Source organism: Gallinula chloropus, assembly GCF_964237585.1.
Source record: "Gallinula chloropus genome assembly, chromosome: 1".
Taxonomy (NCBI): Eukaryota; Metazoa; Chordata; class Aves; order Gruiformes; family Rallidae; genus Gallinula; species Gallinula chloropus.
Window position 1 is genome coordinate 54,647,076 of NC_140085.1, and position 288,358 is coordinate 54,935,433.

Sequence of the window (288,358 nt, forward strand, 5' to 3'; positions counted from 1 at the left end):
CACTACTAACACTCATCTCTATGTGCCCTGCGGGCATAAACCTGGGTAGAGCAATTAACTTTATTAGTTTTAGCCTCTACTTCTTTTTAATGTGTTTTCTACCTCTTTCATTCCTCTTCCTCTTTTGTCCTGGGGATTTTTTGGATTGCAGCCTGAACACATGCCAGGACGTATGGTTGGGAATGAGCTTCCATATTCAGAGGACAAGGAGGGATGCAGTAACCCTTCCTACGCTTGCAGTGCCGAAGAAAGAGAGCTGAGAGTTGGTTTGTCCCTGTTATGGTCAGCTGGAACAGACACGTTGAGGGAGCAAAGAGTTTTGAAAACGTTTGTGTGCAGCAATACACCACAGAAAGGCGGGAAAGCTGGCTTATCCTCCTGCCCTGCCGGGCTGAATGAAGCAAGCTTAGGGCTCAGTAACTGGGTTTGGAAACTCATCAGTCCTGTTTCTGGAGAGGACAGAAACTTGCTCATCCTACTTTAAGCAGCAGGAACCACCAACACTGGATTTTAAATGCAGAATTTCACTGAAATCTCTTCTAACATGGCTTCTCCAAAGTAGACTGCGTAAGGCACGTACAAGAAATAAAGCATGTGCAGAAAAATCAGCGGTCTTCCACAGCACTCTCTGCAAATGTTTCTGCAATTCTGTCTTTTTATCAGCAACCTCATTTACTTAGAGAAGTTCACCTTTGCTGACGACATCTGCCTCAGTATCCAGGCTCAGTTGCTTTCCGGTCTAAATGACATTATAAATGCCAAGCTGGCTGAGTGTCACAGCAGATGGTGTCTTCAACCAAGTGCAACTGGAGCACTGACAGGAGTATTCCCCTTGCACTGAATGTGGGTTTTGAAAGAGGCAGCTTTATGACACAGGAACCGTCTCATTAAGAAGACAAGTAGCTCCTTCCAGGAGCAGTGCAGTGCTGGAACTAACTTTTATTTTAAAACTGTGTTTTTTACCAGCTGCTTTTCACATCCCTGCAGTCCAGGGCAGCCCCTTGCTATAGCTGCCTCCGGGCTATTACTCTCTTGGCAGCATACTCAACTCAGCTCCATGCATTGGCGCAGAGCCCGGGGCTGCACTTCTCTGCCCAATACAGCCGAAACTGGCCATGAGACAGAGTGAATAATGAATGAGAAAAAAAGCTTCAGGAGACCATCTCCCCATGTGCAGATCCCAGTAACAATAGGTCAATACTGGGCTGTGCAATGTGGCTCTGCTGCACAGGCCCCATGGCAGCTGCACTGCTGGCTCCTATGTGCCAATCTTCAACCACCCTGCCCAGCCGGCTGGCACTGTGCCTGCCCGGTCCCCATCACCGGGGGTGACTCTTTGCCAGCAGAGGCTTTATCAAGACCCCAGTAGCCCCACAGCCCAGATCAACAAAGCACGGTGTTAAAAGAGCAAGAGTGGGCTCCATCCACAGGATCTGTTAGTAGCACACTGCCCACTGAGCCTCCAGATTTTGACCTTAAGACCCAAAAGTTGCCATGGCTGCATGGATCTGGAGCAGGTGGAGGTTGACTTGCAGACAGAGGACCTGTGCTGTAGGTGAGTATAAACAACCCTGCTCAGTGCTCTGGAGACTTGATAATTGGCTGTGATGTTGAAAGCAGTTAATGAATTTGCTGTAGCTCTGTTTGGCAAATGGTACTTCACCAGGTGAGATAGGTAGAGGGGAGCGGTAGCACCAGCAATGCACTGAAGAGCTTGCAGCAAAGAGTTAACATTTCATAACCATTTCTGGCTACAGCAAGAGGAGAAATCTTTGAGAGGTAAGGACATCCAAGACCATTTAAGAAAGCCCAACCTGTGTTGTACTGCTGACTACTATGCCCAACCAGCTCCCTGAGGGCACACCGAGAACATTCAGATACTCACCACCTTTCATTTCTATATCATGGAAGTTCAGGCTTAAATTTTGGGGCTATTTCCTGGTCAGGTTGGTGCTGGGAAGCAGGCTTGAGTGAGAATTATAGGTATGATTGTTTTGGATACAGTTGGAAGTCATCAGCCCAGAAAGCTGGGGCACGTATTTTCCACAGCTGTGATGCATTCAGAGTGAAACCTTTGAGTTACTAATTCTGTGGGGTTTATATTGCTGGCAGCTGAGGAGAGTGGGGACTGATTCTTGTTTTACTAAAAGGTTAAGCCAACTGCAAGTTGAAAGGTTTGCAAGCCTTCAAGTGATGTTTCTAAGGGTTGTGCAAAAGCAGGTACTTCAAAGGCAGGGGGAAAAGTGGCAGCCTTTAAACAGCTCCTCAGGTTCTTCATGCAAATCCCACAGCAAACACTGCATTACACCAGGGGGAAGCCTATCTTGGTGGAAGAGATCAGAGCAACATGTGTCAGTGGGGAAGTGCCCAGCAGAGATTTCCTCCTGGGGAACTGCTGAGCTTTGAACACCTCCCTCCAGTTCCCAAGTAGAATGGGCCTGTGCACTGGAGCTAATGGTGGCTTTCACTTACAGCTGAGGAGGAGAACTTTGCTGTTCATGCTGTTTCCAGCTGTCAGTGGGAGCATGACCGTGACCACGATCAGCCCACAGAAGATCTTGGAGACCCTAAAGACCTCCCTATGCTGAAGAGCCAAAACCAGGTCTGGCCATTTCCTTTATTTAACCTTTTAAAGTCATTTGAACCCGTGTAACATCAGTTCTCAGACCAGCGAGTTTTGCAGGCACTCCTAGTTTTGTTCACATGCAACAAACACAAGGAGCAGAATCAAAGCAGGATTTTGAGGGGGGGAAGAAAAAGGAAGCAGTGTTTTTGAAGTTCACATATGAAATAATCACCTATAAGATTGGGTTTTGCTTTTTTTTTTTACAAAATAAGATTTACACTTAGAATTTCCTCTCTGCATTTTACTTAGAGGTTTTGGTTCACTATTATTTTCCTATTAAATAGCAATGGAGTAAAAGAAAAACAACATGAATAGTGTGCTAAGCAACACGTGTATACACAAATGTGCACAGATACATGTTTAGTAGGACAAAATAAATTCACCATCAAGACTATATTTAGTTGGAAATTTCCATTACAGAATTTCCAACAGTGCTAAGCTATCGTCATTGAACTATGAAAATAGGTAAAATGAGTTAAAAACTGATATTCAAATCCAAGTTTCTTGCTTGTTAATTAAAATAAAAAAGAATCACTTCATTTAGATCAGTTTATCTTGCCTGACAAACCTGATAAGGCAGAAGAGATTGATTTTGGTGTTGTAACCAAACATTTTTGTTTGTGTGCATAAGAGTGAAAAGCTGAGATACTGGCTAATTTTTAAATTGATTGATTTTGGTGTTGTAACCAAACATTTTTGTTTGTGTGCATAAGAGTGAAAAGCTGAGATACTGGCTAATTTTTAAATTGGTGTTTAGAGCAGGAGCAATGATGGAAGGACAGCTTCACAGACTGCTTCTAAAATCTAGTGGTTTGGAGTTTGTTCCCACTAAGAAGGGTATGCAGCAAAGTAAAATTTTAGGAGCCTTTTTCTTTCTGTAAATGCCCCACTAAAAGGTGCATGAACAGCTTAGTGTAATTTCATCTCTGTAACGGCAACAGCGCTGCCAAAATCTGTTTAAATAATCTGTGCTACTGTTAGCATCGCTTGAACAAATTGCAGCTCAAGAGACTTCTGTTTTATATTGATTTATTTTGCTAGAATATTGTATCCATTTCTTTCTCTTTGCCTCTGGTGTAATTTCTTTCCCACTCCTCTAATGGACTGCTCAATTTTTTTTTTCCCTTGTGATATATACTTTAAATATTAGTTTTAGGGTAAGTGGTGGTAGGACTGTTTTCTATCCTTCGTAGCCCAAAGGATTTTCAGTTGATGGAATAGCAATCCATCAAAACACAGCCTGAATGTAGCAGATGAAGTCTCGTGTGGTCGAGCGCTCAGACAGGGGCCTATTAATAGCTTGTTTTTTCAGAGTAACCATCCGTAAACATTCAATGAGGCAGAACCAAATTCAGCAATATCTGGCTGCTTCCCTCGTGTCTCGCAGCGCAGCCGTGGCCAGGGGAAGCAAGAAAACTGTAGCACGTTCTCATTTGAGGCAGCTGTGTTAAAAAATAAATAATAATAATAAAAAAAAAAAAGAAGAGGATTTAGTTTCCCTGTCTGTTGAGTTGATGGAGCTGCTTTACTTTCCGGAGAAAGAATCACAGAAAGTGTGAGGTTGAAAGGGACCATTAGAGGTCGTCTAGTCCAACCCCCCTGCAGTAGGCAGGGACATGTTCACTAGATCAGGTCACTCAGAGCCCCAGCAAACCTGACCTTGAATATCTCCAGGGATGGGGACTCCACTACCTCTCTGGGCAAGCTGTGCCAGTGATCCACCACCCTCACACTGAAGAATTTTTTCCTAATATCCAACTTAAATCTCCCCTTTTCTAGTTTAAAAGCTACGTGCAGGATTTTTACAGCATGAGCCTCAGGTACACCTCACTTGTCTGCAACGCTGCAGCGAGACCATTGTTGGCACAAGTGAGATGTTTTTGTTATTTGGCACATCTCAACTTGACCTCAAACCTGTCTAGTCTGACCTTTACATCTTTCTGGAACCCAGCCTAAGGGTGGCTTGGGCGTTTTGTCACGAAGCTGCTCTGAGACAGAGACCTCTCTGCCTCTGGCAGGGGAGATCACCTCTGAATCTCAAACTGAGCTTCCTCGCTGTGGGCCTAAATCAGGTGCTGACTTCTGGCAGCACTCTTGGCCTTCTGGATATATCAAAGCTTAATTTATGGATGTCTGTGCCTACAGAGCCCATTCATAAGTTAAATCCATGCAGAAGAGCAAATCTAAAGATAGAAACACAAGCCAATGGGAGAGTTGTAGTCTCTCTCTTGTGTTTCATGGATGGGAGAAGATGCAGGTGACTCCAAGAGCTCTGCCTGGCACCTGGAAGCTGTGGTGGCTTCAGAGGTCTCTCCAGCTGGAGTCTGGCCAGGCAGTCAGAAAACATGTCTCTCCTTTCAAGATTTTGCAATTTTCTGTGAATAACTATTAAAATGGAGGGAAAAAACAAGACCTGCTGCTAAAATGAGCCTGTTACAAATCACAGAGAAGGAGCAAGAAAACAAATCACAGAGAGTAAAGAAGCAAGGTTTCACTTTCTTACGTAAAAGTGTAAAAATCCAAACTTTTTAGTGAATTGAAGAAGGAGGCATGTCCTGGATTCGGGATAGAGTTAATTTCCTTCCTAGTAGCTGGTGTAGTGCTGTGGTTTGGATCTAGGATGAGAATAATGGGGATGCACAAGAAGCTGGGAAGGGGACACAGCCAGGACACCTGACCCAAACTGGCCAAAGGGATATTATGTACAACATGATGTCATGCTTAGTATATAAACAAGGGGGAAAGCTGGCTGGGGGGGGGGGTGGAGAGGTGGAGGGGGCAGGGGTTGTTGCTGCTTAGGAACAGGCTGGGCACTGTTTGGTGGATGGTGAGCAATTGCTTTGTGCATCACTTCTTTTGTATATTGTTTTGTCATTATTATAATTTCCCCTTCTTTTTCTGCCTAATTAAATTTGTGGGTTGAGATAATGACAGTTTCACTTCTTTTTCCCAATTCTCTTTCCCCATCCCACTGAGGAGAGGTGGGGTGTAAGCAAATGGCTGTGCGGTGTGCTGCCTGACAGATTATACTGTGACGAAGAGTGAGAGGAATGTCTGGCTTAATTTCTTCTATGTCAGAGGCAGCTTTCTCTCTTTGCTAACTCACTGTGAGAGTTACAGCCCACGGGAGAATCATACAGATCTGACACCGACTCAGACACGGGGTTGAGACAAAAGCTGTGGACTGCAGATCAGGACACAGTCTTATGGTGTCTGAAAGAGCTCAGTCTAAGGATATTCATAGGGGTTTTCTTGACAGAGTTTTTAAAAATTATTTTTAGCTATCATTAAAATCTACCTGGCTTTCCTTTAACCCCTGCTATTTAATTTGCATCCTTCCCCCAGTGGGATTTGATTTCATTTTTACAAAGAAGCCTTTTCAGTTTGGGACTCTCTGCCCTGCGTTGCTGTGGCTGTAAATGCTATCAGGAAATGTTAATTTGTGTTTCAGCAGCTTCAAATGATTTATGATGGGCTTCAAATGATGGACTTCAAATAATTTCTGATGGACTTTTTCCCCCCCCCCGGCCTCAAAAGAAAATCCTTTACACATCTTTGGGCTTTTAAAGCTTGATTTGGACATTAAAGTTTAGGGTTTGGAAAGAAGCAGCAGAAGCCAGTGTGTCCTGGCAGAATCACTTCAAACTCTGCAGTAAATAGCAGTGTGTCTTGTGACACATTTGAAAGTACAGAGAGCAAAAATTAATTCAGCACCCAACTATTACTTGCTGTAGCCAGTTACAGAGCTGAATGAAGGATTAAATTAAGCATGGCTTTTTTCTTTCTTTGGGTTTTTTTTTTTCCCCACTCATCAAAGTGGGTTGCAAAACTTGCAGTAGGTAGGTTGGTACCTGACTCTGCAAGGCTGCAGACCCAGACCCAACTCCAGGCAGCTGTGTGTGTGCACCAGGAAGGGGCTGCTCAGGACACATCAGCACTGGCCTCTGCTCAGCAGCACTGGGTGCTCCGCTGTCCTGCAGTCATCTGTGGTTATTGACATCTAACAAACGAAACTGAGGTGCAGAGATTAATCCCAAGTGTAGCATCCAGCTTTGCCTGGTGCCTCGGGAGCTGTATTGCCCATTGAGCTTGGATCTGCGTGTGCTGTTGATGATGTGCTCACACTGATTCACAGCAACAACTCCCCTGCAGCACACACATCCCTGGGAGGTGGCTACCTGGCTCTGATTACCCTTCACCCCTAAAAACCCATCCTCCTGCCAAGCTGCCAGCCACTTTGATCCAAAGAATTGTTAGAGCATCTATTGGCTGCAGTAACAACAGCCTTCATCCCCAGAGCTGGAAGGCTTCTCTGAAACAGTCATCTCTGCTGCTTCCTACTTACCACTGCAGCTTACAAAAGAAAGGACAGTAAGTGAGTGCTGTGTAACCCACACCATGACAGCCACCTCAAGCCACAGCCTTACCACAGGGGATGGTGACCTACCCATGCTATGGCTGCAGTCCAGCTTCTGGCAGCTAAGAAAACCCACAAACTGGTTTCCAAACAGCAAACATCTCCACTGCAGCCAAGGGCAGACCAGGAACTCCAAACCCAGCCCGTGAGGGCAATCACATACCCGCAAAGGAAGAGCGGTAAGTGGCGGTTAATCTGTGCTGTAACACCCATCAGATTGCATTGAGTAAACTTTCTTCTAAAGCCTGGCTGGGTTCTTCCCTGTACTCGTGGCTCCTGTTAGTCAGGATTGTAATTGCTGTTGTTACTCAGCAGTAGGAAAATGCAAGCCATAACTGATCATCCAGGCCTGATTATGGCAGCAAATCTCTTGCATGTTTCTCTGACGCCACACTGGGCAAAATCAGTGCCCTTGTGTCACTGTGTGTCATTCTGCAGTGTAATTAACAAAATAGCATCTTGATACAGAAAGATGTCAAGGAAATAACTTTTGTCACCCACCAAATGCTGCCTAGGGTGAAGCATTTAAAGTTGCTGTAGGCTAGCAGTTGTAATTCATACAGGTCTTTCAGAGAAGAAGACCTTCTGCAGGCATCTAGACAATCTCTCTGTTGAGCAGCTTGTCAGTGCTAACAAGGAGCTGCGAGGGAATTTGTAGGACTGTCTTGTGCTTATTTCTGTTGTTCCCTTTGTGTCCTTTCCCTGTCCCTCCTCTCTGCCTCACTCAAAGAAGCATTAAAATAAGAATTATCAATTACAATAATAACCTCTCCCAAGAGAGACACCAGCCTCCTCAACAGGACATAAACATGCATACCTTTATACATACATGTTATACAGGAAATATTTGTGCATATCACTTGAGTCATTTGACCCTTTGTCATTTGGTAGCTCTTTAGCTTTGGTGTGCATTTAGGCTACAGAGGACCTGTTCTTACCTCCAGCATTGCCTGGATCTCCCACTTCACTTACTCCCCAGAAGCCATGCCACAGCAGGTCTAGAAAGCCTGAGCCCATGGGGTGCATAAATGTTTTGTCTCTACATTATAGTAAAGCCTGTAAGAGCCCTGAAAAGCTTTTCACTCACTGTGCTGGATTGTTTGCTTTTCTCTGGGAAGCCCCATGCTGTCAGGAGCACCGTGGCAATAGCCAGTGAGATCCAGGAGCAATCTCTTCCCTGCAGCTTGGCTTCTCCACAGCAGGACATATTTACAGAGATGGCTGTAGCAGGCAGTGAGAGGCTGGTAGCACAGACAGATTTTGTAGCTGGAATCACTTCTGAGAGGAAGGCAGGGGAAACTCTCTGCAGATGATAGCATTGCTTCTCTTGAGCCAGTCAAAGGGCTCATATGTCATTGCTCTGAGGTGCATCTTTCCAGCTTCCCTGCAGCTCCCTGCATGCTGTCAGCCCTCTTCCCCCCTGTTCAAGGCAACTACCCTGCTGTGCTGCCTAATTCCATGGGCTGGCCCTGCAGATCTTGGTGCTGCCTCCTGTCCATCTCCCCTCACCCACAGCCAAGGAGCTTTGTGCCACCCCTGACTTCCTGCATCAGACCCTGCCCTCCCTTCCCACGCCTCTCCCCTTCCCTGTCTAATCCTGCAAGGTTGCCCTTCTGTGCCTTAGTACTGTGCTCATCACCAGTGGAGCTGAGCGCTTAATGCAATTGCATCAATCCAATCTCCAATCAAATTAAAGCTCGTTTCTCATTCTTCTCCTTCTCCCAGACATCCTCACTAACAGGAAAGTTGTGTCATTGCTTCCCACTGTGAAGGAACTGAGCAACACGTGTGAGATTTCCATTTTGTCCCCATTCTTGGCCACTTTCCTTTCAAATATGAGTGGCTCTTTTGTTAGCCCACAGAGACTGGAAAGATCTCTCCTCTTGTTCTCCTAACCTGACAGGCATCCACGAATTGAGCAAAACAGACTAAAGAGCTTCTTTTTCTTTTTTTAAAGTAGGTGTTTGACCATTTAATCTTTCCTCTCAGAAATTACTAACCTGCATTTATATTCCTCAGAGCCTGAGGTTTGGCTAAAGCGTATCTCCTTGCAAAGCATCCTGTCTCCCTCTGTGGCACCACTCTCTTTGGTCACGTGCTGTAATCAGCAGTTGCCTCCACTGTTACAAAGCCAGGCCTAATTTCTAATTGAATTTGTCTGGCTCCAGCTTCCAACCGCTGGATCCTGTTGTTGTCTTTCTTTGCAAGCTGAGAGAAGTGGTGACTATCCAGTATTTTCTGCCTGGAAAAGCACTCGTACACTGTAATCAAGTCACCTCTCACTTTCCTTGTTGACAAGCTAAACAGATGGAAGCCTCCATCTCTCCCTGAAAAGCAATTTTCCCTTGTAATTTTTGTGGTTCTCTACCCTCCCATCAGCCTTTTCTGAATGACAATGACCTACTATACCAATCCCACATAAAAAGTGTAAAACCGTCTTTCTCTTCCTGCTTACTTTATTCCTCTCATGCCTGCAAGCAAGGAGTCAAGGACAGAATCACAGCATCATAGGGGTTGGAAGGGACCTCCAGAGATCATCGGGCCCAACCCCCCTGCCAAAGCAGGTTCCCTAGGACAGGTTGCACAGACAGGTGTCCAGACGGGCCTTGAATATCTCCAGAGATGGAGACCCCACAACCCCCCTGGGCAGCCTGTCCCAGGGCTCTGTCACCCTCACTGTGCAAAGGTTCTTCCTGTGCGGAACTTCCTGTGCTCCAACTTGCAGCCATTGCCCCTTGTCCTGTCCCCACAGACCATAGAAAAGAGGCTGGATATATCCCCTTGTGTTTCACACTTGAGATATTTATTAACACTAATAAGGTCCCCTCTCAGTCTTTTTTTCTCAAGGCTGAACAGCCCCAGCTCACTCAGCCTTTCCTCGTAGGGGAGATGCTCCAGGCCCTTAAACATCTTCGTAGTCCTTCTCTGGACTCTCTCCAGGAGGTCCCTGTCTGTTTTATACCAGGGAGCCCAGAACTGGACACAATACTCCAGGTGGGGCCTGACCAGGGCAGAGTAGAGGGTGAGGATCACCTCCTTCAACCTGCTGGCCACACTCCTCCTGATGCACCCAAGGATCCCATTGCCTCTCTTAGCCACCAGTGCACACTGCTGGCTCATGGCCAACCTGTCATCAACCAGGACCCCCAGGTCCTTCTGTGCAGAGCTCCTCTCCAACAGGTCACCCCCAGCCTGTACTCATACAGTTATTCCTCCCCAGGTGCAAGACCTCATTTCAGGTTTCCCTGAAGGCAGTGGGTGAGCAGGTCCCATCGGAGAAGCTTGGCCGTGGTTTGACACTTTGCAGCAACCCTGGGCTCCTCCAGCTCCAGCACTGAGTGCTACTCACCCTACACTCCAATCATGCCTTTTATCCTGCCATTCCCATCTCACCCATGTCCCGCCAGGTGCAGCTCCAGCTCCGCTCTCAGGCATGTCCCTCTAAGCTTAAGACCTGCTGAATTATATGTTAGCAAACGCTGTGAGGGAGGGCAGGATGGGACATATACTTGAGATACAGTGGGAAGAGCTAAATAAGAAAATACATCCGTGGGAACTGCTGCACTTGCCAGTTCGTAAACCTCTCTGCGAGTGCTTTTCTGACGTGGTGTCATGCTAACTTTTCATCAGGTTTTACACAGTACAAGATTAAAGTCCTTGCAGGCAACTAGGTGTGTTACATCTCCACGCTTACCTGTACAAACCTGTAACCTGAAATGATGAAACAAGGTTTCTTTGGCAAGTCTCAGAAAAATCCCAAGCAAGGCTCTGTGCCTAGCATTAATTCTTGGAGCGCTGTCACCCCCTGTTGTTTCTACCAGCATGCTTTTTCCACACTCCTGGTCACTGCAAGGGTGTATTTTTGTCTTAGGTCACTTCAGCATTATATATACTAGCACAGCATAAGTATTCTTCCAGTCTCCTGGAATTTCCCCAGTACCTTCAAAATCAAGGTCATTAAAAGAGAAGGATCCTCAGTCAACTCTTCTACCACTCGTGGGGTTCACTGGAATCTAAATGTCCCAGGTTAGTCATGTTCATCCTACATGTCCTCCTCAGTTCCTGACAATCAAAGAACAAATTCTCTCTAATTGATAGGAATGATAAGAATCCTTTTTTTTCTATTACTATTTTTTCCCAGATGCAAAATAAAAATCTCAAGCTGTTCTATATTATTAGCACATTCACCATCTAATTCTGAAGCTCCTGCTCTCCTGAGATGTGTGGTTCTTCATGTATTGACCTCAGTCTGCACAGCTAGCAGGCAGACCTCCTCAGTAGGATCTGCTTGACCTTTAGAGGCGATGATGAGAAGATAAGTGCTTGCATGCCTCATTTTTTCTGCTCAGGGGAACCTGAGGACTGGAGAACCTGCTCTCTAAGAGGTGCAACAAGGCTGATGACAGCTGTGAGCTCTGCCGTGCAAGGCTGTAGCAAAGCCAGAACGTAGGAAGCAGCTAATAGAAAAATTACACCTTGTTTAGATGTTTAGTGAAAAATTGCCCAGCAGAAGGGTTTGCTGCCTGATAGGGATGTGCATGCACTCATTTTGAAGACCGTCCCAGGGCTGAATACCCCAGTGAGGCTGCTCCAGGCAGCCGCTGAGCAAGCCGCAACACGGTGCCGGCATAGAACCGACAGGCTGGCTTCACACCAGCTGTAGCTGCGTTCTTAACTTAGCATTTGATGGCTCTAAAAATGCAGCAGGCTGTAGTTGCGTGTTGAAATCCCCAACTGCGTTACAGTATCACGCTCGGTAAATCTTCACCTGGTGTGCCAGGCCTTGCTTCTTTAGTGGCACAAGCTTCCTTGTGATTCTGTTGCTCTTGATTCACCCTGTCACTCAGAGACCTCTGAAGGAAACAAAATTGCACTGCCCTGTTTCTGGCTGTGATAACTGCTACACATTGGGATTTTTTTTGTTAACACTGGTGCTTCCTGAATCGTTGGCTCCCTAACGTGTCAGCCCCATCAAGAATGTGGTGCTGGTTTTTGCTTTGAAGACAGGATTTCTGGTGCCTGTTTCACAGAGAACAAGGGTATGGTGCCAAGGGGAAAGTGAGAGGTGCGGGTACCAGGGGTATCAAGTTTTGTAAACACTGATGCCTGGGTAAAGGAGACAGAGTGAATTAATACCTCACTGGGAGACGGGTGGCTTGCGTGCACTTCACAGTCGCTGGTGCTGCCTGGTCTGCCCCTGCGCAGTGGCCTGCATGTCCCAGCCAAACAGTAAGCATGGGGTGTGAACCAGCGTGATGGCAGGCAAGGAACACAGAAAGCAGGGGGGAATTTAGGATGTGCAGAGGAATCAGAGTGTGTGATGGGGTCATGTAGGGTGGAGAAAGCCAGAGCTATTTTGGCGGGAGCAGAATGGAATGGGGAGCTTCCCTAGTTCCAGCCTGGGTATAACAGTGCTTGTGTTTACCTACATGTAACAGCTGACTTACTGAAAATAATACACCAAACTGTGCTGCTAAAGGTTGCCTCATTGTTGCCAGTTCTCCACCCTGTCCAAGGTCCCACCTAATTTTTCTAACCAGTCACGGCCTTCCACAGCTTGACCGAATCCCCCTACACCAGGTACATGGGTTTTTCCCTTCCCTTCTGACAGCCTGCAAGAGCTGAATGGGTTTAATACCTGCTGCCACAGACAATTTATTTACATCAGTTCAAAACAAGATGTCATATAGTCTGTTGTGTGCAGTAACTGCTAAAAGCAAAAAATAATCCCCCCCTTATGTCTGGACTTATTATACATTGAACTCACAGAATCACAATGTTGGAAAAGACCTTTAAGACCATCAAGTCCAACTGTTCCTGTCCTAAGCTAAACCATATCCCCAAGTACCTCATCTACCCGCTTTAAAAACACATCCAGGGAAGGAGACCCAACCACATCCCTGGGCAGCCTGTTCAAAAAATGGGAGCAAGCTCCAGGTCCAACTCCCAGGACCAAAAATCCATTTAATATAAAGTCCTCTCATTGAGGACATATCAGATATTAAACTGATAAGAACAGATACCACACTTATATTAGCCAAAAGGCCAAGAAGTGATGGTTATGGTTCTGGCACTTGATTATCCAACAGCCAAAATAGGTAACAGCAACCTCTGTGAAGGGAACTGATTTTCATATGATGGGTTTTATGAGGTAGCAAACGTTACAGTACCTGGGTAATTCAATGCAGCCCTCCATGGCTTTCTGATTCGCTCTGGGCATGGCCCATGCACTGCTCACAGCATCCTCTGTTGAGCTAAAAGATAGGAAAAATGCCAAAATGTCATCTTTTCAAATGTCATCTTTTCAGCCTGTCACTTTTGCTAGTGCTTGCAGTCTTGGGTCTGGTCACAGTTTACATTGCTGAGCTTTAAATGGAGATTATCTCAACGAAAGCCTTTTTAAGGCTGAGAGATTCCAATTCTGTATGGAAATACCAGATGTCATCCTGAGATTTAATATATTCTTTCGCTCTAATTGACGGCAGACAAACTGTTTGATCTGACGCTGCATGCTGAAGTTAGAGATTTTTTTTTCCCATGCTGTGTGCTAAAGATCACTTTAAAAAAACTGTCAGTAGCTGCCTGGCAGCTTTATTTGTACTTGGTAATTAAGGGGCCTGATTTGATGTCCAAATGGCTCTGGAAAATGTTACGTTTTCTTTGCCAATTTTATTTTTGTTGTTGTTTTTTACTGTTATTACTTCTGTTTAAAATAGTCTTTTCTCCTTTCTGCATGAAGAGTACTGGCTCCAGTTATGGATTTGGTGGGGGGAGGAGGAAGGGAGTGTTCAGTGGAGGGGGTATGGATTGTAAAAGAAGGCGGCAAAGGAGCATTTCTAAACTGCATTTCTTCTGCAGAGGTGGTGGAAAACGATGCTAAGAAAGACAGCAAGTCATTTCAGGACAGTCTAGCACTGTATGGCGTAAGCACAGGAAATAATTTCAACACAAAGTAAACTCTAAGCCCTTTAAGCAAGTGCTTAAGGGACTCAAGGATATTATTAAATGCCTTCCTGAGTCAGGACTAATATCTGATCATTTAAATGAAGTTAAGAATTCTGTAAGCTTAGCTAGAATGCAAAACTGAAGTGAAAACCCAGTTTGATAAAGGATCTACAGCCCAGGCAGCCTTCCAGAGGGCAGGCACTCTCAAACATCAATGCAGTTGAGATGCAAAATATTTCCTGGATGCACCAGTGCACTGTCTGAGTTAGCCAAGCCTGGGAAAGCCTGGGCTCATCTTTACAGCATCTGGGGGGGGGTGGGGGTGGGGTGGTGGTGGTGGTGGTGGTGGGGGGGGAGGATTACTTTATGGTTAGAGCAGGTAAAGCCAAATCCAAATGTATTTGTGTATCTAAGAAAATCTCCAGGCTGGAACTGGAAGGGCAGTTACTGAAATTGCTACAAATGCAGTGTTCTCAGTGCAGCAGAGTTACATTTAGAGAAGCTCATAAGTAGCAGCATAGCTACCTGCCATCACACCATGAAAGCCTTGGAGAAGAGCATAAATTCTGGCTGAACTTGTTTCTTTAGCCAGAGGATAATGTATTGCCATTAATTCTGGTCTGTTCTACCTGACTAGAATATTTTCAGTTGGCTTTTAGTTCTTGAGTTCACTCATGTGCTTCAGAATACATGCTGATGCGGTGTGCTTGGTCTGTACTTGCTTTCATAACAACTGCTGGATACTGGTACTAATGCCATCACCAGAATACTTTTGATCTCGTGCCTGGATTAACTGTGTTGAAGTATTGGTACTGAAAGAATGTATGTTTGCTACTGTGCCCTTGTCTTTTCTCAGGGAAGTTATCTTTTTAATATGAACTCTTGCATTCCAGTTGAGTTCTTCTGCTAAGATCTCTCTGTCTGGATGTCTCTGGCTGTTATTCAAAACATATCAAAATAGCAACACCGTAACCAGTTATAATCTTTTCCTACTTGCTTCTCCTATGAGTAAGTTCTATTTTAAATGGGATGCTTATTTAACAGAGTTGATCTCTCTCATCTTGGATCAGCTCAAATGAAAATATTCCCGTGTAAAAATCTCTGACCCCCCTAAACTGCTTATGGAGGCAGAATAGGCAGTTTCAGAATCCTTGCTGCCCTGAAGCACTCCCTTCCTGACTACTAGACAGTTTGCTAACTCATCTAATTCAAATACGCAGAAGGGTGAGTAAGCAATAAAGCATTTCAAATCAATCCATCTGGCGGTAGGTAAAATAGCTATAATGAACAGCATGTTTACAGAGCACATTTCCTACTCAGACTAGTCATTTGCACGATTCAGGCCATGGATGTCACAGGTTGTCTGGGAGGCATTAGCTACAAGGAGATGACTGCATGTGAAAGGGGAGTTTGAGGATAATTTATGATGATGGATGTTTGCTGTTTATGTGCACTTCATTAGCTAAGTCAGTCTGGCTAGCGCTCCTGGGACTTCCTTGCTTTCCCTACTGCTCACTGATGGCCATTTGCTCTGAGTTCATAGGTGAGTGAACACAGACATATGTTTTTTGGGTAGATTATTTGCTTTATGATGACAAAGGGACGCACGCGACATCTGTTACAGAGCTGTTAGACGTTGCTATGTCCTTCGGTACAGAAGCTGGGAAGAATAAATTGTAGTATTTCCCTCTTCTGCAAGCAGAGGAAAGGTACAATCTATTAAGTTTCTCTTTAAAATATGGCAATTCTATTCTGCTTTGAGATCCTAAATTAATTTCCAGCACAAGCAGCTTTCTATCTGCCTCAACTGATGCTCCCAGCATAATGGCTTGGTATTAGGAGTCTTTGGATTGCCTTCAGTGAGAACACGTGTACATAAATAACCCCAGGATTTGGCTTTGTGTATGCAAAATTATTAGGCAAATCAGGATGAGCAGCAAACCCAACCAAGTAGCTGCCTGAGAAGCGAGAACATGAAGTGCTCTTTAATGATCTTGAACTCGACAGCTAAATTCAAGGCGAGTTAAAAGCTGTAACACAACTGGGGTAGTGTTCTGCTCAGCAAAGAGGAGCACATTCCTTTGCTTGGTGAATGAGGAATGACACCGACTTCTTACAGTGATAATCAAATTCCCTCTGTGTAAATACATATGGAAGCATTCACACAGGCAGAAACGGGAACAGCTACTTGATCGAGGTTGTGGATTTTCCAGGTTTCTAGGACCAAAGGACACTGTAAATAAACATGAATTTCGTAATTGTATCCCTTTTGGCTAAATGACAGCTTCCAGGAAGTAGTGACAAGGACAGTTGTGGACAGAGGTTGCTTAATGCGGCTCGAAAAGTGTGAATAGCAAGACAGCTGAAAATAATACAGCAAGATGTAATCTTGCAAACGATGAAACAACACTCCTTGATAAATCCAAACTAATGGTGCACTCTTTGCCTCTGTCATCAAGTCTTCTCTGCCAGTGAGACCAGACAGCCAGTATCCATCAGCAGGAACTGAGACTGTGTGCCCACCACATGAGCATCTCAGTAGTAAAACTGCTTTAAAGATGTGCCCTCACTTCCTTCCCAACTCTCCTGCTCCCCACATGCTTTTCCCTTCAGTTATGCTGCAGGTATTACAGCGGTTGAACAAGAACTGAACTGACAAAACACTCCAAGCACAGGCACAATGTGCTATGTTGGTAATGGCAGTACTTACACTGGGAACACTTGTCCTTGAAACCAATAGTCACTATGCTGGTATAACTGCCTTATACTAAACAGTTTTCCTTTTGCATCCGTATTTTTAAATTAGGACAGGTGCAATAGCAAGTGTTCATACTCCTAACTGAGTAACTGAGCTTATAAAAGGGTGATGTGTAGAAAAGGCCTCAAGACCTTCTTCCATGCTTATTCTGAAACATCTCCCTTCTGTTTTTTAAGGTGTTCTATTCACACACTGTGGTACTGGGCATCTCCTCAGTTCAACGTGGAAGGAGTGAGGCAGCAGCCCTGTTTGGTCCACTGCATGCCAAACACTCCAGGCCCTCTTCAAGTCAGGTCTCTTAATAGCCACTCACCCAAACTCAGTGATATCCCAGTGTTTAGGGCTGAAGCCTGCTTGGGAAACTCATCCACTTCTTGGGCTACTTCTGTTGTATGCATGAACAAAGCTGTACATCTCTCCTGTGTTGCCCATCTTAGGGCTTGCACTTCCTACAGTGACAGGGGACCTTAATATCTCTACAGAATAGACTGAGCCTAGAACCTGCCCTCAGATTTGGACTTAGAGCCAGATCTGACGACACACTGACTTGTATGAGAAACACTGAGATCTTTCCATAACATAGACCATTGACATTTTCCAGCTTTAAACCTTGCTATTGAATCAGGGTCAGCTGATTTCAAAAAGTTCAGTTAAATAATGCCCATATTAGGCCTGAATGCAGGCTGTTCTGAAATCCAATGATTTATGTCACTGTAATTTCCTGTATACCTGTAAGAACCACAAAGCACAGAACATTCCTCTCCATTCGGTATGAAAGAAAATAACCGGGATGATGCTCACATCTGATTTTGTATTTGTGCATATAGTACTATTTTATTCTTATTATGGGCCTTACAAGCTGACAGCTCCTTCCTTTCTTCTATGGACTGTCTCATAGCTTCAAACTGACAGTTCCTGGGAGAGAGAGACAGCATGTGACATGTGTACAGAATCCAAGATTGATAAGGATACGCTTTCATTCATTATAATGACTAAGAGGGAGTGAAGAGTGACAGTTCAATCACTCATTAACAAAGACTTACTCTATCCCCATTCACTAAAGTGTTAGTCAAATCTTAAAACATTTTAAAAGGATATTATTATTATCATCATTGAAATTTGATTTAGTACTTTCCCCCCATATGACAGTGTAGAAAAATGTCTATCAATAAACATAATTTTAATTAATCTGAAAACTACCCCAAAATTACCGATCTTTTTCCTCTAATTTTGGGAAATATCTTTTCTGCTTACAGACTGACAAGAGGCAGGACTTCAGTATTGGCTTACTGTAGTTTAACAGGTCACTAAGCATCAGTGGAGCCAAAGAACTAATACATCATTCCAGACAAGAGAGGATCAAGCTAGGTTGTGTTACTCTTAATTTGCTCACTGTGGTGGTTTGACCCTGACTGGAGGCCAGATGCCCACCAATGCCACTCTGTCACTCCCCTTTTCAGCTGGGCAGGGGAGAAAATATATATTGAGAGGCTTAGGAGATAAGGACTGGGAGAGATTTATCACACCACACTGTGCACCCAGTGACGCCAGAGTTGGGTAATGAGAAGCACAGCCAGATCTTAAAGCACCCCCCACACACACACCTCTCCCTTCTTAGCAGACTTCACTCTAGTAATGATTTCTCTCCCTTCTTTCCCCTCATTGTGGCACAGGGAGGGGCAGGGACTGGGGGAATGGGGGTTTCTTTCAGTTCCTCATGAGTTTTTTCCTTCTTGGCCAGGCAGGGCATTCATTCCACACACCCTCCCCCTGCTGCACCGTGGGGTCCCACCCAGGGGAGACAGTCCTCCATGAACTTCTCCAATATGAGTCCTTTCCCATGGGGCTTCAGCTCTTCACCAGCTGCCCCAGTGTGGGGCACTGCTGTGGGGTGCAGTCAGAGAATCACAGAATGTCTCTGAGGCCCAGACTGCTCCAGCCTCTCTCTCTCCATGGGCTGCAAGTGCTGGCAGGGGTGTGCTCCAAGGTGGGTCACAACATCTCCTGTATGTCTCCACCTGCTCCAGCTTGGGGCCTCTCCCTGGGCTGCAGGTGGGGTCTTGTCCTTTTCCATGGGCTGTGGGGGGACACCCGCTCCACCATGGGTTTCTCCACGGGCTGCAGGGGCATCATTCTCTCCAGCACCTGGGGCACCTCCTCCCCTCCCTGCTCCCCCTCCCCCACCTTGGTGTCTGCACAGCTTGTTACATCTTCACACTCTCTTCTCTGGTGGCAAAATGCAGCTGCCTGCATATGTGATTCCCAGAGGCGCTGTGACCATCGCTGATGGGCTCAGCCTTGGTCAGCAGCAACTCTGGCCTTGACCAGCTGATCTCTCTGGGGCCAGCTCATAGCTGCTTCTTGCAGAAGCCACCCCTGCAGCTCCCCCTTCTCCACCAGAACCCAGCCGTGCAAAACTACAACACTCATATTGACTGCATTAAAACATTAATGACACACACTAATGACAGAGCCCTCTGTGAAGGACTCAGCAGTACAAGCCTTGTCTCTGTTCACAGCCCCTTTTCCTGGAGGAGCTGGTGCTTGACGACAAGCTGGCCCATGCTCCTGCGGAGCCAGTGTTGACATTGGCTTCCACGGGCTCCCAAGCTGTGTCTTGTGTGAGAGCAGCCTGGACAACCCTGCGGTGGGATGAGCAGCAGAGCTGCTCTCATGGGGCCAGCTCATGGAAAAGGATGAAGTCCTCCTATAAACCCAGTCTCAACATGCACGCAGGGGAAAGGAGGCAATCGCACAGTCATGTTAAGTCTTGTTCTCTGTTACAGCTACTTCTTTGAAGATGTCTTGAAGCTTTCTCTCACAAAACAAGACTGATTTAGACTTTAGCAGTTTCACACCCATTCCTTTCCTTGATTCCATTGTGAGATGGGATCAGTTTGTCAGTTTGTCATATTATCTGTTCATGTTCTACGAAACAATGTCAACCTCCCATCCCTACAAAGCTTATAGGGTGGGGTTGGGGTTTCTTTTTTAGCAGTGAACGAGTCATATTTTCCCACTGTTTGGCATTGACAATGATTGTTCTGTGTCTCCTGTTGAATGATCAGGTGAAGAGCACATATAGACAATCTTGTTACTTTAAAAAAAACAACCACTTTTTGCTGCAGCTGATTGGGTGGAGAGGAGGTTTCGTTCCCATAGCAACGTTTTGCATTCCAGCCTGCAAACCTGAGGCTGGCTACAGGCATTTCAAACACGCTGCATTTGCAGAGCGGGTTGTGCTCTACAATGTGGTTTCATTCCTGCATCCCAGAGAATTATCTAGTAAACGCTGGCAAAAGGAACAGGAAAACTTTTGCATCCCGTGCACTAAACTGGAACTTGCTGACCCCAGGTCTGCTGCAGAGCGCTGCTGGAACTGCTCTTGTAAAATGCTCACGGTGAAACGACCCGACAGCGGTACCGTCAGCTGTCTGAGCAGATACCACAACTTTAAAGTAAAAATCAGTCCAAAACTCAGATGTCACTTTTATAAGAGTTCTTCTCCTGCCTCTGGAGGAGACAACAACACTGAGTGTGGTGCTTGGAGGGAACTGGCTAGTAAGCCAGGGAAGAGTAAAACCCAGGTAGGATGTTGTAGCTCAGAGACGTGGGGCAGCAGGAGGGGAGGGGCTGGTCAGTTCCTGCAGAAGTGGCAGATAGGATGAAGGGGAAAGAAAAAAAGTCTTTCCCAATACAAGGAGGTGTGGGAGGAAGATATCACTGGAGGTCAAATGGATGACAAAACCAGTTTAGGTTCTGGTTATTCTGTACTTTGCACTGTAAAGGTTGATCATGTGGTAGCATGGGTGATTTTTGTGGCTTAAGGAGAGGGAATTAGACTTTGGTGATGACAGAGGGGCAAGACAAGGAACATAGGACTTTTGGTTCATTTGTGAAATACTGGGAAAGGCCAGAGTAAAAGAAATTTGTAGTAGTCTTTAAGGAGAAGGGTATAAACTGGCCATCTATCTGTGTTTCACTGGACATGCCCTCTCACTCAGCACACATCTTGTTCAGGCAGAACTGGAAGATTCCACTTCATTATCCCAGATTTCATTTTGGAATGTACAGAGCTCAGTGGCACAGTTCACCCCTGTCAGAAGCACAGTGCTTCTGGACAGGTCCCAGGTAAAGGCACGATGACGAGGCAGCCCCCAGGAGCACGGATCTGCAAACAAAACGTGCAGACAGAGGCCACCTCACAGCACTTTAGGAATCATGTTGTTAATATCCAGTGACACTTGAATGGGGAATTCGAGTCACCTTTCTTCCATGTTTTCCTTTGGGTGCTGATAAGCAAAGTAATGGCAGAAAAGTTGGTATGGCTGGCATATGTCTCAGTGGGAACAGATCAAGAGAGCTTGTTGTAGTGTGGCATCATTTGGTTGGTAACGTAAAATTGTAAAATGGCCTCAACATAAGGAGGCAGTGGATCGTTACCTGGAGCTTTTCCAGGGGAAGGAAACACAGGCAGATTGATTTCAGCTTTGTGGAAGGAAGACACCTCACATCAAAACATATGAGCAAAAGTCAGAGGAAATAGGAAGCTGGCATAGTCATGCTGAGTGCTGGTTTCCGTCCAGTTACCTGGGCTTCATCTGAGCTGACCACCACAGGCTGGAGTTCCCGTCTGTCATATTCTGATTATGTGGCATTATTACATGTGAGGAAAGCTCTTTAAAGACAAAAGCAAACTAATATGGCTTTGTCAAAACAGGCTTGAAAATAATCATCAATACTTGTCAGGCATAATTTTTATTAGAGGTTTTTTTGGAAGAGGAAGTAAGTTTGTGTACAGGGAAACTGAATAAGGGTCTGTTCCTTGAGATCATGGATCAATCCCGTGAAATCATGCATTGCTTCATGCCCAGACTTCCTCTGAAGATGCCTGGTAATTCACAAGCAGAATAAGGGGGCTAAAACTGTAAGAGAAAAAGGGTACTCAGGGTGATGTAAGAGTGAGCATACCGAGGAGGAACATGGAGAGAGCTTACAGCACCAAATCAACGGGAGAAAGAGTGGGTGCCAAGAGCCATGCAGAGTCACAACAACTGATAAAGATCACCAAAAAAAAAAAAAAGAAAAAAGATAATGATGGGATGAAAGAGTGGAAACATAAGCAATCCTGATGCCCTGAAATGATACTATCTCAGACAAGACAAGGCAAGTCAGCAAAGTTAATTATTTGCTGCTGTTTAGCCAGATGGTCCTGGAGTTGTATCAAAAATCCCTGCCATCGCATTTCTCTGTAGGTCTGGATTCCAAACTTCTCATGTACCTTTAAAATGCCTATGTTTTAAAAATAAAAGGGTGGACTCAAACTTTTATAGCTCCAGAAAAAAAATGCAGAGGTCAACAGTGCAAGAAGGAGGCAGCAGTATTCCTGCTGTTACGAGAAAATGAATAAAAAGCACATGCTGAGTTATCTAATACAGCTTTTGATAGATATGGACATCGAGGTCTGTCTCCAGGGCAAATGTCTCAGCCCTGAATTCTGAGAAGGCAAAAAGCTTTGGCCTTAAGATAGGAAGTCAGGTTTTCAACACCCTGTCATTAGAGATCCTGTGGAGGCTGCTCTATGAAAAGCCATGTTTGGTTGCTGACTTCAGACAGTTTCTGGCTCATCTGGAAGGGAAGATTGCTGTGAAACCTGTGCCAAGGGTTTGAACTCTCCTAATGCGTAAAAAGCCATGGTACCAAGTATGAGGTTTGGGGTACTGTAAGAACCCCATACCTCTAAATTAAGCACTGCAATACTTGAATCTTAGGGTTCCAACTCTCTTTTAATCCTACTCAGAAAAGAAGTGATCCCAGAGCACATCTTTTTGTGAGTGTAACTACAGAGAAACAAACCCGACACCCAAACGCCCACGGCCCAGGATTACTGCTGATGATTTTATTCCTCTTGATTATCCCTCGTCCTTACAGGTAAACTAGTAGTTGTATCAAGCTTACACAGTCAACCCCCATGCAAGAAGGAGGGATGCACCTCAGTCAGAAATGTCCAGAAGAAAGGAAAGCAGTTTGAGAGCCTGTCATGACCAGGAGTGACAGGGGATGGGTTTAGAGGGGTTGTGTCCTGCAGCATTTTATGCTGGGCAGTGGACAGAACGAGTCAATGGCTGTAGCCAGGAGTATTCTTAGAAGTGCCACCTATTTCTGTGAATAGTCATCTGCAGTGACTATGAAAACATCAGATCATACCTATACTGCAGAAATCTTGACAAAATCAGGAGCTCTTCATTTTCTGGGGAAAGAAGAAAGAGAAAAGGCAACCAGAGCAAGTGAATAGAGGCACGACTGAAGCCTGTATAATCAGACCTGAGGGAGAAGTAACAACCAGCGTCATGAGACACGAATTAACATGCTAATAGGAGCCCAGGAAATCAGAGCCCAGTAGCTGTCACTGACAACCTAACAGCCACTGGTTAACCAACAGAAAAAACCCTACTAGTCACACAGGTTCCACTCGAGTGACTCCCTGCCATTCTAGCACCTTAATGCAGCGCTGCACTGAGTAATAGACCTTGCACCACGAGATCAAAACCAGCAGCATCTCTGGGCAGCATCGCAAACACGATGGCCGAGGGTCGATGGCCAGGTACTGTGGTGTCCCTGCCTGCTCTCCATGACATAAGGTTATGAACTCTGCGTTAAGCTGCCAGCTAGTACTCAGTCACTTCAGCTAAACTGCTCCTGTCAAACTCTTTCCAAATGTAGATGAAGGAACAGTTTGCTCTGACTTCTAATCTGTTTTTTACTCACTAACTGGCTTGCTGGAAATGAATTTACTGCGGGTCACTCTATGCTCACAGGACTGATGTTTTATGGAAAGTTACTCGAGAATGTATCAGGAGACAAGGAAAACTGGAGATAACAGGTTGCCCTGAGATAAGCCACATCTTTCAATACCTGAAACGTGGGGTCCTGTCCCCCAGGGACACGGCACAACTGCTGCTCCATCATCCAGGTGGGGCCGCTGGGCGCACAGGCTCAGCTGTGGGGCGCACGTGTGCAGATGTAACACGCCAGGCGATGATTCACCTCCACACACGGGACAGCAGGAGCCCCGGGTTCTTGCATTTAATGTTAATATAGAAAGTACGTTATAATTAGCGCTAAATACCTTCTGAGACCGGATTCTATTTTAACTTGAGAACAGCTTGTAGCTCTGACGGCGTACTACAGCTTGCAGAAAGAGTAAATTGCTCCTGGAATAGGTGTAATTTGCTTTGGGTGAGCCTGGCTTCCTTATGGGGAACCGGAGTGCTGAGACCACGTACAGAGTGTTTAAGCACCAGACCAGCGTGGTCCAAGGGGCTTCCCACGGCCCAGATCTGGCCGGAGGGATGAAGCCATCCAGCCTGGGGTCTCCCTCCTGAGCCTACCAAGCGGGGGAGGCACCCCCGCGCCCTGCTTCCTGTGGGGTGCTGCCGCGGCTCCCCAAAGCGCTGTGTAACCCCACGCAGCGTGCCAGCGGAACCCTCCAGAGCCAGGCGCCCGCCTTAGTCCGCCGACCCTCCCCCGGGCAGCGGTGCGGGCGGGGGCTGCGGTCGCTTCCCTGCCCGCGGCCGGGGGAAGGGGCCGGGCGGCGGGGGCGGGTGGGCCCGGCCCCCCTCGCGGCCGCGCTGCCTCGTGGCGGGCGGCAGCCGTCGCGCCGCCGCTCAGTGTGGGCAGGCGGGCGGGCGGCGCGCACGGAGGGCCGCTGCGCCCGCGGGCTCTGGGCACCGCGCCGCCGGAGCGGGCCGGGGTGTGAGCCCCGGGGCGGCCGCCTCAGCCGCTCTGCGCGCCTCCCTCACCCCCCACCCCGCATGGCCCCGCCGTGAGGGGCGGGAGAGCGCGGCGCGGTGGCGGGGAACCCCCGGCGCTGCCTGCACAGCATGCTGCGGAAGGTAAGGACTCCGCCGCTGCCCCGCCGGAGCGGGGGCCGGGAGCGCGGGGCCGCGACCGGGAGTCGAGGCGCGGGAGTGGGGTGTGTGAAGAGGGGTGGGGGAGGTCGCGGTTAGCTGCGTGTCCGCCGGGGCCCCGCCAGGGGGCGCCGCGGCGCCGGGAGCGGCCCCCGCGGGGGTCGCTTGCGCCGGTCAGGGCGGCGGCGGCGGGGGGGTCGCCGGGAGCCCGCCGGGCGCTGTCCATGGTGCGGCGGCGGCGGGGCAGCGGGCGGGCACGGGCGGGCAAACTACTTTGCGCTCCGCGGCGGGCGGCTCCCCGAGCGGGCGGTTTTCCGGCCGGAGTTGCCATGGATGCCTGCAGCTGGCAGCACGCGCCTTTTCGGGCAGCGCGGGGCGCGGAGGAGCCGGGGGTGCGGGGTCTCCCCCTACCCGCCCCCCTCCCCCCCAGCCCGCCGCTTTGCTGCGAACCCGGCCGGCGCGGGGTGAGCGCCGAGTGCCTGGAGCCTCCCGGGGCTGCCTGTGGGAGCCGCGGCCGCGGAGAGGGAACTGGCGGCCCCGTGGCTCGCCTGCCCGCCGCTCTATTGTTCCTTGCGCGGCAGCAGGACGGTGGTTTCTCCGTCACACCTGGGGCAGGGGGAGGCTCCGGCGGACGGAGCAGCTCTTCGTTGGCGCGCTGGGCAGCGGCGCTGTTTGTTTGGCGTGAAGGCGAATGCGAGACGCTCCTGGCCGGTTAAAGGTGCTGCTAAAAGCTTTGGGAAAACAACCCGGAGGTCTGAACCGGGGGGGTTGGGGAGGGGTGGGGGGGTGGCGATACAGCAGCACCAGACCCCACTTTGGGGCCCAAATCGGTCTTATAGTAGGAATCCCTATCACAAGAGGGTGTGTGTGTAGAGCTCCCAGCTCCTGTCACGATTACCAGCACTCTCTCTGCATGGCAAGCTTTGCTTTTAGGGGGACCCGGGCTGCTCCCCGTCATTGCTGGAAACGAACCGTAAGAGGGAAGGTGCTTGTGTAGAAGGAGCGTTATCAAAGAGTCAATCACGTAACTGCTCAGGCTTCCTGTCCCGCTGCTGTTCCCGTCTTGCCCTCATTTGGTGTTGTCTTCCCAAGTTTTGTTGTTATAGCTTTAGACCTAAGTGTGCAGTAGCTCTGACAGCTCCAGTACCTAAAGACATCCCTCGAAGTTTTGTGATAAAAGACCTGGGAAATCTCTACCCTCGCTGCGTGGTAAGTGAGGTGCTTGGAACTCTGGGTCCTCTTCGGCACTTCCGAGCTGTGGATCTGGGCTCTGATGGCTGCACCTCATCTGTCAGCGCCTGAGTGACGAAGAACAATCAAGATGATTTAGGATTTCCCTTTGTTCTGGAGAGAAAGCCTTCCCTTAGCCAGGCTCCTAAAGCCCAACATTACTAATCACTTTTTACAAATAGTGCAGGAACAGTATTTTATACTGTTGGTGTTAATTATTATGTAGTTGTTATGCAGTTTGGACAGGCTGGGTAGGGGAAAGCTGATTAATTCTGTCCTTGCATTGTGGATAAAGTGGAACAAATGCTTCATTTGAATTTTACCTTCTGCTACCCATCATACTCCTTTGCTTACAAGGAGGGGGAGTGCAGACATGGGCAAGATTTGAAATGAAAGGTTTATTAAAGGTCACATTGACCTTGGGGATTGTGGGTGTGAGGTATTTGAGACTTATTTCATTTTCATACCCAGTTGTGAGACTGCCCAAGGGTTGAATAGGAGCTTGAGGACTGGTCTACGCTGGCAGCCTGTTCTGTGCTGCACCTTCATAAACTGTCCATTGTAGACTTACCTCTGTGTGAATTATGGGCTACCCAAGCTAAATTCCTCTGCTGTACACCAGAGCTAGAGGGGTGCCAGGAGAAGTTAAATCAAGCTAAATTTAGTTTAAAAATGGTAAAAATTGTGCTCTCCTAATTCTTAGTTAACACATGAGGGCTAAGTAATGCTGCAGGAAGAACCACCTGAGACAGGGAATCTCCTTTTAGGCGAAAGGAGAAATAAAGAGAAGCACAGTTGCAACCCTCACTTTGGATCATGAGTGCTCAGATCCTGCTTCAGGCATCCCATTGGAGAACCTTTCTTACTGGGTTCATGGATCAAGTCCTTAACATGTCTTGCAAAAACAGTAGTCATATGGGCAACCAACAGTTAAAATCAATCTCATGCCCATGGCTCTCTAGGCTGGAGTATGAAACCTCAGTGTCAGTTGCTTTGTCTCCTCTTCATTCTCTGCTGTTCCAGAGGGTTTTCTGCCGTTTGCGACTTAGCATTCCCTTTTCACTTTGACATCTGTCAGGATGGGAAGATAAAACGGGGAGCAACCTCTGTTTTTCTGTTGTTCACTTGTCACATGATTTTATGGCCAAAAAGAGGAATCCTAACTCTAACTTCGCTGCCCCTAAATGCTGTGATGTTTCATTGATTGCTTCAAAGATAAATTAAGCTGTAGAGGACAGGGCCACTGAAATAGAAAGCTGAAATGCTTGCACAGGGCTTAGTATGGGTCAACAGCTCAGTGTTAAATCCACGCGTTGCACTGGGATCAAGTTTTCCAGTGCCATCTACCCTCATAAAGGAACAATAAGTAGAGGACTTGTTTCAGATGTCTCAGAATCATAGTAAAAACCTGGGGTTTGTTGCCAGAGGCAGGTGAAATAGTGTCCTTGCCCTTTCTTTTTTGGGCTGTACTGGATTTCAGCTCTGACATGGAGAAAACGTACCTGTGAGGCTGGGTGAAATCAGTGCCATGTTAGTATCCTGGTGGAGCTGTGGCTGGGTTGTGGGGAGGGGTGGCTTTCCCTGAGCTGAGCCCTTGGCTCCTCAGGCAAGCTGATCTCTCTGAGGAGCCTGACTGCTCCGTGTGTTTAAAGGGTGGATGAGGTGCTTAGGGATATGGTTTAGCGTAGGACAGGAACGGTTGGACTCGATGATCTTAAAGGCCTTTTCCAACCTTGTGATTCTGTGACTGTGTGTGTGTCAATCACTGAAACACGGTGCAGCCCTTCAGGCGGCGGTGACCTAAGGTCAGCAGTCGTAACGCCGGCGCTGGCAGCCCTGCGGCTTCATGAGTGACACAGCGATGCCCTGTGCAACCTCCTCTGCACTTCTGCTCACTGGTGCAGGGGCACATCTTTGTCAGATGCCCCTCCCTGTGTTCCTCAGGTCCCTGCTGTGGTCCATGGAGGAAAGGAGAGCAGCTCAGGCAAAGTGAGGTCTGGCGCTGTATGCATGAGAGCTGTATGGTAAAGGGAAGAGACCACCATGGGGAAGCATGGGCAGTAGTGAGACACTGCTAGCCTGGCTGCTTCCAGGGCTCCCCACTGATCCTGGAGCCTAACCCAGCTGCTCTTAGAGAGTGCTCTTGCTAGGGATCAGTTTAGACCTCCCTTCCTGCCACCCTTCCCCTCCTCCTGCCCTGTCCAGCTGTGTATGTCCAGCATGTTCTTCACAAAGGGAGTGCTTTCTAAAATCCTCCAAGTGCTAGTGAGGTTGAGGTTTCCTCGTTATCCTAATGCCCTATTTGAGATGCTTTACAGGAGTTTCATCCTTCCAGAGAGTGTGCTCCCCTCTGTTGTCTCTACATGCTCTCCTTTCAGACTTGAGAAACGTGACAGCTGTATATACAGAGTTTCCTGGCCCTCACTGCTTTTCCTCCCTCTTCAAGCTGTTCAAAATAATTAAATATGACACAGGCATTTCCAAGTACTTTATTGTCTGAATGAATACACATCGTTAAGAACACCATTGCATAGTATCTAGGTGCTGCAGCTGGATGTAAAGATAATGTCAGCTGAGGTTGGTCCAGTTGATTTCATTCCTGGTGAATGGAAATACCTGATTCTTTTTTTCTTTTCTTCTTCTTTTTTTTTTTTTCCTTTTCTTTCTTTTTCTGTATGCCCCACACTTTTCACTGTTCCTTATTAGTAAGAAAATACTAAAGCAAATGTAAGCAGGAAGAAAATCCCTGAGGGTTTTTTCCCTCCATTTTTACATACCTCCCCCTTCTCAGTTGTTCAAATGAAATAGATTGGCATTGCAGTTAATAGAGACAAGCTGTCTATTAGACATTGCAGGAAAGCAGTAACAGTTAAGGCAGGAGAGACTACATTTCCAGGCAACAGATGGAAAGCCAGTTCTCTCCAAGCCTCAGCATCCTTGTCTCTTCAGACTTGTTTCTCTCTCAGCTTCTCTTGCCAGGTGACCTACCTGTCTTAATTGACCACATTAGGAGCTAATTTGCTCATCCTAGACAGTCCTTCACCAGATCACTGAAGAACATATTAGATATAAATTCTCATTTGTGCCTGCTTTTATTATCTTTTTTTAATATTAGCTCTGTGTATCCATCTAATTTTCACTAGAGAAAACAAATTTGCATGTCAAATTCTGCTGGAGTTATTTCTTCAGGCAAGACGTACCCACACTTGGAAATTAATGGAAATCAAACACGTCAACAAGAAATTAGTATTTAGGTACAAGAAAAAGAAGAAATTACTATGGGTAGAATATACTGAAAATCCAGGCTGGGCTAAATAAAACGTGTAAGAAAGGTGAAATTGTGTAGTACTCCTGTTTTTATTATACCATTTAACCTTCTTAGGTGGTTTTTTGCTCTAACAGTAATCAGTAGCTACTCTTATAGGAGGGGAAGGGAACAGCCTTGCTTGGGAATATATATATTTAATTCACAAGGTAGTTAGGAGGGACATGTGTACCTTGGCAGGTACAGATCAGTGAGGCACCTTGCCATAGATTTTATTCACCAGACATCTGAGCAGAATGAAAGTGATTCTTAACCAAGGTCTTGTTGTCTGGTCTTCACAACCCGGTGGGCAAAACTACCCATACTTGGACAGTTTGGGCTAATGGGTGAGATTTCATTCTAACATGGCACCCCAGATCTGCTGGGGGGAAAAAGTGCCCTTCTGGTGGTTTTAGTTGCTCGGAGATTGTCTTCAGATAGAATATATCAGTGTCAGTCACAGACTACATTTCAGGGTTGAGGTAATGAAGAGATTTTCCTTATTCAGCTGGTTTAGAGGCTCTACTATTTTGGTTGAATATAGAACGTGTTACCAGTTAAATCCATGACAACAGACCACTTAAGCATTAGGTTTATCTGAGCTAACGTGCAAGCAATTGAACTGGTTAAGGCATGGGCCACGCTGGCACGAGGGAGCACTGAGTAAAGCCTTGCTCCAAACACAGCTCAGTCAGGGGCTTGAATAGGGGGTCTCTGGCCTTTGGGAGAAGCAGGACATACAGGTAGCTGATTTCTGCAAGAGCTTGGGCAGGTTGTGACTGGGAGGGGGGTGTTAAGTGCGTCTTAGTGGATCTTTAGTGAATGTAGGTCCCTGGAGGCATTTAGATACCTGAAAGATTACATGATGTGCGAATGAGGATTTTGGTGGGACATCAGCCTTGGTAATAAAAGGATTTCCTGCCTTTACCTCAAGCACTCCTGTTTGCTAAAGAGTTCACCTTTCCCATCACCAGTTCTGCTCTGGGAAAATGAGATTGAAATGTCTGATGTACTTTCAGCTGTCTTACTGGTCATATTCTTATCTGTCACCTCTGTTGGGAAGCAGAGAGGAGAGCAAGGTCTAAACTGCACAGGGAGGAAGAATTAGGGGGTGACTGCTGTCAGGAGAAGAACTTCAGATGAATCTGTCAGGCTCCAGGTTCAGAGCAGAAAGATGTGCTCCTTGTTTAGCTGTGCTGCTCCTTGCCTATGGGGATTGTGGGGGGCATGGGTTTCCATGGCTTCAAAAAATAGGCAGGTAAATTCAGGAGGAATATTTCAGAGGTTCCTGAGTACAAAATTAACACTCCTGGCCTTGGCCTGCAGACCCCCCAGCAGTTGGAACTTATTTTGGGGAGCAGCATTACATGATTATTCTGGTTGTTAGAGTCTTCCTGAGGCATCTGCTGTCGGCCACTGCTTCAGCCAAGAGACAGGCATGGATTTACTGTAAGCCAGTATGATCCTTACAGTCCAGCACCACTGAACCAAGCTTTGTTTTCTCCTGTGGTTCCTCATGAGATATTGAGCCTGTAAGAGTCACACTGTTGATTAAGCAGGTCAGCAGAGAAATGCTTTATGAGTCTGCATCGACTCAGAATGCATCCATAGCATAAGACTGAAGCAGTGGGAAAATACATGGAGGAAGATTAAGACCTCTTAGGGGTGTTGGCTTCATTGAACTAAAAAACAGAAGGATTTTTTTAAAGTAATTTCTTGTGTTTGCGATTCAGCATGCTGGTAGGTCAGAGTGGCTGGTTGCACATTTCTCAACAGGCTGTCCACTCCAGGTCCAACATTCCCCTGTCCTCATGTTCTGAGCTGGGGAAAAGGCAGATTTTAGCACAAAGACACAAAAAAGGGCAGTTAATATCTTTTCTATGTTCTCCACTGCTGGAATATTGTCCCTCTGAGAAGACAATAAAATCTTAACTTTAAAAAATATATGTGAAAAAGATCTGCAAACAGACATGGGGGAAAAAATGACAGTTGTGTCTATTAATTTTTTTTTGGTTGAGGGATAGGAGGGAAATTTTGCCTCATTTAAGAAAGTTTGTTTAGAAATCTGCCCAGGGATAAAACTGTGATTTCCAAAGGGCTTTTTGTTTTCATTATTTGGGGTATGGCTGTGCTGGACCAAGTGGCCAAATAAATGCACTTAATAGGGTCACCTTGGTGTAAATTTCTGGTAAGAAAGCCATGGGTGACTATTTTTTCCTGACAGCCTTTCCTAAGGTAGGTAGCAATTAATGCAAAAATGGATTTCTCCAGTCAGATACTGTACCAGGTAGCAGAGGTACATTTAGGAACTGGCATCGATGGTTTGTGTTCTGGTCTCTATGGTCCCGTTTCCTCTGAGAGAAGCAGCAAGTCCTGCTTGGGTGAGGATGTGGCTGGTCTGTCTGTCCAGCACAGACTGTCCATTACCAGACAGTGACACTTCTCTTCCAAATAATTCAGGTGAGATTGGGCAAATCTGGGTGTTTCCTGGACCAACCAGATGGCTTGATATTAGGTTCTGTGTAGTTTGATGATGACTGAGGTCTCCTTAAGTTATAATATCCAACTCACTGATGTATTAACATGACTGCTTTGTGGTGGGGCTTCCAGGCCAAACATCCCAAGAGTGTCAGACCAGCAGATTATTGTGAACTTTTAGCCTCTGCAAAATTATATTGATAGATTTTCAGCTGGAAACTCTTTTCTGGACTCATTTCTGGTGTGTGCACCGTTTTCTGAAGTCTCAGCGATGGTTTGCAAAAAGCTCCAAGCATTCAGTGTACCTCCTCCTTTGCTACCTGAGGAGTAATTTCCATCTTCAGAGGGTAAGAGACAGCAACCTGTAATCAGTCCTTGGTATGCTGATGCCTTTCCTGAAACAGGGCTTGAGGCCCGGCGGCTTGGGTGTTGGGCTTGGTTAAACAGGTAACTAAACTGTTTTCACTGGGCTGCTGGTCTGATGGGTGCTTTTTTAGGCAAAGTTGATGACTGACCTTTTTCTGCTACAGCCTGTCTGAAGAAACCTTTTCTTTTGCCAAAGAGTAAGAAGGACTTTCAGAAATATCTTTGATAGTCTCCAGTTGCAAGGTGAAAAATGTCTAGGGGGGTCACCTTTTCTGCCCTACTACAACACCTGCGTGTGCCCTGACAGATCTCATGTGGCTTTAGAACCCATAAAATGAGAACACTGACTCTTTGGTCACTGGTTTCCTGCTTCTGAACAATTGATCTTAAGTTCTTGTATTTAATGTAGTCAAGCCTGGCCTTGAATGCCAGAAGCCATTATAAAAGGAAATGCTTCACTGGCCCATATTATTTTTGTCAAAGCTGTTCTTAATAAAAAATAAGGGTTTGATTAAAAAAAAAACCCCAACCAACAAACATCACCCATAGAAAATAAATTTCTGCTGAAAAAATGGATTTTTTCCCTGAAAAACTAACCTCTAGTTGAAAAAATGGCTTAAAGCTCTTTATTCTCAATTAGAAGTCAAAAGCTTTTCCAGAAAGAATTTTTTTTCTACCAGCAATATTAATGCTTTCTAGTTTGATTCCTATATATATGTATAAAAACATATGTATAAATAAATATATATATTAAAAAATCGGCTTTGGTAAATAAGTTAGCATTTAGATCTGGTTTGGGGTTTTTGTTTGTTTGTTTGTTTGTTTTTTTAATTAGTAGTATTATTATTATTCATCTTGGACATTTGCTTGCCCAGAATTATTCACACCAGTTACTGAATTTGCAGATCTCCCAGTAGTTCTCCATCCTTTTCAGATGCTCTAAAAATTGTTCTGTTCCGTGTTTTCTTTGTCTTCTTGCCTTTTTCAGCTTATTCCAGGGCAGATGAATAAACAAGCCTCTTAATGCATTTCAATTATCTTGCTTTTTGTCAAGATGCATTTTTGGGTAACACAATTAATTAAAACTCCATTAACTGTTTAAAAAGGACACTCTCCCCAGCGGCAGTCCTTTGGTACTGGCCTACTTGAGCTAATGAATGCAAATGGGTGTATGATACGTATTGGCTGGCACAGAAGGAAAGGGACACTCTGGTCCTTTTCCTTGCTCTTGGATGTGTGAAGGAAGCCTGAAGAGATACTCCTTCCAGTGCTTTTCACCACAGATTCAGGCTGTTTGGGTCTGCCTGAGACTTGGATTGCAGGGCAGTTCTGCTCCGGTCTGGTTTATGTTGGTGAAAGCCGGGCTGGTTATACAGACTCGTGCCGCCATCTCAGCAAACAAATTCCCTCAGATCTTCAGTAGGAAGGAATTAAAACAACTTTTCTAAGCTGCTTCTATTTGCATCCACTCTCAGCAAAGGCCTAACGGCGCTCACTCAGCCCTTGCAGCCGAGAAGTTGCATCCGGCCTCAGAGGCCTTTCTCCTTCTGCTGTGTGCCAGACCGACCTGTTCCCATCTCCTGCCGTTCCCTGCCCGCCTGAGCAGCTGAGGATGCTTTTTCAGGCCGTGGGAAAGCACAGGTAGACAGAGTTGGTTCTTTTCCAAACCAGTTTGCAACACAAAGAAGAGCTTTTTTCAGAGAAGGCTGCTTTCACCTCCGCTTCACTGCTGCCAGGTCAGCTACTGGTCTGGACAAACTGGGCTTTTGTGGCTTGCAGAGCACCTGGCATATGGGAAAGCAGCTGAGCACAGAACGTACCTGAATGTCAGGACGGGAGGGAGCAGGACAAAGGCCCTTCTGCAGGGTGGTAGGTGTTATATTACATGAATAAAGTTTGAATTTTAATTTTTTTTTTTTAAATTGCTGGAGAGGAGTGTAACCAGAGAGCTTTCTAGGCTGGAAACCCGAGTGCTGTTTTTGCAAAAACTATGTGGAGTGAGTTGAAGGTGTGCAGAACAAAAAATTCCCTGGCTTTGGGGCTATAATAGACATCAGTTTCCTGACAGTTATCGTCCCTCCTTTTAATGTGTGATCCTAAGGAGGTTTTTTTAATCCAAGAAGGGTTTTTTTTAACTTAACCCTACAACAGGTGACATCTTTTCACTACTGTTTTCAGAGCCTAAAAAGGAGGAGCACAGCTTTAACAAGCAAGAATGTGTATCTAGAGGCATAATACTCTGGTAATTCACACATTTTGGAAGAAAAAGAGCAGCTTTGTATCCTAATAGCCTGGCATACCAGTTCTAGAGGTGGGAGTGAGCAGTCAAGACTTCTGTACTTGGCACCTCTGCTGCCAGACTCTACAGAAAATGGAATGATTCAAGAAAAAGATGAAGTTACTTTTATTCTGTACATCTCTTAGGGAAATATGGCAATGGTGGAGAATAAAGGGATTTTGAATCAGTGGCAATGGATAGTAATCTCATGTAAATCCACAGGCAGGTTAAGTTAATGTATTCTCGGCATGGTGCCCAGAGTAGGATGGGGGGGGCGGGGGGGAAGGGATGGGAAGGGATGAATCAGCTCTGATGTTTTGCAAGATCCTGCCTTCTAGTTCAATATTGTCTTGTTTTCTTTGCCTGAATTTATTCCTGACAGGTGGTGACAGAATGTTTTCATTAAAGAAAGGCAGATACCTTCCTAGAATCACAGAATTCATATAAAGTCTCCTAGGGCAAAGGAGTAGTCAGACTTACAAGTGGTCACATTCTCTCTGCCAGTTCTTTAAAGCTTTGAAATTCCTCACAGCTGCCTAAAAGTCTCTTTTTTTTATTATTTTTCCTGAGCCCCGTTCTTCAGCAGTGCAAGTGTGAGAGCACACAGGCTGTGCCACTTGCTGCCTGCCTCTGCCCAGAGGGGGGATGGCTTCCTGCAGGAGCCCTGGTTGGCCACCACAGGGCTGAACCTTCTCCATACACAATGGTGGTGACCTCCAGGTGGGCTGGGGGCAGTACCAGTACACCTCCTCACCTACTTTAGCACTGCTTGACGTTGAATTACAGATGAGCTATGGCGTTCCTTTCCTAGACCCTCTGAGCTGTGCCTCACCTCATATGACCTCGAGAGCTGGTTGCTTGAAATTGCTGGAGTCTGTGCCGCCTGCTCTGGTTTCTCAGTTGTGGTTCCCTGGTGAATTTAATTGAGAATGTGGGTCACTGTCAGACCACAGGGACAGAGGAGAAATGATCATCTTTACCTGAGCAGGGCAGACAGTCAACTGAACAGTTACTATTTCCAGCTTCAGGGACAGGGACTGTGTATGGACCAAGTGGAGATCAGTGATGAGTAGTGTTCCTCAGGGCTCAGTATTGTGACCGGTGCTGTTTAACATCTTTGCTGGCAACATGGACAGTGGGATTGAGTGCACTCTCAGCAAGTTTGCCAATGACACCAAGCTGTGTGGTGCAGTTGACGTGCTGGAGGGAAGGGATGCCACCCAGAGGGACCTTACCAGGCTAGGGAGGTGGGCACATGTGAACTGCATGAAGTTCAACAGGGCCAAGTACAAGGTCCTGCACATCGATCAGCATGTTCCCAAGCACAACTGTAAGCTGGGAGGGGAATAGATTGAAAGCAATGCCACGGAGAAGGACTTGGGGGTGTTGGATGATGTAAACCTCAACATGAGCTGGCAGTGTGCTCTTGTAGCCCAGAAAGCCAACTGTGTCCTGGGCTGCATCAGAAGAAATGTGACCAGCAGGTTGAGGGAGGTGATTCTGCCTCTCTGCTCTCCTCTGGTGAGACCCCACCTGGAGTGCTGCATCCAGCTCTGGGGTCCACAGTACAAGACAGACATAAACCTGTTTGAGTAAGTCCAGAGGAGGGCCATGAAGATGATCAGAGGGCTGGAGCACCTCTGGTATGGAGACAGATTGAGAGAGTTGGGGTTGTTCAGCCTGGGGAACCCATGAGGGTGGTGGGGCACCGGCCCAGGCTGCCCAGAGAAGCTGTGGTTGCCCCCTCCCTGGCAGTGTCCAAGGCCAGGCTGGATGGGGCTTTGGGCAACCTGGTCTAGCAGAGGGTGTCCCTGCCTGTGGCAGGGAGGTTGGAACTACATGGGTTTTGAGGTTCCTTCCAACCCAAAGCAGTCTGTGATTCTGTAGAGCAGGAAAGGAGAGAGGAAGAGGAGCTGCCTTATGAACAAAGCACTGTCATGAGTCTTAGCAAAGCCGAGCGTGCTGGAGGCGGTTTTTAATTGCTGGTTCTGGTGTGCTGAACTGCCACCTCCAGAATAGCCTGCCTGTAACAAGTGCCCAGGTGTTCAGGCTGCGTTTACTGTTCTCTATGGTAACTAAATTTGGACAGAATATAATTTAGAAATGAAAGACAGAAATCACTAAATCAGAGGGAAGCATGGCATTGAATCAAATGAGGAAAAAGTAATACTTTCTCCAAGCTAAATAACAATCAGTTCATTTGTTCCTTGCTTCTGGAGCCCATTTTGATTTCGTAAGCACCATTTATTCCTTGGCACTGTAGCTGTAGGGATTTTGAAAGTGTATTTGTTCTCAAAATTTCTGCTGTGCCTGAGATCAGCATTGTTAACTTTACTCATCTGGGTGCTTGGTTCAGTCCCCCAGGCCTATACAGGGTTTGGCTTTGGCTGTTCCACAGGACAGATTGTGGCAAACAGCTATTATGGGCTGGTGGAAGGGAAGAGGTACTCACCACAGGGTAAGTGTGCATTAAAAACCTATTGCCTAGATGGACCTTAATGCTCTTAGGACATGTCATCTTCACAGTGCATATAAGCATTAACGAATCCCCACGACACCCCTATGAAGTGACGCAGATATGTTCTATCCCTATGGTACATGACAGGGCAAGAGAGAAAATTTCCTTCTGTAATGCTCACCCAAGAAGCCAAGGGGAAAACAAGTCGTGTCTTAGGACTGTCTTAACCAAGACAACTAGAATTTTTCTTTCCAGGACACTGCCTTGTCATACACTTTGTGTAGGCACATGTATCAGTGCTCTCTTGAATAAAGATTTCTTTAAACTAAACCAGCGTTTGGGAAGCCAGCACAGCTTTGGAATAGCTGAGTGATTCTGCAGGGAAGAGCTGTCAGGTTTTTGTATTTGTTATTGGGGAATATGCAGAAGAACTTTTTTTCACAGTGAGGGTGACAGAGCCCTGGGACAGGCTGCCCAGGGAGGTGGTGGAGTCTCCTTCTCTGGAGATATTCAAGACCCGCCTGGACGCCTGTCTGAGTGATATTTCTTAGGGAGCTGCTTTGGCAGGGGGGTTGGACTCAATGGTCTCTGGAGGTCCCTTCCAACCCCTATGATTCTGTGATTCTGTGATACTGAGTTACAAAGTGTTCTCATCCTAATAGGGTTTAAGATTAAAGCTTCTTTTGCAATTTCAGACTTTACTCTTGTGATTGCTCCTTCCCCATACCTCAGTTGAAAAGAAGGATGGAGGAGAGGCTAAGGGAGAGCACCTCCAGAATATGTGAGGAGTGATGCTTGGGTCACTAGACAGCAGATGGGAGAAGAGAGAGCAGCTGAAGGAGGTGGATCAGGGCTGAGGATGCCCCACAGACCTGTGGTCGCGAAACTCAGCTAAGGCATTGGTGGGCATCAGAGTTTTGCTGGAACATCCTTGGCTGGGCTCTGTAGATCTTGGGCTTTGTCTGCTTGTACTGTTGTCATCCTGTTGTAGCCACAGCCTTTTCGGCATAGTTCCACCCTTGCTGCATCCACCTCCTCCCATCTGTATTTGTTCTCTGATCCTAGCAGCTCCTTGGCAACCTGCTGCATGAGATACGATCTGCAGTCTCACTTAGAGAATTACTCGACTCTGACCTCCTCTGTATGGCAGACTTACTACTTCGGGCTACGTGGGGCTTAATCCTGCAAAGAGCTGAACTCAAAGTAGACACCCTTAGCTGAGACTGCCTTCCCAGAGGTGGGTTCATGGTTCAAAAAGCAGCACGTGTGGAAGTACATTAATCACTACAGAGCCGTGTTGTAGTTTTGCGTGGTGGGGTTCTGGGGTGTGTGTGGGGGGGGTGGGGGGCTGCCGAAGTGGCTTCTGCAAGAAGCAGCTAGAAGCTCTCTGCAGGCCCAGCAGAGCAAACACCAGCTGGCTCAAGGCTGGACATGCCTTGAGTGACAGAGTGATTTTGGTGGGCATCTGGCCTCTAGTCAGGGTCAAACCACCACAAGTATAAATCAGTATGATGGACTAAATTTTTCAAGTGAAGCCTGTAAGCTGATTCTAGCTGTATGATTTTTTGGGGTTTTTTTTTGAGGATCTTTCATGAATAAAAACCTAAGGTAAAAATGAAAACCCATTTCAGTATTACAGATTCCAAAACCTTGTAATGTATTTGCATTATAGGTAGCACTAATATTTTCTGGTCAGTGGTCACTGAACATCATTCAAGACTCATATATATAATGAGAGAGAGCATAAATCTAGAGCTGCATTGGAAGTAATATCTTGTAAAACAAATGCTGAGGTATGGCAAAGAAGTAGGACACAGATAATTATGTTTCTGATCAAATTAAGTTTCTGCATACTGAAATATCCGTGAAGCAGCCCTTCTGAGACATTTTAAATGGCATAAAAATCACCAGCTGTATCCCTGCTGATTCCAATGCCCCTTGCAGCCCACGTACTCCGAGTTCTACAGCCTGACACAGTGACTTGTTCAGAGAAAGGCTGTTTCAGTTCATTTGCCCTCAGTAACATCATTTCAGAAACTGTAAGCACCTTTTTTTTTTCTGTACCTTGAGTTACCTCATGATGACCTCTTTATTTTCTGCCCTCCTTTCAAGGAGGTTCTCCCACAAATGCTGCCTCCCACACTGGGTCGCACCGCTGTCCTCTTTGGATCCATCCACCAGTGCTGCCTCCTCTCAGAGTGCCTGCTCCTGCCCTGGCAGCTCTGACTGGCCTCAGTCCTGCTCCCTGTCTTGTGCTGTGTCACTGCTGTGTGGCTTCTCCTTGTTCCCTCATGGCTGCTCTTGTCCTCTTTGGTTCTCAGCATTGCTCTGTCTTTTCTGCAGTCACTGGGCTGAGGTGGGTACCAGATGTTTTCCTGCCCCTCTCCTTTCACTGAATCTCACTCCTTGCCCAAAAGCCCCCTCGGAGCCAGCACCCTCGTATGGTGTTGCCCTGTGGTTAGGGCTTTGTGTACAGCTATCTTAGGCTGTTAGGATGCTTTTTCAGATAATCAGTGATGAAAGAGTGAACCAATCTAATCTAAGAGCTGGATTAGATTCATTCATCACCCATAAACTTGTCTTCCTGAAAACAGAGCAGAAGCTAATGTCCCAATTTTTGCTAATGCCATATTTTGATCATTTTTCTGTTAGTTGGTGGGACATCTTGCTACCTGGGAACCAGCCTCCTGTGATTCTTTGGCAGTTGGGAACCTCCCTAGGATATTCCCAAGAAGATGGACTAATTGATCAGTGTAGTGTTCGTTTCCCCCTAGACTTTGATTGTGTGTCTTGTGGGTTTTGCATCCCCTTTTAACAATGCCAGGCAGATACTGGTAGTGCTGATTAGTGAGTCTTTATGCCTTGTAGCATTGTTTGAGATAAACACACGGGCATTAACTCATTCTGAGGAGTTCTGTGTAGTTCGTAGCAGGTATATAAGAAAGGGGTGTGTGAACTCAGATGCTGAGCTCGCTCTCTTAAGTGTCGCCCTTTCCTACAACAGGCCAAGAATTGGCATCTGCATGTCACAGTTTTCTAGTACTAGTTTAAACCAAACAGAGCTGCGTATGATTTGCCTTCTGGACTCTCACTCTTCCTAAAATCAGCTGATGATCAGTGCCAGTGTACATTAGACATGAGTAAAACGCTGTTCAGCTGAACAGCTTGAATAAGGTAACAAATGGTGCCACTTTGCACGCCTGTTCGGAGCACAGAACATCAATCTGCTTCCAAAGCTGGAGCCCTGCCACTTGATTTGTGGGTTTCTAGCAGTTTCAGACCTAAAGCCCCATTTACCTTATGGTTAGCATAATCACACTGTCCTGTCACGAGCATATAAACTGCACAGATTATGTTTGGGAATGACATTGTGGAAATACAGATGGGTCTGTTTAACGAGGTACAAAACCTGTTTTGCATGGAATGTATAAACCTCCATTATCCATGCGCCACAAGGGACAAAGGATAATTTTGATAATCAGGCTTTCAGAAAATGACAGGAATATTGAATATGATAAGCATTAAGAATCATGACCTCATCTGGTATAACACAAAGCTTGGATAATTGAAGTGCTTCTGTATCAGATTCTAAGAGTCTAATAGTATTTAATGTTTGGGCTCCAGTTCAGTAACGGCAATTGAAAACTCCAACTTGAAAAGATCCATAAGAGCCAAGCAGGTCCAAGTGCTTCTCACTTCTGCTAGTAATCTTCACTTTCCTGTTATTAGGGGCAGAAAAGGAGAATTTGATAGCCTGCTTCTCAGAAAAAGCCAATGTGTCATTTTTACACGGTGTATTTGCTGACTCAAAAAAAAAATTAGTTGGCTTAATTTTCTCTGCAAGTTGTATTTTAAAGGGAAATCCTTTCCTTTTATATAAGCTTTGGAGCTCAGAATGTTTTGGAATATTTTTCTTGCTCATTTAGAGTAAATCCCACTTCACTTGAATTAATTATTGCTCCTATGGTGATATTTGAAATGATGGCAATCTTGTATGCTCAAACCAGGGGAAAAAAAAGACTAAAACTCATCATATGAGTCTTACTGATAGAATCTTATTAACTCTGCATGCTGATGTTCACAAGCTCCTTCATCCCCCTGCCTCCCACTATCACTGCCTTTTGGTTTTTAAATGCATGAAGGGCTTTTCAGAGACCTCCAGTGGAAGTAAGCTTCACGTTGCCTCACCAGAGTGGTAGGGATCAATTCAAATACACTGCAGAGATCTGTGTTTGCATTCCTGGTTTGAATTTGCATTTTCTCCTGCTTGAAATACCAGTAAGTTTAAAGCAAATGAGGACACCATCATCTTTATATGGGTGGACTGTTCTGGTCTCCCAGTGTTTTACTTGACTACTTTGCATTCGGCCAGACTGCTCCATGGGCAGACAAACAGATGAATCTGAACACATGGATGCATGGATGAATGGGTGGATGTTGTTTGTATGTTGAGATGCAGAGTGGGTCAGTTAATTTGCAATTGTACATCCTGAAGTTAAGTCTGTAGCTGACACTGCTTCATTATTCGACCACACAGTGTGCTTGGAAAGAGGTTTGTGGCCTGTCCATCATCTTGCTGGCTTTTTGAACACTTGAAGCCATTGGTTAAAAGGATGCCAGTGCAAGGTCACTGCTGGGATGTAATGCTAGGTCAAAAGTACCTGTAAGAAAGAAAAAGTCTAAGGCTAAGCTCAGGTAGTTGTGCTGTAATGTGTTCTCCAGCATAGCATGTGGTAGCAGGAGGTGGGCAAGCTGTGCATTGTGGTAGAGACTGCAAAAATAACAGTGGTTCAGGACCTTGTATTTTCATAGTAAAGGGCTGTCTGAAAACCAAGGAGTTCTTTGCAGTGCAGGAGACCAGCTGGATACAGAAGATGAAGGGGGACCTGAACTTGTGGCCTTGCTGTTTTCAGATCAGTTGGGCTTCTACACGACAGCCCTGCAGAAGGTTCTTCAGTTGGTGAGCATTTGTCTTCTGACCCATTTCTTTTCCTCCTGCTATGAATAACCAGCACTGTACACTGACACACAACCAGTATCTCATGTTCTGCCTGTGCACAGGCTACTTGGCAGATACTGCTCAGTCGGGTCCTAACCCTTGCATCTGAGGTTTGTCAAGAGGCAGTCTTGTGCTATTCTCTCTCAGATTGTCATCAGCTCCTTCCTTCTTTCACCTGGCTGTAGGTCCCTTTTGCTGGTTGTTTAAAATGGTGTCTGCCCTACACTGTTGTTTCACAACAGCAAATCAACAGTCACAGGGAATCTCTGCAGCTCACTTTACCGTAAGCGCCATTCACTCCCTGTGGCTCTGCTTGCAAAGCCTGCTTTTCCAAACTCTCTGCCACTCTTGTCCTGCACATTAGATGTGAAAGAAAATCACTTCTGAGTGGAGCCTTTGTTGGCTGTTAATGTGGCACAGAGAGCAGAATCTTTATGGTATGACATGCCAGAGAACAGTAGGTATAAAGCAAGGTGTGTGTGTGGGGGTGCACACACACACATAGATTTTGAAGTAGGAGGTGTGGGGCTCAAAGTACCTGAGATGTTTTGTTTTTCAGAACAAAACTTAGTAATTTAGAAGTGAATAATACATGTGAAGTATATATGCCAGGGATGTTAACCCTCACTGTATCGCTGAGATTGCTGTCGGATGATGTTACTCACATGATCTCAGTGGGAACTCTCTGCCTTCTTGTAGAGTACAGAAAGTGTGAGGGGAAGTATTTGGAGGTAATGTTTCAAAGCACTGCCACCTTATGGTTTGTATCAGAATGGGAACTGTGTGGCCCTCCCACCCATGCGAAACATCGGGTTCGTCTGGCCGGGCTCTCTAACTTCCTGAGGTAGTCACCTTCTGTACTTCTGAGGGCAGGGGTCACTGAGGGCAGGGGTCACTGAGGGCCTACACTTACCACTGCCAGAGAAACAAATGCAGTTATTAGCCTGCTCTGTGAAGAAGAGCTGTTCCCTCTGTACAGTTAACCATTTCATTGCTCACATGGGTAAAACAATCCTGCCCTGAGTCCTTCCCAGGCTGCCTGCGAAGGTGTGTGTGCAATTCCTGTCTAGGGCACCTGTTTCTGCTGAGGCGCTGTGCTCCAACACGGTGTCTATTCTCCTGATAACTGCAGCCTGTATCCATCATACTTACGCCTGCTGTCCCCTTGTTCAGGCCTCAATAAATAATCACTGGCTGGCCAAGAGCAGGAGGAAATGCTTTGAAGTTCTGCAGCACTGTTGCTCACCGAAATCCCTGATCTCTAAGCAGCATGCACAGGTTGTGTGGGCATGGATGTAACCCAGTACCCAGGGAAGATGATTGCAGAAAGATCCTTGCAGAAGAAACTGGTTTTCTTGGTCTCTCCCTGTTCCAGTTTCTGGCAGGACTGGCTGCTGCCTGGATGCCAAAAGCTTGTCAGAGCTGCTCGGTTGTGTGGCTGCACTGAATTCCCTGGGAAGTCAATTACATATTGACGTATGCTCATGTGTTAATTACAGCTACTGGTTCAGCTTGGAGACCTCTTTTGTCTGCAGTAGCCGTAACAGTGCAAATAATTCTGGTTAGCCTGTGAGAGAAGGGTTACTGAGTTACAGGAGAAAGGTCCTGGTGATACTTTCATTAAATCCCATGTTTAAAAGTAGCAGTTTCTTCCCTCAACCACCACTCAAAAGTTCCAGAAGCTGGATTAAGGAAGGTGGGATTCCTTGCTACCCTGCTGAATGCAGAGGAAATCCATTTCTCTGTTTGAAACTGCTGTTGGAACTGGAATGAGAAGTGGTGCAGGGATGGATGTGGTTGGAGCCGCCAGGGACTCATGTTAAGCCATCACTGCCCTGCTGCTCAGTGAAGTTTACACACCCATCACCAGCACTCTCCTCAGCATTGACCTGACACCAGTTGCAATGTGGGCAAAATAAAATAGGAGCCCTTAGCTGGCTCCAACTCTGTTGGGCTAGTTTATTTGTATACACCACTTTCTTCTTCCTTTTGGGCACACAGACACTACACAGCACCTTTACTGAGCATTGTGCAGAGATGGCCAGCCCAGCACGACTGCTGAAGCCTTTCAGATTCCAGCAACAGGCCCTCTTATTGTGGAAAACAGTAAAGCTTGATAATGAAAATCTCATTAGCTTAAATATAGCTGCTGATACAAATTTGGCTTGCTCACAAAGCTGTATATCTTAAGTCCTGTGGCTACAGAAAACGCTGTGGGAACTTGGTTTTCTATGGTCTTTGTAGGCTTTTAAAGATTAAATTATACCGTTATTTTCTGTTCTCACTGTGTATCCTATAAAATTCCCATCCTTTCTCATAAAGCCTTTGTTCTGCCAAATATTTTGATAGCTACATGCAGGCTGCTTCATTTGACTGATTTGGCCAATAGAAGAAAACCTTTGGCCTTCCCCTGGAGTTACCAAATACACAGAGAGTTCAAATACATGGAGAGCTCATCATACCCGAGATCTCCATGGTCAATATTAAAGGGCTACTACAGACACATACACCACCTGATCCTGGAAATCTGATTTCCATAGGGAACCAGGCTAACTAAACCAAGCCATAGGGTGGCATTTACAACCAATGGAAGAGAAAAAAAGAAATTATGAGACTATGAAGGTAGAAAGAAAACAGTCCAGAAATGAAGGTCAATGTGGTCAAACTGCCTTGTAAGAGCACCTGAAATGCTTCACTGCCTTCCATGATTTAAGAGATATTGCAAAATTTACTTCTGAATGGCTTGACTCACACAGGCTTGGGCCAGGTTCTTCTTGGGAACACAGCGTTAGAGCTTTGCTAAGGGCAGTTTCCACACCAGCACCACGCTGAACACCAGCCAAGGGTGAGCAGGTTTTGGAACACTTTTGCAATGTACCTTGAACCATGTATTTCCAGTGCCACTTTGAAATAGCTGCGCTGCTCTGCCTCAGGGCATCCATAGCAACTTTAGTACGTGGTACTGGTTTGGCAGGCATTTTGCTTGATGGTATTTCTGTACAGTTGATATTTCCCTTTCCTTGTAATAAAACTTTATTTTAAAAAAATCAAACAGTGTTGGTATCTGTAACAGAGAAGTTTTATCCTAAATGAGGGACCTCACTGACAGGGAACCTCCTGTGTTTCTCTGTGCCCTCAACGTAATCTTTCAGCAGCACCCTCTGTTCATGGAGGGTGTCACACTAACTCTTGGCTATCAGAATGATACATACCTGGGGAATTAAGGAGCTGCAGTGTTTGAGCAGTTTCTGGTAAGTCATTTCAGCCCAGATTCAGGTGAGATGTAGGCACGAACAGTAGGTCATACAGCAACTCTGAAGCATCTAAGCGTGCCAGTGACCATCCGTAGCTGGTGATGACAAACTAGACTGGTTGTGAGGGCGAGATGTCAGAGCTCCCCAGCTGCCAGGGCTGGATGTCGGAGCTTCCCAGCTGCCAGGGCTGGATGTCAGAGCTCCCCATCTGCAAGGGCTGGATGTCAGAGCTCCCTGCTCACCAGGCTTCCCTCGATGCAAACGGGAACCGTACTCAGCCATACAGGACCCTGTGACTCACAGGTGTGTGTGGTTCTGATTGTGTTCAGCAGCACTTACATGTTTGCATTTATAGACTCTCACTCTGCATTATTCAATTCAATTAGATTATTTATAAGGAAGGGGTCTAATAATTTTTAGGACTTTGAAAAAATGGGTACATTCTCATTAAAAGGGTGGTATTAAGGGAGTAATTTTTATAGCTTTGTTTTGAAGTCTCATTTCACTTAGCATTTTAAGTGTGTGAATTTATTTTGTTATATGTATTTATGAGACAGCAGTTACTGGTTTGGCTTTTCTTTTTTTTTTTATAAACTCATTTGATGAAGACAGCATTTTTTTAAAGCATTTCTAATCTTTACCTTTATGTTGTTGAATTTGAGAGGCAAAGGAACAAGCTTTTCAAAGAGGCTGCCAGGTTCTTTAGTGCCAGGTGTTCCTATATGAAAGACAACATTTAGAAAGTATTCAAGCTTATGTGAGTAGAGAAAGTGTTTTTTGGTGGTTTGGGGGGGGGGGGGGGGATTTTTTTGCTTCTGAAGACTCAGTTTCTGAGTGTACAATCTCCCAAGTTCAGGAGGGCTCATGGTTGCATTGCTGGTGAGTGCTCTCCCATAAAGTATCTTTTGGTGGTTTTCTCCTCTCTTTCCTCCCTCTCCTTACTTTTCTTACCTCAGATAGAGTAGCCTTTTGTCACTGTTGTTTGTTTTAATGTTCTCTGCTGTCTAACTATGGTTTCAGGTATGAAGTGGTGACACACTGTTTTTCTAACCTTCTTATTTGTATACGTGGCCAGATTTAAAGATGTGCAGACCTTTACTTGCTTCCAACAGTATCCTCAGGTTTATAACATCCCTCATGCAACCTTTACTTAAACACCCTGAGGGAGGTGGTGGAGTCACTGTCCCTTGGGGTGTTTAATGGAAGATTGGATGAGGTACTTAGGGACATGAATATGAGCCAGGAGTGTGCCCAGGTGGCCAAGAAGGCTAATGGCATCTTGGCTTATATATCAGAAACAGTGTGGCCAGCAGGTCCAGGGAAGTGACTGTGCCCCTGTACTCAGCACTGGTGAGGCCACACCTCGAGTGCTGTGTTCAGCTTTGGGCCCCTCACTACATTGAGGTCCTGGAGTGTGTCTGGAGAAGGGCAGCCAGGCTGGTGAAGGGGCTGGAGAGCAAACCTTACGAGGAGCAGCTGAGGGAACTGGGGTTGTTTAGCCTGGAGATGAGGAGGCTGAGGTGAGACCTTATCACCATCTACAATTACCTGAAAGGAGGTTGTAGAGAGGTGGATGTTGATCTCCTCACCCAAGCAACAGGAGATAGGACAAGGGGAAATGGCCTCAAGCTGCTCCAGGGCAGGTTCAGATTAGACACTAGGAAAAAGTTCTTCCCTGAAAGGGTTATTGGACATTGGAACAGGCTGCCCAGGGAGGTGGTTGAGTCACTGACCCTGGATGTGTTTAAAAGACGGGGAGATGAGGTGCTTAGGGACATGGTTTAGTAGAGGGCAGGTATACTTAGACTTGATGATCTTCAAGGTCTTTTCCAACCTAGTGATTCTGTGATTCTGTGACTGTCAGCCTTGGAGGTTTGCTTACACTTGCATGCAAGATCTCAGTGCTGTAAGTGTAGTTGAACGTTTTATTTCTGTACAGCTTTGTGCAGGATGAGGAGACTGAAAACTAAGCCTTGTCTAGCTACGTGTTTTGAGGTTTTTTACATCAGCCAAAGCATAGTAATTTGTGACACCTAAGCTGTGATCTGCTTCTAGTTATACCACCAGTAAATACTCGTGGCTTCTTTTTATGCTGTTTTTCAAGGATTTTATCTGTCTCATAAAAAGAATCAGGCTGCTTTTCTCACCCTGTTTACCTGAAAGATGCACAAATGTACAGGAATGTACAGGAATTTGTGCAAAGTGATTAAGTGTGCAAACCAGAGAGTGATAAGCTAACTATACATGTTTCTCATGTGAGGGCATTTTGTTTCAGAGATGCACCTCTTGGTGTATCCCCAGGAAAATTACTGTGGGTGCTACAAGCTGGATGGAAAAAGTAGTGCTGCTAAAGGGCACGGGGTAATTATTGTTATGTAGGGCTTCATGCTTGCGTGGATCCTGCTGCAGGATCAATGTGTGATGTCGGTGTGAATGTGGGTGATAAGCTCAGCCTGTGAAGTGGAAGTGGCAGGCTTAGGGTCTAAAATGCAATATAAAGCTTTGTCTTCCCATTTGTTTTTCTGAGCTCTGAAGTAAATGCTACTGCTTGAATGGTCCCCACTTGATTTCCTCCTGCTTAGAGGCCTTATTCTGCCCAGCAAGAGCACGTTAGGATGGAGAGCTTTGGGTAGTTGAGCTTTCAACCTCCTGCTCTGTTGCATCCTTCCAATGCAGTGCTGCAAGAGAAAAGGAAAACAATTACTTATGAGGGAGATCCTGCTAGGAATTGGGCTTCTTGCAGGAGACAGCTTAATCCCAAGCAAGGACCTGCACATGGGTGGGCACAATCCCAAGCTCAGCTACAGGCTGGGTGGAGAGTGGGTTGAAAGCAGCCCTGAGGAGAAGGTCTTGAGCATGTTGATTTATGAAAAGCTCAACATGAACTGGCAATGTGCTCTTGCAGCCCAGAAAGCCACCTGCATCCTGGGCTGCGTCAAAAGAAGTGTGGCCAGCAGGGGAAGGGAGGGGATTCTGCCCCTCTGCTCTGCTCTGCTCTGGTGAGACCCCACATGAAGTACTGCGTCCAGCTCTGGGGTCCCCAGTACAAGAAAGTGAGTCCCATGGAGGGCCACAGAGATGATCAGAGGGCTGGAACACCTCTGCTATGAAGACAAGAGTGGAAGAGTTGCAGTTCTTCAGCCTGGGGAAGAGAAGGCTCCAAGACTCATTGCAGCCTTCCAGTACCTAAAGGGGGCTACAGGAAAGCTGGAGAGGGGCTGTTTATCAGTGTAGTGACAGGACAAGGGGGAATGGCTTTAAACTAAAAGAGAGGAAAGTCAGATTAGATGTTAGGAAGAAATTCTTCCCTGTGAGGGTGGTGAGGCCCTGGCACAGGCTGCCCAGAGAAGCTGTGGCTGCCCCTCCCTGGCAGCGCTCAAGGCAGCTCACTGCATCTGCTTTCCTGTGAACAGTGTCTGGCAGACATGTAGATCTGTGTAAGATTTAACATGTTTAGAGGAAAAAATAAAGCACAGATCTGTGTTCTTCCTGAAGAGATTAGTGCATTCAGCTGGCCAGTGCAATGTTTTCTAAGACTATGGGGGCCTTGGAATGGAGCTGGAATACTTGGAAACTTGGGGAGGTGGACGTGGTGCCTCTATCAGCTACAGTCAGTTCAGGCAGGTGCTGCATCTTCAAGAAATATTCCCTTGCTGTTCAGCCACTTGCTGGGCCTGTTTTCAAGGATGGATGGTGACATTCAGAGATGTGAATACCGATTGTCATTTAAAAATGCCATGCACTTATAAATTCATACCTTTTTAATTTTGTAAAAATAACAAAATCACATTTATTTGGTACAACAATAAGGATGCACAGACTGAGAAACCTGTGTGTTGTGTTTATAAAGGGAGACTAGAAGGTACCTTCATTCACTGTAGTCACCTCCTTTTCAGAAGAGCTAGAGTGCTGTAGCTGTGTATAGCTGTGGCCTTGAAACTGGTAAGATAGAAAATGTTGGTTTATTCTCAATCAAAGACTTACCTGAGCACAGAATAAAACAGTGGTTCTTATGGGGAAACACAGTGCTGTTCTCTGGATTTAGCAGTGGGATTTTATTGTGTTCTCTTGTGGTTCTGGAGACCTAGTCTGTTCAGAACCAACTTGAGACCTCCAACACCAAGAAACAGGTTCCCTGGGTCTCGTCTTGAGACCCCAAAGATGGGTCTGGAGTCATGACAGCCCCTGGTCCACAGAGCAGCCTGGTTAAGGAAGGTACATTGGCTCTTCTCCAGAAGTTACTGCTCTGTGACTTTCGGGGGGGGTGGTGGTCACTGGAGTTTTCTGTGCATCATTTGCTCCCCTTTCCCTGAAAAAAAAGAGAATGCCATTTAATGGACTCCACAGTGTATTTTGACATCCTTAAATGTGAAACAAGCTAAGACATTTGTTTGTACTTAGGTAAAATGGAAAGCCTAACTAGGCCTTTGAGTTCCACTTTGATGATACAAAATTGCAGGACCAGAAGTATGACAGAATAAATCTCCCAAGATCACCCAGTCCAAAGATCTACCTTATTCTGAAGGGTATACCTTTTGTGAAGGATTTGTTGATTAGCATTGTTTCTGAACCAGCCTCTTCAGGTTTTGCATCTAATCTCACCATAAGAGCACGAGGTTAAAACGGTTCTTTACACCTGCTTTTGCAGTTCAAAAGAGGTTGCTTCACAGTTGCTGTTTGATCTGACTCCAAGGTCTGCCACAATGTAAACAGTTATTTTTTCCCTGCCTTTCCTCAGGAGTCATAGGAAGTTGTTTTTTTTTTCCAGGGGCTGTTGCTTCATTTCAATGAAATCACCAAAGCCTTCAGGTCCAGCATCGCTTTCTGGAAAAATGTTCAAAGTCTACTAAGTTATCAAATAAAGCAGCACCTAGCAACAGATTGCTCAGGATATGTATGGGTGTGATGTGGTTGAGTAATAAACAACTCGGCGATGCACACACACACTGCCAAATGTTTCTTCTGGCACTACAGGCCAGCCGTGCCAGCTTGGGATCTGAGCCTTGCCATTTCTGTTTCTTTGTCTGAGGCACAGGTAGGCAGCAATTTTCATTCCTCCCTATTATTCTCTACAGCTAGCAAGGTTTCTTCAGAGGAGGATCCTGCTGAATCCAGCTCCTGTTGTGTGTTGGCATCGGCCAGGGACAAATGGAATTGGCTGGTGCAGTGGTGCAGGGCTTGCCTGGTACTGCTGGTTCACAACTTGCTGGCTCAAAGGGGAAGGGTCGATCAATCTCCTTGTTTGCCATTGATAATCAACAATTTCAGATCTTGAGAAAGGTGAAGAGCTAGAAAAGGGCTTGAAAGTTGTGGAAGAATCCTCCCTTCCCCTCCATTTTTTATTGTGGCTGAAGGATCTGACAGTGGGCAGCAGCCGTGCCCAGTCTGTGCAGGGAGAAGCGTTTGCTGGGTTTGGTTCAGGAGGTGGATCTGACAGCTGGGGGGGAAAGGAGAGGACGAGATCTTGGTCTTGCTTTCTTAACAGCATGTGGGGGTCTCATGTGCACATTGGTCTGGCACCCCTGCTGCCTCAAGATTTGCTGAGCCTGACTCTAAACTTCTTCCATGACCCCCAAAGGACTCATGGGGTTTCACAGTGTGTCTTCCTCCACAGTGGGAGAAGGAACAATCTCTGTCCTTGGAGAATGCACTCATTAATGTTGGGAAAGTCCTATAAAGTGCAAGTCAAAATACCATTTGTTGTCTTACACATGAGAATAATTCACAGCAAATACTTCCTTTTGAAGTTTATTTAAAGATATGGCTTGTAGTCATGCTCTTAAAAGGACTTTTGTTTTAAAAAGCCTCATTTGTTCTCAGAGGACAACTGGGAAAGACTGACCGTGATGCAGAGCAGTGCCAGTCAAGGGACTGCTTCTCTATCAGTGGAGATAAAGCTGTGTGACCGTATCCTTTCAAACCACTTTTATCCCAGGTTATGTAGGTAAAACCACAGCTCTTTAAAATGGTTCTTTTAAGTCCCACCCATTAAACTTGCATGTGTGCAGCCTCTAAGAAGTGTGAAAAGGATGTCCCAAACAGGCAGGTATGTTAACAGGCCACAATTCACCCCAAGAACTGAATCTCTCATTCCTTTGCAGCCTGCAGGTTTCTTTTTTCTATCTGTGTGGAGTGAGTGACTATCAGTGTTTCATAGAATCATAGAATGGTCTGGGTTGGAAGGGACCCCAAGGATCATAGAGCTCCAACCCCCCCTGCCACAGGCAGGGCCACCAACCTCCAGGCCTGGATCCACACAGGGTTGCCCAGGGCCCCATCCAATCTGGCCTTGAACACCTCCAGAGATGGGGCATCTACCACCTCTATGGGCAGCCTGTTCCAGCCCCTCACCACTCTCTCTGTAAAAAACTTCCCCCTAATGTCTAATTTAAACCTTCCTTCCTAAAGCTTTAAACTCAGCTTCATACTGACTTTACCCAAAGCAACAGCACACAGTCCATGAAGCCTCCAGTCCTACAACCTTGGACCTTTAGCTTCTAAAATGTTTACACTTCTCTTTCAATGTATGCATTCAGACTTTATTTTTTTTTTAAATATTACTACTGTAAAGAAATGCAGGGCAGTGGGCTAGGTTCTGATCAGCTTTATAGACTTCCTTTCAGAATTTGCTGGAGCCAGTCTCAATTTACACAGAAGGTTAGTTTGCAAATCCTTCCTTTCTTCATCTTTCAACTTCTTGATAACTCTGGTTCCCTCCATTTTGTATGGAAAAAATTGTTGTTGCTGACACATTTGTGATGATGATGATGTAGTTTTTCCCGTCCGGGCTGTAACCCCCAACACAGTTTCCAGGCTGGTTTAAGAGACAGTCTTGGTGAGGGATGGTCAAGAGGAAGCTGAGCTTGTTCTGTCAGCCCATCCCACTCCTGCTACCACCACCGTGCTCAGGTGGTAAACGCTGTGTTGCTTAGAAGGACCAGGATGACTCAGGCAGGAGGGATCTGCAGTAGAAGCTGTAAAAGGCCACTGAACTTTCTCCTTTTATTTAAAATGCCAGTGCTACCTCTCAGGAGCAAGGAAGAGGCTTGTCTTCTCACCCTTTCACTCCCTAATCTTTTATTCCAGAATGGGACAAAACTCTGCTTTAGCCCCTGACAACACTTAATACCTGGGGGTGAGCAAAAATACCTCACTCAGGGTGAAGCCTGCTGCCAGCTACACGTGGTGAGGAAGTCTGAGTTGCTTGGCTAACTTAAACCTGCTGCCCTTCAGATGCATTGTCCTGCTTGTTATAGAGTATTGTTCCTGGTCTCAGACAAGCATATATTGCTCCAGACAAAGCAGAACCCATGAAAAGTCTATGTGTTGTTACAGTACACTAGTAACAATCAGGGCTGAAAGGAGGACAGTGGGTTTTTCCAATGCATCCCACCAGAATCGGTGTGTCCTGCAGGACTCCCAGGCTGTGATGCTAAGTAGCTGGCACCCTGGTGACCCTCAGTCCCCACTGCAACAACAAACACGGCGACACTTGCCTGGGTGCCCGATAACCTTGCTGTGAATGAAGGGGAAGGAGTAAAGGCGGCTCACTGTCATCTCTCTGAACTACAACAAGGTGGCAGCGTACCTCAGGACATCACTGCTGCATCTCCGTCTGCAGCTGGCTGGCCATTAGCTGCCCCTTCCCTGGGACGCCGCTGTGTATGCACCCACTGCTGCAACAGCACCCCAAGAGTCATGAGACCAGATGCCATGGATTACCTGTCTGTGGTAGAAGAATGACCAGAGCAGCTCATAGTGTAGGTCTCCCATGGCAATCAGTATAGGATATCAAAACATGAATGTAAGCATCAGGCTGCGTGTGTATAGAGATACAGCTGTGGGTATGTATGGAAGGGATTGCTGATACAACAGCTCGCTTTTGGTAATCAATCAGTGTTGTTGCAGGAGTGTCCTGCACCAAAGCTTGGATGAAGTGTGTCCAAGCTGCCATTCTTACTGGCTACTGATGGTCACAGCCCCTGTGAGGTTTCCACATTTTAGCCCATTTATACTCCTGTCCTCCAGAATGTCACTGCCAATAGCTACCAGAGTTTTACTCTGCCATGCAACAGGGTCAGCTCTTAAGCACAGGCAACTGGGAGTACCTGTCACTGGCAACAGATTGAAGTGAATGGCAGGGCAAAGTTAGTTTTGTTGGGTGCTAAAGCCTGTAGGTCTGTCTGCACTTAAAAGTGTCTTTCAGGAATCCTAATGTTGCAAGTTCTCTGGCTGCTGGGAAGAAACTGACTTAAATACCACTGGGGTGTCCTCACATCGATGTGCAGAGCATCTCAGTGTCATGTCCCATTTGTTCCTTCTGTCCACTGCTCACTTCTCCCACTTGCTTATATTTGTGCCCAGAGGAGCTCTTTCTGTACCCTGAGTTAAGGTCCTGTGTGTGGCTCTGCGCACAGATTACTGGTGTGACACATCCTCAACACCCCAGAAAAAGAGGACAGGGGATCACAGTCCTCAGGAGGGCTTCTTCATGCTTCTTCCACAGCTTCCTTGCTCCCCACTGGTTGTCCTTCCTGGGTCCTAAAAATTCCTTAATTCCCTTTCAGTCTGGTGCCTGGGGCATCTGCTCTGCTGTCCTTCACACAGACTTACACTTTGCAGTGCTGACTGCAAGCAAGAAGCTTAGAGCTAGCTCTGTATTACAGTGTACTGCGGATCATGGCAGATGAAGGTCTAGAAAGCTACCTGAGATTGACACCAAAGCACTGGAGAGGTGAGGAGCCTAGGACTGTTTGCACCCTTCCTGAAGATACATCTTCAACTGTGTGTTTTAGCAAGACCTTTTGGTTTTTAAACTCAGAGTGAATTTGCTTGGCTGCACATGGGCCCAGATACGTAGTTCTCTACAAGACTGGTAAAAAGTAACAATTTGGAAGCAAGATAAAAAGGAGAAAAACAGACAGATGTGATTTTAAGAAGTGTAAATCAGAGGACAAATTTTCCTACCAGCCTGTAAAGAAGATCCCAATTTCTCATGCATTTAGAATAGCTTTTGGGGTTTGGTTTTGCCAGCTGGTATCTGAGCCTTTTGCTTTTTATTGCACATACAGGGTCCTGAGTTACAGTTGTGTGGGAGAGCAGTAATGGTTCTTTTAGTTAAAGTGAGAGTCGTATCTGTGGTAGCTCTGCCTTCAGACTGCTTCTCAGATACCTATTTTCCACTGGAATTACATTCTTGTGTTGCTTTCAGACTAATTTTGTGGTTGGAATGAATTTGTGGCTGCCCCCTCCCTGGCAGTGTTCAGGGCCAGGCTGGATGGGGCTTTGGGCAACCTGGGCTAGTGGAGGATGTCCATGCCCATGGCAGGGGCTTGGAACTAGATGATCTTCGAGGTCCCTTCCAACCCAAACCAGTCTGGGATTCTAATGCAGTCAAACCAAAAATGTGTTTTTTCTATTATTTTTGCTTCTGTGTTTGTTTTGGGTGGGTTTTTTCCCCAGGACAGCACACAGACAAACACAAGCCTCCTGACAATACTTTTGGAATGAAACAAGCTTAAACCAGTGACTACTCACAAACCTTTTTCTGATACTGTAGAGATCTTTCCCCTTAACAAGTAGCCCTATGGCTTCAGAGGAAATGACTGTGGAATTGGATTCAGGCTTGAATTCATTGGAGGTTCATCACAGGATTATTAGCAGGTGCTTCCATTGGTTGTAAACCCTGTCACAGAACCTCAGGATTTAGTCATAAAGGTGAAAATTTCCTCTGCTAGTACTACCTGAAGGAGACAGCCCTGGCTGGGAGAAAGGTGAGACTGGAGTGGGGCTGGTGCATGTTTGCCTGAGCCTTTCAGCAGTTTGTTCTAAAGGAGAGCAAAGCAGAAGTAAAGCTGTTCTCACTCCTCTGGAAGAGTCAAAAAAGTTGACTAATCTTTCCTGAGAGAGGTGTTTGGTTGGGAGATATTGATTTGCTAGGAACTCTTTCTCTTGAATTCTGATTTCAGATTGGAACAAATTTCTGTTTGACCACAGATGAGGGGGGGAAAAAAAGTTGGCTGTAGTAGATGACAAGAATATGCAGTCCTTGGCTGAAATGAGTTTTTGGGATCTGGTTGGGAAGATGGAGAAATCAATCACCGAGTGACAAGTCCTGGGATGTGTATTCAGTAGTTTCAGAGTGTGTTTCCCTGCTTTAAACTGCTTGCATAACAGCAGGAAATAAATCCAGCTCTGAGGTTTAAAGTGTTTACTCTGTGAAAATCCTCTGAGTTCAATCTTCTTCAGATATTTATGATCCAATGAGAATTAAACCTTAGCAGAAGGTTTATGAAGCATGAACATGCACATAGGCAAATGCAGGCACTTGGATACGTGCGGCTGTGTGTTCTGCATTGAACTCCTGACTTCCTACTGGGGGTGGGGGAGTAACTGCCTCAGAATTACACAACTGAATTCAGTTACTTGTAGCGATTACAGGGGGGTGTGTGGCTTGCAGAGGAGCCATGAGGGTGACCTTTTGGATGAAATCCTCTAACTTCTTCCTAAATTTCTAAACTCATGAAGCGTATAAACTGGTTCCCTTGCTTCCGTGGTCTCCTGAGACTACAGACTGAAGGGTGTTGTTGAATTGGAGCTGCAGCTGCTCCACAATGTGATAATGGTTCAAAAAGGGCTTCCCAAATAGGGGTTTGAGTCTGTCAGCACAGCAGCTACTTTGTCCTACACAGTAGTGTAAGAGAGGGTATGTTTTGTTCCAAAGTGGCCTGCATGGAATGGGATATGAGTGGGATAATAAGATATAATTCTGTTTTCAGTAGTATTTGTGTACTTTTTGCACAGAAAGAAGGTAATTTAATCCTTTGTGGCAATCTCTGCTTCCAGAAGTGCATAGGTCTAGCATCACACAAGTTGCACCTCTACCTTCTTCCCTTTTCCACTTGTTGTGTGTGGTTTTAATCTGTAATAACATCTGGGGAAAGAATCAGAGTTTTCAAAGGTTTTCTTGTACTAGTTTTTATTATCAGTTTCCAGCTTTTTTGTGGCATGGTCTGTAAAAGATGCTGTGTGTACAGTCTGTGGAGCAGTAGCAGAAGATAAACTGGCCTGGAAAAAAGAGCAGACTTGGGACACCTAGAAATATTAACACCATTTTGAGCTAAATTACCAACATGTTCTTTGTAGTAGACAAAAATTGTACAGGAGTAATTTGCTGCCATTCAAACATATCTGAGAACACCTACTATTATCATTCCAGCTTTCTGTTCCAAGTGAATAGAATCCAATAAATATTACACTTTTGTTCTCACTTTCCCTATAGACTTCCCTTTTGATTTACATAAGCCAGGCCTTGTGGATCTTTTTTCCTTTTCCCTCTGTTGGTTGTTTCATATCTTTTTTCTTGTATGAGGTAATACTTGTGATTAAAGATCTGCTTTCTTTCTGAGGCATACTGAATAAGGAGATGTATTCCTCTGATTTATTCTCCTGGTCTTAATTGTCTTACTCGGTCAATAAATCTAGCAAGCCTAAACCAGAATATTACATTTTATGTTAAAGTTTATGATGGCCAAGTGAATAAGCAAACATAAAGCACGTTTGCTCCAGGCTTGGTGGTACTTGTACTTCTAGAGTGTTCTAGGTTATCTGTCTTTGGTCAACAAATTAAAATGCCATAGAAGTTTGTTTATCCCATGTTGTGCTTCTGAATGTTTTGATCTAGCAATGTACATAGTGCTTGGCAAGCTGGGAGCCTGAAGTTAGAGAACCTCTTTGTTTATGCTACAGATGGATAAAATTATTTGAAAGCTGGTTCTGTTGCCTTTCCCGCTCTTTGCAGCTACTTGTGATAATTTACAGAGTAGCAGCACTACCCTGTTAATCCTTGTTAATGCAAGTATTATTAACAGGTTTAATAACCACAGAGTGAGATATGAGCTTTAATTTGTATTTTAGGTTCTATGTTCATATAACACTCTGCAGTTGTAATGTGGAGTAGTAAAACAGTGCTTTGTGAGCTACAGGTTTGTTAGCTCTGTAAAACAGAGAACTTGTTGTCATCTTGTTTTAAAAGTAGGCATAATTAAATCATTGCTAACCAAGAAAACAAATTAAAAGTTCTTTCACTAAAATACTTAATTTGCAAAAACCCAGGGGATGATGGGGATTGATTGTGTGATGGGTGCTTAATTTGATGCTTGTGGTGCGTGCAGAGCTCTAATCCTAATGACTTTCAAATGATGGAAGAAATGAGTTGTGTTCATCTGCCACAGCCTGAGAATCTTGCTTGCATATATCGAATGCTGCAATCAGTTGAGAGGACTGATTGAAAATGACAGCACATAATCTCATTCCAGTGAATGTGTGTGCTCCCAGCAGGTTATTACTGGGTTGCTCTTGATACCTGTAGGCTTTGCACTTGGTTTTTCTGTCTTGTAGTCTTTCAAACCACCCTTCCCAGACCTGCATCACTTGTGCAGCTGCAGACTGGTCTCTGGTGCCTTTCCTGTTGTTGCAGAGTTGCAGAATGGTCCTCATGGATGGAGAAAAAGCTCTAAAAAGGAAGGAGCCCCTTTGCTCCTCTAGCTACTACACATGCTGCAGGAGCAGTCATGTTTTGATGAACGGGAGGAGAGCTGAGGAGAAACCACAAGGCTTTTTCTCTCTATTCCTCTTTCTCTCATGCCCCGTGGAACAAATATTCAACCTGTATCCATCAAAAATGTCATATGGCTGTGGGTTATCCTGCAAAACACTGTGGGAAAGAGATTTGTTTATAAAATTTGCTGATGTTATCTTTTTTTAATGTCATGATTTATCCCTTGTTTGTCTTTAGAATGGTCTTCCAAATAGAGAATCAGTAATCAATTAGCTTCATGTGGGTGACCAGAAATATAATGATGACAAGTATGTATTAAATATGCTGTTTTATGGTGAAGGTCGACTTTTTCCCTTGTGTCCCATGGCAAACTGGAGGAGAGATGGCTTGTGTCTGTCCTCCAGCCCGGTTCCTTTGTAAGCACTGTGCCTTCTCAAGGCTACAGTGGTTCTGCTTTCTATATCAGGCAGCAGTATCTGAAGGAAACAAAAAAAAAAACCCACCCCACAAATAAACAACAACAAAAAAAGAAAGAGCTTGTGAGCCAGCAGATATTTTGTACGACATCTATTCAGACAGAAATTGCTGTGGCCTCTGGGTTACCTTTGCTTATGTAAGGGAGGGGATGGCAGAGCAGGAGGAGGGCGGCGTGCTGCCAGTCCCACTATGCAGCGTGGGCTCTGCCTGCCTCGGGGCACACACGTGGAGCCGGGGTGGCAGCAGTGGTTGGGCTTCAGGGGAAGTCAGTAGCCCGAGGTCTTTCTCAGGCTGGTGGGGGGGGTGGTTTTTCTTGCCATGTCCCTGCCCGCGGCCTGGGAGCGCAGCCAGCCCCGCTGCTGGGCTCTGACAGGAGAGCAGGCACACGCTGCTGGGGAGGTCTTACCCATGGCAAAGGAACTTCGTGTTTTATTGAAAACAGTCAATAAAAACCACTTTCAGAGGCAGTGCAGAGTGGCCTTATCTTCCTACAGGCACTGGCATTGAAGTGGTGATGGCGTGTGCTCCCTTGTCAGGGAATGTTATCTTCTCCACACATTTCCATAGTATTCCCTCAGCCTGAGGAGCCGAGGTTTCTGAACCACCACTCTTAACTTGTCTCCTCCTAATGCTTGGAAACACTGTACCTTCAGTGGGCAGAAAACACAGGTACCTGCAGCATCACCTAGCAGGAAGATGTCAAGGCTGTTTGATTAATCTCTAAAGCTTTTGAAACACTAGTGGAGTACAACAAACAAGTATGGGCTCCTGTGAATTCCTGTGCTGCTTCCAAGACAGCTATTGCTTCTAATTTTTGAGTGCTTGTTTGATGCTAAGTAATGTAGAAAGAAGAGAGATACCTTTCTATTTCTTCTGGGGCTCTTTCTGGTGCTAGAGTTGCCCAGGCCTGCATTTGGACTCTGTAGAACTGCTGGATGCAGGGAGTTCTTTGGTTAGCAGCCTCTCTCTCCACTGCTGTATTTTTTTTGCTCTGGCTCTGTAAGTATGCCACTCTTGCTTTTCCTTTTGTCTTTTATCTGATTTTGGGTTTTTTCCCCTCCCTGTCACTTTACAGTAGAAGCTGTAAGTCACTGAGTCACTGCTGTGCCTCCCTGTCCTTTCTGTAGCCTTCAATTCTCCCCCTCTACTGTGCCCTCTCTTCCTCTACTGTGCCCTGGTCAGGCCCCACCTGGAGTATTGTGTCCAGTTCTGGGCTCCCTGGTATAAAACAGACAGGGATCTCCTGGAGAAAGTCCAGAGAAGCGCTATGAAGATGATTAAGGGCCTGGAGCATCTTCCCTATGAGGAAAGGCTGAGTGAGCTGGGGCTGTTCAACCTTGAAAAAAGAAGACTGAGAGGGGATTAATGCTTATAAATACTTGAAGTGTGGGACACAGGGGGAAATGTCCAGCCTCTTCTCAGTGGTCTGTGGTGACAGGACAAGGGGCAATGGCTGCAAGTTGGAGCACAGGAAGTTCCGCACCAACATGCAGAAGAACCTTTTCACAGTGAGGGTGACAGAGCCCTGGGACAGGCTGCCCAGGGGGTTGTGGAGTCTCGTTCTCTGGAGATATTCCAGACCCGTCTGGACGCCTCCCTGTGTGACCTGTCCTAGGGAACCTGCTTTGGCAGGGGGGTTGGACCTGATGATCTCTCGAGGTCCCTTCCAACCCCTACAATTCTGTGATCAAGTCATCTGGAACAGAGAGAGACACCTAGAAGGTCCTAGCCCTAAGGAAATAAAGGGGTAGGCAAGAAAGAAATTATCTGTGCTTTTAGTGGGATGATCTGAACCCTGGGCCTCTGTTCTAGTTCTCCGTCTGGCTGTCCCATTTATAACTTGCAGATGCATCTACCTATGAGAACAGTGCTATGTGGTTGTTAAAGGAACTGGGATTTCTGTAAAACAAAATTTCCTGTGTTTCAGTATGGAAAAACCTTATCTGACCAGTTTGTGATGCAGGATGAGTAACAGGAATGGGAATCGTGGGGGAGATATAATATGGTCAGGGATGCTGAGAAGCAGCGGTGAACAGAAGTAGAAAAGTCCTGGACTAAATATAGCAACCCCACTTACTGTTCTCATTACACTTAGGTATCTGTCTTCTTCTTTGGCCACCCTGCAGTAGTGCATGCTTTCTGAGTAGTGGTCATCATTTGTTTGTCTGTCTTTGCAACAGCATGACATAGACATGTATTTGTGACCCTGTCTGATCTCCACATCTACCCATTCTCCACGTTGCATTTGTGCAGCTGATAACACAGCATGAACAAATGAAGAAGTAGTTATCATCTTACTTTAAGTCTGTTCCAACCCATTTCTCAAATCCTTTTAACTTCTAATTCTGTCCTCCCATGTGCTCCCAGCCCCTTCCAGATGCCGTCTGTACCGTGTATGGAAAATGTGCGTTCTCTATTTCACTGCCTGACTCCAGTCCTAAGCAGGTACCACACCACACAGCCTTCCTGTTTTGGGGCAAACCACTGAGCAGCACTTTCTAGCTTTGCATTGCAGAAGAGTGTTTAAAATAAAGCTTGTATATTAACTGAGGATATGGAGCATCTCCTACTTCTGTCTTGCAGAAAGACCTTTTATCCAGTAGTAGGAGGAAGAGAGACATGACCTCTCTCTGATAAATCCACATTAGCTTTGCCTTAACACTCTAACTTTCTGGGTGCTCACAAAGAGAGATCTCGTTTCCTCTCCTGTTTCCATGTTTCCTGTGAACTGAAGTTCAGTGGGGCCAGGAAATTACTGATCAGTCAGTGTTATTTGCTACTGCCAGAAAGACGGCGGATTTTCTGCTGAATGGAAGTTTGCAAACACCGTCCACTTGCATGTGGAGATAACTGGAACCTATTTTGTTTTGATTTTCATTGCAGTTTTACAGAAACTGTTTTCCATCTAGACTCTTGATGGAAAATTTCTGTCAAGCTTACTCGCAATAATCACTGCTGAATAGTGTCCTTTATTTAGTGAATTACTACGGCAGTGGAAATTGTGGTCGCCCACTTCCCAAAATAGTGGGAGTCAGAAAGCGTAGTCCCAGCTCTGATGCAATAGCATTGATCTGTCAGTAGCTGTTGTTACTGAGAGATCCAGGTACGTCAGCCCAAATTCACTCTGAAGCTGGAATGAGTTGTCATTTTAAAAGCTTCTCCTTGTGCACAATACAGAGTGTGCTTGGACAGCAATTTAAGTGCCACAGTTAAAGAAAACAAGTTAGGTGGATGAGCTTGGGCATTTGGGAGCAAGTAAATGCACTTTGAAGTCAATGATGTACTGCATGAATTGATGTAGTCACTTAACCTCCTAAAAAAAACATGGGGACCTTGCTAAAAGTGGAATGGCCTGGGAGGGACTCTTTGTAATCTGTTTTGGCCATGGCTGTGACTATCCAAAATAGTGGTACTAAAAGGACAGGCTGACTGGCCAACTAATTTGGGTTGTGATCCAAATTGCACTAAAATTATTGGATGGACTGTGATCTCATGAGAGCTGAATTCACCAAGCACAAGACACTTAAATATTTTTCTTGATGCTTAAAAGTTTCAAGCCTCTTTCTTAAAATAGTATCAGCCTATGTTGAACTGCAAATGACTGGTCAGGATCACAGCAGAGCAGGAGTTATTGAAACTTCTGTCTGTTCTTGTCCTCAAAATCTTCAGTTTGAGATTTTTTTTTTTTCTCTGTCTTAACCCAACCAAATTTAACCTCCTTTGACTCCTACCTTCATTGTTTTTCATGTTGACACCTTGTACAGTTCAGCTTGTGAGTTTTATGGGAGAGATACATGACAGAAACAGATAGGTTAGACAGGACATCTGGATGTCTCTGTTCCCACGTCCTGTGCAAAGCAGGCCCAATTAGAGCAGGTGGCTTGGGTATGTTGCTGTTGAGTATCTCCAAGGATGGAGACTCTGTGGCCTTTCTGGGCAGCCTGTCCCATGGTCTGGCCAAAACAAAGCTCTGTTGAGACCTGAAAGGCATTGCGGTGGTCTCAGTGGATCACAGAATCACAAAATGCATTAGGTTGGAAGGGACCTTTTAAAGGCCATCTAGTCCAACCCCCCTGCAGTAAGCAGGGACACCTTTAACTAGATCAGATTAGTCTGAGCTTCATCAAGCCTGACCTTTAATTCCTACAGGGATTGGGCCTCCACCACCTTCCTGGGCAACCTGTTCCTGGACAACTACACTGGGCAAGTATACTGGGTTTTCTCCAGGAACAAGCAAGCATTCTTAATTGTAGAGAGGCCTGGAGAGACCATATGTGCAACAGATATTCCATCCCTGTATTTTTTTTATAGCCTCAGTTAGGATTTAACTGGTCTGTACACAATCTGTAGTTTTGTTGGAGTTTTCCAAGCAGGGAGAAAACCCAGTCTCAGCTTAGCCCCTTTATCTCCCACTAAGTTTTTCTCTTTGGGTTTCTTCATTAGCTGCTACAGAGATTGATATTTAGGGCTGATCCCTTGGATTACTCAGGAAGATCTTCAAAGGCTGTGGTGGGCATGGAGCTGTCTGAGCTGGTTGCTGAGTCCTTTACCTTGACCCAGTCACAGCAGCACTTTCCCTGGGTGCATTTGATTTAGGTTTGGTAGAAAGCCTGTCTGTATGCAGGCAGGAGGGAGAAGATTAGCTCTGACAGCCTTCCAGCAAACACTTGGGACTAAGTCTGCCGTGGTGCAGGCCTCCATCCTTGCTGAGCAGCAAAAATCAGTTTAAGGGGACCAGAAAAGCCCAGAGGAGCAATAATGCCTAGGCCTTGAATTAAAGGTGACTCTCTCATACCAGGCCAGGCCAGCAGACCTTATGGTTTGCCTTTTCACCTCCTGAGATTGGGCGCCATTTTGCCAAGGTGGGACTGCAGGCAGGTGCCTCCTCCCCTCCCTGCTAAGGCCTGGCAGCAATGCTGCACTTATCACTTGGAGGGATGGGGAAGGCCTTTTCTTTTTCTCTCTTTTTTTTTGGGGGGGGGGGGATTTTTTTTGGGTTTTTTTGTTTTTTACTTTCTTTTCCATCTTGCAGCCTCCTGGAGATAATGTCAGTCAACCATGTGCATCATGTTATGGGAAATATTAAATGCAGTGATGTTCTCACCAGGTTTGATTTCTGTTTTTTCATATATTTTTTTTCTCCCTCGGTAAACATTGTGTGAAGATTAAATATAGTATTAGCTGAACAGGTTGCTCATATTACAAGCACCATGTGCTCACAGGGACACTTGCTAACCTCCACTGGCTTTAGTGTGACTTTTTGGGGGGATTATTACACTCAGTTCTCACCTTTCAATACCATTTCTAGTTTCTTGAGCTCTGGGAAAATAAGAATTTAAAGGCCTGTAAACCAGAAGACAAAAATATCTCCTTTTTTCTTCAGACTCTCTCAGTATTTTAAAATACTGAAATACTGCTAGCAGCCTTCTGCTACAGCTCCGCAGCCTTAATACTATCTAGAGTTGTTGAAGCCAGTCTAGGTTAATACCAGTAATTAACTTCTGGCATGCTAAAATTGCAAGAGTATTAAACTAGTTTTTCATTTTGTATCCCTGTTTTGGCTGATTGGATTGTTTGGATGTCATTAAGCCACTTATTTATAGCAAGAGTATGAAGCACTGCACTGTGAGCAGTTGAAGTAATTTCTGGCTGCTTAGCTAGGAGTCCAAATGTTAATTTTTGTTCGTATTTAAATTAAATGAAAGCACCATTTTGTTCAATTATTCAGTGTCCAAAATAAATTGATTACACAAGTGCAATTAAGACAACAAGCTTAATCTCTCCTCTTTTTCTTTTTTGTGCAAGCTGACCTTGCCAGTATTAGCCTGCAGTCTTCATGACTTGCTTATGTATATTGCACTTTGCTTTGCAGTCACTTAATAAAATTAAAATTCCTGAACTGAAGAAAAATAGTTCAATTATCTTTAGAATAAGAGCCCAGATATCCATAGCATGGAGAGGAGAAGTCTTATTTTATCAAATGCATCCTCAGTAGAACACACTTTGCATAAAATGTCTTAATAGAGATTATGAAATCCAGAGGCAACTGTGAGATTAAACACATATGTGGTTGAGTTTACGATTCAACACTGTTTTAGCCAGTGGTTATGCATGATACAGGGTCCTTAGATTGCAGAGCTCAAATCTTAATTAAAGTGATGCTTTAAGGATCTAAAAAGTCCCGTCATGAACACGCACACACTCCCGTGCCACTTCTCCCATGTGCACCTCCTTCTCCCCACCCCCCCCCCCCCCGGCCAAAAAAAAACCCCAACAACCCACCCCACAAACAAACAAATAACCAAACACAATCTCCCCAATACTTCCTGACAGGAAGAAAATTAGGAGCAACCCTTCCTTCCTCACAGCAATCCTCATTAAAGACTCTGTGTGCTCTTCCTGCACCAGCACTCAAGTAACGAACACTTATTTTTTTAACGCCTAGAAAGACCTCAGTCTTAGAGAGCTCCTCCCTACCTCAACTCTATTATTTGGCTCTTTTTCCTTCTTGCTCCCCTTCATCTGTGGACTAATAGCACTGCAAATTATTATTATTTCTCTTTAACAATCTACAGAGTCTAGCTCGAGAAGTTACCCATTTGTGTTGAATTCTCCATTGAAAACTGTGTGTAAAAGTTGGGATCTGCTATGGAGTTTGTGCTCTTGGGGCATCCTGTTACGGATTGGTGGCTGTGGAGACCTAGCTTCTGTGTGTGGAGTCTGCAGCACCTTACAGGCCTCCATCTGGTCCTACTGACCATGGTGTTTGTGAGTTGGTGTTTGGTTGCACAGCAGCCTGGCACTGAGGCAAGAACAGAGTATTAGCCCCTGGAGTCTTATTTTGGTTTTGAATCTCCTGTTTCCACCCCAGCATCCTGGGGATTGCCCATCCCTGGAATGTTTCTTCTCCCCGGAGTTTTCTGCCTGTCCAGGCCCAATGTGTACTTTGGGGTTGGGCTTCAAGCCCAAGGGGACCAAAACTGAGGAAATATTCCTGGGCTGATTAGGAGCTGAAGGAGTACAACTGATCTCATGCTAGATACACGGGAAAATTATTGTATTTTAGAAGTAAAAGAATTTATACATTTGGTAGGATTTGGGGTTGTTTTGGGTTACACATGTTAAAGGTGTCTATTAGCAATAGATGGACAAGCATATTCTATAGCTAAACCAAAGACGACCATGATGCTATTACTGGTGATCTAGGCTTTAGTGTTAACTGGCATTTAAGTGTTTGAGAGAGGGCTCTGTGACGTTAAGATGCTTTGAGATGAAGTGGGTAGTGTGATGGTCCCTAGCTGAAGAGTAAATGCTACATGTAACTCTACTGTCACTGTAGAGTTAAAATCTGATGAAGACACCTGGCAGAAAGCAGCACAGGCAATGTATTTGCAGGAAACACAGATAAAAAAATTTCTAAAAAGGGAAACCTGAGTGGGAAACAAGACTGAAAATGCTAATGAGCTACGTGCTGCTGGTATGTTTTAGTTCTGCCTCGAATTTTCCTCAGTAGGGATCACGGTTTGGTGCTGGTTTCTGGCCAGAATGCCAGACAGTACCATAGGAAGCAGATTAGGTCATTCATAAGGCTGCTGGTTTTACAGCATAGAGGCACAAAAGGTACTAGGTGTGAGCAATGTAATCATCTTCCTTTGCTGTATATATAATAAATAATGAAGATGGAATAATGCAGGATGATGAAAGGACTAAATGAACGTGCTTAATGAATGCCTGGGTATAGACTTCAAAATAATTCAGTGGAAACAGAAGTGTCTTGAGGTTTTCTTCAGCTGGTGTTTTGCAGATCAGACTGGCTGATGAGTATAATAGTCTTGCCGCTCTTAACAGATATTAATTCACATCATGTTAGTCATTAACTGTTCTTTTTCTTCTTGTTTTAGAAGAGGTGCTCACATATTTGATCAGTTCTTAATGAGGTGTCTCCATTTGATTTCTTCACGTAATTGCAGTTCGTGCACATCTGTGAGTCGCGATTTTTGAGTTTTGCTTTTCGTTTTTTATCTTGTTCCAGTAAATCAGTCACAGAAGAAAATGTGGAGACATCTGAGGGGAAGAGCTAAGTAGCCTGCCAGGCTGCCTTAAGATCAGGCATCTAGCAGACTGGCCTAGAAAGAATAATACCATCTGGACATCGAAAGAACCCTTAAGATGTTTTAACGTCACACAGGGTTATTTACATAGGAAATGTGCATCAGTAAAGCCTGCCAGAAATCTGAGAGCCAGTCCATGTGCTTTCCAGCAGCTGTGGGTGTTAAAACTCCCAGGGCTAGCAGCCTGCAGCTGTACTGTCATTAGCTCTCCAAAAGTTTCGGCTCTGGCTGAAGTTCAGTTCCTAGATGGTAGGACTGCTTAAAAAAAACCCCAGAACACCCCCTCAGCCCCAAACAACAAAAGAACCCAAACAAACAAAAAAACAAACCTTGTTTGGTTTCTCATATTTTAATTCCCTGACATGAATCTGTCCCAAAAGCTTTTTTCGGTCTCCACAGCTGAAACACAGTGCTCTGCCCAATTCAAGTGAGTGCTAGTACTCAGGGTCTATTTCCCAGCCACCTACAAAACTCAGCTGTTGTAACTATGACTGTTCTTAAAGCCTAAAGGCTAAAGACTCCCTTCGTGACCATTAATCCAGGGTTCTTCCTAGCAGATGTTAAAACCTCTTGTTATGAATAAACCTCTGAGATTTATTTATTCATTTATTTATTTATTCTAACATTTGCCTAGCAGAAGCTCAGGGGACTCATTTGGTTCACACAGCAGAAGCAGGGGGGTGTCACGTTTAGCCAGGTTACCTACTCAGCGCGTATTGCCATTGCCTACGGTGAGGGTGCCTGGGACTGGGCTTTGGGGTACAGCTGGAACAGTGTGTCAGCTCTCAGCAAGAACACGCTGCCTGACTGAGTCGAGTCCACCGCTGTGAGCAGTGCTTGCTACTGGTTTTAAATTCTCTATCAGTATTTTTGCCCCTGTACAGCTGGTGGGACTGGCTTTTCAGAAGATGGTACTGTATCCTGCCATTTGGCTCCACGCTCTCACTACCCTTCAACAACTGTCTTGGCTTTGGGGAAACGCGATGCCTTCAGTATTGTGTCAAACAGGACCCCTTCCAGGAGTTAATCCAACCCAGATCAAAACGTGATGAAAGAGAACTTGAAAGGAAAAAGACTTAAAAGCCAGCCCATGCTGTAATCACCCCGTGAACCTTTCCCTCCTTGTTTGGGTTTGTTATTCCACCTGAGGAGGCTTAAAATCAGACCAAGGGCAGATGTTATCAAATACTCTGTATTCTGTAGGCAGAGCTCTGTGCCGCCTCCTGACTCTGCTCCATTTTTAGCTTCGGAGTAATGTAGTGCTCTCATGATTTATTACACAAAACATTCTGGCAGCAGAAGGGATCAAGAGTAGGTGGGGCCATTATAGATGTTATCTAATTGCTTTTGAATGTTAGAGACTATTTATAAAAAAAAAAAAAGAGCCCTTTTCTAATGTGTGCTCCAGGATTTCTATGTTGTGTTTTTAAAAAAATAGTGCTCTATTTAATAGCTGGTTGACCCTCCCTAAACAGGGTGAGATTCAAACACGGAAAATGAAGAGCAAAAACTCCCAGTACATCAGGAGGGGCAGGCTTTTTCATCCCTTTAGCACAACCACAAAGGAAGCTTCTCCCTGATCTCCGGAGGACAGCCTGAGCATCTCCCCACCTGTCTGCCTGCACACCTGCCTTTGTGAGATGGGCCCAGAGGGGAACAGGCAGTACCTGCTGTGTCTTCTCCCAGTGCATGGCTCCCCCAGCAGACTCCTCTGAAACTACCTGGGTCATGGTACAAGGAAGAAAGGGGTAGGCAGGGACAATCTCCTACCCAGTAGTAAGACTCTTCGCAGGCTCGTGTGGGCAAAAGGCAGCTGAGCATGGGAAGTACTGGCAGCTGTTGGAAACCTGACCTCCAAGTGCAGTGTAACTTTTTCCATGTAGAGAGGCATGACTTGCTGGATGACGCAATGGGCCACTCGTTGGTCATGTGAACAGGGAAGGACCACAGTGCTGAGCCATATCTGTTAGTTGTCTAATGGGACCGAGGAGGAGGAACAGTGTCGCAATCTGAAATGTCCTCAGCAAGTAGATAGGGCTGTGACCCCTCTCCTGCTCTGTGTTGTGTCCCCTTGTGTTGGGTTTGGCTGCTCAAAGAGACCATGTATCAGAGGGATATCTGTGCATGATATAACCCAGGCCTGGCTGGAGAGGGGTGCAAGGTAGGAGGAGCACTTGCTCTGTGCTTGGGGCAGCAGGGAGCAAGTGGTGTGTCCCCAAGATACTGCTAACGCAACCGGTAGTGCCGAAACAGTTACAACTTGGTGTAGTAGAGCTATGCATAGTGTGCCTCTTGGGTGCAGCTAATGCACAGAGCAGGAACGCACTGGCCATTAGTAAAAGATCTAGACTATTTTAGGAAAACAGCATTACAAAACAGAGAAAAAAAAGGCAAGCTGGTGGTTGTAATCCTGTAGAGAATCTTGGTCTGCAGCACAGAAGTAATGAGGATTGCTTTACTATTTTGTTTGATCAAGAAGTGCATTAGTAAAATCAGTTTGTTTATTCTTTTGCTCTTACTTATAATAGCCTGAGAACAAGACATGTCCAGGCTCTCCCTGGGAGAGCTTAGGGCATCTACAGTCCATACACATTCACACCTGTTGAGCTTTAAACTTGGTTGTGTGACTGGGTAGGGAGGAGAGGAGCAAAGGGTTTGTCTGCCCCTCACGGGTCTTAGATGAGTTACAAGGAAAAGTCAGATCTGTTGACATTTTTTGATATATTTTATTTTTTTTCTTAATATAAATTATATAAAAAGTGTAACTGGAGAAAGAGCAACCCCAGGCCCTCCTTGCAGTTTCTGCTTCCTGTGTATTCCTGTCGGGTTTCTAGCATTTTTGTTAATATTGAGCTAGCAAAACTAAACCTGGCAAGGTTGCTCATGCATCTCTGCTCTGGAAGTGCAGCCTTCGGAAAAACTGTAAGTACCACATGCCCTCCTGCATGGTCTGTGTGCCCTAGACAGCTGGGGCGAGTGGGCTGATGGCCAGCAGACCTGTCATTCGGGTTCAGTGCTGGGCAAGAGCATGTTTCCACAGCGTGAGATGCTTTGCATTCATGCAAGAGGAGGAGGAGTCTGGTTTTGAGGAAGGCTCTCAGGCTATCTTTATCTTTAGCAGACAGACCACTGCTGGGTTGCACTTCCAGAAACAGAAACAGCCCTCTAGTCTAACTTCAGTGCTGTTCAGGTCCTTCCTGCTCAGCTCACGCTTTCGTTTCTTTCTAAGGAGATGATTCCTGCAGACGCTACATCTGGGCAGAAACCATCTACCTCTCCAAGTTAACGGTACCTACTTAACCCTTCTCACCTTGCTGGGAGAACATTATCCTTCCAGGCTGCTTGGGGAACACTTATGGCTTCCTCTGTAGAAGTTACCTGTATTTAGATATTGCTTTTATCTGCTTTTCCAGCCAGGGGAAGGGGGCCTGCTGTGGTCACAGTGTTTTCCAGGTGCTCAAACATTTATTAGTTTGGCTGTCTCCTGCCCTCTTACAGAGATCTTACACTTTGCCTCTGCGATGGCAAGCTGTTGTGTGTATGTGCTAAATGAGTGGCAGTCAGACTGAGGAGATGACTGTTAGTGTAGGATGGATTGTGTTTGTTTCCTGACTGTCAGAGAGTTTGGTAGTAATAGCTACTGGTGATTAATTAGATGACGTGAGCTGTATGTGATAATACCAGTATTTACTTGAGTTGTTCTACCTCTGAAGTTTATGAAAGATCCTGAAATAGGTCAGTCAGCATTTCTGTAGCCCTTGTTTGCAGCCCTTACTGGTAAACACAGTCACTTGGCTTCCCATACCTCACAATTTTCCTTCAGCTGGGAAAAACAGAAAGACTTGCATTTACAATGTTCCAGATAGATTTGTCATGTTCCTCACTCATCTCTTGTTTTGCAAGGGCTAGTTTTGGGCATTCGTTGCTCAAGCTAGCAGTTGACTCAGCTTATGAATCTATTATCATGTTTTTGAAAAATTGGCCAGGAGACCAGTTTTACTGGTGCTGACTTGAGTGCCCACGTGCAGAACACAGTGGTACAAATGAGCAGCTGATTTATCAGAGGTCCTACCCTGTTTTATCTAGTACTAATTTTTAAAGTGGATTAAAATCTAAGAGTTGTCACGATTTCTTCCTTTTAAACATAATATGGCTTTCCTTTGATACAGTAGTTGAGATATTCCACACCATATGTCTATTCTTATTGTATTGACTATAAGAGAAGACAATGTGGAACTTCAGAATAAGGATGTATTTCAGGCTTTAATGACTGTCTGTGTGCTGAATAGTAACTGACAATGCAATAACCTTGGATTTCAGGGGTGGAGGTGTTCTTGTGAGGGACTGTGGTGGTTTGACCACCAGATCCCCACCAAAGCTGCTCTATCACTTCCCTTTTTGGCTGGACAGGGGAGAAAATATATATTGAGAGGCTTAGGGGTCAAGATAAGGACAGGGAGAGATCAGTCCGCAATCAGCATCATGGGCAAAACAGTGAAACCAGAGTTGGATAATGAGAAGTACGACCTCCCCCCACCCCTCCCTTCTTAGCAGCCTTCACTTTAGTCATGATTTTGCTCCCTTCTTCCCCTCATTGTGGCACAGGGAGGGGCAGGGACTGGGGGAATGGGGTTTTCTATCAGTTCTTCATGAATTGTTTTCCTTCTTCCCCTGGTCCAGCATGTGGTCACACACAGGGTAGAGAGTCCTCCACAAACTTCTCCAACATGAGTCCTTTCCCGCGGGGCTTCAGCTCTTCACCAGCTGCCCCAGCATGGGGCACTTATATGGGGTGCAGTCAGAGAATCATAAAATGTCTCTGAGGCCCAGACTGCTCCAGTCTCGTACCCCCACAGAGTTACAACCCCCCCCAGCAAACCTGCTCTGGCATGGGTCTCTTGTCTGTATGTGTGTGTGTGTCTCTCTCTCTCTCTCTCTCTCTCTCTCTCTCTCTCTCTCTCTCTCTCTCTCTGCCTCTCCATCCCTGTCTCCATGGGCTGCAAGTGCTGGCAGAGGCTTGCTCCAATGTGGGTCACAGCCTCTTCTGTGTCTCTGCCTGCTCCAGTGTGGGGCCTCTCAATGGATGCAGGTGGGTTCTCTGCTCCTTGTCATCTTCCATAGGCTGCAGTGGGGCAACACATTCCACCATGGTCTTCTTCAGGGGCTGCAGGGCAATCTTTGATGCTTGGAGCACCTCATTCTCCCCCACTGCTTCACTGACCTTAGTGCTGCACAGTTTCTTACATCTTCTCACTCCCTTCTCTGATGGTAAAAAGCAGCTGCTGGTGGTTTTTAGCTTCCTAAGTGTGATTTACAGAGGTGCTATGACCATCACTGATGGGCTTGGCCTTGACCAACAATGAGTCCAGCCTTGAGCCAGCTGGTGTTTGCTCTCTCAAGTCTGCAGAGAGCTTCTAGATGCTTCTTGCAGAAGCCACCTCTGAAGCCACCCTCTCCTCCACCAGAACCCAGACATGCAAAGTTCTTAAGGGACAGAAGACGCAGCTGGAATGTGGAACAAGTTATTTCGAATTATTATCTGCGACTGTATGGTCATCTGCAGCAAATGCATTTTATGGGTATGGCAAAAGTCTGGATTCTAGAAACAACTCATATTCTGTGTGGGAGGAACAGAAGGTGATTGTGTGGAGTAGGCTAGTGGTTTTCTCCATGTGTGTGCCTGTGGACCAGCACATGATGGGACTTGGGCTTGCCTTCCCTGTTAGACTCAGTGTCTGCAGGTTTCATCCACTGATGAATATGTAGATCCCATGTGTGTAGTTCCCTGCCTGCATAATGGTTTTGGGATTATTCAGGATAAGAGTAGAGGGCAGTGCACAGCACCTGTAGCAGAGAGCCCCTATCCAGCAGTGTGGATGTCATGTGCCATGGCTTGCATGCATCTGCTTTGCCAGAAGGAATACTGCAAGGTCTTTGTTCTTTTTTCTTTTTTTTTTTTTTATGGCATCCATTAGTTTTCTTAGTAGGAGAAGTTTTAAGGAATAGGATCTCAAATCCACAAAAGGGTATAACTAACCGTGATAACTGACAATGCAGCATGTGTGTTAAAAGGTGTGTAGATAAAGGGAGGCTGCTAAATCCTTGTAAAGAAACTAGCCTGATTTACACCTAGATTTTGAACCTCTTAAAAGTAATGCATCATAGTAGCGTGATCATTGCAGATATCAGTGAGCAGCTGCTCTTGGCTTTCTCTGACCTAACATGGTTCCTCTTGAGAACCCAGTTCAGTTTGTCAGCCACCCCATCTGAAAGGCAGCAGCTCCTCTTTGGCTTTGGTGCCTTGCCTATAAAACTAGGCATCCATTGATACCACTCTTGGGGCTTGAGGTGTGCTGGGTTATTGCTAGCCTTCTGCTGCTCAAGGTTGAGGTTCGTGTAATGATTTCAGATAGAAGTAGCAGCCTACTGGGAGTTTTACCTCCTTACGCACCTCAGAGACTCTGTTGAAGAATGAATTACATTTAAGAAAAGTAAGAGGTTGAGGCACAAAGCATGAGATGCCTTCCCAAGAGGGAGAGCGCTTTTTATTCTTACATCTCCAGTCTATGCTAGTGGCGGGGGGAGGGAAGCCTTGAATGGGGGTGTAGGGCAGGCTTGGTGCAACTCCTAACTGGGCCTGGGATTTATTACATCTACAAACTCCCGAGATCAGTGTTTGCTCACAAGACTCAGAAGGAGTAATCTCTTTGCTGGGAGGACTCCTGGGTGACTTCTGCACCCTGTGTGACACAGGAGGTCAGAGCTGCATGTTGTGGTTTTTGCTGGCCCAAAACATCCATGCCTCGGTGGCCTGGGAAATGGCAAAAAGTGGAGCAGTTGTTTGTCAGAGAAGCTGATAAACTACATCAGCACTGTGCTTAATGCAAACACTCATTTTGCCCCTGTTGTGTTAATTAGGTGCTGTTTTGAATTCAGTGAGGGATGTGGTGTTAACCAGACCCTTGTTTTTGCTGTTACTTCTTTAAACAGTTAACAGAGAAGAGCCCGGTACAGTCACCAAATCCTGCAGCACCATTATCTCCATTATTAATGGCTTTCACTGCTAAAGTATTTTTAGCTCTGTAAGAAAACACACAAGAAAAAAAGAAAGGAATCTGCTCGCAGATAAACCTAACAGCTTAAGTAGGGTTTTCACTGTGGCAGTTTTTCTTGCTGCCTGGAGTGTGTGTAGGGAGAAGCCTCCTTGTGACTGTGTCCTACCTCATGGTGTCTGAGAGAATTGGATGAGAGAATCTGGTGCCACTCTTGAAGTTTGCTGCTTTTTTTCTGTTAGGACAGTTTCTACCTCAGATACCCACTTGCAGGTGTGGACCTCTTTTCGGAAAATTTAATAACACAAAATGTCAGTCACTCAGGCCTTGTCACTTGATCTCTGTGGTTTTCATGAGTGGGAAGAATGGAAACCTGGGGCACCTCCTCCACCCCCTTCCCAGGCCTTATTGTCTGCACAGCTCCTTACATCTTCTCACTCCCTTCTCTGGTGGCAAAATGCAGCTGCTTGAGGGGTTTTTTTTTCTCCTATATGTGATTCCCAGAGGCGCTGTGACCATCGCCCATTGGCTCGGCCTTGGTCAGCAGCAACTTTGGCCTTGATACTCTCTGGGGCCTGCAGAGAGTGTCTAGCGGCTTCTCACAGCAGCCATTTCTGCAGCCCCCCCCTTCTCTACCAGTACCCAGTTATGCAAAACTCTGACAGTCTGAATGCTTTGATAGCATGTGTCATGCTTCCTTCTAAATCTCCTATTTCTAGAGCATTCTTGAGTTTTGGAGGTTTGGGATTTGGAGTTTTCTGGTGTGGCTTTCTCCTCCCCCATGGTAGCCCATGAAGGAACCCAAAGCGTTGAAGAAATTTGTTTCGTTCTTTTACTTCAAAATACCAAATTATCTAAGTGTTTTATTGAGGTTGAGGTTTTTTGGTTGTGGCTTTTTGTTGTGCTTTTTTTAATGCCTATCGCTTTTATAGGTGTGTCTCCATATAGTGGCCAGAGTTAGATTTCATTACCTTGGAGAACAGAGCTCTGCCTTACACCCTTCCTTTCATGCGTAGCTGAGCTGAAAGTTGTACAGCGTTTACTTGAGATGGCAAACAATAGCATACATTCTCTGAGGGGGAAAAGAAAGATCACATTTTTCTCATGTGCTTGGGATATTGCAGTGTGATTGCATTATTGATGGAACACTAGTTAAAGTGTTTGGGCTACTTTCTTTTTTTATATATAGTTTCAGATTGTATTTTTGTTCCAGGTTGTTTTTTTTTTTTTTTCCTTTACAAACTCATAGATTTTAGGTACCTTAAAGCAAAATTGTTGAATGTTTTAGTCTTGCTCTGTAGAAAAATAAAGACACTTAACTTTCTGCAGCTAACACATTAATTGGCATTGCTAAACCAGTGTATAAGATGTCCAAAAATCTTAATGGTAAAAAGAGCAAAAGCTTTCCAGCACCTGGTTTGTAGGAATATGCTGGGATTTATGACAGAATGTATAAATGGTTGCAACAGAGCTATAAAATCTGGCAAAATCTATACTTTGTTTTTTGCTGTTAAAAAAACCCACACCACTTCCCTCAAATTTATGGCCTCATTTGAAGCCCAGTTGAATTTTACCTTTCCAGGGACTTTAGATCACACTGGTATTGTAAAAGGTAAGTTTTTATCTTCAGAGGATGCATATTAAGAGGTAGGAAAAGCCTGTTGGATCATACTCTTCATCACTGTGAATCCCCTGGGAATTTTCCTGTGGTATTTGTGTGATTCTTTTCACATCTAATGGTAAATCACCCAGGGAAAGCGTGCAACACTGTGGTAGCTGTTTCTTCCCCCCCGCCCCGGTTCAGCATCCATGTTCCCTCTGTCAGTTAAGACCCTCAGTCTTGGCTATGTCCCGTGCTGTGTGACATCTCACTTGGAAAACCTAAGCTGACCTTTGAGGATGTGGGGCTGTTGCCGGTCTATGAAACTAGTTTCTAAGTTTTATTTTCTTTCCTCTCTCAGGGTAGCACTAGTCCGGGGCTGCCCTTGATTTTTAGAAAGGCCTTGGAGGTAGGAGAGTGGACAAGTCCTGTTTTGCTTTTCCAGTACTATCTGTCAGAGCAAAAGCCGGTGTGCCAGCTGGGATGCTCTCTTCCTGTAAACCCACCATTGGGGTAGGGTGAGCGCCTCACAGCACTAATGGGGGAGGGAGGTATGGCACTCCCAAACCAAGTGACCTGCATTCCTCTTCACAGGAGGAATAACTGCTGCTGTTACCATCACTAATCTTAATAGAAATATTTTGATTTGCATGTCTTAAAGAGCATCAGTAGTCAGGCACAAGGTCTGCAAACAAAACCCCTTGGATTGCATATTCCGTTCAATGCTTGCATTGTGCCAGGCACAGTGGGGTCTTGCGCTAGGCTGAAAGTGCCACTGTGTTATAACTAATAAATAATATCTGGCAGTAATTGTCTCATTACTCTAAGGGTCAGACCCTTTAGTGGGGGATTTGCTAATTGACAGGCACGTTATTCAGCTCCCTTTCTATTAAGGAGACTGTACCAGGCTCTTCTGTGTCTTTATACTGAGATGGATACTTGAATCATAATAAATTAAAAAAAAAAGAAAGAAGAAAATAGACAACTAAGTTGGACTTCAGTGCTTAATGGCTTGTTTTGGGATTCTCCCCAGTGCTACAGGCTGATTAAACAGATAATGAGGGTGAGGGATTTCCCCTCCTAGTCATAGCCTGTGTCTCTAGGTGACAGGAGAAGGACCAAGCAAAGGGAGGGTGGCACAGTGATCATCACAGCTTGGCTTTGACTTACAGCCACGCAGCTGCCCACCCAGCAGCCTGCCAGGGCATACCTGAAGTGTATTGGTTCTCTCTGCCTTGGCCACCTGAAACCACCTTTCTTGTGCCAGAGGCGCGCTCCAGAGCACCAAGAGGCAAGTTAGTTTTCAACAGTTTTGATACCTATTTTGAACATAGAAATTCCCTTCCTGGTTTTGCCACACACTTGTGGGGATGCCAGACACAAACTGCTTCTCTCCCAGTTTCCAATAAAACACAAAAACACTGATTTCCACCACCTCGCCCTGTTTTCTTCCGCAAATGTTCTTACAGGAAATTCAGAACACTTCTGCACTCTAGTAATAAATAAATAAATAAATGTATGTATGTTTGCTTCACCTCTGCAAAATGAGAGTCCTCACAAATGTCTTCTCTTGGAGGTGAAAGACCTGTCAAGCCCACAGGGATGCACTTCACAAGACTTTGCATCGTGAATAGAAGGGGCAGAAGTTCTGACTGGCTTGATGGGCTTGTATGTGGATCTTGCTACATTAATTTCTTGTTGCACAGATGATTTTGAACAGCTTGGAGATGGTTTTCCTGCTTTATGAATCCTCCTTTGACAGAAGAATGCCACTTTTCTCCCTGATGTTTTTCAGTTCAGTTTTTTTTCTTCCATCCCGGCTGCAGATTGGTATCATTACACTTATTAATTGAAGTGAGGAAGTGCTGATTAGATGAGTTAGTCTCTGCGATTACTGTAATTTGACTCTGCTCTGTTAGACTTGTGTCCTGGGTTTGTCTGGGATAGAGTTAATTTTCCTTTCTAGTAGCTGTTGTAGTGCTTTGTTTTGGATTTAATGTAAGAATAATGTTGAAAACACACTGATGTTTTCAGTTGTTGCTAGGTAGTTGCAGTGTCTGCAGTAAGTCAAGGACTTTCCAGCTTCCCATACCCTGCTGGGTGCACCAGAAGCTGGGGGAGCAGAGCCAGGAGAGGTACCCAAGCTGGCCAAAGGGGTATTCCATACTGTGTAATGTCATGCGCCGTGTATGAACTGGGGAAGCGAGCTGGAGGCACAGCTGCGGCTTGGAAACAGACTGGGAATCAGGTTTTCATTCACAGGTGGTGAGCAATTGAATTTGTGCATCACTTTATATATCTTACTGTGTTTTATTATTGTTGTTGTTGTTATTGTTCTCTTCCTTTGTTATCCTATTAAACTATCTTTATTTCAACCTAGATGATTTCCCTTTCTCCCCCCCGACCCACCCCATTTTCCTTCGCATCCCACTGGGAGGGAGAGGAGAGCAAGTGGCTGTGTGGTGCTTAGTTACCAGCTGGGGTTAAACCATGACAACTGGGTAGCACATGGGGGTTTTTTACTTATTTTTTCCACCCAGCTACAAAATACGAAGTGGAATGAGACGAAAGGAGATTGTACCAAACAGTGTTCCTGTTCTATAAATCACATTTCTTCCTCTGCCAGCTGTGAGTCCCCTCATGTGCCTGGGAGACAACTTCTGCAGCAGTTCTGGGTGCGATGCGTGGGTGGGGTATGGCCCAAGCTCTGCCCCCAGCTAAGGGAAGATCACAATCTCTTTCTAACACAGCATTAGTTTTCTTCCTGTCATTTCAGCAACATCCCCATTACGTTTGTTCCTCTACTGTCAGTGTACTAAGGCATTGGGAAGGTTATCTGCATTCACATACGAGCTGCAAAGCAGAAGTGATGGAATTGCTTTCTCTCAACTCATCCCTACATGTTAGCTGAGCCCTAGGAGCTGCTCATGTGCCTGGAGCAGCCTGCTGGGAGAGGTGGCAGCCAGAATGCAATTGCTGTGGTAATTTATGCTGAGATGGACATGAACCTGGAGAATGGGGGAGCCAAAAAAGCATTTGAACCTTCTCGCGTGTCTTTCACTTTCTGTTGGGTGCTAGGCAGTGTTCATGTCAAGCAACTGGCTTTCCTGTGCTTGGGTGCTGGAAAACCCAGGAAACTACAAACCCAAACAAACAAACAAACAAAAGCCCCAACCCACCAAAAAAAACCCAAACAAACAAACCAGAGATTAGGATTTAAAGTTTCTTTAGCCAAAACCCAGTTTTACTTTATGCTACAAAACTCTGCTGTGAACTCCAGTTGAGCCAGACTTTCAAAGATCAAGCTTATTTTGTTTTGGGGAGTTTGCAGACTTGGAGCAGTCTGAGCAATAGTCATCTGTGATGTGAATGTGCAACAAAGTAAAGCGAAATGGAGCTCTTGGTTTGCAAAGCTTTGCAATGATTTTTTAATTAATTTTGATCCTGATATTTCAGATATCTTACTCTGCAAGAAGTTTTGACATCTCAGTGTACTTCTCAAATATATTTTGACTTCAGAGTCAACTGAGGTAAACTGAAGCACAGAAGTAAATCCTACTTACCAGAATTACCACGCTAAATTTGTGCAAATAAAGTCCCACAGGTGCAGGAACGTCTGCAGGACGTTGCTCAAAAGGAAAACGGCTCTGGCCCTGTTTATAAGGTGCACTTTTCCTACTTTGTAACCAAAAATGTCTTATCTAAGCAGGTCTTTCACTGGCAACTTCTGCTCTTGTTTTCAATACATGCCTCTTGTGCTTACTGGTGGGACAGTGTTTTTCCCTGAGCAGAATTCAAATGTGCTCTTTTAAATTCACGTGGTGGAAAAAGGCCTATTAAATATGATACAGAAAGGACCACTAGACATACTTCAGATTTTAGTGGGCACAGGAAGGGAAGTAAAATTAGCATTTGTTCGTGATTTATCTACTTTTTAATATTTATGACTAACTCTAATTGTACTCCCTTTCCCTTTTTATTTTTTGAGAGCCAGCATAGGTTAGCTTCTGTAGCAGTGGTATTTTGGGGCAAAGAGCAGAATTGCTGACGTCAAGCATTTAAAAACTGAGACTGACCAAAAAAATCTGCTTGCTTCATCCATCTTATGATTCCTGAGCCTTCAGATATAATAAGATCCTGTTTCACACTTTCTGTAGGAGAGCTAGAAACTTTGAGGTTGGCATCATGATTTATTTGTCTTTTTTTCCTACTGGCAGGTGTTATGTGTGTCTGATGACACGGATTCACTCAGGTCCTTTCATAGAATGGTCTGGGTTGGAAGGGACCCCAAGGATCATAGAGCTCCAACCCCCCTGCCACAGGCAGGGACACCAACCTCCAGCCTGGATCTACACAAGGTTGCCCAGGGTCCCATCCAGCCTGGCCTTGAACACCTCTCTGGGCAGCCTGTTCCAGCACCTTACCACTCTCTCTGTAAAAAAACTTCTCCCTAATATCTACTTTAAACCTTCCCTCCTTCAGCTTTAATCCATTCCCCCTTGTCCTGCCGTTATTTACCCTTTACCATCATTGTGGGATTCCTTATAAAGGGATGAGAGCTGGAATGGGGCATTGCAGGGCTTGGATTTCCGTGGTGGTAACTTTGTGATCCTTTAGTGTCTAAGCAGTGATGATAATGCTGAATATCTGACTTGGGATGAATTCTCTGGCTTGAACTTGAGGGGAATAAAAGGGCTTATCTGTGTTGAGGGTAAGGTTAAAGGAAATAGTTTGGACTTGCTTGTTTGCTGGTCTTTTGAGAGTAGCCTGGCAGGCTGCAAGGACCTGGTGTCTCATGAGGAAGAACTGAATACACAGCCAAGTTGGTTTTGGTTTTTGCAAGGAGTGAAGGACATGGCATGTAACTGTGGCTGTTTTGCCTCCTCTTTCACAGGCTTGGGGAAGGGATTTGGCTCCCAGATTTGCCTTCAGACTCCCCTCTGCTCAAAAACATGGATCCAGAAACACAAATATCCATTTCACCCTTTAGTAGCCTGTGGGTTAAAGAAGTGCCCAGGGAATGCTGTTGAGTTTCTCTTCCTCTGATGGCAGCTAGGCACAGAATTGCTCTCTCCTGAGAGGTCTGTGGGATGTAGGGTGGTGTGCTGGTGTGTGTAGCCTAGAAGGGGGAGGACGAGGACATTTTGGGGTTCTTCTGTCTAGGCAGTTAGCTCTAGACCACCAGGTTTAGCCCCAAAAGCACCAGAGCTTCCAAACTGTAAGACCCAAGAGTTTGGGAAAAAAGTCTTTGTTCCTGCTCCTCAGAGAACTTTTTGTCTCCATAGAAAATCTCTGAAGAAGAACTCAGTGAGGCAACAGTAAACTGTATCAATTGGGGATGCACTTGGAATCTATTAAGTGCTGTAAAAGTGTGAAGTTCTGTGCAAAGTAAAACCAAAATTGGTGGATAATACGGCGCTGAGGTTTCTGTGTCTCATTTTCCCTCCTGTAAAATTGCACCTTGTAATTTTCTATATGCATTTAAAATAACTTTAGAATCTAAAGTTTGAGAACTCAGCGAGTCTGATGATCCCACAGTGTGGCCCCTGCAGAAGTTCAGGGGAACTTGACATTATAAAATAAGAAAAACACAGTTGGAATCTTAGGTGGAAAACAACAGCAAATGCCTTTTTCTTCAATCAGGGGAATGATGTAATCATTTTGTTCAATTATTGTCCTTTTTTATGTATCACTTGGGGTCTGTCAAAAGAACTACTGTTGTGGTATGTTCTGACCGAGTTCCCTGCAAAGGCACAGAGAAGTTCAGGATGTGTTTGCAGTCCTGGCAAGCGTGGCAGGTCCTGCTCATCAGGTGTGAGCACGTGGCTTTCCAACAGAAGCTTGATCCTGCTGCTCCTGAGAGCGAGGATGGAAGCGTGGGCAGCCAGAAGACAAGTGTGTGCTGTGGTGTGCATTTTGGGATGGGGTGGGGATTGCTGGGCAGCCAGTGTATGTGTGTTCCTCTGGCAGGGTGGCATTGCACCCGCTTTAGGAGAGATGGTTATTGGGTTATTGTGACCAGCTGGTGTGCGCTGTGCTGTCTCCAATTTACAAAGCAGGAGAACAGCCAAACCCTGTAGACATTTTCCTTGTTACAGGACATCATTTCTTGCTTCCTTCCTACCTAGCCTTTGATTCTCCTCTTCCCTCTCCAAGAGGCCTGATAGTTCCTCTGCATTTTAAGAGCACCCTCTTTCCCTAGTCTCCCGGCAAAGTTGCTGTGCCGCTCTCTCCCATCTTGGATTGCCCTGGTCTCCTTGAGGCTCCCTCTTCATTCCCACTCCTCCCTTGCAGGGTCTCTTCCTGCCCATCATAGTCCCAGATCTCTTTTCTTCATCTGCTGGGCTAACAGACACTTTTATATCTTCCCTGTGCACCTGTCGTGCCTTGTGGATGGTTACCATGAATCAGGGGGTGGTTACTATGATTTGGGGGAGGGTGATGCAGCTGGGTTGAAATTGTGGAGGCCACACTGACCTGTGCTTGCTGAAGCTCTGGTGGTACTTAATGAACAGCCCTGGGAGGCTGACCCCAGAGGTGGCTGGAGAAGCTAGGGAAGGAGGTGTACTTGGAGTTATTAATTGTGCATTTGTTTTAGCCTGCCTGATCCCGTAAGTGAAGGCCTGGCGTTGTGGAGCCCAGTGTTGAACCCTGGAGATTACTGAGTAGAGGTATTTGTAGGTGCTTTGGCACCGTTGTTCATATCAAGAGCTATTAAAAATAATGAGATGCTGCAGCTTTACTAATGATTTAAGAGGTTCTCCTTGCGCCTCAGTATGAGGCTGATCTGGTGCAGCCATCTTCATGATAGCATCCCACAGTGTTTTGTCTCTGAGTACATCTTGTTCTGGCTTGTTTCAGGAATCTGCTCTTAGCTCTAAGGTCTGCAATTGTTGGCCTGTAATTAGTACCAATATTACGGTGCTATTACTGCCCTGGTCTGAACTACTGGCTATTTTTAGATATGACATCATTCAGGCTTTTGTTCCATAGCTTATTTCTCTCATCACGGATCAGCAGGCCACCGAGTATAAAATAATGCTGGGCTTGAGCACAATTAGCACAGGCTTATGTAGATGCCAGTTACCCAGTATTTACACAAATGGATCTTTAGGTGGAGACTGTGGTCCAGTCCCAGACTGGGGTTGGGGGGGGTTGGGGGGGACTGTGGTCAATATTCTGTTCTGGTGGTTTGAAATACTCTGTCCATGCCTTGCCCGTGGGCCGTGTAGTTGAGGGTGCTTACACTTACTCTGCAGTGAAATCGGGTGCTTAGCGCGCACACAGGACGTGGGCGCAGGTAACGTCTGTTGTAACTGAAACCGTGATCTGTTTGTCAAGAAGCTAAATACTGTCAACCTCTTACTGAGAAGGAGCAAAGCTTCTGCCTTGTGGAGGACTAGTAACAGGGACCTTGATTCTGTGAAAACTTGGGTAGAAACCTGGATGCGTTCTGTGTCTGAAACCTGCAGCTAACGTCTGAGTTTGCTCAGTTTGCGTCTTTGAGCAGTAAAACGTTGCTCCTCTGGTGGCAGTAGTGTCCTTGAGTCCCAAATGGCCAAGTAACAGGAGATAGGACAAGGGGAAATGGCACTAAGCTGGGCCAGGGCAGGTTCAGATTAGATACTAGGAAAAAATTTTTCCCTGAAAGAGCTGTCAGGGCCTGGAACAGGCTGCCCAGGGAGGGGGTTGAGTCACCTTCCCTGGATGTGTTTAAAAAAGGGGTAGATGAGGTACTTAGGGATATGGTTTAGCATAGGACGGGAACGGTTGGACTTGATGATCTTAAAGGTCTTTCCCAACCTTGTGATTCTGTACATGGTGTTAACTGTGACTTGTGCAGCTTTTGTAAATAAGTGGCAGCTTCATATTTGAGAGATCTGCTTTGAACACCCGCGGCTCTTACAAATAAAACTGCCTTCTCTTTTCCTGTCTCAGCACTGTTGTGAAAGAGAACTCACTTTCTGTTACACCTCTCAACCAAGACGAAGAGGTGCTAAATACAAAACCCCACTGAGCCTGGTGACGAAGAACCCCCCCATGCAGCTATTGAAGACACAGTCCTTGATTCTGCAGGAGAAAGTTTTAAGACTTTAATATCCCAGAGGGTGGTCCGGTCTGCTTAAAGGTGCAGGCTGAATGAGAGGTAATTAAAGCTGAATTAGAAACAGGCAGCTTCCACCTGCAATTTTAGAATCACAGAAAATACTTAGGTTAGAATTGAAGACATCAGAGCACAGAACTAGGAAAACAGAAACAAGGAGGCTACCTCCAACACAGATATTCAATGTGTGCTAAGCAAGTTGCTGCAAAGGAAGAAATGGGGGCAGAAAACAAGATGGAATTCACCCTAAAATAAAGCTAGATCTAGGAAGACATTTTCTTAGAAAGAGAAATATTGGAAAGGTTTAGTTTTGTAAAAAAAATCCCAGGAGTGAGAGCTTGCAGTTAATCAGTTTTGATGATGCAATTAATATGAATGATTCTTTATGATTTGATAACATTCAGAGGTATCAACAACAAGTCAGTGTTTACAGGTGTTTTTTTGACAGAATCTGTCATATTTTACCTATGCTGGCTGGCTAACTATTGCTTAAGTCTCAGGAGTGTTACGAAGCTCAACTTGTTAATGTGTTTAAAGAGCTTTGATGCTCTGTGCTAATTAATGGCATCAATATAAAAGTGAGAATAAGCACTTATATTTTTAGTATAATTTCTGGATTTTTTTAGCTGATAAATCTCTCTACCATACATCCCCATGTATGTTTATGAAAACAAGCACACTTTCAGTTTCAGATTTCAAGAGTTTGTATGCTGCTCTAGTCTTCTGCACGGTGCTTCAGAAGGAAATTTAGGGATAGTTACAAAACCTGCACTTCTCAAGAGTGGCATTTTTAAGCCTTACTTATATTTCCAGTGAGAGAGATACATCTTGAAATGGCTGAGCAGGGCTGAAACTGCTGTGTACCATGAACTGAGTGTGTGGCAAGCTGTGGGTCCAAGCCCGTGACCCCACCACCCAGAGGGTCACAGCTTTACCTGTGGAATACGTGAGTCTGTTCTGCAGATGGGGAGAAGATGTTTCAGCCCTTTCTGTATCCACCTGTCAGAAGAGAGCAGACCTTGTGACAGGAGAGGCTGAGTGGTGTGACGTTCAATCACAGAAACTGAAGGTGTTGTAAGTGATTTGGTGAGGCTGTGGTCAGGGTACTCCTGAGCACCTCCGGCTACAGCGGTCACCGCCTCGTTTCTCTGGGTATGAACATGAGCCTCCTCTGTAAGTAAAAGCAGGAAATTAGCAGCACTGATAGACCTGTCCTGTGGACACTCGTGCAGAGACATGAAATGCTGATGTGGTGGTTCTACCAGAGTTGAAAACTGCCTCGCTTCAATAAGGGATGGAAGATAACAGAACAGGTGAGTATTTTGGGCCAGTCTTCTCTCTGATTGCTGAGAAATCTTCCCTCCACAGGAAAGCAGAAGAGAAACCCTCCTAAAAAATTTGGTTATTAACTAAATTGAAGTGTAGGGGCTTTTTAAATTATCTTTATTTTTATTTTTATTTTTTTTTTTAGTTCTGGAAATATCTCCTCTCTCTAGGGAAATAAATATATCTTTATTAACCTTGCTAGGAAATCCTGCTGAAGATCACCAGCTCTGTTTAGTGTTTAATTTCTAAATGCACACATGTACAGTTTCTAGGCTTCAATGAGCTTTCTCAGCGATGAATATAACTCCTCATTTTGCCCCACTGCAGTGTTTACTTGTTTTATGTGACCTGAATCTATCAGCTTCTCTCCAAACTTCTGGAAGCTGTGTACCCCGACCAGCCATCAGGTCATTCCACACCTCATGCTACCTCACCGCCTACTTGAATTGCAGCCGTTTAGGGTCTGCAGTTAGTGCCTTTCTTCCCCTTCACCAACTTGTGTGGATGTGTTTGGGAGGACTGGGAGGACTTCATGGGCACCATGTCTGCACCCCCTCCTTGCTCTTGCTGCCCTGTCCTCTTCTGCAGCTCCTGGCTTCCTTCATTCTCAAGGAGGCTACTGCACATTTGACTAACCTAGCTTCTCTTTTTTCTGCTTCCCCTTCTGCAAGAAGGTGCATAGGGCAGACACCCTTCCTGCCCCATTCCTGCTGTGGCTCTGTCTTGAGAAGTCAAAGTAATTTCTATGCCAGATCTTGCATTTTGAGCGTGTGGCTTTCTTGGTCATTTGAAACTCGTAGGAAGGTGGGGTATATGGAGAGTGAGTCTCCCAGAGTGTTCTAGAAGTGGAAGGCTGCTGACTAGCTGGGGGGTTCTAGGCTCCAGAACCGAATAGTGAGCACTGCCAATCAGTCTACCTTGGTTCTGTGACCAGATACATAGTTTGGGATTAATATGGAGCAGGGTGACAACTCCACCTGCTTCCGATTTCCTCACTAGGAGCCCGTCTGTCTAGCTGCCAGGTTGTGCTACAGTTGTATTGCTAGTTGCATTGACTCATACTCTCCCTAATGATGCACAGAGATCAATTGCCCATATGTTGTTTCCAGTGCATGTATCTGCCTTTCATGCGGTCCCTCCTGAGGAGTTACCGACGTCCCCGTGGAGCATGAGAGATGGATGGGACACTTGCAAGCAGCCTCTGTTAATCCATGAAGAGATCCTGAGGAGGGAATGGGAAAATTGTTTCCTTTCCCTGTCAGTGTTGCATGATGTATGTGCATCTGAGCTCTCTCTGAATGAGTTTTCATTTCTTTTTGATTTCTTCGTTAAAAGGTGTGTCACACACATCTTCTTCCTATTGCTTATGGCTAATATGCAGCTGGGCAGGTTTTTTCAGTATCTTGTCAAGACAGGAAAACGAGGAGAGTCAGATGGCCCATTCTTGGTGCGGGTGAAAAAGGCGTGGGGAGAACAGCCTGCATATGCCTGCATGTGAGGGCTGCAGTTGGACTGCTTGGTATGGCAAAGCATCAGCACAGAGTCGTAGGGGTTGGGAGGGATCTCCAGAGATCATCGGGTCCAACCCCCCTGCCAAAGCAGGTTCCCTAGGACAGGTTGCACAGAGAGGTGTCCAGACGGGTCTTGAATGTCTCCAGAGAAGGAGACCCCACACCCCCCTGGGCAGCCTGTCCCAGGGCTCTGTCACCCTCACTGTGAAAAAGTTCTTCCGCATGTTGGTGCGGAACTTCCTGTGCTCCAACTTGCAGCCATTGCCCCTTGTCCTGTCCCCACAGACCACTGAGAAGAAGCTGGCCATTTCCTCCTGTGTCCCACACTTGAGATATTTATCAACATTAATAAGATCCCCCCCTTAGTCTTCTCCAGGCTGAACAGCCCCAGCTCACTCAGCCTTTCCTCATAGGGGAGATGCTCCATCTTCATAGCCCTTCACTGGACTCTCTCCAGGAGACCCCTGTCTGTTTTATACCAGGGAGCCCAGAACTGGACACAATACTCCAGGTGGGGCCTGACCAGGGCAGAGTAGAAGGAGAGGATCACCTCCTTTGCTCTGCTGGCAACACTCCTTTTGATGCAAGCACGTACTCATTGTGGAACTTTTGTTTGTAGTCACTTGCTGCCATTTGCTGTTACTTCAAGGTCAGAGATGCTTGCAATTAAGTATACTCTGAGCTGCTTCTTAGTTGCTCCACTAAAGGACCGCAGGATGTATGACACTGTCACACAGAGCATCTTGCTCCAGTTGTACTGTGCTATGCTTTGCTTTCTTGTAGAAGGCTCTTGACTTGTCCAGAGGTCTTTAAAATACCCATGTTAACCCTAAGTGGGCTGAGGTCTGCACGTTGAGAGAGAAATCCTACCTCAGGCCATATTGCTACAGATGAAATGGAGCTGATTGGCTCAGTTGAAAGATGAATCCAGGGGGCTGGGGGTGTTTTGGACTGTTTGCTCACAGCAGCCAGAGCAGGACTGTCTGTGGTAGGGCCCAGGTGCAGTGTGTAGCAGCGAGGTTACTCATCATCCTTGAGCCTTAGATCTCCTGCCTTCAGTCACATGTTGGGTGCTAGATGAGAAAAATGCCTCATTAACACTCATCACTTCTAGTAGGGTTGTTTTGACTGGACACAGTTATGTGGTAGGAACTAACAGGACTTTCTGTACAGAAATGGAGAGTTAACATTCTTTATTTTAGTCTAATTTGGCAGAAGCAGAACTGTGCCACTGAGCCTCACTTCTGCAATATGTTGGAGTATTTATTCATTCTTAACTATATGGAACTCCTTTGCAAGAATATATCCTCACTTATGGTGAAGAAATATTTTTAAATGCTTAACTCTTCCCTAATTTCACTTTTTCAGAGCCCTTACTGTGACAGAATCAAATAAAACTGACTGGTGGTGTGGGGGCTGTGTCTTGTGGTTACACGTGCCTTCTGGTAAGCAGAAAAGTTTTGCCTTTGTGTTTTTTCCAAGGCAAACGCTCTTGTAAGAGGTGAGGTGATGATGATTTGCTAGGCTTGCTGGTCTGTTTTAGAAGAACTGAATTACAGTCTGAGGCATGCGCAGCGTATCAGTAAGTAGTAGTGTTGCTGTCTACAGATATTTCTGGGGTTTGGCTTGATTGCCTGTTTGGGTTTGTTTTTTTCTGTTTAATTACTTATACTTAATGATGGGAACAAGCTACTGAAAGGCACATACAAGTTAGCAGTTTTGATCATGCTGGTAGCTCACCAACTCTGGTTATGATCACAGCCAAGTGCATCACAGGAAGGTACAATAATAAGCAGCTTAGAGTATACTTCATAACTTGTCTCCATAAAAACGACCTTCTTAACCTCTTCTGTCTGCTCCCCTTCCCTTTCTAATCATGGAGATGTACTTTCTAATGTTACTTCCAAATTTTCCATTTGTAAGCTGCACTGTTGTTCCTGGCTTGTCCTCAGAATTGCTTGGGTCCACAAGTCCTGCTTGTTCCTGCGTCCGAAGCCATTTCCTAACCCTGCAGGTTGGATCCTGACCATCTCAGCACACTTCAGATAGCAACTGATCCCCAGGGAAGCACAGCAGATATAGGATGGCTGAGAGATACCTGTGAAGGTTTAGGACAGGAAGAAACCCTGCAGGAAAGCTAGGAATAAACGGATTGGGGAATTAACCTTGGGCAGCAAGGAAACCAAAGATCATATTGGGTGGGATGGAAACTTCTTGGAGTTCTACATTCGTAGAATATAATTCCATCAGGTGATGGTGGGATGTGTTGGGCTGAGTTGAAATACACTTGCTGCCTGTTATTCTGTGGGAAACCCAGCAGCTCTTTTTCTTGCCAGCTCTCATTCCTCACTCCTCGCTGCATTACTAACTCCCCGTGAGTCAGGTGTTCACAGCACAGCGTTGACGTTTCACATCACCCCAGTGAACCTAACAGGGTTGTGAGGTGCTTGATCTCATCCATGCCATCTGACAGCTTAACATAGAGGCTGTGAACTTCGTTTCCTCCGCCCGTCAGATCTCTGTTTACGCAGACGTCAGTAGGTGCCAGCATCGTGTTGGAACGTGTGCTGAGGAGGGAGGTGCCTCCACAAGAGGTGAACCTGGCAGTGCTGTAGAGGCAAGTGTGTTTCAACTGGCTAGGAGGGGAAAGAAACCCCAAATGCCATGGAATAGGGCGGTTTTGTACGTTCTTGTGAACAAACACTTCCTTGAATGCCAGGGGAGTCATTCTGTAGCCCAAGGCAGTGTCCTGGCTCCCATCCCCCACACTCTGGGGGGATAACGAGTAACCCCCCCAAGGCTTTGCTCTGAAAGCTGCTGCCCCCACCTCCTGCTGCACTTCAGCCCCACTCCAGGTTTCTTCTGATGCAAACCATCTCTCCAGGCTTCTCCTGCTGAGCTGTCGCATGCATTTCTGACCAAAGCCATTGGCAGCAGAGCTTCACTGTGCAAGGTTCAACAGCCTGTGGCCTTCCCCCGCTTTGGGAGGGGAGGAGGGATGAATACATACATCTCTGTCAACAAGCATCTGTCAAGGACTGTTTAGCTAGCTGGTCCCCAAGGAAGCTCTGGATCTCTTTAGTTCCTTCACATTTTTTTTTTTTAAGGTTTCTGTGAATTTTGGATTTTCTGGATTTTCTTTTAATCCTTTTAGGAGACTCACTAGTTAGTTGCGTGAAAAGGGACGTGATACCACCATGTCCTCATTGGTTTTGTGGAAGGTATGCACATTTCTTGTGAATTTAGCTGGAAGATCTAACACTTCCAGACATAGGCACATTAAACTGACTGCTTTACAAATACCTGACTTTAATTTCAACCAAAGCTTTCTTGTGACTTCTGGCTGACTTGCAACTTCTGCTAAGTCAATTGAAAGGACACTTATTCTGCAAATAAAGTGTTAGTCTACTGACCCAGTCTTAGATGCTAGTCCATTGTCCTGTTTACAGCAAGCTGAAAACAGCTATGCCTTGACAAAATACACATTACCTATGTTTTTTTTCAACCAGAGTTATCAATTAATAAAATTTGAAGAAAATTTATCAATTTTTGGAAAATGAGAAGTAGGTGCATCTGTCAGAGTTTCAGTTTGATTGGAAAAGTTGAATATCCTCACTTAAAACAGATTTGTGAGGTGGACGCTCATTAGAGATTCAGGAGGACTCACTGAAAGGTTAAATGAACTTGGGCACACTATGTATTTCCCTTTCCTCCCTCCCACCCCCAAGACTGAGTAGAAGAGATGAATGCTATTTTCTAGGCAGATGCATCTTGTTGGTGAATCCCTTTAGAATTATTTTATAATGGAGCTGTGGCTTCTTAAATAGCTGTGCTTTTTTCCCCCTAAATATGCAAGAAACCATTTTTGTATTTGATAAAGGTGTCAGGTGTTACTGAAACAAGACATTAGCATTTCAGTGGCCTTAAGTGAGGCAGTTTGTTGCCCTTCAGTCATTATACAACCCCAAAACAATGTGCCTCTAATACATACCCCAAACACCAAGGACCTAGTAAGATTTGGCACCTTTTAATTAGAAACTTAACATTCAGCTGTACCAATGCCACAATTAACTTGGACTGTTACTAATGAATTTTCTAAATACCTTTTAATGCAAGTTGTTACTACCCAGTGTAGGCAAGGGTGTGCTGGGGAACCATACAAGCAGTTGCAATAATATCTGGGACTAATTGCCTCTCAGGGCTTGGCCTTGCCAATTGCTTGGCTTTCATCAGCTCCAGGGATTTATTTTTTCACTGAACTGGAGTCAGAAAACACGTAAGCAGTCAAGTAGGTTTGCTTTTGAAAAGCATCCGCTGCTGTTTGCTTCCAGCGAGTGCCCAGGCAGGGGTATTTTTGGGCTGCTGCAGATAGAGTCCAGTTCCTGGCTTAGTTGAACTTTGTGACTTGAGTGAGTTGTTTCTGCCAAGACACTTCACAGTATTCATTAATTTTTAGCTGTATCAAAGTTTGGGAGCAGGATGTACAACTTCTTGGAGGCAGCATCTAGATGTATTACGTCCCCTCTGCCAACTTTTGTACTTAGCAGCCGTGAGTCAGACCTTCTGAAGTAATGAGATTGAAAACAGTGACTTTTTTCTCTTTGCCATCTGTTTTATGAGTTGTCAGGTGACACTCTGGAGAGATTTTTAGCTTTTCTTTGTAATCACAAATTTATACTATTAAAAAATATGAAAGCTGAGAATCTCAGTTTTATCATTCCAGTGCTGGGAGCTCTGAGGAAGTCTAAATGCCAGGAGATTTGGATAAAATTGTGAGAGCTGACATGGCTGTGGTAGGATGATAAAGCCCTCCCTTGGTCCTGCTGGTGAGCCTGCAAGAGGGCTTGCTCACCTCTCTGTGATATCAAAAGATCAAATTTGGTCAAGGGATCAAGGCCTGTGACGCAAGAGGACAGAAGCCAGGAGAGACAGACAAGTAAACGCTAAGGAGGCACACAGAATGAGCATGGTCCCTTGGGAAGGGTTGTGTGGGATCCCAGACACTGTTTGCTCACTTCCTCTATGCCAGCCAGCTGTGTATAGATGAGGAGTTGAGGGAATGACCTCCTTCTCAACTGTAATGAATCCCATCAAAAACTGGTTACTTGGCCCACGTGCAGCTCTACCTCTACTGTGGTCTCATACTTCTGAGTGATCTGCCATAAGAACTTTTATTCTTGGTGTGTAGGAAGGGTCACGGTCTGACCCAACCCTTGCCTGTGACAGTGGTGCAGAGTTTATCTGCGCTTGAAGCAAGAATATCTGAATCTCCTCTCTGGTAGTTACAAGCATAGGGATTTACTTGTTCTTCATAAAGAATTCTGCAACATTAGGAGAACAGTGTTAGGTTGGAAGGGACATTTAAAGGTCATCTAGTCCACCCCCCCTGCAGTAAGCAGGGACACCTTCACTAGATCAGGTCTCTCACAGCCCCGTCAAGCCTGACCTTGAATATCTCCAGGGATGGGGCCTCCACTACCTCTCTGGACACCTTCCAGTGTCTCACCACCCTCATATTAAAGAACTCCCCTTGTCCTACTGTTACATGCCTTCATAAGCACTTCTTCCCCAGCTTTCTTATAGGCGTGTTTTAGATACTGGAAGGCTGCTGTAAGGTCCCCCCAGAGCCTTCTCTTCTCCAAGCTGAACAAGCCCAACTCTCTCAGCCTAAAATAAATCCTAAAATTAGCAATAGTGGTTTTCAGTTGTACATTCTGACTCCTGCAAGATTCTGTAGCTGCCTCCAATATAAATTAAAAACAAAGTTGTGTTTTTAACCATGTATAATTCTTACACAATGACTAAATAGGAGAATGATTGGAGAAAATTTCATGAGGCTCTTTCCTGAGGGGGTGGTCAGGCACTGAAACAGGCTCCCCAGGGAAGTGGTCACAGCGCTGAGCTTGACTGAGTTCAAGAAGCATTTGGATGATGTGCTCAATCCTATGCTCTGACTTGGCTGGCTCTGTGTGGAGCCAGGAGTTGGACTTGATGATGCTTATGGGTCCCTCCCAGCTCAGGATAGTCTATGATTCTATGAAGAGAGAAATTATTCTTGGCGTGTCACAGAAATAAAGTAGAAAGTTGTTATTTTTCTGAAATCCCATGTTTGCATCACATTTGAAGTTGCTATTTCCTAACATGATTGAGACTGTAAATATACTTATCTGGTTAAAGTAAAAAAACAACCCTGATTATTTTATCCCAAGGAAGATCTATGCATCATCCAAATGACACACACTTCAGTAGCTGTTCAGGTTCTGCTGAAGTCATTAGACTAAGGATGAGGAATGGCACACGTTAGAAACTCAACAGCACAGTTATGTGCAAGAACTCTGCTACAACCTTTGAAGAACTACAGTCTAGATTCAGTCCTTGGGAATCCAAACAGCATTACCTTATGAGGCTGACTCACTGGCGAATCTCTCCTCTGTCGTGTGTCGCTGTGCGGCGTGCTCCCCCGCTGTGGGAAACGTGAAGGCAGTGACCAAAAGAGCACCTGCCTGATAAAACCATTTCCTTTCAGTGTTTGTATTACAGTCTCACTTCCTTTTTTTGGATGTGTGCAAGTGAAAGGCGTCAGCTTCACATGCAGAAGGCAGACATGCTCTTTGCAATTAGCCAAGCTGAGACTTGGTGACACATAGTAGAAAATGAAACCTGTAACAACCAAGAAGCTGGTAGTTTTGGAATTTTTGGTTATGATGCACAGGTGCTCTTTGGTCCTTCCAAGCATGTAGAGTCCACAAGCTGCATTCTGGAATTGGGAGAAATTGGGCAGTGAGTGTTTAGAGCAAGATGTGTTGACTATACAGAAAGTTTGAGTTCCTAACCCAAATGACACTTCTGCCTCCTACCAGCTCTCTCTCTTATGGTCTCCCTATGTGCTGTTCCTGTGACTCTCCATTGGCACTCTGCCTGCTATCAGACAGCTACCTCACCATGCTTATGGAAGTGGGTTGCCTAGAGGGAAGGATGTCAAGGAGAGGAGATACAAACCACACTCGGCATGCAAAGAGGGCTTGAGAGGAAGAGGTGGGGCTTTGACTTCTCAGCTTCTTTTCTGGCAGATACATCTGCTCAAATGTGGAAGAAATGGCTTTAAAAATATATATATTTTTTAAATTAACTGCTAGAGGAGTAGAGCAATGAGAGCTTTAGTAATACCAAAGAACTAAGAAGATCTGGACCTGTGCTGAGATTTGCAGTAGGTATTGTATTTAGTATATTCCCAGAGGAATTTTTAAGTGGTGAATTGTCTGTACTTTTTGCTGAACTCATTATGAATCCTTGGAGAAGATAATCTGATTTCAGAAGACTAAAGAAATTCAGGGAGGAAATGGGAGAACTGGGCAAAGCAATGGGAGATCTATCAGGCTGAAGGAAACCAGCTTTTTCTCAAGAAGAAGAGGTATCTTTAGGTAAAACCGGGAAGCCCATACCAAACCTGCTGCAGGTCACTGTTTGGGTGGGATTTTGATATTGTAACTCACATGGATTATTTTGACAGTGGTTGGCAAAGTTGTTTCAGTTTCGTACCTCTGTCCAACTGACTTACTGACTACCAAGTCTGGTAAGAAGAACAGAACCTACATTTTGTTGAAGTATTGGAGATCCCAGGAATACTTTTTACTTACTATTTGTAGGTATGTCAAACTGTCCCAAATGAACTGGCATTCTGAAGTCCCCAGTGCACTTGTTATACTTCAGGACTTGGACTTTTTTTCTGAGCTTTAGTTAGCAAAATTTATAGTCTCTAAGTTTTACTCAGAGTGAGTATTAGCCAATCACATTTCTGTAATTATTTTTTTTCCTTGAAAAATGGGATAATAATTAGCCATTTCTCCTTGTGCTTTTGATTTGCTTATGTGGAGTGCAAGCCAACCTTCCTTGAGGCTGGGTGTTTTGCTACAATGGCAGTTGCACATCTGTGGTCTTCATCAAATGAAGACCTTGGAAAAACCCTGGGATACTATGTTTGGGTGAAGGACACTCTTCCTCTCTGTCCCCACAGCTAGTTTAAAGAATCCAGGCAGTCGGTATGCTAATGAGAACAGATGTTTGGGCAATGCATTTTCCTCTAGAATAACATGTCTTAAGTGTGCCATGGTGATCTGAGCCAGACAGGTGATGCCTCAGAGCCTTCTTTCACAGGTGACACTGGGCAGCTTGGGGGGAAGTCTTCCCCTTGTACTAGCAACCTCTAGGCATATAGCACAGAAGTAGCTGGAGATGGTGGGTTGGCCTTTGGGTTTGAGAACCCGCAGGAAATGACCAAGAGGCTGAAGGCAAGTATAGATGGTTTGGGACCACCTGTGGTACCCGTTTGGCTTCTTCTGGATTGTGGATCAGGTAGGATTGGTTGAGGTAATCCTTCAGGTCCCCACAGAATTACATGTATATTTGTCTTTTCTGTGACAGTTCAGGTACAGGAAACCCCTCTGTTTATGCAGGACTTTGGAGTGAGAAACCTTTCAAGTGCGCTGTTTGCAGAAAACGGCTTTAAAGACTTGTGGTAAGTCTCCAGCCTTCTGCAAATCAGCTAAAATGTCTTGGCCTATTTATTTTCTGCCTTTCCTAATCCCTGGGAGGGAGTTTTTACCACACAAGAGCCCAAGTCACAAACTCAAAGACTCGCAGCTGAATTTTGTCATTGACTCATCACATGCCTATTGGTAAGCCATCTGCAAATAAGATAATTGTCTGTAATTTGGGTTCTCTCATCTAAAGACTTCAATTCACATTGCTAAAAAATGAGCCTAATGCATATGACAGAAGGATATTGTGTAGAATACCTCACTGTATCTAACTATTGAAGAGCTCTTTGCAGGTGTAGAGCGCTTGTTAAAGGCTAATTAGCGTTATCTAACTGTACTTCCAGCCGTTAAAACTCCACTGTCCCAAATTAAATCAAATCAAGCTTTTATTCTAACCTGTACATTGTTTTTCCATCCATAATGGTGTGTAGCTTGCCATTTGCTCTCATCTGATCCACTTCTTAGCTCTCGACAACAAATTGAGATCAGTCTCATCTGTCTCAGTAGCTCAGATGTCCCTTGACTCCACCCTCAATACCTCTGCACACAGTAAACTCATTAAATCCCCGATTTGTTTAGTGGAGCAATTGTCCCATTTCAAACAGTAGAGGGGTCAGGGCCCTGCTCAGTAAATAGGAGCACAGGTTTAAAAATCAGTATGTACCACACTCAGCAGGAATTTGTTTTTAGACTGGATGGATGGATGACTGCTTGGCAGGTATTGCAAAGCTGCGGAAAGCCTTTCTCCAAAGAAGGTACCTGCTCTGTCAGTTCAGTTATAGCCCAAGATGGTGTGTGCTTCATCTCTGCATATACTGAGACACAATGAACTGGGATAGTGCAGGATTATTTTTCTTCTTGGTTTCACTGGCTGGAGACAAGTTCATTTACTCAGAAGAAGTGCCAGAGCAGCACAAACATACCAATCATTATCTGTAATTTCACTGTGATGTTTATTATTGTGTTTCACCAAAGTAATTTTCCTCATGAGGCAATTTCATGCCTTACTACTTCCCAATGCACCTTGCTGCTCCCCTCAAATATACAATTTTAGAATATATTTCCACAAAATCTCAGTTCCTAGGTTTTGAAATATTCAGTATACTCCACCGTGAATGTCTTTAGACTATAGAACATGTAGATCTACTGTGTTTGTTTTTAAATTAATTTTCTGTAAGTAGTCAGGTAGATATAGCAACATGATGCACGGAAACTGGCTTCACAGTTCACAAAGAGTTATTAAGAAGGTCTGTTTGTTCGGCGCCGGGTGCACGGGGGATCGCCCCACACAGACATGCACACCAAACATGGCAATTCACCTTAACTATATACAGTAGGATGTTACATATTAATGGGATTTCATAATACACCTATACATATACATAACCTGTCCCCATTCATATTAACATTAGTCCCAAGAAGTCATTTCCATAAACTCCTCCCAATTGTGCCTGCGCGCTGTCTCATGGTGGTGGTCATCCGGGGGGATCTCAGCGGTGAAGGCTCGAAGTCTTCGTCAGGTTGAGCTTTTCACCTCCTTCCCTGAGCACATGCATAGCTGTGACTGTTCCAGATGGGCACAATTATCCTTCGGATGTTTCCTTCTCATCTATCCCAGGCACCACCTTCCTTGGGATGCTTCCTCCTTACCAGTCCTGGGTCCACTTTAAACTACCTCAAGAACACTGATCACTCGGGACTAACTACACTAGAAACCAGTTGTCCAAGTGAGACATTGTTTATGCAAGGTCACCTCTGACATAACCACTATGGCACTTCAAACCATCCTGTTAGTAAGCCCCCCTTAACAAGCATCTTGTTAGCAAGCACACTCTAACAAGTGTTTTGTTAGCAAGCACCCTTTAATGCTTTGCAAGCATCTTGTTAGAAAGACCCCTGTAACAAACATATGACTGATGATACAGTCTGCAGTCTGGTGGAATCCCGTTACCAAGCTCAGCAAAATGTCACTTTTCAAGGGGCTGCAATAGGAACACATTGTCTTGAAAGTATTTTTCGGCACTTTCCTGTTTTCCCCTCCTTGCACATACATTGTTTCACCCAGCAGGCAGCTAAAAGCAAACAACTGTTCACTCAGTGGGAGGGGGAGAAAATAAATTTTAAAAAACAGTAAGAGAACTCCTGGGTTGAGCTAAAACAGTTTAATAGGAGAGAAAAGGAAGAGAATAGTAATAACAATAAAATAATATACAAAAGAAATGATGCACAGCACACTTACCATCTACCGACCAATGCCCAGCTACTTCCTGAACCATGGCACCCCCTGGCCAGCTCCCCCCAACTTAGATACTGACCATGATGTCCCATGGCATGGAATAACCGTTTGGGTCAGGTCTCCTGGCTGTGTCCCCTCCCAGTGTCTTGGGCACGTTCCGCTCGTGTCACTTCCTTCTCCTCTGGCAATATTCTGAAATCTTTGCCTTCTGTCCAGTCCTTAATCACTTCCAGAATTCCTGGGTGACTGGAGTTTCCTATTTGAGCCCGCTGTGTGATCAGTACAACCCACTTACTCCATGTAGCAGTATAGTTGCATGGTGTGTTAGAAGGGACCCTACATTTGAGCATCTGTCCCAGCACTGGCAGTCGAGGTGACAGGAGGAGCAGGGCTTCAGTTCCAGTCACTTCCAAAGCAGCTCAAACCCCCTGCCAAAATCTCTTTTTCCACTGGACTATATCCACTCTGTATCCCTGACTCCAAAACCCTAGGGGTTGACCTTGCATGTCCTCTGACACTTTCTGCCAGAGACTCCAGGTAGGGCCGTACTCCCTGGCCGTGGTGTGGAGCACATTTTTTACATCTGACAGTAACCTAAAGGCTACTGCATGGACTATTGCTTGTTTGATTTGTTCAAAGGCTTGTCGTTGCTCAGGGCCCCCTTAGAAATCATTCTTCCAGGTTATGTGATCGAGAGGCTCACAGTCAGACCATAATTTGGAATAAGCATCCTCGAAAACCCATAACACCTAAGAAAGCTTTTGTTTTCTGGGAGTAGCCACAACACTTGCTTTTTTTCAAATATTCTATCACTTCATTAAGGTCCTGTAGCTGTTTGGGAGTGAAGTTCCAGACCATTAGACATGCCCATACTACCTTACACACCCTGAGACTGCTGACTCTCCAGCCTCAGAGCAGTTCTCTGCATGGTGTTCTTAAATAGTTGCTTAACCCTAAAGAAGAACTGAAACATATTCAAGAGACATAACAATAGGAACATGCTGGTTTGAACATCCCAAGGATATTCAGAATTCTTAAGAGCTATTGTAACTGGCCTGAAGGAGAAAGGCAAGGTGAAGGAGCAGGGCAAAGTATCCTCCATTGTCTGCAGGTTGTCTTTCTGAGAAGAAAAGGCGAAGACTGTAATAGTTAATAGTTTCCAGAAGATAGCCCCCAAGGTATGAAGATGGTCGCAATGCTGGGTAGAAATACCAGGTTAGTCTCACAAATGGTAATTTTATCATATCATAACCCAGTGTTTCACAGTACAGCAAAGCAGTAACCTTGCTGCATCTTGCAGAGATGATGAGCAGCACTGCAGGGAATGTATACAGTGAACTAGCTGTTATGGAACACATCCCTGAGAGCAAACAATACCATGTTGTGACTGGCAACCATTGAGCTACTGTAATGGATGCTTATAATAGATTTGTTCTGACACGCTCTGGTCAGATCTGTCATTCTCTCAAACCCTTCATGTCCTGTGTTGGGCAGCAAAATTACTGTTGAGGTTTTACCTGGCAGGCAGCTAAACCAGCCCTTTGCTCACTCCCCTCACCCCCAGTAGGATGAGGGAGAGAATTGGAAAAAGAGTAAAACTTGTGGGTTGAGCTAAAACCAGTTTAATAGGGCAACAGGAAGAGAATAATGGTAAAAGTATACACAAATAAGTGATGCACAGCACAATTGCTCACCACCTACTGACCAATGCCCAGCTAGTTCCCAAGTCACAGTGCCCCCCAGCCAACTGTCCCAGCTACATACTGAGCATGATGTCATATGGTATGGAATATCCCTCTGGCCACTTTGGGTCAGCTCTCCTGGCTGTGTCCCCTCCCAGCTTCTTGGGCACCACCCACCTTCTTGTTGGCAGGGCAGTGTGAGAAGCTGAGAAGTCCTTGACTGCTCGGCAATAAATAAACTGTCAGTGTGTCATCAACACTCTTCTCATCCTAAATCCAAACCACAGCATTAGACCAGCTACTAGTAAGAGAACTAGCTCTATCCCAGCCAAAGCTAGGATGACATAGTTGTTTCGGCACTCATTAGACTGTACTGAAATCCTGTCTTTACAAGCTCGATTCCTACTCCAGATGGTGTATTCTCATTTATACCCTTCCAGGTGTTGTAGCTGAGCTTGCCTTCTAAGCAAGAGAGTAGAGGCTTGATCTAAAGCTCTTTGAAATCAGCCTTGCTATTTACTCTTTGGGGGGCTTTATGCTGAGTTAACAGCCTTCTCTATTCAGCTGCAAAAGCTGCACAGTCCTTGCCCCAAATTTTCCTGCCCAAAGTCTGGCACAGAGCAGGTTGTCATCATTTCTTTCATCTTTATGCCAGTGTGTTTAGCTTGGGCTGTCTGCTGTCTGATGTTTCTGCTATGCACTGTGTGTTTTAGACTAAACAAGGTTTGTTTTAACTTCTCCCAGATAAATTGCTTTTTTAAAAAAATGAATATAAAATTGTTGCTTGAAGAAGGTGATCACACTCAGTCAGTCTAAAACTCACCAGTTCATGTGTCTCATTTCAGTGCTGGAGGCATTTGCCTGAGCCCCTTGCTCTGCTCTCGTGTCAAAGGCTGTTCCTAGTGAGCGTGGCTGGGGAAGGGTACCCGCTCTGCCCGGGCTGGCAAAGCAGAGGCACTGGAAATGGAACTAACCTCATCCAAGTGAGCTTTTGTGCTCCTGCTGCCGAGAGGAGTCTGCTTGCTGTGCTGTCTGAATGGTTGAAGGGTCAGGAAAATAAAAATTGAATCAATTAGATGTGCCCAGAGCTGAACTGGGACAGGCTGCCCAGAGGGGTTGTGGAATCTCCATCTCTGGAGATATTCAAGACCCCTCTGGATGCCTCCCTGTGTGATATGTCCTAGGGAACCTGCTTTGGCAAGGGGGTTGGACCTGATGATCTCTTGAGGTTCCTTCCAACACCTACGATTCTGTGATTCTGTGAACGTGAAATTCATTTGGCAGTGTGAAGTTTGTATTAATGTGGAAGTGGGAATGGTGCACGTACGTCAAGGAGCGAGAGGGAGAGAGCAAGGAAAGAAAACTTCACAGTTACTGGAAAACAAAAAGCTAAAAACCTGTATGTTCAGTTCTGAAGCTAGTAAAATTTGTTAATAGTTCTGAATGATGGTGAATGGAAAGCTAGAACCTCCTGAACCTGGATATGCTGGTACTGTCGTTAGTCCCACTAGATGTACGAGTAAATCATACATACCTGTGTAAATCCTCTCACCCCATCCTGCCTACCTTGCTCACCTTGAACTTCTAACTAGGATTTACAGTAAAATTTGGCTATGCACCTATGATGTAATGATATGTCATGCCAGACAATAGCTGTTTTGTGTTACCCTGATTAAAAAATGGACTGCCGTATCACTGAGCTACTGCCTATCATGATGTCAGTCTGCACAATGCCATTCAGTTGGCAGACTTGTAAGCAAAATAATTATAACTTCTTTCCTCTTGATCATTTTATTAAATCCAGATTGATCTTTCATCCCAAATGTCAAGGAATCTGCCAGCATCTTAGCAATTAAAGAGAGTAACGACCTGCTGTAAAACAAACAATAGTGAATTAAAAGTACAGGTCATGCCTGTGTTTGCCAACAAGATACAGATAACTTTTTTTTGGATGTTCTTAATTCTCATCTTTAAAAAAAGACAGAGATACTAGGGAGAGTCTGTTAATTGCAATTGAACTCAGGTTCTTATTTGCTTGTGCAAAGATTTTGGCTCAGAAATAGGGACAGCTTATGCAAAGTCTGCTGCGGTGATTCTGGCCCCAAGCTTTTCACTCTGCTCTTCAAAGATTTCTTCCCCTGCTGCTGGGATTGCTCAGCTAATCATAAAGCACTTGCAGATCTGCTCAAGTCATAGCTGGGTGTACTGGGAAAAAACCAAAATTGATGCCAGTTTGTATCAATATACCAGAGTGATACAGCAGCTACTTCAGAAGCTGAGCTGGTCCTGAAGGAGGGAGGGAGACATCTAAAATGGGCCGATTGTTGAGATAGAAAATTCTTCTAAGCTTTCCTAAGCTCATCTATATCTACTAATGAGTCAGGGCTTTAATTCCCAATGAATTAAACAGATCAACTCAGAGTTTTGTACTTTTGCATTTTTAAGAAACCCTTAAATTCTCAAGTTATTTCAAAGGTAGGACTGAAGCTCCTGAATCACTTTGACTTTGCAATGTTGTACCTAAAATACTGTAATTTCCTTGTAGAATTCCATGCAACTCAGACTCAATATGTAAAAATTGTTCCTCATCAGAAAAAAGGGCATACCCTGATTGAACGTAGTGTTTCTGGTTAGATCTGCTCAGACGCTTTGTGGTCTGTGCTCTGAGACATTTCCTGACCACTCAGCTGAAATTTGTGATTAACTGGCTCTTATCAGGTTAAAATGTAGTAAATTACAAAACCAGAGGCAATTGTTTCAAGGATGATGCTCACATACATAATTCCACTCCCCCTCTTCCCCCCACGCTCCCTCTCCCCAGTGTTTCCTCCCCTCCCTAATTCTGTTGTTAAAAAGCAATGTGGGTTTTGTTTTGCTGTGTGAGGACCCCATACAAAGAGGAGGGGACACGGCTAGGACTCAGTTGTGCACAAAATATTGTCAAATGTGAGAAAACAAAGAAAAGGAAATAGTTTTGTTGCCACCTCTTTGAAATCCAGTAAAGGAGCCCGAGCCTTGTAAAGTTCAGACTTGTCCATTTACCTTAAAAGTAGAACACTGAAAAATAGGTATTTCTAGCAAGAAATGCCTGTCATTTTTCTTTATATGGTGTGAACCCACTTCTCCCAAATAGATAGGATTCTGGACATGTCCAGGGTAGTAATAATACACCTGTTTTGTACCTTATTGCACGCAGCTTCACATCCAACTTGGTTTATCTGATCTGTGGTATTTTGAGTGGTGGTTGCGTTTCATTTATCAGCTGATGAATTTCTGTGCACGTAAACATGACAAAAGGCATGCCAAAAACCCCACCTCTGTTTGGGTTGAAACGATCCCTTAAGAGGAGAGACCAAGACACAGCAACATCATTTGCATTCTGTATACAGGCACATGCCAAATGATTTTGTTTTCAGAGAGGAGATGTTACAGCTTCCCGACTCCGAAATAATTACAAGGCTCAGCCATAGGTGAAGTGTCAGTCACGGTGATTTAGCTCTGCTGGTCATGTTGTGAATATATAGAATATTAATACGGCGCAGGGCAGCGGTAGTGAAGATGAATCCATGGCTGTACTGAGCGTTCACCTTTCCAGACAGCGATGCTCATCTCTCTGTCAGTGCTTGCACCCATCCATGCATGTAAAACTGAGAAACACCTTTCAAGTCAGATCCCTGTTCCCAGTAAAAAACATTTTTTAAATGGCTTTATCAGAAAAGACTGTTGATCTTCTGCACCAAGTCCTATCCCCATCCCCACATGCTTCGGTTTCTTGATGGTCTCAGTACATTTCAGTGCTGTGCCTAGTGGTAAGACCGAAGCGTGCCAAAAACCACTTGTTCTATTAATCTGAATATTCTATTTTGCTAATATTTTGGTTTCTCAGCATTTCTCAAAATGGTCATCACTCACAGCTTCTTTTATTCTCCAGTGATATTTGCAGATGCTTGAGCATATCTGGACATTACCAACGCAGGTAACCAAAACAGAAATTCAGATAAACTTAAATAGTTCATTTGGAGACCTTTGTTGTCAATGTGTTCATAGGAGATGGTCAGTCTGAGCAACAAGTGCTGTAGTTGCCACTGTAAATGATTAAGCTGCCCTATTTAAACAGTATCTGCATTTCCAAACGAAGATGAAACCATTACCAGTTTAAGGAGTGCTCAGAAGGTGCTCTGCACTGCACGAGCGTAGTTACCTTAAAAAAGATGAAGCCTGGTGCCTCCCTTCTCAGACAAGGAAGCGAAGACAGCCAACCACATCCTTGCAGTGCACTTTGTGTTCTCAGCTGCAGCGCAGGGGGTACCAAACCCGCCGATTCCTCATGCAGCAGACACCCCAGCTGGCTTTGGCTGCAGGATTCTCGCTGCCCGAGACACACCCGAGCGCGGGCACCTTCACTGCCTGGGCTGTACAGTCGAGCATGTCCTCTTCAGGCTTTTGCTGTCTGGAGAAGCCTTGTAACTACTAAGATAGTGTCTTATCAAATAGAGCAAGGCTTTGGTTTGGGTTTTTTTTTCCCTCCCTCTAACTAAACAGAATTTATATTTTTAGCCTTTCTGCCACTGAATTTTTTAACGTTTTTCCTCACTGGAGTGTGTAGCAGTTTATTGACTCTTGCAGTAGATGTTCAGTTGTAGCTTGTTCCCAGCCAGCTGGTGATGTTACATGTTCAGTGAATTGCATGGTAACAGTTTCTCAGGGTAGAGTTCCAGGACAGCATGTTTAATATGTTGTTCTTTCTAATGAAGGAGAAGCATACTGGTAGGTGGTAATAGTACTGAAGCTGTAGCCACGTGGCATTGTAGGGTTGGGTTTTTTTAATTAGTAGATTACCATCAAGTATTTTCAAGTTAGCTTTCTGCAATTCCGATTCAGCAAACTGTTTTACTGCTGCTGAAGGCCAGGGCAACACGGTCCCTAATGTCTGAGTGCAAGTCTGGGTGCCAGATTCTCCACACTACCAGCGCTGCCCAGCTTAGGCAAATTCAGAGACGGCTTTAGAATCTAACTTTGTTTCAACATTTGCCTATGTGTTTATATATTTTCAATCAGGGAGTGCTGACACCAAGTTTTAACACCAGCATCAAGAGAAATACGACATTTTTATCATTAGTGTTACTTTAATTCACAAGTAAAGAATTCTGCTGGTGACCTGGAAAGATGCAAAGTTGTGTATACCCTGAAATAAAAAACCCAAACCAGCAGGGTACATGGCCAAGGGCCCAAGTTCTAGCCTGTCATTGCTCTTTCAAGATGAACTCATGGTGCTGATGGATAACAGCAATATCTGGGGAGCATAATGGTACCCGTGCAGCTTTGATGCACTGGGTTTATCACCGCAGTGGTCTAAGACCGACTAGGATAACAGAAGTATTGTAAACAATTGCACAAGCACAAAGTAATAAACAGTTCTTAATTTGCAGCCTGTATCAGTATTTCTTCTGCTTCCTTATTATTTGGTAGGTTATTTAAATGTCTACCAAAAATTAAGAAAGATCTTACTTTACTTTGACACAAATAGTTGGCATTAGATGAAGCAGTTTCTATTCTAACTTAATAGAAAAATCTAAGTTCTATTTATGGCCCATTATCCATGGAGGCATTTTTATTAAATTCCACAAAATGGGGAGGTGACACATCCACTCAAAATTCTAGTTGCCACCAGGATAACTATTTGTCCAGAATATTATTTTCTGGGGGAGTTTAATATATGCATTCCAAGTACTTTGCTGGCTGATAGTAACTCAAAATAAAGAACGTATTTAGCAAAAATTTAATCATTACCTTGAGCTGTGAATGCCCATTGCTTAGGGAAAATTGTCCCTGTAATTGTGCTACCATTTTATCTGGCATATTAATTAAGGCTCTTCTGCTTATCGGTGTAAAACCAGGGACCATTCGTGGTGCACCTGAACCCACTGACTGAAGCAAACAAGTTGAAGAAATAAACTGCATGTAAATTGTTGGAGTTATTTGAAATGATGAAACAGTTGCAAGTGCCAAACCAAGGTGTGAAATCAAAGCAGGAGAGAGCAAGCCCTGATGTGACACTGGGAGCAGCAGGTGAGGTGGTAACTCCATGACCTACTTTGCTGTGATGATTTATTGGCATTAGTCATCCCGGTAGCTGAAACCCAAAATTCCACATCTGTTGATACTGTTACCTAGATGCTTGTAAAGGAAGGTCTGTGATGGTGGTTTCAAGCATGGTTTTGATTTCTCTCTCTGTGATTCACCAGACCTGACTAGACTTGTTGTCCTAGAAGGTTGTCAGCATGTTGTTTTCCTTAATATATTATATCCCTCTTTTTTCAATTCTCTTTGCTCTTCAGCTTCAAGTAGCTCAGGCCCTCCAGAAAACTTCTATGGTAGTGGAATTCAGCAGACAAATATCAGCAAAAATGTAGCTAGGACTAAGCTTGCAGCTGGTGTGTGTGGGTCTGGTGTTTAATTATTGATCCAACATTACAGCCTCCAAAGGTTAAGAAAATTTAGCAGCCAACAAACATTAGAGGAATTTTATAACAGTAGATGTGGGTGGAAACAAGGTGAAAAACCTTTCTGTGAACCGAGGATCAGACACGGGTTTCTGTTGCCAGGGCTGGGAACTCAGTTATGAGAATGATGACCTCAATTACCTTCCTGTACAATGATCATAAAAGAGGGAGAGGCTGCACTCTCCTTGTAGAAATGCTAGGCAAGGAATTCCTGGCTTATGTAGAAACTGAAGTTGACTTTCTTTTTTGTGTGTGTACGTGCTTGCTTCAAATCTGTGCTGTGTGTTTGGGATTTTTATTTTTTTTTTTAAATATGATGTTTTAAAAAGATGGTGAGAGAATTTAAAATCTTGATGTGATTACACAGTTTACTTAACTGCTGGGAAACCCCAGGGGCCACCCAGCCCATGATAACTGTGCTGGGCAATATAGATAAATGGTTTACAGACCAGCAGTAATGTTCCAAAAATAGACTGCACCTTCACAGTTTTACAACATGGGCAGATCCTGTGTGCAAGCTGCAGGGTTCAGAGGGGATATCAAAAAGTCTTGCAGTAAGTTACAGACTTCCGTGCTTGCTGTGCTGCTGCTTCCCAAATCATCGTTGTCCTGTCTTGCAGCAGCCCTCAGAGGGACCGTCCCTCTTGGGAAAGACGGTTTGGGTCATCCCTGCTTCAGGCAAAGGTAAACCCATGTCTGGGATTGGTTTTGCTCAAGGACCTGGCTGTACTTGGTTGGTAATGCAGAAGGATGGAGAAGTTCGATGTGTACCTCAAGGGGATTTGATTTTGGGTGAGAATAGCCAATATAATTAGTAAAGTAAAAATTGTATGATAATAGTTACTGAATAAGTAAAAATTGTATGATAATAGTTACTGAATAACCTATTTTTGTATATTCATCATTGCTATAATCACAGTCTGTTGTACCAATGTCATGACAGTGGGTGTCACACAAGTTAATGAGAAGGGTAAGTGCCACGATGATGGGACTAAACCTGGCCTCCCAAGAACATTTTTGAAAATAAACACCTTTGACCCAGGGACTATGAGCATGGACCATTCCATGCCCCTCTTGGGGACGGTGGGCACAGGGTTGGGGAAAAAACACACCGAGAGGTATCACCTCCATCTGTCTCCATGAAGAGTGTCTGTCTTTTGCCCTGCTCCAGGCTCCCAAAGGGAAGCCTGAGGAGATAACGTTATGGAAGGGATGGTGCAGTCCTCTGGGCTGCTTAGAGTGGCAGAGCTAATTAGCCCCTCACCTGGCCATTTAGGTCCCACCTCCCTACTGACACCCCCCTGGTATACGGGTGACAGACCGTCGCGCGCGGGACGTGCACAGCCCAGCGCGTTGTCCCGAGAGGCTGGGGGCTTGGCGGGTCAGGGAGAAGTCACACTCGGTGCTGCTGCGCGCTCCCATGCTGCGTGTGCCAGGTGCTGCTGTCATGTCTCACTGGCTCCTCTCAGCAGTCAGCATCTTCCCTGGGGAACGTAGAGCGGGGATGGTGGCGTATTAGAAAAACAACGTGCTTGTTGCTCTGAAAAACACAGCGCTTGAGTTTTCTGTCTCCTTTTCTTGCTCTTCCCAGACCTCTGCTTCCTACCCCGTGCAGTTCGATGTCCTGTCGCTTTCCCCTCACTGTGTACCCAGGTGATGGTGCAGAGCATGGGTTAAAAATAAGTCTTTCGAATGAGAAGCTTGTTTACAGCAACAGCAGACAAGGGAAACAAAAATCAATAGAAATGGTTTTCTGGTTCACAGTTTCATTAATGTCTTCAGCTTTAAAGGGATTTGAGAGTTTTGTGAGGTAAATGACCCGTTGTAGGCTGCACAGACATTACAAGTTACGTAAAAATTTTAAGGCATAATAAAGTGTTCCTGCGTACTCCTGCTCCTGGGGATTTTAAAGGTTACTGCAGATTTCTTTTCCTGTTGCTGTGCACTTTATTTTGATTCTTGGGAAGCAGGGATGAAGGCAAAGGATGTAGCTGTTTCAGGAGGCTGCCTGTGAAGCAGATAAGTTTTGTCAGTGTTTAGGTATCTTCTTCCACTCTTGTTCCATCCTGCACAAGAGCAGATGCTGAGTACCATGTCCTCTCCTATTTTGTCTGTCATCATCTTAGGTAGGATTCCTCTCTGCTGCTTTTGTAAATGCCTCCAAGTGATGCTCAGCCACTGAGCCTGTTCCCCTCTGTCCCCATCCCTGTCTCCATTTTGTAAAAATGCACCTGGAGAAGGGTGACAGGATTTTTATGTGCCCCAATAATTTCCCTTGAGAGTCTACAGGGCTCTGTACAAGCAGTGTAACATCTGAAAATGTTTGGAAAACGTAGCAACAGAAAGAGGGAGCTGCTGATGCCTCTTTTCCTCCCTGGTGCGAATCAGTCCTTGCTGGACATTTATCCAGTGTAACTGGCATTAGTAAATAAGGCCACAGGCAGATTTTCACAGAAAATAAATAGCTTAAGAATTTATCATATCACGTCAGCAGAGGCAACAATATCTCTTGGCAGAGTTTCCACCCACCCCATCAGTGGATGGAGCAGGACACATGTCTGCGCGTCAGCTCCTCGAGGACATGGTAGGTGACATCTGCCACCCCAGTCCCCTCCTCCTCTGCTCTTGCTGGAGGAAGGATCAGACATGTAACTCCATGGCACATGGAGCAGTGTCTGACTGGGAGGAAGTGCTCACGTTCTCTGCCTGGGACAAGGAAACACTCTTTTTTTGCCAGAGCTCCGCTAAAACATTTGCCACTCACACCGATTTTATTGTTCTAAGCTTCCAGTAGTCGTGATCCATTTAAAGATGAATGTTGACAAATACAAGGAGATTGTTTACTTGGAGTTTTCTCACCTCAGGGCAAATCTAAAACATGCTGCCGCTGGATTACAGCACTCCAACAGATGTGGTGGATTGTTTCAGGCGAGCTTTCATGTGTCTTGCAGTATCACCTACGCAGCAGATTGCTGAGTTTTGTTGCCATGCTTAGTATCAGTTATAACTTTCTCCGTGCCCACGTGCTTTTAACTTCCCGTGAAAACTGGCTGCTGCCACAAAATAACCCAATTTCTGTTATTATTATAACATTTAAATGACATAGCGTGGTCAAAACAAACCATCTGTGCTGACAAGCATTTCCATCAGTACACAGCTGAGGCATCAGCCTTCAGCAGAAGAAGAGACCCAGTTAACAACATCTATCTTCCATGCAGTTTATTTCAGATCCGTCTGTCTAACACATCTATCCACTGTCTTCCATCTTTCAGGGAGGCTGGCAGAAAACGAGGTTAGTTGGATACTCTGAGGGGTGAAATTAATTCTTTGTCCACAGTGATACCCCTCCTTGCCAGTGATATGGAGCCCAGTGCTGAGATCTCAAGAGGTTCTGTTCTGGGAACAGTGTCGTCCCCGACTTGCTTAACAGTATCACTTAGATGTATTTGTTTGTGTTATATTAAAGCACAACTACTATAAGCATTTTTTATATAAAATATATATGTAAAAGATAAAAAGCACCCCCCTCCAGACTGATATTTGAAAGATCCCTGTGTGTATCAAGTCTTTCAAGGAAGCCACAAAACCAAAGGATGCAGAAAGATCAAGGCTGGATATTAATAAAAGGTTGCAGGGGGGCGGGGGGCCTTTCAGGCTCCCCATTTGTTTAGCAGGGTTAGTGCTGTGGCCATATCTGAAAGTTACCTCTGGCCTTTTTTGCTGCTGTTTTGTTAGCACCTCACCTCAAAACTCTTTTAAGGAAAGACAGTTTCAAAAGGAATTTAATAGACCAAGTAGCTTGTCCAGGGAAAGTTAAGTTTCAGTAAATGATGCGTGTGTAGTCCTAAGCGATGGATAATTTGGTAGAGTATCATTGTGCCTTTGCAATACCCTTATGGAAGAGCTGCTGGCTGATAATTAAGTCAATAACTTGTATGTGCACATTTCTGAATTTCGAGAACAGTTTCCATGTTCTCTCTCAGGTGCCACATGACCTGACAAGGTCAGCATGTTCTTCAAAGTACTTGCATAAATGCATCAGTGCCTTTGAAAAACTACTACTTGAAATTCAAACTCTGGAGAATTAGTCCTGAGCATCCATCGCAGCAAGTACCTCAGCTACATGGTAAATTCTACCACAGCTGCTCCAGAGACTGATGCTAACCCGTACTGACAGCATGATCTACAAGGTCTAAGTTGTGACATCTTGTATAGGAACCCCTGTGTGTCTAAGCTGCAGCACTGTATGCTGATCAAATCCTTGGTGATCAAAAATCAGCGTAATTGCTGTCATTAGATTAGGTTCAGAGAGGGAACCTGCATACAGAAACCTGGAGACATATTTCTGAAATTCCTTACGGGCAACTAACTGTTGCCATGTCTATGGCTTTTAGGGAGCTTTTCTGCATTAATTCAATTAAATCCTAGTAAATGGAATTAGGAAGAGCCAGCTAGAACAAATTATGTATTGCTTCCCTCCTCCTGAGACACTGTCGTGGTGGAAGTGCTCCTGCTAGCTTGCAGCCCAGCAGTGTTCATACATCATCTCATACTTGTGACTCAAGAAAACATGCTACTGCATGTTCTTTCTTTTACATGTGTTTATATAGTTATCAGTAAATACATGTATTTGTGTGTGTAAAGATCATTTATGTACGTAACCTCTAGCTTGAAATAGCTAAACACACACACACTTGAGTGTGACTGAGGGCTCCACATCAGACATTCAAAGGTATCCAAGCGGCACAGAATTTGTGGTGAGATGAATTTCAGATTTACTGGTGGCTGAAAGCAGGATGTCATTGCACATCTACAGCAGGGCTGTAGTAAAATACAGCCACTGATGCTGCATCTTATTTGAATGGTTCTGCAGAACATGAGAAGAACTTGCTTGTTCCAGTTACAGGATGGATTTTTTTCCCCTACTTTAGTGGCTGACCACAATTTATTGAACTAACCCCCTTTGGGAGTAATGGAAGAGATTTGGGAGGGTCCTCAGCAGTTGAAAATTGGGAATGTTTACAGAAGTCAAGAGGTTTGTCATTATTTCAGAACATTTTAATTACTAAAATCAACATGGAAACCCCTCTGATCAACTTGTAACATGCAGAACAAATCCACTTATTTTTTTCTTCTTGGGGTAAAAAGACCATATCAAGACTGGAACAAAACCTTTCTTGAAAGAAACTTTCTTGCCTGTTTTACCATTTACTCTCCACCCAACACAGTGCCCAGTTGGCAGCTGCTCAAGCTTTTGTCAGACAAGTCAAGAAGACACGATGTGGTTGTTCCCCGTGCGCACCGCACGCACAGTGCTGCGTGTGAGCTGCTCGCTCTGCCTATAAACTGCTGTAAGCACTGGGGAGGCATACATTAATAATGTGTTTTTATACATATGCATGGCTCTAGAATCCCTAATGAACCAGGAGAAGGCATCTTGAGCTGTATATTTTTGAACCTCGAAGTTTTCCATCCTGAGATTACAGGGAGGCACAAGGACATGGTGGAAATAGCAGGGGTTTGTTTGCTGGAAGTGTCATCGGAGGCTGCTGTGGAATGTTGGAAAACTGGGGGAGAGGGAAGCGCTCCTGTGCTCCTTTACCTGTGCACATTTGTATGGGTGTAGATCAAGAAGTTAGAGAGAAGGAAATAAGGGGGCTGTGTCAAGAGGTTTTGAGGGAATCGAGGCAAAAAGGAGGATTGTGGCAATGCGAACAAGCTGCAGGGAGCTCAGCTCTGTGCTTGTGAAGAGGAAATAAGAAATTATCCATAAATAGAAAACACACCTTGTGGGGGGAGGGTGGAAACCTGCTGATTTGGGGGTCTGTTAATCTCTTCTGGTTTAAAATTGCTGTGAGATTTTTCAGAGGGGCTGAAGAACTCTCCTTGAGAGCAATTACTAGACATTTGCTTGTTTTTATTCTCCTCGTAAGAATTCACTTCAAGCTATTTACATGCTTAGGGATATGGTTTAACTTTTAAATGTTTATTCTGCTGCCTTTCTCCATTCACTCCAGAGGAATACAAGAATTCCCTGCTGATGGAGTTAAGCTTATCTACTTCTTTTCTGCATCACTGTTCACGGTTGCCCCCTTATTTCTTACTATTGGATGCCTCAGAAAAATAAATACAATATGGTTTGGGGGACTGACCAGATGAAGAACAGATAATTAAAGGAAATTTCATTGTCAGTACCAAGAGGAAAGTTTATACAGATTTTGTGAAACCTCCCCTGGAGATGACACATTCTTAGAGATGTGCCTGCTGGAGCACTTATTTATTTTTCCCTTTTCTAGCAAAACAGATATGTTTGTATATCTCAGGTGCTTTATCTCCACAGATGTTCTAATGCCACATTTGCATTATTCTTGGTCCTTCAGGCAGTCCTGTTAGTTTTCATCTTTACCTCATCATGATTTCAGCAGCTGCTATTATGATACTCACATAATTGCTGATCTCAACCTCACCAGAAGATTCCCTCTGAAGCTTCCCACTAAGTTTTTGCTTGGATGAAGCTGTTTGTTATTTTTCCAAAGCTGGGATGAATCATGCTATTATTAAAGTTCCATTAGAAAATGAGAAAATAGTTCATTTCAAAGGTTTAATAGTTCATTTTGGTGTGTCTGTGCTTTTAGAGTTTTCCATAAATGTTAGATGGCTTAACATTTGACTGTACCCTCACTCTATCTTTCACAGGGATAATTAACCTTTAGAAAGATCCACAGTGTTAAGAGCCTTTGGATACAAATGTACCCAACATACTATGACACAATTAAACCCTTGGTAATTAAGAATGTGATTGCATGATCAACTTTAGTTCATACCTCTGACTTGGGCTAGGTTCTCTCTTCTGCCCTCAGGCATGATTCCCTGTCCGCTTTCCTGAGTGAACACTACAGCTTGAGGAGCTACGCAGCCAGTCAGATGAGGGAGCTAATAAAACTCATAAGTACATATTTTTGCAATCTAATGATTTATTTTGTTTTGACAGAGGTAGTTTTCACCTGGATCGGCTCTCTGAGCAGCTCACCATTGCTGCATCCAAATTACAACCCAGACTCAAGGTTAAGTGTTGTAGTTTAACCTGGCAGGCAGCCACAACAACCATACAGCCCTTTGCTCACTTCCTCCCTTCCTCGGAGGGATGGGGGAGAGAATTGAGAAGAAGAAAAAACTTGTGGGTTGAGATAAAGACAGTTTAATAGGACAGAAAATGAAGAGAGTCATAGTAATACTAATAAACAAAAGCAGCCATGCACAGCACAAGCACTCACCACTGGCATCCAGTGCTCAGCCAGTTCCTCAACCATGCTGCCTCCCAGCCATCTCCCCCAGGTATACACGGACCATGACGTCATATGGTATGGAATATCCCTCTGGCCAGTTTGGGTGAGCTCTCCTGACTGTGTCACCTCCCAGCTTCTTGGGCACCACCCACTTGTTGGCAGGGCAGTGTGGGAAACTGAGCAGACCTTGACTGCTGAGCAACAATTAAAATATTAGTGTGTTATCAACACTATTCTCAGCCTCAATCCAAAACACAGCACTATAAAAGCTACTAGTAAGAAAAATTAACTCTATCCCAGCTGAAGCCAGGACATTAAGATACTAGACCAAGCATAGGCATTAAAGGTACATCTCTTTGACCTGCTAATACAAACACATGTAGCATTACAGGCTACCTGTCACCAGTTCTGTGTACTACCTCTGAAGCCATGAGATCCAAGCAGCCACTGAGTTCTGGTGCAGTTTACGTACACAGCATAAGTACTCCTCTGCCTGTGTTACTGCTGTGGGCAGCTTTCACTGGCTGCTTCTAGGTTGGTATCAGTACCTGGCCATTTATGTTTATGGCCCTGGGGCCTCCGATTATCTTCCTGTACTGGAAGTTTCAAGGCTGCTGATGTCAGCCTGTGGCTGTGCTGTAGGGAGGCTCCACCTGGAGCTGGGATCGTTCTTTACCTGGGCAATATATAGAGAGCGGCTCACTATCACTCTCTGTGCAGTTACAGCAGAGCTACAGGTATGTGCCTGGAGCAGCTTCGTTTGCCAGCCAAGGCAGAACGGTGCCTTTCAGCTTAAGCCAAACCTCAAGGCATGCCTAGAGCGTCAGCGGCGCAGGACAGGACTGCTGGAAAATGGTAGGTTAGTGCCATGAAAACTCGTGAAAGGAAAAATCAGTAGGAAGAAAGCCACAGCCCTTTTGTAAGAGCTTTTTTCCTGTTAAGTTTTCAGTTAAAGGTTTGTGATGTTTTAAAAGCTAGAAGATGCATGGTTTAGGAAAAGAGGCGATCTTTTGTTGAAGGAAATGCAAGGTTTTCCTGAGGTTTTGCTTCCTAATGGTATCGGTGAGCACCAGAGTGAGCTGCAAGGTTGGCACTTTCCCTTCCTGTCCTATGTCTTTGTGATACCACTTGTTTCGGCAGGATTTGCCTTGATTTATGTAATGCTGCTTCCCCTCAGCTGCGTTATGTTCTCATAACTGTTATAAACCTGGTCACTAGGACTCCTCATTTCTTACAATATATATACCATGTTACTATTTGAGATGGTGCGTCGCTATGAGAGTTCGTATATTGTTCCAGTGCTTCCTACTGAGACTCCTAATTACAAGTGTTTCACAATTAATCTTTATTAGGAGGATGGGAAAGCTGGAACATTCAATTTCTCCCCTTATAATACTTCAAATATTTTTTTTTATGAGGCTGTGCATGTGTGTGAGAGGCACACACAAACACAAATGAATTTGAGGGACCATTGTAAAAGAACAAAGCCTATAATTATTGCAGGTTTTTTCCTCTGTTTTGATTTGTAGGCATGTCAGGGAGATTCTCCTTGATAATGTGATGCCTTTATAGTGGGCTTGAAAAATCTGTCTGACATCTGTGAAACTGTTGCTCTGAGCTGCTTACAAAAAAGAAATGGGGAGCTTGAGCAGAGGCAATTAGTTGCTGACCTTCCAGATCAGACCAACCCAAACCCTGCTGCCAAAGCTGTTGGGTTTTTTAGACAGGAAGATGGACAGCTTCATCTTTCAGTGACGCTTGAGGTTTAGCAGGTCTTGAGCAGGGCTGAAGCTGTGTACATGGTGGGGGCTGGAAGGGCAGAGGGGTTTTGGTTTCTTCCAAACAGAGCTGCCTGGCTGCTGCAGTGTGTTTTCTGCTTGTGCCATCAGGCATCCGTGGACACTGAGGTTCTCTACACTTCTGTTGCTTTACATCTAAATGCTTTTTTCAGCGTAGCTGTATTGGTTACGAAGCTAAAAGAAAAAGCAATCCTACCCTTTACTGATATAACTTTACTAAGAAAAGCTCAGTTACAATTATACTGGGGAAATGAGTTATTAATTTTATTCCAGAAAATTATATTCCTATAGAGCAGAATAGTTGGGGCTTTTCCTTAATTCTCAAATATTGTATCTCCACTGTTGTATTTTCTAGTGATCTCATGCTCTAACACTCTCCATTCATAGAATTTCAGGGGGAAACTCCCCTGAAATGCTAACACTCAAACTTGTGTTGCTACAGTTACCAAATACATTGCAAAATGGGCTGCTGCTTATACATTCCAGCTAAAACTTGGGTCCCGGGGATAAAAAAAATGTACTTTTATGACATCTCATACTTCACTGGCTGTGTAAGAGCAAAGCAGAAGACTTCAATATTTCCAAAATGGTCCCCAAAATTTCTTAATGAATATTAGCTAATAAGTTTGTGATTTTAAAATGCCCAAGAGGATGAGTATCAACATATGTTAAATATTCTGATTTACTTTTTTCCGCTTAAAAACCTGTTTTTTCTCAGAGACTTTTCTGAAGCATCTGACACTGTCGGGATGGTTAAAAATAGGAATCATGTTATATCTTATCACTTGCCTCCATGCTTAGCTAGGTGCATGTCTAAACACACTAAATCTAAATTCCAATCTAAATGGTGACTCCTGGAGTCACGGTTGTGTAGTTCTGATCCAGGAATGTGTGCATAGCGGCGTTTGATGTTGTTAACAATGCTCACTTCCGTGCAGGAAGTTACAAAGTTCTGCACCTATCTTTGGGACGTTGGCAGTGAGTGGATTTGCTGCACAATATGTAGCAATAGGTGATAAAGGTTGCTCAGAGCCCCATCAAGCCTGACCTTGAATATCTCCAGGGAAGGGGCCTCCAACCACCTCTCTGGGCAACATGTTCCAGTGATTTGCCACCCTCATATTGAAGAATTTTTTCTTAATATCCTACCTAAATCTCCCCTTTTCTAGTTTAAAACCATTACCCCTTGTTCTACTGCTCCATGCCCCTGTGAACAGCTTTTCCCAGCTTTCCTACTGGCACCTTTCAGGTACTGGAAGGCCGCTATAAGGTCCCCCCAGAACCTTCTCTTCTCCACACTGAACAAGCCCAACTCTCTCAGCCTGTCTTCGTAGGAGAGGTGCTCCAGCCATTTGGTCATTTTTGTGGCCCTGCTCTGGATGTGCTCCAACAGGTCCATGTCCTCCTTGTGCTGAGGGCTCCAAAGCTGGGCACAGTATTCCAACTGAGGTCTCACCAGAGCAGAGTAGAGGGGCAGAACCACCTCTCTTGGTCTGCTGGCCACACTGCTTTTGGTGCAGCCAAAGATGTGGTTGGCCTTCTGGGCTGCAGATGCACTTTGGTGGCTCATGTCCAGCTTCTCATCCACAAATACCCTCAAGTCCTTTTCCTCAGGGAAATCCTGAAGAATTCTATAGCAATACATAGTGATAACCCAGAACCTGCTCCTTGAAAAGTTACTGTATTTAGATGAGCAAAGGGACTGTATTACTTGATACTTATAAATGATGGTTGATACATATTTACTAAGCCTACTGCAAATGGCTGTGCTATGCTGTGGGCTTGGTGGGGTTTTTTCTGCCTGTAAAATACTTGTGAAAATTTATGCCAATTAAACATAGTGGCATTTGGGCTTTTCTGCTTAGTTGATGTTAATCTTTCAAGTCCCTGTCACCCAAATCAGAGCTGAATGTCATACGCTTAGGTCTGGCAGATTGAGAGGTAAACTGGGAGAAGCTTTCTGGGTTTCTTATGCTTATCTTAAACGGGCTCTTAACCATATTTATCTAATGGCTTTTAGTAACACCCGGTTAACCCACCAGATAAGCGACTTAACACGTTTCCCAGTTCATGTGCTTTTAAAGGAAAGCTTTCATATTGCATTGAATTGATTTAGCAGAACCACAGTTAGGTGAGTTGTAGGTGGTCGGCTTTGACAGGGATGAAGGCAGTCAAGCTTCATGTCCCTGTAACTTACATCTCTGTAGGAAGCCTCCGTAGTGAAACCCAGAGGGCTGCTGCATTGTAGCAGCACTCACCAGGAAGAGGTGTAGGTTGACTTGTATAATCATTAATGTTTCTGTCCTCTCCTAACCCATCTGTTTTTTCTGGTTGACTGGCAGAGAAGTCCTAATCCTGTATTTGACATTGTCTCTTGATACGGAAATAATTGATGTCACACATTTAGCATGACATAATTTATACAGAGCCACAGTCGTTCAGTGCACTTCACAGACAAATAAAATTGACAGGTTCCTGTCCAGCACAGTCTACAGTCTCTGTGTGAAGCCATCAGTCAGAACCTGAGCTGGGAAGTCTGCGCAGCTTTGGCCGTAAGGCAGTAGGGTGAAAGCTCATGTACAGAGCCTTTAGGAGCTCAGATGTCAGCTACCCAGCTATGCACTACTTCAGGGGTGCTGTATGTGTTTCTCTGAGGAGTGGATAGAGGTGGTAGATCCTGAGAACAATTATTGTGCCTGTGGGCTATGTCTAGTTAGAGGCTTTGGCTTGGTTGCTTTAATTTCCAAGGTCTCGCTGATGTGACCACCAGGATATGCAGTAATAGGAGAGTCAGGCTGGCTGGCTTCACATTGGTATTTTGGAATGGGGCACACCTTTCTGTGCCAACAGGCTGCAGCTGTTGGTCCTGCATACCTCCTGGCAATACCAAAGCGGATGATTCGGGACAGAGAGCCTGGAAACACTTACTCCCAGCAGGGCCCCAAATCACATACTGTGAGGCAGAAGAAAATTTGTAAGCTGATGAGCAACGATCATTCACATTGCCCGAGGGAGAATTCTGTACTTGCCTCAGCGACATGGGTCATCTTTAATGTAAATAGCTGCGCTCCAGGCAGGTTCTTGGGTATGAGAAAGAGCTGTCATTCAAGCCTGCTAAAAAAGGTGGCTGTTATTCACAGCACTGGAAATACAAAACACTGCCGCCATTCTGTAGGTACCGTTTGTGCTGTTGCTGTCACTCAGCAGTGCAGTGAGCAATTATGTCGCAGAATTTTCCTAGGATGCACCAGAATAAGCAAAGGGCTGGAAATTGCCTCTCATCACACAGCAAGGGACACTGAATAGTAGGCAAGGGAAAAGAAGAAGCAGCAGAACTTCTGTTACCCTCAACTGGAATTTTTCAGTTGCTTCTCTATCCTTCACCCCCTAACAATGCATTTCATTAATACACAATGACGGTCTTAGTTTTGGAGGTTTATAGCAGCCTTCCAGTACCTAAAGGGGCCTACGGGAAAGCTGGAGAGGGACTGATTACAAGGGCATGGAGTGACAGGACAAGGGGTAATGGCTTTCAACTAGAAGAGGGGAGATTTTGATTAGACATTATTAAGAAATTCCTCCCTGTGAGGGTGGTGATGCCCTGGTACAGGCTTCCCAGAGAAGCCGTGGCTGCCCCTCCCTGGCACTGTATAAGACCAGGCTGGATGGGGCTTTGGGCAACCTGGCCTAGTGGAGGGTGTCCCTACCCATGGCAGGGGGCTGGGACTAGATGCACTTTGGTGTCCCTCACAACCCAAACTGGTCTGCGATGATGTACTTTTTTCCTGTGTAGAAAATGGGTGCTTGAAGAGTGTCCATGGCTGCTATATCCTGAAAGCACACGGAACGTTTCTTAATGAGGAGAGGACAGGGGAGTAGAGGAGTTGATTTTAAATTTTAGTTAGACATCTGAATGTTTATCAGCATCTTCTGGATGAACGTCACAGCTTGGCAATGGAATCTGTAAGTGCCAGTGTGATCCTTTGGTAGCTTGTGCCGGGTACAGACAAGCAGAGTATCTCCTTTCCCGTGGGTGTGAAAGGCTCATGCTTTGGCAGATAAACTGAGAACCGTGGCGGTGAGCTCACAGATAGCTGCGAGACCCACGTCACTCAGTCCTGTCCCATTTGCCGTCAGATTTAGAAATGGCACTGAGAGTCTGTCATCACATAGACCTTTTCCCTGGAGGCTGGTTGCTACAAGCTTTTGGAAAAAGATTTGGAGGGCATCTTAAAAGCTCTTATAAGAGGACCCAGAATCCTGTTTAGAGTACAGATATTACCATTGTGGAAAAAGGGACCTTCACCTTCTTCCTGGCTGTGCCTTTGAAGCAGCCACTTGACACCGTATGTCTAATTTCTTCCACCAACATCAGAACACAACATTTAATGACAGCATTTTTGACTCTGGAGAGCTCAAGAAGAAAGATGTCTCTTTTTACAAATGTGGTGGTAAAAGTACAGAGAAGTAAATTAAAGTGGCCAAGATCCAGATTCACAATAAAACCAGAAAGAGAACAGGGCCAAACCTCAAGCCAGACTCCTATTGATTGGATTTCCATGCCTTCCACCTCCATAAAGGTTTCCTTTCTTGTGATACTTCCCAGTGTGTGTGCATGACCCCATCTGTGGGATCACATTGCGTGGGAGTTGGGTTTTGCTAAGTAATCCCACTGTCGCCGCTGCCGCTTCTCCTCCCTCAATGGCACTTACATAAGTCAGTATAGATAATTCATGGCACACAGGTGGGGGGACTGCTGTGTCTGCTGCACAGGGTCATGCAGCAGTAAATAGACAGCAAAGACACAACGTTTGCAGGGAAGAGTGAGGCGGGAGACATCTGCAGAAAACTCAGGCTCCACCTGACAGGCATGCTTTGGGCAGTGCCTCTGCTGCCCCTCCAGAGATTTGAATTTCCTAAACCAGGGCAATGCAGACAAACCCACTATGGATGTCTGTCTGTCCTGGGCTAAACCACGACACGGTCTCTCTGAAAGCTGAGTACAGCAGTGGACACCCTTGTACAGTAATCTTAAGCATAGCCAGGCCTTCCATTCCTAATTAGCATTGTTTTTTAAAAGGTCACTTTAAAAGGTGGGCAAAATAATGTAAATACCAAGAGTTAAGCACTGTGGGTCATGCCAGCATGCTGAAGTGAGGAAAAGGATGAAATTACTCTGTGCCTCTAAGGACAGCTGGGCTGTCAGCAAGGGATTTTGAGGTATTTGAGCTTTAAAATTGACACAATGGATGTCTGGTATGATTTAACACTTTTATCATTAATTTAAACCATAGAAATTGATTTTAAAAATACTTTGTGAGAAGAACAAAGGATGAGAGGATTCTTCTGTGGGCTATCATTTCTATCGATGTCACTGTGAGTCCAGCCTCATTTTCCTGCCAATGTCTGGAAGGATTTGCTTTAGTGGGCTGACGGTTGGAATAGGTGCAATGTGTGGGAAGAGCATTTATTCAAACTCTGTGGGCTTGTGAAAATAGCAGTGAGAGAAGTACCTGGTGAGGCTGTCAGAAGTACTGTGCTGTGCGGTATTCTGCCACGTCTGGGGAGTCATGACCCTGTTTTGGAATGGGGAAGGAGAGCTGAACAAAACAGCTGTGTGTGCAAGAGGAGGGGCATTTGCTCGGCCTAGCAAAATAGCAAAGAAGTGAAATGCGTTGTGCAAATGTGCTCTCAGATAACGGTCTTTCTGCTCCTGCTACAGGCCAGGGAGGACCTAGGGGCACATGTGTGAGGGGGGAAGATAAAGGGAGAGAAGAACAGCCTTTGGCCAGAGAGTTGCAGGGCACCATATTTTGATACATGCTGAACTTTCATTATGAAGGCACAGCTGATTTAAGTCCAGCATATGAAAAGAGCAATCTATTGAGATATTTGCAAAGTGTGGCACCTTCAGAGACTGCTGAGATGGAACAGCTCCCAATTCATCTTCTGTGGAAGGGCTCTCCTGACCTGTGGGGCAGGTGTCTCTCCTCTAGCAGCTATTTCTGCTCCACCATAACTTGCTGCTGTGGGCAGCAGTTGTTCCTAGTTGCGCTGCTGTTGTTGCTGGTGTGCGTGGCAGAAACTGCTACTGCTGAGGGCAGCGACCAAGCAAACAGGCCCACAGGCTTGATTGGGAGGTGTGACTAATGCAACAGTCTCTTGTGAGAATAACCATCTTATCCTCTCTTCTTAGAAGTTACATTAGGAGATAGTGCTTTCTTTGTAAATTTATTAGTATGTATGTTAATACTGCCGAGCCCAACCACACATCATGTACCTCTAAATAGATACTACAACATCCCTGTCTCTCTTCCTCTTGAAGAGAAGTTTCACAGCTTTGTGGTTAGCCTGCTGCTATTATGTAAATAAAACTCTTAAACTTTTGAATAAACTATGATTTATAATAAACCTTGCATTAGTGAAGTGCCAAGCAGTTGAAGCCTTTTATGCACCTTTTTTCCAACTGCTTACCCTCTCTGTGCTTTGATCAACTACATCTGGCAAGGCTTAAAAACACTCCTGAAAGGTTCTGAGGAAACAAGGATCTTTCATCCTAGGTGCTGGAAACTGCACAGACCCCTTTGGAAATGTGCAATTATGACTTAAGTGAAAACCCCAAACCCACAACATTTGCCTGTTTAATTTTCACTGACCTTTACCTCCAGAGTTCCCCACCCTCTGGTATGTTTTGAGTCATGAATTAACTTTCATTTTGAGCCAAAGGACTCAAGAAATCCAGTTCCCATTTGAAAGCTTTTTCCCGGCAGCCTTCCAACTCCAGCTATCTCGTTCAGAGGTACAGGAAGGATGGCAAGTCATCACCTGTGTGCAGCTATCCTGTGTTGGTTTGGTAACTTTGATTACTGTGTTGGGGAAATAACACTTCCCTTAGTAAACCCACTCACTACTTAACTTGGGATAACTTTGTAAAAAAATGGTGTTAGAGTTGAAGATAAAATGCGTGGTAACAAGGCGAGGTCAAGGATTTATTTTTACGTTGGAATTTCAGGTCTTTCATTTTTTAAGACCTCATGACATAAAAAAACTGAGGAAGCCCTTGTGTCAGATAATTAACCTCTGACAGTAGTGTTACCTCACAATGTATGAGTCCAGTAAAAAAAATGTCAAAGGTATCAGGGAAATTTTTTTTAAAAGCTACGAATCTCCCCTAGGATAGTTAGCTGTGCTGATTTATGTGTGCTTGTATATGCACATGCCTTGGGAATGTTGCAGTCTCTAACTAGAGAGGAAAGGCAATGTGACATGAGCATTCTAACAGCTGTACCTAAAAGGTGAAGTCCTGCTGCTGTTGCAAGGGAGTAAATCTGAAGGAACTCCAGAAATCTGAAGGAACTCCAGATTTACTCTGTGTAACGAGGTAAAAGTGGTAACCCTAACCATTCTGTTTATTCCAGAAAAGAAAAAAAAAAGTACATGTCCTGTACAGCTTAATGAGTGATTATAAAACCAGTACTCTGCTTACACTTTTCAGTAGTTTAAGATGAGTCAGGTGTTGCTGATTGAAGTGCATTCCTCAGCATAGGTATTCTGAAGATAAACACCAACACCGGTCAGGAACTCCGCTCCATTCTTAAGAATTTAAGTGCATTAGCATATGTATGCCCTGGAAAGCCAGGTTTCCTCAGGTATGGTTTGAAGCTCCCCGGCGCTAGGACACGGAAAGATTCACATCTCTTCTGTGCAACGTGCAGAAATGGGGATTGAATTGGTTGCTGTGCTTTGCTGACCACCCCGGAAAATGCAGACCCCGATTTTTAATAATATTTATTCTGGAAACCTCTAGATATCAAGGGTTTTCCAGCAGCAGCAGCCAGCAGTGTCCAGGGTGCCAGACAAACCCTTACAAGGGAGCTTGCCCCAGAATGAACAACATACTTAGTACTTATGGTTTCTTCCTTTCTTTTCCCCTTTGGACTTCCCCTTTGGACTTTAGGATGTGCTGCGTTTTGTGTGTTGGGGTTTTGTTGTAGCCGCAGGCTCTGGATTCCTTTTAAGGGAAGTTGAGGTGGCCGCTGGAGTTTATCTGAGTGGTAACTCCCTCCGGGAGCCGGAGCTTTAGCGAGAAGCCTGGACCAAACCAGCTGAAGGAATCGACTGTCATCTGTCCGCCCAGCCATACCTCTGAGGGACCATCCCTGTCCGGGCTCCTGCTGCACATTCAGAAGCGTCAGCCTTCAAAATTTAAAAAAAACAACCCCAAAACACCAGAAAAACCCCAGCGGTTTATGGCCTCTAGCTAAAGCTCGCGTCCCGTCTGTCCTCCCCCCTCACAGCTCCCCTCAGGCGTCCTCCCTTTTCCGAAGGAGGGTGGGGGCGGGGGGGGGGAACACTACAGCCCGGAGCCACTGAGGACCCGACTGTTCCCTTACGGCGGGAAGCGGAGCACTGAGGGGTTAATCCGGGTGTGCCGGCTGAGGAGAAGCGGAGCCGCTGCCGCCGCGGTGCGGGAGGGGCGGGCACGCCCCCTCCGGGCGTGCCCGTCCCTCCCGCGCCGCGGCGGTAGCCGCCAGCCCCCTCAGAGCCGCAGCTGTTGGGCTGGAGGTTGGGTGGCCGTTACACGGGGACCCCCTACCCGCGCGCGGGCTTTTGGCGGGCACCTCTGAGGCGAAAGAGGAGGCGGCGCGGCGGCAGGAGGGCAGCATGCCGGGCAGCGACACGGCGCTGGCCGTGGATAGGACGTACTCTGATCCGGAGCGGCATCGGCGCCGCAAGACGCGGGTGAGAGCACGGGAAAAAGGGCTTGTCGGGGTAACCTGTGGGAGAGGACGGCCCGGGGAGGTGAGGTTGGAGGGGCTGCCAGGTGGGTTTGAGTGGCTGAGCTTTGAGAGGCGACCACTCACCTGCTGCACCTACCTCAGGAGGACTCGGCGTTTGTTACATTGTTGGTCTAAAGGGAAGTTTTTAATCTCTGGTTCCTTCGTGCTCTAAATGCTGTTTGGTGTAGGAAAATGAAAACAGGCTGGTTGTTTGCTTAACAGAAACTGTTGTTGTGGGTATGTCCAACAACAGAAACTAGTTGGAGGTGAGAGTAATAGCGAACTTACTCACTAAAGTCAACAGCGCTGATGATTTAATGAGGTGACTCTGCGTCTAGATCTCACTGGTGGGTAGCTGGTTTTGGTCTTGTTTCTCAAGGTCTCTCTTTAATAAACTGGATCAGGTGATTGGATCTAGCAGCAGAGAGTGATTACAGTTCCCTTCCTGGAGTTACTCAGGAGAGGGCTGTGACAGGGTTGGGGATAGACTGAAAAGCTCTACCTGTGTATGCTAGAGGTGAAATAAGGATATACTGTGTATCCATGGTATGTGATATTATGGGATATATATGATAACCATGTATAGGCAGCGCTTGTGAACCTTTCATATATTTAGTAGGCTTTGTGATGAACACTTATGAAGGCAGTTGGTTCTCTAGTTGATGCACGGATCTCGAATTCTTACTGAAATTCTCAGCTCAGAGAGGTGGAAAGCAAATGTCTTTTTCTTCCTATGCACTGCTGAAAGACCTGAAGAAAAAGGTTGGTCTAGCTGATTTGGGTTAGCAGCAGAAATTCTGTTTTCTATGCTAAGATGAGATCCTGCAGGTGTCAAAACATGAGCTCTCCAGTTTGAAGTGTAGGGATTAGCTATTTATGAAAGAAGACTGGTTTGGGGGTGAGGTAGGTCTTGGGGTTTACTTTATTTTGTTTTTCTTGTACTGCACATCGGCTTTTCTTTCCATCCCTCTAGCCTGTTAATTGACAGTGCTGGAAAGGAGATGGTGTGCTTCAGTTTGTTGCCATGTAATGAAATGTTTTAAAAATAGGTAACCCTGTATACTGCCATGTACTAGTCATAATCTAGTTTAAAAAAATATGTTATTTCCTCCATTCTTCTCTTTGCAAGTTAAGCTAAGTAGTTTTTCTTTGTTGTTCTTGCTGTAAGAATAATGCACTACCTAGCTTAATATGGCCATGGAAGAAAGTTAGATACCTTCAAGGATGGCTTTTAGTTTGCTTAAGAGTTAAGTCTGAAGCCTCGGTCTCTAGCTGATCTGCTTAAAAGCATAAGGTAACATGGGTAACATTTAGCGTTGCATGTTGTACTCGTGTATTCAAAACTAAAATAACCCCTCATGCTTAAGAGAATTTAAAGAAAGCATTGTGCTTTTGTCTAATTTTGAGGTTCTTTTCATCAGCACTAGCCTCTCCTTCCCTTCCTGCAACCCTGAGGACTGGAAATATAATTCTTAACAAATTTGTAGAGTTCTGCTTTAGGATTTAGGCTTTATGAGTAGTCAGATATCGCAGAACTTGTAATATAATTGCTAGAGGCGGTAGCAGCAGGTTGTGCATTCTAGATGATGATGACAAGAGTTTGTATTAAATCTATTTGAGCTTATTCTAGACAAACAGGAATTTTTCCTGGGTAAGTTGTCTGGATAACTTCAATGCTCCTGTTACTGCTTTAACCAGGGGAATGAATGGAAATGGTCAGGTACTGGAGCAGCAACAACTGGTGGTATTATGTAGGAAAGCAGGATGCTGGTTTTTTCTCCTAAGAGGCTGAATAAAAAGCATCAGAGCAGCTGGAGTTAAAGCTGCTGTTCCCAAACATTCATGGAGTAAAGCAATACAGGGCTGATGAGAGGATGCTCAGAGAAGCTGAACAAACTAGGAAGACTTGCTTGTGCAAAGAAAGTATTGTAGCTGGTTTTGTCAGCACAATAGGGACAGTGCCTAGTAAGTAGGATGAAATACATTTAATAAAGCCTGGGGGAAATAATGATGTCGAAGCAGTTGTTGGATCTCGTAGTCTGTATAATACAGGCTAATTAGTCCAGTTTTTGGGTGGACAGGTTTTGAAGGATTTCTTCACCTCCATAGGTTACTGCCTGTGCCTTTCAATCTCATCTAAGGATTTTTCGTAAAAGAAAGTCAAGCCTTCTCTATGGACAGGCAAGATGACTGTTCCAAACTTGCAGCCGTATGTATGAGAGGAAGGCATCACCTTGCTATCAGTTTGCAGAAGTGCCACGTGAACTTACTATGAATGCAGCCTTCTGAGTTTGGAAACGACAGAATCTGAGGGGACAAGGATTTTATAATAAGCTCCTTCAGTGTAAGGCAACAGGTCTCTTCAATACCCTCTTCTGTGAGGCCATTTGAAGTATTTGGGGGTTGGACCCAATGATCTCTCAAGGTCCCTTCCAACCCCTACAATTCTGTGATAAGATATCCTGGGTTCTGCTAACAATTCTCCAATGAACCTGATGTCTGCAGCTCAGTGAGATGGCACAGGTAGAATCAACGTGGCCAGTGCAGCTGCGCAAATGTTGATAAATAAGGACAAGATTTGGGAACAAGAGCTGCAGTTTTAGCTGTCGTGCACCAGCTGCATGCCCCATGTCACCACAGCACCATGTTCTTGCTGGAACTTAGCTTGTAGGAGAGCTAAAGAGCATCATGGTGCTTTCTTAAGGGTGTTGTTTTTGCAGTGAGCACTGTGGGAGACTGGAGGTGCTGAGATTCTGGCTACACTGTGCTTCTTGGGCAGTAAGTCCATGCAGAGGTCTGTGCAATTGCAGTAGTAACATTCCCGATGCTTGGACTACCTTGGCTATGCAAGCTTATGCCTCATTGCATTGGCTTTTGCTTTTAAAGCACTGTGTCAGGAACTGCATTGCAAGGCTGTGTTGAAGCTGTCATCTCTGAATGCTCACCAGGTTGTCCTACTTAGGCCTTAGAAACCTGTGTACACGAATTTTTCTTGCTGCTCATCAGGGCATTGCTCTTGACTCTTGATCTCTTATCTCTTACAGAACACGAAACCTCTGCATTTCATCATGATTATATGTGTGGCTTTGTAAGAGAAGAATGCATTTCTAAAACACATGAGTTCCTTTATTGCATCCCGTCAGAAGTCTGCAGTGATATATCCTGCTTTTAACAAGTACCAGATGCTTTAGAGAGATGCAGGAAATTCTAATTACGTAATTTCTCACACATAGGAGCCTATTGAGAACTTTCTCTTGTTAGTGATAGACTTATATTTGGAAGAGTAGTATTCTTCCTTTATTTACACACACCCCCCTTTACCTAGGACAGATGTGTCGTTTTTATTAACAAACCTAGAATCTTAATTTCAGTCTTGTGCTTTCAATCTTAGTGAGAGTAGCAATAGGATCAGTGTGTTGTGGATGAAGTGATTCGTATGTGATCGTGCATACACGCAAAACAGGCTTATGTTACAAAAGAATACAGGATTCCACTTGGTTTCTAGTGATGGAAAAACATTCTGTGGAATGTCTCTTCTCATTTTCCATGTCTCTCTTATGATCCCTACCATTCATCTTGTCTATGAGCACGGCAGCCTTTCTAATAATCTCTTCTCATATGGAAGTCTTTCTAAGCCTCTAATCACTTTCATCATCTGTCCTTGGATTCCCTTTATTTCTTAAAATCTTTAGTACTTTTGGAGGAAATAACATAAAGGGACCTAGAAGGATTAAAAAACAAAAGAAAAACAAACAACCCCAGCCAAAACAAAAACCTGCCCCACCCATAGTTTTAAGAGAAAGGGAAATCTAATCTCCTGGTGTTCCTTTAAATGCAAAAATCACTGTAGAAGAAATACATGTTCTGGGATTTTGTGACTTGTAACTAAACCTCCATATTTTCTGAGCTTGAAGAACTTTGCACACTTTTCCCGCAGTTCCCTCATGTTTTGACGTGTGATGAAGATCGCTTGAGGAGACGCAATATTGTTAAGACCTCCAAGCATTGGTTTTAAATCCACGGAGTATCTAGAAATGTGTGAAACCTGTCAGAGTAGGCTGTATGATGCAGGAGTATTGGGAATAAGAGAGGGAAGCCACAATTGTAATGTGAACCCAAAAAAGGCAGATTAACTGGTTAGAACTGAAGAAAACCCTGGTTTGTTCATGTTAAACAGTAATCATAATTTGTTTATTTGGTCACTGTAGAACTGTTTATAGAACTGTAGCTTCTTTATTTTTTTTGTTAGTGCCAGAAAGGAATGTTACAGAGTTTATGAAGCTGGTATGTTTTTTTTGGTTTGTGAGTTTTTTGTTGTTTTGGGGTTTTTTTTGTGTGTGTGTGTACTTGGAATTTTGGGATTAAATACCTCTAAAAGCTAAAGGTCAATGACAGGTCTAATTTTTTGTTTCCAAATGAAAGAAAGAGGGGATTTTTTTTTTGCTGTACACCTTAGTACAGTATTGCTGTGCTCCCCTGGTCCTGTAAGGCAAACCTCAAGTTATATGCCGTAAAAGTTGTATTTTCTCCCAATCTTCTCCCTTCCAACCTAGGAAGATAGTTTTAAACTGGAAGTAGAGGTGGGAATGCATGTCACTTTCAAGGTTAAGCCAACTTTCACATTTGGAAGTTTTGTACTTAGACCTTTCATAGTTCTTGGTCACCACTTGGAAAATTTGTGTCAGTATAAAAGATTGTATAGTGTCTCCCTTCTGTTGCTGTGCTTTTTGATTCATCCTTATTGCAGTTCATAGTAGTGGTTGCAGCACTGGGGGCATCTATTGTCACCTTTCAAATGTTAGGTACATTTAAAAAAAAAAAGTTATGGGGGAAAATGGCCAATCTTCTGGTTTGCTTTCTTTTTGAAGGACAAGTAATTGTCCTTTTGTCAGGCTGCCAGTGGTGCTGTAGGGCAATGCCAACAGCTCTAGGTCTGTAGCTTGCTTATTTATTGCCATCACCTCTACAGGCAGGGCTTTAGCTATGCACCACCTGGAACCATGTCTGCATACAGGTTGAACCTTTTAATGTTTTGGCTGGATTTGATGTCTAACATTGTCCAGGCTAAAAAGATGCCACTGCTTGTTGACAGGTTTTAGTTGTTTGGGCTCCATTAGCAAGTGTGCAGCTTTCGTCGTCGCTCCCCCAGTGAGTGTGGTTTGGGAAAGACCTGTGTGGGAGTTGAGTTTCTATGTAGTGTTGGGCAATGGTGGAACATAATTCTTGCTTTTCATTTATGTATCCAGACAGAGAAACTTCACTGAACAGCATTTGTGCTATTGCTGAAGGCTGGAAATATCTTTACTATTGAAAGTTTTCTGCTCTTCCCTTAGTCTGAAGGAAGAGCAAAGGGTTAGTATGCAACGTCAAAAATAAACCTGCTGTTCTAAAGCCCTGACATATGGAACCTGGTATGCGACCGGGATGGCTTGTAGCTGTGCAGCTAACCTTTTTTCAGACACTCAGCATGTGAGAACTCTTCTGAGGCAGGTTCTTTTATCATCATACCTAATGTAAGCTTTAATTTAGGGACGAAGATGAGATTGGAGGGATGTTTCTGCCGGCTGAGGTATGAGGCCGTCTACGAATTGCGAGCTGTAATGCTGTTACTGTAGAAGGAAGAAAATGAAAACAAATGAGGCTTTTTCCCTTCAAATAAAAAAAAATCCAGAAAAGCGTAATATGGAGAGCTGGCCTGCTTCATTATTGTTCTGTATAGGTGTTGCAACTAGATAAAAATCCAGAGGGCAAAAGTTACAGAAACCACTGCTACTAATATTTTCTTAGTTCATCTGTATTGCACACTGAGACTGTGGTGTGCTTTCATGGACCTTTGACATAAAATATTTGGCATCAATTCTAAATACTTCTTGGATAGTCTTTACTGTAGTAGGCATGTTTTCCTTGGCTTACCTATTTGTGTAGGGTTTAGTAAATTACCTTCCTTTATAAGCTTTTGTTTCAATAGCCCTGGATTGAAGAAGTTACATGGGGATGCAAAGAATTTAACGCTGTGTTATTGAGCTAATATGTGATCCGAGTGGTGCTGAATCCATTGGAAACTTTTGATAGACATCAGTGGCCTATGGAACAAATCTGAGATGGATACATATTAAGTGTACTTTACAGGATGGCAGTAGATGTTTCTTCCAGTTCATATTATAGTCTCATCTAGCTTAAACCAGGATAGTGTAGTTGGGTTTTCATCTTTGTTTTGTTTTATAAATAAATGCAGAGAGGGTTGTAGAGGGTTTGCTAAAAATGTATGGAAATCTGTTTAGTTTCCCGGCGAAGGTTGTGATGAAAAGAGCAGCCAGTATCTAAGGATTGCAACATTTAAATGCTCTGATTATGTATGTGGTGTGATTTTTGTTGAAGCTAATAGGACTATGGCTTTCAAAAAGGCAACTCTGTTTGCAAGATACTACACCACTGGCTTCTCAAACATTAAATGTTATCTATTGACTTGCTAATCCTGTGTTTAAGACAAGGTTTTTGGGCTGAAGATGAAGCATTGTGGTGGAAGCTGATGTTTTAAAGACAGGGAAGACTGTGATGGGGTCTGGAGTCAGCTTATATGCGCAGGAGGTGTTGATTTATAAGGTGAGACAAAGCATTGCACGGAGCTGGTAAAGTCCTCCATTCTTAAGAATAACCTGATATTGCCTAACACCACTGCAAATAATTTAGTTTACTGCAAATATGAGGAGTCAGTACTTTGGGGTCTGTAGATCATTATTTTTTAAATCTAAGTGAATTTCTGAGTGGGCTTTCAGTGCTACACTGCAAGAATTCCTGTGACAGGAAGAGGAGCCTTGTTAGGGCAAGTTGATGTTAGCAAGTTTCTCTGGTTTTACAGCATTCACTGCTTTCATTCCAAGTTATTCCAGCACATGCAGTACAGAAATTATAATTAATAATTAATTGGTCAAATGCAAAATTATATAAATATGCAGAAAATGTGCTGCTTTATACCAGCATGTCTGTACAGGTGAGCGACACCCAAAGACCAAACTGACAGACCAATTAGGACTGACACTTAACATTTTTCTAATTCAGGGCAATACAGCATAGTAACATACTGTACTATAAGTGTGTGAAGGAATTCTGGAGATTTCCTGCCTCACCCTCCCATCATAGGAGATAAATTGAAATCAAATGGGAGATGGTGGTTTGTCTGACTCAGGTGGTCACTGACTGTGGTTTGGATTATAGTGGACAAGAAGCATTGGTTGAAAGGTGCAGATAGCTGCAAGGAAAGGTGGAAGCTTTGAAACAGGGTAGAATCAAACCCAGTACTAGTCTCAAAGACACATTTAGTGTTAGAAAAACTAAATGAACAGATCTTGTTGAGTCAGAGTTGCCAAGATCAGGTGTGAGGAACTCTTAATTGAGGAGGGCCAAAGATGACTTCTGACGATGCACTCATTCACAGCTTCTCCTCCAGTGTGTAGCATTACAGCTTGCCACCTTCACCCTGCCAGCTTTCCCAAAGCTGCTCAGAGCTGTCTTGTGTCTAAATGCATTGACAGCACCCCAGCATGGGGCTCCTTCAGCCCCACTGTGGTCATACTGTGCTTACAGGTTCTGCACTGGGAAGGGTACCAAGCTTTCTTACTCTGTGTCCCAGGACTGAGGGGCAGGGGAAGTGTGTGGGTAGCTCTCAGCAGCTTTTGGGCATGGTCAGGGCAATAGCAAAAATAGTAGGGAGACATGTTGGAAAGAGGATTAGGGCTGGGATTTCACATGGTCTGCCCAGAATGGAATCATGAAGTCATTCCCACTCTCTATCTCTTTTTGGGAGCGAGAAGTGTCTAAATGTTGCAGATGCTTGAGACATCAGATTTTATCTACAGTAAATCTTGAATGTACTGGTCTGGAGCCTTTGAATTCACAGTTTGATATTTGTGCTCTACGTGGACAGTGAATTGCCAATGTCAGTAGTGTCATACCAGTGTCAACATATTGCAATTCTGTATTATCATTTTCTTACATAAGTCTAGAGGAAACATGCATTCAAATCTGAAAAATAGGGATCAGGAGAAATGCTTCTCGGTGTTGGGGGCAGACACAGGTTTAAAAAAAAACCCAAACAAAAACAAAGGAAGAAAAGGTAATAACACTGTGACTGTGAAAGCAAGAAATGTGCATTGCTTCCATGACAGGCCTTTTTGTTAGAGCATTTTGTTGAAGGAAAGCTTTGTTAAATGTCAACTTCTGGAACTCTTTCTTCTCATATCTGCCTTGGTTCTACTGTTTGCCAGTAATGATGTGATACACTGGGCTATAAAGAAGATGCATCCTGTGTCACATGCCTGTGGATTTTCTTTGGTCTGCTAAAATAAACTGGACTGCACTTAGAGAATTATATATGCAGCTTTTTTGTTGTTTGTACTTAAACCACTAAGAAGAATCTGTGATATATTGAAACAAGTGTGAAAAACTATGTTTGTGTAGAATCAGCCTAAAAATTTAAGCCAGGGGTGAGGAGTAATTTTCTTGTTTCCCTTCTTGACTCCACACAGTTGATTTGAAAATAAAATGCTTCAGTACCTAGTATTACTCCAGTTACTAATGCATGCGCATAATATGGGGGCGTGTGGCTCTTACTATGTTATGAATCTTTGGTTTACTAGAAATTTTGGCAGGAGTAACACAATTCTATGTCATGGTTGTTCTTCGTATTTCCTGCCAGATCAGTGAAGTATCTTTTTCTGTCATCAGATTTCTGATTCCTTTCGTCCCTTATGTCCAGGAAAAAGTGGTTATCTTTGTCCATTTCTCCTTCTTCCTGTATCTTAAGGAAGAAATCTGGTTACATTGTCACATGTAGCCAGTCCTTTTTTGGAGCAAATTACACAATTTCAGTCTTGATGAACAAAAGAAGGATGACAACCTGCTCCTATGATAAGAGTTAAAGGCATATTCTTAGGAATCTCTTTGAAAGCCAGGTGGTAAGCGGCACCAGACTGATTCAGTGGCTGCCAGGCTCCTGTTGTGCTAAAATACATCCAGAAGGTTGACAGTGAGTTTGCCATATTCTTAAGATGTTGTCCTGCTCAGTTTATTGTGAAGTAGAACCAGTAGGCAGTAGAACCCTTTCTTCACAGATGAATTCATGCAATGGGTGTCATTTAGGCCCTTCTGATGTCCAGCAGGACCTGCTTGTGATGATGCTTGTATCTGTGCAAGAATTATGTTCTTTCTGTCCTCTACAAGTGTATTAGATTAGGTAGACCTTTGTACCAGAGGCATGGGAAGGCTGGGGAATGAGAGAGTGTGGAAGTATTTCTTAATAAGACCTGAGGGAAGGATCTTTGATAATTGAGAGTTTGTCCTGTTTGCCAGTAGGTATATGAAGAAATTCCAAAGCTGTCCATGTTGGCCCTTGTATGTCTTGCTCCCATAAACTGTATGGAAGTGGTTCTAAAAAATTTGTCTTGGTGAGCATCAAGGGACATTGCTGTCTGTAAGAGCTAGATGCTTAGTGCTTCTGGCAAAGGAGGAGTGCCTTATTCGGCCACTGTATTGCGTCTTTCTATTGTTAAATCCTGTGCTGGGTTTTCTCTAGTGCATAGGGAGAGCCTGTTGACCAAATCTTTTATTTCTCTTGTTTATGAAGCTGGTTTCCTGTGGATTTCCACCCAAGGTGCATTGTTGTGTCTTGCAATATAAATTTAATGTAGAAAAAAAAAAAAGAAAAGAAGATGCACCTTTCATTTCTGCCTGGTTTTTGGTTTGTTGGGGTTTTTTTGCCTCCAAGGAACTTTTCTCTCTCTTTACCAAGGAACTGGAAAGTCTTGGTTTGCAGGTAAATATTCAGGAGAAGGAATAAGATATGAACTGACAAAGCTTAATCTGAAAGTGATCAAGTGGAATCTCTAGTGACATTCGTAAAACTTGGTGTCAAGCTTTTGTTTGTGATTTGTTGATGCCAGAAGCTACAATACTCTCTTAGTTTTGGGAAGCTGGACTAAGAATGCAGCAGCTTACAAAATGATTCACGAAATATTTTGGTCTATGTTGCCACTTTTCATGCAGACTTTAGGTGGGGTTTCTAATTTACTAGTGAATATGCATATTATACTATAGTATGTATGCAAACTGCTCTTGAATTTTGAGAAAGAACTCTTGCAATGAAGATACACCCACTTGTGTTTTGAAACAAATAGCCAAGCCCTTGTTTCAGTTATTCTTGTTTGGACTTCACAGTCAAGTAGAAGTGCTCTGTGCCATCACACAGTGTGGCAGTTAATGTCAGAGAAAGTTGAAGTTCAGTGATTTGCTGGAAGAGTATCTATGCTTTGAAATTAAGTCTAAAGCAGCAGTGACAGTGTTAGCCTGAACCCATGTCAACAGTGCCTTAGGCTACTTAGGCAGCTTGCAGCCCTTGTGTAATGATAGGAGTAATTTAACCTCTCTGAAGAGAAGGTGATCCCATTGTGCACAGGAGAGGGGATATATAGTGTGGAGGATACGTTTTTCAGAACCATTAGCCCTCAGAACAAACTTAAGAAACCCCAAACAACGAGTAAACCTCTGACTTCTTTGTGTAGATCCAAAAATATGTAGTGGATGCATGTTCCTGCTTTCCACATGGGGCGTATTTTAAGATTGTCACAAGTGCTTCTTCCTTGCAAAATTGTTTAAGTCTTGTTTAACTACTCGAAATTGGGCATCTGCTATTACAGTAGATGCGTAGGGCACCCTCTGTAGCTAAGAGGGGTACACCTCTTGCAGGGGATCTGTCTGATCTGTTGATTTACTAGAAGCTTAGAAGCTTAAATTAAAACACATACAGGTGAGCATCTGAAGCAGGGTGAGATTCAACTCCATTCTAAATAGCTGTGTAGCCATGGATATTGCAGGCACTGCAAAAAAGATGCAAGTTTCACCCTCCTTCTTGCATTTTAGAATTAGATGTATGTACCAAATATCTAGACATCTGTGCCAAATCGACCTTACTCTTGAGTGAGACTTAAAGTTGCTTTTATTAGGCAGACAAGCAAAATGCTTTTCTGGCTCTACCTCTTGTCCTGTGCTTTGTTAATATTACTGAATCTTCACTTAGGCATAACTGTACTGTTTTAGGAAAACTTTAAAAAAAAAAAAAAAATCTCTGTCTTTTGCCAGCTTTGCCATTATGCATAGAAACCATTGGTTGCTGGTTGCTCAGAAATTTGGCAGTACAAGACGTTACCTTTCCTTTCCCCTCTTCTCTCTGTTTTGGCTCAGTTATGATTATTATAGAGTGCTGTACAGAAATGCATTATTTTTTGCCATGTTGTTAAGCCAGCATTAAGTTGTGGAAGAGTTGCAGGATTGTGTGGTGTTTGTTTCTGGTTGGTCTTTTCTTTATAAAGGCAGAAAAGTGAAAAAATACCAATGTGTGACTTGGTTTACCTTATCACTACTGCAAGTAAGTAAAAGATTGCTTCTGTATATCTGCAAGGCTCTTTTCTACTTCTGCTAGCACCATTCCCCTTCTGATAATGGTGTTTGGCTATGTCTTATACGTTAGTGATGCCTTGAATTGGAATTAGGCTGGTACTGACTTCCCATGTGTTGTCTTGTGGTGGACTTGAGGCTGCAGGCAGAGAAGACCATTATTACCAGGGCATTCCCATCAGATGAGTCCTGCTCTTGGGAAACTTGGTAGCAACACTGGGAAATTTCAGTGGTGCAGGATTAGGCTTTCTGCCGATGCTGTTTGTCATAATGTCATCGATGAAAGGAACTTACAGTGTGTCAGCAGGTCGACTAAAAGAGACAAGTGATAGGGACTGGGAGCACACAGGCACAGAGTATTTCTAGTGTCTTCTTATAGGTGTGGCTGATGGGAGAGAAAAAAAAATTCTTTCAGCAAGATGGAATTGGAAAGTGTGATTGAACTTGTTTCTTCATGTATATATGGTACCACTTTGGGTTTGACATAAACGTTATTTCCAGTACATTTTTCTCTTGGTTTAAGGCATTCACCTTGGCCTTGTCTAACATCCAGCAGAAGATGTAATGATATTATACAACTTACTATTCCTCATATGTCTGTCAGACCTCGGTATACCTTTTTGGTATGCTGTTTGGCAAGTTTTGCCAATTAAAATGAACCCTTCCTAAGGAGCAGGAATTTAGTTTAATAGGACTAGCATATAAAGTTATCTAGTGTTTGAGCAGATGCAGTCAGTCTTCACATCTTGGCAAGAAGTGCAATGTGGTAAGTTTTCAATGTCGCCTGTACATGTTGTTTATATGAGACTACTTTATACCTAGACACTGGAAAGGATCAGTGATGCCATGTTCATTTTGTAAAGTGGGTGTGACTGAAAAAGGAACCTGTATAACACAGTGGCAGGGGCAGAAGGGTGAGGACGGCTCCAGTTTGAGGTGAAAAAACAGTCTTGGGTACTGCTGTTCTGTTAGAGCAAGTATAGAATTTGTACTCAATGACTCGAACAGATGTACAAACTAGAGGGTGCCTGAGAAAATACATAACTCCCATAAATCCTGGCCTTCCAAAGACTGATGATACTGTGTACTAATTACTTTGAAACTTCAATCTTTATGATGATCTTCTAATTTCCTCTGTTGCAATCTTCAGAGTAAGAATACATTAGTTCCCCTTGTAAGTGCTTCTGCAGCATGTTCAGTCAGTGATTTCCCCAAACTGTAATGTCTTCTTTTCAGAATGTGCCCCATAATCTTCAGTACATAATTGCTTTTTCTATTCCTGAATAGGCATTTTGAAGAGAATGGGGGAAAGGAGGCAGCTTTTATCTACAGGCTCAAATCAGTGCCTGAGTTATGGAAATTTGGGTCTGATACTTGTCATTCCTCAAGTCTAACTATATAGTTAATATCCGTGACTGACGGTATGTAGGGGATTGCAGCACCTCATTCCTGCAGACACAGCTTTTCTTGCAACTTTCCCTCACTTTGTCTTTATCTAGCAATGAGAAAACTAAGGTTGTTCAGCCTTATACCATCATTGCAGATGCTGATTGAAAGAACTTGTACACAAGTTGGTAATATGGAAACCGAAATCTTAACCAAGGACTTGGGTTAGAATTTGCATATTTAAAAGTGTAGAAAGTAAGTTCAGGTGTAAAACAGAACCTTCATATTGGTCTGAGTTTGTTTTTAAAATAACAGTTATGTCTGATTGTAGAAAAATAAAGGACTACAGTTAATATGTATACTTCCTAGTAAGATAGGTTTAAAATGTCACATTTTAACAGAGTTAAGTTCATATTATTAATATCCCTTGCACGTTGCAATAGTCTCTAATTTCTATTTTTAAGAAGAAATTTTTTGTCTCTGGTTACATGCCATGTAGCTTGCTAATTTTAGGGGTGTGAACTCATGGTTTAGTGAGACTGAAGTTTTAATAGCTGTGTCTGAATGCTTGTTTAAAATTTATTACTGTGTGTTTCTATGTGGGGCCAAATATGTCACTGGTGATGTTGCTGTTTTGGTGACCAACAGGCTGATGGACTGATAAACACAGTTTTATTATAGTAGGGTTAGTGAATTGGAAATGGGAAGAAATTCTCATTCCAAGATGATTTTGAATGGTCTCATGTCTTAATATACTGAATTTCATATCAGTGTGTTTTTAATGATGCAGAGTTATAATTGGCATGAAGGTATTGGATTTGAGCTGAAATTTCCATACAAGGGGCAATGGACCTGCCGTACATTTTACTAGCCAAGACATGAAACATTATCTTTATTTTCTTTAGTAATTATTCTTTGCTAAATTTGGGAAACCTTTAATTTTAGAAGGGTAGTGCCTGGTACCATCCAGTACTGTGATTAACATACTGGGAAGATGCAGTCCTGAGTGCTCTGAGACTTTTGCGATGAAGTTGCGTCATTCTCTGAAATGTCTTTTCCTCTTGGGGCAGACAGGCCTATCTGTTGTCATTATCTTCACAATAGCAATAAGATTTAGGAGACAGTCACGTTAAGAAAGGTACAAAGTGTCCTCAATTCAACAGCTCATTTCCAAACACGAAAAAAAACCCCTCAGCATTATCACAGCAGATGTGCTTGCTTTTTTGTTGAATGCTCAGAAGTATTCCTTAGGCTAACTGTGCTCAGCTATGATCAGCTTTCTTCTGCCTGAGCAGGCTTTGCATTGTTTATTCATTCCTTTGTCATTTTAAAAAGGGAGAATGACTCAAGATGGTGGTAATGCCTTATTTGAAATTGTATGTGTACGTTATGTATTCTGCATCGCTTCTGTGTACTTTTTTTTGGTAAGTGAACAAATTGACAATGTGAAAACATTGCAGTGTTGTGATATTTGAAATTCCCAGAACACACACTTTTGTGTTTCATCTCCTTATTCTGAATTATGTCAAGTCATCCCCCTGTTCCCACCAAAGTGATGGACTGTCAGTACTGTATAAAGTTCTTGCCTGGCAAGGTGTGTTCTTCGTGCAATGTGACACTCTCAAGATAACTCTTTCTCCTAAGCAGACTCGGAACTCTGTGTTCTTGCTATGCAAGATATTACTCTTGCAGGTACCAAATGAAGTTTCCTAATTGCTAGATATGAAATTAAAATTACAAGTTTGCACCAAATGGGTATTTTCAGTAGTAACAATTTTAGATGTGGCAGTTGTCTATGTTCCGTGAGAAGAGGACAAGGATGTAATTTTATTGCCATGATATATGCCAATGTGTGTTTTATTTATACATGGGCATATACATGCATGTGTAAAATATTTAAAATATTTATACCCTTTTTATATTTTATGTATTAACCTTTCTTTTCCTTTTAGAAAAATGAGCACAAACAACAGAAGGGTGAATACTGTATTTATCTTAGAAAATCTGGCTGATCTTTGACTCCAGTGTTTCATCTCTGTGGGGAAGAAATTTACTGTAAGGTTACACCATGTGAAATGCATGGAATATGATTATTTTCCTTCTTCTGGTGTCTTTATTTTATATGAGTTCATGCAGTTTTCCATCTCTAGGAAAACTTTTCTAGAAATGGTAGTTTGTCCACTTCATTATGAAAGGACAAAGTTGAGAGAGTAGGGGGTGAGTGCTGTGAAGGTTAACAAGTCACTGTTGAGCATTGTTCATCTGCAACCTACCACAAGAAAAGAGAATTTTATTGCTGTTGGCTCCGGACATACCCTCTTTGGGTATTTAATGGCCAGTATGAATTACAATAGCAACATGTATTCATGATTTTTATTTAAATCGTTGGTATTGCAGTGGCGAAACTGCTCCTGCTCTTGCATGTGACACTATGAGACTTCAGCCAGAAGTCTCATAAATTGAATTGCATGTGGTGGTTGTTGTGCTGATGGTACTTAGATTTGGACAAAGAACTCGTGCTATCATACCAGCATCTATTGTTCACAACATAACAGGAGACCTTTAAACAAACAGCCCTAAAGATTAACTTACATTACAGCTCTAAATCCTGTTTGGAGCTTTTATGAAAATGATGAATCACTTTTCAGATTCTTCAGGCATTTTTTCCGCGTCTGAAGTGTATAGATTTCCTCTCGCCTCCAAGACCTTTCCCTTCTCTCTGCATCCCTTTCCGTTTGGATTAATACATTCCTAGCTCTTTTTTCTCATTAGGTTTTGTCTCTTCAATACCTTTAAATTGTTTGTTAAGGGATTTGGATATTTGTTTCCAAAGTACTTACTTTTTTGGTCCCTTAAAACTTGAAACAGTATGTTCCACTGTGTAAATAAAAAGAGAATAGGTGAATTCCCCAGTGAAGATAAACTGGGAATGAGATTAGCCTATTTAAATTTGTGCATAGAATTTAAATTGTTAACTTTGTCTTGGGTGTTTGGTAAGACACTGGTGTTTAAGAGTGGAGGCAGAATGGCAAATTAAAGTGAACGTGTAGAAATGAAAGATACTTATCAAGGTGAAAAAACCCCAGAACATGGACTTTTGTCTTCAATCTTTGTGCTGGAGAGAAAGCTGCAACGATTTAGCGGGACTAACCCCTCTTCAGAAGAATAGCAAGTGTAGGACCTCTTCGTAAGAGAGAAAGGAATGCTCCAAGGCCTTAGTATAACCTCAGTGACATGGAAGGCCTTAAAGCAAATAGATCTCTGATGAAATTTTCAACAAGATAATAGTGAAAGACTTGGAAGTAAATAGAAATATAAATAAATGTAAGTTTTTGTTTAACCAGTGGTGGATCCTGCCAGTTAATATGATCCTTTTTTTGTTAGCACAGGTAAGTAAGTACCATGTCTGCTGAATTTGCCAGGCTTAGTGTGAGTGTGGCCCTGAGTCAGAGTTTTCACAGGAAATGGCAGAGAGATGGGATTAGATGTGGTTAGTAATCTTGCAGAGTGCCGTGTTTAATTTTCCTTTAAGGAAAGAGAGGAAGTTTCTACTATTAATTTAACTATCAGTTTATGCATGTCATCCTGCACCTATGCACTGATAACAAGGAGAAATGGTTATCAAGTTGGGTGTAGAAGAAAGAGATCTAACTGCAAATAAAGGCAGTAAATCAAGATAAAGTTTTTGTTCATGGAATAATGATGTTCTGAAATTACTTTCCAAATGTGAATAGCAGGAAAAATACATGACTTCTTTTGAAAGGAAGCCTGGTAATTTATTAATGTAACTTCAGTGTTAGGAGCGAGGAATTTCCTTTATGCCCTTTGTTTCTGTCCTGGAAATTATTTTACATGTTTCCTGAGGCTTTTGCATCATTCAGGTATTGAAGTGGATGTATTCAGCCTAATAAATATGACAGGAGACTAGTGACCTCGAAGGTAATGAGCCCAGACATCTTGTGACAAGAATGTTTGTGTCCTTGCCTGGTATTTATCCATTCTTGTAGGGAGTGAAAGTCAGACACAATTTGCTCAGCCTGTCAGTAGGCAGATAGTTTAAGATTATCCACAAAATATGCTTTTTTGCCCACCTGCCAGGCCAGAAAGGCTAAGCAAGGGAAACTAATGAAGTTGGAGCCATTATAAGGGACAATTAAGGACACAGGAGGAAGCAGAAAATATTCTGCAGTGTTTTAGGGCCTTAAGGTAAATTTGAGGATACTGAAGCCTGGGGAGCAAGGGGATCTGGGAACTTGGTACTGTGATGCTGAGGTGTTTGCTGTAGGAAACGAGTGGAAGGTCCATACGATACTATGTTGCACTGGTTTTGCTGAGCTAATGCTTCTGTTGGACTACTGGGGGATTATGCAGCACGCTGTCCCTGCCACTTCATTGATACCAATTTAAATGTGTACAAAGAAATACAGCAGTAGCTTCATGTTGCTCTTCAGGCTGAGCTACAGCACACATTGTTAAGGAGTAGTGGATAATTTTGCATTATGGAGCGCTCCAAAAGGTTCTGTTTGTGGCCAGGTCCTCTCTCTTGTGCTTTTCCACTCAAGGAATATATATATGTTTGTATTTCAGTTCAAGTGAAGTTACTGTGTTAAACTGCTTAGCTAATAATCCAATCCATTTAGTGATGTGTAAGCCTTAATTTTGCTTAGTGGTTAGACTAGAATCCACACTCACTGTAGTCTTCTGCCCCAGCTGCTGGGCCTCCAGGTGTGTTGGAAAAAGTTATACAATGGGCAGTGTACAGCTGGACTGTGTAGCCTGGGTAATTTAAGCCAACCACAAATTATTGCTTAAAAAATAGCAACGATGTGTTAGCAGGTATAGTGCTCATCAATTCAAGCATTAAGTAACAGCATCAAGATGATTAATGTTCCTGGGACGTACAGTCTATTATTTAAAAATGGATTGGCTGGACTTCGTGGGCATACGTGGTTTCTAACAGTGATTTAGAGACGATTCTTGGAAAATTCATACACCTTGTTATAGTAATTGTTGTTCAGCTGTCAATTTTCCATTGCACAACCGTTGAGTTGCTCCTGTCTTTAAAGCAGTTACTGGTATTTGCTTTTGAGCTGTAAACTGTCGACAACTTGTTTAATATACAGGCTGTGCTCGGGTATGGGGTTTCCTATTTAGCTTTAGTAACCTTAGAAGCAAATACTTGACTGCTGGTTCTGAACACAGGCTGATGCTGCTATCTTTGGGTTGACCATCAGTTTACATGTAACCGGCCCAGCAAGAGTTCTGTCTTTCTCTCTCTGTGGAAGTAAATCATCTGTGGTCTCCTTGTCATTGCCTTGCTAACAATGACACCCTTCAGAAGAAGCATGGAGTTAATAGGGGATCAAGTTAGCCACCTGATCCATAACTGGTTCTTACTTAGCTGCCAATCAAGGGTAACATATACCCTCTGATAGTGTCTTTGGCTACCATGGAGCTATCCCATGAGAGGCAGTTTTATACTTTAACTTGCATGAAGTTTTCATATCAGCAGGGTACCCATTATATTCCGTTAATAGTGAAACATCTATGAATGATCTGCCCTAACTCCTTGGGCTAAGGAGTTCTAGCATCAGCACTGTGTCACATTGGAGTATGCCAGTGAGAGCTCTGTAGGAGCATCAGGAAGACAAGTCTGATTTGAACACAACATCCCAGCCAATTCTTGTGCTCTTAGCAGCAAATAAGTGGCCAGAGAAAGCACTGTGAAGGAAGGTTAGACAACTTCAAAATGAGATGGTGAGCCTTTGGGAAGGCAAAACATGTCAAGTAAAGAAACAGATATTGACAGCAGACCCCTTGGATCTGATGTGGTGCTTGATGTTACTCACAGTGCTTCCTGCCACAATTGATGTGCAATTATTCTTCTATCGCGTTTTGATGTGCTTGATTCCTACCACAACATTGCTCTCTTCATTGTGTACAAGCGCCCTCCACTGAGTTCAAGTGCCATAGGGAGTGTATGTGTTGATGCATATAGAATGCGACATTGAAAGTTTAAAAAGGGCCTAGTTTGTTTTCCTTTGGTTTTTTCCCCCTTTTTGACCATTTCCATTGTTGCATTTGTTATTGGAAATGAAAAACTTAGGTTTTGGTTTTAAATAATTGTTGGTCTTGTTTTTTTTCCATGTTCTATGAATTGATTTAAGATTCGCAGAAGACTAGTGTTAACTAAATTTGAGCATGTGATAAACAGAAAATTCTTATCAATCTACATTTTGAATTCTCTTTCCAGTGTGTTCATTGCTGTCTAGTGGTTTGAATTTTTTTTTGCACACTTAATTTGTTTGACAGTGTTTTATTGTCTTAAGGTGCCTCGTATAGTGATGTTTGTGATATTAATTTTTTTTTTTGAGAATCTGGATTCATTCATGTTTGTGAACATAAAAAGCAATTGATGTTAGCCAAATATTTGAAATACTTTTCTGCCTTAGTTGCCACACAGTGTGGAAGAACGTTCTTTACTGAAGTAGCTCTGATTTTTGCTTCTGAAACTCTGGATCTAGGTGTCTTGACAGAGCTCTGGGGGTTTTCAGTGTACTTCTTTCCTAAGCATGACATTAATATTTCAGTTCTGCAATCACTGAAGCAAGAAAATCATGAACTTCATAAAAAAATTAACAAATGTTGCTTTTTTGGGAATGGATTTTTGCAGTGTCTTACCAAGTATTAAGTGTTTAACAGCCTGTCTATGCACTCAAGTTTTAAAAAAATTAACTTAATTTTAATAAATGTTAGAATTTGCTGCATACCGGGCTGGATATTGCAGCTGATATCTTAGCTCTGTTTCAGTTTTTCCTTGCCAAACTTTAGACATCCATGTCAAGACTCATATTCTGAAGAACTTAAGCTTCATTTGATACATTTTTTTTAAAAAATATTTATTTTTTAATAGAATTTTCCTAAGCTATATTTTATGCAGTTACTTATCTGCTGACTAGTTCATGAAAATCTCTTTTGTGAGTGTACTTAATAGGGAAAAAAAATCAGTTGAGTTTTAAAATAACCTGTAGTGCTCAAGCATAACAGTTAAAGTTGTTCTAACTAACAGCTTGGGGTTCTTAAGTCAGGAGTTGTGTGCAGAGGGGTCTCAAAAGTGACAGAGTCTCATGGCTTGATTTCAAACTAGAGTGCAATCACCTCTTTTCAGTGGTGAATTATTTAGGTGTCTAAGCCAATTCCAGCCTACCACGATTTTAGATGTAACCAGATAGCATTACTTTGTGTTATGGATTTACTCAAGAGGTAAGAACAGTGTATGGAAATCAGGTCCTGTCTGTAGTCCATTTAAACACTCTGGCTTGTGTACGATACCATTTCTCAAGTTATTCCTGGCAATATCCTGGAGTGATGGATGTGGTTTTTGGTGAACTCCATTCTCATCATGGCTGGTGGGGAACATCACAACAGAATTGCCCTTTATGGGAGATGTGTTGCTCAAGTCCTACTGTTTAATAATGTACTGCAAAAAATGGTCCAAAACACAGTATTATAGGAACAGGATAAAAATTAGACTCAGTGTGTTTCATGCAAATACTGCAGACTGAGCAATCTGCTGCTGATCCAAGGAAAGGAGCCTGTTGGACACCTTATTTACTCCCCACCATCTCTGAGCTGCTTGGAAGCCTGTGTTTCTGAGGTTTGCAGCATGATTGAAGCCTCTGGAGGCAGGTTGGCCCCAGCACCATAGGGGGTCAGCATACCAAGTTCTCTGTTGAAGAATGCAAAAGCAAGCCTGAGAACACAGGGTACTGTGCCCTCTTGCACTGTCAGTGCATTTCTTCAAAATATGTCTGTAGTGTGAGGACAATTTTACCCTTGCCAGGGTATGTCCTCACTGCCCTACGGTCTTTTGTAATTTCTCCATAAATCTCAGGGTCCAGTGGCCAAACACCTTCAGGAGAGACAGAGAGACAGCTTTCAGTTTGGTGGGTGGGGTGTCTTCCTTGGAGCTGAAGAGAGCATAGAACCCAACTGTTTCTCCTTGAAGAACAATCTGAACTGCTAAGGAAGGCTACAGGTTATTTCTTTGCTCATGCCTGTTGCTGAAGGCACATATGACTAAACATGTGATTCATCTTTGGAGTATTTCTTCCCCATTGATTTCAGCAGTGAAGTCATGATCCATCTTACGTCTGAACCGATTCCCCTGGCAATGTATTGGGATATCAGTGCCCCTCTTAGTTGCCTGTTATGAAGTCACTGCAAAGAAATCCCAAGAGTACGATAGAATAAGCTCTCCAGGAAAACAGGTTTTTTTAAAGCATGTGAAATAACAGGAAAGAATTTAGGAAATGACTGGCTAAGTGCATCACTCCTGAACCAGTGACATTTGCCTTAGTATAAAGTCTTTGGGCTACCTGTGTTAGTTCTCTTGTAGTTTCTTTAGAATCACTCCACTGTTTCAATCAACTAAAATTGCTTTTGAAGTATTTCTTACCATCCTTCTAATCTGAGTGGCATGAGAGAGACAAAAAGATGTAATTCTTTTCATTATATGCATACCACCTAGTTTTAATATATTCTATTAATGGCTGTAAGCCTTAAAAAAAAAAAGTCTAGCTAATAAAACTTTGAAACATGTTTTATACTGCAGTTGTGATCATCTCCTCCTTCATGCAGTATCTACAGTACAGTGCAATGGTAGGTTTTAAAGCAGATGTTATTTTTGCCACAGGTAATGGCAGCCTGGGTAGCCTCACGAGTAGATTGTAGCTGACAATAACTTAACATTTAAGCTTTCAGTATTGGCCTGGGTTTGTTTAAGTTTTGTTTGCTTGTTTTTAATATATAATCTCTTTCATACTTTTTTTTTGCTTTTGAGAAACGAAAGAACATGCACAAGAGACTAGAGAGGAAAAAGCTTCTTCCAGGCATGGCAGGCTGATGGCAAAGGCTGCGTCAGAGCTTGTTACATGGCTTAGAGGTGCTTGTTCTGCATTCACATAGGTTCTTTCTGGAGCTCCATCCTATTGCTGATGTTAAATTACTGTTAGACTCCTAGAATTAAAGTTGTTGTAAAGTTAGTTAGGCTAAAGAGTAGTTGTACATAATTTGTGGATGCCAGCCATACCATGGATGAGAAAGTGAAGACATAAGTGCCTAGGTTATGATTTGCAGGTAGCAGAATCACTATATGTAAGGTGTTAGATGCCTGTGGCATCAGACTGAGGATGAAATTTCACCTGAGGTGGCTATAGGAGCTATGTGGCATCTAAATGTAAGCACAGATCAAGTGTCAGAGGTTGTTAAAAAGATAGCTTGTTTACTTTTGGCCTAACATGGGTCATTGAATGTTTCAACAATGAAAGCAGTTGTGACACCTGATCTGTGGGTGGGAGATCACAAAATCTTCATTTTATGAACATATGCTGAGCAAGTTCAGGAGGCAACACTGACAGAAAGGAAAATAAATAGATCATGTTTTAGTCCTTAGAACTCATGATTGGTTTGAAAGAGTAATGTGGTGATTAGGTTTTGTTCTTTTCATCTGACTAGTGTATCCCACCAGTGTTTCTGTGTGCTTTGGGGGGAAGGGAAAAAGTACATCTGGCAGGACTGTCTCAATGCAAACTTTGAGATAGTTCTAGATAACTCTCTCTAGTGCAACTTGCCAGTATTATTTGAGCTGTACTTCTCCCCTGCAAACAGAGAAACTCCACCAAGATACAGTGACAAACCTATCAGCTGTAATTTTAAAATCCTGCTGTTAATAATGAGAACTCTTCAGAAGGCATAATACTCCAAATCTGAAAATTTTACTCTAAAAACCATCTTGACCTTGCTAGACTGCTCGCTGTAAGGGATATTGGCAGGCTGCAAGTCTGTAGGTTGTGATTTTATGTACATTTACATGTGTCTTACATGATGTTAGCACATCTCTGTGTCAGATTTTCTTTTCAATAGCACATCTATGCATGAGATTTTGTCTGACAGCAAGGTAACTGCTTGTGGTTGGGTCTCAACATTCTGGGCTGTAACAAAATTTCTCCTGGTTGAAACTTACTTAGTGCCTCTGGTCTTGTTGTTGCTGCATGTAATGCAACTGTATACGTTTTGGACCAATGTTCTTTCCAGGAAGGTTTGTTTCCTTTCCCTACAGACAACAGTAAAATTGTAAGAAAGCTTCTGACTAGTTCAGGCAGAAGTTTCAATCTTCTTTGACATTAGCTAGTCAAATATCATGATACTGTGAAATTTTAAACATTGTAAGAACTTTTCTTATCTGTTACCTCATGTGACCCAGAAACCATGTATAGAACTTGAAAAGCAGTGTTAAAATGGCATAATTATTTTAATTAGGCTGGATCATAAGTGTCTCCAGTTATCTACACTCTGCTAACTCCCAACCCCAGCACTGTACGCTGAACAAGAATGCATGTGCAGCATTGTGCATGAATCTTTTAAAGCCTGTGTTGTGAAGTCAGTACCAGAAACTAAATGCACTTCACCATGCTAAGAGGAGTAAACCAGCTTTTCAATCAAAAGCTAAATAAAAGACAAATAGTTGTCTTTACTAATCTATTTTAAGCTATTTAAGCATGCTAAACAGTTGTCACATGGATACAATACATTATAGTGGCCTCAGTATCTGTGGCTAAGCAAATCTGAAAATATTTGAATTTACAGCTGCTTTTATTTTGGTGAATAAGCAGCAGACAACTCCAAGAGGCTTTTTCAATAATTTTTACTCTGCCTTTTGCTTTCAGGCTTTATGACTATTGTCTTCGTATTGTTAAGTTACACAGAGGAACATAACACCTGGTGTGTTTATTTCTGTACTGAATTTTTTTTTATAATGCTCTTGTTAAAGCAGTAAATGAACAAGAAAGATAATCAAAAGCAAGTAAAAAGCCTACAGACCAAATGGGGTGAATAATTAACTACATCAGTTCATTTCATAAAGCTAAAATGATGCAGTGTTGCCTGGCTAGAACCAGAATCATATAGAAAGACTTTTAAAATCTGAATGTGAAGAGCAGACCAATTAAAAAGTGACTTGTCATTTGCCCTTTCATTTAGGGTGTGTGAGGGAGGTCAGAGTTCCTTGCATTGAAGGTTTTTGTCCTCTACAAATCACTGCAACCCATTAAAGTTTCCCAAAGCATTTAATGTAAAAAGATGCAAATTCCCTCCCTAGCTGATGTGGAATATAAGCCATTCAGGCTGCCTGGAATTGCTGAAATGTTAGCTATTCTTTTTAGTTTACTACCTGGTTATCCCCACCTCTGAACCTTTGTTTTATTATAAGCCAGTGTTAAGTCTACTGGAGCTAATTTCAAAAGCTTCTTGACACAGTAGTGAATACAAGTTGTTCTGGGAAGGGACTCTCCACTATCTGTGTGGCTCCTGAATTTTTTGGCCTTGTCCATAGTTGTGAAACCTGGACATATGTTGTGGAATTTTCAGTGGTAAAATCATTCCTTAGAAATAATCAAATTGAAGTTGAGGCATGACAGGATTCATGGATAAGTTGAAAGGAGGAGCAGGACTTGCTTGAGGAAATATTGGCACCATTGGCATGTGAAAGAGCTATGGTGTGATTTATGTGTTTCTTAAACTTGTTGAGTAACTGACTACAGAAAAGTGAGAATATTTGACATGTCTATTTCTTTAGAAACTGTATAGTATAGAATGTTCATTCACTGTCTGGAAGTTGTAAATAGGCTGGCATGATTTGGCTAATCTCACGGGAGACATATTTTTAAGGGTTTAGCAGTGGATATAGAGCATTATATGCCTGTTGAGACCACTAAATATTTTATTTATAGATGGTTAAATTACTCTAAGGACATGACCATATGAGAGAGAAAGGGGGGAAAATATTTAGACAATTTTCTAATGCCTTGATCTTTTAAAATTAGTACTGTGTTTTGGGCCTTGTCTTGCTTTTCCACTTTCAAAGGTATGAGGTCTCCTGTGTTGAATGTTAGGCTGTTTATTACAAGATTCTGCAGCCAAGCAGAGCTCCCTGCTCAGGTACGGAGATCTGGCTCAGGGCAGTGCCAGTAACTGTGGTCGGACTCCAAGGACAACGTGACGCTTGTCTGCTTCCTTTCCCACTGAGCTCCACTTTGTTCCTTTTTTTTTTTTTTTTTCTGTGCTGTTGCTATGACTGATTATGGTAATATGTTTATAAATCTTTTACACCAAAGCCAACCATGTGATATAGTGTATCCTTTTAGGCTGTCTCAATAGAAACTTCAGAGAGAAAAAAATGAAGCTATTTAGAAAGTTCAAAGGAGGAGGCAGGCAGGGTAGGCATGGAGTATTGATTGTGGCTTTATTTCTAATCAAATCATATTGGTGAATAGGCCGCTAACATCTCCACAACTCTAAAAATAGAAGAATCTAACATGAGTTTAATAGGTAGGAGCTAGCATTAAAAGAGAATTGCAACTAGTGTGTATGTCTATATGCTTTTGAGACAATCCTCTGTTTAGCTTGAAAGCAGGCTGAAAACATGCCATTTTCTGTTGATAAATTTTGCTAAACGCTCTGAATTAAGGTTACAAATTGCCTTAAAAAGACCATTGGGCTTACTGCAGTATTTTATGGCTTAATAAAATTCTATGGGAAAGGTAGGTAGGAAAGCATATGACTCAACTGCTCTAAATGGTTCTGTTGTGCTGCAACAGTGAAAGAATGTGGGCAACACTTGAGTTGGGCAGCCTGTAGCTTCATACAGAATTTTTAGAATGGGATGAAAGCAACTGTTTGATTATGGAAGAGCTTCTCCCAGTTGTCCATAGTTAGAGAAGTGAAGTGGTGACTTGAAGCTGAAAAAAATAATTCTTAAGATTGCTCTAAAGCATCTGCTATTGTTTTCATACATTTAGCAGAGGTGATTGGTGAACTCTGTGGCTCAGCTCCTGAAAAGTGAGTCATGAATGGTGAGTATTTTTGTGACAACTGGACCGAGGAGAAAAGCAATAGCTTATGCTTTTCTTTCAGAAGTGCATAATTCTTATTGCTGTCCTGGTCCAGCTAACGTGAGTTATGGCTGTATAAGAATCTGAAATATCTATTTGAACTTTTTGTTAGATATAACGTGTTCAGTTACTACTTCTGCTTAGAAAATATAGGTAGCTTTATATTTCTTCATAGCGTGTGAAGCTTACCAGCAATGCTGGAATTGATTCTTAGGATAATGCAAGTGTATACTAATGTTTAACTTTGAAAATTTTAGTTTTATCATATGTATTTATATCAGTTGACTTACCTATCACTGTGAATTTAATAGTAGACACTACTGAGGATATATCAAAATCCAAATTGTTCCAGGATAGCGTTAATTTCCTATATCTCCTACTATAAGACCTAAGAAATATTAATGCACAGAATGTTGATTTTTGTAAATGTTGTTAAGTGTTGTACCAGGTAAAATATATCCCAGATAAAAATTACTATTAAACTGAAGTGAAGATTAGATATAGCAAAAGCAAGAAGGTAAGAAGAAAGACTAAACTGAAAATAATAATGTAAAATCTTAAAGTGAATAAACACATAACTGTCAGTGTAGATATTTATTTCTGTAGTCATCTATACTTGAGTAAATAAAGTTGACTGTATTAAAATATTTTAATGAGACTATTAAGGCTTCCCTTCCAAAAAATCTCAGTGTGATTAGCCAGTGGTCCTCACTGATATAAATTGACAAGTTCACTTGTTTTGTCTTTAGACTGTAAATTAGGGTTAGTATGACATGCAGCCATATAAACATAGAATCACAGAATTGTTTAGGTTGGAAAAGACCTTTAAGATCATCAAGTCTGACCATTAACCTAACACTGCCAAGTCCAACCACTAAGCCATGTCCCTAAGCAGCACATCTACAAGTCTTTTAAATACCTTCAGGGATGGTCACTCAACCACTTCCCTGGGCAGCCTGTTCCAGTGCCTGACAACCTTTTCAGTGAAAAATTTTTTTCTAATATCTAATCTAAACCTCCTCTGATGCAACTTGAGGCTCTTTCCTCTTGTCCTATTGCTTGTTACTTGGGAGAAGAGACCAACCCCCACCTCACTACAACCTCCTTTCAGGTAGTTGTAGAGAGCAATAAGGCCTCCCCTCAGCCTCCTCTCCTCCAGGCTAAACATCGCCAGTTCTCTTAGGCACTCTTCATAAGAATTGAGCTCTACACCCTTCACCAGCTTTGTTGCCACCCTTTCAACATGTTCCAGCAACTCACCACCTTTCTTAGTGAGGGGCCCAAACCTGAACACAGTACATCTTGGCAAAGTCAACCTCTGTGAACTTGAATTATGTTTCAACAAATGTTATTTGAAGAATAATTTTATCAGCACATGAGAGAAATTATCCCAGAAAAATTTAACACTGAGTATTGTCTATTCAGTTAAATAAATAATCCCTCTGACACCATCATGTCCTCTGGAGGGCTAAGATTAAACACCTAAGATATTCTTAATAATGCCGAGGTTCAAATTAAATTGTGACTCTAAAAACTTTATAAAGGCCTCTGTCTTCTGAAATGGAGTTTCAACAAAAATTAAAATCCTTGAATGCAAAGGACAGGGGCCTGTAATACTTCTCCAAAGGGAAGACAGAAAAGCGATGCAGGCCACAAAGCTGTCACTGTGTGTTGTTTCCTTATGCAACTCTTAGTTGCAGTTACATTATTGGTGTTGCCTTTTCAGCCAAGCTGGCCCGATCTGTGCTGCATCCAGCATGATTTTACATTAACATATTAATGCAGCAAAGCAGTTGCATAAAGTTGGTCTATAATATTTTTTCAACCCTCTCAATTACAATATCTAAGATAAGGGGTTTTAATTTCACTGTATCAAATGATTTGTGAGGTTAACAACATCGTTGTAGCAGGTTAAGAAGGACTAAGTTGAACACAGTTTTTCTGTGGAATCTGTTCTGTTCTTCTGTTCTAAGCGGTCTTGTGTGCTGTGCAGTTGTACAATTCCTGAGCACTTTCCAGTAGCCTGTTAAACAAAGTCACCACTGTTTCATGAGTGTGATTCTCATCTCAGTCTCATATTTGGGAATGATTTTTGTGTTGGATGGCGCAGAGAAAAGAATGGGGGTGGGGTGTGTATTTTTTCTTTTTAGTTTGAAGACTGAATTTGTACTTAAATTTTGTGCTTAACATACAATCTTCTCTGTGTTTGTGCTACGTAAAAAAAAAGATGTTCAGCAACTGCGCCCTACACTTGGCATAGAAGGCAGTGAACTTTGTAATGAGCCTTTGGTATCCATGCAAGTTCATCCCAACCTTGACATTTAGTTCTGGCCAGAGATGTATTTTCAGTTTGCAGACATCTCTGAGAGGGAGAAATCTGCTTTGATTTGCCAGTAGTACCCTGTCAATACATAATGGTTACTACTCAGGCTTGTTCCAAACAACATGAGAGGCTTTGTGCCATACTCTCAAGATTTTGTGAATTCCTGTTAAAGGCAGCTGTTTAAAAAAAAAAAAAATTCTTTATTTGCTCCTAAACCAACAGTGTTTTAACACTTTTCTTATGAGCAATATGGTAAAATAAGTGTAATTTAACCTAGCTTAGCTTCCAAAATTGTCTATTGTTTGAATTGTTAAAGTATTGCATTTTAATAAATCTCACTGATAAGGGTAAGTGTGTTCTCAGGATCGGAATATTGTCAGGACTAAATAAAAATTTTACTATAGGGTTTTATTCTTCTCTAATTAGGGTTTTATTCCTTTCTAATCGAGTGAATCTCTTTGATTTTCAGTTAAACAAGCTTTCTGTGTTCTATTTTTTTAATTAAGTGATGTTATCTTATTCGTTTGTGGAACTTCTCTACAATGCAGCTTCTTTTTCTCTTTGAGAGATCTTCTGTAAAGTGCATTAGTATTTGAAGTGCACCACCTGTACAAAAATTTGAAAGAAAAAGGAAAAAAATGAAGTATGAGGATGACACCACTAGGTACAATAGTGGGTGTTTTATTTCATCAGATTGCATATTCAACAAATTTGGTATATTGGTCTGAGTTTGGCTCAGAGAGAAGAGACTGGTTGGAGAGTTGTTTGCTTTTTAAAATAAAGAACAAACCCTCAGTCTTCTATAGGAAATTGTTTATGAGTTGGTACTGGCATATATATTTTAAAGGATTGTGTGAGAAACTATCCAAAATCACATGATACAGACAGTGTTTTAATGTACAGTGATTCCTTCAAGACACTTCACCTTAGAGTCTATGTTGTAGGCTTCTACAAGAGCCTTCTTCCTTTGCAACTAACAACTAGGCAATTGGGTGCAGCAGGTATGGTGCTGTGGCCCAGGGATGAAATCAGAATGTTTCTGTGATTGTATTTATCTTCTGACAGTCTAAATGAGCCTGATGGTTTTCACCCTAGTCGTCTCAAAAAAAGAATAGTCTATTGGCTGCATAATGTAATCTTTCATCACTGTCAGTTCAAGTAAAATTTCCTAAATATTTTTTGCCAAGAGAAGGGATTCAAATTTGCAAAAGCAGGACGGTGGCAGGTGCTGTCTCCAAGTGCCTAGGAATCAGAGCTGTTGCAAATGGGTCCAATTCAGCGCACTCTCCTGCATGGAGGATGCAAGCCTGCATGAAACATGTTTCTGGAGAGTAGACAAACACTAGCTGAGGGCGTCATTCACTCTGATGTGTATCGTGTGCATATGGAGCCCCATCAAAAAGGATTTGGGGACATCTGCTTGTAGAGGCACGTGTTATCTTCAAAATGTGTGCTATTTGTGTGTCTCTTGTGAATTCATATTCAGTGGTAGCTATTTGAACTGATTCTTAGGGTGTAAACTTAAAATGCCATGCCAAGAGCAGATTCTCCAGAAGGTATGCATCAGCTGAAACATGATTTTATATTTTTATATGTATTTTGTGTGGACTAGTACTTGCTTACAATAATAATAATTTTATGTATATATTTTAAAGTATTTATAAATGCCTATTTTTGTATGTGTACATTTATATAAATAAGAAGAGATATATATGTATGTAAGCATAGAAATAATACTTGAAGACACTTCTTCCACAGTAAGGAGGACTGTTCGAGTTGCTCTCGAGTATCTGATTAGCTCTATTCAAAAGTGGAAATCATCAGCTGTGACGCAGTTTAGTAGCATAGCCACAGCAACAGAAAACCTTGTTCCATTATGTGCTTACTTTTCAGGAGCATCTTATTTTTATTAACCTGGTGGAGAACATTTAATTTTCTTCCAGGAGGAAGATATTGCAGAGCACTGCATGAGTGGGAAACTCTGGTTCTGTGGCCTAATGCTTTATAGTGCCTCTTCGTTAAAAATAAAGGAAAATATTTTTGCTGTTTTAAAAAGAAATCTGAATAAGAAAATGCTTTAAAGATCCATTGTTGTAGAGGGTCAAGTTGGTTGAATCTGCAGAGTGTTTTGACGCTTAATGCACTGCAATTAAGATGTTTTCCCCAAAGTTTATTCAGAGCAAGGTTAATCAGTTATGCATAGTAGCTTCAAATACCATTATTGCAGTAGTGTTTTTTGAATAACAAATAACCTCTGTTAATTTATCTGAGTGGCTCTAGTTTGAGCTGTCTTTATCCTGAATAATTAAATACAGTTTTGTTAATAAAAATAATTTAAACCTTTTTTTTTTCTTATTTAATAGAGCAGGCTTTCAAATAAAAGCTTTTATCTCTCTCTTCTTTCTTTATGTGCAGTCTTGAAAGAGGTACTGGTTATTATGGAGAAGTAATTAGAATGCTTTTCAAAATGGAGGTGCTTTCCTGGAGAGCAGCCTGAAGGGCAGGGATGGGGAAGGAAAGACCTTGTGGTGTTTGGCACTCTTCCAGGTTCAACTAGGTTTGTTTGTTTGCTGCTGATATCTGGAAGGAGGGCTACTAGGTATTGAACTTAATGGAGAAGCAAAGATTAGAGCCCCAATAGCTAAAAGTCAGAGAGATGTGAGGAATATCAGGTATGTGTGAAGTCTTAAAGAGGGTTCAAAGCCACAGCTGTAAGCCTTTCAGTAGTTCCCATAACAGCGAAAAATTACATCGAAGCTGCTTATTAGGCAGCTTCTGGTTGTTAGTCACGTAATGTAGTGAAGCAGACGTTATCTTTTGATTAGGTCTTCATAGCAAAAATGAACTAAAAGTCCTGTGCATAGGCAGAACTGCTGATGTAACAGAAACGTATGTTTGAAATTCTACTTTATCAGCCTGGTGTGGAGGGGAGAGGGGAGAAAAGGTAGAAGCAAACCGAGTCCTCTGAGTGACTCGGTTCATGTACAGGACAAGATGTGATTGTTTATATGCGCAGGATGTGCTGCCACAGCATTAACGCAAATGAAAAGGTCCTATGCGTTATGGAGCTATTGTTCTCTTGTTTATAAAGGGAAGTTTGGCGATGGTTAAAACAAACAAAACACCCACATCTTGGGCCTTTTGCACATGATGGCCAGTCTATCTGGATTTAGATTATTTTATCTCTGGGAGGTAGTACTTATAAATTTCACTGCTACTGTAAAGGCTTAATGTTCCTGTTACAAAGTAAGTTTAACATAAGTGTTGCTGGCTCAAAGCAGTACGTAATAATGATTAAGACTTTCTAAAATCAGTATTGGGTTGTGGGTTTGATTTTTGGTAGATCTGTAAATCTCAGATTTAAAATTTCTTAAGTCTGTATTTTTGGGGAAGGAATACTTGGTTAGCTGCTGACTAGTAAGTTACATGTGCGAGTTACTTCTCTGTAGCTGAGGGCAAGAAACTTAGTAATATTTCCTGGAAGTTTTGTATTAGATTGGACAGTTCCAGGAGCTGGGATTTCAGGAAACACTTAGGCAGTCTGAATAGTGATAAAATTAAGAGTTGTCTCTGAAACAGAAAGAACTGGGTGGGTGGAGCGGGTGACCTGTTGCAGCATTGTCAACATGGAATAGATAATTTGTGATGTGAAGTTAGACAATGGAGTGATATGAAGGCAAGCACACTCTAAATCCCAAGTGGTGGGAAATCAGAAGCATATGCTGTAACTGTGAGAAGTGGTTAGTCATGGCAGGGGTGTGTCTGGCTTTTTATCAAATTCTCATTCATAGAAAAAAATTAATAGCTGAAAATGTATAGCTGCTGGCTCTTCAGAGTATTTCACAGTATTCTGGGAAATTTCATTCTTGCAGCCTGTTCGAACATTTTACAAAAAAGAGAGCTTCTTATTGAATGGGAGGGGAAGAAAGCCCATAAATGTTAGTGGGAGGGGGGAAGCGCTTATTAGAAACACTAAAAGTGACTTAAACAATCAGTTTGGAAGAAGAGACACAGATTGTCTTGCATCACTCTCCAAAAATATGCCACCCCCACGCTGGTTCATAGTGGCTGTATTTTGAGAGGCTTGTGGCAGGTGAAAGGTGTTCTCCTTCAGTAGGAGCAGGACTGCAGGCTCCTCATAAAGCACCTCTCAATGGAACCACCTATGTAGCATTTCCTTATATTGCTATGGAAACCTGAGACAGTAGGAACAGACACACAAAAGTGACGTTTATTTTGAGTTTAGAAGTTCAGAGAGAGTATTTTAATGACTCCTCCTTAATTGGGGGCACTTACCTAAAGAGGGACAGATCTGCAGAGAAATAGTTAACTGTGAGGTGTGGAGCCTACTCAAGAAACTTAAGTATGGTAAATCTATGTATTAGTTTATTGCTGCATTGTTTTCCCCAGCCAGGGTGGTGATTTTTTGTTTTGTTTTGGGTTTTTTTTTTAGTGACTGGTGAACAGTAAATAGGAAGTAGTTTGCTGCTTTTTGTTAAAGGCCTGTTGATGTTCTCAGTGTCTAGGTACAGAAGTTGTTTGTATTAAAACTGACATGAGCAAACCAGTTTTAAACTGTGGAACAGCCTGGAACAGGATTGATTGAGTGCCAGTCATGACACGGAAGACTTTTCAGTGGATGTTGCTGGGTTTTGAAGGAGCTGGTCCTAGCAGTGAAGCAGAAGACTGCCTCTTCCCCCCATTGTTCTTTTCTCCCATTGTTGTTTTAATCTGAAATAGTACCATATCTAAAGCCTTTTTTACACACAAGCAGTGACCTAGCTAATTTGGCCTTAGTTCAGTCCTCTAATTAGAAATTAGATAAAAGGTTATTTCTGGGATACTCCCTAGTTTAATCTGAGCACATCCATAGGATTTGAGGCAAAACGGTGTTGCTGTGAACTTGGCTGTTTGGATCACAGGCTATACATGGCTCTTTGGCATTGATTGAATTAGACCCAGATAATAAAAGCTATTTCCTAGTAACACCAGAACTTAGGTGTGTATGCTTGCTTTGACATTGATTTCTACAGAGGTTGTTTTAAAGCATTCTAAATGTGTTGGGTTTTTTTATCCCCCTTAAACTAAAATTACAAGCACATGTGCATCTTTCTTGAAGTGCCTGTGCCTACATTCTCAACTCTGCAGTGCTAATAAAAATCATTAAAATGGAGGGAAAGAGAAGTGACAAACTGACTCTCTGGAGAAGTGCATTAGGTCTTGCCTAAGTTGCTTAGTGTAACAACTGAATTTTTACAATTACCTGACCCTCTTGGCATAATGGGCAAAAGTTTCAGAAGTGTCCAAAGCTACAGGCTAGTCTGCCTTTGTATGATGCTTTACTCATGAAATGGCTTTGAAAGTCCCCAGTGTTTGAATATGGAAGAGCAGACCTACCAAAGGGTATCTGGGATTATTTTTGACTACTGCCTGTAATAAACCGGTGGTATAAGGCAGGTGGCTAACACACAGCTTTAATGCTTGTCTTTTTGGTAGTTGATAGAGGAACTGTTGGCAGCAAGAGAACAACCTTCTGTGCAGACTCCATCAGCTAGGTGGTCTCAGACACTCACGTAGCTTGGATCTCTGATTTCCCCAGTAAAAAGTAGAAGCAGGGTTTGCTGTCTCTTTCCATTGCTACATTCTCGACCCTCTGCACGATAAGTATTATGAGCATAGGTACTTCTAGTTATTACTATTAAATAGCTTTTTTAAAAAACCCAAAACTTGAACAGAAGGTGTTTTTCTGTTAATACACTGTACAGCAATTTGGGGGGCTGATTTTATATAACCTAAAACCTTCTATGGTAATGAAGCACTGATTTAAGCTTTCCATGAAGGACTCTTCTCCTGTGGGTTTTAGAAGGAGCAGAGAATTTGAGAGAGATAGTCAAACTCTCTCCCCAACCAGTTCTGCTTTGGAATATACTGTATGAGTAACAAAACCTGCTTGGCATGCTCTTTTACCCATTGGAAGCCCCGTGCTGCTAAATTTATGCTTCTTGACAAATGCTCCTAATTATTTTTGTTGCTGTTGCTAAACCCTGAAAGCTTTAAAGCTGCCTTAATCCTATCTTGTATGTTTCTTATGGGATTGTTTCGAAGCTTGAAACAGATACCCCTCTAAAAGTCTTGAAAAATAGACTTGAATTGTCATCATAAGCTTTTGTTTAGTTTGCACAGCTATAACTGGCGATGGTAATGAGCCTGTTCGGGAGAAGAAAAAGCCAACCGCCTTTAAACTGAACCTCTTTGAATACGCAGATCACTGTGCCTTGGTGGTTGGCTTCTGTTAGTGCAGCAGCACAGAGACGTGTGCTTTCTGGAGTCTGATACGTATACACAGTCAGTGACTCTTCTATTACAAATGCTTTTTCTCTGTACCTCTTTCAGCCACCTCTTAAAAGAGTGTGTATATATATAAAAAAATCTATGAAACAAACAGCAGAATTCAGTTGGACACCTAAGCATAGGTAGGTGAGCTCTCACTTGTTGCTGGAGAGCTATGGATGCAGTCAGTGGAACAGAGGAAGTGATTCATCTGAGCAGCCATAAGATGTGTGCTTGAGGGTGGGCTGCATGCTCTGTGCTCTTTTCACTACAGATTCCTTTCTCAAATGGAAAAAACTCAAAACCCCCACGCATACAGCTGCCACCCCCAATGAACAAAGAAACCGTGAAAAAAGGATATTTTATCAACTGAAGATTCTGGGGCCTCTGTTGCTTGACCCAACCTTGCAATGTGATGACAAGTAGACACTGCCATTTTGGCCAAATACACTCAGACAGAGGAATGTTTTGGATATGACTCTTCTGAACCCTTGGTGACCTCTCAAGTCTAGTAAGCTAAAAAAACTGCTACTAGCAATGCCTTAGGAATTTAGACACAATTCTTTTCTAAACTTCACTGAATTTAAACTGACCCTACAATTAATTCTGCTTGTTTCAGAAGTAGATTTGCAAGATGCTAACTGATTACCTCAACTCCAAAAACAATTCAACTTTTAGTAGATGTATTCCCTCAATGCTATTGTTCTTTTTATCTCTATTGCTGCCTTGACCTTGAAGTTCCAGGAAGGCAGGAGGTGCATGGTGATGATAGACATTGCTGACTGCTAGAGACTGCAGTGAGGGAGAGGACACAAGGGAGAAGGGATCTGTTTTGGGCTTGTATCCAATTATTACAATATATTTTTAAACTATTTTGTACTAAGGAAGTAAACACTTAATGCTGTGTAAAGGTTAGAGATAGACCTACCCATTCTTGGAAGCGTGACCAGCTTGACACTGAGTGACATCAGTGGTGGACCTCTCTTGTATATATGTGTAATTCAGTGATTTATTACAGTATAACTTTGTGCCAAAGCTTATTAAAAATCTCTTGGGTTGTTTCCTGAAACTGTTGCTTTATACTAAGGGGTTTTTTTTTACTTTTACCGAATTTGTCCTGACCCAGTAAATCCATTTAAAGAAATATGTGTAATATGGGGTGCAGGTCTAGTATCTAAGCTTTTTGGTTGCTAGTCTTGATGGCTTTTCTTTGCTGTATAAGCCTTTGGAAAGATAAGAGTATCCTATTTTTGCTTATATTAATTGCCTGTTTTGGCTACCACAACAGTATCATGAGTGTTACAATTTTCAAAAGTAATCTGTAAAACCTGTATTTTTCTATTAGTTATATTTAGAAGATGTGTTCAATCAAAAATCTATAAAAATGGAAGTTAGTGTTGACACTTGTGATTTTTGTCACTTTTTATATTAGGTATCACCCTGAATCCATGTGTGTCATGTCAAATGCTAAAATGAGTTGTCATCAGTAAAGTGGACTTTGTGAAGTGCACATGCTTATATTTAATCATATGTGATTTTGTTATATATTTATAAGACTTATTTGCACCTCCTTTTATATAACTAAGCATATGGCTCACTATAGATTATTGTTAACGAACTAGTAAAGTGCAGAGGTATTAGGCCACAGCACTGGTTTAATCCTTGGACTAGAGTCCAAGTCTTAGACATCATCAGTAACCAATACTCTCCAGAAGAAATTGACAGCTCTTCAGTTTGCATTTTTCAGGTGTCTATTTTTCTAAGAGGTTGGTTAATGCAAACTTTTTTGTTACCTGGTTTGTACCCAGAGCAGTGCAGTAACAAAAGAAAAAAAAAATAGTAGTACTGTAATCACCAGTAATATAGGCATAAGAATATAAGGTAGGAGTAGATGTGATCTTGTCTCTGAAATAGTCCAGTACAGATCCAGTTTTATGGCTGTATTACCCCTCTGGGTTTGCAACCCATCATGATAGTCATTGTGTGAGAATAGGTCTCCTGATCAATCTGTGTATGATGCATGTCATTAACAGTAGGACACTATGTCCAGTTCCTAAGCCTGTAATTTAAGGTCAGTGCAGGAATGCTGGAGAGAATTTCCAGGAGGGCCACCAAAACTGTACCAGGATGGGAAAACCAACCTTATAGCGATGCTTAATGATGGTTCTTTGTTTTTGTAGTCAAGAAGAAGATTGAATGGTGATGACTGGGCATGTGTGTGCACACAGGTCTATCTTCAGTATGATAGACAATAATAAATACTGGTGCTAGTATGTTCAAAGTTTGATTTCTGTCTCAGGCATTCGGAAGAAGAGAGTAGTTAAGTATTTCTCAAATGCTTCTTGAAAAGATCCTTTCATACAGCTTCTGCCTTGTCTTTGCAATGGTCTTGCCTGAGTGATTATGTTAGTTCCCTCTGGTGTTAAAGCTCTGAAAACCCATTATGGCTGGAGCGTTGAGCAGTCTGTACAGATATGACATTGTGGCAGCTTTAATGAAACGTACCTCCTTTGTCACAGAGGCTAGCATGAGATGATACTAGATGAAGCTATTTTGGTTAGATCATTCTTGTCTCATGCCTCCCCCATGGTTTTGACTTCATATGAGGAAACACTTCTATGCTTTGTATCAGACTGCCTTGCCTTTTCTCTTGAGAAAGATGAATAATCTGCTGTGTTTATGCTGTGACCAATTTGCCTAATTGTTTTTGTTGCACTGCCTGAAAGCATTGCTAAGGTGTATGGATCCTACATGGGAATTAATGCAGTTTTCCTTCCTGAGTTTCCTCCTATAACTACCACTCAGAGAATTTGCTGTTGAAATAGATGTAGGGACAGCAGATCAAGTTGGTAAGCATCTTCACCAAGCATGGAAAGTTAAATGCAGGCCAATTCTTTCTCTCTGTTCTCTGCCCTAAAATCTAGCAGCTGCTTTCTGATGAAGCACACAGTAAATTCCCAGGAACATTCAGCTAGTTGTGCAAAAGCTTTCAATGGTGTGACAAATTGCATGGGAGGAGCATGTATCAAAAAAGAACCTGGTAAAATCTACTGATCAGTATACTACTGCTATAGAGGGGAAGAACCTCTTTAAAGCTCTATCCATGTTTAGCCATTTCCAAGAGAAAGATGGAGTGATTATCAGTCATCGTCTCTTTGAAACTCTTAATAGTAAGCAATATATTTTAGGGACTTTTTCTAGCAAGTTGGTGGTTCTGATTTTGTAAATATCTGTAAAGGATTCTCAAATACTATGTACTTAAATGTTTTTCACTCTAATCTTGCTGCTTTTTTAATATACAGGCAGTTCCTTGGACTGTTTATCAACCTAGGGAAGTCTTCTAGAAATGCTTCTTAATTTCATAGAAAAGTTCCTTCTGTTTTGCTCCCATGAGCTACTTTGTGTTGTGTACTTGCTATAGTTACATGTGAGAAAGCAAACGGAAAGCGGGGTTTAAAAAAAGGTAACGTTCAAATTTCATCTCTCTCTCTTCTCAGGTGGAAAGACATGATATGAATACCCTGAGTTTACCACTTAACATTCGCCGTGGAGGCTCTGACACCAACCTGAACTTTGATGTACCAGATGGGGTCCTAGAGTTTCACAAAGTCAAACTCAGTGCAGATAGCTTGAAACAGAAAATCCTCAAGGTCACAGAACAAATCAAAGTTGAACAAACAGCTCGCGATGGAAACGTGGCTGAGTATTTGAAACTGGTAAACAGTGCAGACAAGCAACAAGCTGGGCGCATTAAACAAGTCTTTGAGAAAAAGAACCAGAAATCTGCACACTCCATTGCCCAGCTGCAGAAGAAATTGGAGCAGTATCACAAGAAGCTCAAGGATATTGAACAAAATGGATCTTCTAAAACTGCTAAGGATACTTCCAAAGACAACTTGAAAGATACTCAGCATGGAAAGCCTCGTACCTCTGGGCATGGAACAGAGAGCAGCAAGTCGAGTGTGCCAGGTGTATCGTTGACGCCACCTGTCTTTGTTTTCAGCAAATCTAGAGAGTTTGCAAACCTGATCCGAAACAAATTTGGTAGTGCAGACAACATTGCTCATCTCAAGAACACCTTGGATGAATTTCGGCCAGAAACAAGTTCGAGAACATATGGGGGAAGTGCCACCATTGTTGCCAAACCAAAATACGTTAGTGATGATGAATGCTCAAGTGGGACCTCTGGCTCAGCAGATAGTAATGGGAATACTTCCTTTGGTCCCGCTGTGGCATCGACCCTGGACAGCCAAGGGAAGCTTTCCATGATTTTGGAGGAACTAAGGGAAATCAAGGAGACACAGTCCCAATTAGCTGATGATATTGAGAATTTAAAAACACAATTTAAAAGAGACTATGGCTTTATTTCTCAGATGTTACAAGAAGAAAGATATAGGTATATTTTTTTAACTTATCTTGAAATTACTTTTCAAAGGGTAGAGAAGCTATTTGAAAAGTGTAAGTTATCAGTGTGCTTTTAAGATATTCCAGAAAGAAGAGGAAAAAATATAGCAATCAATATCTGGTACCCAAATGTTCCCCTTCTTCCAATAACTGAAAATATGTGTGGAACTTAATATTTCCTATCAAATGATGTGGTGGTTCTTTGGCTTTTGTCAAAGGCTTGTCTGACATCTCGCTGGCACATTGTATTATGTGAATACTGTGTATAGGAGATGTCAGTTGTGTTGTAACTGGTGGAAGAATTCTGATCTATTGTGACTTGAAAATACTAACAGTCTGTGGTGTAACAGAGCTAACTTACAGCTGATCAATATGCCTTTTAGTCCCAAGTACTGTGCCCGAATACTTCTCGGACACGTTGCTATCTCTTGGTTGTAAGGTCACTTTGTACCCTGGCGTAACACATGGCTGTGAAATGTAATTTTAAGTGCTGTCACACAACTTCCTCTTCCATTTGTTACCTGGAAATTAATTCCTTTATCATCCACTTGAAGGAAGTGAGATATGTTCTACAGAGGGCTTGCACCTGCTGTACCTGTATCTCATTTGCCATATCGCTTACTTAAGAAGGTGTTAAAGGCTTTACTGTGCTAATGGGCAAAAGCTCAGTATGAATTGCAAGATTTAATGTTTTCCTTCTTTACGCTTCTTGAAGTGCAAGGGAAGGCTGGATACCGTGTTGGTAACATGGGGGAGGAAAGAACAGAGCAAATGGCCAACCACACTGACTTTGTTTCAGGAAGAGGCAGAGCAGCCTTTTCTGACAGCTCACTCCATTGAGATCTCAAGCCTCCTGCCACTGCTTCCACAGTTAGATAATTGTTGTGCCAACTGCAGGGATTGCCTGTTTGTGTATTAAACCAAGTTATAAAGTCACCAAAAAACAGTTTCTAATGGCTTAGTTGAAATGGTTTACCATTCAGAGACATGCCACAAGAGGCTGTATGTGAATGGCAAGGCCTTGCAGTTGTGTTTGAGAGGGAATCCAGGGAATATATTTTTCCTTTCACTACTGGGAGCTGTTAACTGGCTCAAGTTTACTTCGGAAACTGTATCTTCTTGTCTAAATGAAAAGTGAGAAACAGAAAAATGTGAGTTGGATACCCTTAACCACTGTTTATAGTTCCTATAATTTGCCAATGATGTACAAATATTTGCTTTTTAACACCAACTGCCAGCAAGGAACGCTCAAAAAAGGCTTTCAGTTTGCTGAATAAATATTTATGGAGAGTTTCCAAAGTTTTTAGCCAACTGTATCCTGGGCTGTGTCAAAAGAAGCGTGACCAGCAGCAGGTCAAGAGAGGGGATCTCCCTCTCTGCTGTGGTGAGACCCCACCTCGAGTGCTGCGTCCAGCTCTGGGGTCCCCAGTACAAGACAGACATGGGGCTGTTGGAGAGAGTCCAGAGGAGGGCCACAAAGATGATCGGGGACTGGAGCACCTCTGCTATGAGGACAGGCTGAGGGAGTTGGGTTTGTTCAGCCTGGAGAAGAGAAGGCTCCAGGGAGACCTTATTGCAGCCTTCCAGTACCTAAAGGTGCCTAGAGGAAAACTGGAGATGGACTGTTTATCAGGGAGTGTAGTGACAGGATAAGGGATAATGGGTTTAAACTAAGAGAGGGCAGATTTAGATCAGATATGAGGAAGAAATCCTTCCCTGTGAAGGTGGCAAGGCCCTGGCCCAGGCTGCCCAGAGAAGCTGTGGCTGCCCCCTCCCTGGCAGTGCTCAAGGCCAGGCTGGATGGGGCTTTGGACAACTTGGTATAGAGGAGGGTGTCCCTGCCCATGGCGGGGGGTGGAACTAGGTAATCTTTAAGGTTATCGAAACCAAATCAGTAATCCAAACCAAAAAGGTAATCCAAACCAAACCAGTCTGTGATTCTATGGGCCTGTGATTCCTTTGTGTGCTCTGTAATGCTTTTTAAAAATGTGTAACTGTTTTCATGATTTAGCATCACGTGAATAGAACGCACTAAATTCACACCTTTTTTCCTGATAAGATACGAAAGATTGGAAGACCAGTTAAATGATCTCACTGATCTTCATCAACATGAGACTGCAAACTTGAAACAAGAGCTTGCAAGCATAGAGGAGAAAGTGGCGTATCAGGCGTATGAGCGATCACGAGATGTTCAGGTACTTTTTGGTTTTTTCCTCCTCGCAAACTTCTAACACTTTGTAGAACTCTCTCACTGTAAGATACTTGCATCGTTCTACATCTTTGTACATGGGGACTATGGGGAAAGATTTAAGTCCATGCTTTGTCTATGATTAAAATCCAGCATGTTTAAATTGGTCCCAGTCTCCATTTGTTTCAGTGGATTCAGAATTTTGTCTGCTGGAATTGATGGAACAGCCTAGGCAGACTTTTGTGGATGGAGAATGGCAGGAGGAGGAAGGAATTTTAATCTCATTGTATTGTGTAAAATGCCACTTTTGACAATGTCCTAACACAAGCCTCTTGCTCAGACTTTCTCTGGTACGTAGTCATATCATACTGGTGAGATTTATTTTAAATTGATGTTAAGGTAAAGAATAAGAGTTAATTGATAAATAGACTTGTAGATTTGCCGGTTATAATGTGAGTTTTACTCTCTGGTCACAATGAACCCTGTAGTCAAATCTGTAGAGTGTGTTCACCTCCAAGATATATCAGTTGCCGTGTCTGGCTTCAATCAAAAGCCAATAATAATGTCTGTAAGCTCGTCCTTATAGCCTGCAGTGACATACTTGAACATTTATACGCAATATAAGCATTTATATAATGCATAATATTTCTACCCAAAGTCTGAGCAAGTTATGAAAAATGGTAAAAACACTGTTTTGCCTTACTTTGGGTTTAAATTCACTGTTTAAATTTACTGTTTAAATTCACTAACAACTGAGGAATGCTCCAAAATTCTTTGTATTCAGTCAGATGGTAAAAAAAGCCAAATCAGCCCTGTCCTGTGCGCCCTCATGCCTGCATTTCTGAATGTAGAGAGCACAGACAGCAGGACTATCACCCTGATTCCTAATTGCTGTGAGAGTCAGGAACCCCCAGGGAATAGAGCAGGAAAGGGATGGTATGGAGCTTAAACTTATCATAGGTTCCTTTGTAGGTTTTAAATAAGAGGGTTCTCTTTGTACAGGCCTTCTTTCTGTGAAGGCATCTTGAGGATGTAAAACCTCAGTGAGACCAGAGTTCTCTAGCAGAAGGGTTGTGAAATGTTTTGCTAACTCATTAGCAGAACCCTGGAGATGTGTCAGAGGCTTTTAAAATGAATTTCAGTGCTTCTTTCTTTTACCTCTGTACAGTTGGGCCTGTTAAAATGGGTCTGTAAGCTAAAATAGGGGGAAAGCATTTATTTAAGTTGTGGATATTTGAAGTAACAACAGAACTTTGGTGCTTTTTGTCCCTGAGGGATGAACAGATGTGTTTTTTAAAACACTTGCTCTGCCTCTCAGTGCAGAACTGCAGGTGTCAGACTTCTGCAGCAGGATTTTATCTAAAGCAGCACAAGATGATTTGAAAGTAATTTATAGACAAGGTAGGAGAAAGCCCAGGAAAGTTCTTCAGTGTGTAGCAGAGAGTGTACGTGAACCCTAAGGGGACCTGGTGCCACCTATCAGAAACCACCTTCTGTGTATCATTACGAATTCCTGCCCCAGCAATAGGAAGCAGCCTTTCATAAGAACTGGCCCAGCCAAAGTTAATTTACAGCTCTGAGCAGTGGCTCACTCTGTTTTTACACGGGGAATTGGGTGGCATCAGCTCACTGCGTGATCAGGGGAAGATCCCTGCCAGTGCAGGGAAAGCCTGGGAGTCTGAGAACCCCACAAAACCGTCACCCCTGATGTCTCCACCGCACGCTGCCCACTTAGGGTACGGATTAACCAGCCACTGCCCTGACAGAGGGAGCGGGGAAGCTCTTCCTGAGGACGCAATCCCAGTGCTGTACAATGGTGGCTTTGAGAGAAAAAAGAAGGTAGCGCAGAGAGGTGCTGTAAACCAAGAGGTACATGTTGTACCATAGGTTTAATTAGTATCACATCAAACCCGTACAACCCTCATGTTTTCTATAATGTATACAAAGAAACTTTGATGCTGTTTTAATACAGTGAAAGTTACCATGGCAACAGCTTTGCCAGGACTTTATCTCATCAGTATATGCAGGAAACATTATCTGTCGTGAATGTTAGAGTTATGATACGTATTCTCAAGAGTGAAAAATGTACAAACTACATTTTGGGCAGAGTTTTCCAGCTTGATTATGCCTGAACAGGCAGGGAGACATGCAGGTAAGCAAAGTGCATTTATTTTTTAAAAAGTTAATGAATGGTTCATTCACCTTTTTTAGGAATCTCTAATAAATTACAATTCTAATCTAGTTAATGGATGGCTCTGCAGCTAAACCAGGAAAAGTGACATTTGGCAACGTAGGTGCCCTAATTCTTGTTTTCTGTCTCCAGGAAGCCTTGGAATCATGCCAGACCCGGGTTTCAAAGCTGGAGCTCCATCAGCAAGAACAGCAGGCACAGCAGTCTGAAACGGTTAATGCCAAAGTGCTCCTGGGGAAATGTATAAATGTTATCCTAGCCTTCATGACTGTCATCTTAGTGTGCGTTTCTACTATTGCAAAGTTCATTGCTCCTATGATGAAGAGCCGTTTTCATATCATCTGCACTTTTTTTGCAGTGACACTGCTGGCAATATTTTGTAAAAACTGGGATCATATCATTTGTGCCATAGAAAGAATGATTATACCAAGATGAAGCTGCTGGTCTGACCGCTTGCTTTTTTGTTTTCTTTTTTTCTTCCCCTCCCTGTTTTTAAGTGCTGTGTGTATACCAATACTTTTTTGTTGTTCTTGGTTTAAATGTGCAAACTGGATGGAGAAGGCTACAAAGACTCTTGGACTTCAAGGTGTAAATACATAAATGTCTACTTGTTGGCAGTCAGTTGCCTGTTCAGTCAGATTGTTTGTGACCAACTGCTCACTTATGTCAGTCTTCTGCCTTAATCCAACTGGTTTTCCACTTTACAAACCCGCACCCACAGAGTCGGTATGATGCTCAGGGAGGGACCCAAGCAACTGCAAGCATCAGGTGTACTTTTCACTAGGCCGGGTGTGACCAGGAGAGAGTGCACCACTGTGTGTGTCAGCCCTCTTGGACTAATAAGTTTTCTTTCTGAATCCAAACAGAATGATAATGCCAAGTCATGCAGTCACATGTATTAATAGCTCTTGATTCTAAATCAATGGGTATCTGTATATGGAGTTTCTAGTTTCCTGGACTGGCAAAACTTGACACTTCCGCTTGTAACCTTTTGCACAGAGACTTTTTAAATTAGACCAGTGATGATTATGGACCGGTTAGTGATGGTTCTGTTCTGGTGCTGCTCCTTATCACACTTGGGAAATGGAGAAAAGTGGCATAAGGCTTCCAAAGGTGAGCTGAAGTGGACAGCAAGATCTCCAGACCACTCTGTAAAGGTGTAAAGAAGCAACTAACTCGTGGGTGTGTTGCAGACCAAAGCACTCGCTCGATTCAAGCCCTGCAGCCTGCAAGGGGAAAGGAGCAGGCAGGCTCCTAACGTTTAGGTTAGCTTTTGTTAGCACTGAACTGCTAGGGTCCTCCGAGCAGATAAGTGGTGGAACTCTGGGTACAGTGGACTTCTCTTTCTTGTGACAGTTTAAGGAATGTGGGAGAAGCATGAGGGAGCAGGTCCTTAGGGAAGCAGGGAGTTAAACTTCTGTAAATAGACAAACACTGTGCAGACTCTCTTGACAAACATTCCTGAGTGTAACATATTAGCATACAGTACCACTACTAGAAGGTGGGGTTGGTTTTGTTTCTTACTGGATTTTTTTTTTTTGCTTGATTTTAAAACTGCAAAAAAGAAATTCCCTGAACCCTGCTTGGCTTTCGACCACAATGTAAAATGATCCTTAATAAAAAACAAACAAAAACCCAAACCAAACCACCACACACAGAATTCTTCTCTGCTCACCATTAAATGAAAACAACCCAAAAAAGACAGTGTCTCCAATTATTTGATGTTTAGTGTTGCTTATTTTGAAAATAATTGTCAAGACAGATTTTCTTTTTTGGTTGTAGTGTTTGTTATGCTGGTTTAATGGGGAGGGGGGAAGGGGATTACTTGATGTGTATTAGTTTTTAATCAAGTGCAATAGTTGGTGTAGAAATTCAGAAATCCTTGTTCTGAGGAGTGGGGGAGGGGAGGCAGGGGAAGAACTCTGACATTTTACCATGGTTGAATTAACAGTGAGCACAGTTACTTTTTGTGGCTTCAGGGACTGAAGGAAGGACAAAATTAACTGCATAAATAATTATATGACTCAGTATTTAGAAAATCCAATTAAAACACTTTAGAAATCATTAGAGAGTTCTTTATATGTGCTATGTCTTTGACCAGAGAAATCAGGAACAATTGTGCTAGCTCAAGGCACTGGAAATGGATCAGGCCAGGCACACCCATGTTATCCTAACCCAGCCCTGCCTCATCTTCAGAGGAAGGTGGAGTAGAAGCCAGAAGCCCTGCTGAGAGGGATATGCCTTCATAGAGCCTGAACTTACCCACTGGTTTATCCCTGGCTGTGTCAGGAAGAATTATTATGGATTCTTCTTTTCCTTAATGCTTGGAGGGTTTTGTGAGGTTTTCCTTTCACTCTTTTTGCCTCTACCCCTGTGTTCTTGGTATCCCCCGAGGAAGGAAGAGGTCTTGTGTTACGTGTAAAACCGTTCTGTTGTAGTTGCTGCGTGTGCTTCTGCTGCTGTTCTGTTCAGGGAGACCTTTCTTCTCGTGTCTTTTTGCCTATTTTGGCACTGTGTGCATCCATTGCAACTGACCTTCACCCCCATCTTCCAAGAACCTGCACTTAGCCTGCTTTTACAGCCAGCTCATAAACAGAGGAGATTGCTTCCACCAATGGAGCTCATAAACTTCACAGGAAAGTCCCTTCCACAATGGTAAAAAGATTAAGAGGAAAAATGTAGCAGCTCCTTCCTGGCTGTCACATCACAAGAAAAGGTTTCCCTTGGTTTGTTTTTATGCCCTTTTGATGTGTCCTGAGATCCTCTGGGTCTTTTCCACTGTTTTCACATGATTTGTTCCTATCTTCATTTTTAAGAAGCCGTATGATGTCTTTTTATAGTCTGTACTTTCCATTCCTTTAGCCAACGTGTGTGCTTCTATTCAGAGTCCTTTCCTTTCCAAAGTCTTCCCCTAAATTCCACCACCCATTTTACTAATCGGCACTATGACTTCTCCCTCTCCCCCTCCTTTCTGTAGGCCACAAGATGATACATTCATTACCAAAAGACAAGGGTCCTGGTAGTGATCCTCAGAAAGCTGTGCCTCTTGTCACAGGTGTTTTGTTGCCATCTTTATTATAATCTCAGTCTTTATTCAGTTTGCACAGCCACCTTCATGTTGGGCTGCTTGAGAAGACTCTTTGTCTAGCACTTTGTTAATTGTGTTCAGAAGGGTACATGTGCAAGAAAGACCACGTGTTGATTTTGATGTAAGAAAAAAAACTGCTTTGCCTGACACGTGGTGCTCTGTTTGAGGAGAGAATCTTCTGGGTTTTAGTGCATGTAGTTAAAAATGTGATCTCAGGCAGGGTCAAGCTCAGGCAGGAAAAAGGTTTAGTTGCTTTTCTTAAAAGAATTTGGTATGGTACAACTGGGGGACATGAAGGTTTCTACTCCAAGGGCATCCTATTACAATCCTGGAAGAGGACCTCAGTGCAAAATGAGGGTAGAACATCACTCACTGTCGTTAGAAAACCGGACTGTGTCCAAATTGGAAACAGAAGGGTCTTGTGTTTCCATGTTACAGCTGGCAGAGGACACAGAAAAAGCTGTACAGGCTCCATAAAGTTACTCAGGCAAATTAAAGCAACGCTGAAGGCTCCATGGGCACAGCGCTGCTCTAGGTCACTTTCCCTCCTGGATTTAAATCACCGGAGGATGTGACATGCATCAAGGAAAGAAAAAGACAGGCAGGGCAAACCCCTGCTTTTGTGTGAAACTGATGTAGCTTTGCACAGAGTGAGGCTGCAGTGCCAGGAGCTCTGCCAAGTGGAAGACAACCCAAAGGGGGTGGAGGTCTTACCTTGTGCTGACACTGGCATGTGCTGCAGTCTTCCATAAGTTGCCTAGTGAGAGAGGGGGGTAGTTCTCTGCGGCCAGAGACTTCAGATGGCTGATGGACAGGTCTCATGCTTGCAGAGCGGGGACAAAAAAGGGAGATGAGCCTTTTTCTTTCTTGCTGCCCCTAAAACTGTGCTCCAGGCAGCCTCCTTGCAGAAAGGCAGGGCAGCTTCAACCTAGAAAGGTCCTTCCTAGCTATTGCCTACAGGGAGCAGATACAAACAGCATCAGGATGTGGTAGTACAGGCCAGCATGATGTCCCCCTACCCATGATGTACCAGCTGGTGGCTGGGTGACCCAGAGCACCTAACCAATACCAGCACAGCTTCTGCTGCTGGGGCTAGGATTATGCAAGTGTATGTATCTGGCCTGTAGTCAAAGCTCTGCTTGCTGTGAAAGGATGCCTGGGCCACCCTGAGCAGCTGCAGGCCCTCTCTTAATGAGAACTTCGTTCATCATCTCAGTCGATTAACATGTCCAGTCAGGATACCGTTTGCTTTTATGCTCTCTCCCAGCATGTTACACATTCTCAGTGTACTCCTTACGCTTACTCATCATGAGCCTCTAAAACACTCCTACTCAACAAAAAGTTGCCAGACAGTGTCTTTTTAACTTGGTGCTGCCTGGTAGTCAATTATTTCACTTCGCTTTGACAGTAGTTGTCCAACTGAAAAGCCTTTCAGTTAGTTGTTAGTACCTGTTCTGTGGGCTTTTGGCAGCTGCTTTGCTCGGAGGTTGGTGCAGATTTAGTTTCTCATGAAGGCTAGCACAGTTTCCCTGATCTCTCCCATTTCAGCAGTCAGATCTAAATTAGGTTTCCTCTAAAATGTGTATGATGGATTTCTCCCCAATCTTCAACTATAACTCCATCATTGTTGAACATCCAATTAGTTGCTGACAGTGCTGAATGAGACCCAGTTTAAATTCCTTCTCCTTTCTGCTTCATGCTATCTATATGTGTTCCTGCAGCTTCTCTTCTTACAGTGCTTCTCTGACGCCTGCTTCTTCTGAGTTCTTAGAGAAGCACAACCCAATCCAACTGCTTTCAGTTTAATACCATAATGTCTGTGTTACACAGTGCCAGTGCTGCAGCATCATCACACAGAGATACCTGCACTACAGGAAGGATATTTAAAAGCCAGTGTTTTCCTCTGAACAAATCACAACTTTATCTAGGGATAAAGTAAATAAACAGAAATTCAGTAGGTGAAGGGAATTTACTGTAGAAAAAACACCAGATCCACTGACTGGAAGTTGAAGCTAAGCAAATCCAATGCAAGCATTAGCTTCAGTGTTATAAGCATAAGGGTTATGAGTCAAGTGTTAGCTACTCAATGATACGAATAATGCCTCCAGCATTTGAAGCTAAAAGTGAATGCTGCTCTTCAAAGCCCAATCAGTTCAGGATTAGGTTTGATACAAAGTCACCTACGTAATCACAGGTATGTGACTATTCAGGTGTTAAAAATCAATGAAGCAGAAATTATTTGGAAAAAAAAGCCCCAAACCCAAAACAAACCCCAACCCACAGAAACTTGTGGCTCGTTTAGGTAATGTGGAAACCAATTTTGGAAACCTTTCCACTGTGATAGAGACAGTTTACTTCTTGATTGAATAGGACAACAGAAGGTAAACACAGATTAATGTAATTAAACACTTTAATTTGGGTAACAGAATTTAATCACTTCTGCAAGTCCATCTAGGAATAGCAATCAGGCAAGTTTATTCTGTTTTAATCAAGCAAATATTTATCTGCTTTTTTCATTTACCATCATGATAGAACGAGGCCTTTAATTAATTACATTGCTCCCCTTTAAAACGTGAGAGATTATAAAAAGGATCGTGTTCAGATAAAGCCTGAGTCGTCTCTCTGATGCTGAATAGAATCCAGCAGAAAGAATCAGACAATTTTACATCACAGCAGTGAAAGACATAAGAAAAGTCTAATGGAATTCCTTCTTCTCCCTGAAAAAGCAAACTGAGGTCATGCTGTACATAAAGACTGCATGAGGAGTAGCCAAGCTACCTTGTACGGTTGATTTGCTGTATGTTTCGTGTGTTAAGCTGTACCGCCGTTGGAAAGTTTTGCACAAGTCCACCTTTCCTTTTTCCCCAGGGAACCTGGGTCTGGTAGTACCAAGGTGTACCAAAAATTGTCTGGTTTTATCGACTGGAGTTAATTGTCTCAGTGTTTCTCATACCATTTTCATTTTGTGCAGCACTGTGGAAAGATGCAACTACAAAAAAAAAATGTAATTTTTGTATATTTTGTTGTGTAGTCATGACTGCCTCTTAAGGTGCCATTAACATTTTTTAAAATAAAAATATTTACACTTACTTGATGATGATTGTTTCTTACATTTGCTGTCTGATCGCTCAATCACCTACTATCAGTTGTTTTCTTTGTCAGTAACAAAGTTACTCAGCGAGCGTAAGCCCCTGCTTTAAAATAATGGTTTAAACTGAGCGTTCTGCTCTGCTGCAGTTCTGCCCAAAACAAGTCATTTGAATTTTATTTACAGCCATGACATGGCAAAACTGCAAACATGAGATGAGCTATCACCACCGCTCTTCTCTGGAGCTCGTGTGAACATGCTATGTAAACGTGACGCGACGCTGCCAAGCAGTTGGACTCGCTTTGGGTTATTTGGGGGTTTTTTTGGAAACTGAATCAAAACTAAGCTGAATTTTTACATTACTGTCAGAAACCTTGGCCACACGTGCCAAAAATGTAATGCTGACATGCCTAATGGTTAACACAGCTGCCAGAAAGCCAGACATTTCCATTTGTTTTTCACAAAGCGGAGGTCTTGTCAGCTGGCACCGCAGCCATCGGGAGCGGGGTTATTTTTAAGCCATGGTAACGCCATGCTGCCTTGCGACCACACCGTACTTCCTGTTTCCTTCCACTCGCGGAAACGGCACCGAATGGCTCCCATGTCACTTGCAGACTTTCCAAGGTCCCGTCACGCTGAATTTCACATGGGTGTCTGGAGCTCAGTCTATATTAAGGCTGACTCCGTGCAGAGACAGCAGGTCCCCCGCGACTGCCAATAACGTTTGCCCGTTTCCGGCATGGGCTGAATAACCAGACGTCGAAAGAGCCACCTCACTCATCAGTTCTCTTGGTTGCTGCTGGCTCTGGCTTTGAAGAGCACACTGTTTTAGCAGCTGTTTTAGCACCCAGATACAGAAAGGCAGAGAGGAAAATCCGACAGTGCTGTTTAACTTCGCACAGAGAGAACTGTCACTCATGGCCAAGCAGTGGTCACCACACAGCGCCACTGGGAGAGACAGATGACCCTGAAATAACTCTGTGCTGGTGCTCCCGATACCTCCAAGAACTGAAGTGCCAGAAACCACTGAAAGGCACACAAGACTTCATCCACCACTACACTGCAACTCATTTTGCAACACCAAAATCAGGTTTGAACTAGGAAGCTGAAACACTGCTCAACTTGTGCTACCGTGGAAGAGTGCAGCAATCAAACTCCTTCCCGTGGCAACTAGCACAGAGCTGAAGCAAGTGAAAGGAGAAAATTCCACGCTGTATCCTCCTCGTGTTAGCACCGTGCTCCTAGGTGAGAACTCACTAGTTTCATGAAGTTACCTGGTGGACCGATGCTACATTACCTCTCGTGTGCAGCCTCCCAGATTCAGACAGGAGTGAAGCAGAGGTGCTGGACTCCTCTGACTTTGGACAACCTTGTGGCTGGCCAGTTCTAAGCTGCTGACAGGAGCATCGATACGCTTCGACAGAAACTTGAGGAACTGAGCTTGCATTTGACGTAGTAATCTGCCCTTCAGTTGGTGAGTGTGTGGTTCTACCCACCCCTGTGTGTAAATGTAGAAAAACTTTTTAGTTAGGGTAGCTAGAATGGTGTCAGTCTAATGGACATCAAAGCACGGTCAAGACTGAAACCTGTGAGAACGCTATAGGGAAAAGTGAAATATTCTTGTAGCTCCATAAATTCCCTCTGCATTTTTCTGTTGAAAACCACTTTAATAAGTTGGTGCTGGTCAGGGAACATCCCTTTTCACGGTAGCCATGGGCACACAGATAAAGGGGAATTCCCCATAGCCATGGACACACAGTTAAAGGGGAAGGATGCAGAAGGTCAGTATTTATAAGCTTGAGATACTCTATGCACACACTGAACAGAAAAGTAGAGAATGCACTGCCTGTGTGACCAGCAGTCCCATACAACACATTTGCCTGGGTCATGGCTTCACAAACTGCCTCGTGCTTCATATCTGCTGTGTGCTCAAAATTACGTTCCGGCCCCACTGAGCTCAATGGTAAAAACCCCTCTGAGTTTAACAGGGGAAGATTCTCATCACAGTACTGGCACTTAAAAGACAATCGCAACTTCTGATTTTGCAGTGCCAAAGACACTGGTTTTCTCAGGCAATCTACACACACCAACGTATGGTTTCAACTCTCCACCGCAAACATCATGCTTCTCGGTCACAGACATGTCTGCTGTAACTGTCAGAGATGCTGCACCTCTTTGGATGCTTTCAGGCTCTGCTGACTCAGAGACTGAACAGAGTTTGTACTCCCAACACTAATTCCCCACTTGGCCTCCATCCTGCTAGGTTGGATTCAGGTCAAGGTGACATAAACTAAGCATGGATTAAACTACAGGTATGCATGTGTGCATAACAGCAAAACCCTCTCTAAAGATATGCTGCTGGGCTACAGGAGCTTGAGGATTTATCTAATCTAGCAACTATTTTCAGCTTGCTCAACTGAGGCAACAAGGTAGTCTAAACAAGCTTTCAAGCTTATGAAGGCATTTTCTGGCCATTCTTACACAATATCTTCCTCCAAAGAGCGTATCAGCCAAATGCATTGAAATGTTTTCCTGGGCCTCTCTACATATTTTACAGCTCTTTGTATGTTGCTTTGTCTGTGTGAGGATGAACCTTGCTGCTTGGTGAAATACTGGTCTACCAAGAACTAATATCAGATGACATTTAAAGAGACATAAATAATCTCCAGTACTGTCGACCAAAACCCTTGAGGTCTTCAAATGAAATCTCCTTACTTTTACTTGAGCCACAAAGTGAATTTAAATAGTGTGACTTAAAGAGACTTTAGTTTTTTGTGAAATAAACTACTGAGATCTGTACCTGCATGAATTTCCATTTCTACAAAAAAACCTTTATGTTGTAGGAGATGTTTCAAAAAGGGGAATTTACCACTGCTGGAATAATCCAATGTATTATAGAGGTATTACACCTGCTTCCTTTGGGTACTGACTTAATTAGAAGAGTAAGACTGACATAAACAAAGAGAAAACATACAAACCCCAATATCTGTTTCCCCTGTCCTGAAGAGGATGGCTTCCTATTTACATATTTCTTCTTTTTGTTTGTTTTTATCTGTCTTACAACATTTATAGTTTTCATTTTCTAGCTGTTTCTCCCTCTTACTCTCTAGGCTTATCTCCACATTGACCTTCATCTCTGTGTGTCGTGTCTGCAAGCCTCAGTCACCTGCTTTCTACTCCTCCTCCTTCCTTCAGCCATCTCTCCTCTTTGTGCTCTTGAACTCCATCTCATATCCTGGTTTTGCTCTCTCCTTGTATGCTACAAGATTCTCAGCCCACCTGAGTCGCTACATCACCTCTATTTTTAAAGTAAGCAGAGGTAGGAGCAGGTTTTCAGCACTACTCCTCACATGGCTGTGAGAGCTGGGGAGAAATGGCCACTGTGACAGAGGGCATCGTTACCACCCGCACTTCAAAAATCCTAGCCATCAGGTGAGGAACAAGAATTACCTAACTGGGGGGGGCCTCACAGGGAAACAAGTCCCCTTTTTTTGGTCAGTGTGCAAAACATTGAGGCAAAATGTGATTTCCATCATCTGGAGTCTCAGAACAAGATTCCACATGGGAAAGGATTACACAAAAATCGCACCATTATTCAACAGATTAGCTGGCAAGAGACACCCAATCCTGTCTGTTGATTTTGGCTACCTAAATAATTGTAGATTTTGCATTTTTTTCTTTTGCTGTGTCCCCCGCTGAGCTCACACTGAGTGACCTAGATACTCGACATCACGTTACTCATGTAAATTAACTGTTTTCAGATAGATTATAGCTGTGTAATCCTGATGTGAACAGACGCTAATAGAACCAAGGAATCCGGGCCACGCTACCACTCCTGTTAATGAAGCTGTACGAGGAAGGGAGATTTCTCTTTGACCTTAGATAGCATTAATGTTTGTAGAGCTGATACTGGGGGGGGGGGGGGAAGAAAAAAAAAAGAGAGCAAATCTGATACAGAAAACAAGAGTCAGGCATGAAACTTCATTATAATTTTAAACGACTTTTTTGCACTGCAAAGCTGTGCAGAGCTGCAGCTTTTTTTTTTCTTCATCAAAATCTGTTTTGCTTCAGGAAATAAATGAAGTTCACTTTTGGAAGCTGAACTTGTAAGTCATTTTTTCAGTACCGGTCTGTTTGTATGGGTGGAATACCGTCGGTGTTCCCCTTCCAGTACGGCAACAGGTACTGCTGCCGCCGGGCACACCGGGAATGTAAAGCTGTCCACCCATCCTCGCAGCCAGGCTCCAGCGAGGCGCGGAGCTCCTTGGTTCAGAGGCGTTTAACTGAGCTTACAGCCACATCTAGGGGAGCCACCCGCCATCGTTACCGGGAACCTGCGGACCGGCAGGAAGCCGCTGGCGAATGCGGACAAGCCTAACGCTGACCTGGCTGTTCTCCTCGGGGATGCGGCTGTGCGCGGGCGGCAACCCCCGCAGAACCGCGAATTTTAATCCTTATTAAAAGGCTGTTAATCTTAGTGGGGGGAGTATCGATGCCGGCCTGGGCACGATCGGTCTCCCCCGTTATTCAGGGGGCTCTGAGAGAGAAGCCCAAGGCGTTTTGCCGGGAGACCTTGTTTACAGTATTCGGAACCCTCTTAACGAGCCGATCTCTGTCAGGAGTGCCGGGAACTCTCCTGCGTGCGTGGCGACGGTACCGGCAAGCGGCCGGCAGCTCCCTGGCACGGCTGAACACCGCGCAGAACGCCAGCAGCCGTCCTCGCCCAGGAGGGCTGGGGCTCGGCCACCTACCCTCAGCCGCCGCCCCGAGCCGCACGGCCGCGCTTCGCCCTCCCGCCGGCGCCGCCGCCACGTCCCGGTCCCCTCTCTCCTTCGGGAGTTTCGGAACCGCCCGCGCTCGGCCCAGCGCCTCGCGAACTCGGCACAGAAGCTTCAAACCGCTGCTCTGAGGCGGCACGCAGCTCCGCACGCCGCCTACGCCGCGCCGCGCCCGGCACCAGGGAGCTACTCCAGACCCACCGCCCCTCACAGGGACAGCGCGCCAACGGCCGGCGACGCGCGCCGCCGCGCAGGCGCGAGAGGGCGGTGCCGACGGGCATGCGCAGCCCGGACGCAGGGGATCGCGTGCACCCGTTTCCCTGGCAACGCCGCCCCACCTCCATCTCGGCCAGACTCGGCTCGGCTCGGCTCGGCTCGGCTCGGCTCGGCTCGGCTCGGCTCGGCTCGGCTCGGCTCGGCTCGGTTCTTCCCCTGCGCTCCCAGCATGCCCTGCGCGCCGCGAGACCCCGGCGGGCGGAGGTGCCGGCGGGAGGGGAGGCGCCATTTTTAAACTCCTGGGAGCGGCGAACGGGCCTGGGCGTGACGGGTAACGTGCCGCTGGCTGGCCCGCGCCTTCCCGTTTGGCGCTTCGTTTCGCGCTGTACGAGTTGGGAGGTCCTTCGGTCTTTGTTCCGGCCTTGCTCGCTCCTCCCAGGGGCTGCCAGTTACCAGGCAGAGGGCTGCAGAATCGGGAAGAGAGGTCAGCGGCCTGTCCCGGGGCGCGGGTGTCGTTGCCTCACGTCCCGTCTGGTGGTCGCAGCCTGCTGCGGCCTCTGTCGCGCACCCGGTGGGTTTGGGAATTGCCCAGCGCAGGCCCCGGGGCGGCGGAGTTGAGGCACTTTTCAGATGTTTACGTTCTCCTGTTGGGTTGGGTTTTGTTTTTCCTACCGGTGAACTGCAGCCATGTGCAGGTTGGGGGTATCGGTTCTTTTTCTGTGCTTCAGGCTGTGTGACAGCCGTGCTAGTGGGGTTCTGAACAAACTCCTACATCCATAGGTCGTGGGAACGGTAACTTACTGATGTCACGGTGACTTAGACGCTTGCTTTTCATCTCCTGCGCTCCTTGTCCCCTCGCTGTAAGGTGCTGCTGCCTATGGGACGTGTAGGATACCTATGCCAACAAGACACCTATGCCTTCTCTGAACATCTCTGGCTTGATGTCAATACGAAAGGGAAATGATTTTTCAGAAGAGTTTCGGTTGTGGGCTGTAGAACTGTTTGTGACAAGCAGTCATCCGTATGCTCAAGTCAAACACTGAGCTTCTAGTGACCATGTGTGTTTCTCATGTGTGTTTGAAGCTCTGCTGTCATGAGAAAACAGTGGAAAGAATAATTGAGGCACACGCAGACTAGTTGTTTGTTGAGTACAGTACGATTTACCAACTGTAGCTAGCATACAAAATTTCAGTGTGATCAGTAAATGTTGTCAGCTTGACTTAGTAATGGGGGTAAATTAGTAATGTGGGTAAAGCAAAAACTTGAATCCCGGGTTAAGATATAACCTTGTTTGTTGCTTTTCATCTAACAATTAAACATATCTCTAGTGCAGGACAGAAGTTGAAAGGATGGTACTGTGTGCCACGTGTAGGGATGTGCACTGAAATGACGTATGCTTAATTGTTGTTGGAATTTGTACTTTGGATAGTGTTGTGGAGGAAGTGATAGTAGTTCAAATGAGCTCGTTGTCTTCTGCAGTGTAGAAGTCATACCGATGTTCTCCAAAATTTCTAAATTTCTGAACTTAGGCATCATGCATAGGTATTGAGTGGATTCTCTGCAGTGATATCTGAGCTGTGTCTGGGTTATGGAACTTCCCGTAAATAAAGGTTTTCATGTTTCTCTCTGATATTTTTTTTTTCCTCTCTCTTTTTTTTTTTTTATTTTTCCTTAAGGTGATTGCTTCAGCAAGTTGCTGATGGTGGATTAGTAGAACACGGACTGTTAAAGTAATTAGAGGTATGCTATCATATTTCTAAGATATATAATTTTATGCTGTTTTTTACTCACTTGATGTTCATGGGAAGTCTGATCTCTCATCAGTGTGTTGCATTTGTTTCTCTTAACTTCATCTAAAAGCTAGATATCTAGTCAAACTCTGTGATTTCATGAACATCTGAGCTCACAATGTGACAGCTCTCTGTTCCAGAAAGGAGAAAGCCTTGCTCCTCCTCCTGCCTATTTACTTGACTCTCTGTTCCTTTCTCCTAGCTAGTGCCAGCTGCCTGCTTTCACTGGTGATGTAGCCTGCTGGATTTTTCCATGGGCTCGCGTGACTCGCTGACCTCACAGAAAAACTATTGAGTGTTTTCTGCCTGTTTAAGTGCATTGGCTTCTTGAGTTAAATCAGTTCAGGGAAGGGTCTAATGAATGGCAAATGTTGGAGGGGGGATGAAGAAAGGAGGAGTGGAACCTCCCATTCCTGGTGACAGGGAGCTCATGTGTCGGATTACGCTTTTCCCTTAGTTCATTATCTGGTGTTACTGTAGACTCTTAAGCAGGGATGAGAAGGGGTAGTAGTGTTTGAAGAGCCGCTTTCATGAGGCTGCCCTTCTTCTGAGTGTCTCACTTCATTCTTTCAGGCCAATGGTTTATTGTTTCACAAGGCCTTGGCTGATTTGATTACAACAGAAAACCAAAGAAAGAGCATAGAAAGAGGCCTAGAGTTCTGACAGCAAATGGATTACGCTGAACATTGTGTCAAACAGCTGTTTGGCTTTCAGCAGGTTTGACTGAGAACTGTCCTGCCTGAACAAAACATGGCACAAGGCGAAGCACTGTTCATTTTTTCATCAGTGGACACACGATTACTTGGTGGTACCACCTAACTCTTTAAAACAGTGCTCAAATATTACCAATACACGTGTTCTAAGCGTGGCTGGGGTATGGAAAACAGAGCCTGGAGTGAGTTTTGTATGTCACCCAGGTGAATTACCAAGATGTGCTGAAATCATGTAACTTGATTGTTCCAGGAAAGCAAGAAGGAAGCCTTCTTGTTGTAAACATCGTAAAATAAAACTTGTAATATCAATAAATAAAACTAGACTGATCTCTTAATATTTTTCTTTAAATGCAAGTATTCTCCCTGGTTTTAGTGCTTGTATCAAACAAAAAGGTAAAATAATGTAGCTGAAAAATCTTGTAAAAGAAGAAAATCCCTTCCATGATGTCTAGATATGAAGAAGAAAGGGGTGTGAAAAAGCAATGGTTCTTTAAGCAATGGTTCTCTCTGTCTAAAAATAAACAATTGGAGAAGAAAGGCAAAACAAAGGTGATTCTTGAAAATGTAATTGAGTTACTTCACTTAGCTAGATATTCCACAATAAATATTGCTCTTTTAGCTACGGCGTGTGTGTTTCCTAGTTTTCAGGACTCTGCACCCATAACTTTATATGCACAAAACAATGTTAAGATTTCATAGTATATATACATACTCAGGGTAACTGATGCAAGTTTGCAGTTCTGTAACGTGGTAAAATTTGGCAAATATATAGGTGGAGAGTTAATTTTAGATGTGATGTGGGTTTGGTTTCTTTAAAGTATGTTTTATGGTTCTCATTTCTTGAACAGATCTCCAAAAGAAGGAAATTTTAACTAGTGTTCATTTAAAGGATTTCTCAAACTTATGGGTGTGGTTTTGTGTCATTTTGAAGATTATTTAAGGTCTCTTCATTGACTCTCAGCAAGTACTGTTAGTCATTAGCACAGAAGAAATTATTGTTCACAATATACTCTAGAATATTCATAACCCAAGACAATTTTGACTATTGACAGTTCACTACCAGGAATTATTTTATGATTTGGAGGGAAAAAAAAAAGAGAAGGTTTTTATTTGTGTGAATGTGAGTAGGCTGGACTTCAGCAGGGCCAACTTTGGCCTTTTCAGGCAATTGCTTGGGGAAATCCCATGGGACAGGGTGCTAAAAAAGAAAAGGGGCCCAATATAGTTGGTTTATGTTCAAGGACCACTTCTTCCAAGCTCGAGATCAGAGCATCCCAGTGGGTAGGAAATCAAGGAAGGGAGCCAGAAGACCTGCATGGTTAAACAGGAGACCTCTGGGCAACTCAAGTGAAAGAAGAGAGTCTACAGGTCATGGAAGGAGGGGGTGGCCAATTGGGAGCAATATGACTGTTGTCAGAACATGCAGGGAGGCAACTAGGAAAGCTAAGGTCTCCTTGGAGTTAAACCTTGCAAGAGAGGTCAAGGACAGCAGAAAGGGCTGCTTCAAATACATGGCAGACACAGCTAACACTAGAGGCAATGTAGGCCTTCTGCTGAATGAGGTGGGTGCCCAGGTGGCAGAGGGTACTAAGAAGGCAGAGTTACTGAATGCCTTTGTTGTCTCTGCCTATACTGCTGGAGACTGTCCTCAGGAGCCCTGAGGTGCCAGAGGAAGTCAGGATAAAGGAGGAGTTTGCCTTGGTTGATGAGGACTGGGTTAGGGATCAGTTAAGCAATCTGGACATCCACAAATCCATGGGTCCAAATGGGATGCACCCACGGGTGCTGAGGGAGCTGGCGGAAGCCACTGCTAGGCCACTCTCATCTTTGGTAAGTTGTGGGTAACAGGAGGTGCCTGAAGACTGGAGCAGGGCAAATGTTACTCCAGTCTTCAAAAAGGGCAAGAAGGAGGACCTGGGTAACTACAGACCAGTCAGCCTCACCTCCATCCCTGGAAAGGTGATGGAACAACTTATCCTCGGTGCAGTCTCTAGGCACATGAACAGTAAGAGGGTTGTTAGCAGCAGTCAGCATGGTTTCACCAAGGGGAGATCATGTTTCACCAACCTGACAGCCTTCTATATGAAGACACAACCAGGTGGATAGATGATGGTGGCGCAGTGGATGTGGTTTACCTTGATTTCAGTAAAGCATTTGACACCGTCTCCCACATCACCTTCGCGGCTAAACTGAGGAAGTGTGGTCTGGAGGATCTGAGGCAGATTGTGAACTGGTTGAAGAAGTCAGAGAGTTGTGGTCAGTGGGACAGCCTGGCTGGAGGCCTGTATCTAGCAGAGTCCCTCAGGGGTCAGTACCGGGACCAGTGCTATTTGGTATATTCATCCATGACCTGGATGAGGGAATAGAGTGCACTATCAGCAAGTTTGCTGACAGCACAAAGCTGGGCAGAGGGGCTGGCACACCAGAGGCTGTGCTGCCATTCAGCGAGCTCTGGACAGGCTGGAGAGTTGGCCAAGGAGAAATTTAATGCAATATAACAGGGGCAAGCATAGGCTCTTGCATCTAGGGAAGAACAACCCCAGGTACCAGTAGAGGCTGGGGATGAATATGTTGAAGAGCAGCATAGGGGAAAGGGACCTGGGGGTCCTGGAGGACAGCAGGATGACCATGAGCCAGCAATATGCCCTCGTAGCCAAGAAAGCCAGTGGTATCCTGGGGTGTATTAGGAGGGGTGTGGTTAGTACATCGAGAAATGTTCTCCTCTCCCACAACTCTGCCTGGTGAGACTGCACCTGGAATAGTGTCCAGTTCTGGGTCTCTCAGTTCAAGAAGGACTGGGAACTCCTTGAAGGAGCCCAGCGCAGGGCCACCAAGATGATTAAGGGAGTGGAACATCTTCCTGATGAGGACAGGCTGAGGGATCTGTGTCTCTTTAGCCTGGAGGAGGCTGAGGAATGACCTCATTAATGTTTATAAATATGTAAAGGGTGAGTGTCAGGAGGACAGAGCCAGGCTCTTCTCAGTGATGTCCAATGACAGGACAAGGGGCAATGGGTGCAAGCTGGAGTGTAGGAAAATCCCTGTGAATATAGGGAGGAACTTTTTCACTCTGAGGGTGACGGAGCACTGGGACAGTGCCCAGAGAGGCTGTGGAGTCTCCTTCTCTGGAGACATTAAAAACTCGCCTGGATGTGTTCCGGTGTGATTTAGTCTTGGTGGCAGGGGGTTTGGACTAGATGGTGTTTCAAGGTCTCTTCCAACTCCTGACGTTCTGTGATTTTTGTGAAACATTGCAAGTTGCTATTAGTGATTTAAAGGAAAAAGCTATTGTGAAGCAGTGGCATTTCTACTTTGTTTCAGTTGTCACCAGGAATGCAAATCATGGAACATACCACTAGATGTCCCTGCAAGCCAAAATAGTTTTGTTTCTTAAATACACACCCTCTAGGTTTTTGAAGTCTAAAACAATTGGTTTGCAAGGTGCATTCCCCTTCACCACCACACCCCGCCCTGTCCTTCACCGTTTTATTTTCCATGAAATCTCCATGCAGGTGAATACATGACCAGGTGTGTGTCTCGCTCGGTAATTTGCGCACTGCTTGATGGAAGTAAAAGCTGCAAGGAGATAAATGTGTTTCCCCACCTGCAACAGCTTGGAATTGAGAGTACACAGTTTGTATCTCCATTTATCTTTTGGTTGATAGGCTCCCAGAAAATGCCGTGGGGTTTTGGTGCCTTTGACTTTACATCTGTTACGCCACTTCAGAAGTACTTCCTACTCAAGTTCAGCTCCAGGATGCAGGCCTGACTTTAAATCTTGTGCTCCTAAGTCTGAGTGTTGGCTTACAGTTTGAGGGTTACATTTGGTACCTGTAGATTATGAAAGCAAGGACCTGAGATAGAGAAAAGTACTGTTGTCTGGTGGCTGGTTTGTTTTGGGGTTGTTTTGGTTTCTCTTACAGTGATCAGGACAACTCTGTTGGTATGCTTAGGATGTGCTGCCTTGGGTTTTCTCTGTGTAGCAGAACTTTCTGTTCTCTGACGTGGCTTCTTGTCCTTGGGATCACTGACAGCTTCTCCTCATACAGCTGTTGGTTTAGCAATTGAAAATGTCTTTATATTGAGTTTGGAAATCACCATTGTCCTTTGTTTCTCAGCAACCAACAGAAATCAGGAGTGAAAAATAGATACAGCCTTGATCAGAAGGTTCTTCAGAACTTGTGATATTAATGTTTGAGATTGATTGTGCATATAGGACAGTCACTGAAGAGAATGTTCTTTAATCTGATCGCCCACCTGCCTCATCTTCTCATCAAATTTGGGTGAAGGAGAATACAAAGTTGCTGTTGTCACTTTGCCTGTGCTAGTGTTGTGACTCTACTAGATTTTCCCCTGAACCTTTCCCATCTTAGTTATGGAGGAAAGAAAAATGGGAAAGAAACTTTAAACATTAGACTTTCCTGACATAATTGCCTTTTAGTGGAGTGGGCACTGACATGAAGTGTTTATTTTCCTATATGGAAGATAGAGTTTCATCTTGCTTGTAGTTCATGGGTTTATAAAACCAAATGGCAAGTGTTTTAGATAGGTCTGTGGAAGGGCAGAAAATGTTATGTATTCAACTGTATATGTAAAGAAGGTGAGGTATTTACAGTGGTGGAGATTTGACATTTTTCCTGAGTTTTACTTTGTACAAAGCTGCACCTGTAGCTCTGAATTACACTTTGTACACTGCAAACAAAGCTCGTGGGCAGTCCAGTTATGCCAGAAGCTAAAATGGCAGAGTAGTTGGTTTCAAGACTTTGTAACTTCCCTAAAATTCAGTTACAGTTCTCCATCCCCCAGTTCCATTAGAAGAGTCAGTAATTATCAGATTAATCCATCTTGCTTCTGATACTGAGAAGAACTAATGAGGCATATTAGAATACTTCCCCATTTCTCAGCATCTGCCAATTTGCAGCTTTCTCACATCAATCTGATGTTGTCACATTTAGCAAAACTCTTTCTTGAAAGGTCACAAGAAACCACCAGATAAACTTTGAAAATGAGGATGTAACATGTATCAATGATATTCAGGGTTGAACTTTGGGCAGGTATTTTCCAGGCTGTCCTTGAAACCTTAACTGTTCTCCCAGAGATAACTTGGTGGGAATTCAACAGTAGAGAACTACCTGCTCTTCTCCCTGCTGAAATGGTGGTGTGTGGAGTAGGGCAGCTTGCTAGGATACTGTGACAGACTGTGACTCTGATAAATAGTAGTAGAAGCTGTATGTGTCTGATGTCTGTGGCCTCTGCTTGAACCCTGTTTAACAAGGTATAATTAGGGCATTATTAACATCCTAGCTTGATTCTCAGCGTACAGCATAAGTAAAAATAACATTTCATGTGATGTGTCACAAGTGCTTGTGCTTATTTTGTATTGACTCAAACAATCTCTGTGTTGAAGTTTATTCTGTGCCCTGGGAAGGGCTATTACTTTTCAGGGCAGGCAGGATGAGCAGAGGAGAGTTGCCCTTTCAGTAGAGGTTTCTAACCCGGGTTACAGCAGAGCCAGGATCCGTTCTGTGCCGCAAGCAGGAGCAGCGCGTGAAATCTTTGAACTGTGAATGTTACCTAGTTGCTCACTCCTAATGTATTATCCTTGTATTTGTTCAGGTGCCTTGATCTTCCAGGATGTCAGCAGAAGAAGTGGATGGCCTTGTGGATTAGTTAGTTTTTATTTTCCCTCTCCATACTCGTTGTGAACAGCTGTCATAATTCGGATGCGATGGACAGCCCCTGTCCTCCCGCATTTGGAAGCGGCGATATGGCTAATTCACAAGAACTACAGAAGCTTCTGATTCATGAAAAAATGCAGAGTGAACATTTTAAAGCACTTTATACAAATATGAAGGCAGACCATCTAAGGTACACTGATTTAAAGGGATTTCTTCATCTGAGTTGTTGAAATGTGAAGCTGAACTTTAGGTGGAAGGGATTTGTGCGTGTGTGTTAGCTATTTCTGTGTTCAAGGGCAGATTAGAGCATTGTTCATACTAGAGAAAGAACACTTCAAAATACCTTAAGACATTGCAGATTAGGTTTCTGAAAGACTTTTAATGCTTGTAAGTAGGGGATAATTTTTCAGTGTATTACAGGAAGAGGATATTAATAGCTTAGTTATAACTTACGCATTTATCTGTTTGCTTCTGCACGTGTTTTGGAGCTTTAAGATATAGTTTTAGTGTGTAAATGTAAAATAAATATGCATTTTATCTCACAGACTACAGGATGATCACATGAAATTACAAGATGAACAGAACCGGTTGTTAGTTGAAAGGCAGACTGTAAATGACAGATTTCAGTTACTTTTTGCTGAATATCAAGAGCAGTTGGTGGCTAGAAAAGAAGAGGTGGAAAAAATGAAGAATCAGGTGAGATAATTTACTGGCAGGACTTAATACGAATTTAATGCTATAATAAGGGCATGCCGATATTCCATTTATGTAACACGTCTGTTCCTAACTTGAATATATTTCAGATATCTTGAAATTCACCCAACCCAAGTAGTATTTCTGCTCTAGACTGAGTATGAGATGAAATGTCTTTTTTCTTGTTTGACTGAATTTTCCAAATCCTGTTATGTGCTACATTAATAGCAAGACCCTCAGTCTCTCTCTGTGTGCAGTCTCCTGTTATGAGGAGAATCATCTGCCCTGGAGCATAACTTAGATTGTCATTCTCCTTATACTAAAGCTGTATTAATTGATTGTTTCTTAAGCTATATCTATATTAATCTGTCCAGTATTATTATGCATCATTCAGTCATAAGCCTGTTGGAATAAGGGACTGGAAAAATAGGTATTTGCTTCTTTTTTGTGTTCACAGCTTTCACCTTCTTAACAAACAAACAAAACCCCCCAACACTTTAGATAACTTGGATGACACTTTCCATAAGTGCTTGTCTTAAACTAATGCAGTTCATAATTGTTAGGAAATAAGTACAGCATCTAACGAAGGATCCCAGAGTCCAAATGGGATGTGACCTAGTACCGTAACTAGAATTAGTTCTCAGGCACTTCAGAGTATAGAAAAGTCGAAGAAAATTATAATAAACTAAAATATGTGACAGGTTGTGGCTGGGTTTTTTTCTTTTTTATTTTTTTTTTCTTAAGCATTTCCTTGGTAGATAGTTTGCTGTATTAAGCATACCCAAGAAAACTTTAAAACATGACATGCAGCATGGAGTTTAAGGCAGGGAATCTTTCCTGATCTTGGTTTCACTTCAGACCAATACCCATGTATCTGTTGGAGAAGATGAATCTAATGTGTTTTACAAAAAACAAAATTGCTTTTGTATTGCTCATTTTGATTCTTTGGTGTTGATTCACTTTGTCTTTTAAGTTTTTTGAAATGCTAATTCTTTATCTTTTAGGTGAGACCACTTTCCTCCCCCCCCACCCCCAAAGGAGATAAATCTCATGGCAATTCAGCTTGACATTTGTATTGCTTCTACCAGTAAATACTGACATTTAAAATACATCTGTTATCTTCCCACAATATTTTTAGTTCACTAACATTTTTTTTCTGTAAGTACCACTGAAAATTCTTTAAAACACAGAAAATTAAGCAGGATTCCTAAAATACTCTTTGAAATACTTTATTACCGGGTATTTGTCCTATCATAGTGCAAATAAATTAATTTCAGTAGTTATTTATGATGCCTTTCTGTCTTAAGGTGCTAACTCCTCAAAAATTAGAACTGTTAAAAGCACAAATACAGCAGGAACTGGAATTGCCTATGACAGAACAATATCGGAAGCTGGAAAATGTAAGTGGAAAGCCTTGAAATCCTATTTCATCTAGAGTAGTGATCACCAGTTTATAGTTGTTCCTGAAACCTTAGGATATCAAAACTGAAAGAAGAGCAAACTGTGACATTGTCTGGTATTGTTGGCCCGGGCAGTGAAGGCAGACACCCTAGAAGAGAGAGGAGGAGGGACTCAGTTCACCAAATAGAACTTGGGAAATGATAGGAACACTGCATGGACATTTGAAGGCAATAAATCTGAAAACTTCTCTGACTGACGTGGGTTTTTGGTTTTTTGTTTAATTTAGGAAGTGGAAAAATACAGGACAGAGTATAACAAACTTCGTTATGAATACACTTTTCTGAAATCAGAATGTGACCATCAGAAGGAAAAACATGAGCGTGTTTTAGAAGAGGAGAAAATAAAATACCAGGCTGAGGTACATAGAATGCTACAGTAGCTTCAAGTGTATCTGGTGACAGAGCTGTTTGCCCACTGTGAAGACGTTGGTACTTGATGGGTTCTCAATTTGACATCATTTCATAATGTTTGTTTCCCTTCTCTTAATTCTCAAAGCGCTTTTACAACGTAGCCTAAAGCTGTGTCTGTAGGTTTGTTCAGTGGTGTGTTGCAATATCATTTGTGCCGTTATAAGTAAGAATAGACTTGCCTCCTGATAAATGACAGCCAGTAGCTTTGCTTACTGCTGTTTTTAATCACACTGGTGATGGAATTTCAGACATTACGCTAATCTGAAACTAATAAATTGCCTGAGCAGCCCATGTAAGTTTAGATTTTAAATTACTTGTGGCAACAAATCCAAGAAGAATGTAGCAGAAGATATTATTAATACCATACTAGGGTACGTTTTGCAACTCAGTTGCATAATGACAGCAGTGGTCAAAAGGATACTGAATACTGGGGTAACTTTATTCCAGTTGCGTTAACTCTTGAATAAGCCATTCATGAAGTTTCTGTTTCAGAAGTGTAGCTAAATAAATTGCCAGCCTATTTATGTTTTAAATATATGCAGCAGTGTAAATGAGCATTGCATATGTCATTTGCATATTCATTTAAGTATTTGTCTGGGAGCGTATATCCTAAGATGCCAAATTTGAATGTATTAGTCCAAACATGAGACATAAATCAAAGCAATCATCACTTTCAAAATCAATCCAAATTTGCAAATGCAATGCATTAAAACCAGAACAGCTGTCCTTCCTGGAGCTAAATCCACATGCTGCTTTACAGCCTGCCTTTCTTGTGGGCTTGTTGAGTTTGTGCTAGTCCTGCAGCTAATTAGCACACTTTCAGAGAATGGAACTACCTTGAGCCCAGGGCACGAGCAGATCTAGTTTCTCTCTTAGAGCCTTTTTAACCTTTCATGCCATTTACTACAAGGAGGCTACAAAAACATTCTAGTTCTTCAGTGGTGGCTTGCAGTACGTGTTTGAATCCCCTCATAAAAGGGATTCAAAGGACTTTTGCTGCAGAAATTGGCTTTGCTTCATCAAGATCACTGATGTAACTTCTAAAAGCACTGCTGCTTATCAGAGTTTGGACTAGGCTCCCAGTATCAAGAGAACACTTACATACCTTACTTTCTCACTCTTTTGCCCCCGATATTACATGCAGTCCATGTAGCTCATTTTGAAACACTAGTATCTGTAGGTAACAAACATAAATATACACAGTCTTGAGAGATGAGTTTGTACCTGTTGTACTGCCTCGTCACAGAAAGGTTTTGTTTTTTCCTTTCTCTCTCACAGGGCCCTGATTGAGCTTATGTTGACTGTCTTGAGTTATGAGCACATTTGAATTCTGTTGTTACAGGATTGTGGAATTGTAATATAAGTTGGAAGAGGCCTCCTTCTAGTCCAACAATGCATTTGTAATAAGATCGGGTTGCTCAGGGCCGTGTCCATTTGAGTCTTGAACATTTGTGAGCTTGGAGATTCCACAGCCTTTCTGCACAAACTGTTCTAGTATTTAACCATCTTTATGGTAAACATCTTTTCCTTAATGTGTGATTGGAATTTCACATGTTTCAATTTGTGTCCTCTGCCTCTCATCACCACACATCTCTTCTCCAAGCTCAAGAGGCACAGTGCTCTCAGCCTGTCCTTACATCTCATGTTCTTCAACCCCCTGACCATCTTGGTGGTGATCCACTGGATTTGCTCCACTTTGTCATAATTAATTCTTTGTGGACACAAACTCCAGATGCAGTCTTACAAGTACTGGAAGGGGTCAAAAGACCATTTTCCTGGATCTGCTAGCTCTCCTTCTCCCAATATATCTGCCAGGATGCAGTTGGTTGTATCTACTGCAAGGGCACTTTGCTGACTGATGTTCAACTTGTCCACTAGGATCCCCAGATCCTTTTCCATGGAGCTCCTCCCTAGGCAGCTGCCCCTGGCATGTACTGCTGTGCTGCGTTACTCCATCCCAGATGCGTGACTTGCTCTTGTTGAAGAAGTTCCAGTCAGCCCTTCAGGAAGTCCACATCCCCCTGAATAGCAGTTCTGCTTTCCAGCAAATCGAGTTTCCCCTTAGTGTGGGGTTGCCCACAAGCTTGCTGAAAGTGCACTCCATCCCATCATCTGGGTCTCTAACAAGAGCAGCAATCAGTAACAGACGCTGTACTGATCTCAGAAAGACCCCGCTAGTTACATCCAGTCAGCTGGGTTTTGTACCACTGGCCATCGCTTTTTGAGTCTCACAGCCCAGTCAGTTTTCTATCCACTTTTCCATTCTGTATGTAGCTAATTTGGTGAGAGAGAAGCTTATGGGAGACTGTATCAAAGACCACCTTAAAATCAAGATGTGCAAGATCCACTGCCATCTCCTTTTCTGCAGTGCCCATTACTTCTAGAAAGCAGAGAAGTAGGTCAGGCACGATTTGCCCTTGGTAAACCCTGCTTTCCATCACCTTGTCTTTCATGTGTTTAGAAATGGCTTTTAAGAGGTTTTGCTTCATAAACCTCAGAGACTGATGTGAAGCTGACTGTCCTGTAGTCATCCGGATCCTTCTTGACCTTTTCGCCCTTCTTAATGATGGGTTTGCTGTCTGCCTCTTTCCAGTCATCAGGAACCTTCTCTGATCACCATGACTTTTTAAAAATTATGAGAATAGCCTTGCTAGGATAGTAGTGAGCTCCTTCAAAATGCTGGGACCTATTCCTAGGACTTGTGTGTGTGTCTGTGTGTTCAGTGGATTAAATGGTCCCTATAATTTTCTTCTACTCTGAGTACTGCTTTACTTCCAGAGATGTCTAGGGGACTGAGAGACATCTGAGGACAAGTCTTATCCATGAAAACCAAGGCAAAAATGGCATTGAATCATAGAATAATAGAATAATTTAGGTTGGAAGAGGCCTTTAAGATCAAGACCAACCTAGTGCTGTCATATCCCCCACTAAGCCACGTCCCTAAGCACCACATCTACAAGTCTTTTCAAATACCTCATGGGATGGTGACTCAACCACTGCCCTGGGCAGCCTGTTCCAATGCTTGATAACCCTTTTGGTGAAGAGATTCTTCCTAATATCCAACCTAAACCTCCCAGGCACAATTTCAGGCTATTTCCTCTTGTCCTGAGATAAGACCCGAAGAATGGGTGTGTTGACTGCCCTGCTCTCAGAAAGAAAATAAATGTGAATGTAATTTCAGTATATTTTAAGTGCATTCCTGGATTGTCAGCTGCTGTACTTGTTCCTGCCTCACACTTAACCAGAGTAAAAGCCTTTATTTTTCTGATTAACACCTATCAGATCGCCAGGCTGGATAAAGACAAGGAAGAACTCCGTAACCAGCTGCTTAGCGTCGATCGCACGGGGGACAATAAGCGCGTGGAGGCACTCTCCAGAGAAAAGGCACAGCTCCACCAGAAACTAAAAGGGTTAGAAGCAGAAGTAGCAGAACTAAGAGCAGAAAGAGACAATTGTGGTGTGCAAGCAGAAAGTGTTCAAAGAGTACAAGTGCGGCAGTTAGCTGAGATGCAGGCTGTGACAAGGTCTCTAGAGGTATGATTCCTTTGCCTCATTTTTTTTTTCCTTTTTTTAAAAATTATGCCTCCTTGTAGACTGCAGTGAGAATAATGCTTGGCCTGATGGAACTGTCACCAAAGTCACTGCTAACTTAGCCACTGACTCCACAATTTGAATTGTTACATTTCAGATTTGAAACCAAATTGTAAGTATACTGGGAGTCATGCACTGTCACTTCAAGTTCAGAACGGTGGAGAGCTCAAGTGAGAGGTTCTATTGATTGATCTCCTTTCCAAAGATGCAAGCGATAGCGATGCTTGCAGTCAGTAAGGTGTTCCTAACAGCACTTGTCAACTTGGCTGGAGTTAGAAACTGGTGGCAACATGTTAATAATCTGCTAGAGTAATTTTTTATTATTCTTTTGAAAAATGCTCTCCTGTTTAATGCTTTCCTTGTGTGTTGTCTCCTTCCTTGCCTACCCGTGTCTCTCCTTTTTCCTCACACCTTAATGCAGTTGGCTCGTTCTTGACTGTTGCTCTCCCTTAAAGAACCTTCGGTACTTCTGGTCTGTTGTGTTTCCCAGGGTTCCACTGTATTCCTCACCTGTGGTCTTCAGTCCTCCTGTCTGTCCTTTCTATTTCTCTAGGTAGGGAGTCTTTCCATGTAGATTTCTTGCACAGTTGCAGGATAGAGACAGATGGTTCCTTTCCCTTTTTACTGCAGTTGTCAGTGCTGTATACCTTTGTTGTAAATGCTCTGATCACAGTGTATAAGAAAAGTGCTATAATAATCTTAACTTAGAAAACTAAAAAAAAAACCCAACAACCAAAACCAAAAATCCAGCTGAAATAGGTCAGTCCAAAAAAAGGAAGGAGAATCATAGGTTAGATGACCTTTTTGATAAAGCCCTGGGTCTTGAGTCTGCAATACTCACAGTAATTGCATTTAATTTGTTAATTTCCTCTTCTCTCCATGATGTTGGCTCTTCAGTTAGTGTAACTGCATAGGCCAACATACGGCATCTTTCTGAGCACCATTTATAGTCGTACTGGTGTTTTCTACCAGTGCATTACTGGCCTGTAATACCTGCTGCCACCTAAAGCCAAGTCAGATGACCTCTGCCTCTTGTGAAGTAGGATTGAAAAGGAGTGTGACTCTGTGCAGGCAGTGTTAGGAAAAACAGTTGTGGCAAATTCCAGTCCCTTGTATTGGAATGTATTGTTGAGCAAAGGTAAATATTTATACATTATATTATCCTATGATAGAAAGGGTTAGTAATATCTGAAAGCCCAGATCAACTGAACCTTTCAAGTGAATAGCAAGAGACAGCTGTGCTCCAAAAATCTTACAAATGTCTCCTTTATTCAAGGCAGAAAAGAAGTCTGCTGAACTACAGATTGATCGAATGCAGAAGGAATTGAGTTCGATTCATGAGCAAAACATTCTCTTAACTAGCAAACTTCACAAATCTGAACGAGAAGTCAATTCCTTAGCTGCTAAAGTAAGTGGTTTTATGGTATCTGAAATACATTTTTCATGTCCTGTTATATTTAAGGTGTTCTGTTTGTATTTTACATCAATGTTAAAGTAACGAAGTCTTCTGATGTGACTTAAAAAAGGTTTGGATTTTTTTTCCCCTGTTTCCAGTTGGAAATTATAAAACTTGTGACTTTACAGGAAAAAGGCATTCCTTAAAGTATCTCTAAAGATTGAGGTTCTACTATTTTAATTTCATTTTCTAGATCTTTTTCCCTCAAAAGAGAACAAGCTTGAAGAGGTGTCTTTATACTCGTGTTTTTAGCCAGTCTTATTTGATGTAAACAAGCATTACTTTTTCATAAACTGAGGAAAGTGAAATAGAGCTTTAAAAATGCTGGTTTTGTTTTGTTTTGTTTTGTTTTTTTTGCTTTTGCTTTTTTTTTATGGAGCAGTGTCTTTTGGAGGTCTTAAAAAGTATCCTCTGAATGGGCTGGGTTAGCTGCAGGGGGCAAGCTGCGTTGGAATCACCTGCAGAGATTTAGGTTACATTAGAAGCAGGATAGTCACGTTAGCACAGCATTCTTCTTGGGCTAATGCCAGCAGAGCTTGTACAGAAACATTTCTGTACAGCACTGCGTTGTATCATTTTAAGATCGTTGTCTTGCAACATGTTTGAGTATCTTAGTTGTTGGGTTGGCACCAGATCTTAGAGGTTTTGTTCTATGTTTATATGCTTTTGGGTTTTTTTTTCTTTTTTCTTTTGAGACCTTAAGAGAAATTTATAGAATACTTAAGAAGAAAGAAAAAAAAAAAGATCAGAAAGCTTCAAATTTAGGGAAAACCTGAAAGTGCTTAAGAAACTTGACATCACTGTTTAGTGTTTCAGCATAATTAGGTTAGTATGGATGCCAGATCCAGAGTTTTATCTGGTTGTAGCCACTCCTCAGCTACGCAGCCTGAACTATGACGGATCCTTTATGCAGTTTCACATGTGATTACTTGAATAAACAGTGAAATCGAAACACTGGTACCCCATTTCAAATATTGCTGAATTCTTGCATTGCTTTATGTAAATTTGAGTCGAAATACCGGTCCTAAGAAAGTAGTTAGATAAATATTCGTTTGCTGCTGTCTCCTGCTCCCTCCTATCTGGAGAGAATACTGGGTAAGAAATTTTTACCACCTCTCTCAGTTCCTGGTAGTAAATTTAATCCCCTGTGGTTTCTTACCTTTCTGGAGAAGTGTTAGTTCTGAACTAACTGTAAAGCCAGTAACTGGTGTTCTAGAGCTAGCTGACTGCAGAATTATTTTAAGCTCTCTGTTGACTTAAAGATACCCTGCATTTCTGAATATACCTTCAGAAAACCCACTGCCCTCAGCTTTGACTGAGTGCAGCAGTTAATATTGTCATAATATGCCTCAAGAAAGATACAGTGCATGAAGAAAACTTGAACTTCTACCGGAGTTGTTCTTTAACAATCACTGATGCAGTTCTAAACAGGCTTTCCAGTGCACGTTCACAAGTGTGGAGTATTTAAATTTGGTCCTTAATCCAAGAAAGTTCTAATTTGCTGTAAGAGTAAGATGTGCTGGTACGAGTATTTAAAGCCTCTTTGTAACGTGTGTCACGCTTGTTTCACGTGAACAACAAACAGGAGGGGAAAACTTCCCTTAAGGATTTCTGCATCAAGTGCCTATCCGAATCTGTAGAAGGCTGTTACAGTCTTTACTTCTTCTAGCAGCTGGTGTTCTCTGTTCACCTCCAGAAGTAGGAGAAAATTTAAAACGTTCAGTGGTGTTTCTCAAAGGGAGGGAAGTAGAAACTAATATCTACACCAACCTCCACCCCCTTCTGCACCCACTCAAACTTATTCTTGGGCACAGGTGCACACGTTTGTCTTCCGGATTACGTGCCTTAAAAAAGCCACCTTAAATCCTTGCAAGTTGCCCTGAAATATTCTCAACTTAGTATTTAAGCAACCAAATCCACCGTGTAGTTACTTAATAAGCTACTGTGTCATTCTTAACCTTTTGCCACTTGTATGTGCTAGCAGGTTGTAATTACATTTGTCATTGTGAATGGATTTTCATTATAAGTGCTTTCCTCTAGATATTTAATTCTCATTGACCGTGTAATTACTGCGTACAAATGCCTAAACTATAGAAAGTTTCCATGCAAGCAGTAATTGTCTTTCATTTTATGTTCTTAAAGCTCCTGTTTTTATGAGGCCATTTGATGTGCATGTTACAGTTCTAGAGAAGCATTTGATTTAAAATCCACTTCTAAACTATGAAGTCCTGGATTTTGAGAAAGTAGTGTAGCACTCCAGGAGGTCAGGGGCACCGTAAGGAGATACCAAATTGAAATTACTTGGAGGGAGGCGGGGGGTTGGGGGGTATTGATGGTCTGGTTTTGCAATCACTGCTTTGTTTTACTTAAGGAGATGAAATCTAACCTTTATTTTAGCTTGATTCTGAGGGAACTTGCAATATTGGAGTGGTGTCATAGCAAGGTATTTCCAATGAGTAGTTTTTTCAGAAATACCCCAGTATTTGGAGGGTAGCTTGCCAAATGAGTAGTATTTACTCAGAAACCCAAGTTTTCACACCCAGTCCTGCACGTAGGTCACCAAGGCTTCTTAAAGCAGTAACTTTTCTACTCTGCGACTTGTCAGAACCGGCTGGTTTGGCACACATGTCAGTAGTCAGACAGCCTGGTTCCTGGGATCTATCTTGTGCTTGAGCACTTCAGTTTTCTTCGTCTGAGAATCTATAAAACTCGCATTTCAAGACGACCAACAACTCGTTCAATAATCTTCACCACGTGTCCTGAGGAATTATGCAAAACCTGTAATAACACTGACTATCAGCAGTAATCACTGGGGAATCAGGCCATGACAACAGCTTTACTGTTACAGTACCTATATGATCAATGTTAAAAATTATCTACAGGAGTAGATATTCTGGATTGGCTTCAGGAAAGCAATGGATGAGAAAAAAACATTGTGTTTAAAATGAGCGTAGTCCATGGTTATTAGGCAGGCTTTCTTGATAGCAACGTATCACCTGAAAAACTTACAGTAAAGCTGTTAACATATATGTATTTATTTATTTTTCTTGATTTTTTTTCCTATTTCATAGGTAGAAGAACTTAAACATTCACATAAATTGGAAATAACAAATATAAAACTGGAGGCAGCAAAAACAAAGAGTGAGGTAGAAAAAGAGAGGAACAAGATTCAAAGCGAAATGGATGGTAAAATGTGCAGTTAATTTCTAATGATTTTTCTTGGCAATTTCTAGTTAGAATACGACCATTATTTTTCCTCCAAACGTTCCCCAGCAGCCTTCACTTTCTGCTTCTGGTTTAGGTCCTAGAGCTGACAATTCATTTTGTATCTGAAATAACTGTCCTGTTTCACTTGGCCTGCGAGGTTAAGAACAATGCTTGCAGAACAATTTGTGTATTTATGCAAATTAGTGAAATTGTGACATAATTTGAGTGTAATCGGTTTTAAATCATGTACTTCACATGAATATTTTTTCTGTTGTTGCCAAATTCTAGAGTCTTTCACACTCTTCTTGAAACCCAAGGGCTTCAGTGGTTGTTTTGTTTTCTGATTCGGTGTGGGTAACAATAGACAAGGCTGTCATGTGAAACAAAACACAATTTCTAGCTCATTCTTTGAAGGAAATAGGCAATGTTTGAAGCTACCTAATACAGCTGAGTGTGTCAGCAGCTTGAAATAGCTCTCCAGAGTGAAAAGGCCACAGCGTTCTAATACTAGTTAAGTGTTGATGATTTTAAATTCACTGCTTTTAAGTGAACGGTCCTCACCAATTTGCCTAGCCCCAAAATAGTACCTTCATCTTCCTGGAACAGTTGTGTCTGTTTGCTTGCTTGAAGTTCTCTAAGAGCAATTAAAAAGTGGTGATTTCTGTGTCAACAAAGGACCCGTGCTGTACTGTACTGGAACTAAAAGTGCCGGATCCCTGTGAAACATGACACTAAATACAGGCAAGGTTTAAGGTAACCTGAGCTTGCTGTGGAATCCAGTCTGTGTTACTGAATTAGCTAAGTAACCAGGAGCCACTGTGGTAGCGTGCTGGCTTATTTGCCAGCAAGCATAGGTGTCTCCATCACACGTTTTTCATCTGGGTCTTTTGTCCCTGCGTTGGAGAGTCCTAATTTTAGAACTGCCTCATTTGGTAATACCAGTGGATTAAAATGGGAGATTTACTGTAGCTAGGTTACTGTGGTTTCACTAGTCACCAGTTACTGTTTACCATAAACTTCTCCATAAACTAAAAAAAGTTTCTTGCCTGACCTTTTCATAGCTATTGTGGAACACTTCTTTTTTTAAATCCAGACGCAACTGCTTAACAGAAATTGCTTTAAAGTTTAAGTTTATAATAACATCAACTGTTTCATTACTTCTGTATGTTAAAGTAATAAACCCTCATAGGCAGAGATGCCAATGTAATGGTTACTCTTCAAAGGTTTTTGAAATGTTTCTGGTTATACTAAGAAAGGCCATATCCCTTCAGATTTTCTTGGGGTTTTGCCCCATTAATTCCTTCACATGAATTGTGATTTTTTTTTTGTGGTTTTTGAATTGTTTGGGGGGTTTTTTAGCTTACTTTTATCTAATTTATAATGTTGTTTTCATACTGGATTTAATCAGGTTGATACCAATAGTGACATTGTAACTTTTTTTAATGTGCAATGCAGGATTGCTGTCAGACAAGGAAATTCTTACAGCAGCTGTTGAACATCATAAGGTGCTTTTAGTAGAAAAGGATCGGGAGCTAATTTGTAAAGTGCAAGCTGCCAAAGAGGAAGTTTTTGAAAAAATTGCAGCCTTACAGGATGAAAAGTATGTGTGTTGATTTACTGCTCAACTTCTAAACCAGGAGGGCTTTGAGTAACTTAAAAATGTCATTCTTACCAACTAAACGCTTCTGGTATTTTGTCATGGTTCTTGTGTGCCTGTTGAATAATGTCTCAGGTCAGAACTCGAGAACAGATTAGCTGATCTAGAGAAGATGAAGCTGGAGCAGGATACTTGGAGGCACTCTGAAAAGGATCAGTATGAAGAGAAGCTGCGTGCTGCACAGATGGCAGAAGAATCTAGCAAAAAGGAACTTCAGCGTTTGCAGTAATGTGGCTTTTCTAACCTTAACCCGTGTTTCTCATTTGTCCCCACCCCTAATTGCTTTACAGTTGTAGCACCAAAGTTCACTATTCATAGATATGCAAATGTTCATTGTGGTAAATTAAACACAATTGTCTTTTGCCCTGTGTTAAGAAGAGGGCAGAACTAAAAGCGTGCTGTTCCAAAAAAATTCAATTCATCCAAACCTTTACAAATCACATGATGTGAACGAGTCTTTTCAAGACCTAATTTTGCAAGACTCTCGTGTTTTAAAATTGTTGGCTGCTGGCACAGCCCCAGCATTAGAGTAAACCGTTTCTCTTTCCACAATGGCACCATATCAGCAACTGGCAAACTGGGATCCAGAAATAGGATAGCTCTTTGAGATGGTTATTCTAGTTCTCAGTGAAGTTGGAATACTGTAGTATTTGTATGAAGGCCAGTATGAGATAAAATGAGCAAAAGTCATGCTCCTAAAGCACACAGATCGGCATACTTCTTATTCAGATCTGAATTTTGATAATAAGAATCTCTTTTTGATCATTTTTAGTTAAATATTTATCAGCCTTTCAAATTATGCAATACTGTTCTATTGTCAGACTGATTTTTCCTAACTTCTAACACATGTATTGTCTGTCATTAGATAAAAATAAGGATGTCTTATGCAATTTCAGATTAAAAATTCAACAGCAAGCTATTCAGACAGAGGAGTTAGAAGAAAAGGCACGTGAAAGTGCTGATCTGAAACAGGTACAGATTTACTGCACTGTAACCTTTTATAGAGAAACACAATCTTTCCTTCAGTCACCCTGCCCGGTGCTCCAAGACCAGAGTGAATTTTTAAGGGCTTTTTGCCTTTGGATTTCCCACCCCCCCCACACACACCCCTGAGGGACAAAACAGGGATTTAAAAGTGAAAGTATTCAGGAATGGGTCATGCTTTCCTGGACCTTCATAGATGGATTACAGCTTTGTGCTTCGTGTGTTTTGTGGGGATTGAGGATTTCAAAGCTGAATGTTTATGGACTCGTATATTGAATACGGTTATGCACTATTTAACTGGAGATTCAGTTTCCATGGAGACCTATAAATTGTTTCTAGGTAATGCTTTGCATTTACACTGCATCTCTCATCTGAGGTTCTTCAAGTGCTTAACAGATGTTTCATAAATGAATAAACTAGTGTACAGAGGTATATTTCTGTTTCAGAGTGAATTGATGGCAGTGTTGAAAATCAAACCTGTTTGGTTTTTTTTTAACTCCTGCTTGTCCATGATGTTATTTAGTAAGAGCATTAGCTGTGCATCACAGTTCATGGCAATATGTTTTTCCCCCTCCAGAAATCAGACACTGGGGTATCTGAGTGTCCATGTTGGGGGAGAAAGAGGGAGGAGAAATCATCCTTTCCGGATGCTGGCTGCAGAGGCTGGACTTCCAGACTCTACTTTCTTTTTTTTTTTTGTGAACTGGTTGGTGCAACCACTGTTGGCTGTAACACATTGAGCCTTACAAGACAGAAGACCCTGGGTTACCTCCACAGCTCTGCTACTAAACGTTGTGTGGTGCTTTAGTTCTGCTCAGCCCTGGGGCTTAATGTTGGATTTCCTACATGGTGGGGGGACTGAAGACACCTGTCCCTCTCAGTTTTACTACAGTAGAAAACTCCCTTTGTCTAGTAGTGATTTACTGTAAAACTTCTGAAGAAGCTGTTGAGTAAGGAGAAAAAGAACATTAAAGATTCATAAGTGTAGTAACAGGGTGAGGGGTAGTGACTTTAAACTAAAAGAGGGGAGATACAGATTAGACATTAGGAAGAAATTCTTCCCTGCGAGGGTGGTGAGGCCCTGGCCCAGGCTGCCCAGAGAAGCTGTGGCTGCCCCCTCCCTGGCAGTGTTCAAGGCCAGGCTGGATGGGGCTTTGGGCAACCTGGGCTAGTGGAGGATGTCCCTGGCCGTGGCAGGGACTGGGGATAGATAGGCTTTGATGTCCCTCCCAACCCAAACCAGTCTGGGATTCCATGAAAAGCTAATGCAGGTGGTTGGTGTCTGCATTTTGTTCTCTCTCAGTATCTCAAAATGAATTGTTAGTTATTTGCACACCTTCTCAAATGGAAAAATTTCAATTTTTTTGTAGCAAATTCACAACATGCAAATCCAGCTTGCCTCACTTGCTCAATCAGAAAATGATTTGTTGGAGTCTAATCAGAAACTGAAGGAAATAATAGAGAGATTGAAAGAAGAATGTCAACATGCAAGGACTCAGGCAGAAAAGGCTCAACTGGAAACAGAGAAGTAATTTTTTTTTCTTTCTTCTGGCTTTACTTTTCCTTCTTGTATTGTTTGTGTTCCTTTCACAGGGGTGACCTAACTGTGGATTGTAGATTCTGAAAAAAGTCAGAAATCAAAAATGAACAGGAAATATTGGACAGTTGTAAAAAATGGGGATGCCTTCTGTTAGGCAGTAGGTACAAAGGCTTCACTTGAGCTGACTTCCAGAGTAAGAGTTTGTTTCCACTCGTGTCTGTTACAACTAAATACTGTATAAACTGAAATCCTACTTAGACTGGAATGAATGTCAAAATTATATTAGTTTAAGTGGATCCAGAGTTTCACACACAGTTCTTTTAAGAGTGTTTAAGCATCAAGAGTGAAAAAGACATTTAAACACTGTATTATGCTTTGATTAAAATCTCAGGGACTCAGTCTCTATATACCTTTTTTTTTTTTCCCTTCTCACTAGATCCTTTTAGCTGATATGAGGAAAATAAAAGCCTATTGGATATCTTCTAGTTGCATATTAAAAAAAATCAATTAATTATTTTTCCTTTTTGGCACAAGCTTGTACAACATACCATCAAAATATGCTAATAAATGCTGAAGGAAACCAAATCTTATTCAGGCTCTGTGTAGCAATGAATACTCCCCTGAAATGTAAAGATTAATCTGTCAGCCTGAAATGGCTATTTAGTATTTCCTAGCTCAATAACTGAATGCATGTCTGATTTGTATTGGGTTCTTGTGTTGGCTTTTTTAAAAAGTCACTGTCCCAGATTGTATCTTCTGGAAGTTTTTTATTTAATGTGGCATTTTTTGCTCTAACTTACCTTGTGCTGTGAACAGATCCTGCGATTGCTTTGGTGTCATTAGTTTAAGGATTACTTTTCAGTTTAAGGCTTGAAGAAATTCCCTCCCACAGCCTGCAGAGCACGTTCAGCTGTCAGTGGCAGGTTAGATACTCTGGATACTTACTTTACTTGAGTGAGGTGGTCCTGTTACTTGAGGGGGATACTCAGGGTCATTCACATATTTATGGGCCGCAGACCAGCCAGGAGTAGATCTGCCTACTGGAAGGATCTTGGCAGTCCTCAGCAATTGTTGTATAAGGCAACGGGAGATGCACCGAGGCCACTACTGCAGAAATTAAGCAGCTTTGCAGCCCACACATAAGTCCTGCAGGTCTGTCCTCCTGTTTCCCTGGGAGTCCTGGGACGTGTTTCCACTCTTCCTCCATCTCTGGGTGATAGGACTTCCTTCTGTTCAGTAATTCTGACAAGCTTGGGTTAAGAGTTAAATTGCACCAAAGTGACGTGGCTTAAAAGTGGAAGTGAAATAAGGACCAAAAGATAAGAAATGCGAAGATGAAAAGTTTCAGATAAATAAAATAATGCCAGCTGAGCCATGAGCAGGCAAAGCAGCTGCCTGCATGGCTGTGTCGATCTAGGGCCTGGAAATGAAAATGTGAAACGAGAAAAAGGGCTGAAGGCAAACTATGAGGCTGATACAGATCAGAGAGGAGCTCAGGCAGGCACTTGTTAAGCATTTCAGGAACAGCCTTAGTAGCATTTAGAAAAAGACATAATCTCATGACATTTTTAACCACTGTCTCAGTTGAAAACCTTTTACGGTTAAGCAGTGCTTTTTGGGAAAGCTGTCGGGTTCCTGGGTGGCAGTAGTTATTTACAGTTAGCAGCAAGGCACAAACCACACCAGGTCTGCTAAAAGAACTGTGACAGCTACCAAGCAGGCCAGGATCCTGGGTCTGATTTGGGAGTGGATGGTTCCTAATACTTCTTCTGTGGTGTTTGATGAGAAGTTCAGGGAGATTCATTCAGAGTGCCTGTAGGGTAAACGCACCAGCCCAGGGCTGGAGTGGTACAGATGCTCTGATACCAAGCCTTGGACTGAATTTCTTCAAAACTGTTGTGTAGACTCTCACTATTTGGGTTCTTTTTTAATAGAAGTGTAATTAAATATGCAGTTAGTTCTTGTCTGCTTTGACCCGCAACGCAAACAGCCTAAACAAACAAGGCAGCAGAGAGAAACTGGCTCCTTTCCTATCCACTGTGAGAGGACACAGCCTAATTTTAGCATGTTTTAATCATGCAAAGGCCTAAACAGATAACATATGCTGCCGGTGGTGTGTGTTCAGCTGGAATGTTGTCTAGGAACCATATCGGTGGGAGCTTCCTGTTGTGTCGGCGTTTGTTCTGCTTGGGAGCTCATAGTCTGTCCTCCTCTGCTGCGACAGTGTAGCAGACCACACAGGGCAGCAACCTATTCTCTTACATCTCCCCTCCCAAACAGGGAAGGTAGTTGTCAGCTCTTCTGACAACTGATGTTTGGCATCGGTGTCTGCTCTTGTGTTCCAGTGGGATTATTTGAGCTGAAATTAGAAATCTTCTGCGGATGGCCTGGCAGCATGCCAGACCAGCAAGCAGCCAGCAACTAACTGGCTTCTTGGAATTAGTTTTCAAAATTTGCCTCATAGTTGAAGAAAACCCAGGGTGTGAGGGCAATGCCTGAGTTCAAATGTCATTAGTCGCAATTAGACCGTTAGCACAAACTCCAGTCAGATACTTCCAGTACGTATAGGCAGGAGGTGTGAGGAAATGCACCTCTTTTAAGAGCCTGAGGGTATTAGTTGAACATCCTGCTTTCCCTAAATAACCTCTTAAATCATCTTTTTGTCTGTTTTTTTGCAAAGGACTCTAGAATACCGACGTATAGAGTGGCTGGAGGAGAAGCATGTGCTTACTCAGCGTCTCACAGAGAAAGAAGAGAAATATAACCAAATGAAGAACAAGCTGCTTCGAGCTGCTGTAGCTCAGAAAAAGGCAAGTTGAGTCTTTCTTTGGGAGTGATCCAGCTTGTGAAAAGTTCAGCTTCGCCTTGGCCAGCCAAAATCGTTTTCTTGTTCAAAGTTTATTTGCAGTCTGCTGTATATAATAACAAAATATATCAGGTCCTTCAAGATTAGCATAGGAATAGGTGATATGCACAATGATATGCAAAGGACTGTTACAGCCAACAACTTTCTTCTAATGCCATCAAAGATTTTGTGAGGCTGCACCTCTTCTTAAGGAATGCAAATCCTAAAAACCTGTCACAGCTTGAAATCATGTACAGGGTAGGCTTAATTTTTACAGGACCTAATTACTTACCTGTTTGAAATGTCTGTTTGACAGAGAAAGGCTCTCAATGATAATAAACAAAGGAGGATGCAAGAGAAGCTTTATCTTTTGGAAGCCCAGATAGAAGAACTACAAAATCAAATGATAAATAGGTAAGAAACTTTGCTTTCTCTTAGCTTGAAAACTTGTGTGTGGCCAAGATGTGACTTACAAGTGTTGTAAGGGGTTTTGAAGGTACTGGCCACTTAGTAAGAGTCCAGACTAGTGACATCTTCAGCATTAGAGTTCCTTGAGTGGAGTCCACTTGGGATGCGCAGCTGAGAGGTCGTAAGACAGCTGCAGAGATGCAAGAGAGGAAAAAGATCCGATCGATGCAGTTGCAGGAATCCCTTCAAAAGAAGGAAGTGAAACCAACTTCAGAATTGCAAGGGAAGCAGACTTTGCAGCCCCTTGGAAAGGCAAGCTCCAGGTTTTTTTTCCTCTTCATTGAGCACCTATGGAGGGCTTGATTCAGAGAATTAATTTAATGTGGCTCCTATGGCTCACCACTGCCAGTGCTGTTAACAGCTTGATTTATTCCATCTGAATTCTAGCCTGTAACACAGCAGCTAGCCTCCTCTGTTGAGGGGCTTTTAGATGGACATTTAGGCAGAACAGATGCATATCTTCCACCTTCCAGATCTCCTGGAACAGTTTTCCATGTGAGGGATAGCAAACAGCGGGGCACTGGTGGAGAGGTGCGCTTCTGTGCTGGGGTAATAGAGATTTTGAATGACAAGAAACGTCTGATTTCCCAGGAAGAATGTTTCCTATGAGGAACATGCCCGCCTCCAGAAGAGGCTGAAGGACTTGCAGCGTCGGCACAACGAATTCCGGAGTTTAATTCTGAATCCCAACGTACCGTCGCTCGATCCGGTCGGTGCAGTGTCGTCGGCTGCCTTGCCTCCTGGCCCTGACGTGCCCATCCCCCTTCTTCAGGTGGTGATGTATTACACCCTGGGAGAACTAATACAACAAAAGGGGTACTGGAACGGACTGTTGTTTACAGACCTCAGTCTTAAGGCAGGAGTATTTGATCTTTGAACAGAGAAGGGGACCTCTGAGGAATGCTTCTCGTGATGTTCCCTTCCTTGCAGTAGGACAGGGCTCTTGAAAGACAAACGATACGTTACAGAACGTAACAAGCAGCTGGTTCTAACCTGTTCCTCTGCACTGTCCTTCTCCTGAGAGGTGTAAATGGCTCCTCCTGGGTGAGAAATACCATAGTGGGTTTCTCACACCATGGTTTTGTTATTACAAACAAATGAGCTGCTGCTGCTTTTGATCTCGTGCACTTAAAAGAGTTTTACTTACTCCTGTGAGGGTGAAAAACCTCTCTGGCCAAGGCTGACCCTGCTGGCTTTGTGGATCCCTGGTAACGGAGGCCTCAGGTCTGTGTGCCTCTTCACCTGAGGGGGAATGTGCCCGCACGGCTGTTCCTGCCCATGCTGTGCCTTGTGAAGGGCAGAACAGTGCGCATGAGCCGGTCAGGAGTGAAGCTTAGTGAGTAAAGATAGTTTGGTCTTCGCTGGTTTTATTTTAAAATCATTAATTAAAAAAAATCAAATGATAGCTGATTTTGGTCCCTTTTAGGTGTGCAGAATGTAATAGAGGGGTTTTTTGGTGTTTGGAATTTGCAGGAGGAGCAGCACCAAAGAGAGCTTTCCCTGCTCCGCCTGCGGTTGGAGGAGCTGGAAACCACACAGAGAAAACAGCTGGAAGATCTCGGACCAGCTAGAGAGCATGTAACGGTGGGCACACACAGGGACCTGGCTAGAAACAGGACTGTGGAAGGCGATGCACAAAGTGGGGACTCCAAGTAAGCTCTGCAGGCTCTACACGCTGTTACTTTCAAGAATTAAAAATAAATATGAAACCCAGGGTTGGTTTTGGGGTTTTTTAGTAAATCCTTTAAAATTCCCTTGATAAAATCCTCTTACTCCTTCAGTGTAGAAGTTCCTGTATCAGGGTGGAGTTTTGCTGGGTTGATGGTTTGATTGACTGCTCTGGAACCCACGTTTGGGTTGTTATTCCAAAGTCCCTGTGCAGGTAGAGAGGATGGGAAAAGTGCTGAAAACTTGGATTTGCTGCCCCTGACAATGTGCCTCCTGTGTTTTTGTCACAGGAATAAGCAATAATCAGGGAGATTGATACAAGGCAGTAGAGCTGAAACACAACAAATTGCCTTTGCTTTATGGAACTGTAAGTTTGTATTCGCTGCTTTGCCAATTTGTTTACTCAGCTACAAGTTACTCCAGGTTTGAATGTATTTATTAAAAATCTTGTTTGTTTCCCCCTTCTGTATTGGCTTTGTAACAGAAACTCCTGAAGGATTTTTACAACTTGGTAGTGAAAACCTGGGGGGAGGGGTATTGTGTTTTGGTTTTGGGGTGTACAAGCCAGTGAGCTGTGCAGTGCAGATTCTTTTAATAGCTTAATGAAAGGAACCCCCCCGAGGCTGCGCTGCTGGTTTTCCATGGAGTAGGGAAGAACAGGGACTGTTCTGCCCTGTCTCCCAGGAGAACAGCGTCACTACTAGAAGGAAGCTAGAAGGGAAGGGTTACGTTGATGGAAGGATCTGTCTCTGCCTGGGCTGGCCTGGCCGGGTGTGATGTTGCTTAGGAAGGTTGCCAGGCGCCAGCCCTTGCCAGCCTTGCCCTTCTGCCCCTGGCTCTGGTGCTGAGGTCACCAGCAGGACCTTCACCTGGTGCCGGGGGCAGGGAGGGCCCTCGATACCAACTAGGGAAGTCTTGGAGGGCAGGGAGAGGGTAACAGGAGGAGGAAGAGCGATGGTTATCTACTGGTTTGTGGGCTCCCTTTCTGGGGCTCCTTCTGTGAGAGGGAATTTCCTGTCCCTGCAGCACCCAGCGGTTATCGGGTTATCGGGTTCTTCTCCTTTTTTAGGCCTCGGAGCCTGAAAGCAGTGAAGCTGTAGCTGAAGGCTGTGCGTGGGCGCAGCAGGTGCTGAATGCCTGCTGCTGGGAGACCCCCAGCCCAGGGAACCCCCAAGCCCTGCTCAACAGCTGCTGGCTGGGCCAGAACCTCTTCCACCCAGCACCCTCTGCTTTTGTACTTCCCAATTCCAGAGGGAGGGAACGGTTCGTAACGCAGGGCTGGGAGTGGCGCCCGTGGTTCTCGGCTGCACCCGGCAGTGTCCTGCCCTCCTTCCTCGCAGTCCTACGAGCTGCGCGTGCCTTTCGCCGCCATAAAGCACACGAGTGACTCAGAATAACCTCCAAATGCATTTTATTCTAGATAAACCCATACAAACACCAACATGGATTTGTCATTTGCACTTTAACCATTCATTTTTAAACAACAGGTTAACTTCTGTACAACAGGAATTACTTTACACGTTAGTAAGACTGGACTTGTAACTAGATGACCGCAAAATAATGCTCTGTAAGCTAGTGTTAGGAAATATGCTGTTTGCCATAGCAGTTTGCCTGTAAACATGTGGAAAATCAGTTAAAAGAGGTTTGTTTTCATCTCAGAGATCACTGTTAGGGTTGTTGCATTGCTGGAATACGGTTTTTACTCAGCGGTGGGGTTTTGGTTGGGGTGGGTTTGGTTTTGGTTTGATTTGTGTCCGTGAAAAGGTACCAGTGGATCACAGATGGGGGGTGGGGGGGGGAAGGTGTTGCCAATGGTTCGTGTGCTGACCCAAACCTACCAAAAGAGCCACAATCACTTCATTATACTTCACATCACTTCGTGAGATCCACTCAATGGGTTTCAATGGTTTACTAACAGAGTGACGATGCTGCTCAGGAGGCTTGAAGGCAGGAATCCTATTCCAGGCTGTAGGCTAAAGCTACAGGGCCCGCTTCAACACATACTTACTCGCAGCGAACACGCAGTAGTACAAATACAGAATAGGACTGGGGGTGGGGGTGCTTTTGTTTTTCTCATCATATAAACACATCTAGTGAAGTTCACAGGATCAGACCCACGCAAACAGATTATATTTTACAGCTTTTTCGAGCAGAAATGTTGGGTTTGGGGGTTCTTTTTCTGCCTGTACAGAAGGTTACTGTTGAAGAAAACTATCCCAGCCCAGTCAAACGCGCTGCCAGCCAACACCTGAAGTGGAATGGAGCCGCTGAGCCATCTCACTGCAAAGAGGGACCTGCTCCTGTCCCTTCTTCTACTGCTACTTACTGTGCTTTTAAAAAGTCCCTTTATTCAACGCTGAGGAAAATGCTGGGGAATGGTGCTCTCCCAAACTGAAAGGGGCTGTGGTATTTTCCATGCTGACTTTGGAAGTGGAGGACTCAGGCTGCCTCATCAGGAAACCTCTGCCAGGGACTTAGGAGGATAAAGGACAACTGTCAATCTGGATATGCAACAGATAGTGCATAAGATAAGGGGGAACACTGCTAATTATTATAATTTGCATTACTGTAATCAGTTTTGCTGTCGGTTGTGTTAAAAGAATTACGGTGAAATCTCTCTCTCAGCTAAGGGTTCCATTAGAAACTGAGGAATACACAGCTCTGCTAAAATATGCCGATGAAACTTATCGGACAATGAGAACATGTAAGTGGCTGAATTCGGACTCAGGTCATGGGGTGGAATGTAAGGAATCGTCTGGCTCAGAGCTCCACAAACAGGTTTTGGCAATGTCTAGCCCATCAGGTGACTCGTGGGGAGGGGGGATTGCCTTGAGGCCACATCTCAGACCTGAGTTGTCCTGCAAAATGAGATTAATCAGGGCACTGCTGCATAATTCAACCAACCTGAGCCTTGAATTCCTTCAACAAACAACATGCCCCGAGTCCCAATCAAGCCACTATCCAGCTGCCTGGCAGTAAGATGAAGGCAAGCGGAGGGTCCCCATCTGGCTTCAATGGGCCCAGACAAAACAAAGATGTGCGAGAGTTAAGAGCTATGTAAGATGAACAGCAGTAACTTAGATATAGCACTGTGCTCAGTAAGCTCATGAATGTCATTTCCTTCACCAGTGAGAAGCAGGAACCTGCCAGACATGCAACGTGTATTCTATTATGTGCTGTTGTGAAGAAGGTGCCCTAGTAGAGCCTGTAAACCTTGGAAATACCTAATCCATAGGTAAATAAGGGAGGGATTTCGGATGGGAATAGGGTATAAAAATGCTGAAAACTCTGATCACAGGTGTGCCTGCTTCACTAGGACACCTGCTCTTGCGAGAACGGATAATAAATTGCTGCTTCTGCTGCGAGTCCTTTCTTAGGACCTTTGGCATTTCTAACAATGCTGCTCTAAAACATTAGGGTAAGAATGATTAAAAATCAAGCCCTTAAGTACAGGTATTCTAAGCTCAAGTGCTACTCAAGCCATGGTCCTCGCCTTTAGGCCAGAGGGCGGGACAGGTTTAGGGTTGGGGTGCTTTTCCCCCTCCCCGCCGATTAAAATTAAGCTTATCAAAATACATTGTGCCAGGCAGAGACCTGCTGAAAGTACTGCAACCCTGTAGTGCAGCTTCCTGAACAAAGCCATACATTCCATCAAGTATAAAGTGTAAACGGAACAGCAAGACTCCAGTTAAAAAACAAACAAACAGAAAAAGCCATCACAGTATGGGCTGGCGGCTCCCCTCTCTGACACGCAGGAGGTCCGAGGTGTGCAACCACATGGCGGGGAGGGGCAGGCCAGTAGGCAACATGTTTTTGTGTGTCTTTGTGTTTTCATTTGTATCCCACGTCAACAGGCAGCCTCGCTTCTGCCAAGCGTGGTTAGCGTCCGCCACGGGACAGGGGCTGGTACCCGCTGCCAGGAGCCTTTGCACCCATCCTGGCCTGGTGGGGAGCAGCCTCTGGGCTCCCCCAAAGCACCAGCACAGGGGTTAGACCATGGCGGGGCTTCCCAGCCGGTCACAGCCCCTGCACAGGCCTCCTGCTCTCACTCAGGCCACCTGTGCCGGTCACGGCCTGTGGCACCGAGGGGACGGTTCTTCCCTCTCCTGCGGGCCTCTCGCCTCCAGCAGGACTCCCCTCTGGAAACGTGGCAACGTGTGTCTGTCTCCACACCTTCCCTCCAAGCTGAGGGCAGGCAGTAGCCTTTTGGCAAAGCCTTTGTGTGGACAACCTGGGAAAAGAATATGCTGGCTTCAGATTTGTGAGGCCCTTGGATCCGGATGGCCACGACCCTCAGCACTGATGTGGGGGCCGGTCACGCCCCGGAGTACAGGTGTGTGCACCAAAGTGCAGCCATCGTCGGCTGCTTCATGGAATCACAGCGGTGTTCCCACATGGAGCAGCCGCAGGGAGGGAGGTTTCACGTGTGAAGTCGCTCACAAGTGTTTCACAGCTTATTTAAGGATGGAAAGGTAGAAATGTAAACAGAGACTGATGCCGGTCTAACACCCGTCCCCAGAAGCCTCCCCCGTGGCTGGCTGCTTCTTGTGCATGCAATTTCTAACCTAAGGAAGAGACGTCCTGCCAAGTGGCGTTTGGCCTTCAAGCCTCGGACCCACTGTTTCTGCTGAGCACCCTTGTCCCGAGCGTCACTTAGGCGCTGCCGTGTGTGGGTCTGTTTGTCTTCTTCCTAAACAGGAACCGGTGCACATTTGTCTGGAAGGAAGGAAACTGCAGCTGACCCATATTCTGAAGCCGGCGCTCAGCCCACAGTTTGCCAAGGCTGCTGAGAGGATGTGGCGAAACAGCAGCTGTCTCTCTTAAACAGAAAGAGCGAAGCAACTTACGAGTTCACATGGGCACCTCTGACCTTGCAGCGTGTTCGGCGCATCCCCGGCAGCTCTGTTTGGGAGGGAGGCGACAGCTTACCTGGGCAGTGCCGCTGAACCAGAGGTACCTGTGTCCGAGTGGCTAAAAACGCCGGCCCTGCCAACACCAGGCACACTTTCACTTTCACGTGCCCACGTCTGAGTCCGTAACCCTGCCCGGGCTCCATTCCCAAATGCAGGGATTACTCGGGACGGTCAGAGCGGAGAAGAGTGTCCAAGTGTTTCAAACCCTGTACATACAGTCAGTCAAAACAGTTTTGGGAGCGGTGGCGCTTCACGAAGCGGCCCCCGCCCCGCAGTGACGCTGTGAGTCAGTGCTCTGCTCAAAGCCATTTGCATTTTTTCTTTTCATCGAATAACTCTCTCACTTGCTGGAGCTGTTTCTGGACTTCTTCAAACCCCCGTTCGCGCTCCAGTTTGCTGACAATCTGTTAACAATTAGCAGGGGGAAAAAAAAAGAGAATAATTTTTTTTCAGTGCTTATTTTACTGCTGTTTTTTAAAGCCAGCTCTTCTGCATTCCAACAGCTACTGGCGAAAGACACCCTCTGAATGCCTGCCTCTACGTAAACACACTTTCAGGACTTCAGCACTCTCTTTTGGTAGCTTTCCTTACAAGTCATCCTGATTGCAGGATTTGCTTCCACAAAAGAATGAGGGAGCCAAGCAAAAAAAAAAACCAAACAAACCAAATCCATGTTCATCTGAAGTGTGAGGTGAGGCCACTACTCCAGTTGTACCCTAGAGCGGATTTACACGCAGTATGTTGTGCCACTTCCTCTGCCCTGTAAACTGAGGGCAATAAACTGCCTCTCTTCTTCCCCTGCCCGCCCACTTGGCACCTGGAAGGAGCATTACTGCTGTCTGAAAAAAAAAAAAACCCTCTTTGCTAGCAACTCTACAAAGCAACTGAGGCCTCAGCAAACAATGAACGAGGTTTAGCTGCTCCCCAGTCAAAAAGCTGCAGGGGAAGAGCAGAGGGAGGGGGTTCCTTCCAGGGATGGGGTAGGTTTAGCCAGTACTAGCTCCAAAAAAGCAAGAACGGGCACTGAGATCAGCAACTATTCTCAAGTCTCCTGTGTCAACAATTTTAACGAGCTTAATGAAGTAAGTACAGCGCCATTCCCAGTGCCATTCCCAGTGCCATCCCCAGTGCCATCCCCAGCTTCTTTTAAGAGGCAGCGATTCAACACCGAACCCGGCTCATCTGAGCCGTTAAGAGATCAGACGCGGTGTGAGGCAGCTAACGGGTGACCGAGCTCGGGATGATTACAGGCAGCGCTGACGCTGCTGGGGATGAAAGCGAGGAAGGTCTGGTTGCTGGGAGACCCAGACAACCTGCTGGAAGTGGTAAGGAGGCCGTGGGGCAGCACACCCAGCTGCCTCCCTGCCGCCACGCATGCAGCCTCTGTTAAGGACGCGGCGCAAAACCGAGCGGCGAATCCTGTCATGCCAAGGGGAGGGCAGAGATTTTCTTACCCAGTGGCAGCCTAAGTGCTTTCAGTTGAGGAAACATTCCTTTTGTTAGCAAGCGCAGGGGCTGGAAGCTATGGCGTCTCTGAGGGAAAGGATGTCAGAGCAGAGGCTGAGAGGGCCGTGATGGGAGAGGAGCGGACACCTCTCGCTGCGAGGCTGAGCGTGCTGCATGAGGTGTTTGTGCTGACTGCTAACTCGAGAGCCCCGGTGCTACAGTCGAGTCTGATTTCTGCATCCCCAGGGAGATGAAGCGCGTGCACAGGAGCTGTGACAGGCGCTAGCCAACACTACACAGGCACAGCAGAAGCAGCAGCCCAGGCTGTGTGGGAACTTCCTCAAACCCGCAGGGAGAACTGTACTGCTATTCTCTCTCTGGGAAGTAGAGTGGCTGCAGTAAAGGTCCCTTTCCAAACTTTGGGCCTGTGACGCCTCTGAGAGGTGGGGGCTCCAGCCACCCCAGGGGCCACACTGCTCTCTGGCCCGGGGGGCTCTAGGGGAGGAGCCGCCTCGGCTGCGGCACTGAGGGGCTGTCTCTGGAGTGGACCCTGCAAGTCGCAGGCCAGGACAGCCCCTGGTTACTTGGTCAAGCCCAACTTTGGAGCCCGAGGTGGCGAGTGAACATTAAGGGGTTAAGCAGGAATAGCAGGCACGCTTACCTCATCATAGTATTTCACTATGTATTTGTAGATTTCAATCAAGGCCACTTTCTCATTAAATTCATTTTCATGTTTCTAAAACAGACAACAGCTCTGGTCAGACAGTTCTCCTTTTTAAAAAGCTCAACTTGAAAGCAAACTAAGTTCCCATTTCTCAACTGTACCATTGATTCCTGAGTAAGAAATTCTTCAACCTCTGAAGCGGTGAGCGGAGGCAGATCCCTGATGGCTTTATAGTAGGCTTTCACCTCCTTCTTGTACAGCGGAATGTCCTTAGCGTAGAGAAGTTTATTTGTTGGTGCTTCCTTAAAAGAAAATATTTGAAGCCTTGTCAATTTTCACAGCACAGATTTCCTAAGGTTCCACCTCCACACAGTTAATTGCATCTCATTGTGTCTGTTCGCTGCGTGAGGCATGTCTCTGTGCAGTGCTTCTGTGCCAGGAGTCAAGGTTATGAAATAAAGATGAAGAGGGAGACGCGGGCCCTGGGTACCGGCGCGGTGTGTGTCACGGCAGCGGCCCTGTAATTAGCGCTCCGGGAACCAGGAGAGAGGAACCTGTGTCACTCAAGACACAGTTTTCTTTCTTACTTCCTCCTAGCCCCTCCCCAGACCTGAAAGGTGGTGAAAACCAAACCCCAGGGCTTGAGGCCGTCACCCTATGGACAAACAAGATAGGGCAGTGCTGTGGGAAGTTTCCCCCAGGGTGACACGCCACAGGAGGTTTGCAGGATCCTGTCCTGGCTCTGAGGTTCCCCTAAAACTCTTTGGTCTCTGCTGCTCCTTTCGCTCGGGGGTTGTAGGGAGACCTGACAGCCAAAGGGGTTTATTGGGTTTGGGTTTTTTTGCCCTGGGGCTTTGACAACCCAGGTTGGCACTGACCTATCTGGCTTTAGGCTCATCTGAGGAAACAAGTGTTTGTGTTTGTGGTAGGAGCAGAAGCCCCACCTGGAAACCGTGATTTCAGAATGTCAGCGTGGGGGCTGGTAGTTTCCTGCCACCACTCGAGTTCAAATTCTGGGGAATCAGTGACACAATCATCTGATATCTTGTCACCATTGTTTCCACCCTGCGAGGAGATTATTTTAATGCTTGTTTTCTAAGAGGCTAAAGGATGTTTTAAGATAAAAGGACAAAAATCGTAAAAGGAAATACATTTTCATTTTAAATGTGGCCTACAAGACGTTCATTGCACTGCAAACCTTTACCTGGCATCAGCATCCCTTTCCAAATGGCTAAGGGGTAGCTGCTGCACCTCCAGCACTTCACAGGGGATGTCAAACACAGCCACCTAACAGATTGTGCTCATCTGCAGCTTTTTCCACCAAGGGATGTGCTAAGTTTTAATTCACAACACTTGATTCCTAAAATAAGCTAAGTAGGCACATTATTTGTTACTATTTACCTTTAACAGATGAGCCATTTGCTCAGCTCACACAGGAAATGAGTCCCAAAATATCTGAGGCCTGCTTTGCTTGGTAGCCTGAGCCTGAGCAAGTGCTTCCCACTCTGGTACAAAGAAAAGGAACATATCCTCGGGGAAAAACAATGATGTATTTCGGATCCCCAAGAGTCCTGGCCACTGTACTAAAGAGCTTTTGAATGTAAGATTTCAGTCCTTGTTACTCCAGTAAATAACTCTGCATATCAAAAGGGAGCAGCTAATACATGTGAAAGGAACTGTTTCAAACTTCAGAGCTCTTTCAAGTGCCCTTACAGCTCCCAGTAGCTCCCTATGTGTGTTTTCTGCACGTTGGCAGCCAAAATTTGGACTGCTTCTCAAATAATGTTATTACTTTTAAGACCTCCCTTTAAAAATTCTTTCAAACTTCATTAAAGTCTTACGATTTCCACCCTCTCCCACATACTTTATACACACGCTGTGCAGCAGCTGACTGCAGAGAGGATAAGCAGCAGTTAACTGTAAGCACGGCAGTCTAGAAGCTCTGTTTACTCCAGTGAGCTCATCAGAGTCTTGTGAAATGGAGCAACACAGAATAGAAACACAGCCTAATCAGGCTTTAATTAATTATTCCCACCCCCATCCCAGCCATATCAGCAGGTCCAGGACTTCATCCCTAAATCATCACACAGCTGAAAAAAGACATTGGTTGAGAAGTTTGCTAAAGACTGCAAGGGCAGCATTACCTTCCCCAGCGTCTGCTCTGCTAGAGAAAAGGCATCCATGAAAGCTTGTGCGATCACAGACAAGCAGCCATCTATATGTGATGTCTTCTTGATGTCAAAGACAAACTGGGGATTCTTCAGTATGTTGACCCAGAAGCGAAGAGGAAGGCTAGACAGAGAGAGAACAAGCAGCTTTCAAATCAACCACGCGGCCCAACTGCCTCTGATGTGGCAGTTGAATTGTGCGGCACCCCTGGACAGCAGCACGTCTCTGGGCTGCTTGTTCACGCTGAGAAAGGGGTTGGGGAACAAGGGGTGCAGGGCAAACACCCCAGGCAGTCACCCCTCCATATCTTCAGACAGAGCTCTCAACCAGAACGCAGACCAGAAGCTATGGGGTATGTGTTGGTATCCCATCAATACCCTAACGTTACCAGGACCCGCAAAGCCCAACCCCATCCTCACCCACCCATGCCACAGGCTCACTGTTTTGATCCCAGGTGACCCGTTCCATTTTTGCAGCTAGGAGCTGGGAGCGTGCAGCACACACGTGCATCATGGGCCCACCTGTTGGTCTTCCATATGTGCACCACATCCGGGTCGGTAATTTTTTTGCTCTCAGCCTGGGCATCCAGGAAGTCAAAGAAGTACTTGATGGCAACGGGCGCCTTATTGTTGGGCAAACTCCAGATGCTCCTGAAGAGCTTCTCAACAACCGAATGAATGGCAACCTGGGAAGCAAGGAGAGGGATGGTGCTGTCACTGCACGGGAAAAGAACACGGTGTCTGGTCTTGGAGAGCTGAGCGTGCCCCAGGGCAGCCGCACGCAGAAACTACAGTACCCTGGTGCCAAACATCCAGGTCACAGGTTACTGTCAAACAAGAGAGTCAATAGCAAAAATGAAACTGCAAAGGAACCACCATGAGCCGCTTCAAAATGTCACGTGCTTTATCGGTTCACAGGGAGAACTGTGGTGAACAATGTCATGAACTGTAGGTGGAAGGAGTTTCCTGAACAACGCCAACGCCAACTGTTCGGATGCTGTGGGCACCTGCTGTAGTTTTGCACAGCTGGGTTCTGGTGGAGGGGGGGTGCTGCGGGGGTGGCTTCTGCAAGAAGCAGCCAGAAGCTCTCTGCAGGCTTGAGAGAGCAACCACCAGCCGATTCAAGGCCAGAGTTGCTGCTGATCAAGGCCGAGCCCATCAGTGATGGTCACAGCGCCTCTGGGAATCACATTTAAGTAGAAAAAAGCCACGAGCAGCTGCTTTTTGCCACCAGAGAAGGGAGTGAGAAGATGTAAGGAACTGCAGACACCAAGGCCAGGGAAGAAGGATGAGGAGGAGGAGGAGATGCTCCAGGTGCTGGAGAGAATGATGCCCCTGCAGCCTATGGAGAAACCCATGGTGGAGCGGGTGTCCCCCCGCAGCCCATGGAAAAGGCTGAGACCCCACCTGCAGCCCGGGAGACGCTCCAAGCTGGAGCAGGTGGAGACATAGAGGAGATGCTGCGACCCATCTTGGAGCACACCCCTGCCAGCACTTGCAGCCCATGGAGAGAGAGAGAGAGAAAGAGAGAGAGATCCACGTCGGAGCAAGTTTGTTGGGGGGGTCTTGTGACTCTGTGGGGGACCAGGCTGGAGCAGTCTGGGCCTGAGAGACTGAGAGATATTCTGTGATTTATGACTGCACCCCACAGAAGTGACTCATTGGTGGGCATCTGGCCTCCAGCCAGGGTCAAACCATCACAGCGCCGTTGCTAGAGGCATTTTGGAACTCGTGACTGGAAGCAAGAGGGAGGTGAGCAAAAGGAGTTTAACCACTTTTCTAGGGCACTGGTCTTCACGGTGCCATCTGAGACACACTGAACATACGTGCTCATCAGCACTTCACAGCCAAACGACTGTGGAGCTTGATCTAATTCTGGGGTAACAGCTTTCAGTGGCATATGAAGAAAACAAGTATTAGTGAGAAGAACTCAAATCTGGGTATTTCTGAACCAGAAGTGGAGCTATTTGACTCGCCAAAGGGAGGGCTTGGTTTCTGATGGACTCACTGACATCATCACGATCACAAGTAGAGGCAAACACAGCAAAACAAAACACTGCTTCGTGCCTTTTTTCCTTATCATCTCTTCTGAAGCTCAGTTCAGCCCAAGCTTCTCTCAACAAGGATTTAGATGTTATCCCAGGGCCTTGATGTGTTACTGGCCAGTTCACTTTGCCTGGCAGACTCTGCAGTTGTGTCTGTTTGCCCATATGGCTGAGAGGGAGACCAGAAGAGACACAGGTCAAGGCAGCTTCTGCTAGTGCATTGTGTGCCACAGATGGAATTTCACAGCAGAGGCTATTGCAGCACCACTGTTCAGAGCGCTATCCTATTCTGGAGAAGGAGATGATTAATTCAAAGCCTCTAAAAGGACTTTTTTCTTAATACCCTGTCTTTTTTTTTGTACTTCAGTCTTCTACCGTAAGATACTACTGGTTTACTCCTGCAGCTCCTGAGGGCTTATGTTAGTTGCCACAGCTAATGAGAAATGACCAGTTTTCACTCTCACTTTGGGTACTATCCCAAATTGCTTCAGATGCTATCAGCAATCTAATTAAATGACGATGGATAGGTTTTTAAATGCGAGAAGGCTATAAGCATCATCCCTTCCGGCTTCTTGTGTGGCAACAGCTCTCAGTGTCATGTACTGATTAATATTTTAAGTAATATGCTGTTGCAAAGAGCTTTATAACCCATTTGAAACAAGATGACATTCCTGGAAGGAGCGAGCAGAGCTTATTCCTAAGGAATGTGCACTGTGGAAGTTAGGTCATCGCATCATAAATCCCAAGGACCTTGTTTTTAAAATTAATCTAGTTATTTTAAATGCTTAATTTGAGACTCCCCACGAGATTATTTAATTTCATGGGCAATATTTTGTGAAATTCAGGCCTTGGAAGCTGTCTCTAAGCTGGGCAAACTCTAGTAGAGAATGAGGAGATGGCTGATGGAAAGCGTTCTCTCCAGAAGGGATCATTCTCACCCTGGGGGACTCGGTGGCAAAACTTGCTTTCTCTAAGTTTGATAACTACTCTTTTTCTTTACCCTGAGAAGCAAGGCTGCTGACTGAGGAGATGGAGAGCATCAGTAACAGACAGTTTTAGAATTCTGGCATTAGAAAACGTGCAGCGTGCCCATCTCTGCCAACGGTCACAATCAAGTATCTAGCACAGTGATTTTTTACAGGCTCCCTTTTGATTTACCATTTGATAGCCGTGCAGAAAGTCTGCATCATTTCTGCTTTAATTTCTACTTCTCTTGTGCCAACCTAGCCAAGCCTAACAACCAGCTCTCCCCCAAAAGAAGCCCTTCAGATTTTACCTTGGTTGACAGAAGTTTTGTCAGATACATTTCTTTCACTTTGAATTTTTGCTTTCCTTTGTGACCCGCTCCTTTCACATCTTTGTTTGCTTCAGAGTCTGGTAAGATCTGTTGTGAAGAGATGAGAGAGATTACACCGGCACGAACGCAGCTCGCTACGGAACCCGCCACCCCGCGGCGCAACAGCTGGACTCACCAAGTGACAGTGCTCATCCGAGTAGTCCGTATCTAGACAGAAAGCAGAGAGCAGAGGGGCATTAGGGAAACACACAGCTACAAGCCTGTCAGTTCTGATGGGCTCTGGACTGCGCGGCAGGGCGCGAGTCAGGATGCTGAGGAGGCAGGCTCGGTGTCACGCTTTCCTGCCTGCAGCGCGGGGGAAGCCTCTGAGAAACACACAGGTCCTGGCTCAGCTCCCCAGTGCCAACCTGTAGCTCAAACCACTGAGCCAGGGCTGCTGCTGCTGCTGAGGTAGGCTGGCAGCAAATCGTGGCTCCTCTGAACGGAGGGCGACAGACAGCAGAGGAGATGACTGCGCTGGTTCGGTCTCTGTTAGGAGGGCTCAGCACAGGCGGGCTGATGCCAGGCTGGAAAGCGAAGGCTGAGAACAGACAGCCCTGCTTTTGCTGAAGGAGGGAGCAGTGCCATCCCAGGGGCTTCCACCCCAGAGACACATCTCTCCTGACTTTAGATGTCCCTTTTGACAGGGAGGTGAATCACAGCTAAGAGTGCCTTTTTCTCCCCAGGGCCTACAGAAAGCCCACCTTCCCTGAGGCACCAGCTGGCTTGGAGCAACCTGCATCACAGGGGTAGATGAGATGAACTGACCCCTTGCAAGCACCCTTTAGCCCTTCCCTGCTGTGGGACAGCCAAGACAAAGCTTTCAAAACACAGTCAAGAGAAAAAAGGAAAATTCAAGATCTGGGGAGCTGGGGGGATGTTATGCCTGTCTCTGGACCGTGCACCACCGTGTCTGTGATGCACAACACCAGGCACCAGAGTAGGGCATTTTCCCTGTGTTGGTCTCACCAGCCGGTGCTTTGTGTCACCTGGGTTTCCCTGCCCTCATTTCCTGCCCACAAGTGTGTATCTTTAACCTCATGCACTTGCCAAGGACTCTAAGTCCCTGTGTCTTTCTTTCCCTTGCCTTCTTCCCTCCTCCTATTCCCACTGTACCTGCCAGTGGCCACGCGCCAGGCTAAGGCTGCTTCTTCCTTTGGCTCAGCTATATCCAAGTGCCAAATACTCTGACCTCCTGGTGACTAAGGCACAACCTGCCACAGCTCAGCTCTCCCAGCCCATTACTTATGAAAGGTTAAATAGACTGCAGTTCCCTTCTTACCTGATCGGGAATTTGTCTTCTTTTTAAAGACTCTTATGGTTGCTCCATTTGAAATCTGCAAGTGGGAAGCAAACACAGCTTGATGAAGTAAAAGTGCCTAGAATTCATGAAGCCCCCTGGTTCATCTCCCCCGTCCTTAAATCGATGGGGGTGTGGAGGATGCCAGCCCACCCTGTTCCCAGCAGGTAGCCAGGGCTGGGCTTTCAGGCACGGGCAGCAGTTGGGGTTTGTTAGCCTTAGCTGGCAAGGTGGGAAGGCAGCACTTCTGACAACCCAGCCTTCAGGGCCTTTCCCTTTCTTTGATTTTTCTGGTTCAGCCCTGATCCAGACATTTTAATGTTCACCTACTGCTTTATGATGCTTCTTGCACCAGTTCAGCCCAGGCTGAATTCCTTGCCTCCAACATACTATGATCTTACAGGAAGGTGAGCCAGGGAGGAGAACACATGGATGATTTCTCTTCTGGCCCCCTTTCTTCCTGCTCAGTCCATCACAACGCTTTCTCCCTGTGCCCTACAGAGGGGCCCACAATCTAACCTGGTCCTCCAAAAACTATTTTCAAACTTCAGCTTCCAAAGTGAGCAAAATATCTACACTCTGGGGACGATAAGGTCAAGATCCACATCTAGCCACTTTGGGACTTCTAGGATGAATTTCCCCCCCCTCCTTTCCTAAATACATAGTGCTGCCAGGATAGTAAGTATTGTCTTTAAAATAAACTGGCCAAGTTATGCTTTTAATGTCAAAGAGTAACTCAAAAGTGGCTCCCACTGAGAACTACACCACTGCTCTGCTGACAAACTCTGGGTGTTGCCAAGCGCTGGTGTACTTCCTCTATAATTACAAAAACAACTGGCCAGTTCTAGGAAGGGATCTCTGCCAGAATAATTTAAGTGTTTTTTACACCTTGGCAGCCAGCCTGGTGTGAGAAACCAGTTTACACATTAAGATACTCTATCAAAAGCTGAGGCTTGTGCCAAAGAAATCCACGCTGACACTCGCTCCTAGAAAGTAAACGCAATCCGTTTCGTAAGCAGAACTTCTTGCAGGGTTTCCATCTAGCCTACAGTGCTTCACTGCCCTCTCAGGTAACACAGAGCTCTTTACTACAAGGGGAAATACACTCTAAGGCCAGCTCGTGAGGTGACTCAGGCACACAGAGAGAACAAGATCCCGCCGTGGGCTACGAGAGTGCTGCTTGGCCCCGAAGACAGGCAAACAGGAACTGGAGCACGCAGCAGCTCACTCCCTCCCAGCATGGCACAAGAGACCCATGTGCTGCCTCCACTCATTCTCTGTTGTGTCCAGTTCTGGGCTCCTTGGTTTAAAAAGGACAGGGATCTCCTGGAGAGAGTCCAAAGAAGGGCTACGAAGATGATTAGGGGCCTGGAGCATCTCCCCTATGAGGAAAGGCTGAGTAAGTTGGGACTGTTCAGCCTTGAGAAGAGAAGACTAAGGGGGGACCTAATTAAAGTTTATAATTATCTGAAGCAGGGGATGCAGGGGGAATCATCCAGCCCCTTTTCAGTGGTCTGTGGAGACAGGACAAGGGGCAATGGCTGCAAGTTGGAGCACAGGAAGTTCCGCACCAACATGGGGAAGAACTTTTTCACAGTGAGGGTGACAGAGCCCTGGGACAGGCTGCCCAGGGAGGTTGTAGAGTCTCCTTCTCTGGAGATATTCAAGACCCGTTTGGCAGGGGGGTTGGACCTGATGATCTCTCGAGGTCCCTTCCAACCCCTACAATTCTATGATTCTGTGATTCTGTGATTCCATAAAGCAGGAGAGCAGCTCAGTGCCAAAATGCGTCAGCTCCAGTCCTGAGGGAGATGGGCACAGAGTGGAGGGAGAGCTGAGCTCCCCTCCAGGAGCGGGAGGCACTGTGCAGTGCATCTGTGATCACAGTCCCCACTTTGGGTTTTATTTCTGAGATAAACACTGCTCTCAGTGCTGAGCAGAACGTGCTGTCCCTTCCTTATCATCCCTGCACTGACCATGCTTGCTGTTCCTTTCAGATCAATTAAAAATAATTAAAAAAAAGCCTTCTTTTTGGGTCCTGCTGGCTAAATCACTTCTCACGGTGGGCTGCACCCACGGGCACCTCAAAACATCTTCACTTTGTCAGGTGTGTTGCTGAGGGGGATGAACAGGGAGAATCAGATTCATGCAACAGGGAGCAGAGCTACTGTGCAAAGCAGGAGATGTAGCAGCGTGACGCTGCGGCTCCCGATAATCCAGCTCTGGTCACGCGTTCACATTTGGTCTCTGGAGCTGTGCCTGCCCCTGGAACATGTAACACTGCTGTTACAGGTTGAGAAATTTGAGATCTGACTGGACAGCACATCTGAAAGTGGCTCTCCAGCTTTCTTCCTGCTCTCTAGCTTTCTTCTTGCGTGGGAAATAGGACATCATGATCATCGGGAACTTTCTTGTCAAGGTTTGTGGCTATTCTCATGTGAGTGATAGCTCAGACCTCATAAACAGTCACATCAACAACCCTACTGGGAACAAAGAATGGAGCACACACATCAGAAACACATGAAAGCCTAACACGAGTGCAATGGCTTTGTCTCCCTTCAGAACCACCACACAAACATGCAAACATCCCCAAGTTGCACGTTTTAGAAATCAGTGTAGAATCTAAGTCTGCTTTTTCCAGAGTGCTTGGTGATTCTGAGACCTTCACAACACAACCCTCATGCTCCAGTATCTTAAAAACGACTTGACAGTGCTTCCCAGTTTCAAAAATCAGGTTACTTTCTAGAACTTAAGCCTGGCAAACAGGCAAACAAACCAAAAAAAAATCCAGGCTTGCCACAAAACTCGAGGCACTCTTGAACTGCAAGCTGGAATTCCTCAGGCAACGTGGCTGCCCTCACGCTGTGTGTGCAACAGTCCCTTTTCTTGCTAACCAGACACCTTTACATTCCTTTTCTGCATTACTATGCAGACAAGAAAATAAACTAGATATGCTAATAACTTGCCACTAAGCCACCCCCTGAAACACTGCTAAACTTCTGCCTAAAATGGATGTTACTTCATCAGCATCAGAAGAAAATGAACTAAAATATCTCAGAGAGATACCCAGCACCATTTCCATCAGGCAGCTGCTCAGCTATAATTAGCGTAGTTACAGCTTTGCAGAAAAGACTGAACCTCCAGCCTAACTCACATCTGCTGGCAGAAACCTCAGATGAAAACAAGGGCTGGGACAAAGATATCCAGGGAAGACAGCGACCAACTTGAGCAGAGCCATTTGCCATGAGGTATGGCACCCAGGAGCTCAGGAAATGCAAACAGCTGCCAGGCAAAGTGAGGGAGCACTTGCAATAGCTGCCTGAGCTGAAGAGAGCAGGCACATCAGACAGAAATTCAAACATCAATCCAGATTCAAATCTACATCGGCCTTTTCTGCACAGACCCCAAATGCAACACTGCAACGGCCTAATTTGTGCAAAATCCTTACAGGTGGGGCGATGCCCCACGCTCATCTACAGACAGGGTTTGAGAGAGGCAAAGGAAAAGCTGTATTTAAGACACTGGACGGTGACTCAGGACATCTGGGTTCACTGCTGCCTCCCCAGGGGAGCAGCAGATGCCTACAGAGTTCTGAAAATGACTCCAGAGGAGCTTGCACCAGCTGGGTGCAGCCACACACTGCGCCCCAGCTACAGAGAGCCCTGCTAGGAGCCCCTGGTCCTCCCTGCGGACGGCGCTTGCTCACGCAGACGGCAACGCGCTCAGGGCTGGCTGAGGTGGCTCAGGACGGTGCATGACACAGAGTTACACTCATCATCAAAGCATCCAAATAAATCAAAAGTGAGTATTGTGTCAAGATCCAGGCTTGAAAATACAACAAGCATGAGGAAATCTCAGTGAAAGCACTCAGCATACTAACTTTGCTTCCCAAAATCTATCTGTAAGTATCAAAATGTGAGCTACCCTGTGCCACCTGAAGCCAGCCATCGCTGCGGATCCTTCCCCAGCCTCTCACCCCCTATTCTGACTAGTGCCAGTGGGAGCTCCTTACAGACAATGCTGCTCACAGGATGCTTTTGCTATGTGCTACATACACCCAGAAGGGCTCTGCCACCAGCTGTGGCCCCGTGTATTTTTGCCCTGATGGACAGATTACTGCAGCACTGAATAGGGCTGCTTTACAGGTGCAACTGGGAGTGAAAGGGAAAATCAAGTGGTGTCAGTTGATGGAAGCAAAAAAGGGAAGGTCTCAAGAGAAGAGCAAGAAAACTCATCAGTCGTTTTTATTCTGACTCTAAAGGTGCTTTCATGAGTATCACATCGACCTGGTCAGATAATCAAAACATGTGGTAGGAAGAGGGAAACAATTGCTTCTGGTGCAATGAAAACTCAGCTGGAGGGACTAGGAGGAACTAAGGCACTGTTCACAGCTGGAAATCAGGTGTTTTTTTAACTGAAACGCTCAACTGAAGTGACAGTTTATCGGGTATGCTTGAACCAAGCAACCCTGCAACAAGCAAACCTCTGAAAAGCAACAGAAAAAGTATGACTCACTGGCAAGAAAGTTGTGTCACACATTTCTTTCCTTCTGTTGGTGATGCTCAGCTATCTGTTCAAGATTTTGATCGAGATCCTCTGCGCAGGCAGCATTTGGGATTTGGGGAGAAACTGCTTCTCGACACACTGGCAGGGCTTCTATGCTTACCTCATAGTGACCGATGGTATTTAGCTTCCTTATCCCATCCTCCATCACCTCCGAGGAACCATCGATGTCTAGCAGCTCTCTCTGCTGCTCCTCAGACACGAGCTCTGCAGTACAACAGCAAGAGGAAACAGTTACATCCCCAGGGCACCCTCACCGCACAGATGTTTGCGAGGAAAAGCAACACAATTCTGTTTGGACTGATCGCTCCCCACTGAGCTCTGTTCCTCACTGTCCTTGTGCCAGGTCATCTGAGAGTGGTTTTGCCTTCCCACACTACAGATTCCTTTCCTGAGGTGACAACCTGAACGGCTTCCAGTACTGCAGGCTACTGGTGCTTCACTTTGTGTCGCCCAAGGCAGGGTTGTTGGACGTGCTTTTCCCTAACCCAGCCATTCCCCTGCACAAGGCTGCCCTGGTGCCAGGGACACGCTGGAGCTGGAAGAAGCATTTCACAGGCCACGTGTAAGAGGCCACCCAAACGAGCTGTATGAGACTGACACAGCATTTGTGAGTGGTGATCAGGCACCGGTGGTGGGTACGACCATCAGACACGAGAGTAAATTACCACTGCTTGCTGACACAGTGCCTGAGAAGGTAAGGAAACAACATCTTAGGCAGCAAGTCTGGGAGTCAACAAATGCCAACAACATAGAGTTTCCCAGATTTCCTTCTGGAGCATGTGGAAAGTGGTATGGTGGCAACTGCAGGCTTTTACCTGACCTTGGGCTTTTGAAAACCCAACAGGAGAAAGTAGCTCAACCCAGCTGCTCAAATGGCCTTATTGACATCTGTAGATATTGTACATATCTTTGTGAGGCACATGCAAACTATGATATGAACCTAATCTGACTATAAATAAACTGCATTTGTTGGGTTCTCCTGATCAAAGGACACGTGCGCCTGTTGGAAGGCAGGGTGGTGGGAGGCATAGTAAGTAGGGAATAAAGTACTTGGTAATCATGATGTGTCATTTTACCCACTGACAAAATTTATCCCCTGGCTGCACTTAGGCAGAGAGGACACTTCACTTGACCCAGAAAAGGAGCACAAAAGATACACGTGTTCAGTAAGCAACACGTGTTTGTTACGTGCTGAGGCCCTTGCAGGTATAGACTCCAGTGTTCTAACTGGTGGCATCAACGATCTGGCCTTTCCCCAGAAATCCCTTACAAAAGCTCTGTTATGCCTAAATGCTAAAAAAAGAAATAAAAGTAATCACAGGTAGGAATTACTGAAAAGAAAACTCCACAGACAGACCAGTGGACTCCATGAGAATGTAACACAGCGACACTCTCTTACCAAGCCCAATTTCATCCAGCTGAAGACCATAGAGAAAGCCGTTCTTATTAAGGAAAGCCTGAAGGCTCTTCTCTTTGGCTTGGCCTATGGTGTCGCAGTCCAGAACATTAACCTGGATAGTCTGACAGGCATCTCCACTCTCATTTTCTGGGATTTTTTCAAAGATAACATTCACTGTCTGGGGAAAGAAACACACGTTATTCTGATTTGCAGGGAACACCTGACATGGCCAACCTACAGACTCCTGAGAACAAATGTATTATTAAAGCTATTTCAGATGAAGTTTATTCGAAGGAATTGCACATTGAAGCATTTAGAACTCCTTGTGTCTGAAGCATCAAAGATACATAGCCACTTGGTGTTCTGCTTTTGTGCAAATCTATTTTTTCAGTGAATTACAAAAGAAAAAAAAAATAAAGAAGAAAAAGACAAGAGACCACGAAAAATTATGATGCACGTTCTAAAAAAAGCAGGTCTTTTATTTTAAATGAACTGCTTAAAAGCAAAACTGTAAGCTACTGGAGATCTGATAAGGTTGCTAAGTAAGTCGCCATGGTGAGCCTGACTGATTTGGAGTGGATAGGTAGCAGTGTTAAAATGTACATTTCCACCAGCAGATTACAAAGACAGAAGTACACCTCCCCTGGAGACCTCGGTGTCTCTGCACACAGCCCTGTCTCCAGAGCAGAAGAGGCTGGGCTACCGCAGAAGCAGCGGAAGGGGAGAGCGTGTTGCAGCAGACAGAACCCAAAGTGGTCCAGATCTGCACAGAAAAGCGTGGTGTATTCTGTCAGTTGCTCCTCCTGGTTGAACGCCCACCCAGCCTGCCCAGTGATAACAGCCCTGCCCTTCAGCTCACAAGCTGCCGTGGGCTGGGACACAGCTCCTCTCCTGGGCTGCACACAGCGTGGGGTAGAGAGAGGTGCCAGTGAGAGCGGGTGGCCGTCTCCAGAGAATGCTTTTAGTCAAGTCTCATTTCTGGTCAGGTCAGGCAGATCAACTCCTTCCAAAAGGCAGGGGAAAGGGATGAGCACAGGCCTGCTAATCCTGGGTGAGGACAGCACTCCTTTCCAGGGCCGCAGCCTGCTCCTTGCAGAGACGTCACTGTTCAGCTGCCTGGACACAGCCCACCCTGCTGCAGATGTCTCAGGATGGGATTAGAACAAGAGGCTGAGGTGCCAGCACTCGACTGCAGGCAGCACAGGAAAAGCCTACATGCCTGAACCATCCTGGCTGTTGGGTATTTCTGGTGTGCGCTGTCTTTAGACCGAAATGGGAGCACTGCAGGTGCAGCTCAGTGAAGGAGCCGTTGTTAAAAGAGGAAGCACATCATTTATTTAATTTTTTTTTTGTGTATCCTTGCTGTCATGTGAAGGAAAGAACTTCTGTCCCATTTGCTACAGGGACAACTTTTCTCTCTCCTTAGAAAAAAAGGTAGTTACTAACGGTCACAGAATGCTGTTTTCTGCTTTATTACCCAGTGAGAGTGGAAATTACAACACAACGGTGGTGATGAAAGCAATCCAATGAGACATGAACGAACTTCACTCTTACTACAGAAGCTGAAGGAGAATCCAATGAGACATAAATTAACTTCTTCTACAGAAGCCAAAGGAATATTAAAAAACAGGGCTGCAAAACTATGAAGACTGGGATTTGACAAAGCCCAGGATGTAACTGAAGTAACAGAGAATAACTTCATCAGGGCACCAAGATGTCTAATTGTGAGGAAAATGAGTCCACAGAAAAGGACAGACGGAACAGAAGAGGAGGAATTAGAGGAATGGTGCCTGCAGAAGGAGAAGCAGACTGGATGTCATGCCTCAGGTTGGGATTTCATGCGGAAAATTAGTAAAAAATATATTGGCACAGGAATGAGGGAGTCATGCTTGGTTAGGCCCACAGACCAACTGAACAGACAACAGTCCTGTCCTTGACTTTGACTGCCCTGAGGTCATGGTCTTGTAGGACAAAAATGTGGGCAGAGACAAAGTGTATTTTGTCTTCGGAAAACTCATTTTATCCAAAGTATTTGTCTCTTCTAGTGTCTGAATGGATCTTCTAGGAGCAGTTACTCACTCTTGAACTGCTGCTGATTTGTCTTTACATCTTTGGAAGCATTCCTTCCCTTAGTTGATTCTTTTCTCCCAACATTATTCCTACACTGCAATATTCATGTTTCTGCTTCTTCATTTCCTCTTCCTTTCAAACTGTCAAGAGCAACTGCCTTTTTCTTTGCTGCATTTCCTTTTCAGCACATGCTCTCACACAGATTGCACATCAATGTGCAGCCTCTTCGGTTATTAGCATGTGAGAGTCATCCCATCCCTGCTCAGCTCGTTGTAGGATGACAGGACTGTAGAAAGAGAGAAGCAGTCCTTTATGTAGGTGGAATACAAGTCATTTATGGACTCCTTAATCAAAAGTATCCACAATGTGATAACAACACCTTATGACTCAAGGACGTGGTCAGATGGGAAGAAATATTTAAATGCTTAGTCTCTACACCAAGACAGCCAGTTATGCTGATACCATTTCCTGCAGAAGTTAATCTTAAGTGATGAAGCAATTGATGGGGTGGTAGGAAAGCCAATTATTATTATGTCTTCCCTGTGTAGCTGAAGTTTCCATAAATCAGATTCAACCTGTCTGACAGCACGATCCCTGGCTTTAGAAACCATTAATCAGAAGCTGACAGTCACAATCACTGCATTTAGACACAAAGTGTAGACCTGGAGAAGGACTCAGAAATTACTGGAAAATTATGGAAGCCCTTTTATGATCAGCTCTGAGGGTCAGAAAACATTAAAGAGAAATCACAGGAGGACACATGGAAGTCACAAGGAAAGATCACCTTTTCTTTTTTAATCTCTTGCTTCATGAAGGAAACAAAAATACAGGTTAACCTGCAGAATGGCTCAGGGAAATATTAAAGGACGTGTGGTTCAGCCTACTAACATCTAGAGTCGAGAGCCTTTATGTGCTAAAAATGAGCGGTTAGCAACACAAAGTCACCCAGCTCTTCAGCAAAGGCTGCAGTTGCAAGACTTGTTAAAAGCTACTTAAGGAGAACAAGGCAAGAGCCTGCAACTACTTGTATAGCAACTAGCTTAGAACCTAGCTACACACAGGAACTCATTTTACAAACATTTTTTTCACTCCTGCAATGAGAGTAGGAATGGCATTTGAAGACTATGCTTACAGATGTCTTTTCAGATTTGTAGTTTTCTTGACCATTAATTTCAAACTAGGAATTATTTAGCAAAGCTATTAATAACCATAGCAGATAATAAATGAGATGTGGTTTAACAGAGAAGTGTCATAGTACCATATTTTCTTAAAAGTAAAGGGAAAAAATTCACGGGCTCTACTCATCTGAACAAAGCCTGTTTCCGTTTATCAGACAGACTGAAAAAAACAAGAAAACCTTGTGACTGGTAAAGTTAAGAGATAAAGGAGACAGCACCATGATATATAGCACAAAGAAACTGCTTGAAACTCACACCCCTGCCTCCCAGGCTACAAAAAGCAATAAACAGGAAAAATCGGATTAGACTGTATGTTCCTTCTGTAGCAGGCAGAGCAGTTACTTGTGAAGAGGTTCTGGAACAGCTAATGCATTGGCATGGAAAATGTTACAGGAGTTAAATTTAGGCTAGATGGCCAGCGTGCAAAGCAGGGGTTGTGTTCTGGATGCTACAGTGTGGCAGTCAATCTGTATCTAATTCAGAAGACTCTCCTGAAGCCCACACCTGCACCGCTCGCTTCCTTGCGAGGGCTGCCGCGTCCCTTCCTGCTGACGAAAATCCCCATATGCCACAGGCTGTTAATAGCTCCCTCATCTCTCACAAAGTCAGCCTTAGCAATACCACAGCCCTGGTGCCTTCTTACCAAGCTGGGTTCCCTGCCTCTGCTTTACTCCCTTACAGCCCTCCCACTTCTCCTAGCACCGTTCTGACTTGTAAAGCAGTTTGACACTCGACACAACTTCCCACCGTGTGCCTTGGCTTCACTCTCAGCAACAGGCCGCGGGCCGGACAGGTGAATGGGATCGTTTCTTCCCACCTAAAAATGCAAACTCACTCCAGCAAATAATTCAGCAGCCCAAATCCCTTTTTTAAAAATAAGTGGGGACTATTCAAAGTAAGTTTGTAGCTCTTAAATGCCTGAGCACCAAGCCTCCCATATGAACAAGTCTCTGGTTTCCCATGGGAGATGTTCCACAGAGAACTTCTCCCACCCCAGGCTGGTGTTGTGTAGCTTTTCTATTTAAAATAGAAGCACTTGAGTGAAATGTGAACACTCAGCTGTGCACCACGCTCCTTCATCAGCCATTGAGGAAATTATCTGCTGAGGGGTGCAGCTGCCTGGCTGCCTGTGAGAAAGCAGGCCTGCTTCCTCAGCCCGCAAAGAGGCTCCAGGACACATCCAAGCCTCTTTCAAGGCAGTTTTATTCCTCAGTGCTCAAACACAAGCACAGCGTGAAACCACACAGCTCCTCAGCTCTGCAGGACCAGTGCTTTCAGAAGTGCCTTGCCTTCAATTCCTGTGCCTGCCTATTTACTTCAGCAGCCTGTTTCTTGTTCAGTGCCTGACCCTTTCCAGCAGACAGAGCTAGCAGAAGGGCGTTGGCTGGTCCCAAATTCAGTGGTCTTTTAAATAAAAACATGGGCCCCCACCAAGGGACAGCTCTAATACAATTCAAAACCAACATGCTTCTTAGTTCTCTTTTTTTCTTGCAGTAAGTGGCCTGGATTTTAGGAAATATCTCCCATCCTTCCTTCTTTCTCTATGCTCAGTGCTTCCCCTGCCCCAAGAGTTTATTTGCATACTGGTGTGTTTAGGGGAAGACCTGTAGAGTTCCCCCCCTGATGTTTAGGAGTCTGTCTGTATCCTCCTTTTATTAGATCACAACTGAAGTCCCAATCCTGAAAGGAGAGATTTGCATACAGAGTGCCTACACCTTCATTTATGCCCTGCCACTGATTTGAGAGTTGAGCTCCATACAGATACATCCCTGAGCCTTATGGTGTTTCAGTATCTTCCTAGCACCTTTTTTTTTCACCTGTCTTTTTCTACTTTGCTCTGGACAGGTAGAAATTTTCTTCCAAAGAAAGGAGAAAACACTTGGTTCCCTGTCTGTGTTCTCACAGGCCATGCATGTCTTTGCAGTGCATGTGAAGTGGTGTTAGTGAGAGAAGAAAAGCTCACTCCTTCCACTTTACCATCCTGTTAAATGCTATTCTTGAAGAGAGAGCTTGCACAGCTGGCCCTCTTCCCCAGCCCATAAAGCCTCACTGGTCCACCTAAATCTCTTTCACAGCACAGTTTTAGTTTCCAATGTAAATCTTAGACAAAACACCAAACAAAACTGTTTCTCTGCCCAGCTGAGCTACAGTCCTTGGGCTCAGTCCCTGTAATTTTACTGCAGGATGCTCTCTCCTTTCCTGAGCGTATTAAAGGGAACATTCTCAGTCCAATAAACTGCTGGACCTCAGCGGAAAAAGCTGACTTATTAACCCTATAACAGCATTATTATCTCCTACTTAAAAGCAGGAATACAAAGTGCAAAGGCACCAAAGGACATTTGAGAAAGGCTATCTGCTTTCTCACTTCCTCATCCATCTGCAGACAGCCTTCCCCACTGATAGAGTCCTTCTGACCACTTCCCTTCTCCTGCAAGCTGCCTGTACGACCCTTTCAGCAAGTGCATGCAACTCAACACAGGAAGGACAAGAACCTGTTGGAGCGTGTCCAGAGGAGGGCCACAGAAATGATCAGAGGGCTGGAGCACCTCTCCTATGGAGACAGGCTGAGAGAGTTGGGCTTGTTCAGCCTGGAGAAGGCTCCAGGGAGACCTTAGAGCAGCCTTCCAGTACCTGAAAGGTGCCTATAGGAAAGCTGGGGAAGAGCTGTTCGCAGGGACATGTAGTAGGAGGATGAGGGGTGATGGTTTTAAATTATAAAAGGGGAGATTTAGGTTGGGTATTAGGAAAAAAAATATTCAGTATGAGAGTGGTAGATTATTGGCACAGGTTGCCCAGAGAGGTAGTGGGGGTCCCATCCCTGATTCAAGGTCAGGTTTGATGGGGCTCTGAGAAACCTGATCTAGTGAAGGTGTCCCTGCTTACTGCAGGGGGTTGGAGTAGATGACCTTTAAGGCTCCCTTCCAACCTAACACATTCTGTGATTCTATGATAGAAGCAGCACTAGGAAAAGTATTTAAGGCAGTGTTCAGCAGTTACAGCGTCAGCTATCCCCACAAGGTGCTCTCAATTTGAATTTGTGCTATAAATAAGAAAAGTCAATCAATTCCACAGGACCAGATGTTCCTATGCAGCCTACTAGTAACTGACATATTGAGCTTGCTTGGAAATTGTTGCTCTATGTAGTACTGGGTTTAGTATCCTATGGCTATATATAGTGATCTATTTCAACTTGCCAGGGAGCCCAGAGGCACACCAGAGTGCGGTGCACAAACAAGGAGACTGAAGACACAGCATTATGCATTTAATTTTTAGTCCCAAGCTTCCTTTACACATGCACACTGTGGTAACTGAGCTTGAAGTACCTTCAAACGAACCTTCCAACAACAGCTTTGCAAAGAGCAATGAGAAGACTTAACTGTAACTTTGTCAGTCCAAGAGCCTTCAGCTGAAAAAGACAATTCAGAAATGTTTCACAGAATGGTTGTTATTTCTGTGAGCTTCCTACATGACTCAGTGAGCTACATCCAACAGACTGCTGACCAGCCAAAATTTCCAGGGTCATGCAGTCTAATCCAGCAAGTGGCACCTTAGGACCTCCAGGTTTTCAATGCAAGAATGGAAGATGGACAGACTGGAAGCTCCAGCCCCACCGGCCTGAATTCCCCTCCAAAGCCATCAGCACTTGCTGTGTCCTTGCTACAACAGTTGCTGTCCTGCCAGTTTCTGCTCCCAAGCTTGGAAGCCCACTACTCAGTCACACTTCTCACACTCCTAAGTATGTCTGGTAAGTCCTATAGGAAGCCAAGAGTTAAGAAGCAAAGCAGCAAGGAATTACTGGAAATGTGGATTTTTAAGTTCTCAGACTCAAAATAATTTTGAAAATCTGGGGGAAAAAAAGAATGCTGGTTCTTATTAAAACCTTTTTTAGACCTTCTCCTCAAAAAGTCACATTTTTACATGCTCTGAAGTGCAAGAATCCCTGCTGTCCCTTCTCCCTTTGGTTTCAGAATGACAATCAGTAAGGGTATTTCAGCTTTCAAAGAATTCTGGGTCTGACTGTAAAATAGGAAGTCCTTTGTAGCTGCTTTGAGAAAGGCAAGCAGTCTGATGTAAAGTTCAGAAACTCAGCTAGGCATACCAGATACCTTGTTTTTAACCAAGGAACAAATTAAAATCCACCCCACCATAACCTTGCTAATTTGGGGCTAATAACATGGAAACCCACGCAAATTGTTGCTGCCTGAAGATCAGCAACACAACAGAAAAGGAGAACCTCTGCATGCCCTTCTTTCACTGGTTGGAAAAGCGTAATTTAGTTTCAATTCCAGGCATATGTTTATATTTTTGTAGTACACTTCAAAATAAGAAGGAATTTTAATACCCTGGGACTTCATTAAACCTAACCTTTGGCGATTAAGGCATGCTGTGAAGCGAGGAGCAAGTGCTATTTGTGAAATGTATACTGGTGAAATACCAGCTACTTAAAACTCCATTGTGTTTTGAAACTTCGTCAGCAGCAAGAGTTTTATTATCTGGGTACTTAACTATCAACCTCAAGTGTCTAAAACCCTTAATTTAGCTTCCCAGAAATACACAAAGCATCGTAGCTGTCCACAATTGGAGGAAGCCCGAGGCAGCACACGTACCACTGTTTTGAACTCAGACACTTGCCACAGCAGCCAGTCTTCGTTAAGCGTGTACAGGGCTTTGCAAGTTATCGCGTCAACAGGTCCTTTGTTGATCCTCTGATTGAGGGTTGTCACCAGCAAATAGAAGGGTTCACCAATTGTTTCCTAGGACGGGAAACAAATGCAAGGAACGTGTTTGTTTTTGTAATCACTGAACAGGCATAAATAACTAGGAAAAAAAATCAAGTGTGAGAAATTGAGTTATTTCCTTTTAACTAACTCATCTTGCAATTAGAGAAGAAAATCCCTCCGAGCAGATTTAGCTAGTTATTTAACCTCCATCCTTTGCTTTTCAGTGTGAAAGTCACATGCAAATAGCAAGGGACAGCTGGAGCGTGTGGCAAGACAGCTCACAGCCCCTTGCTGTGCACAAGTACACTACAGACAAGCTGCTCCTACTCCACCTGGCAGATGCTTCCCAGTTTCTCCGAAGAGCGGGTGAGGAGTGAGACATGCATGTATTTGCATGCATACTTCAGCTATTTCTTCCTTGCTCAGTCTTGAGAGACAACAAGCTAACAACTAGGTTTCTTTTCATCTGGCGTCTCCCCACGTTGTCCCTGAAAAGCCCTCAGGAGCAAGGCGGTGGGACATACACTGGTTTATCAGTGAAAGAAGGAATGAAATTGGGGCTTCCCTCTACTGCCTGAACCCCAGGCTTCAGGCAAGCACCTGAGAAAGGAAGGATGGATCGTTGTTTCGGCCTGACACCGTTCCTGCAGCCTGACTGAGGCATCTCACCAGCACAGCTCTGCAAAGACGACTGGCGTTATCGGTAACAATCTCTGACAGTTCCTTGGCTCTCTCCTGGTGTTTCACGAAACTGGTGTGAGCTGCTAAGCCTCACATAATTCTGCTGCTGTACCAGTGGCAAGTGCAAGGAATGGTATGAGTAATACCAACACTGTGATACCATCAACACTGGTAATAGAGACAGGAAGCACAACGAAGCACTGAAACCAAGAGTGAAGTGCTACCAAGTGGGCTACAATAAACAAACAGTGAAGAGAAAGAAAAATGCTCATTTTGTGTCCACCTGAAGTCATTTAGTTCTTGAAATCTGAAAGGCTGTTTGGAGGCTAAAAAGTTTGAAAGGAAGTTCACTTTTCCAAAAGACAGCATTCCTTAGATCTCTACTCCATGGGGGCTTTCCAGCAGCTCGCATGCAAAGGTACAGCTGCATTTCAACAAGCATGTCAGTCGTCAAGTATGATCACAATACATCTCATGGAGTCTGACAGGAGAAAAGGTTATGCTAGGGCTGCAAAATCACCCACATCTCAGTCAAATAAAAGGCACGATAATCGCTTACAGACGTGCACTTTTCCTACATCCCCTAATGATAGCTGCTAAAGCCACCTAAACTAGAAGAGTGCACGTCAATAATATTAGAAGTTAGACTGAAAGCCTTGATCTGATTCCTCTAACAGTTCTTGTGGAAGAAATCAGCTGAAAAAAAAATTATTAGGGCTATAAAGATGATTAAAGGCCTGGAGCATCTCCCCTACGAGGAAAGGCTGAATGAACTGGGGCTGTTCAGCCTTGAGAAAAGAAGACTGAGAGGGGATCTGATCAATGTTTATAAATATCTCAAGTGTGGGACACAGGAGGAAATGTCCAGCCTCTTCTCAGTGGTCTGCGGGGACAGAACAAGAAGCAACAGCTTCAAGTTGGAGCACAGGAAGTTCTACACCAATATGTGGAAGAACATTTTCACAGTGAGGGTGACAGAGCCCTGGGACAGGCTGCCCAGGGGGGTGTGGGGTCTCCTTCACTGGAGATATTCAAGACCTGTCTGGATGCCTCCCTGTGTGATTTGTCCTAGGGAGCTGCTTTGGCAGGGGGGTTGGACCTGATGATCTCTTGAGGTCCCTTCTAACCCCTACAATTCTGTGACTCTGTGATGTCTGTGTCTTACAGAGTGCAAAGATGTACACGTACCCGGAGGAATCCAGAAAGGCAGACAGACATCCAGTTTGTCAGCAATTTTTCCACCACAGATTCGGTTCGTCTGAGCAGGAGCTTAGGTTGTACATTGCTGGACTGCTCCATCAGATCCTTTGTCAACACTTCCAAAATATGGGTTAGATAAACTAGCTTGGTTTGTAGTGCAATGGTCAAGAAGGATGCAAACAAGCACCTGTAAAAAATAAAAAAAAAAAAGGAAAAGAAGAAAAAAAAAAAAGAGCAGCTGTAATATTTGGAATTTCTCTTCCCAATCATCTTGAGCAAATGAAACACACTTCAGTGCAGTTTGTATCCCAAGTTTTCCCTCCTCAGGCACGGAAACTGTCCACTGATGTCTACAAAAATATCAAAAATGCAAGTCCATCTGCTCTTGTGATTATTTTTTTATAAACAGAATTTCTGTCTCTAAATTTAATTCTGTAGAACAACACCTGCTTCAGTGACAGAACATTTCTGAACTGTAGAGCTGTTGATCTAACTGCAGGAATTGTTTACAGCTTTGAATTGAGTTTTCCTGCTCCTCTGCCTCTTTGTTTACACGGACAATCATTCTGATTTCTCTTTAATAGCTTGTTTTAATGGCAATGGGTTTTATTCCACAGCGTGTGCAGATGGAGAAGATGGGAAAATGCTCTGGAGTAATGTAAGCTTGTTTTGCAAGAAGCAGAAATTATATTAGTGTAACAATCCATGTTGTTTTTTCCTGCTAATTCTTTGTCTTGAAGATGATAAGCATAATCATACTATACCTGTCTTTCACAGAGAAATTTTTCTGCTTTTCAAGGGTGTGAATGAGAGTAACAAGAAAGTTCTTGTTACAAATTAAAGCATGCAACTTGTTGAAGCTTTCATCCTTGCTCGTTTGGTCTCTGCTCTGGAACAGTTAAACAAAAATAAGCAAACTGTAGTTCGGCTACGATGGATTCTTAATGCTCAGAGAAATGGTAAGCAACATACAGGGTAAGATCCCAGCCTCATTCAAATCAGTGGGAATTCTGCCTTTACTTCCTGGGGATTTTACTGACGATGCCTTTGCGTTTGCGTACAACACAGAACACACACATGCAGAGTGAATGCTTCCTGTCATATGCACACAGTCATGCCAACAGTAAGCCTGCCTGTCCTGTCCCATCATTAGATTCTGGTTATTTTACTGAAGTAAGTCATAATGTATGTTAGGTAACAGAATCTTACATAGCCCATTCTTCTTTGTAACCCTCCTCATGAGGGAAAGGGAAGGTACCGAACAGGCAATCTGGGTGTGATCTAGGGCAACACTGAGACAAGGGATACACACACTCTTGAAAACGTACTTGTTAGTGAAGGGACATCACACTGCATCAACTTACCTGCGGCACGTCTTCACTGAAGATGGATGCAAAGCCTCCTGACTAAAATATAAGACAGGTGATATTTATCATTCTTAGGCATACCAGAACTTGCTAACACATGCACATTGAAAGCGCCAAGCGTGTCCCCCACTGCCCACAGCTCGAAATAAACCAATGGAAACGCTGGCTTCTAAGGTGGCTGCAATATAAAAGCTACACAGTAACTTCTGGAAGGTGCTCCTGAGGCTCAACGAACAGGGAACTCACACATGGCCTGGTATCAGCTTCAGGGTCAGGGCTCCTGCGCTGCACTAGCACAGCAGTCAGCTCAGGCTCTGGGGGAAGAGCTCTTTACTATGCTCACCCGCCACGGCGCTGGGGTGCGAGGGGGGCTGCGGGCTGCATCCGTCTTGGATGGCACTGACAGCCTTTGGTAACAGAGGCCCTAACACAGCGACACTCGAGTCCATCTGCCTCCATTCATTCCAAGGCACTTCATGAATGTTCACTGATGAACCCTCCAGGAGGTCCACGCTGCCAGTCTCCAAAGAGGCACAGGTGCCACCACACATCCAGTCCCAGCAAAAGCTCTCTCAACAAAGGGAAGCCCCCGGTTCTCAAATACCTTGTCAATGCCTCTTGTCTGACTCTTAGAGCCTGCAAGGTCCCAACACAGCTGCATGTCCCCAAAACAGCACCCTTGAGCAATAAATTCACGCTATTAACATTCACTGTCATCTGCTTGATCTGTGATGCTGGCAGTACCTTGTTTCCTTATACAATCATAAAATCCAGAATGGTTTGGGTTGCAGGGACCTTCAAAGATCATCTAGTCCAACACCCTGCCATAGATATTTAGATACTCAAAGTCCCACCTAACCTGGTCTTGAACACAGCCAGGGAGGGGGCACCCACAACTTGTCTGGGCAACCTGCTGCAGTGTCTCACCACCCTTATTGCGAAGGATTTCTTCCTCACGTCCAGTCTAAATCTATCCTTTTCAGTTTAAAGCCACTGCACATCATCCTGTCACTACAGGCCCTGGTCACTACAGGCCACTACAGGCCCTCTCTCTGCCCTTTTTATCAGCCTCCTCTATACTGAGAGGCTGCAATAAGGTCTCCATGGAGCCTTCTCTTCCCCAGGCTGAAGAAGCCCAACTGTCCCAGCCTGTTGTCATGGGAAAGGTGTTCCAACCTTCTGATCATCTTTGTGGCCCTCCTCTGTACTCAATCCAACAGGTATGTGTCTTTCTCATACTGTGGACCCCAGAGCTGGATGCAGTACTCCAGCTGGGGTCTCACCAGAGCAGAGGGACAGAATCACCTCCCTCAATTTGCTGGTCACGCTTCCTTTGATGTAGCCCTGAGTACAATTAGGTTTCTGGGCTACAAGAGCTCACTGCCAGCTCACATCAAATTTTTCATCTACATATCTGATTTTTCATCACTCCCTTTCCTCATGCCTTCTCTTCTCCCCTACCATATTCATCTTCCTCTTCTTCCACTGGGTATTCTCACTTTATCCAGAACTTCTTCAGCACCCCTAACACCACCTACTAATAAAACACATGCACACAGCATGAAATACCCAGAAATACATTAAAGGTTAAAAATGTTTGTGAACAGGGAACCAGCATGGCAGCATTAAAAGAAAGAATGTAAGAAAGTGAGGGAAAACTGAAATAATAATCCAACTTTAACAAATAAACCGAAGATCAGGCTGAACATATGGATTATTTTAAGAATAGATGTAATACCCATTTAACACCTACAAGCATTACAAAAGCTATCAAGCCAGACTAAATACAGAAAATTGAAGCAGCAGGAAGAGAGAAACTCAAAATGAAGATGGGGTCCATCACTCTTAATTTTAGGTATCTGACTTCCTCTTTAAGCAACTCATCCCATCCTAAGACAGATGTCTCAGGCAAGTGGGATGAATCACTTTCTTGAGTTGCCTGCCTCTGCACTGACTACAGAAGATGCTCAGTGAGCAGCTTTGACGTCCGTGTTTGAACAGCTTAGATTAGGTGAGACAAAGCCCATCAAACACACTGGAAGGCAGACAGAGTACAGTATGGACACCCTTCAAACACCTGAGGTTACTTAGGGAAGCGGTGGTTTCTCACTTCGACCCTTCTTGTCAACCCTTCTTGTCAACCATTCTGAAACTCAGTTGCAATCTACTCCCCCATATCACCTTTTCTGTTCCCCTGTAATATTTGTTTAGTGGAGCATTGATCTCCTACTGCCTTCATACAGCACAAGGCATGTTTGGATGCTCCTGCAATGTAAACCCTAAGTACTCCGCAGGAAAAATCGGTACACAATGTGTTAAGTAACTTGCCTGACACTGCATGTCTGTGGAGAGCTAACAGGGGCAAGCTTCCCTTTGTGGTATCAGTATTTCAAACTGAGGCAAAATCTAACTGGAATAATTTCCAGGATGCACAGTGGTGTAAGACTTGCCAAGGCAAAACTGGAACCCTTCCTCTTCTGACCTCACGTAACGCTGCGGAGTGGCAGACTTCATGCTTCTTTTTTCCTTTCTTTTTTATTTGCATAAAGCAAAGCAATTCCATCCAGACAGCTTCTACAGATTGTTACTGTTTTGACAGAGGACTATCACTAGGAAGAGATATATTCCTAAAATAAAGCCACTATTTTAATGCTAATATGCCTGGCAACAAAACAAACCAAAAGAGATACAAAAAGCAAGGTTTCCTTGGGGTCCACTTTCTTCAAAGCTCCGAGTGACCCCATACAAATTAGACTGGGGCCATCACTGCAGCACCAGAAAAGATTTCCTATTTCCTTTGGTGTGAGGACTGGACTCAAAAGCATACAAAGATTAAACACACGTGACTGTTAAACACGATCCCGCCCTGGTATCCGGTATTTGGGGGTGTACAAAAAAAGGCCCTGGTTCTGCACAATCACATGTGTTTCTCACAGTGAGCTTTTAGTGGGATCACACATGGCAATGAAGTGAAGCAGTGTGCAGACAAGACTGGGCTGCAGGTGTGATGAGCAACATGTGGAGGCTAGTGGATAATTTGCATATATATACACCAGTGAGACTCTTAAAACACCGCAGTCCTAACCAAGGGTTCCTACTCTTAGGTGTCGGTTACCGAGCAAAGCCTCACCAACTGAGGTCACACCTTTTGTCAATTACTAAATGCCAGTAAGCACTGGTTAACATCATGATGCAATTCTGAAAGCCGTGGCCAATGCACTTATCAATACTGTAATGTGCCACATATGCAAAAAACTTAGCAAGGGAAGTAAAACTTTCAAGAGAAGGCCTCTTTGATCCTCTGACGTAGTGCTACAGACTGCATGAAAATATCCACCGCTATCCTGGACAGCACTGAAGTACTCTCAGGTAATTTTTAAGCATTTGACCTGCACTCCTTTGAATCAAGATCTTACCATTTGTGTCAGCAGCTTGGAGTAGAAAGCCAGCACGTTCTTAGAGCCACTTCTTCATCCCACAAGGCTAATTAGGAAGTGTCATGATGTTAGCTAGCATCTTAGCTAGCTTGACTGTTACTTTAATTAGCTACAGCATGGAAAAGTGAAAGCATGAGAACAAAAAAAGCAATGGATAAATAGTAGCTTAGTTAGGATGGCCTGAAAGGAAAGCAGCTTAGTGAGGCTGGGCAAAAAAGAAATGGATGCACACACAACCCTTGAAAATTCCATCACTGGTGCTTTATCGATAGCATTTAAGTTTGGTTAAATATAGAGATGTTCAGTCTTAATTGTTCTTTGGTGATTCCTCATTTAAGAAAAGTTTCTTGTGAAAACAGCGTGCAATTACTGTGTAGTAATTACTTTAGTTATTCAATCCTGGTCTTCCTAGTTTTTCATTATCAGGCAGTGCTGACAACTGAAAGACTTGTAAATATTTACCTCCGGAAAGAAGGTTCTAAGAGCAAAGTGTTTGTAGTCAAGGAAGGGAACGGTTCCAAAACTATCCACCACATCTAACTCATCCATCTGCAGTTCAGCGAATCCTGAAAAAGCAACACCACCCACCCCCAAACCAAGACCATTAGTTTCACTGACACAAAATCATCTTCACAATTATACCTGGGGCCCAACAGATGTAACTTGAAAAACAGTTTTCACAGAGAAAGGGCTGTTTTTCTGGCTGAAGCTCTTATGGGCAGGGAAGTTCCAATCCATTTTTACTGAAGGAAGTATTGTGTGCAATCCTATTAGCCCAGTGCTATCTCCTACTGCAGCACACATCGACATTAAAGAGGAACTCTGACACAAAGCAAAAATATTCTAATAGCTATAGAATGAAAATGTTTATATCATGTGAGCTTCTTGACAGTTTCAGTTCAGAAATTATGCTGCACTTAAGCTCTGTAAAGCTCTTTAGACCTACCCTCACGTATTTCCTTCCGAATCTCGTATTCCAGCAGCTCAAGTTGCTGACTCTGTTTACGAGTTAGCTCTTTGGATTTGTATCTAGTGACTATGAATGCAGCTAAAAAGGAAGGGAAAAAAAAAGATTGTGAGTACAGAAATTACAGAACACTCAACCCCTATCAGGACATATTTTAATACTATTTTAGGAAACAGAAAGATTAATACACACTAACACTCTCCAGGAGGATTACTGTGCCTACTGTTGTCAGTGTGTTAGTATCTATAAGCCCTAGTTATTTGGATCCAAACCCTTGGTTTAATGAAAAACATTCCTTTCAACAAGGTCTTAGAATTGCCAATCCAACTTTATTTGACAGTACAGCACACCCTGCTACGTACAACTTGCACAGTGTGACACCAGATCTAACAACCACTTCCACTAGCCACCTACTTAAACAGGTGTTTTGAACAGGAAATCCACTACTGAATTGTTAACTTCTCTGAAGTTTATTTTGGGAGAGTAAAGTTTTCTGGAAAGGTAGTGCACTTTTAAAGAAGAAACCCAAACCCCTAAACTTATCACAATGAATGGAAATGTATCAAATTTCCTGGTCAAAATCAAATCAAATCAAACCTGGTCAAAACATTCAGAAAAAACTGAGTGAGGAAAAGAGGAGGGGGTAACTATTTACCCCCCTAATTTAGCAGTGACCCACAAATTCATGAATGATCCAAATGAGACTGAGCAAAACCTCCACAAATGCTGTTTGAGGATAAGCAGTGTGGTAGGGAACATCTGCCCCAGGCACAGGCAGGGAGCCCAGCTCTGGCAGCTGGAAGGGCCCAAGCTGTGACACAAGGATGTCAGTCCTCCCACTCGCCTTGCTAACTGGTGGTAAGGAATCCAAGCAGAACAGTCCGACAAGACAGAGTTCACTAGCAGACCAGGGCTCACTTTGTCCACTCTTATTTGGAACAGGGGGAAACCACCAGGCTGTTTGTGACAGTCCCAAATGTGTATGTGTGTACGTGTACGCGTTCACGTGTCATGATTATACCCTTCAGGAAATCACAAACTGAGAACAGATGATGGTACTTACCTATAATGACAGCCACTACAATAGGCAGCAAAATAAGAACATATAAATATATGTGTGATGATGTTGGTTTGACTTCATGCTCAAAATTTCCTAATTTTACCTGAAGAAAAATAATGGCTGTGTTAATAGGGAATGGATATTATATCAGTGCTTAAAATGACATTTAATGTATTTTAAAGGTATGTATTTGAGGCAAATGAAGGACCCTAGTTCTGTAGATTACTGGGGAAAGACAGCAGCAATATGGAAAACATATGTAAACCAACACAAAGTTAACATCTACTGTATTTGATGTTTAAGCAGGGTAATAGAGCAGTGACAAGACAAAAATTTGGAGGTCCTCACTCAGCACCAAATCTTGCCATTGCTCTCACTGCAAACTAGAACCCTTGAATGAAGGCAAGATCTGGCCTCCAGCTGGCCAAGCAGCTCATGCACTTTCAGAATCGCTGCTAAATGTCCCGGCACTTTGAAGCAAGAATGGCATGTGTTGATAGTTAAAAACATTCCTTTGCACTCACAGCATTACTCTGCTGAGCAGAAAAGTAAGGTAAGACTTACACTAATAATGAGGGAAGTAAAATTTTTGATAGATGCCTGGCCCACAGCCCTCTTCCCTATTTCTCTGCAGCAGTTTCAACCTGTTTAGGTAGGACATAGGGTGTTCCTGAAGGTCCGCTTAAGAACAAATACAACACACAACGCATGTACAACATCCCCCGACAGCCACCGGGCTCGTCAAAGGCAGGACAAGCATTAATTCTTAGGAATAAACAGAAGTGCTGCAGTCTGCCAGATGCCAAACTGTGGCATTCACCACTGATAATTATGGCAGAAGGAATCTCACAAAGGAGGTTCTCAAAGAGGACTGTGAAAGCACATAAATAAAGGGTAGCTAAGATGATAAACAGACTAGAAGTAAAAATACGCTGTGACACAGAAAAAGAATACCACCAAGTGCCAGAGATAGAAATGAGCCTGAGATAATTGAAAAGGAGAGTTGGGCTGGAATTATTTTGGGTTACAGCAGGGAAGGAAGAAATCTGGTGATTTCAATCACTGGCTTGTCACAGGAGGTGAACAGCCAGGGCAGCTGGACACTGCCAACTCGATCGTGTCGTCACAGCTACACAGACATAAGAGAGCGAAGAAACTTGCTGAAGGACACGGCCTTTGTATTTCTGGGGCTACACAGAACACAAGGCAGAGCAGACCTAGTTCCTCTATCAAATGGGGTTTTTTTTCTCTGTTGTTTTCATAGTTCCTATACAAAGCACTTTTGGTCTGAGCCCTCCTAGAATCCCATTTGCTTCTCAGGCTGAAATGCTTTGGTGGCAAAACACATTAATGATCCCATGACTATTACACTTGACTTTCTCCCCTTGTCATGTCCAACCAAAGCATTCCTAAAGCAGAAATTCCTGTTTCTCATCCCTGCTCAATGAAAACTGAGGCAAAGCATTAACTGAATTTTCCATTTATACTTAGGCTACCTTTAATCTCTGCCATAACTTCCTTACTCAGTGGCCCCATTTCTTTTATTTATCTTTTATTTATCTTGGTTAGGAATCACAGACTACGTAAGGCACACCTGAATTTATCTGATTACTATTCCTAAATTCATCTCGATTCTTCCTGCATGGTGTTATATATAAAGCCTCCTCTGGACTGGTAATACCTCTGAGCTTTATGTCATCAGTAAATGTTATTAGTACATGCCTTATTTTTGTGTTCAAGTCACTAGTGATATTAAATAATATCTGTATGAAAATCAACATTGCCCAGGGTCAGCTTCCCGTAGACAGCATCCAGTTTTTCTAATCTCTAGTGTCTTCATAATCACCACGTTAAGTAGTTTACTCAATGACTTCCAGGTACATGTGATGCTACTGCTTTTCTGTTGTTGAGGAAATCACTCATCTTACCAAATAAAGATATCTAGCATAATCTGCTCTTATTAAAAAGAAGCTGTCAATTATCCTAGTCTCCATTTACCTCTAGGTCTTTCATGAGTTCCTCATTCAAAATACATTATAAAGCTTTACACAGAGCTAGGATTAAATCAGCAAGCTTCTAGGTGTCTAATTATTTTTTTTTCTTTTAAATACTGGTTTTATATTTGCTGCTCTCCAGTCATACAGTACCTCTTCTGACTCTACAGTTCCCTTTAAAATCTTTCCTACTAAGCCCACAATACCATGTGCCAGTTTTTCTCAGTGCTGTGATGGGAATGATCCTGTTCCAGATGTCCTGAGCCACTTGATCTTTCTGAATCTTGCTTCTGTCACAAGAATGGCATTTTCTTCTTTGACACCTCCATTCATACTGATAATCCTGTCTCTGACCCCACTCTCAATATCCTCTTTCTTCCTGAAAACTAAAGCAAGAGGCACATCTATTCTTGGGCAATACCTATCTTTTATATCCATCTTACCCTTTCTTCGGAGCGGCCCTATTTCTTCTATGACAATTTATTTATAAGAATGAAAAAACATGTGGTGTTTTTCTACTTTTACATTTTTCTTGATGTTGGGAAATACAATTTTTAAGGTACCAGAAACGAAATGCCACATTATAATCATTGCATTTGATTTGCCTCAGCGAAGTGGTGACCTTTCTATGACAGTCACTGCTCTGAAGCTTGCAGGATGAGCATGTGACATGGCAAGGCAGCGTTAATATTTAAATGCAACACCAATCTCAGAAAGGCTTTTCCATGCCATAACTGGCTCCAACGGCAGGATCCACAGATGGGGGATCAGTTAACAGTGATATGAAATTGAGAATAGCTTCGTTAATCTTTACTATGAGCCATATGCCTCGAAGTCAATAGAGTTATTTCAGTTTTATATCACCATACACTGCAGAAAGAGTCTGGCATCATTTTTCTTCCTCATAAATGGTGATGATTGCTTTTTTAAAAATCCGTGTCTTCATCTTATTCATGGAGCAAATATTTTAAGCTGCCATTTAGTTTTGATATCCATGCTAATGTTCTTATATTTGGGGTTGGCTTTGTGCCATATGTTCATAGAATTTTGGCCTCCTTCATAGCATTTTGGTGCACATGGAATTATACTGCCTTTTTTCATCCAGAAATGCCTTCTCCTCTGTCTCTGTAGTGATCCTAATGCACTGTTCACCTTATCTACTTTTGTGGGAAAAAAACTGAACAGGAGGACACAGTCCTTTTCCTCGTGGCCACACTGCAGCAGCAGATTGCTTAGAGAGCTAAGATGAGGGGGTCTTAGAGATCTAAGATAAGGGGTTCTCCAGGAGACAGTGATGCTTTATTGGTGACGTCTGTGCTGCAGCCTGAGGTTTGACAAGCTACTGCTTTGCTGGAGGTCAGCAGCAGTGAGCTCAGCTTGGACTGTAAAGTCTACCTCTGACACTACAGCAGGAACCAGCAAATCAACTCAGTGCTGCTACCAGTACCAAAGCTAGGCAGGCATACTTAGATGTGAGGAAGACAACCAGACTACCAAGCACAAAAAAATGCACCCAGTTCCTCCCTCTATAAAGAGTACTCATGGCCAGAGCATGAACGCTGCACTTTATGACATCTGCATAAACATTAGAGCATTGTTAAATCGTGACAAGAGGGAATTCTACTTACAAAAACTTTCACTGTGGAAAAGTCAATCTTGTCTGTTCCTTCCCTTTTGAATTTGCACAGTATGGTGCTACGATCTGGTTTTTTGGTAATATTTTGGACACTGAACCATATCTTTTTGGTCTGTGCACCATTCATGTATGACAGATAAACCTCGACCTCAGTTTTAGAAATATTCAAGTTGTCATTTTCTTTCTAGAGAGAAAAAATTGAAGATAATAGAAGGTCACTAAATACAGTAAGAAATAAAATGATCCCCAATGACTACATTAAATAAGGAATTACAGTTTATTAATTCCAGACTTACATAGATTTTTAATTCCAGATCAGGATCCAGCTCCGTGTGTAGCTGGTAGTTGATGAACACCGGGTCAGGGTGATAGTGTAATTTGACACAGGGTATAAAGGTAGTTTCCACTTTTAACATTATATCAACAACTTTACCCTCTGTTGCATGGCTCAGGCTTGGCGTTAAGTAATGATATTCAGATTCATTTCCAGGACACCTAGAGACCTGGAAATGCAATAGCAAAGCTGTAACAGTCATTAAGTACTCAACAGTGGGTACAATTACAAACAGAGGCACTCAAAATCATTTTAACATCTTCCTGACTTCACACAGATATCTGCTAAACCTCTTCTCAGCCATCAGGGCTGCATGCAGGGCACCTGGGAAAGTTTCTGTGTTGAGCGTGTGTCTACCTTTAAGCACGTTTATCACATACTCTGCACGCTGCTTTAAGGCTGATTGCACACTGCTAAGGCAGCTATTTCCTGCAGTGAGACAGGAATAGTGACAGTGATTTCTCCTTCCTTCCCCTCCATGCAGGTGACAAGACAAGAGCAGAATGAGCTCTCCAGGACCCCTGGGTGTTGGCCCTCCCCAGCTAAACTCCCGATAGAAAGGGGCTACTACAGTCACCCCACTGGCTACTCCACGGGGTGGTGCTGCTGTTTTCTGGTGTCTGTGCTACAAACCCACCTCCTCACAGACTCCGAGGTGGGGTTTCAATCCAGCATCAGCTCTAGTCTCCAGCCCTTTGCTGAGGCAGTGGCACCCCCTGAGTTCTCAACACAAAGCCAAAGAGAAGTACACCACCCCCTCCTTCAACAGACCCAGATATGGAGGCTGGAGAGGCTCAATATGGATGGATTTGGAGTAAGTCTCCAGAGCATAGAAAAAAGGCTTAGGGAATTACACAGCAGAGTAGCTTATGCATATTCATGATCCTGTATTGAGAATGTGTGCAACTGTAATCCTACAAGTGGTCATATTTATTTCAGGAGGGTGACTGATGTGTGCCTGCCAGTGTTTGAAATAATACTGAGATCCTCCTGAAACCTTAGGAACAAAACCTAATCCCTGAAGAGACCTCGATTTAGTATTGTAAAGGAGATTAAGACTCACAGTGAGGTTTGGTCTCTGGTCATCTGAAATAATCACACTGTCCACCACATTAAAATTTCTACCACTGGTAGTAATTTTGCGACCACCACTGTAAAGGAGAAAAAGAAGGGGGGGAAGGGAGGTTAATATTATCTCTTTCCCTGCATTAAGGCTTCAGCTGTGAACAAACATTCAAACAAATGTGCATTTTGCTTTGGTAGCAGCCAATATAATGAAGTCAAACTGCAGAAGAAGATAGCTTGAGCTAGACTGTACTTCCATTCTGTGCTCATAATGTAATGGTCAATGCTTTCACTACTGCAAAACCATACACGTGCATATTCCTTCTCAGGGACTCTCCACCTTGTTTTCTATTCATGCAGCCAAAGAACTAGACAGTGATGTAGTATCATCTCTTGAGGAAAGAGCATCATGGTATTTCGCTGCCCCAGAGCAGCCCTGCCTTTGCTTAATTCTTGCCTTCTTCAGGACTAACTGATGGTGCCAGGCACCTCTCAGGAAATATTCTCAGCAGTGCTCAGACCATCTGTCTCAGCACATACAATGGTGCTTGTGTCTGAGGGCTCTGGCTCGCAATCTTTTCTGAATGCAGTTGGAGTGGCTTAAGGTATTCTTAATTTCCAGCTGCCTGTGCTGCCCCTCACCTGGAGATGAAGGCGTGGGTCCTAGCTGCTCAGCTGCTGCTGCTGTCATCGCCCAGCTTACTACCTCAAACCCACACTCATCAGTGCTTGATGCCAAGATATCACATTCAGAAAGTGAAAGCAGGTAAAAACTGTGCAGGCAGGACAAGTGGAAAGCTGTGCCTGATAACATCTTAAAACCATCCACTAAGTCATCCACCATAGCCCTGAGTCTCCCACAGAACACAGCAGAGATTGAAAAGGGCTCTTCTGGCTATAGGGAACCTGACCCTAAAGCGAGTCTGCACGTATCTCTGCTGTGGAGATTATTTTCACTTCGTGTCCAACTCACTGACACTTTAGACAGTTTTGGAGGTGAAGAGTATATGAGTATCAAGAAATCCAGGTTAACTGAAATTTGAATTCACATGTGCTGCCCATACTTCGGATTTAGCTTTAGTATGAAGAGACTAGTTTTGACTTCTACAAAGGAGACCTAGGGTGGGCAGGAAGGAGTTTACAGAATCCTGTAGAACACAGAACCTGTCTTGCATCACAATACTGTCTGTGTGTTAAATGTTAATGCGGTTCATGAGCATAACAGGTTACGGCAGCTGTCCAAATTTACCTCAGCTGCAGTCTGGGAAGGAAGGAGGGAGACTTCTATCAGCTTGGTGGGACTACATCTGAATAAATACATAAGTAGTACAGAGAAAGAGATATTTACCTGATCCAGGAGGTATTTGGTGTGATTCCAAAACAGGATGGCGGTGAAACATAGTGCAGGGTCATTGGTGGTGAACATTTTTTCCCATTAGCCTGTATACATATACTTTTGGCTTCTCTACGTGTTGGTGGGAGAGCAAATGTCATCTGTGTATCATTTAGTACATTTCTAACATTAATGCTGGAGGAGAAAGAAAACAGCCAGACATTGAAACACAGGTGCCATTATGCCACTCACTGGCATTAGCACTTGAAGCCTATAATCTAAAGCAAAGGATGAGGGAAGAAGGGGAATGAATCACTCTCTGAGCTGCCAGGCAGAGGTGGAAAGAGAGAGTGGGGAGTTGACAAAGTAGGGCATCTTTTGAATTGAAGTTGCCTTGTGTCACAATAATCACAGAAGACCATACAGATATTGATCTTGTGGCCTTGGGATGAGGCCATGTCACACAGTGTGTGATATTACTGTGTAAACTGTGTACTTTGCTGTGTATGTCTCTGTGCTACTAACACATTAGCTGCACCTGAAAATGACTGATTCAAAATAAGATAGCCTAATTACCTAGGGGGTTACACTGTGCAATCATCAACAGAGAAAAGTACGTGCTGTTGCATGAGAGATTCCCTTCCCTGGCATGGAGTGTGCGCTTTCACAAGCAGAAACCTAGAATATATGGGGGATATTCTGAAGCAGAAGAGAGAGTCAAACAAAACTTGAGGCTTTCCTGTGACCTAACTTCTTGTTGCCTGCTGCAAGGCACAGCAGGCCACGGGGCTGCCCTAACTACTGCTGACAGCTGCCCACCTACCCACCCACCCCTTGTATGGTACCTAAACACTGAATTAATTTTCATTCTTTGGGAACTTAAATTAGAAGTATAACTAAAGGAGTGCACAACATCCCCCCTTCTGCTGAGGAGAGGTCCATGATAACTGTTCACACACAGCTGTTTTGCCAGGGCAAAATGGGAGTAGTTTTCACCGTGTAAAGAGCAGTATTTTGCAGAGCTTAACTCACATGTCTGGTTTACAGCCAGTGACTCCAGTCAGTATCAGTTTTATGCCTGATGCACGCGTAAAGTTTTCTCCTTTGACTGTTATTTCACTTTTGCCTAATGTAGAAATCCACAAAGGTTCAATGGAATGAATGCTGATATGCTATTAGAAAACAAAGCGAGACAAAATGTGGTTAGAAAAAGGCCAGGCAGATAAAGAACAGCTGCAAAACCAACCACCACTCGGGAATGCGGGTTTTATGGCAGCGGGATACATTTTTCTTATTAATTCCAAATCTTGTTAAGCTTGATCCTGGAAAGTCCTGTCAATCACAACTTCTTTACAAGGCAACTATTTTTACCTACATATTTTATATTTAAATATATCTCGTAACAAAGTTGCCCAGAAGGAATCACAATCTGACATACTGGAAGACAGATGTAGTAAAAACCCAGCTTGAAATGATACATTTTGCATGACCCTAGAAGAAACAAGAAACAACGCAAGACAAAACCCATAGCGCTGTCACTATGAGAGATCAGAGAAACAAATGAAGGCATCTCTCATGACCTGAAAAGGGGAAGCAAGGTCAAATCCTAGAATGAAAAGTTAAGAAAGAGCCCCAGAAATAGCTTTACTAGAAAGCTTTTTACGAAGTAAAAGCACACTATAACTGTGGGGTTTTTTTTGGTATTTCATTCTGAGGCTAAGAAGTTTACAAATATATTTTCCAGCATTTAAGAATAATCCTAGTTTGCTCTGATTTTTAAGCTGTGCTTCTCTCTGTGTATCTTTATATTTACTCATTCTAACTTACACTACCAAGCAAGAAGTGAGATTTTTTTTTTCCCCTAGTGTATTTACTTGGTACATTTGACAGCATCTCATGTTTAATCAGTTTTGCTGCTTCCCCAGTTTTATAATCACACAGACGGTTTCCTCTCTGTGTATCTTTCAGACAACAAACACAACATTTTTTAAAAGAAAAAAGGAAAATATGCATGTGAAACCATAAACTGTTTTGGACTGTCTCAGGGAAATGTTTTCTAGCTTGCTTTTCAACTGGCTATAAAATTAGTTTACAGAGAGTTTCTAGAGTATTGTGATTATCCTGATTCCTTCCCAGTGGGCAGTTCAACCTTCCCAATCCAGAGAAGAATGCTGGTCCAAAACCTCTAGGAAAGTCCTTCCCACAGGGTTTTTCTACATTTTTTTACCTAATATTTTCATCTATCCAGAGCAGCACCAAGACTTTGGGCTGGTGGCCTGAGGGGACCACCCAGAGGGGGTGGTGGTGGGTTTTGCCACCCCCTGGAAACACAACATTTGCCCCTTTCAGGGAAGCCCCTGGCACATCGTCTCCACTTAATACCATGGCAAGCTGAATGCCAGAACACTCCAGAGAAAACTGATGGAAAGCTGCAATTCGTGCCGTAGGAAAGGGCATGAGAGTGCAAAGGCCAGGGCCAGAGGGCCTGCAAAAGAGTGGCCAAGATGACCTCTGGTATGGATAATGGAGGAAGGAAAAGGAAACCCCTGACAAACAGCCTGAGGGGAAAAATTCACTCCCACGCTAACCTGGGAATCAGCTTAACCCTTAGGATGCAAACAGGACAACTGAAGCAGAAATCTGACAGATTAAAGCCAGCAAAGCATGAGTGCTTTTCTCCACCCTATCCCTCTGCTCATCCCCAGTCTCCAGCACACCAAGGACAGTCAATATCCTTACATAAACTACAGAGAGGAGTAACACGTTGCTTCGTGGCTCTCACCAGTAACCAGCAGGGAGCCCAGAAATAACACACTATCACACAAAACACACAGAGATCCCCCAGAGCTGCATCAGGGCTGTGGTCCCCGGTGAGGGAAGTGCCAGGCATCCCCTGCCCAGGGGTGTGGCAGGACACTGGGCCACTTCAGGGCTAAGTTGGGTTCTCTGCCAGACACCACATACCACAGTGCACCATAGCTGCTTAGCTTGCCTTGTTTCTTTTCTTAAACCAAGAAGAAACAGTGGTAAGAAAGGTTTAGTCTGGAAGTTTCAGCCTCTCCTGAAACTGTGCCTTCCCCACAGCTACACACCGCAGACTCACTCGCCTCATCCTGCCTCAGAGTCATGGCGTCAGCACAGGCACTCACAGTGCTGAGGCAAACTGGCCATGGCTACTAGAGAACCTGCTCTGACCACCACGGTCTGCAACACCTTCCTCAGCAGTAAAAGAAACAAGTAATTTCCTCACTAAATGCAGAAGGGACCAAGCATCTTCGCTAGGCTTTGTGGTGATCAGTTCCTCAGCACCAGAGAGCTGCTGACCTTCCAGTTGCGGCCTGGCAGGGGGAGAAACACCCGGCAGCAAAAGGGAAGGGAGACAGTGGAGAGGCAGAAGGATTTGTGAGGCATGCGATGAAAGCAGTGTAAACACGCAGGGACACATGCAGCAAGCGTGGGCCAGCTCCTCAGGTAATGTAAATCAGCACAGCCCTGTCAGCTTCAATAGAGCTCCGCATTTCTGAGCTGCAGACCCCCCTGCCCTGTCCCCTGGACAGCCTAACACTTCCCTGGGGCTGTGTAAACAGTAGCGGCCACATCCTCAGAGGTGTGGTTAGCATGGCTGCAGGTCACAGCCAGAGATATCTGGCATCGGCCCAGCTTAAAACAGCGTCTGCCACCCTGGGAGGAGCTCGGCCCTGCTTGGGCACAGCCCCTCCTGTACTGCTAGCACGGGGCCCCGAGGCCAGGCAAAGAACTGGATGGGGGAACTGGCCCAGATGAAAAAAAAAACCTGCCGAAAGAAAACGGTTATTTCCAGCCGAATCAGTTCCCCAGCCAAGTGTACTGGCATAACCACTCCAACTGCTGCTCAGGCACTGGGAGGGGGAAGGTGCATGCATGGAAACCAGCAGCTGGAGTCAGGAGGATGGCTGGGGCTGCCACCGAAAAAAAAAAGTGTATTAATCTAAATGCTTGGCAGGGGTTGTGGGAAAACACAAATCCTCTTTCTCAGCCCTCCAATAAGTTCTCCTTAAAGCACAAGCAGTTAGAAAGCAGGATTTCAAATGCAATTTCAAGCCTTCTGAATGGATCAATCACTTCTAAATAAACATCTGCCTTTGGACTGCCTCTAGTGCTTTCACTGCCTTGTCCATCACTGTCTTTCCAAGATAAGGCATGTGGAAGAAAGCCATCTCCCAGGCAATTCCAACTATTTACCAATGTCAAATTAATGCACTTGGAAGCAGAGCAAAGAAGAATTTCCTCTGTTCTTTCACCAGCCATAATGCTTTATATGCAGACCAAATCCAGCATATTAATGCTCAGAAGCACAAGTATTACAATCCCACTCGTCTCTCTGAAAAGCAAAATGGATTTTGTGATTTTGTTTAAGAAACCTCAGCTGAATTTAAGAGGTAATTCCTGTCTTCACAGGTGAAAGTTTGGGTAGTTGTACTGAAACATTTAGAGGTAAGAACACAGTCGCTATTTATTACCAACCCTGCTACCACTCACAGAAGAGCAGAAACCAAAAGGTGTAGGCAGAAAATCTTTATGTACTTAATCATCAGTCAAATTTCTCTTCACTAGTCATTTCTTTCCTAACACCTACATATCATAAGCAACCACTGATGACAGGATCGCTCAGTTTTACGAAAAAATAAAACCATTCTGGCACCATGAAGAATGAAGGGATAACCTTGTGGTTAAAGGGCAGGCCTACGAGGCAAATCGTACAGGCTGTGCGCTCACAATTCAGCCTAGATGATTTCAATAGAGAACCAAACAACCAGATTCAGAAGGTTCTCTGGCACCAGTGACATTCATTCCTTTGCAGTGATGCAGCTTGAGCAGGATGGATGGAGAGTAGCTCCATCTCCAGGTTTGCCTGTAGCCTGGAAACAAGGAAATTTTTTTCTGGAAGTATGAACCAAGGATTTACTAATGCTCAGGGATTTCAGTTCCAGGAAACATCCTCTAGCCTCTTCTCTGTTATGGGTAATCCTCCCCCTTCTTCTGCTCCCCTAGCAGCCATGGTTCAGGAGAAGCTATGATCTCGCTGCATAAAATGAGGAAGAGGCTTGAGACTCTGAACCCTAGCTGCACAGAGTTGTCTGTGAGAGCATAACTCAAACACAAACTGATGTCTAGGTAAGAGATTAAGCCAGAGATGTTCTCCTTTAGGTTTTTCTGTTAGTGGTCAGCTTACACAACCCAGTTCTCAGCACGCTGGCTCCTGTGGACTGCCTAAAGACAGCACACAGGGGCTTTGGCATTTAAAGCAATATTGTAAAACCTGCATCTAGAGATAGGCATGCAAATATTTCTGTGTTCACTGGCTCATGCCTGGATCTGAAACACCAACCTTTGTTGGTACCTTTTAGCACCCACAAAGCACTATGAAAAAACAGCATCAGTCCAAGTTCTGGGTTGCCTTTCTATATGACCAACTGCCTCCCCATCCATATCTCTGTTCTTTCTGCAGAATTCTCTTGGTTTATATCTATTTCTCCCCCAGCCCACAGAAGCCCAATAATGCTGATCTTAGAATGCTAACTAACCTCTGTTTTCTGCGCAGTGGTGATCTCCGTGGAAGCAGCTGCATTACAACTATCCTGAAAAATAAAAATCAGCATTTCTCCATGTCAGGATAAGGAAGAGACAGACTGCTGTTCAGATGTAAGAAATACAAGAAGGCATCATGGGGGATTCCAGCCCTCCCCAACAAACTTCACCTGGCAGGTGGTGGCAGGAGAGACATGCGTCCAATTACAGCTGTGACAATCACCCTCGTATATACACCTTGAGCAGCTGGTAACACAGAAAACAGTTTTTGTGAGACACAGGGACTCAATCTACATTCATCCATGAATGTGAAATTTCAAGTGACAGGATAAAGCACAAACCCAAAAGAATAACCTGGGAAACATAATGAGATGTGTAAAACACATAACCTGTGTTTACCCTCCAAGCCTATTGTTCTGTTGTGCTTATTCTGAGGACAAATTTAGTATGAAATACAATCTGTGCTGAGATACTCAGTCTCATAAAATTCCAAAAAGTGTGAAGCACACAAAACACTTTGGGTTTCATTCTGCCCTGGTTTTCTTCAGTGGTCAGATAGTACTTTTTAACCAGAAATAGGCTGAAACCCATCACTGAATCTTTCACAGCTTGCCTGAACTTCTGTTCTAGTGTTAGCAAGTATTACTAGTTTGCTACTGCCTTCCCCTACCAAAAAATATGACTGTTGGGAGACTAGTTTGTCCCTGTCTTGCTTTGCAATGCATCTATCAGCATGGAGGAGAGCCAAGATCAGTACAGGCCTTCTCCATGCATGCTGAGAAATGCTCTGATTTAGAGAAAGGCAGCTCCTTCCCTGCGTTTCTCTAGGGACAGGGAAGTGATATGCCACTTTCCAAAAAAGCAGGAGTTCAATTTCACCGCAGGTACCTATTGATTAGCCTCTTTGTATAGGGGAGGAGCATTCTGAACAGGAACACTGTATAATTACCTAAAACTTATAAAGATCTAGATAACATATGTTGTAACTACCACATATCATAAAGGGTTAGGCCATGTGCTGGGCACAAATGCTTTCTAGTGCAAGCTCTCAACAAAGAGTGTGGCTCTGAAAAATAATGCATAAGGAACAACAGGTATTCACTATTCCTATTAGCAAATTAGATATTACTCTCTGATTTAACTGTATGCACGTTACCCGTGGACCACATTTAAATTGTATCTGGCTCAATTGAAAACCAGGTCTATACACCGACTTTTACAGAATCTCTTGACTCCTCTGATCGAAGTCTTATCCTGACTACTGGGGGCCCACCTTTTTCACAAGGACAAAAAGGATTTTAATGTCACCCTGACATCCTTTATTATCTCTTCAGGCACCCATCATAAATTCAGTCACTGTAATGACTCTCCTACGGCTAGCTGCCAGGGCCCCTTTAAATAAGAGTTATCAGAAAAAGTAGCTTTCTAAGGACAATTAAAGAAGAGGATAAGAAGGACACGGGCCAAGAAAAGGGATTTTACTATCTCTAGTGAAATGTATTTCCTTAATAAATTAAAAAAAAAAAAAAAGAAGAAAGAAAAAAGATCATCCTTCAGCCCTCCCTCCCTGTACACACACACGAACCCCTCAATAGATTTCAGTAGGAAACACGCTCTTACTTTTTCAACTGCAATGTTTGTGTGATATTCCAAGATCTTGAGGACAGCGATGCTCTGAGAACTAGACAATCTGGAAAAATGTGACTGTTAGACATATGCTGGATATTACAAGAAATAGCTGGGGGGGGAAAAATGGGTTGAAAGCTCATGTGCCTTCAGCTGTTCTTTAAATGGCATGCACCTTCTCATACACACATTCAACTCACACTTCTGTCTGATAAAAATAACTAAATTTTGTCTTTCCATCACACCCTTCAGCTGAGTTATTCCAAGACTTTACACACTCTCACTAATTAAGATTGATGCCACCACTGCATGATGTACAAATGCAATGTTATTGTCAGGATACAAGGAAATTCTACTGTAGATCAGGGATATAAAATCACCTCCCAAAGACACATGGTGGTATACCATGGCACAGCCAGACCCCGAATTGAAGCCTTCTAACACAAGAGACTGTTCTAATGCAAGAGACCCCAACATATCATACTTCTCTCTCTTTCTGTCTCAGACTTGGTTTCAGAGTCTTCTTTTGTAATCTATGCAGTAGCAATTTTCATCCTATTTAAATCTTTTATGATTGCATGAGTCAATTTGCCATTATTTCAGCTAGCAATTACTGTACCGACAATTCACTGGCAGCTGTGGAATGAAAGAGTATCTTCTCCCATGAGCAGAATACCACATCGAAAAGCAGAGTTAGATATATACCACTTAAGCTATGGTCCCTTTCATCTGTGTGCCTGCAGATGTGTACGTCTGCGAAATGAATGACTGTCTGAGATCAAATGAAACCCATGTGTGCAGACTTCTCTGCCTTCTCAATGCTAAAGAAGTAGATAGCTTTTTAATCCAGGAAAGTTACACAGATTTAAAGTCTACCTGCCTCACAAAGGTAAGAGGGAGCTTTGTCTTTGTCACAGGCTGGCTTGTTCAGATGAAAACCAGCTTTGGCTACATCTACATTGTTAAATCAGAAGTATCTCCTGCTCCATACATCAGCATGGAGCTTGGGTGCTCACTGCAAAGGTCACCTACACTGCTTGTTAGAAACAGCCTCTGAGACTGGTAATGCGCTTAAATACCGTACTACACAGAGAGCAAAGAGTCTGATTTTTAAAGGTATTTTGATGGTTGAAGATGTGGCTTAGCACACATAGACATTCTGAAATATTCACTGAGAACCTATTTGCATCTCCAGAAATCTACATATCTGCAGAAATCTGACATAGTGGGCACAAAAATGCCTACATCACTTGCCTAGGTTGTTATATGAGAAGGGTCCTCAAGCCATGACTTTAAGTAAAAGTAAGGAATTTATCTGCTCTGGCAGAGCTCGTCTTCTCCTTTAACTTTGTATAGATACTTTAAAACAACACTGTCAAATGGTTTCCTGATTTTGTCTGCATGGAAATTAATGGATCCTATTATTTTCTGTATGGCCTGGGCCAACCTTTCGAAATGCACCAGAACGTACCGAGTAGCAGGTATTTTGAAATAGTTTTTTGTCTTTTTTTTTTCCCCAAGACTATACCTAAAGGAGTTTTGCAAGTGCTTGTTCTTATGAGGCTGAGGTCACTTTATATGAGGTACCATCAACAGTCAACGTAACTTCCACTATCCACTAACATACCTTAGCTCCTAGGAGGATGTGACAGGCAGTAGTACTGGCAGACAGAAGCTAAGCTCAAAGCTTTCTGGTTAACACTGTCAAAAGGCTCATCTTTGGCATAGAACACAGGTAAGGTGAGCTAGCTTCTGTAACACTACACTCTGAAAACTTGCTAATAAACCAAAATAATGTACTCCATAATTGTAAGAAAATGTGACTTTTGGGACTGGGTCAGTAAAGGGCATTCTTCTCTAATACATTTGTCCCTCTTAAAAATCCACTAATAGTGTTTACTAAAGACAGCTCAATAGACTAGAATACTAATGGATATAGTCCTAGCTGCCACTTGCTAGACACAGTCTGTTCTTCTCAATTCCCAAATCAATACTGGACAGAAACTCAACACACAACACTTCTATGATGTCAGAGAACCTTTTCCCATACAAAGGCCATAGGATGAGCTTTTGAGATCCCAATAATCCAACAAACCTCCTTGAGGGGCAAGGGTCCCCTAGAAAGAGAGAGCTCTTCACAGTTTGAGCTCTTCAGAGCAACAGGTCATTGTAAGTTCTTGTTAACATTTAATGCCTTTTTCTACACAAAGGTACTGTAGAAGAATCAAACTCATGCAGAATATTACATGTCTTTTGGACTACATTATCTAGGAAATCATAAAGGCAGGCATTTATCTGAATTTGCTGTTTCCTCTTCAAGTCATTTAAGAGTACATGGTATCCTTGAGCATGCTATCTTTGTCCCTCAGTTTAGATTAAAACTCTCTTTTGTATTCTAACATAAGCAACTTAAAAAAGGTACAAGGACAACCTGTATTACAAAGAGCTTTGTGCTTCTATACAGACCCTTGAAGCAATGCTAGGAGGGCATTTTCTCCTATTAGTCAAATAAGGCTCTACTGTGAAAGATTATCATCTGAGTGTTGAGACCAAAGCCTCAGGAACATTTCAAAAGTCTAGACATTCAGTAATTTACAACCTCATCCTAAAACTTGCAGTTGCCCATAAGATGCACAAAACAGACCATACACATCACGCATTTATCAGTACAAATGGCTCAGGTCTCCAGTTCTGAGACCTGCTGGGGAATCAGCGCAAAATGATTCAACGAGTAATTCAGAAGGCTGAATTAAATCAAGTCAAAAAGAGGTACCAGCCAAACTGGCCCTGAACCATGCATTTTTCTGCTAATCCTCTACACGGGACAATCACTTTCTCACAAGTATCTAAGTTAGGTTAAAACAGGTAATTGTGAAAGATTATTTATTGTACAGTCATTCACAGTCCCATTCTCCTCTTATTTATGCTAGTACAGTTTCTTGCAAAAACAAATTCTATCTGCAGATAAGAGAAGCATTAAGACAAGTTAATTTGTCAAGGCAGAGCACTGGACCAACACTGCTCCCATAGCTCCAGCCAGCTTGGCTGTCATTGCAGCTATCTCCAGTTTCCTCAGACAGCAGTTAACACCACCATGTAAATACAGTCTTAATGGTGAAAGACTGCACCGCTATAGGTTGAACTATAGATGCAGCTGCTTCCAGCCATAGGTTAGCACGTTTTGTTACTTCTAGAAACGATTCCCTATTAACAAATCTTAATTATCCAGAACAGCATGAGTATACTGAAATCCCTTGAGAAAACAGGGATTTATTTAATTTTTTTAACGACATTTAATAAAAAGCATTGCCTAGTCTCATACTCTTTTGGACTCTGTGTTCAGTTCATCTTGGTATGAAAAGGACAGTGAATAAGCATTAAATACATGTAATAGTAAAACATACCATTATTAGGTATCTTTGGAGTGGTTAGACTGCAGATGCAGGTTGAACTTTTCAGCACGACATTTTCATAAAGTATTTCAACAGGTTCTACAATTTTTATCATACAGGAAGTAAGGGCTTTGTTTACACCTACATTCACAGCAACCTATAAAACAATAAAAAAAATACAACAGATTTCTTATAATACATGTTAAAGTCATCACCTCATCTTTACAGAGAACTAGGAGCTATTGAAATGTACGAAATGAAAATGTTTGTGGTGGAAGCAGACAATTCACTCTGTAACCTCACAAAGGACAGGGCCTCTCCTAGCTGAAGCTGCAATACAAGGAGTCCTGAAAGGAAAAGCATTGCTTACTTCCAGAAATTAAACAGATCTCTAAGGCATGTGAGGGGAGCAATCTGGAGTAATTTTGGACTGTAAACCAAGAATTTTGCTACAGGAGCGTTATATGCTGCTAGGTTCCCTTAAAAAACATTTGAGAGAGAATGTGCAACAAACCCTCACGGAGAGACGACATTTGCATCCATAACCAAAGTGCACTTAATTATGAAACAGAATTTGTCTTGTAATGAATTATCTTTTGTTTCTGGCTGAGAGCGCTTTACAAATATGATCACATTAGTGCATTCAATCAGGAAACCAGAAACAATAGCATGCAGATTAAGTGGCCAGTCACAATACTTGATAATCAAATACTCCAGGCTATGTGCGCTGTGAACAGATACTGAGTAAATACTGGTATCAAACACTTAAAGACTCATTCCCGTTAGCATATATGCCTCAGTGAGTGTTCTGTAACTTGTTACAAAGCTCAGAACTTACATAATGCACTTGATATATAGTCACTGGAAATATGAAAAGTAGCTGATAAAGCGATATAACGGAAACGTTGCCTTTGTCAGCACAGTGAATTTGTGACTCAACATCCTGAAGTATAGCTTCAGGATACATTTTATAGGAGAGAAAGAGAGTATCTATCTGATTGACACATCCAACTTACTGGGATCTCTAATACACTCACAGTTGTTGAGGTAAGAGGGGCTAATGGAACACAGTGACAAAAGAGGGGAAGCTGCAATAAGCAGCAAAATGACACATTTTAAGTCACAATAAACAAACATGCATAAAACTGGGTGTACATACCTGATTTCTGGCAGGGAAATCTAGCTGGACTTTCAGGTCTGTATCAAGTACGGGTGGAATGCTGTACCAACCCTTTGTGCTGTTCGAACTGGTACACTTTCCTCGTAATGTGCACCTAAAAGCATACATAAAATTACACTAGCCTCCTTATGATGGCTTCGACTTCAGACACTGTGCTTGAACTTATTTCATGTTATTGATTTTTTACAGGAACGCTATTGATTTTTTTACAGGAATATGGTTACAACTGCAAAAAGCTTCAGGAAAACAACCAGTAAAATCTTCTGCTTATCAAAATAAATTACAATGCATTGATAAATGCTCTAGGGTCCTGATTAAGTCAATGGGGCTCAAGCAATGGCCACTAACAATGAAACTGGTAGCCCAGGATGGAATTCATCTCTCCTGACTTTTTCCTTGCTCCATTGTACAGCTCTAGATCTGACACCCCCTCAGTTCCCTCTACGCTCAGTGGGGAGAAATAAGCTCTTTTAGGGTGCAATTCACCTAATCTATTTTAAACTTTCATACAAAAATGAAATGAATCGCATTACAGAAGCTGCTCCTTCTCTCCAAAGGGTAGAAGAGGAGATGGGGATGAAGCTCAGACATAGAGCTATGCTATGAATGCGTACAGCTGATGAGATGCATCCTCCTTCCTAGTCACCTCTGTGGTCAATAGTCCTTTTTCCCTTTTATGTCAGTGCACTTGGTCAAAAACACCAGGTTTTAAAAGGTAGTTCAAAATAGCTTTCTCTGTCTTAAACAATAAAGTCCATTTCAGAAGCAGAATGGTGCAAAGTACATAAAAATGTTAGAGATGCCTAAGTGTAGGGAACAGAAACTACAACAGAGAATTAAGGAAGAATGAGGAAACACTGGGATATACAAGTACACGTATTAAAAGCCTGGGATAGAAAAAGAGAACGTAGGCATACAAATTAGATGGACAATCACTGAGTTTGAAAGGTGAATCCTTAACATACTGTCTGCAGTCAACAGTTAACGAGCAATCCATAGGTTAATTAACTTTGTACAGCTAGCAGTTAAAGACAAATGTTAACTGCATGTATCTTACTTCAATATTAAAACTGAGTTTTTCTAAATAAATATAACTTTTAACATTGCATAAATAGTCCTGCTTGTCTACCAAGCTGAGAATAACATGTAGTTTCAATCAAGTGATCAGTGACACGTGCCTTAACGAACTATTCCTTCACTGAAAACTAGAAATGAGTACATACTCATAAAGCACAGGCCTTTTGTATTAACTCACTGTATAAATGTATTTCATGATGTGTTTTCTCTCCAGAAGGAATAACACAACAATGAGGTCCAAGAAAAATATCCCCCACTTTCCAACATGCCAAAAATAACCCCACAAACCATAAAAACCATAAAGCCATCTTCCCTGTAGATCAAGACATTGGCAACTGGTCACTTACTTTGTGGTCCAACTCAGGAAACTGAGTGTGTGTTGCACAGGAACCTGGTGGGGCTTTGCATCTGAATACATTCAGACTGTAGCTCTACGATACGTGTAAGAAACTGGGCCTATGCCTGACATATTTCAAATTGTCTTAACTAGGGCAAATTTCAGGCTTATTTATACCTCTCTTCACCTTACTGAGATCACAAAGGTCCATTAGCACCATAGTGTTTGAACCACAGAGGATGGGATGTGTCATCAACAGATGTGCTTAACCAGATGCTCGGAAATGTACAGGTAGACAACTCCCACTGGCAGTCATGCATGGGAGAGAGACAGCCTATAGTTTCCAACAGGCTGAGGATCATAATGTTGAAGATGCAAGGCAACACACTTGTGATAACTGGCACTAAGGAAGTGTATCCATTTCAGTGACACTAATATTAAAACACTAAAAAAGATAACTGCTTATAAAGCTGAGACTCCCTCATCTACAATGAAGAATCTTGAGTTAATGGTAATAAAAAAGTGGTGCCACAATGTCACACAGAACCCAGTGCTGTGCTTGTCTTCGTGCCTAGAAAAATGCATCTATTGTTGCTCTAAAAGCTGGCCTTTAACACTCAAACAATGTGCTATGGAGAACAACCATTTTGTAGGAAGCAGTTGCAAAGTGGGAAGCAGAGCATCGGATGCCCCTCAGCAAAAATTCTCACAAGTCCCCTACACAGGTCAATAGTAACACGAATTCCACTCACCTAAAGATAAGACTGCTTTGTTACATATATGTATATATATATATAGTTTTAGACAATTGATACTGTTTGCAAATGCAGTAGAATGAATGTAACAGATAAATATTATTTGTGATCCACAGAGTTCTGAAAATTAACATACAGACTCAGACATCTACAAAGAAAGCAAAAATGTCAATGCTGTTAAAGTAGCTGAAAGTTTCTGGAGTGTGGCTTTTTTATAAATCCGGATTGGACCTGACCCTATAAAAGTGTGAAGGTATACAGTATGAAACCCTGGGATCAGATTTCAGATGTGCATAATGTGTACAAAGAAAAGCAGAGCCAAGATTATTTTTTTAATCTTTCACAGCAAGCTAGTTCTTTATACTACTAAAGTGTCCTCTTCACAATTGGAATCAAGTCCTTATTTCATTATGATAACATGATACCTACGCATACCGGCTGATTCATATTTACTTAAGTGTCTGCTTCACTAATCTTGTATTAACTACAGATCCTACTGAGCTTGCCTTCTCTGCCTTGCTGAAGCATACTGATTTGCTCCTGGAATGAAAACCAGGTTTCAGAGAAAGTTTTGGCTTCCTTTTCCACGGTACCAGCCCCTAAATGAAGTCCACAGATGTCACAAGCACTGACCAAATTCAAAAGTAAGTCTGGTCCTGTCAGATAACTAAGACATATCACGTTATTTCCATATGGAAAATACATGTAAGACATCGCTGCCTTGTATTGGAATAATTTCAACATACTTCAGGTAAATCTGATTCATCTATAGAAAAGCTATGAACATTAAGAGAAATCAGGCAACGCTATGACTAACTGTTTTGAATGATTGTACGTGAGAAGGAGAATTTATGTATTTGTCCCAATGGAAGAAAGAGCAGAAATAGGAACAGTAGAAAATTCTGTTTCGTTTTGTTCTCAATTGCAGTAAGATGGGCAGATTTTTTTTCATCAAAATATTAGATTTGAGGTCACACTGTCTTTGAAAAGAAGCACTGCTGGCTAAGTTTTATTTTTAAAAAATGGAGTGCATGTTTAATAACTTCATAAAATGTATTTCCAAGACAGAGAATAAAACATATCATCCATCTCAAAATTATTATGGAATATATTGCTTTGGTGGACAGGTATGGACTTAGATTAAAATACTGGCTAAAAACATGTTTTCCTCTAAAGCTTCACTCAAGAGTTCTCCCTTCACAAAAACCAGTGCTTAACAGTGAAAAAATATGTGGGTGTTGAATGGGATTCATATTACAGTAATTCATTTTTTCTCCAAAGGACTAAATTATTTCTGTTTCAATCAAATAGAAACTTTTGGTGATTCCCCTTACGAACAGGGGATTTACTGACTAATAACTGTTATTCACAAGCTCTTTATAAGGTAACTAAAAGCCTAAAAAGCTTAGCACCGTAACATACACAGTCTCTAACAAGACAGCAAAAGCAAGTTTGAGGAAAACACATTACAGAATAAACACCTACTCTCTTCTAACAGCTACCTTTGCAAACACAAATTAGGAGGTCTAGAGGAAAATCACATTTGAAAAAATGCTTGAAACAAAAAAGGGTAGTATTAACCTTCTAAATGAAGGCTACTAGCAGAATTTGTCAACGATGATGATACAATTTGGGAACATTACCATGCAGAGGAGGATGAGAGTATCACACAGGAAAACTTGGATAACCTTGAAATGGGATGACATTTCAAAGCATAAAGTACAAGAATATGTACTCAGAGCAATAAAAATCTCACAACCCATATGTGCTATAGACTGGAAACTCATCAGTTAGAAAGAAAACAAAGAAAGAGAAAGGCCTGGGGGCATTATTTGACCATGGATGATTGTGGTCCATAAATGTGAGGCAGTCAGATGTTTGTGATCCCAGAACACACTAAGCAAGGTTCTTCCCGGATGGACTGATGAAACACCACTGAGCAAGGCACAGCTGAAATCTATTCTGGAACACTGCAACAGTCCTGGCCATCCCTATTTTAAAAGGATGCATAAGCTTTGCAGAAGACCTACTGGACAGAAGTTAAGGAAGTCTTATGCAAAAGGATCTTGGTGATGTTAGCTGTTTTAGCACAGCAAAATGACAGTGCAAACAGAGACTGAGTTCACAGTAACACTGGGGAGGTAAGGGTAAGGAAAGGGGAAAACTTATTTAAGCAAGGTAATGTGAGCACGAGAACAAATGAGGATGTGAGCACACACATGATGAAAGTGAGTAGACAGATTTTAACCAGCGGAACAATGACACTCTCAAATAGCTACACAAGCAGGGCAGAGAGGACAAAAAGCCTATCTAAATTTAGGATGGTCCTTGATTAGTTTGTGAGTAGGTTTACATGACGTGGTTTCTTGCAATTGCCAAGACTAGGCTTGATGACCCAGGAATTTCTAAGGTCTAGGCCAAAGATGTACAGCAGCTTTCAAACCTACTTCAAAGAAAGCAGCAAAACTAATGAATCAAATGTGAGGATTAAGCATTCAGAAGAGAATTCTCCTCTGGCCTAAACCAAAGGCAGTGGTTTCAAGGCAAGGAACTATGAATACTGAAGACAACTGAACACCCTTTCCCTCTTCTCACATGCAAGATGCCCCTAGCTATTAAGATGCTTCAAGCACTAGTTCAACATTTTTTCTCTCAATCAATTTGGAGAGCGAAAACTTCTGTTTTAAAACCAAAGCAATTTCTTCTTTTTAGCCCAACATATATTTTATAGGTAGATCTCAAAAATCTAAAGGTTAACATGGCCTTTTAAAGTTGCTGAACTCCCTTTCACCTGACAATAAAGGGTCTTGCATTTACGGCTATGACTGATTCCATAAAAATTCAGTAGATATAATCTTGATATTGGATAGCCCCAACCCAGTCAAAATGTACACTGACTAATAATGCATTGCTTTCATATAAAGTCTAAAATACAAAAAAAAAATACCTTTGATTCAAAAGGCACCACCCACAGTACGGATCCTTTGCAGATAAGCATTTTTGCTCGGAAACATATTTACCACAATTTGCAACGGGTATTCTTCTCACCTAAAACCAAAGAATACAGCAACACCCTGAATTAAATAGCCTTCATAAACAGGGAAATTGAGGGTTACCGTAAAAATCTGACAGCAACCCAGCACAATCCCTTCGGGAAAGTTTCCTTATGGATGTACTCTGCCAGAAGACCTTTGGATAGAAATATGCAGCTGTATTTTGCCATCAGATGATGAAAACTCCTCTGACAATGACAAGGCCAGCATGGACAGAGTAATGCAGGAAAGACTTATTAGCATAGTGAATGTTAGAAAGGAGATAATTAGAAAGGAGATAAATTTTGCAAATAATATTCTGCTTAACAGAACATCATTTTCCTCTCATCTTAACTGAGATTTTTCAATGATTGATGAAGGTGCATCCAAAAAAATGCATGCTCAAAACAAAATGCATCTGTGTTCGCATCACCATGTCAGGTAACTGCATGTGTGCACTAGAACAAACGCATGCAACTACTTAGCATGCATGAAAATGCCATTTCAGTAAGTAAATGTAGATAATTGTGGCTATACTGTATGTAGCTATACTTGTACATTCAGCTCGAATATCCTAGCCAGCCATTTTCAGAAAAGGAAAGGAAAAAGAAAAAGAGAAAGCTGATTACAAACACTGGATACAAATACAAATAATCTTATCAATAACAATATTAAGTAATAATATTAACAAGAAAAATATTCCTAATTCAAATTTTTTTTGCAAATTTCCAAGAATTAAAAGTTGCTATATTTGTGAACAGAAACAAAGACACCTGGTTTTCTGCAGAAACTAGTTACTGTATTTTCCTGCCATATCCTGTAAAATTCAGTTTAACCGGTGTGTGCAGTAACCACTTGAGAAAACAGCCAACATCACAGACAAGGAGCAAGTTAAAAAAGACAGTGCAGAAGCCTTCTTTAAGTTCCAAGAGATGATCAGAGAGTGGCATTTATTCCTTAAAGCTGTTGTTCCTCTATAACAATTTGCTCTTTTACCAAAGCTAAAGACAATCTAAGTCCTTACTTTGAACACCTATACATACTTCTGACTGAAATTTTGATTCCTTCTGCTTTTATGACAGGTGATCTCTATCAGCCAGGAGTTCTACTAACTTACCCATTCACTCAGATGGCAGGCTAAAATGCTCTACATTCGCTGCTGGAAAAGTGATTTTATTGTAAATGAAGGTGAAACCCTGCCCAGCTAAGATGGACAGCTAGCTCTTATGCTTTCACTGCCATCTTCCCTGCTGCTGGTGAGACAAAGGAATCTGCTGAGTTGAGTAGCCCTGCTGCAGGACGTGCTGCAACAACTGCACCGGCTCCTGGGAGCCGCTAACTGCTTGAGATGCAGCTCTGACGTGTTTGCTCACATGTAGTAGCTCCTAGTAATGAACATGTAGTAGCTCCCAGCTGAACTCCTTGGCCTCACTATGCATACATATTAATCGCTTCTGATTGTGCTTTTGTTTTGCTGGGATGTTATTTAAAGTCTATAACTAACTGAAGATGATGAAATGACATTACTGATCTCAGCAGAATTAAAACTTCAAACTCATTTCTGAAATGAAGAGATTTCTCCACATCAGAAAGTCCATAACTGACTAGCAAACCCTGGCCAACCGACACCTCAATTGCTAATTCAGAGGAACTCAAGTCACCAAAGAGTCTGCAAGTTTTGTTTGCTGCCTCCAAGCCTGATTCTGCATCATACCTCCAGAAAGAAAAAGAGAAATACTCTCTCCACAGAATGACATAAAATAAGGTTGGGTTTAAGGGTATAGCAACAACAATGGGCAGTACTGTGACAGTGGAGCCTCTTCTGAGCTCTGCAGAAGCAACATCCAACTCTAGATAACATAACCAGATAGTAGATGGTAACTACAGATTGGATGTTTAAGGTCTAACTGACCCAAATGGATGCTTCACTTACAAAGTGGCAGAAATCCTTAAAGCAGTAGCTTACTTCAATTTATTATTTTATTTAACATTGTGCTTACCTTATTGGCAGAGGACAGATAGATGTAGTTGTTATCTTCTGGATCAAGTCGAAGTTTGGGGAAAATAGATGTTTCTTCCTTAATTTCATATAAAACCTCTGGGCAATTAGATTCCATATCCTCATTAAGAATAGCCTAAAACACGGGAAATTACATTATTCACATGTGCTTGTATTGATCAGTCAGCATTTTAAACAAAAGCCTGATTTCAGCTCCATCAGAGCTTCTGAGATGATGTGCCCTGATGCAATTCACCTACTCCACTGGCTGTCACTCTGCAGAAAGATGGGAGAAAAGACCACCATAGCAGAATTCCCACAAAAGTCATGCCAGACACATTTTGCATTGAATCTGCTACTGGTTTAGTGTATGAAACACCCCTCCCACAAAGTATGTTCCCGACTGACACAGAAGCTGAATGTAGAGGAGATGCCTATAGCCCAAAGTCACCAGGTATTAAGCACTCCTATGAATGGAGTATATCAGCCTTCAGAAAACAAATGAGCATCCAGGCACCCATAATGTAAAAGTGAACCCACACAAATTGCTGACAACTGTCTTCAGGACACGTGGCTTCTATGAGTATCCATCTGAGGTGGCACTTCTTTTTCTTACCTTGCCCAGCTCTAAAGTTTTCCACCCCTCTTCCCACAGAAATCAAGAGAACCAGAGACCACAGAATCTTTACTTTGCAAGTTAATAAGCACACCAACACTGATACAAGGTTTTCCATAAACATGACTAAACAAGGGACATCCATGTCTCCTTAGCATAGAGATGAATGTAAGACTTCAATTGCATTTTTCATTATCAAAAGCAAAATGAAATCAAATGGGCAAAAGCTTTTCAAGCTCTCTACTATATTCCTCTCCAACTGCTTGCTTAATAAATACAAAAATATGAGAGTCATCCTTTGCAATGTAGACAGGAGATTAATAACCTTGCAAAACCTGGAAGAAAATTAAAACATAGAAGACATTTGACTGTATGGTTGAAAAGTTTGATAATGAGCTATGATGCCTTTCACTTCCAGGTGACTGATTTAAGCTAACATAGGTCAACTGTTCAGAAGCTAAGGCAATATGAATCCTGAATTTTCTCTCTCTAATGGACAGCCATTTATACCAGACAGGCTAAAAACCAAGTAAATGTGCTCCCTTTCCACTTTCCCAAAATCTAACAACACTTAATATTTCTAAAGAATCAAAGACAGGAAGAAAAAAAAAGACAGAGTAATCAAGAACTCCACAGTCCATAAATTGATGCCATGGGCATTAGCAGTTTAATGAAGTGTTTCCATAAATTTTAAGCAGAGTACATAATTGCTTTTGAAAGTTATCTTGCTCTCCAAGTAGCAATGTAGCAGTCACTTCACAAGCAGAAGCCAAACAGAGATTCAGGGGATTGTAACTGTTTATAATATAGTGCGTAAACAAGGGAACATTTACCCACTTGAACAGAGAAGCAGGTGATGGAGAAGGGAAGAGCTGCTTACCTTCAGTAACTGTCCATCATCTGTTCCCAAAAAGAGAACTATTCGATTCAAAACAACTGTGCCATAAACAGCCACTAATCCAGAGTGTATCAAGGTAGGTAATTTTCTGATTGATTCTACCACCTGAAAACCAGACATAAGAGAAATTATTACAAAATCATTCACCTATAGTGCAAAACATCAAGAAAAGTAAAGAAGAATCTCTCAAAAGGTTCACCACATTCTCAACTTTAGAGAATACTTTGGGCAACATTTTAATTCTGACACAATTTCAGAACAATGTATCATTGGAAACAGCACATGAATTGTGAAACTACTTCCTTCTTCTTCATGGCAACTGGTCATATCTGTGACAGAGGCTACATCCGCTGCAGCTAAATCACTGATCTCCTCATACAGACTTGCAGCAAGTTCCTTTGCAACAGAATTTCTCTTATTTTGGGACCTAATGCTCTGTGCTCATTCTGCTTGCTAGCTGTTTCCAATGTAGCCAGGTATTGCCATCACCTGACTGGATCTACCATGAAGGCTACAGAAACAGTCAGCAGCCACTTTTAAAGATACACGAATAATTCTGGAGAAAGGAGGTACTTCAAATACACAGAGTCTTTTCTTGTCTGTGTCAGAAGATGCTGAGCTTCATCCTCCTCTTTCTGATTTCCTGCTTTGCACTAAAGGAAGTTGAGGCTTGTGTTATTGCATACATAAATAAAAAAACATGATAAAGCAGCGTAAGGTTCCCATCAGGGAGAACATAAATAAATGCACCTATGTGAATTTTACAATCAGCAGGCTCCCTCCAATTCTCCACATGAGCCAAAGGAAGTTAGGTGACAAACACATGTAAGCAGCTCATGAAAGAAAGCATCACGCAGGAAATCCCTGTATGTTGTGGAAAGAAAACCAAACCAAGTAACCTCAACTGTAGATGATGAACTGCTGAGAGGAAACCCTGATGTAGGAAAATAAGGTCACTCACCAGGTGAGAGATGGTCGCTGCCCCAAACTGCCTAGCAAGCCCAGGTATCTCTTTAGCAAGCAGCACCTCCGTTTTCCAGCCCTATAATTGCTTTAAGTCCATCTCCATGGCAAATGCTGCCAAAGGTGCAATCCCACCCACTCTCCAAACAGGTCCAACCCTACTGCCTCCACTTCCCCTCTCCTAGTATATGGCTTTCCAGTGAGCTTGTTCAAGTACACAACATGCTTAGAAGATGGTCTGTAAATCCTTCCTTCTTACCTACCAGCCACATGAACATGTGGCTGCATGGATGGCAGTGCTGGCACAAAAGAGTGGCAGGAATGGGGAGGTTGTGGGGAGAGCTCAGGTAGGACCACCTTCTTGGGAACAAGCCCCATAGGTCAGCTTACAAAGCCCAGCATCACAGCCTCAAGGACGGAATTCCTAAACCTACAGGAACCCACTGAGTGCAAGAACCCATTCTGCTTTAATGCACAAGTCAAAGTGTGAGAACAGGCCATTAAAACTGACATTTTGCAGGAAGGTGAAGGCATTTCTCAAAGTTATAAATCAAATCCCTAACAGCTGAATTCAACTCTTGCAAATCGGATGTTAGCTTAACCCCTAAAAGCCTTTCTACATAGAAAGAATTCTTTTCTGAACTGCAATCCCAAGTCAATTAAAATCTTTTTCAGCCATCAGAATTATTTTAATTAGCCTGCAAGAAGAGCCACATGGAGTAAAATACTTGATTAACTTTCACATATTTTTTTTTTCCTTGCAGCAGGAAGGCAACACAGGAGCTGTCATGTACTGACACAGCACTTCAGCAAAAAGAGTCCAGTACCATGGAGGTCTCGTTTAGATATGATGGGGGGAAAGTGATTGCAAGTATTCTGAGGTGGAAAAAGTCAACTCTTTTATCAGATCAGAGGGTAACAAAGCTCCAGCACTGGTGCACACACTTCATTCAGTCTCAGGAGTGAGGAGGTGAAGCTTCCAGGCTTTGATTTCCACCAGAATTAGGATTATTTCTTTATTTATAGCTGCAGTGCACTGTGTAGTAGTGCAAGAAAAACAAACTCTCCGATTCTGTAGAATAAGGACCACATAAGAGGGGAAGACTCACCCAGTCTCTGAAAAGCTTTGCTGCCAGATTTTATTTCGACCCGCACACTAGTGCAATAACTAGTGTCATATCAGCGCATCCTCCTCCTCTGACTGAAGAACCGATACTGACAAGTGTGGAAGCCGCCTCCCCTCACTCTGCTCGCTAGAGGGAGGGTCAGCGCGACATTGAGCTAATACAGATAAGAAAAGGGGGAATTCAGATGGGGGCCAGTCACAACAAAAATTTCCTTCTCTCTTTTGCAACCTATTCCTCCAGCTTGCTCGCTCCCTCCAGGGTGCAGCTGCTGCTTTCAACCTTCTGTCACCCCTTTTTCACGTGCATTTATTTTTTTAACAAGCCCTTTTACCTCTTCTACTGTGACTAATGGGGTTACAGCACTGTAGGGCCTTCCCAAGCTTTTCTCTTTTACAGCTAAATCCATCCTTAAGTACATTTACAGTCTAAACTTCCTTTGCACTTGAAGAGTCACTCATCTCCACTACCATCTATCTGTCTTATCCTGTAACATTTTCAAGCTAACACAAACCCAAGAAAAGCAAAAGAAAAGGCAATACTTTTCTAGAAGTCCTTTCTGTTTTAAATTCTTCGGTTCCTCCCTCTGTTCTATTCCATAGTTCCTCAAAACCTTCATGTGCACGGGTAAACCTATGTATCTCCCAAATTAACTTCTGGTTTGCTTCTAAGTTCACCCCCCTACGCTGTTGGGTTGTTGGCATGAAAGGTATTTATACTCATTTTCTATTTCGCATCTCGTTTTCGGATCGATCTCCATATGATTCCAGCTGCAGCAGCCACATTCACACTGCCACTTGCTGTCTTGATTTCCTCCTGACTATTTTACATCACGTTCCTCAGAGGGAAGGGCGGCATTTTTAGCTCACATAGCACTCAGCATGGTGCAGCTGGCCAAAAAAAAAAAAAAGAGTAAAAATAAAGGGTTTGAGCATTGGAGTGAATGAACAGATGCAGCTGTACAAAAGCACCCAAGACTTGTGAGCAGCTTATAGCAGTAGTCAACACTGGAACAACACACAGATGTTTTTCCTACAGGGAAAAAAAAAAAAACTTCTAGAACCTCAATCTTCTTACTTAACTTCACAACCCTTCAACCTTTTGCATCAATCTTTATTACAGCAGAGGGTAACAAACTTAAATATTGGTGCATGTGGCAAGCCTTTATTAGGGCCAAGGAATCAGGAGAGGAAGCTGTTCCAAAATTTTAGTTCCATGAGGCTTGTTAATTTGTGCACTGGTGGACAAACCATCCCAGGCAAGAGACTGCACAATACTAGGGAGGATGACCTGGACATGAGAGGATCTTCACAGAGACCTTGCAAAGGCAGGACCCCGAGCCTCACCATGCAAGGCAGCTGGGATGGTCAGAGGTCACGCTTTTGCAAAAGGCTGTTGGAGACTCCTGAGATGGGTGAGGCTAGAAACTTGTGACTTCCTGCAGCAGCAGAAAAACTCCGTCTTTGCCCTCAGAGCTGAGTTTACGAAACTGATTAAGTGTAATCACCAGTGAGGCAGCACAAACTCCATTAAGGACAGGCTCAGTCGGTTTCAGAGCCTAAGAGGGTATTTGCAGAGAGCAGGAAGAAGTCGTGGGTGACTGTGGTTGGAGATTCCATCCTGTGAAGAAGGCACACAACTGCCAAACCATCATGCTATTACAACAGGGTTTTGGGTTTGTTTTTTTTTTCAGGGTGTCCAATCCATAATACTGCAGAGAATCTACCAATGATTTTCCATTTCTTGGCCCACTACCCATTGCTGCACATCCACGAGGACACCAAAGACACTGTCTAGCACAGATCAGGACTGTAGCATAGACCATGACTACAGAGCTCTGGGGTCAAAGTGAAAGAGATGGGACTCCAGACTTTGTTAACCCTATGGCATCAGTAAAGCATGGTGCTCTTCTGGATTTGCTATTCAAAATCAGGGAAGAACTGACTGGAGATGTGATAACCAATGGCAGCCTTCACTGCAGTAACTGTGAAATAACTGCATTCAGGATCCCAAAGGCAGTGAGGTACAAAAAGCACAGTACAGAGCCAGAGACCTGGCCTCAACTTGTTCAGGGAACTGGTTAGTAGGATCCCCTGAGAGGCAGGTTTGAAGGGAAATAGAGGTCAAGAAAGCTAGCAGGTCTTTCAGGACATCCTCCTCCAAGCACAAAACTCAGGAAAACAGGCACATGTATCAGGAGAGGGCCCCTAGCTAAGCAGGGAAGTCACAATTGAACAACAATACAGAAATCAGTATAGAGGAAGTAGAAGCAGGAACAAGCAACTAAGGAGGAGCTGCCTGGACATGGAGGGATGGTGTCAGGAAAGCCCAAGCTCACCTAGTCTTGGAACTGGCAAGTGATATTAAGGGCAACAAGAGGAGCTTCTACCACCACAAGAGCAATACAAGAATAAGGAATCAAAACATGCATCAGCTGCTGAATAGGCCAAGTGATTTACTGACAGTGGATGCAGATAAGGCCCTCACCTTACCAACAAGGTCTAACGGACCTTTGTACCAACAAGGAGGAGAGAAACTACCAGTACTGGAAGAAGATTAAGCCAGGGATCTCTTAAGAAATGTCAGTGTATAGAAGTCCCAGAGGAACCAGATGGGATCTGTAAGAAGATGCTGAGAGACTGGTAACACTGGTAACATTCTCTCATATTTCAGAAGTTGTGGAGATCAGGGGAAGTCTCTAACAACTGAATAAAAGCAAATACTGCACCTGCCTTCAAAAAAAGAGAGACAATGAGCTGTGAAGCAACACATTGGTCAATCTCACTTTTTTCCTAGGTAAATCATGGAGCAAATCCTCTTGGAAGCCATTTCTAGCACAAGAAGAAACTGGGAAAAGCCAGCATGGATTCATCAAGGATAAATCATGCCTTCCATGATTTGTGGAGGAGGGGATAACACTAGATGTCATTTACTTTGACTTCAGCAAGGCTTTTCACACCAATTTCCACAACACCCTTGTACCCAAGCTAGGATGCTACAATTTAGACACAAGGACTACTGGATGGTTGGGAAAAAAATGGACAAGTGGAAAAACTGGATGGATTATCAGGCTGAAAGGGTATTAGTTAATGTTTTTTACCCTACCTAGACACTGGTTACAGGTGGAGTTTTCAGGGAACCTATCCTGGTACATGTCCTGCTCAATAGCTTTATCAATGACCTGAAGGAAGACCCTGAAAGCTTCTAGGTTAAGCTTCCAGATGGCATCAAAATGAGTTGTTATGCTTGAGTGCAGGGCTGCCATTCAGAGAGACCTAGATAGGCTACAGGAATGGGCAAAAAAGAAACCTAAAGATTTTCAGGAAGGACAAATGCACAGCCCTGCACTTGGGACTGACTACCTCCCTGGTGACAGTACAGACTGGGAGAAGCTCTGCTGAAAAGAACACAGGGGTCCTGGAGGGCAGCAGGCTTAACAGTGTCTCCAGGTGGGAATGAAGGTTAACAGCATTTGGAGCTGTCACTGACAGAATCCTAGCCAGATTGAGCAAGGGAAGTGATTTTTGCCCTTTACCTGGCAGAATTTCACTTGTGTCTAGGATACCACTCAGATCGGGAACCTTGGAGTGAGGCCCACTGACAGGAGTGAGGCCCACTGACAGGCCACTGTGATGGCTGGAATAGCTGCCCTATGAAGAAAGGCTGAAGGAACTGGGCTGGTTCAGCCTGCAGGAGAGACAATTTCAGAGGAACCAGAGAAAGAGAGTCAGGCTGAGGTGTATGCAGGGCAAGAAGAGAATCAGTGGAGACACCGTAACAGCTGAGGTTTATCATAGACATGAGATTAAAAAAAAAAAAAATCACTGTGAGGACAATTAAATTGAACAAGTTGTCCAGAGAAGTCTCTGTCCCTGGAGGTTTCAAGATCTGACAGGACATAGCCCAGAGCAGTCTTGTCCAGGCCTGGACCAGAGATCTGCTCTGAGGTTCCCTCTGACCTGAATGACTCTGTAATCCCAGAGAAGCAAATCCTGTATTTAAGAGCCCCCAGGCTCTGCAAAAGTTTCCACTAAGAACACCTGGTGAAGCCAAATGACTAAAAGCAACTCTTCTCACTGACAATGTGAGAGTCTACAAGTCTTCTATGGCTTACTTCCCCCACCAAGCAGGGATGAACCGAAAACCTCACAGTGACCAGACAGAACTATTCACTCTAGAAATAGTAACTCTAGAAGTCTGTCAAACATCAGATGAAATACTAGCAGTCTGGTAATACAGAGGAGATAACTTTACTAGTAGAAAATTACTTACAGGATCAATTTTGATAAGGAATGATATTCACAAGTCTGTAATTCTTTTCTTTCATAAAAGGCCATGATTCATTTTGAAATTAGTTACCACAGAAATTCAAATGTCATTTCTGCAAATTAATGGCCAGGATTAAACTCATGTGACTCTGTTGACTTCAAAACCTTGTTTCAAAAGAGCTTATACCAGCTAACATTTGTCCTAGGATCCCAAACTATGCACGATAAATTAAGGGGGCTATACCAACCCACATATTTATCACCCACTGAAAAATTCAAAGAACAGACTGTTACATATATTCACTTGCATTGAACAGCAGATGAAAATCCAACCAAGATAGGTTAGTGTTCAGTAGCCACCACAGCTACTTTGGCCTTGCACATCATAAAATAAACACCTTAATATAAACTACTGCAACTTCTCTCTGTCTTATAGGTATACACCTAACACCTTTTTGGATTTTCTCCCTGAAGAACTGTAGAGTCCTTTACTCCCTGTGGAACCTTTTTTTTTTTAATGGAAAAACTAATTTCCAGATTTGTCACTGTGGCTAGATAATGTCCTCCTCTCTTGTTGTTATTCTCTAATTGGAGCAGTTCTCCAGAACAACTGCTTGGCTGTGATTCAAAAGGTCCTGGGATCTCTGGGAGAGATCTGAGATTCTAGTGGCTCCCATTCAGAGGAACAACAGAAGAAAAGGCTGCCTTAAAGCCCACTAGCTACTGGAGCAAGTTTGTGACAGATTCCAACATTCCTCCTATATATTTCCCAGGGAGCTTCAATTTCCTAATTGTGATCCATCAACAATGGACTCAGGTCTTGAAAAGGAGAATGAAATTAGGCAAATTCACAGTTATTAACTAAGGAACTTGTGAGGAAGATGTGCTTACCTACATGCAGGTTATGCTAGGGAGTCCATTAACACATACACTTCAACAGCGCATATAAGTAGTTATCAAAACTAAGAGATATGTGGATCAGAAGAAAGCAAGCTGAATATAAAGCTGCAGAAGACTAGTTTTATCTAAGACACCACTTGTCTCTTGCTAGTTAGGGATCATGTCATTTAAGACACCACTTGTCTTGCTAGTTAGGGATCATGCCTCTGGGAATCCTGTATTATAGATGTCCAGAGCAAACACATCCAACTAGGATGAAATGCTTTGTGCACATTCCTGCACAAAGTGAAAGCAGAATTAGCTAGTTCTTCTAAGCAGCAGTTCCACAGAATTTGTAGCAGTCACATATTTTTGACACAGTTGGTAAGCAAGGATTTTAAAAATTACTCATTTTCAATGACAGACTCGATCCAGCATTAAAGCTTAATGCAAATGTCAAGTTTGGCCTAAGTAGCAATGTGAGGCTAAAGAGATTACACGCCTACAGTGACTTCCTACAGGATGCAGAGCAATTTGGTTCCAATCCAGTGAGGTACTCAAATTCACGCTTAACTTCAAATGCAGGGGCAGTTCCCCTCAAGATGATGGGGCTACTTATATGCCTGACATTAAATATGCCCTTAAGTGCTTTACTGAGTTAGGGCCAGAAAGCTCAGTACCTTACAGGAACAAGTTCAGCGTAGAACATGGAGCAGTAGCATAGCAGGGAATTCAGGACCAAAAATACCTCGGGCTAAGTCGCTCTTGCTGTGTACTACTGAGGAGCACAGTGCAAATACAAGCTGCTGTGTGAGTGCAGACAGGTAAGAGGATGTCTTGCCTAAAGGTAATCAGAATAATTACAGAAATCTGAAGAATGACGAGATCAGAAAGAAAACAAACTGCCACTACTCCCTAATGTATACTTCAACTATAAATTGTATCCCTGCAGCAAAAAGAATTCCTATTTTCAGTTCCTACATAAACTGAAAGTCTGTGCCCACGATCACGACCAGTGTACCTCACATCACGCCTGAGCTCCAGAATTTGAATTCTGAACCCAGCAAAGACGAATGAACCCGCAGCGCCCTACAACACGGGGCATCTGAACTGCAGAAGTCAGGCTGACCATCGTCACAGTCCACCCACCGCAACCACCACCCAGGTCTGGCACTCCAGGGAACCATAACGCTGCAATACATTCATCTGCTCAGCACCAGCAGCGGGCTCTGAAGCACATGCTAAGTCCTGCTGCTTGTTGCCATTCCTACACATTGTACTACGATGTACTTGTGACAGCTCGGTGCTACCAGGCACCCCTTTCTGGCCGGAGCCACTTCTCCTACAAGCCGTGTGCCAACGGATGCGCTGCGCACCACCCTCCAGACAGTGCTGAAAACCACATGCTTCTGAATCCAAGAAGAGTGTGTTCTACATTTGCAGGGACTCCCATGATTTGGTGAGAGACAGTAGAAGGATCTGGACTAAAACAACCCAGAAGCAACAGCATATGGGCCTGTCATCTCCAAACTTACTCTGCAATAGCCTAGCCTAACCTTCTGTAGTATAAAAAAACACATTCAAGCTGAACTACATGCATTTATTTCTATGTTTATGCACCACAAGCACACCAAATTAGCTTAAAAAGGGAGCGTAATTAGCCATGTAATGTTACAGGTCATACTGATACGCAGTACCCAGATGTCCTGCTATCTTACAAAATACTAAAATACCACTTTCCTATCAGTGGTAAACTGTACTTATTGTGGTGCCAAAGTCTCACGGTTAATACCATCACCATGGTTAGCAACATAATGTTAAGCAAACGACCCTTTTAATAATTTTTAAAGTTGCGACTCTTCAGTGGTGTACCCAAATATAATCTACATTTCCAGGAGGGATGAGCCTCCTGGGGCATGAAAGGTAACTCTGGAGTCACAGGACTCTGATCTGCATCAGAGCAGTCCTTTAACAAGTGGATCACCAATTTTTCATACTGAGGCACTGGGAGGCAGTGGGGACTGGGGATTGAGGGGGCAGACAAAAATGCCCACCTCACCATATGTGCACTATCTTTCTCTATGAAATCCATTACACTTTCCTGGAATTTCTATTATGGACCTTTGGAAACTGTTTATAAGGGATCTCCTGCCCAGGGAAGTTTCTTCCGTGCTGCTTTGCAAGCTCAGAAAGCACCTTGTGAAGAAACCCCACCAGCAGTTAGGAACAAAGAATACAAATTTAAAACCCAACTACCAAATAGGTAGTTTAGGATGAGTCACTCATCAGGTTTGCCTTGCAAGAGGACAGAGAGCATGCAGCAAGCTATAAATTGGCACCAGAAATCAAAAGATTTGCTCTGGCTCTGTTGGAAGAGTTTCATTATTTACTTCATGACAGTTGTTTCACCCACGTATGGGGTTCTCATTCATAACCACGTCCTCTAACACTGGCAAGTCTCACAACTCAGTAGGGAGATGAGGAGACTGAATCACACGTGCCCTCTGGTAGTTTGTGTTTGGAAGAATCTCAGCACTGCGCTCTGCTGTGGGCTAGATTTGGAAAGCTGAGGAGAGACAGTAAATCTATCGCACTTCTTTCAAGGAGTTTCCAACAATATCTCGTGGTAACACAGCAAGGATTGAGGGGTTAAACTGCAAAGTCCCTGGATGGTTGGGGAGCTGCAAAAGGCCAGGGCTTGTTTTATGATGTCTTGCTTGATCCCCTATGGTTGTCCCTGATACTCTTCAGGTGTTGTTCCTTTTGCTACAGCTGTGAAAAGACTTCTGAGTGTGACTTAAAAGCATGAACGGGCCTTGCAAAGGCTCTTTCGTCTCCTGAATTACATTTTCAGCTTCTTGAACTTCATTCTTAGTTCATTTTTTTACAAGCTACTGAGGTCATAGCAAAACCGGTAGCCTTGCCCACCCTGCCTTCCCTGTGCTCAGCTTACCCTCAAAAGGAGGAAGGAGCTGAAGAGAGAGTATTGGAGAAGTAGGTGACCAGGGGATCTCCATGGGATACCACTGCCTGTGAAAATGTAAAGCACTGCGAAAGCAAAGAGGTATCATCTACTGCTGTCTGGCTATGCATATGGGTTTTGGGGGGGCTGAAGGGATGGCTGTGAGCCTTATTGAGCAAGGCCAATGCTGCAGGGTTTGGGAAACACCCACCACTGAACAAGCAACCATTAGTAACTAGTGAGCAACAGGGATAACAACGCGCGCACAGCCCAATGCACAGGAGTCAGTTTGATGGGCTTTTTTCCATTTCTGATGTAGCTGCATTGACATGAGATGCGAATGCACAGAATAAGGTAGGAGATGTTTTATCAAGCTGTATGGAAAGAACAGTGAAGTACGACTAATTCTTGACAGAAAAGGACGCACTGAGTGAGGAATCTGAAACTCAGGTCTGCCCCAGGATACCCTCAGCTGTTCCCTCAGGCATGTCTTTCCCAAGATGTAGGTGGGAAGGACACTCCAGGATCTTGGAAGGGATCAGCTTTTTAGAAGCAGAAGGTGCTGCAGAAATGATTAGGGCTGATAGAGCCAGGATTGATGTGCAAAGCTTGGTACAGCTCTGAAGTTCCCCACAAACTTCATGTGCCTTCAGGTCACGGACACCCCACAAGTCATGCACAACGCTACCAGCCACAACAACAACAGCGTCAAAAACGGCGTGCAGGACAAAAGCTTAGCATAAACGATGCCCAGACTTACAGATTTCTCCGCATTCACGATGAAGTGTGTGGATGCTTGGGCTTGGTCCTTCACCTCCTCCATCCCAAAGATGCAGACAGCAGTGGCGTTCCAGGCCTTGGTGCTGGGGCTATGGTGGAAAACACCCACCCACCAGCCCCGCTTGCCCTGGTGGATGAGGCTGGAGGAAACGATGAGACTCCTGCACCCACAGTCCAAATACACATGCCCTTTCAAAGTAAGACTAGCATCTGAGGGGCGAGGTTGGTGCAGGACAGCCATGCTTGGTGGCTCTATGTCCTTGCCCAACCTGGCCTTCAACCTGTAGTAGGGAAAGAAGAGGTGATCCTCCCACTGGAGCGCGTCAACAAAGTGCAAAGGCTCCTCTCTGCGCTTGATGATGCCCAGCTCCTCCTTGGACTGCAGGTTGTCGATGCTGCGAACCGTGATCACGGTCGCCTCGTCTGACTGGGAGGGCTCGCAGCCCAGATGGTTCCCATAGCGGCCTGCCGAGTAGGTGGCCGCCACGGCCAGGTACCAGGCACCGGCCAGCTGGACGACGACGCCGGCGGTGGAGCCGTCGGGCAGGCAGCTGACCACCTCACTGCGGTTCAAGCGCTGCCGGTAGGCCGGCTGCTCCCACACCTCGCAGGTGCCGTCCTTCTGGGTCCAGCCGGCCAGCAGGACGCGCCCCCCTCCGGCCTCCTGGTAGGGCAGCAGCAGGTTGCTCCGCATGCCGGGGGGTCCCCCGCAGCCCTGCCCCGCCGCCGCGGGCACCACGCGGCGGCGGAACCGCAGCTCGGGCCACAGCTCGTAGAGGCAGCTGCCGCCCGCCACCAGCACGCCGCCGCCGCTCACCTCGATGTTGTCGATGGGGGCCCCTGGCAGCTCGAAGCTCTGGGGGCCGCCGGCGCCCGCCAGCGCCGCCAGCAGGGGCAGCGCCCAGCTTAAGGCGAGCGGCGGCGGCGGCGCCATGGGCGCGGGCTCGGCTCGGCGCCGCGGGGCGCCTCAGGCGGCGGCGGCAGGCGGTGGGCGCTGCTGCGCCATGCTGCGCGGAGGAGCCGGGCGAGCTGCTGCTACTGCTACTGCTACTGCCGCCGCCGCTGCAGCCGCTTCTCCCTCCGCCGCGGCCAGGCTGCGAGCGGGCGGGGAGTTCCTATATCGGGGCGGGGAGGAGGGGGGGTGTCTGTACGGGAGAGGTGGGCCGGGCTCCTCCGGGAGGGCTGCCGAGCCACCTCTTTGCCGTACGCCGCTACTCCCCCTCCGCCCGCCGGCCCGCCTCGCCGCGGACGGGGGGCGGTGGCGGCGCAGCGGGAGCCCACCTCGGCCGCCGGGCAGGGGCGGCCCCTTCGCCGCGGCGTGGCGGGACGCGGAGGCGGGGAGCGAGACCCGCCTCGCCTCGGGCGGGCTACCTTGCCTGGCCGCTGGCCGGGGCAGCGGCCCCAGCGCTCAGCCACCGGTGGCTCCCAGCCCCCGGTCCCTCACGGGGACCCCTCCGGGGCAGGGCGGCTCCCGCGCACCGCGCTTTGCTTAGCTCCCTGCCCGGCTGGAGCCTCGCTGCGGCCACCGTGCGCCCAGTGGGCGGAGGAGGGAGGCGGAGGGTCCAGTGGATGAGGGTGCTGAGCGGGCTCAGGCCGGCCTGTAGACCCACCCGCTTGGTGGGTGCAGGGAGTGGGCGCAGGGACAGGCTCTCCCGGGCATCGGCAGCGCCCGTCCCTGCACGCTGCAAGCTCGGAAACCTCGTTTTTATACCTGTTAAAATACTCTGTAACCCTCCTGCACCCCCATGGCCCGGTCGGTCGCTGCCAGCGTGAGCAGGAAGATTGAGGTGTCATATCTCGAGTTCGAAATCTCACGGTGTTAGCCTGAGGTTGCACAAAAACTCGAGGCTTTTGTTTTTGTTTTTTTTTTCTTTTCCCCGAGTTCAGCAGGGGAGGCATGAAGCCGTGTCCTCGCCAGCTGCGCTGCGGTGAGATGGACGCCCACCCAACGACACCCCCGGGCAGGACGCGCCACGCTGCATGGCGCGCACCTACTTCCTTTCCTGCTGGGTCATTGCTGGTACAGGGTTCAAGAAAATGGGAAGTACGGGCGGCGCGTTCAGCTAACAGAAAATCAGCGTTTTGCTGAATTTTAAATGAAAAAGAGGCTTGTGGAAGGTAGCGGATACGCGTTTCAGTGTTCTCCCTTGGGTGTCTCGAAACTCTGGGTGAGGATGGGCGTAGGGCCCATCGCCACTCTCACTGAGAAGAGGATGAAATGTTCAAAACTGAGAGGCCATCTGACCCTCCATTTACACTGCTTTTATCTTAAAGTAGCTTTGCAGCGGGGATAAGTGGAACTGTAAAACCTAGGACAAAAGTAACCTCTGAATAAATGAGTGAAACGCGACATTTTTGAGGAGGAAATGCGATGTTTTTATCGTCTCTCCCTTACTGTACCCAGCAACAGTTATTGTGCAAGAATTGATGTGGCTCAGGCCAGCAAAAAAAAATACTATATCATCTTAGAGCAATCAACATCTAGGACAAATACTACCATGAAATTCAGAGCCCTCCACGCCTCATCTGCTAATCTCTTGTACCGTGACTCCAAAATGCATCCAAAGATCTGCAAAATGTAGTGGAGGATGTGGAACAGACCCATTGTGCAATTTCTCTTCTTGCCAGATGCAAAGAGATGCTCTATGTACTAACAAACACTCCCTGCAGCTCCCCGTGCAGGACTGAACTTACAGTCAACACGTAAGCAAGATAAAGCCTCGTGCCAATATTGCCAAAAGAGGTGGTGTACAGACGTGCAATCTATACAGCTTCTCAAAGGAAGCTGAGCATGTTGCTCTGGCGTGTGTTATATGCTGCCTTGCCTTCTAGTTGCTTGCAGTGCAAACATAAAGCTGTTATCTGTGTCTTGCTATAAGGGCTAACTGGGGAAGCACACCAAAATCCTACCTTCAAGGCCTCTGGTCCTAACCACAGAGTCCATCCAGCAATAGGTCTCCTTCTGCAGACATCCCTCCCTCTGCAAAACTGCTGACTTCTGCGTCTGAGGGCTTTCAGGACTGACCAAATGGCCCATTTCTCAGCCTTTATGCTTAAAATAAGCCACATGTGCTTCAGCGAATGACTGACTGAGTTAAATTGGTGAGGCCGGGCTTACTCTGTTCTAGAGAAGAGTGATGACTCCTAAGGCTGCAGAATCCTCTGCCACAGTAGAGGTGTTCTGCTTCAAATTTTGCTTATTCTAGGACATGGGATGGCATGGAATGTGATGGGATGGGATGGGATGGGAGGCTGCACTTCACCTGTCCCAGGGACAGCCATTGGAGCCCAATTCTACAGACTCTTCCCTGCCTGCATCACTTTTCTTATTGTTCTTGCCTCCCTCTTCCCAACTTGCATTGTTGAATTTTGTATACACTTCTGGGTGCCATTGAAGCAGCTTTGGACTGAGAATTAGTGCACAAAGTTTTGCACAAGTTGCCCGGTTCTTGAAGTGGCAAAGTATTCTCAATTCCTTTCAAAACCCCTGAAGTAAATAGGAGCTTCCATCTCCAACCCATTCTTCCAGAGATACCTGTCAGGATACTGGAAGAGTTGAGCTCCTACCAATGTTACGGAAAGAGAAAGGGACACTACAGGTTTATTTTTGTAATGTTGCAGAGTGTAGTGTAATATAATATAATAAGCAGACCAAAAACCAGTGCAATCAGTTCATGTTGGAACTAGATGACCTTCAAAGGTCCCTTCCAACCCAACCCATTCTATGATACTTTTATAAAAAATAAGCAGACCACAGCAAATTGCCTTGCTGCATTTTCTTGGCTGCCAGTTCTATAGTTGGTGTTTTTATCTTACTGTTGCTCCCCATGTTTTTATTTTTCAGGCACTGAAGGAAGAAGGGCAAACAAGGGAGTCTGCCTGTTAACTTTAGGCTTTACAAAGCATTGCTGCCTAACTCTGGCACTCCAACCAAGATTTCTAAAAAAGCCAGGGAACCAAATTGAGCTTCCTTGGCTATCCTAAGCAAGCTTTATGTATTTTGGCAGGGTGTATGAGAGCTGAAGTTAGAATGTGAATCACACCAGGACTTGGTTCCACACACACAATTTAAAGAGCTCTCATTTGGGCAGAACTTTCTGAATTAACATATGGTTGCTTTCCCACTACAGTTCATCTGCAGGTTTCTCTCCTCCTTATTTCTTACCTGCATGCTAAATTTCTCTGATTTTATGACTCCATAGAGAATCTGAGAAAGTATTACTCAGTAAATGAGATTTGGGTTTTATGTTTAATTTATTTGGCTTAACTTTGATATTCTCCCTGTTTTGAAATTTCAGGGCAAATTAAGGTTTGATTTGATTTGTTTATTTAATGCATGTGGTTACCTTAGCTGATTCTGATACGTTTTTTTCTCAAAGGGTAAAGAACCTTCCGTTTACAAAGTAGTAATAGGCAGCATTAATGTTAATATGCATTTTATCCTCAGTGTAATACTTGATATAACTGCTTTTCTCATTATATAGTTCAGTCAATTTCTGTACTGTAACTAAATGTTGACAAAATAAAAAGGAAACACTGGGCAATTTTTCAAAAGGCTTTGCTGAGGTTTCCCTTTCTGGCAAGTAAGGGCATTTGAATACTGTAACTGAGTTTGCACATTTGGATCTTAGTTCTGCTTTTCGGTTTTGTTTCTATTCATTATTTAATCTAAAATCTACTGATCCTTCTACATTTTGTTTGGTGGTCTTCACAATGAGGAAACGGCAGATTCAAGGGCAGGCGCCTTTATGACCCTTGAGAGGAAATTCCCACTGCTGTTGCGAAAAATGAGCAATTAATTGTGAAAGGTCTGCAAATAATGCAATTGAGGGTAGAGGACATTGGCCTGAATTCGAGAATGCACTAGTCATATATTTGTCTGTATTAAAATAATCACAGGTACTAGTACTTTCTATATTGTGAGAGTGAGAGGGAAAGAAGGAAAGAAGAGAATCAGGAAAAAAAAAAGGAAGAAAGAAGGTTTTAATCCTATCTCCATGGATAGGATAAATCCTATACAATTTTGGGTAAGAAATCAGGAAACCACTATTATATATCTAAACCACATTTTTCCCCAATCACTTTATGTTTCCTTTCTTTTCAAATGTGATGTTTTTGAGATACAGCAGTGATGTTACAGAAAAAGAACTGAGGAATATATGCCAAGGAAAAATATAGTTTGCTCTTCTCTACATTTAAAAATGTTCATAATCTAAATTAAAGCATCACTGTGGAGGTTGATATAGTATCAGAAACACAAGCAGGAAACCTGGGCCCTAGATGATCTGTGTCACAGCCTTCCTATGTAATGTTGGACAAGACAATTTCCTCTCTGAACCCCGTGTCTGTCTCCTCTCTTTGTGAAAGAAGCAAAATAATTTATCTTCCAAGGTAAACTCTAGGAATCCACACCAGTAAAGACATCATATGCATGGAAAATAAAATTACAGGATTACTGGAAGGCATGCATGCTGTACAGGTAACATCATTACTGAAAATAATGGGGTTTTTATCCTCAGCTTATCTTAACTTCCAGAGCTGATACATATCAACAGCTATGTTTTACCTAAGATGTATTTTCTTTTAATTTTAGTTTTTATAAAAGTTTATACCATGGCATCCAGCAGAATAACATCTCCATGAATAACTGAGAAGATAAAGGAGCTGAACAATACCAATCTCCTGCTTTTCCTTCACAGCTGGCAGGTCTGTGGGTAGTGGTGTCTGGCTTGTACCACGCTGAAGCAGAAAGATACGGCTGGATGGTGCTGGCCAAAGTGTAATGTACCCAGACCTGGTATTCACCAGTATATTTGCACCTGAGTTTTGGATGTGCACAAAGAGTACTGAGCACAGAAGGGCTTCTGGACAAAGAGCTTTGCCTGTAGTCATTTCAGGATGTGTATCGGTGTATCTTGCCAACGTCCAAGACAATGCAGGATAAGGAAGGCGTAAAGGTATCTCAGAACCATGGTAGGTGCCTCCATCCTCTGTAGGCATGCACATTGCTTCATTGTTACGCTGCTGCCTGTCTATGAAGGCAAGAAAAGATTTGTGGGTATGGCAAAGGGGAGTGTGGCTAATGCTGAGGATTATTGAGGGAAAGAGGTCTTCAAGGACTATGCCTGTGGATCTGCGGGGTGGGGGGACTGTCAGCTGTAGCCATAAGTGATATGTCTGCAGGCTCCAGGGAAAATGTTACTTTGCTGGAGTACCACTAATGAGTCCAAGCCACTTGGCCAAGGAGATCCTCCCTTCTGATGGAATACCGGAGCTATATGCAACACCTGGGCATCTCTGACCTAGCAGTGCTCTGGTACTAATTAATGTTTCCCTGTTATAGCATGTTATAGCCATGCTGTAACCATGCTATAACATGCTGGGGTTGGAAATTTAGGGATGGGTTCTGACTATCAAAACATGGTCCTTCAATTTATTTGTTTTTATTTGTTTGTTTTGTTAACAGGACCAGTGAGCACAGGGAGGAGTAATGCTTTTTGAGTGGAACTTCATGACTTTATGGTGGGGTTTATGGCATGGAAACAGAAGGCTCCTTCCAGTTCTTCATTCTTATGTCAAACTAGTGAAGAAGTGTGGTGCCCATTGTTACCCAGTGTTTTTAAAAGTGACCTAAGCTCTTGACTTGGCTGTGTCTTCTGTCAGTGATAATAATCATTCAGTGGAAGGACTTAAGATCTAGAGCAAGGTGGGAAGAAAGAGTGATTTTGATCAAATGAGAAAAGGGCAAACATTGTATGATGTGGCCCTTCCTGTATAAGCCAAAATACAAAACACAAGTTTCCATATCAAGTAAGTTCCTCAGTATTAGACAAACATGCCCTGAGTAAATCAAGGACAAATTTCGTCTGTCTCATCTAACTGTGGCAGTAGAAAAAGAAAACTACCAAGAACCTGTCCTAAACTCCTCCTCAGTTTTCCCATTTGCACCTTTACACCTGCAGAGGAGATACTCATTTGAGGTCTTACTAAACCGTTTCAAACAGAATCTGTTGGGTCAGCATTTTTGCTATTTGAACTGCCTATCCAAACCAGCCCATCCGACTCGAGTGAGACAGCTGCAGGAGGGGATTGTGCAGGTTTTTCTCTTGGCAGATCTGAAGGGGTGATAAATTCAAGCGGAAGGTTGTGGTGGTAAACAGCTGGGTATGGGCCAAGAAGTGGTAAAGGAAATGGTGGCTGACCCCCCTCCTGAGTCTGGGTATGTCTCCGTTAGTGCCTTGTTGATGTGGACGGAAACTAATGGAGGTGCATACATCCCTTTCACAGACGGCTTGAGTGTTTCTTAATTTACCTTTTCATTAAAGACTCATCAGCTGTAATTAAGAGAGTCTTAACATAAAAACACTATAGTACTGTCTTATATCAGCATAGCCATTTGCAGAGTGACCATCCGCCTAAATCCTCAATATGTTTTTATCTCTGGCATCCTTCCTTTATTCAGTCTTGTCCTCACCCTATTTGTTTCTAACAAAGATAAGAAATGTAATGGATTTATAAACAATCTTTAATAGTAAGTTTAGAAAGAGCCATTTTAAACTAGAGCTTTTTGCACCTGCATTTGAGAAATGTTCACTGAGTAGAATTTGAAAAGCCCGTGTCATTCCTTTAATGAGAACCTTCAAGTCATAGAAAATGCATGCTAAAATTAATTCATTGAATTTATTTCAAATTAAACTTGGAATACTCACACAGACTTGAAAAAAAAACAAGTGCTCAAAATTGGTGAATAAGATGCTGTAATCTCCTCAGGGATAAGCAAAATGAATGACTGCTTTATAGAATAGTCATTTCAACTTTAATTATAGACCTGGTGGAAGAGCTGTCGTAGTATTGTCACATATTGATATGCTCTGGGATTAGAATAGGTTCTGAATGGATCAGGTACTATTTTTTTCCACCATCCATTTCTAATGCTTCTAATTTGGGGCAATCCAACTGCAGGTGTGTGTAAACACACTCATTTTTATTTACAGCTCTGGCTTTTGGTTGTGGTTGCTAATCTGATCACAGCCAGGGTTTTGTAATCTGACATAAAAGATATCATTTGGGGAATAAATCAGATTACAGATACATGCCACTGCAGCAGATAGATACGTCTATTTGTTAACTTTATGAGGAAGATACTAAAGGCTTTTATATACACAGGAACAAGCCTTAATTACATATAGCTTCCACAGTATTCAAATACTTTTCCGCTAATCCTGACAGTCGCTTACAATAGGAAATGTTACTTTTGCTTGCCACTAGACCCGCTGGGTCTACACCCAGGCAGTGGTCTAAATCCAGACCCTTTGGTACTGTAAACTGACATTGCAGCTTTTACTTTCCAGTGTGTGGACTAAAAGACAACAGCACACCAAACATGCTTCCCAGGGCAGTTCGGGGAAAGGATCCTCCACAGTCTCTCACATGCCAGAAATTCCAGCTCCCTCTAAGCACCTTTCCTCCAGCACCCCCAAGTCCTATCACCCTGCTGTCCTGCCATCCTACAACCCAGGCGCTAACTCTGTGAGTGATCTCATCTGAAACACTGGCTGCAGCATCCGGTAGTTATCACGTGCACAGGCCTCCACATACCCAGCCCAACAACTTAAAATGCTCATCTATGTTAGAGGAAGGTCCAATGTGTCTGCAGAAAAGCATCTTGGATTTCTCTTGTGTAATTAAAGATGTGAACAACACACTGGTGCTAGATAGCTTACTACAGACAGATGCATAGAATTGAAAGTTGGTTTTGGAATAGAAAAGAGAATTTTCTAAGTGTGTGTTAATTTCAGGGACTGTGTAACTAAGCACCTGTCTGTGTATCTACTTCTTGGATCCCAACCTTCATCTTTTGAAGTACTATTGGTCAGAGAAAGAAA

At 43.7% G+C, this 288,358-nt stretch overlaps 3 protein-coding genes across 4 annotated transcripts; 2 read left to right on the forward strand and 1 right to left on the reverse strand.

Moving 5' to 3' along the window:
• Nucleotides 1-24,620: 24,620 nt before the first annotated feature.
• On the forward strand, nucleotides 24,621-166,315 carry TMCC3 (transmembrane and coiled-coil domain family 3). Of its 2 annotated transcripts, none has more exons than XM_084269541.1 (4): nucleotides 24,621-24,641; nucleotides 160,521-161,419; nucleotides 163,487-163,622; nucleotides 165,939-166,315. In XM_084269541.1, the coding sequence occupies exons 1-4, from the start codon at nucleotides 24,630-24,632 to the stop codon at nucleotides 166,239-166,241; spliced, it is 1,350 nt and encodes a 449-aa protein (XP_084125667.1). In that variant the 5' UTR covers nucleotides 24,621-24,629; the 3' UTR covers nucleotides 166,242-166,315. The 2 variants fall into 2 exon arrangements, with proteins under 2 accessions (XP_084125667.1, XP_084125666.1); XM_084269540.1 differs by lacking the exon at nucleotides 24,621-24,641 and adding an exon at nucleotides 122,461-122,548.
• An 18,892-nt stretch (nucleotides 166,316-185,207) lies between these two features.
• Nucleotides 185,208-205,598, forward strand: CEP83 (centrosomal protein 83; the record flags this gene model as incomplete). Its single annotated transcript, XM_084262634.1, has 15 exons — nucleotides 185,208-185,347; nucleotides 185,703-185,853; nucleotides 187,158-187,250; nucleotides 187,538-187,669; nucleotides 191,004-191,255; nucleotides 192,589-192,720; nucleotides 195,840-195,954; nucleotides 197,431-197,575; nucleotides 197,708-197,857; nucleotides 198,529-198,604; nucleotides 199,987-200,144; nucleotides 202,837-202,966; nucleotides 203,318-203,415; nucleotides 204,061-204,241; nucleotides 204,943-205,598. 15 exons carry the CDS (start codon nucleotides 185,208-185,210, stop codon nucleotides 205,123-205,125), a joined length of 2,136 nt encoding a protein of 711 aa, XP_084118760.1. The 3' UTR covers nucleotides 205,126-205,598.
• Nucleotides 205,599-210,349: 4,751 nt separating this feature from the next.
• Nucleotides 210,350-280,407, reverse strand: PLXNC1 (plexin C1; the record flags this gene model as incomplete). The annotated part of the gene is made up of 31 exons (XM_084273162.1): nucleotides 210,350-210,454; nucleotides 212,158-212,232; nucleotides 212,322-212,462; nucleotides 214,305-214,452; nucleotides 214,851-215,014; nucleotides 217,650-217,757; nucleotides 217,846-217,877; nucleotides 218,992-219,046; nucleotides 223,676-223,779; nucleotides 224,975-225,152; nucleotides 232,830-232,976; nucleotides 234,813-235,011; nucleotides 235,589-235,713; nucleotides 236,189-236,230; nucleotides 240,091-240,194; nucleotides 240,575-240,676; nucleotides 241,659-241,758; nucleotides 245,278-245,469; nucleotides 245,582-245,788; nucleotides 246,683-246,770; nucleotides 248,033-248,212; nucleotides 249,050-249,189; nucleotides 253,582-253,635; nucleotides 253,756-253,831; nucleotides 255,206-255,275; nucleotides 258,616-258,760; nucleotides 259,763-259,877; nucleotides 264,900-265,000; nucleotides 266,985-267,119; nucleotides 268,480-268,602; nucleotides 279,454-280,407. 31 exons carry the CDS (start codon nucleotides 280,405-280,407, stop codon nucleotides 210,350-210,352), a joined length of 4,509 nt encoding a protein of 1,502 aa, XP_084129288.1.
• Between the last annotated feature and the right edge of the window lie 7,951 nt (nucleotides 280,408-288,358).

Excerpts from the sequence above, each read along its gene's own strand:
- TMCC3 (XM_084269540.1), top strand. The coding sequence starts at position 122,471 with ATGCCGGGCAGCGACACGGCGCTGGCCGTGGATAGGACGTACTCTGAT. Across the intron at positions 122,549-160,520 it reads ATCGGCGCCGCAAGACGCGG|GTGGAAAGACATGATATGAA; the intron begins GTGAGAGCACGG and ends CTCTCTTCTCAG. Across the intron at positions 161,420-163,486 it reads TTACAAGAAGAAAGATATAG|ATACGAAAGATTGGAAGACC; the intron begins GTATATTTTTTT and ends TTTCCTGATAAG.